We start from the raw sequence: 278,409 nt of genomic DNA, 5'->3' as shown, positions 1-278,409 counted from the left end.
AGCTTTCAGACTGCCAGAGGACCGTAGCTGTGGTAAGCCGGGTTGCTCATTTGACGTTAGATGTCACCTGCAAGAACTTCACCGGCATTTGGTTTATGCTGCTACCCGTTGTTAGGCGACAACAAGGGCACATGTAGCAAATGCTTTTTCCTGCCCCATTTTGCTAGGCCACGCTCTTCTGTGGCTCTTTAGTGCTTGCCAAACTCCTCTGTGCCTGCTGCTGCTTCCATCTGACAAGGAGCACAGCCTTCTGACAGCTGCTTTCAGCTTGCCTAAGAAGGAGCTTGGCCATTGGAATGTGCGGCAAATCTGAGTGTGCGGAAGGCGCAGGTGCCAGCTCCAGACAGAAGCGATCCCCCGGTTCAGTTTCTATTTGCCAGACGCATTGGAAATGTTTTCCACTGGCATTCGCGCCAAGAGTCGCAGGTTGCTTAACTCAGGAGCTCTGAGAATGGAACGGCAAGAGGTGTTCCGCTTTCGTCATAAACAGTGCTCCAGAGCGCTTGGCAACGGGCACAACGAAACGTGTGTGCGGGATAGTGACCATTCCCGCCTAGTGCTGGCAATGCACGAGCACTGCCAAAAGGCACAGGAAGGCGCTTAGCATCCGGCTTGTGCGCAAAGCTTTCAGACTGCCAGAGGACCGTAGCTGTGGTAAGCCGGTTTGCTCATTTGACGTTAGATGTCACCTGCAAGAACTTCACCCGCATCTGGTTTATGCTGCTACCCGTTGTTAGGCGACAACAAGGGCACATGTAGCAAATGCTTTTTCCTGCCCCATTTTGCTAGGCCACGCTCTTCTGTGGCTCTTTAGTGCTTGCCAAACTCCTCTGTGCCTGCTGCTGCTTCCATCTGACAAGGAGCACAGCCTTCTGACAGCTGCTTTCAACTTGCCTAAGAAGGAGCTTGGCCATTGGAATGTGCGGCAAATCTGAGTGTGCGGAAGGCGCAGGTGCCAGCTCCAGACAGAATTGATCCCCCGATTCAGTTTCTATTTGCCAGACGCATTGGAAATGTTTTCCACTGGCATTCGCGCCAAGAGTCGCAGGTTGCTTAACTCAGGAGCTCTGAGAATGGAACGGCAAGAGGTGTTCCGCTTTCGTCATAAACAGTGCTCCAGAGCGCTTGGCAACGGGCACAACGAAACGTGTGTGCGGGATAGTGACCATTCACGCCTAGTGCTGGCAATGCACGAGCACTGCCAAAAGGCAAAGGAAGGCGCTTAGCATCCGGCTTGTGCGCAAAGCTTTCAGACTGCCAGAGGACCGTAGCTGTGGTAAGCCGGGTTGCTCATTTGACGTTAGATGTCACCTGCAAGAACTTCACCGGCATTTGGTTTATGCTGCTACCCGTTGTTAGGCGACAACAAGGGCACATGTAGCAAATGCTTTTTCCTGCCCCATTTTGCTAGGCCACGCTCTTCTGTGGCTCTTTAGTGCTTGCCAAACTCCTCTGTGCCTGCTGCTGCTTCCATCTGACAAGGAGCACAGCCTTCTGACAGCTGCTTTCAACTTGCCTAAGAAGGAGCTTGGCCATTGGAATGTGCGGCAAATCTGAGTGTGCGGAAGGCGCAGGTGCCAGCTCCAGACAGAAGCGATCCCCCGGTTCAGTTTCTATTTGCCAGACGCATTGGAAATGTTTTCCACTGGCATTCGCGCCAAGAGTCGCAGGTTGCTTAACTCAGGAGCTCTGAGAATGGAACGGCAAGAGGTGTTCCGCTTTCGTCATAAACAGTGCTCCAGAGCGCTTGGCAACGGGCACAACGAAACGTGTGTGCGGGATAGTGACCATTCCCGCCTAGTGCTGGCAATGCACGAGCACTGCCAAAAGGCAAAGGAAGGCGCTTAGCATCCGGCTTGTGCGCAAAGCTTTCAGACTGCCAGAGGACCGTAGCTGTGGTAAGCCGGTTTGCTCATTTGACGTTAGATGTCACCTGCAAGAACTTCACCCGCATCTGGTTTATGCTGCTACCCGTTGTTAGGCGACAACAAGGGCACATGTAGCAAATGCTTTTTCCTGGCCCATTTTGCTAGGCCACGCTCTTCTGTGGCTCTTTAGTGCTTGCCAAACTCCTCTGTGCCTGCTGCTGCTTCCATCTGACAAGGAGCACAGCCTTCTGACAGCTGCTTTCAACTTGCTTAAGAAGGAGCTTGGCCATTGGAATGTGCGGCAAATCTGAGTGTGCGGAAGGCGCAGGTGCCAGCTCCAGACAAAAGCGATCCCCCGGTTCAGTTTCTATTTGCCAGACGCATTGGAAATGTTTTCCACTGGCATTCACGCCAAGAGTCGCAGGTTGCTTAACTCAGGAGCTCTGAGAATGGAACGGCAAGAGGTGTTCCGCTTTCGTCATAAACAGTGCTCCAGAGCGCTTGGCAACGGGCACAACGAAACGTGTGTGCGGGATAGTGACCATTCCCGCCTAGTGCTGGCAATGCACGAGCAGTGTCAAAAGGCACAGGAAGGCGCTTAGCATCCGGCTTGTGCGCAAAGCTTTCAGACTGCCAGAGGACCGTAGCTGTGGTAAGCCGGTTTGCTCATTTGACGTTAGATGTCACCTGCAAGAACTTCACCCGCATCTGGTTTATGCTGCTACCCGTTGTTAGGCGACAACAAGGGCACATGTAGCAAATGCTTTTTCCTGGCCCATTTTGCTAGGCCACGCTCTTCTGTGGCTCTTTAGTGCTTGCCAAACTCCTCTGTGCCTGCTGCTGCTTCCATCTGACAAGGAGCACAGCCTTCTGACAGCTGCTTTCAACTTGCCTAAGAAGGAGCTTGGCCATTGGAATGTGCGGCAAATCTGAGTGTGCGGAAGGCGCAGGTGCCAGCTCCAGACAAAAGCGATCCCCCGGTTCAGTTTCTATTTGCCAGACGCATTGGAAATGTTTTCCACTGGCATTCGCGCCAAGAGTCGCAGGTTGCTTAACTCAGGAGCTCTGAGAATGGAACGGCAAGAGGTGTTCCGCTTTCGTCATAAACAGTGCTCCAGAGCGCTTGGCAACGGGCACAACGAAACGTGTGTGCGGGATAGTGACCATTCCCGCCTAGTGCTGGCAATGCACGAGCACTGCCAAAAGGCACAGGAAGGCGCTTAGCATCCGGCTTGTGCGCAAAGCTTTCAGACTGCCAGAGGACCGTAGCTGTGGTAAGCCGGTTTGCTCATTTGACGTTAGATGTCACCTGCAAGAACTTCACCCGCATCTGGTTTATGCTGCTACCCGTTGTTAGGCGACAACAAGGGCACATGTAGCAAATGCTTTTTCCTGGCCCATTTTGCTAGGCCACGCTCTTCTGTGGCTCTTTAGTGCTTGCCAAACTCCTCTGTGCCTGCTGCTGCTTCCATCTGACAAGGAGCACAGCCTTCTGACAGCTGCTTTCAACTTGCCTAAGAAGGAGCTTGGCCATTGGAATGTGCGGCAAATCTGAGTGTGCGGAAGGCGCAGGTGCCAGCTCCAGACAGAATTGATCCCCCGATTCAGTTTCTATTTGCCAGACGCATTGGAAATGTTTTCCACTGGCATTCGCGCCAAGAGTCGCAGGTTGCTTAACTCAGGAGCTCTGAGAATGGAACGGCAAGAGGTGTTCCGCTTTCGTCATAAACAGTGCTCCAGAGCGCTTGGCAATGGGCACAACGAAACGTGTGTGCGGGATAGTGACCATTCACGCCTAGTGCTGGCAATGCACGAGCACTGCCAAAAGGCAAAGGAAGGCGCTTAGCATCCGGCTTGTGCGCAAAGCTTTCAGACTGCCAGAGGACCGTAGCTGTGGTAAGCCGGTTTGCTCATTTGACGTTAGATGTCACCTGCAAGAACTTCACCGGCATTTGGTTTATGCTGCTACCCGTTGTTAGGCGACAACAAGGGCACATGTAGCAAATGCTTTTTCCTGGCCCATTTTGCTAGGCCACGCTCTTCTGTGGCTCTTTAGTGCTTGCCAAACTCCTCTGTGCCTGCTGCTGCTTCCATCTGACAAGGAGCACAGCCTTCTGACAGCTGCTTTCAACTTGCTTAAGAAGGAGCTTGGCCATTGGAATGTGCGGCAAATCTGAGTGTGCGGAAGGCGCAGGTGCCAGCTCCAGACAAAAGCGATCCCCCGGTTCAGTTTCTATTTGCCAGACGCATTGGAAATGTTTTCCACTGGCATTCACGCCAAGAGTCGCAGGTTGCTTAACTCAGGAGCTCTGAGAATGGAACGGCAAGAGGTGTTCCGCTTTCGTCATAAACAGTGCTCCAGAGCGCTTGGCAACGGGCACAACGAAACGTGTGTGCGGGATAGTGACCATTCCCGCCTAGTGCTGGCAATGCACGAGCACTGCCAAAAGGCACAGGAAGGCGCTTAGCATCCGGCTTGTGCGCAAAGCTTTCAGACTGCCAGAGGACCGTAGCTGTGGTAAGCCGGTTTGCTCATTTGACGTTAGATGTCACCTGCAAGAACTTCACCCGCATCTGGTTTATGCTGCTACCCGTTGTTAGGCGACAACAAGGGCACATGTAGCAAATGCTTTTTCCTGGCCCATTTTGCTAGGCCACGCTCTTCTGTGGCTCTTTAGTGCTTGCCAAACTCCTCTGTGCCTGCTGCTGCTTCCATCTGACAAGGAGCACAGCCTTCTGACAGCTGCTTTCAACTTGCCTAAGAAGGAGCTTGGCCATTGGAATGTGCGGCAAATCTGAGTGTGCGGAAGGCGCAGGTGCCAGCTCCAGACAAAAGCGATCCCCCGGTTCAGTTTCTATTTGCCAGACGCATTGGAAATGTTTTCCACTGGCATTCGCGCCAAGAGTCGCAGGTTGCTTAACTCAGGAGCTCTGAGAATGGAACGGCAAGAGGTGTTCCGCTTTCGTCATAAACAGTGCTCCAGAGCGCTTGGCAACGGGCACAACGAAACGTGTGTGCGGGATAGTGACCATTCCCGCCTAGTGCTGGCAATGCACGAGCACTGCCAAAAGGCACAGGAAGGCGCTTAGCATCCGGCTTGTGCGCAAAGCTTTCAGACTGCCAGAGGACCGTAGCTGTGGTAAGCCGGGTTGCTCATTTGACGTTAGATGTCACCTGCAAGAACTTCACCGGCATTTGGTTTATGCTGCTACCCGTTGTTAGGCGACAACAAGGGCACATGTAGCAAATGCTTTTTCCTGCCCCATTTTGCTAGGCCACGCTCTTCTGTGGCTCTTTAGTGCTTGCCAAACTCCTCTGTGCCTGCTGCTGCTTCCATCTGACAAGGAGCACAGCCTTCTGACAGCTGCTTTCAACTTGCCTAAGAAGGAGCTTGGCCATTGGAATGTGCGGCAAATCTGAGTGTGCGGAAGGCGCAGGTGCCAGCTCCAGACAGAAGCGATCCCCCGGTTCAGTTTCTATTTGCCAGACGCATTGGAAATGTTTTCCACTGGCATTCACGCCAAGAGTCGCAGGTTGCTTAACTCAGGAGCTCTGAGAATGGAACGGCAAGAGGTGTTCCGCTTTCGTCATAAACAGTGCTCCAGAGCGCTTGGCAACGGGCACAACGAAACGTGTGTGCGGGATAGTGACCATTCCCGCCTAGTGCTGGCAATGCACGAGCACTGCCAAAAGGCAAAGGAAGGCGCTTAGCATCCGGCTTGTGCGCAAAGCTTTCAGACTGCCAGAGGACCGTAGCTGTGGTAAGCCGGTTTGCTCATTTGACGTTAGATGTCACCTGCAAGAACTTCACCCGCATCTGGTTTATGCTGCTACCCGTTGTTAGGCGACAACAAGGGCACATGTAGCAAATGCTTTTTCCTGGCCCATTTTGCTAGGCCACACTCTTCTGTGGCTCTTTAGTGCTTGCCAAACTCCTCTGTGCCTGCTGCTGCTTCCATCTGACAAGGAGCACAGCCTTCTGACAGCTGCTTTCAACTTGCTTAAGAAGGAGCTTGGCCATTGGAATGTGCGGCAAATCTGAGTGTGCGGAAGGCGCAGGTGCCAGCTCCAGACAAAAGCGATCCCCCGGTTCAGTTTCTATTTGCCAGACGCATTGGAAATGTTTTCCACTGGCATTCACGCCAAGAGTCGCAGGTTGCTTAACTCAGGAGCTCTGAGAATGGAACGGCAAGAGGTGTTCCGCTTTCGTCATAAACAGTGCTCCAGAGCGCTTGGCAACGGGCACAACGAAACGTGTGTGCGGGATAGTGACCATTCCCGCCTAGTGCTGGCAATGCACGAGCAGTGTCAAAAGGCACAGGAAGGCGCTTAGCATCCGGCTTGTGCGCAAAGCTTTCAGACTGCCAGAGGACCGTAGCTGTGGTAAGCCGGTTTGCTCATTTGACGTTAGATGTCACCTGCAAGAACTTCACCCGCATCTGGTTTATGCTGCTACCCGTTGTTAGGCGACAACAAGGGCACATGTAGCAAATGCTTTTTCCTGGCCCATTTTGCTAGGCCACGCTCTTCTGTGGCTCTTTAGTGCTTGCCAAACTCCTCTGTGCCTGCTGCTGCTTCCATCTGACAAGGAGCACAGCCTTCTGACAGCTGCTTTCAACTTGCCTAAGAAGGAGCTTGGCCATTGGAATGTGCGGCAAATCTGAGTGTGCGGAAGGCGCAGGTGCCAGCTCCAGACAAAAGCGATCCCCCGGTTCAGTTTCTATTTGCCAGACGCATTGGAAATGTTTTCCACTGGCATTCGCGCCAAGAGTCGCAGGTTGCTTAACTCAGGAGCTCTGAGAATGGAACGGCAAGAGGTGTTCCGCTTTCGTCATAAACAGTGCTCCAGAGCGCTTGGCAACGGGCACAACGAAACGTGTGTGCGGGATAGTGACCATTCCCGCCTAGTGCTGGCAATGCACGAGCACTGCCAAAAGGCACAGGAAGGCGCTTAGCATCCGGCTTGTGCGCAAAGCTTTCAGACTGCCAGAGGACCGTAGCTGTGGTAAGCCGGGTTGCTCATTTGACGTTAGATGTCACCTGCAAGAACTTCACCGGCATTTGGTTTATGCTGCTACCCGTTGTTAGGCGACAACAAGGGCACATGTAGCAAATGCTTTTTCCTGGCCCATTTTGCTAGGCCACGCTCTTCTGTGGCTCTTTAGTGCTTGCCAAACTCCTCTGTGCCTGCTGCTGCTTCCATCTGACAAGGAGCACAGCCTTCTGACAGCTGCTTTCAACTTGCCTAAGAAGGAGCTTGGCCATTGGAATGTGCGGCAAATCTGAGTGTGCGGAAGGCGCAGGTGCCAGCTCCAGACAGAAGCGATCCCCCGGTTCAGTTTCTATTTGCCAGACGCATTGGAAATGTTTTCCACTGGCATTCGCGCCAAGAGTCGCAGGTTGCTTAACTCAGGAGCTCTGAGAATGGAACGGCAAGAGGTGTTCCGCTTTCGTCATAAACAGTGCTCCAGAGCGCTTGGCAACGGGCACAACGAAACGTGTGTGCGGGATAGTGACCATTCCCGCCTAGTGCTGGCAATGCACGAGCACTGCCAAAAGGCAAAGGAAGGCGCTTAGCATCCGGCTTGTGCGCAAAGCTTTCAGACTGCCAGAGGACCGTAGCTGTGGTAAGCCGGTTTGCTCATTTGACGTTAGATGTCACCTGCAAGAACTTCACCCGCATCTGGTTTATGCTGCTACCCGTTGTTAGGCGACAACAAGGGCACATGTAGCAAATGCTTTTTCCTGGCCCATTTTGCTAGGCCACGCTCTTCTGTGGCTCTTTAGTGCTTGCCAAACTCCTCTGTGCCTGCTGCTGCTTCCATCTGACAAGGAGCACAGCCTTCTGACAGCTGCTTTCAACTTGCTTAAGAAGGAGCTTGGCCATTGGAATGTGCGGCAAATCTGAGTGTGCGGAAGGCGCAGGTGCCAGCTCCAGACAAAAGCGATCCCCCGGTTCAGTTTCTATTTGCCAGACGCATTGGAAATGTTTTCCACTGGCATTCACGCCAAGAGTCGCAGGTTGCTTAACTCAGGAGCTCTGAGAATGGAACGGCAAGAGGTGTTCCGCTTTCGTCATAAACAGTGCTCCAGAGCGCTTGGCAACGGGCACAACGAAACGTGTGTGCGGGATAGTGACCATTCCCGCCTAGTGCTGGCAATGCACGAGCACTGCCAAAAGGCACAGGAAGGCGCTTAGCATCCGGCTTGTGCGCAAAGCTTTCAGACTGCCAGAGGACCGTAGCTGTGGTAAGCCGGTTTGCTCATTTGACGTTAGATGTCACCTGCAAGAACTTCACCCGCATCTGGTTTATGCTGCTACCCGTTGTTAGGCGACAACAAGGGCACATGTAGCAAATGCTTTTTCCTGGCCCATTTTGCTAGGCCACGCTCTTCTGTGGCTCTTTAGTGCTTGCCAAACTCCTCTGTGCCTGCTGCTGCTTCCATCTGACAAGGAGCACAGCCTTCTGACAGCTGCTTTCAACTTGCCTAAGAAGGAGCTTGGCCATTGGAATGTGCGGCAAATCTGAGTGTGCGGAAGGCGCAGGTGCCAGCTCCAGACAGAAGCGATCCCCCGGTTCAGTTTCTATTTGCCAGACGCATTGGAAATGTTTTCCACTGGCATTCGCGCCAAGAGTCGCAGGTTGCTTAACTCAGGAGCTCTGAGAATGGAACGGCAAGAGGTGTTCCGCTTTCGTCATAAACAGTGCTCCAGAGCGCTTGGCAACGGGCACAACGAAACGTGTGTGCGGGATAGTGACCATTCACGCCTAGTGCTGGCAATGCACGAGCACTGCCAAAAGGCAAAGGAAGGCGCTTAGCATCCGGCTTGTGCGCAAAGCTTTCAGACTGCCAGAGGACCGTAGCTGTGGTAAGCCGGGTTGCTCATTTGACGTTAGATGTCACCTGCAAGAACTTCACCGGCATCTGGTTTATGCTGCTACCCGTTGTTAGGCGACAACAAGGGCACATGTAGCAAATGCTTTTTCCTGGCCCATTTTGCTAGGCCACGCTCTTCTGTGGCTCTTTAGTGCTTGCCAAACTCCTCTGTGCCTGCTGCTGCTTCCATCTGACAAGGAGCACAGCCTTCTGACAGCTGCTTTCAACTTGCTTAAGAAGGAGCTTGGCCATTGGAATGTGCGGCAAATCTGAGTGTGCGGAAGGCGCAGGTGCCAGCTCCAGACAAAAGCGATCCCCCGATTCAGTTTCTATTTGCCAGACGCATTGGAAATGTTTTCCACTGGCATTCGCGCCAAGAGTCGCAGGTTGCTTAACTCAGGAGCTCTGAGAATGGAACGGCAAGAGGTGTTCCGCTTTCGTCATAAACAGTGCTCCAGAGCGCTTGGCAACGGGCACAACGAAACGTGTGTGCGGGATAGTGACCATTCCCGCCTAGTGCTGGCAATGCACGAGCAGTGTCAAAAGGCACAGGAAGGCGCTTAGCATCCGGCTTGTGCGCAAAGCTTTCAGACTGCCAGAGGACCGTAGCTGTGGTAAGCCGGTTTGCTCATTTGACGTTAGATGTCACCTGCAAGAACTTCACCGGCATCTGGTTTATGCTGCTACCCGTTGTTAGGCGACAACAAGGGCACATGTAGCAAATGCTTTTTCCTGGCCCATTTTGCTAGGCCACGCTCTTCTGTGGCTCTTTAGTGCTTGCCAAACTCCTCTGTGCCTGCTGCTGCTTCCATCTGACAAGGAGCACAGCCTTCTGACAGCTGCTTTCAACTTGCCTAAGAAGGAGCTTGGCCATTGGAATGTGCGGCAAATCTGAGTGTGCGGAAGGCGCAGGTGCCAGCTCCAGACAGAAGCGATCCCCCGGTTCAGTTTCTATTTGCCAGACGCATTGGAAATGTTTTCCACTGGCATTCGCGCCAAGAGTCGCAGGTTGCTTAACTCAGGAGCTCTGAGAATGGAACGGCAAGAGGTGTTCCGCTTTCGTCATAAACAGTGCTCCAGAGCGCTTGGCAACGGGCACAACGAAACGTGTGTGCTGGATAGTGACCATTCACGCCTAGTGCTGGCAATGCACGAGCACTGCCAAAAGGCAAAGGAAGGCGCTTAGCATCCGGCTTGTGCGCAAAGCTTTCAGACTGCCAGAGGACCGTAGCTGTGGTAAGCCGGGTTGCTCATTTGACGTTAGATGTCACCTGCAAGAACTTCACCGGCATCTGGTTTATGCTGCTACCCGTTGTTAGGCGACAACAAGGGCACATGTAGCAAATGCTTTTTCCTGGCCCATTTTGCTAGGCCACGCTCTTCTGTGGCTCTTTAGTGCTTGCCAAACTCCTCTGTGCCTGCTGCTGCTTCCATCTGACAAGGAGCACAGCCTTCTGACAGCTGCTTTCAACTTGCCTAAGAAGGAGCTTGGCCATTGGAATGTGCGGCAAATCTGAGTGTGCGGAAGGCGCAGGTGCCAGCTCCAGACAGAAGCGATCCCCCGGTTCAGTTTCTATTTGCCAGACGCATTGGAAATGTTTTCCACTGGCATTCGCGCCAAGAGTCGCAGGTTGCTTAACTCAGGAGCTCTGAGAATGGAACGGCAAGAGGTGTTCCGCTTTCGTCATAAACAGTGCTCCAGAGCGCTTGGCAACGGGCACAACGAAACGTGTGTGCGGGATAGTGACCATTCCCGCCTAGTGCTGGCAATGCACGAGCACTGCCAAAAGGCACAGGAAGGCGCTTAGCATCCTGCTTGTGCGCAAAGCTTTCAGACTGCCAGAGGACCGTAGCTGTGGGAAGCCGGCTTGCTCATTTGACGTTAGATGTCACCTGCAAGAACTTCACCCGCATCTGGTTTATGCTGCTACCCGTTGTTAGGCGACAACAAGGGCACATGTAGCAAATGCTTTTTCCTGGCCCATTTTGCTAGGCCACGCTCTTCTGTGGCTCTTTAGTGCTTGCTAAACTCCTATGTTCCTGCTGCTGCTTCCATCTGACAAGGAGCACAGCCTTCTGACAGCTGCTTTCAACTTGCCTAAGAAGGAGCTTGGCCATTGGAATGTGCGGCAAATCTGTGTGTGCGAAAGGCGCAGGTGCCAGCTCCTGACAAATGCCTTCCCCCCGTTCAGTTTCTATTTGCCAGACGCATTGGAAATGTTTTCCACTGGCATTCGCGCCAAGAGTCGCAGGTTGCTTAACTCAGGAGCTCTGAGAATGGAACGGCAAGAGGTGTTCCGCTTTCGTCATAAACAGTGCTCCAGAGCGCTTGGCAACGGGCACAACGAAACGTGTGTGCGGGATAGTGACCATTCACGCCTAGTGCTGGCAATGCACGAGCACTGCCAAAAGGCACAGGAAGGCGCTTAGCATCCGGCTTGTGCGCAAAGCTTTCAGACTGCCAGAGGACCGTAGCTGTGGTAAGCCGGCTTGCTCATTTGACGTTAGATGTCACCTGCAAGAACTTCACCCGCATCTGGTTTATGCTGCTACCCGTTGTTAGGCGACAACAAGGGCACATGTAGCAAATGCTTTTTCCTGGCCCATTTTGCTAGGCCACGCTCTTCTGTGGCTCTTTAGTGCTTGCCAAACTCCGATGTGCATGCTGCTGCTTCCATCTGACAAGGAGCACAGCCTTCTGACAGCTGCTTTCAACTTGCCTAAGAAGGAGCTTGGCTATTGGAATGTGCGGCAAATCTGTGTGTGCGGAAGGCGCAGGTACCTGCTCCTGACAAATGCCTTCCCCCCGTTCAGTTTCTATTTGCCAGACGCATTGGAAATGTTTTCCACTGGCATTCGCGCCAAGAGTCGCAGGTTGCTTAACTCAGGAGCTCTGAGAATGGAACGGCAAGAGGTGTTCCGCTTTCGTCATAAACAGTGCTCCAGAGCGCTTGGCAACGGGCACAACGAAACGTGTGTGCGGGATAGTGACCATTCACTCCTAGTGCTGGCAATGCACGAGCACTGCCAAAAGGCAAAGGAAGGCGCTTAGCATCCGGCTTGTGCGCAAAGCTTTCAGACTGCCAGAGGACCGTAGCTGTGGGAAGCCGGCTTGCTCATTTGACGTTAGATGTCACCTGCAAGAACTTCACCCGCATCTGGTTTATGCTGCTACCCGTTGTTAGGCGACAACAAGGGCACATGTAGCAAATGCTTTTTCCTGGCCCATTTTGCTAGGCCACGCTCTTCTGTGGCTCTTTAGTGCTTGCTAAACTCCTATGTTCCTGCTGCTGCTTCCATCTGACAAGGAGCACAGCCTTCTGACAGCTGCTTTCAACTTGCCTAAGAAGGAGCTTGGCTATTGGAATGTGCGGCAAATCTGTGTGTGCGGAAGGCGCAGGTACCAGCTCTTGACAAATGCCTTCCCCCCGTTCAGTTTCTATTTGCCAGACGCATTGGAAATGTTTTCCACTGGCATTCGCGCCAAGAGTCGCAGGTTGCTTAACTCAGGAGCTCTGAGAATGGAACGGCAAGAGGTGTTCCGCTTTCGTCATAAACAGTGCTCCAGAGCGCTTGGCAACGGGCACAACGAAACGTGTGTGCGGGATAGTGACCATTCACGCCTAGTGCTGGCAATGCACGAGCACTGCCAAAAGGCACAGGAAGGCGCTTAGCATCCGGCTTGTGCGCAAAGCTTTCAGACTGCCAGAGGACCGTAGCTGTGGGAAGCCGGCTTGCTCATTTGACGTTAGATGTCACCTGCAAGAACTTCACCCGCATCTGGTTTATGCTGCTACCCGTTGTTAGGCGACAACAAGGGCACATGTAGCAAATGCTTTTTCCTGGCCCATTTTGCTAGGCCACGCTCTTCTGTGGCTCTTTAGTGCTTTCCAAACTCCTCTGTGCCTGCTGCTGCTTCCATCTGACAAGGAGCACAGCCTTCTGACAGCTGCTTTCAACTTGCCTAAGAAGGAGCTTGGCTATTGGAATGTGCGGCAAATCTGTGTGTGCGAAAGGCGCAGGTGCCAGCTCCTGACAAATGCCTTCCCCCCGTTCAGTTTCTATTTGCCAGACGCATTGGAAATGTTTTCCACTGGCATTCGCGCCAAGAGTCGCAGGTTGCTTAACTCAGGAGCTCTGAGAATGGAACGGCAAGAGGTGTTCCGCTTTCGTCATAAACAGTGCTCCAGAGCGCTTGGCAACGGGCACAACGAAACGTGTGTGCGGGATAGTGACCATTCACGCCTAGTGCTGGCAATGCACGAGCACTGCCAAAAGGCACAGGAAGGCGCTTAGCATCCGGCTTGTGCGCAAAGCTTTCAGACTGCCAGAGGACCGTAGCTGTGGGAAGCCGGCTTGCTCATTTGACGTTAGATGTCACCTGCAAGAACTTCACCCGCATCTGGTTTATGCTGCTACCCGTTGTTAGGCGACAACAAGGGCACATGTAGCAAATGCTTTTTCCTGGCCCATTTTGCTAGGCCACGCTCTTCTGTGGCTCTTTAGTGCTTTCCAAACTCCTCTGTGCCTGCTGCTGCTTCCATCTGACAAGGAGCACAGCCTTCTGACAGCTGCTTTCAACTTGCCTAAGAAGGAGCTTGGCTATTGGAATGTGCGGCAAATCTGTGTGTGCGGAAGGCGCAGGTACCTGCTCCTGACAAATGCCTTCCCCCCGTTCAGTTTCTATTTGCCAGACGCATTGGAAATGTTTTCCACTGGCATTCGCGCCAAGAGTCGCAGGTTGCTTAACTCAGGAGCTCTGAGAATGGAACGGCAAGAGGTGTTCCGCTTTCGTCATAAACAGTGCTCCAGAGCGCTTGGCAACGGGCACAACGAAACGTGTGTGCGGGATAGTGACCATTCACGCCTAGTGCTGGCAATGCACGAGCACTGCCAAAAGGCACAGGAAGGCGCTTAGCATCCGGCTTGTGCGCAAAGCTTTCAGACTGCCAGAGGACCGTAGCTGTGGTAAGCCGGCTTGCTCATTTGACGTTAGATGTCACCTGCAAGAACTTCACCCGCATCTGGTTTATGCTGCTACCCGTTGTTAGGCGACAACAAGGGCACATGTAGCAAATGCTTTTTCCTGGCCCATTTTGCTAGGCCACGCTCTTCTGTGGCTCTTTAGTGCTTGCTAAACTCCTATGTTCCTGCTGCTGCTTCCATCTGACAAGGAGCACAGCCTTCTGACAGCTGCTTTCAACTTGCCTAAGAAGGAGCTTGGCCATTGGAATGTGCGGCAAATCTGTGTGTGTGAAAGGCGCAGGTGCCAGCTCCTGACAAATGCCTTCCCCCCGTTCAGTTTCTATTTGCCAGACGCATTGGAAATGTTTTCCACTGGCATTCGCGCCAAGAGTCGCAGGTTGCTTAACTCAGGAGCTCTGAGAATGGAACGGCAAGAGGTGTTCCGCTTTCGTCATAAACAGTGCTCCAGAGCGCTTGGCAACGGGCACAACGAAACGTGTGTGCGGGATAGTGACCATTCACGCCTAGTGCTGGCAATGCACGAGCACTGCCAAAAGGCACAGGAAGGCGCTTAGCATCCGGCTTGTGCGCAAAGCTTTCAGACTGCCAGAGGACCGTAGCTGTGGGAAGCCGGCTTGCTCATTTGACGTTAGATGTCACCTGCAAGAACTTCACCCGCATCTGGTTTATGCTGCTACCCGTTGTTAGGCGACAACAAGGGCACATGTAGCAAATGCTTTTTCCTGGCCCATTTTGCTAGGCCACGCTCTTCTGTGGCTCTTTAGTGCTTGCTAAACTCCTATGTTCCTGCTGCTGCTTCCGTCTGACAAGGAGCACAGCCTTCTGACAGCTGCTTTCAACTTGCCTAAGAAGGAGCTTGGCTATTGGAATGTGCGGCAAATCTGTGTGTGCGGAAGGCGCAGGTGCCTGCTCCAGACAGAAGCGATCCCCCGGTTCAGTTTCTATTTGCCAGACGCATTGGAAATGTTTTCCACTGGCATTCGCGCCAAGAGTCGCAGGTTGCTTAACTCAGGAGCTCTGAGAATGGAACGGCAAGAGGTGTTCCGCTTTCGTCATAAACAGTGCTCCAGAGCGCTTGGCAACGGGCACAACGAAACGTGTGTGCGGGATAGTGACCATTCCCGCCTAGTGCTGGCAATGCACGAGCACTGCCAAAAGGCACAGGAAGGCGCTTAGCATCCGGCTTGTGCGCAAAGCTTTCAGACTGCCAGAGGACCGTAGCTGTGGTAAGCCGGTTTGCTCATTTGACGTTAGATGTCACCTGCAAGAACTTCACCCGCATCTGGTTTATGCTGCTACCCGTTGTTAGGCGACAACAAGGGCACATGTAGCAAATGCTTTTTCCTGGCCCATTTTGCTAGGCCACGCTCTTCTGTGGCTCTTTAGTGCTTGCCAAACTCCTCTGTGCCTGCTGCTGCTTCCATCTGACAAGGAGCACAGCCTTCTGACAGCTGCTTTCAACTTGCCTAAGAAGGAGCTTGGCCATTGGAATGTGCGGCAAATCTGAGTGTGCGGAAGGCGCAGGTGCCAGCTCCAGACAAAAGCGATCCCCCGGTTCAGTTTGTATTTGCCAGACGCATTGGAAATGTTTTCCACTGGCATTCGCGCCAAGAGTCGCAGGTTGCTTAACTCAGGAGCTCTGAGAATGGAACGGCAAGAGGTGTTCCGCTTTCGTCATAAACAGTGCTCCAGAGCGCTTGGCAACGGGCACAACGAAACGTGTGTGCGGGATAGTGACCATTCACGCCTAGTGCTGGCAATGCACGAGCACTGCCAAAAGGCAAAGGAAGGCGCTTAGCATCCGGCTTGTGCGCAAAGCTTTCAGACTGCCAGAGGACCGTAGCTGTGGTAAGCCGGGTTGCTCATTTGACGTTAGATGTCACCTGCAAGAACTTCACCGGCATCTGGTTTATGCTGCTACCCGTTGTTAGGCGACAACAAGGGCACATGTAGCAAATGCTTTTTCCTGGCCCATTTTGCTAGGCCACGCTCTTCTGTGGCTCTTTAGTGCTTGCCAAACTCCTCTGTGCCTGCTGCTGCTTCCATCTGACAAGGAGCACAGCCTTCTGACAGCTGCTTTCAACTTGCTTAAGAAGGAGCTTGGCCATTGGAATGTGCGGCAAATCTGAGTGTGCGGAAGGCGCAGGTGCCAGCTCCAGACAAAAGCGATCCCCCGGTTCAGTTTCTATTTGCCAGACGCATTGGAAATGTTTTCCACTGGCATTCGCGCCAAGAGTCGCAGGTTGCTTAACTCAGGAGCTCTGAGAATGGAACGGCAAGAGGTGTTCCGCTTTCGTCATAAACAGTGCTCCAGAGCGCTTGGCAACGGGCACAACGAAACGTGTGTGCGGGATAGTGACCATTCCCGCCTAGTGCTGGCAATGCACGAGCAGTGTCAAAAGGCACAGGAAGGCGCTTAGCATCCGGCTTGTGCGCAAAGCTTTCAGACTGCCAGAGGACCGTAGCTGTGGTAAGCCGGTTTGCTCATTTGACGTTAGATGTCACCTGCAAGAACTTCACCGGCATCTGGTTTATGCTGCTACCCGTTGTTAGGCGACAACAAGGGCACATGTAGCAAATGCTTTTTCCTGGCCCATTTTGCTAGGCCACGCTCTTCTGTGGCTCTTTAGTGCTTGCCAAACTCCTCTGTGCCTGCTGCTGCTTCCATCTGACAAGGAGCACAGCCTTCTGACAGCTGCTTTCAACTTGCCTAAGAAGGAGCTTGGCCATTGGAATGTGCGGCAAATCTGAGTGTGCGGAAGGCGCAGGTGCCAGCTCCAGACAGAAGCGATCCCCCGGTTCAGTTTCTATTTGCCAGACGCATTGGAAATGTTTTCCACTGGCATTCGCGCCAAGAGTCGCAGGTTGCTTAACTCAGGAGCTCTGAGAATGGAACGGCAAGAGGTGTTCCGCTTTCGTCATAAACAGTGCTCCAGAGCGCTTGGCAACGGGCACAACGAAACGTGTGTGCTGGATAGTGACCATTCACGCCTAGTGCTGGCAATGCACGAGCACTGCCAAAAGGCAAAGGAAGGCGCTTAGCATCCGGCTTGTGCGCAAAGCTTTCAGACTGCCAGAGGACCGTAGCTGTGGTAAGCCGGTTTGCTCATTTGACGTTAGATGTCACCTGCAAGAACTTCACCCGCATCTGGTTTATGCTGCTACCCGTTGTTAGGCGACAACAAGGGCACATGTAGCAAATGCTTTTTCCTGCCCCATTTTGCTAGGCCACGCTCTTCTGTGGCTCTTTAGTGCTTGCCAAACTCCTCTGTGCCTGCTGCTGCTTCCATCTGACAAGGAGCACAGCCTTCTGACAGCTGCTTTCAACTTGCCTAAGAAGGAGCTTGGCCATTGGAATGTGCGGCAAATCTGAGTGTGCGGAAGGCGCAGGTGCCAGCTCCAGACAGAATTGATCCCCCGATTCAGTTTCTATTTGCCAGACGCATTGGAAATGTTTTCCACTGGCATTCGCGCCAAGAGTCGCAGGTTGCTTAACTCAGGAGCTCTGAGAATGGAACGGCAAGAGGTGTTCCGCTTTCGTCATAAACAGTGCTCCAGAGCGCTTGGCAACGGGCACAACGAAACGTGTGTGCGGGATAGTGACCATTCACGCCTAGTGCTGGCAATGCACGAGCACTGCCAAAAGGCAAAGGAAGGCGCTTAGCATCCGGCTTGTGCGCAAAGCTTTCAGACTGCCAGAGGACCGTAGCTGTGGTAAGCCGGGTTGCTCATTTGACGTTAGATGTCACCTGCAAGAACTTCACCGGCATTTGGTTTATGCTGCTACCCGTTGTTAGGCGACAACAAGGGCACATGTAGCAAATGCTTTTTCCTGCCCCATTTTGCTAGGCCACGCTCTTCTGTGGCTCTTTAGTGCTTGCCAAACTCCTCTGTGCCTGCTGCTGCTTCCATCTGACAAGGAGCACAGCCTTCTGACAGCTGCTTTCAACTTGCCTAAGAAGGAGCTTGGCCATTGGAATGTGCGGCAAATCTGAGTGTGCGGAAGGCGCAGGTGCCAGCTCCAGACAGAAGCGATCCCCCGGTTCAGTTTCTATTTGCCAGACGCATTGGAAATGTTTTCCACTGGCATTCGCGCCAAGAGTCGCAGGTTGCTTAACTCAGGAGCTCTGAGAATGGAACGGCAAGAGGTGTTCCGCTTTCGTCATAAACAGTGCTCCAGAGCGCTTGGCAACGGGCACAACGAAACGTGTGTGCGGGATAGTGACCATTCCCGCCTAGTGCTGGCAATGCACGAGCACTGCCAAAAGGCAAAGGAAGGCGCTTAGCATCCGGCTTGTGCGCAAAGCTTTCAGACTGCCAGAGGACCGTAGCTGTGGTAAGCCGGTTTGCTCATTTGACGTTAGATGTCACCTGCAAGAACTTCACCCGCATCTGGTTTATGCTGCTACCCGTTGTTAGGCGACAACAAGGGCACATGTAGCAAATGCTTTTTCCTGGCCCATTTTGCTAGGCCACGCTCTTCTGTGGCTCTTTAGTGCTTGCCAAACTCCTCTGTGCCTGCTGCTGCTTCCATCTGACAAGGAGCACAGCCTTCTGACAGCTGCTTTCAACTTGCTTAAGAAGGAGCTTGGCCATTGGAATGTGCGGCAAATCTGAGTGTGCGGAAGGCGCAGGTGCCAGCTCCAGACAAAAGCGATCCCCCGGTTCAGTTTCTATTTGCCAGACGCATTGGAAATGTTTTCCACTGGCATTCACGCCAAGAGTCGCAGGTTGCTTAACTCAGGAGCTCTGAGAATGGAACGGCAAGAGGTGTTCCGCTTTCGTCATAAACAGTGCTCCAGAGCGCTTGGCAACGGGCACAACGAAACGTGTGTGCGGGATAGTGACCATTCCCGCCTAGTGCTGGCAATGCACGAGCAGTGTCAAAAGGCACAGGAAGGCGCTTAGCATCCGGCTTGTGCGCAAAGCTTTCAGACTGCCAGAGGACCGTAGCTGTGGTAAGCCGGTTTGCTCATTTGACGTTAGATGTCACCTGCAAGAACTTCACCCGCATCTGGTTTATGCTGCTACCCGTTGTTAGGCGACAACAAGGGCACATGTAGCAAATGCTTTTTCCTGGCCCATTTTGCTAGGCCACGCTCTTCTGTGGCTCTTTAGTGCTTGCCAAACTCCTCTGTGCCTGCTGCTGCTTCCATCTGACAAGGAGCACAGCCTTCTGACAGCTGCTTTCAACTTGCCTAAGAAGGAGCTTGGCCATTGGAATGTGCGGCAAATCTGAGTGTGCGGAAGGCGCAGGTGCCAGCTCCAGACAAAAGCGATCCCCCGGTTCAGTTTCTATTTGCCAGACGCATTGGAAATGTTTTCCACTGGCATTCGCGCCAAGAGTCGCAGGTTGCTTAACTCAGGAGCTCTGAGAATGGAACGGCAAGAGGTGTTCCGCTTTCGTCATAAACAGTGCTCCAGAGCGCTTGGCAACGGGCACAACGAAACGTGTGTGCGGGATAGTGACCATTCCCGCCTAGTGCTGGCAATGCACGAGCACTGCCAAAAGGCACAGGAAGGCGCTTAGCATCCGGCTTGTGCGCAAAGCTTTCAGACTGCCAGAGGACCGTAGCTGTGGTAAGCCGGGTTGCTCATTTGACGTTAGATGTCACCTGCAAGAACTTCACCGGCATTTGGTTTATGCTGCTACCCGTTGTTAGGCGACAACAAGGGCACATGTAGCAAATGCTTTTTCCTGGCCCATTTTGCTAGGCCACGCTCTTCTGTGGCTCTTTAGTGCTTGCCAAACTCCTCTGTGCCTGCTGCTGCTTCCATCTGACAAGGAGCACAGCCTTCTGACAGCTGCTTTCAACTTGCCTAAGAAGGAGCTTGGCCATTGGAATGTGCGGCAAATCTGAGTGTGCGGAAGGCGCAGGTGCCAGCTCCAGACAGAAGCGATCCCCCGGTTCAGTTTCTATTTGCCAGACGCATTGGAAATGTTTTCCACTGGCATTCGCGCCAAGAGTCGCAGGTTGCTTAACTCAGGAGCTCTGAGAATGGAACGGCAAGAGGTGTTCCGCTTTCGTCATAAACAGTGCTCCAGAGCGCTTGGCAACGGGCACAACGAAACGTGTGTGCGGGATAGTGACCATTCCCGCCTAGTGCTGGCAATGCACGAGCACTGCCAAAAGGCAAAGGAAGGCGCTTAGCATCCGGCTTGTGCGCAAAGCTTTCAGACTGCCAGAGGACCGCAGCTGTGGTAAGCCGGTTTGCTCATTTGACGTTAGATGTCACCTGCAAGAACTTCACCCGCATCTGGTTTATGCTGCTACCCGTTGTTAGGCGACAACAAGGGCACATGTAGCAAATGCTTTTTCCTGGCCCATTTTGCTAGGCCACGCTCTTCTGTGGCTCTTTAGTGCTTGCCAAACTCCTCTGTGCCTGCTGCTGCTTCCATCTGACAAGGAGCACAGCCTTCTGACAGCTGCTTTCAACTTGCTTAAGAAGGAGCTTGGCCATTGGAATGTGCGGCAAATCTGAGTGTGCGGAAGGCGCAGGTGCCAGCTCCAGACAAAAGCGATCCCCCGGTTCAGTTTCTATTTGCCAGACGCATTGGAAATGTTTTCCACTGGCATTCACGCCAAGAGTCGCAGGTTGCTTAACTCAGGAGCTCTGAGAATGGAACGGCAAGAGGTGTTCCGCTTTCGTCATAAACAGTGCTCCAGAGCGCTTGGCAACGGGCACAACGAAACGTGTGTGCGGGATAGTGACCATTCCCGCCTAGTGCTGGCAATGCACGAGCACTGCCAAAAGGCACAGGAAGGCGCTTAGCATCCGGCTTGTGCGCAAAGCTTTCAGACTGCCAGAGGACCGTAGCTGTGGTAAGCCGGTTTGCTCATTTGACGTTAGATGTCACCTGCAAGAACTTCACCCGCATCTGGTTTATGCTGCTACCCGTTGTTAGGCGACAACAAGGGCACATGTAGCAAATGCTTTTTCCTGGCCCATTTTGCTAGGCCACGCTCTTCTGTGGCTCTTTAGTGCTTGCCAAACTCCTCTGTGCCTGCTGCTGCTTCCATCTGACAAGGAGCACAGCCTTCTGACAGCTGCTTTCAACTTGCCTAAGAAGGAGCTTGGCCATTGGAATGTGCGGCAAATCTGAGTGTGCGGAAGGCGCAGGTGCCAGCTCCAGACAGAAGCGATCCCCCGGTTCAGTTTCTATTTGCCAGACGCATTGGAAATGTTTTCCACTGGCATTCGCGCCAAGAGTCGCAGGTTGCTTAACTCAGGAGCTCTGAGAATGGAACGGCAAGAGGTGTTCCGCTTTCGTCATAAACAGTGCTCCAGAGCGCTTGGCAACGGGCACAACGAAACGTGTGTGCTGGATAGTGACCATTCACGCCTAGTGCTGGCAATGCACGAGCACTGCCAAAAGGCAAAGGAAGGCGCTTAGCATCCGGCTTGTGCGCAAAGCTTTCAGACTGCCAGAGGACCGTAGCTGTGGTAAGCCGGTTTGCTCATTTGACGTTAGATGTCACCTGCAAGAACTTCACCGGCATCTGGTTTATGCTGCTACCCGTTGTTAGGCGACAACCAGGGCACATGTATCAAATGCTTTTTCCTGGCCCATTTTGCTAGGCCACGCTCTTCTGTGGCTCTTTAGTGCTTGCCAAACTCCTCTGTGCCTGCTGCTGCTTCCATCTGACAAGGAGCACAGCCTTCTGACAGCTGCTTTCAACTTGCCTAAGAAGGAGCTTGGCCATTGGAATGTGCGGCAAATCTGAGTGTGCGGAAGGCGCAGGTGCCAGCTCCAGACAGAAGCGATCCCCCGGTTCAGTTTCTATTTGCCAGACGCATTGGAAATGTTTTCCACTGGCATTCGCGCCAAGAGTCGCAGGTTGCTTAACTCAGGAGCTCTGAGAATGGAACGGCAAGAGGTGTTCCGCTTTCGTCATAAACAGTGCTCCAGAGCGCTTGGCAACGGGCACAACGAAACGTGTGTGCGGGATAGTGACCATTCCCGCCTAGTGCTGGCAATGCACGAGCACTGCCAAAAGGCACAGGAAGGCGCTTAGCATCCTGCTTGTGCGCAAAGCTTTCAGACTGCCAGAGGACCGTAGCTGTGGGAAGCCGGCTTGCTCATTTGACGTTAGATGTCACCTGCAAGAACTTCACCCGCATCTGGTTTATGCTGCTACCCGTTGTTAGGCGACAACAAGGGCACATGTAGCAAATGCTTTTTCCTGGCCCATTTTGCTAGGCCACGCTCTTCTGTGGCTCTTTAGTGCTTGCTAAACTCCTATGTTCCTGCTGCTGCTTCCATCTGACAAGGAGCACAGCCTTCTGACAGCTGCTTTCAACTTGCCTAAGAAGGAGCTTGGCCATTGGAATGTGCGGCAAATCTGTGTGTGCGAAAGGCGCAGGTGCCAGCTCCTGACAAATGCCTTCCCCCCGTTCAGTTTCTATTTGCCAGACGCATTGGAAATGTTTTCCACTGGCATTCGCGCCAAGAGTCGCAGGTTGCTTAACTCAGGAGCTCTGAGAATGGAACGGCAAGAGGTGTTCCGCTTTCGTCATAAACAGTGCTCCAGAGCGCTTGGCAACGGGCACAACGAAACGTGTGTGCGGGATAGTGACCATTCCCGCCTAGTGCTGGCAATGCACGAGCAGTGTCAAAAGGCACAGGAAGGCGCTTAGCATCCGGCTTGTGCGCAAAGCTTTCAGACTGCCAGAGGACCGTAGCTGTGGTAAGCCGGTTTGCTCATTTGACGTTAGATGTCACCTGCAAGAACTTCACCCGCATCTGGTTTATGCTGCTACCCGTTGTTAGGCGACAACAAGGGCACATGTAGCAAATGCTTTTTCCTGGCCCATTTTGCTAGGCCACGCTCTTCTGTGGCTCTTTAGTGCTTGCCAAACTCCTCTGTGCCTGCTGCTGCTTCCATCTGACAAGGAGCACAGCCTTCTGACAGCTGCTTTCAACTTGCCTAAGAAGGAGCTTGGCCATTGGAATGTGCGGCAAATCTGAGTGTGCGGAAGGCGCAGGTGCCAGCTCCAGACAGAAGCGATCCCCCGGTTCAGTTTCTATTTGCCAGACGCATTGGAAATGTTTTCCACTGGCATTCGCGCCAAGAGTCGCAGGTTGCTTAACTCAGGAGCTCTGAGAATGGAACGGCAAGAGGTGTTCCGCTTTCGTCATAAACAGTGCTCCAGAGCGCTTGGCAACGGGCACAACGAAACGTGTGTGCGGGATAGTGACCATTCACGCCTAGTGCTGGCAATGCACGAGCACTGCCAAAAGGCAAAGGAAGGCGCTTAGCATCCGGCTTGTGCGCAAAGCTTTCAGACTGCCAGAGGACCGTAGCTGTGGTAAGCCGGGTTGCTCATTTGACGTTAGATGTCACCTGCAAGAACTTCACCGGCATCTGGTTTATGCTGCTACCCGTTGTTAGGCGACAACAAGGGCACATGTAGCAAATGCTTTTTCCTGGCCCATTTTGCTAGGCCACGCTCTTCTGTGGCTCTTTAGTGCTTGCCAAACTCCTCTGTGCCTGCTGCTGCTTCCATCTGACAAGGAGCACAGCCTTCTGACAGCTGCTTTCAACTTGCTTAAGAAGGAGCTTGGCCATTGGAATGTGCGGCAAATCTGAGTGTGCGGAAGGCGCAGGTGCCAGCTCCAGACAAAAGCGATCCCCCGGTTCAGTTTCTATTTGCCAGACGCATTGGAAATGTTTTCCACTGGCATTCGCGCCAAGAGTCGCAGGTTGCTTAACTCAGGAGCTCTGAGAATGGAACGGCAAGAGGTGTTCCGCTTTCGTCATAAACAGTGCTCCAGAGCGCTTGGCAACGGGCACAACGAAACGTGTGTGCGGGATAGTGACCATTCCCGCCTAGTGCTGGCAATGCACGAGCAGTGTCAAAAGGCACAGGAAGGCGCTTAGCATCCGGCTTGTGCGCAAAGCTTTCAGACTGCCAGAGGACCGTAGCTGTGGTAAGCCGGTTTGCTCATTTGACGTTAGATGTCACCTGCAAGAACTTCACCGGCATCTGGTTTATGCTGCTACCCGTTGTTAGGCGACAACAAGGGCACATGTAGCAAATGCTTTTTCCTGGCCCATTTTGCTAGGCCACGCTCTTCTGTGGCTCTTTAGTGCTTGCCAAACTCCTCTGTGCCTGCTGCTGCTTCCATCTGACAAGGAGCACAGCCTTCTGACAGCTGCTTTCAACTTGCCTAAGAAGGAGCTTGGCCATTGGAATGTGCGGCAAATCTGAGTGTGCGGAAGGCGCAGGTGCCAGCTCCAGACAGAAGCGATCCCCCGGTTCAGTTTCTATTTGCCAGACGCATTGGAAATGTTTTCCACTGGCATTCGCGCCAAGAGTCGCAGGTTGCTTAACTCAGGAGCTCTGAGAATGGAACGGCAAGAGGTGTTCCGCTTTCGTCATAAACAGTGCTCCAGAGCGCTTGGCAACGGGCACAACGAAACGTGTGTGCTGGATAGTGACCATTCACGCCTAGTGCTGGCAATGCACGAGCACTGCCAAAAGGCAAAGGAAGGCGCTTAGCATCCGGCTTGTGCGCAAAGCTTTCAGACTGCCAGAGGACCGTAGCTGTGGTAAGCCGGTTTGCTCATTTGACGTTAGATGTCACCTGCAAGAACTTCACCGGCATCTGGTTTATGCTGCTACCCGTTGTTAGGCGACAACAAGGGCACATGTAGCAAATGCTTTTTCCTGGCCCATTTTGCTAGGCCACGCTCTTCTGTGGCTCTTTAGTGCTTGCCAAACTCCTCTGTGCCTGCTGCTGCTTCCATCTGACAAGGAGCACAGCCTTCTGACAGCTGCTTTCAACTTGCCTAAGAAGGAGCTTGGCCATTGGAATGTGCGGCAAATCTGAGTGTGCGGAAGGCGCAGGTGCCAGCTCCAGACAGAAGCGATCCCCCGGTTCAGTTTCTATTTGCCAGACGCATTGGAAATGTTTTCCACTGGCATTCGCGCCAAGAGTCGCAGGTTGCTTAACTCAGGAGCTCTGAGAATGGAACGGCAAGAGGTGTTCCGCTTTCGTCATAAACAGTGCTCCAGAGCGCTTGGCAACGGGCACAACGAAACGTGTGTGCGGGATAGTGACCATTCCCGCCTAGTGCTGGCAATGCACGAGCACTGCCAAAAGGCACAGGAAGGCGCTTAGCATCCTGCTTGTGCGCAAAGCTTTCAGACTGCCAGAGGACCGTAGCTGTGGGAAGCCGGCTTGCTCATTTGACGTTAGATGTCACCTGCAAGAACTTCACCCGCATCTGGTTTATGCTGCTACCCGTTGTTAGGCGACAACAAGGGCACATGTAGCAAATGCTTTTTCCTGGCCCATTTTGCTAGGCCACGCTCTTCTGTGGCTCTTTAGTGCTTGCTAAACTCCTATGTTCCTGCTGCTGCTTCCATCTGACAAGGAGCACAGCCTTCTGACAGCTGCTTTCAACTTGCCTAAGAAGGAGCTTGGCCATTGGAATGTGCGGCAAATCTGTGTGTGCGAAAGGCGCAGGTGCCAGCTCCTGACAAATGCCTTCCCCCCGTTCAGTTTCTATTTGCCAGACGCATTGGAAATGTTTTCCACTGGCATTCGCGCCAAGAGTCGCAGGTTGCTTAACTCAGGAGCTCTGAGAATGGAACGGCAAGAGGTGTTCCGCTTTCGTCATAAACAGTGCTCCAGAGCGCTTGGCAACGGGCACAACGAAACGTGTGTGCGGGATAGTGACCATTCACGCCTAGTGCTGGCAATGCACGAGCACTGCCAAAAGGCACAGGAAGGCGCTTAGCATCCGGCTTGTGCGCAAAGCTTTCAGACTGCCAGAGGACCGTAGCTGTGGTAAGCCGGCTTGCTCATTTGACGTTAGATGTCACCTGCAAGAACTTCACCCGCATCTGGTTTATGCTGCTACCCGTTGTTAGGCGACAACAAGGGCACATGTAGCAAATGCTTTTTCCTGGCCCATTTTGCTAGGCCACGCTCTTCTGTGGCTCTTTAGTGCTTGCCAAACTCCGATGTGCATGCTGCTGCTTCCATCTGACAAGGAGCACAGCCTTCTGACAGCTGCTTTCAACTTGCCTAAGAAGGAGCTTGGCCATTGGAATGTGCGGCAAATCTGTGTGTGCGGAAGGCGCAGGTACCTGCTCCTGACAAATGCCTTCCCCCCGTTCAGTTTCTATTTGCCAGACGCATTGGAAATGTTTTCCACTGGCATTCGCGCCAAGAGTCGCAGGTTGCTTAACTCAGGAGCTCTGAGAATGGAACGGCAAGAGGTGTTCCGCTTTCGTCATAAACAGTGCTCCAGAGCGCTTGGCAACGGGCACAACGAAACGTGTGTGCGGGATAGTGACCATTCACTCCTAGTGCTGGCAATGCACGAGCACTGCCAAAAGGCAAAGGAAGGCGCTTAGCATCCGGCTTGTGCGCAAAGCTTTCAGACTGCCAGAGGACCGTAGCTGTGGGAAGCCGGGTTGCTCATTTGACGTTAGATGTCACCTGCAAGAACTTCACCCGCATCTGGTTTATGCTGCTACCCGTTGTTAGGCGACAACAAGGGCACATGTAGCAAATGCTTTTTCCTGGCCCATTTTGCTAGGCCACGCTCTTCTGTGGCTCTTTAGTGCTTGCTAAACTCCTATGTTCCTGCTGCTGCTTCCATCTGACAAGGAGCACAGCCTTCTGACAGCTGCTTTCAACTTGCCTAAGAAGGAGCTTGGCTATTGGAATGTGCGGCAAATCTGTGTGTGCGGAAGGCGCAGGTACCAGCTCCTGACAAATGCCTTCCCCCCGTTCAGTTTCTATTTGCCAGACGCATTGGAAATGTTTTCCACTGGCATTCGCGCCAAGAGTCGCAGGTTGCTTAACTCAGGAGCTCTGAGAATGGAACGGCAAGAGGTGTTCCGCTTTCGTCATAAACAGTGCTCCAGAGCGCTTGGCAACGGGCACAACGAAACGTGTGTGCGGGATAGTGACCATTCACGCCTAGTGCTGGCAATGCACGAGCACTGCCAAAAGGCACAGGAAGGCGCTTAGCATCCGGCTTGTGCGCAAAGCTTTCAGACTGCCAGAGGACCGTAGCTGTGGGAAGCCGGCTTGCTCATTTGACGTTAGATGTCACCTGCAAGAACTTCACCCGCATCTGGTTTATGCTGCTACCCGTTGTTAGGCGACAACAAGGGCACATGTAGCAAATGCTTTTTCCTGGCCCATTTTGCTAGGCCACGCTCTTCTGTGGCTCTTTAGTGCTTTCCAAACTCCTCTGTGCCTGCTGCTGCTTCCATCTGACAAGGAGCACAGCCTTCTGACAGCTGCTTTCAACTTGCCTAAGAAGGAGCTTGGCTATTGGAATGTGCGGCAAATCTGTGTGTGCGGAAGGCGCAGGTACCTGCTCCTGACAAATGCCTTCCCCCCGTTCAGTTTCTATTTGCCAGACGCATTGGAAATGTTTTCCACTGGCATTCGCGCCAAGAGTCGCAGGTTGCTTAACTCAGGAGCTCTGAGAATGGAACGGCAAGAGGTGTTCCGCTTTCGTCATAAACAGTGCTCCAGAGCGCTTGGCAACGGGCACAACGAAACGTGTGTGCGGGATAGTGACCATTCACGCCTAGTGCTGGCAATGCACGAGCACTGCCAAAAGGCACAGGAAGGCGCTTAGCATCCGGCTTGTGCGCAAAGCTTTCAGACTGCCAGAGGACCGTAGCTGTGGGAAGCCGGCTTGCTCATTTGACGTTAGATGTCACCTGCAAGAACTTCACCCGCATCTGGTTTATGCTGCTACCCGTTGTTAGGCGACAACAAGGGCACATGTAGCAAATGCTTTTTCCTGGCCCATTTTGCTAGGCCACGCTCTTCTGTGGCTCTTTAGTGCTTTCCAAACTCCTCTGTGCCTGCTGCTGCTTCCATCTGACAAGGAGCACAGCCTTCTGACAGCTGCTTTCAACTTGCCTAAGAAGGAGCTTGGCTATTGGAATGTGCGGCAAATCTGTGTGTGCGGAAGGCGCAGGTACCTGCTCCTGACAAATGCCTTCCCCCCGTTCAGTTTCTATTTGCCAGACGCATTGGAAATGTTTTCCACTGGCATTCGCGCCAAGAGTCGCAGGTTGCTTAACTCAGGAGCTCTGAGAATGGAACGGCAAGAGGTGTTCCGCTTTCGTCATAAACAGTGCTCCAGAGCGCTTGGCAACGGGCACAACGAAACGTGTGTGCGGGATAGTGACCATTCACGCCTAGTGCTGGCAATGCACGAGCACTGCCAAAAGGCACAGGAAGGCGCTTAGCATCCGGCTTGTGCGCAAAGCTTTCAGACTGCCAGAGGACCGTAGCTGTGGGAAGCCGGCTTGCTCATTTGACGTTAGATGTCACCTGCAAGAACTTCACCCGCATCTGGTTTATGCTGCTACCCGTTGTTAGGCGACAACAAGGGCACATGTAGCAAATGCTTTTTCCTGGCCCATTTTGCTAGGCCACGCTCTTCTGTGGCTCTTTAGTGCTTGCTAAACTCCTATGTTCCTGCTGCTGCTTCCATCTGACAAGGAGCACAGCCTTCTGACAGCTGCTTTCAACTTGCCTAAGAAGGAGCTTGGCCATTGGAATGTGCGGCAAATCTGTGTGTGTGAAAGGCGCAGGTGCCAGCTCCTGACAAATGCCTTCCCCCCGTTCAGTTTCTATTTGCCAGACGCATTGGAAATGTTTTCCACTGGCATTCGCGCCAAGAGTCGCAGGTTGCTTAACTCAGGAGCTCTGAGAATGGAACGGCAAGAGGTGTTCCGCTTTCGTCATAAACAGTGCTCCAGAGCGCTTGGCAACGGGCACAACGAAACGTGTGTGCGGGATAGTGACCATTCCCGCCTAGTGCTGGCAATGCACGAGCACTGCCAAAAGGCACAGGAAGGCGCTTAGCATCCGGCTTGTGCGCAAAGCTTTCAGACTGCCAGAGGACCGTAGCTGTGGGAAGCCGGCTTGCTCATTTGACGTTAGATGTCACCTGCAAGAACTTCACCCGCATCTGGTTTATGCTGCTACCCGTTGTTAGGCGACAACAAGGGCACATGTAGCAAATGCTTTTTCCTGGCCCATTTTGCTAGGCCACGCTCTTCTGTGGCTCTTTAGTGCTTGCTAAACTCCTATGTTCCTGCTGCTGCTTCCGTCTGACAAGGAGCACAGCCTTCTGACAGCTGCTTTCAACTTGCCTAAGAAGGAGCTTGGCTATTGGAATGTGCGGCAAATCTGTGTGTGCGGAAGGCGCAGGTGCCTGCTCCAGACAAAAGCGATCCCCCGGTTCAGTTTCTATTTGCCAGACGCATTGGAAATGTTTTCCACTGGCATTCGCGCCAAGAGTCGCAGGTTGCTTAACTCAGGAGCTCTGAGAATGGAACGGCAAGAGGTGTTCCGCTTTCGTCATAAACAGTGCTCCAGAGCGCTTGGCAACAGGCACAACGAAACGTGTGTGCGGGATAGTGACCATTCCCGCCTAGTGCTGGCAATGCACGAGCACTGCCAAAAGGCACAGGAAGGCGCTTAGCATCCGGCTTGTGCGCAAAGCTTTCAGACTGCCAGAGGACCGTAGCTGTGGTAAGCCGGTTTGCTCATTTGACGTTAGATGTCACCTGCAAGAACTTCACCCGCATCTGGTTTATGCTGCTACCCGTTGTTAGGCGACAACAAGGGCACATGTAGCAAATGCTTTTTCCTGGCCCATTTTGCTAGGCCACGCTCTTCTGTGGCTCTTTAGTGCTTGCCAAACTCCTCTGTGCCTGCTGCTGCTTCCATCTGACAAGGAGCACAGCCTTCTGACAGCTGCTTTCAACTTGCCTAAGAAGGAGCTTGGCCATTGGAATGTGCGGCAAATCTGAGTGTGCGGAAGGCGCAGGTGCCAGCTCCAGACAGAAGCGATCCCCCGGTTCAGTTTGTATTTGCCAGACGCATTGGAAATGTTTTCCACTGGCATTCGCGCCAAGAGTCGCAGGTTGCTTAACTCAGGAGCTCTGAGAATGGAACGGCAAGAGGTGTTCCGCTTTCGTCATAAACAGTGCTCCAGAGCGCTTGGCAACGGGCACAACGAAACGTGTGTGCGGGATAGTGACCATTCACGCCTAGTGCTGGCAATGCACGAGCACTGCCAAAAGGCAAAGGAAGGCGCTTAGCATCCGGCTTGTGCGCAAAGCTTTCAGACTGCCAGAGGACCGTAGCTGTGGTAAGCCGGGTTGCTCATTTGACGTTAGATGTCACCTGCAAGAACTTCACCGGCATCTGGTTTATGCTGCTACCCGTTGTTAGGCGACAACAAGGGCACATGTAGCAAATGCTTTTTCCTGGCCCATTTTGCTAGGCCACGCTCTTCTGTGGCTCTTTAGTGCTTGCCAAACTCCTCTGTGCCTGCTGCTGCTTCCATCTGACAAGGAGCACAGCCTTCTGACAGCTGCTTTCAACTTGCTTAAGAAGGAGCTTGGCCATTGGAATGTGCGGCAAATCTGAGTGTGCGGAAGGCGCAGGTGCCAGCTCCAGACAAAAGCGATCCCCCGGTTCAGTTTCTATTTGCCAGACGCATTGGAAATGTTTTCCACTGGCATTCGCGCCAAGAGTCGCAGGTTGCTTAACTCAGGAGCTCTGAGAATGGAACGGCAAGAGGTGTTCCGCTTTCGTCATAAACAGTGCTCCAGAGCGCTTGGCAACGGGCACAACGAAACGTGTGTGCGGGATAGTGACCATTCCCGCCTAGTGCTGGCAATGCACGAGCAGTGTCAAAAGGCACAGGAAGGCGCTTAGCATCCGGCTTGTGCGCAAAGCTTTCAGACTGCCAGAGGACCGTAGCTGTGGTAAGCCGGTTTGCTCATTTGACGTTAGATGTCACCTGCAAGAACTTCACCGGCATCTGGTTTATGCTGCTACCCGTTGTTAGGCGACAACAAGGGCACATGTAGCAAATGCTTTTTCCTGGCCCATTTTGCTAGGCCACGCTCTTCTGTGGCTCTTTAGTGCTTGCCAAACTCCTCTGTGCCTGCTGCTGCTTCCATCTGACAAGGAGCACAGCCTTCTGACAGCTGCTTTCAACTTGCCTAAGAAGGAGCTTGGCCATTGGAATGTGCGGCAAATCTGAGTGTGCGGAAGGCGCAGGTGCCAGCTCCAGACAGAAGCGATCCCCCGGTTCAGTTTCTATTTGCCAGACGCATTGGAAATGTTTTCCACTGGCATTCGCGCCAAGAGTCGCAGGTTGCTTAACTCAGGAGCTCTGAGAATGGAACGGCAAGAGGTGTTCCGCTTTCGTCATAAACAGTGCTCCAGAGCGCTTGGCAACGGGCACAACGAAACGTGTGTGCTGGATAGTGACCATTCACGCCTAGTGCTGGCAATGCACGAGCACTGCCAAAAGGCAAAGGAAGGCGCTTAGCATCCGGCTTGTGCGCAAAGCTTTCAGACTGCCAGAGGACCGTAGCTGTGGTAAGCCGGGTTGCTCATTTGACGTTAGATGTCACCTGCAAGAACTTCACCGGCATCTGGTTTATGCTGCTACCCGTTGTTAGGCGACAACAAGGGCACATGTAGCAAATGCTTTTTCCTGGCCCATTTTGCTAGGCCACGCTCTTCTGTGGCTCTTTAGTGCTTGCCAAACTCCTCTGTGCCTGCTGCTGCTTCCATCTGACAAGGAGCACAGCCTTCTGACAGCTGCTTTCAACTTGCCTAAGAAGGAGCTTGGCCATTGGAATGTGCGGCAAATCTGAGTGTGCGGAAGGCGCAGGTGCCAGCTCCAGACAGAAGCGATCCCCCGGTTCAGTTTCTATTTGCCAGACGCATTGGAAATGTTTTCCACTGGCATTCGCGCCAAGAGTCGCAGGTTGCTTAACTCAGGAGCTCTGAGAATGGAACGGCAAGAGGTGTTCCGCTTTCGTCATAAACAGTGCTCCAGAGCGCTTGGCAACGGGCACAACGAAACGTGTGTGCGGGATAGTGACCATTCCCGCCTAGTGCTGGCAATGCACGAGCACTGCCAAAAGGCACAGGAAGGCGCTTAGCATCCTGCTTGTGCGCAAAGCTTTCAGACTGCCAGAGGACCGTAGCTGTGGTAAGCCGGCTTGCTCATTTGACGTTAGATGTCACCTGCAAGAACTTCACCCGCATCTGGTTTATGCTGCTACCCGTTGTTAGGCGACAACAAGGGCACATGTAGCAAATGCTTTTTCCTGGCCCATTTTGCTAGGCCACGCTCTTCTGTGGCTCTTTAGTGCTTGCTAAACTCCTATGTTCCTGCTGCTGCTTCCATCTGACAAGGAGCACAGCCTTCTGACAGCTGCTTTCAACTTGCCTAAGAAGGAGCTTGGCCATTGGAATGTGCGGCAAATCTGTGTGTGCGAAAGGCGCAGGTGCCAGCTCCTGACAAATGCCTTCCCCCCGTTCAGTTTCTATTTGCCAGACGCATTGGAAATGTTTTCCACTGGCATTCGCGCCAAGAGTCGCAGGTTGCTTAACTCAGGAGCTCTGAGAATGGAACGGCAAGAGGTGTTCCGCTTTCGTCATAAACAGTGCTCCAGAGCGCTTGGCAACGGGCACAACGAAACGTGTGTGCGGGATAGTGACCATTCACGCCTAGTGCTGGCAATGCACGAGCACTGCCAAAAGGCACAGGAAGGCGCTTAGCATCCGGCTTGTGCGCAAAGCTTTCAGACTGCCAGAGGACCGTAGCTGTGGTAAGCCGGCTTGCTCATTTGACGTTAGATGTCACCTGCAAGAACTTCACCCGCATCTGGTTTATGCTGCTACCCGTTGTTAGGCGACAACAAGGGCACATGTAGCAAATGCTTTTTCCTGGCCCATTTTGCTAGGCCACGCTCTTCTGTGGCTCTTTAGTGCTTGCCAAACTCCGATGTGCATGCTGCTGCTTCCATCTGACAAGGAGCACAGCCTTCTGACAGCTGCTTTCAACTTGCCTAAGAAGGAGCTTGGCTATTGGAATGTGCGGCAAATCTGTGTGTGCGGAAGGCGCAGGTACCTGCTCCTGACAAATGCCTTCCCCCCGTTCAGTTTCTATTTGCCAGACGCATTGGAAATGTTTTCCACTGGCATTCGCGCCAAGAGTCGCAGGTTGCTTAACTCAGGAGCTCTGAGAATGGAACGGCAAGAGGTGTTCCGCTTTCGTCATAAACAGTGCTCCAGAGCGCTTGGCAACGGGCACAACGAAACGTGTGTGCGGGATAGTGACCATTCACTCCTAGTGCTGGCAATGCACGAGCACTGCCAAAAGGCAAAGGAAGGCGCTTAGCATCCGGCTTGTGCGCAAAGCTTTCAGACTGCCAGAGGACCGTAGCTGTGGGAAGCCGGCTTGCTCATTTGACGTTAGATGTCACCTGCAAGAACTTCACCCGCATCTGGTTTATGCTGCTACCCGTTGTTAGGCGACAACAAGGGCACATGTAGCAAATGCTTTTTCCTGGCCCATTTTGCTAGGCCACGCTCTTCTGTGGCTCTTTAGTGCTTGCTAAACTCCTATGTTCCTGCTGCTGCTTCCATCTGACAAGGAGCACAGCCTTCTGACAGCTGCTTTCAACTTGCCTAAGAAGGAGCTTGGCTATTGGAATGTGCGGCAAATCTGTGTGTGCGGAAGGCGCAGGTACCAGCTCCTGACAAATGCCTTCCCCCCGTTCAGTTTCTATTTGCCAGACGCATTGGAAATGTTTTCCACTGGCATTCGCGCCAAGAGTCGCAGGTTGCTTAACTCAGGAGCTCTGAGAATGGAACGGCAAGAGGTGTTCCGCTTTCGTCATAAACAGTGCTCCAGAGCGCTTGGCAACGGGCACAACGAAACGTGTGTGCGGGATAGTGACCATTCACGCCTAGTGCTGGCAATGCACGAGCACTGCCAAAAGGCACAGGAAGGCGCTTAGCATCCGGCTTGTGCGCAAAGCTTTCAGACTGCCAGAGGACCGTAGCTGTGGGAAGCCGGCTTGCTCATTTGACGTTAGATGTCACCTGCAAGAACTTCACCCGCATCTGGTTTATGCTGCTACCCGTTGTTAGGCGACAACAAGGGCACATGTAGCAAATGCTTTTTCCTGGCCCATTTTGCTAGGCCACGCTCTTCTGTGGCTCTTTAGTGCTTTCCAAACTCCTCTGTGCCTGCTGCTGCTTCCATCTGACAAGGAGCACAGCCTTCTGACAGCTGCTTTCAACTTGCCTAAGAAGGAGCTTGGCTATTGGAATGTGCGGCAAATCTGTGTGTGCGAAAGGCGCAGGTGCCAGCTCCTGACAAATGCCTTCCCCCCGTTCAGTTTCTATTTGCCAGACGCATTGGAAATGTTTTCCACTGGCATTCGCGCCAAGAGTCGCAGGTTGCTTAACTCAGGAGCTCTGAGAATGGAGCGGCAAGAGGTGTTCCGCTTTCGTCATAAACAGTGCTCCAGAGCGCTTGGCAACGGGCACAACGAAACGTGTGTGCGGGATAGTGACCATTCACGCCTAGTGCTGGCAATGCACGAGCACTGCCAAAAGGCACAGGAAGGCGCTTAGCATCCGGCTTGTGCGCAAAGCTTTCAGACTGCCAGAGGACCGTAGCTGTGGGAAGCCGGCTTGCTCATTTGACGTTAGATGTCACCTGCAAGAACTTCACCCGCATCTGGTTTATGCTGCTACCCGTTGTTAGGCGACAACAAGGGCACATGTAGCAAATGCTTTTTCCTGGCCCATTTTGCTAGGCCACGCTCTTCTGTGGCTCTTTAGTGCTTTCCAAACTCCTCTGTGCCTGCTGCTGCTTCCATCTGACAAGGAGCACAGCCTTCTGACAGCTGCTTTCAACTTGCCTAAGAAGGAGCTTGGCTATTGGAATGTGCGGCAAATCTGTGTGTGCGGAAGGCGCAGGTACCTGCTCCTGACAAATGCCTTCCCCCCGTTCAGTTTCTATTTGCCAGACGCATTGGAAATGTTTTCCACTGGCATTCGCGCCAAGAGTCGCAGGTTGCTTAACTCAGGAGCTCTGAGAATGGAACGGCAAGAGGTGTTCCGCTTTCGTCATAAACAGTGCTCCAGAGCGCTTGGCAACGGGCACAACGAAACGTGTGTGCGGGATAGTGACCATTCACGCCTAGTGCTGGCAATGCACGAGCACTGCCAAAAGGCACAGGAAGGCGCTTAGCATCCGGCTTGTGCGCAAAGCTTTCAGACTGCCAGAGGACCGTAGCTGTGGTAAGCCGGCTTGCTCATTTGACGTTAGATGTCACCTGCAAGAACTTCACCCGCATCTGGTTTATGCTGCTACCCGTTGTTAGGCGACAACAAGGGCACATGTAGCAAATGCTTTTTCCTGGCCCATTTTGCTAGGCCACGCTCTTCTGTGGCTCTTTAGTGCTTGCTAAACTCCTATGTTCCTGCTGCTGCTTCCATCTGACAAGGAGCACAGCCTTCTGACAGCTGCTTTCAACTTGCCTAAGAAGGAGCTTGGCCATTGGAATGTGCGGCAAATCTGTGTGTGTGAAAGGCGCAGGTGCCAGCTCCTGACAAATGCCTTCCCCCCGTTCAGTTTCTATTTGCCAGACGCATTGGAAATGTTTTCCACTGGCATTCGCGCCAAGAGTCGCAGGTTGCTTAACTCAGGAGCTCTGAGAATGGAACGGCAAGAGGTGTTCCGCTTTCGTCATAAACAGTGCTCCAGAGCGCTTGGCAACGGGCACAACGAAACGTGTGTGCGGGATAGTGACCATTCACGCCTAGTGCTGGCAATGCACGAGCACTGCCAAAAGGCACAGGAAGGCGCTTAGCATCCGGCTTGTGCGCAAAGCTTTCAGACTGCCAGAGGACCGTAGCTGTGGGAAGCCGGCTTGCTCATTTGACGTTAGATGTCACCTGCAAGAACTTCACCCGCATCTGGTTTATGCTGCTACCCGTTGTTAGGCGACAACAAGGGCACATGTAGCAAATGCTTTTTCCTGGCCCATTTTGCTAGGCCACGCTCTTCTGTGGCTCTTTAGTGCTTGCTAAACTCCTATGTTCCTGCTGCTGCTTCCATCTGACAAGGAGCACAGCCTTCTGACAGCTGCTTTCAACTTGCCTAAGAAGGAGCTTGGCCATTGGAATGTGCGGCAAATCTGTGTGTGCGAAAGGCGCAGGTGCCAGCTCCTGACAAATGCCTTCCCCCCGTTCAGTTTCTATTTGCCAGACGCATTGGAAATGTTTTCCACTGGCATTCGCGCCAAGAGTCGCAGGTTGCTTAACTCAGGAGCTCTGAGAATGGAACGGCAAGAGGTGTTCCGCTTTCGTCATAAACAGTGCTCCAGAGCGCTTGGCAACGGGCACAACGAAACGTGTGTGCGGGATAGTGACCATTCACGCTTAGTGCTGGCAATGCACGAGCACTGCCAAAAGGCAAAGGAAGACGCTTAGCATTCGGCTTGTGCGCAAAGCTTTCAGACTGCCAGAGGACCGTAGCTGTGGGAAGCCGGCTTGCTCATTTGACGTTAGATGTCACCTGCAAGAACTTCACCCGCATCTGGTTTATGCTGCTACCCGTTGTTAGGCGACAACAAGGGCACATGTAGCAAATGCTTTTTCCTGGCCCATTTTGCTAGGCCACGCTCTTCTGTGGCTCTTTAGTGCTTGCTAAACTCCTATGTTCCTGCTGCTGCTTCCATCTGACAAGGAGCACAGCCTTCTGACAGCTGCTTTCAACTTTCCGAAGAAGGAGCTTGGCCATTGGAATGTGCGGCAAATCTGTGTGTGCGAAAGGCGCAGGTGCCAGCTCCTGACAAATGCCTTCCCCCCGTTCAGTTTCTATTTGCCAGACGCATTGGAAATGTTTTCCACTGGCATTCGCGCCAAGAGTCGCAGGTTGCTTAACTCAGGAGCTCTGAGAATGGAACGGCAAGAGGTGTTCCGCTTTCGTCATAAACAGTGCTCCAGAGCGCTTGGCAACGGGCACAACGAAACGTGTGTGCGGGATAGTGACCATTCACGCTTAGTGCTGGCAATGCACGAGCACTGCCAAAAGGCAAAGGAAGACGCTTAGCATCCGGCTTGTGCGCAAAGCTTTCAGACTGCCAGAGGACCGTAGCTGTGGTAAGCCGGCTTGCTCATTTAACGTTAGATGTCACCTGCAAGAACTTCACCCGCATCTGGTTTATGCTGCTACCCGTTGTTAGGCGACAACAAGGGCACATGTAGCAAATGCTTTTTCCTGGCCCATTTTGCTAGGCCACGCTCTTCTGTGGCTCTTTAGTGCTTGCTAAACTCCTATGTTCCTGCTGCTGCTTCCATCTGACAAGGAGCACAGCCTTCTGACAGCTGCTTTCAACTTGCCTAAGAAGGAGCTTGGCCATTGGAATGTGCGGCAAATCTGTGTGTGCGAAAGGCGCAGGTGCCAGCTCCTGACAAATGCCTTCCCCCCGTTCAGTTTCTATTTGCCAGACGCATTGGAAATGTTTTCCACTGGCATTCGCGCCAAGAGTCGCAGGTTGCTTAACTCAGGAGCTCTGAGAATGGAACGGCAAGAGGTGTTCCGCTTTCGTCATAAACAGTGCTCCAGAGCGCTTGGCAACGGGCACAACGAAACGTGTGTGCGGGATAGTGACCATTCACGCTTAGTGCTGGCAATGCACGAGCACTGCCAAAAGGCAAAGGAAGACGCTTAGCATTCGGCTTGTGCGCAAAGCTTTCAGACTGCCAGAGGACCGTAGCTGTGGGAAGCCGGCTTGCTCATTTGACGTTAGATGTCACCTGCAAGAACTTCACCCGCATCTGGTTTATGCTGCTACCCGTTGTTAGGCGACAACAAGGGCACATGTAGCAAATGCTTTTTCCTGGCCCATTTTGCTAGGCCACGCTCTTCTGTGGCTCTTTAGTGCTTGCTAAACTCCTATGTTCCTGCTGCTGCTTCCGTCTGACAAGGAGCACAGCCTTCTGACAGCTGCTTTCAACTTGCCTAAGAAGGAGCTTGGCTATTGGAATGTGCGGCAAATCTGTGTGTGCGGAAGGCGCAGGTGCCTGCTCCAGACAAAAGCGATCCCCCGGTTCAGTTTCTATTTGCCAGACGCATTGGAAATGTTTTCCACTGGCATTCGCGCCAAGAGTCGCAGGTTGCTTAACTCAGGAGCTCTGAGAATGGAACGGCAAGAGGTGTTCCGCTTTCGTCATAAACAGTGCTCCAGAGCGCTTGGCAACGGGCACAACGAAACGTGTGTGCGGGATATTGACCATTCACGCTTAGTGCTGGCAATGCACGAGCACTGCCAAAAGGCAAAGGAAGACGCTTAGCATTCGGCTTGTGCGCAAAGCTTTCAGACTGCCAGAGGACCGTAGCTGTGGTAAGCCGGCTTGCTCATTTGACGTTAGATGTCACCTGCAAGAACTTCACCCGCATCTGGTTTATGCTGCTACCCGTTGTTAGGCGACAACAAGGGCACATGTAGCAAATGCTTTTTCCTGGCCCATTTTGCTAGGCCACGCTCTTCTGTGGCTCTTTAGTGCTTGCTAAACTCCTATGTTCTTGCTGCTGCTTCCATCTGACAAGGAGCACAGCCTTCTGACAGCTGCTTTCAACTTGCCGAAGAAGGAGCTTGGCCATTGGAATGTGCGGCAAATCTGTGTGTGCGGAAGGCGCAGGTGCCAGCTCCAGACAAAAGCGATCCCCCGGTTCAGTTTCTATTTGCCAGACGCATTGGAAATGTTTTCCACTGGCATTCGCGCCAAGAGTCGCAGGTTGCTTAACTCAGGAGCTCTGAGAATGGAACGGCAAGAGGTGTTCCGCTTTCGTCATAAACAGTGCTCCAGAGCGCTTGGCAACGGGCACAACGAAACGTGTGTGCGGGATAGTGACCATTCACGCCTAGTGCTGGCAATGCACGAGCACTGCCAAAAGGCACAGGAAGGCGCTTAGCATCCGGCTTGTGCGCAAAGCTTTCAGACTGCCAGAGGACCGTAGCTGTGGGAAGCCGGCTTGCTCATTTGACGTTAGATGTCACCTGCAAGAACTTCACCCGCATCTGGTTTATGCTGCTACCCGTTGTTAGGCGACAACAAGGGCACATGTAGCAAATGCTTTTTCCTGGCCCATTTTGCTAGGCCACGCTCTTCTGTGGCTCTTTAGTGCTTGCTAAACTCCTATGTTCTTGCTGCTGCTTCCATCTGACAAGGAGCACAGCCTTCTGACAGCTGCTTTCAACTTGCCGAAGAAGGAGCTTGGCCATTGGAATGTGCGGCAAATCTGTGTGTGCGGAAGGCGCAGGTGCCAGCTCCAGACAAAAGCGATCCCCCGGTTCAGTTTCTATTTGCCAGACGCATTGGAAATGTTTTCCACTGGCATTCGCGCCAAGAGTCGCAGGTTGCTTAACTCAGGAGCTCTGAGAATGGAACGGCAAGAGGTGTTCCGCTTTCGTCATAAACAGTGCTCCAGAGCGCTTGGCAACGGGCACAACGAAACGTGTGTGCGGGATAGTGACCATTCACGCTTAGTGCTGGCAATGCACGAGCACTGCCAAAAGGCAAAGGAAGACGCTTAGCATTCGGCTTGTGCGCAAAGCTTTCAGACTGCCAGAGGACCGTAGCTGTGGGAAGCCGGCTTGCTCATTTGACGTTAGATGTCACCTGCAAGAACTTCACCCGCATCTGGTTTATGCTGCTACCCGTTGTTAGGCGACAACAAGGGCACATGTAGCAAATGCTTTTTCCTGGCCCATTTTGCTAGGCCACGCTCTTCTGTGGCTCTTTAGTGCTTGCCAAACTCCGATGTGCATGCTGCTGCTTCCATCTGACAAGGAGCACAGCCTTCTGACAGCTGCTTTCAACTTGCCTAAGAAGGAGCTTGGCCATTGGAATGTGCGGCAAATCTGTGTGTGCGAAAGGCGCAGGTGCCAGCTCCTGACAAATGCCTTCCCCCCGTTCAGTTTCTATTTGCCAGACGCATTGGAAATGTTTTCCACTGGCATTCGCGCCAAGAGTCGCAGGTTGCTTAACTCAGGAGCTCTGAGAATGGAACGGCAAGAGGTGTTCCGCTTTCGTCATAAACAGTGCTCCAGAGCGCTTGGCAACGGGCACAACGAAACGTGTGTGCGGGATAGTGACCATTCACGCTTAGTGCTGGCAATGCACGAGCACTGCCAAAAGGCAAAGGAAGACGCTTAGCATCCGGCTTGTGCGCAAAGCTTTCAGACTGCCAGAGGACCGTAGCTGTGGTAAGCCGGCTTGCTCATTTAACGTTAGATGTCACCTGCAAGAACTTCACCCGCATCTGGTTTATGCTGCTACCCGTTGTTAGGCGACAACAAGGGCACATGTAGCAAATGCTTTTTCCTGGCCCATTTTGCTAGGCCACGCTCTTCTGTGGCTCTTTAGTGCTTGCCAAACTCCTCTGTGCCTGCTGCTGCTTCCATCTGACAAGGAGCACAGCCTTCTGACAGCTGCTTTCAACTTGCCTAAGAAGGAGCTTGGCTATTGGAATGTGCGGCAAATCTGTGTGTGTGAAAGGCGCAGGTGCCAGCTCCTGACAAATGCCTTCCCCCCGTTCAGTTTCTATTTGCCAGACGCATTGGAAATGTTTTCCACTGGCATTCGCGCCAAGAGTCGCAGGTTGCTTAACTCAGGAGCTCTGAGAATGGAACGGCAAGAGGTGTTCCGCTTTCGTCATAAACAGTGCTCCAGAGCGCTTGGCAACGGGCACAACGAAACGTGTGTGCGGGATAGTGACCATTCACGCCTAGTGCTGGCAATGCACGAGCACTGCCAAAAGGCACAGGAAGGCGCTTAGCATCCGGCTTGTGCGCAAAGCTTTCAGACTGCCAGAGGACCGTAGCTGTGGGAAGCCGGCTTGCTCATTTGACGTTAGATGTCACCTGCAAGAACTTCACCCGCATCTGGTTTATGCTGCTACCCGTTGTTAGGCGACAACAAGGGCACATGTAGCAAATGCTTTTTCCTGGCCCATTTTGCTAGGCCACGCTCTTCTGTGGCTCTTTAGTGCTTGCTAAACTCCTATGTTCCTGCTGCTGCTTCCATCTGACAAGGAGCACAGCCTTCTGACAGCTGCTTTCAACTTGCCTAAGAAGGAGCTTGGCCATTGGAATGTGCGGCAAATCTGTGTGTGCGAAAGGCGCAGGTGCCAGCTCCTGACAAATGCCTTCCCCCCGTTCAGTTTCTATTTGCCAGACGCATTGGAAATGTTTTCCACTGGCATTCGCGCCAAGAGTCGCAGGTTGCTTAACTCAGGAGCTCTGAGAATGGAACGGCAAGAGGTGTTCCGCTTTCGTCATAAACAGTGCTCCAGAGCGCTTGGCAACGGGCACAACGAAACGTGTGTGCGGGATAGTGACCATTCACGCTTAGTGCTGGCAATGCACGAGCACTGCCAAAAGGCAAAGGAAGACGCTTAGCATTCGGCTTGTGCGCAAAGCTTTCAGACTGCCAGAGGACCGTAGCTGTGGGAAGCCGGCTTGCTCATTTGACGTTAGATGTCACCTGCAAGAACTTCACCCGCATCTGGTTTATGCTGCTACCCGTTGTTAGGCGACAACAAGGGCACATGTAGCAAATGCTTTTTCCTGGCCCATTTTGCTAGGCCACGCTCTTCTGTGGCTCTTTAGTGCTTGCTAAACTCCTATGTTCCTGCTGCTGCTTCCGTCTGACAAGGAGCACAGCCTTCTGACAGCTGCTTTCAACTTGCCTAAGAAGGAGCTTGGCTATTGGAATGTGCGGCAAATCTGTGTGTGCGGAAGGCGCAGGTGCCTGCTCCAGACAAAAGCGATCCCCCGGTTCAGTTTCTATTTGCCAGACGCATTGGAAATGTTTTCCACTGGCATTCGCGCCAAGAGTCGCAGGTTGCTTAACTCAGGAGCTCTGAGAATGGAACGGCAAGAGGTGTTCCGCTTTCGTCATAAACAGTGCTCCAGAGCGCTTGGCAACGGGCACAACGAAACGTGTGTGCGGGATAGTGACCATTCACGCTTAGTGCTGGCAATGCACGAGCACTGCCAAAAGGCAAAGGAAGACGCTTAGCATTCGGCTTGTGCGCAAAGCTTTCAGACTGCCAGAGGACCGTAGCTGTGGTAAGCCGGCTTGCTCATTTGACGTTAGATGTCACCTGCAAGAACTTCACCCGCATCTGGTTTATGCTGCTACCCGTTGTTAGGCGACAACAAGGGCACATGTAGCAAATGCTTTTTCCTGGCCCATTTTGCTAGGCCACGCTCTTCTGTGGCTCTTTAGTGCTTGCCAAACTCCGATGTGCATGCTGCTGCTTCCATCTGACAAGGAGCACAGCCTTCTGACAGCTGCTTTCAACTTGCCTAAGAAGGAGCTTGGCTATTGGAATGTGCGGCAAATCTGTGTGTGCGAAAGGCGCAGGTGCCTGCTCCAGACAAAAGCGTTCGCCAGGTTCAGTTTCTATTTGCCAGACGCATTGGAAATGTTTTCCACTGGCATTCGCGCCAAGAGTCGCAGGTTGCTTAACTCAGGAGCTCTGAGAATGGAACGGCAAGAGGTGTTCCGCTTTCGTCATAAACAGTGCTCCAGAGCGCTTGGCAACGGGCACAACGAAACGTGTGTGCGGGATAGTGACCATTCACGCCTAGTGCTGGCAATGCACGAGCACTGCCAAAAGGCACAGGAAGGCGCTTAGCATCCGGCTTGTGCGCAAAGCTTTCAGACTGCCAGAGGACCGTAGCTGTGGTAAGCCGGCTTGCTCATTTGACGTTAGATGTCACCTGCAAGAACTTCACCCGCATCTGGTTTATGCTGCTACCCGTTGTTAGGCGACAACAAGGGCACATGTAGCAAATGCTTTTTCCTGGCCCATTTTGCTAGGCCACGCTCTTCTGTGGCTCTTTAGTGCTTGCTAAACTCCTATGTTCCTGCTGCTGCTTCCATCTGACAAGGAGCACAGCCTTCTGACAGCTGCTTTCAACTTTCCGAAGAAGGAGCTTGGCCATTGGAATGTGCGGCAAATCTGTGTGTGCGAAAGGCGCAGGTGCCAGCTCCTGACAAATGCCTTCCCCCCGTTCAGTTTCTATTTGCCAGACGCATTGGAAATGTTTTCCACTGGCATTCGCGCCAAGAGTCGCAGGTTGCTTAACTCAGGAGCTCTGAGAATGGAACGGCAAGAGGTGTTCCGCTTTCGTCATAAACAGTGCTCCAGAGCGCTTGGCAACGGGCACAACGAAACGTGTGTGCGGGATAGTGACCATTCACGCTTAGTGCTGGCAATGCACGAGCACTGCCAAAAGGCAAAGGAAGACGCTTAGCATCCGGCTTGTGCGCAAAGCTTTCAGACTGCCAGAGGACCGTAGCTGTGGTAAGCCGGCTTGCTCATTTAACGTTAGATGTCACCTGCAAGAACTTCACCCGCATCTGGTTTATGCTGCTACCCGTTGTTAGGCGACAACAAGGGCACATGTAGCAAATGCTTTTTCCTGGCCCATTTTGCTAGGCCACGCTCTTCTGTGGCTCTTTAGTGCTTGCTAAACTCCTATGTTCCTGCTGCTGCTTCCATCTGACAAGGAGCACAGCCTTCTGACAGCTGCTTTCAACTTGCCTAAGAAAGAGCTTGGCCATTGGAATGTGCGGCAAATCTGTGTGTGCGAAAGGCGCAGGTGCCAGCTCCTGACAAATGCCTTCCCCCCGTTCAGTTTCTATTTGCCAGACGCATTGGAAATGTTTTCCACTGGCATTCGCGCCAAGAGTCGCAGGTTGCTTAACTCAGGAGCTCTGAGAATGGAACGGCAAGAGGTGTTCCGCTTTCGTCATAAACAGTGCTCCAGAGCGCTTGGCAACGGGCACAACGAAACGTGTGTGCGGGATAGTGACCATTCACGCTTAGTGCTGGCAATGCACGAGCACTGCCAAAAGGCAAAGGAAGACGCTTAGCATTCGGCTTGTGCGCAAAGCTTTCAGACTGCCAGAGGACCGTAGCTGTGGTAAGCCGGCTTGCTCATTTGACGTTAGATGTCACCTGCAAGAACTTCACCCGCATCTGGTTTATGCTGCTACCCGTTGTTAGGCGACAACAAGGGCACATGTAGCAAATGCTTTTTCCTGGCCCATTTTGCTAGGCCACGCTCTTCTGTGGCTCTTTAGTGCTTGCTAAACTCCTATGTTCCTGCTGCTGCTTCCGTCTGACAAGGAGCACAGCCTTCTGACAGCTGCTTTCAACTTGCCTAAGAAGGAGCTTGGCTATTGGAATGTGCGGCAAATCTGTGTGTGCGGAAGGCGCAGGTGCCTGCTCCAGACAAAAGCGATCCCCCGGTTCAGTTTCTATTTGCCAGACGCATTGGAAATGTTTTCCACTGGCATTCGCGCCAAGAGTCGCAGGTTGCTTAACTCAGGAGCTCTGAGAATGGAACGGCAAGAGGTGTTCCGCTTTCGTCATAAACAGTGCTCCAGAGCGCTTGGCAACGGGCACAACGAAACGTGTGTGCGGGATATTGACCATTCACGCTTAGTGCTGGCAATGCACGAGCACTGCCAAAAGGCAAAGGAAGACGCTTAGCATTCGGCTTGTGCGCAAAGCTTTCAGACTGCCAGAGGACCGTAGCTGTGGTAAGCCGGCTTGCTCATTTGACGTTAGATGTCACCTGCAAGAACTTCACCCGCATCTGGTTTATGCTGCTACCCGTTGTTAGGCGACAACAAGGGCACATGTAGCAAATGCTTTTTCCTGGCCCATTTTGCTAGGCCACGCTCTTCTGTGGCTCTTTAGTGCTTGCTAAACTCCTATGTTCTTGCTGCTGCTTCCATCTGACAAGGAGCACAGCCTTCTGACAGCTGCTTTCAACTTGCCGAAGAAGGAGCTTGGCCATTGGAATGTGCGGCAAATCTGTGTGTGCGGAAGGCGCAGGTGCCAGCTCCAGACAAAAGCGATCCCCCGGTTCAGTTTCTATTTGCCAGACGCATTGGAAATGTTTTCCACTGGCATTCGCGCCAAGAGTCGCAGGTTGCTTAACTCAGGAGCTCTGAGAATGGAACGGCAAGAGGTGTTCCGCTTTCGTCATAAACAGTGCTCCAGAGCACTTGGCAACGGGCACAACGAAACGTGTGTGCGGGATAGTGACCATTCCCGCCTAGTGCTGGCAATGCACGAGCACTGCCAAAAGGCAAAGGAAGACGCTTAGCATCCGGCTTGTGCGCAAAGCTTTCAGACTGCCAGAGGACCGTAGCTGTGGGAAGCCGGCTTGCTCATTTGACGTTAGATGTCACCTGCAAGAACTTCACCCGCATCTGGTTTATGCTGCTACCCGTTGTTAGGCGACAACAAGGGCACATGTAGCAAATGCTTTTTCCTGGCCCATTTTGCTAGGCCACGCTCTTCTGTGGCTCTTTAGTGCTTGCTAAACTCCTATGTTCCTGCTGCTGCTTCCATCTGACAAGGAGCACAGCCTTCTGACAGCTGCTTTCAACTTGCCTAAGAAGGAGCTTGGCCATTGGAATGTGCGGCAAATCTGTGTGTGCGAAAGGCGCAGGTGCCAGCTCCTGACAAATGCCTTCCCCCCGTTCAGTTTCTATTTGCCAGACGCATTGGAAATGTTTTCCACTGGCATTCGCGCCAAGAGTCGCAGGTTGCTTAACTCAGGAGCTCTGAGAATGGAACGGCAAGAGGTGTTCCGCTTTCGTCATAAACAGTGCTCCAGAGCGCTTGGCAACGGGCACAACGAAACGTGTGTGCGGGATAGTGACCATTCACGCCTAGTGCTGGCAATGCACGAGCACTGCCAAAAGGCACAGGAAGGCGCTTAGCATCCGGCTTGTGCGCAAAGCTTTCAGACTGCCAGAGGACCGTAGCTGTGGGAAGCCGGCTTGCTCATTTGACGTTAGATGTCACCTGCAAGAACTTCACCCGCATCTGGTTTATGCTGCTACCCGTTGTTAGGCGACAACAAGGGCACATGTAGCAAATGCTTTTTCCTGGCCCATTTTGCTAGGCCACGCTCTTCTGTGGCTCTTTAGTGCTTGCTAAACTCCTATGTTCCTGCTGCTGCTTCCATCTGACAAGGAGCACAGCCTTCTGACAGCTGCTTTCAACTTGCCTAAGAAGGAGCTTGGCCATTGGAATGTGCGGCAAATCTGTGTGTGCGAAAGGCGCAGGTGCCAGCTCCTGACAAATGCCTTCCCCCCGTTCAGTTTCTATTTGCCAGACGCATTGGAAATGTTTTCCACTGGCATTCGCGCCAAGAGTCGCAGGTTGCTTAACTCAGGAGCTCTGAGAATGGAACGGCAAGAGGTGTTCCGCTTTCGTCATAAACAGTGCTCCAGAGCGCTTGGCAACGGGCACAACGAAACGTGTGTGCGGGATAGTGACCATTCACGCTTAGTGCTGGCAATGCACGAGCACTGCCAAAAGGCAAAGGAAGACGCTTAGCATTCGGCTTGTGCGCAAAGCTTTCAGACTGCCAGAGGACCGTAGCTGTGGTAAGCCGGCTTGCTCATTTGACGTTAGATGTCACCTGCAAGAACTTCACCCGCATCTGGTTTATGCTGCTACCCGTTGTTAGGCGACAACAAGGGCACATGTAGCAAATGCTTTTTCCTGGCCCATTTTGCTAGGCCACGCTCTTCTGTGGCTCTTTAGTGCTTGCCAAACTCCGATGTGCATGCTGCTGCTTCCATCTGACAAGGAGCACAGCCTTCTGACAGCTGCTTTCAACTTGCCTAAGAAGGAGCTTGGCCATTGGAATGTGCGGCAAATCTGTGTGTGCGAAAGGCGCAGGTGCCAGCTCCTGACAAATGCCTTCCCCCCGTTCAGTTTCTATTTGCCAGACGCATTGGAAATGTTTTCCACTGGCATTCGCGCCAAGAGTCGCAGGTTGTTTAACTCAGGAGCTCTGAGAATGGAACGGCAAGAGGTGTTCCGCTTTCGTCATAAACAGTGCTCCAGAGCGCTTGGCAACGGGCACAACGAAACGTGTGTGCGGGATAGTGACCATTCACGCTTAGTGCTGGCAATGCACGAGCACTGCCAAAAGGCAAAGGAAGACGCTTAGCATCCGGCTTGTGCGCAAAGCTTTCAGACTGCCAGAGGACCGTAGCTGTGGTAAGCCGGCTTGCTCATTTAACGTTAGATGTCACCTGCAAGAACTTCACCCGCATCTGGTTTATGCTGCTACCCGTTGTTAGGCGACAACAAGGGCACATGTAGCAAATGCTTTTTCCTGGCCCATTTTGCTAGGCCACGCTCTTCTGTGGCTCTTTAGTGCTTGCTAAACTCCTATGTTCCTGCTGCTGCTTCCATCTGACAAGGAGCACAGCCTTCTGACAGCTGCTTTCAACTTGCCTAAGAAGGAGCTTGGCTATTGGAATGTGCGGCAAATCTGTGTGTGCGAAAGGCGCAGGTGCCTGCTCCAGACAAAAGCGTTCGCCAGGTTCAGTTTCTATTTGCCAGACGCATTGGAAATGTTTTCCACTGGCATTCGCGCCAAGAGTCGCAGGTTGCTTAACTCAGGAGCTCTGAGAATGGAACGGCAAGAGGTGTTCCGCTTTCGTCATAAACAGTGCTCCAGAGCGCTTGGCAACGGGCACAACGAAACGTGTGTGCGGGATAGTGACCATTCACGCCTAGTGCTGGCAATGCACGAGCACTGCCAAAAGGCACAGGAAGGCGCTTAGCATCCGGCTTGTGCGCAAAGCTTTCAGACTGCCAGAGGACCGTAGCTGTGGGAAGCCGGCTTGCTCATTTGACGTTAGATGTCACCTGCAAGAACTTCACCCGCATCTGGTTTATGCTGCTACCCGTTGTTAGGCGACAACAAGGGCACATGTAGCAAATGCTTTTTCCTGGCCCATTTTGCTAGGCCACGCTCTTCTGTGGCTCTTTAGTGCTTGCTAAACTCCTATGTTCCTGCTGCTGCTTCCATCTGACAAGGAGCACAGCCTTCTGACAGCTGCTTTCAACTTTCCGAAGAAGGAGCTTGGCCATTGGAATGTGCGGCAAATCTGTGTGTGCGAAAGGCGCAGGTGCCAGCTCCTGACAAATGCCTTCCCCCCGTTCAGTTTCTATTTGCCAGACGCATTGGAAATGTTTTCCACTGGCATTCGCGCCAAGAGTCGCAGGTTGCTTAACTCAGGAGCTCTGAGAATGGAACGGCAAGAGGTGTTCCGCTTTCGTCATAAACAGTGCTCCAGAGCGCTTGGCAACGGGCACAACGAAACGTGTGTGCGGGATAGTGACCATTCACGCTTAGTGCTGGCAATGCACGAGCACTGCCAAAAGGCAAAGGAAGACGCTTAGCATCCGGCTTGTGCGCAAAGCTTTCAGACTGCCAGAGGACCGTAGCTGTGGTAAGCCGGCTTGCTCATTTAACGTTAGATGTCACCTGCAAGAACTTCACCCGCATCTGGTTTATGCTGCTACCCGTTGTTAGGCGACAACAAGGGCACATGTAGCAAATGCTTTTTCCTGGCCCATTTTGCTAGGCCACGCTCTTCTGTGGCTCTTTAGTGCTTGCTAAACTCCTATGTTCCTGCTGCTGCTTCCATCTGACAAGGAGCACAGCCTTCTGACAGCTGCTTTCAACTTGCCTAAGAAGGAGCTTGGCCATTGGAATGTGCGGCAAATCTGTGTGTGCGAAAGGCGCAGGTGCCAGCTCCTGACAAATGCCTTCCCCCCGTTCAGTTTCTATTTGCCAGACGCATTGGAAATGTTTTCCACTGGCATTCGCGCCAAGAGTCGCAGGTTGCTTAACTCAGGAGCTCTGAGAATGGAACGGCAAGAGGTGTTCCGCTTTCGTCATAAACAGTGCTCCAGAGCGCTTGGCAACGGGCACAACGAAACGTGTGTGCGGGATAGTGACCATTCACGCTTAGTGCTGGCAATGCACGAGCACTGCCAAAAGGCAAAGGAAGACGCTTAGCATTCGGCTTGTGCGCAAAGCTTTCAGACTGCCAGAGGACCGTAGCTGTGGTAAGCCGGCTTGCTCATTTGACGTTAGATGTCACCTGCAAGAACTTCACCCGCATCTGGTTTATGCTGCTACCCGTTGTTAGGCGACAACAAGGGCACATGTAGCAAATGCTTTTTCCTGGCCCATTTTGCTAGGCCACGCTCTTCTGTGGCTCTTTAGTGCTTGCTAAACTCCTATGTTCCTGCTGCTGCTTCCGTCTGACAAGGAGCACAGCCTTCTGACAGCTGCTTTCAACTTGCCTAAGAAGGAGCTTGGCTATTGGAATGTGCGGCAAATCTGTGTGTGCGGAAGGCGCAGGTGCCTGCTCCAGACAAAAGCGATCCCCCGGTTCAGTTTCTATTTGCCAGACGCATTGGAAATGTTTTCCACTGGCATTCGCGCCAAGAGTCGCAGGTTGCTTAACTCAGGAGCTCTGAGAATGGAACGGCAAGAGGTGTTCCGCTTTCGTCATAAACAGTGCTCCAGAGCGCTTGGCAACGGGCACAACGAAACGTGTGTGCGGGATATTGACCATTCACGCTTAGTGCTGGCAATGCACGAGCACTGCCAAAAGGCAAAGGAAGACGCTTAGCATTCGGCTTGTGCGCAAAGCTTTCAGACTGCCAGAGGACCGTAGCTGTGGTAAGCCGGCTTGCTCATTTGACGTTAGATGTCACCTGCAAGAACTTCACCCGCATCTGGTTTATGCTGCTACCCGTTGTTAGGCGACAACAAGGGCACATGTAGCAAATGCTTTTTCCTGGCCCATTTTGCTAGGCCACGCTCTTCTGTGGCTCTTTAGTGCTTGCTAAACTCCTATGTTCTTGCTGCTGCTTCCATCTGACAAGGAGCACAGCCTTCTGACAGCTGCTTTCAACTTTCCGAAGAAGGAGCTTGGCCATTGGAATGTGCGGCAAATCTGTGTGTGCGGAAGGCGCAGGTGCCAGCTCCAGACAAAAGCGATCCCCCGGTTCAGTTTCTATTTGCCAGACGCATTGGAAATGTTTTCCACTGGCATTCGCGCCAAGAGTCGCAGGTTGCTTAACTCAGGAGCTCTGAGAATGGAACGGCAAGAGGTGTTCCGCTTTCGTCATAAACAGTGCTCCAGAGCGCTTGGCAACGGGCACAACGAAACGTGTGTGCGGGATAGTGACCATTCACGCTTAGTGCTGGCAATGCACGAGCACTGCTAAAAGGCAAAGGAAGACGCTTAGCATCCGGCTTGTGCGCAAAGCTTTCAGACTGCCAGAGGACCGTAGCTGTGGGAAGCCGGCTTGCTCATTTGACGTTAGATGTCACCTGCAAGAACTTCACCCGCATCTGGTTTATGCTGCTACCCGTTGTTAGGCGACAACAAGGGCACATGTAGCAAATGCTTTTTCCTGGCCCATTTTGCTAGGCCACGCTCTTCTGTGGCTCTTTAGTGCTTGCTAAACTCCTATGTTCTTGCTGCTGCTTCCATCTGACAAGGAGCACAGCCTTCTGACAGCTGCTTTCAACTTGCCGAAGAAGGAGCTTGGCCATTGGAATGTGCGGCAAATCTGTGTGTGCGGAAGGCGCAGGTGCCAGCTCCAGACAAAAGCGATCCCCCGGTTCAGTTTCTATTTGCCAGACGCATTGGAAATGTTTTCCACTGGCATTCGCGCCAAGAGTCGCAGGTTGCTTAACTCAGGAGCTCTGAGAATGGAACGGCAAGAGGTGTTCCGCTTTCGTCATAAACAGTGCTCCAGAGCGCTTGGCAACGGGCACAACGAAACGTGTGTGCGGGATAGTGACCATTCACGCTTAGTGCTGGCAATGCACGAGCACTGCCAAAAGGCAAAGGAAGACGCTTAGCATTCGGCTTGTGCGCAAAGCTTTCAGACTGCCAGAGGACCGTAGCTGTGGGAAGCCGGCTTGCTCATTTGACGTTAGATGTCACCTGCAAGAACTTCACCCGCATCTGGTTTATGCTGCTACCCGTTGTTAGGCGACAACAAGGGCACATGTAGCAAATGCTTTTTCCTGGCCCATTTTGCTAGGCCACGCTCTTCTGTGGCTCTTTAGTGCTTGCCAAACTCCGATGTGCATGCTGCTGCTTCCATCTGACAAGGAGCACAGCCTTCTGACAGCTGCTTTCAACTTGCCTAAGAAGGAGCTTGGCTATTGGAATGTGCGGCAAATCTGTGTGTGCGAAAGGCGCAGGTGCCTGCTCCAGACAAAAGCATTCGCCAGGTTCAGTTTCTATTTGCCAGACGCATTGGAAATGTTTTCCACTGGCATTCGCGCCAAGAGTCGCAGGTTGCTTAACTCAGGAGCTCTGAGAATGGAACGGCAAGAGGTGTTCCGCTTTCGTCATAAACAGTGCTCCAGAGCACTTGGCAACGGGCACAACGAAACGTGTGTGCGGGATAGTGACCATTCACGCCTAGTGCTGGCAATGCACGAGCACTGCCAAAAGGCACAGGAAGGCGCTTAGCATCCGGCTTGTGCGCAAAGCTTTCAGACTGCCAGAGGACCGTAGCTGTGGGAAGCCGGCTTGCTCATTTGACGTTAGATGTCACCTGCAAGAACTTCACCCGCATCTGGTTTATGCTGCTACCCGTTGTTAGGCGACAACAAGGGCACATGTAGCAAATGCTTTTTCCTGGCCCATTTTGCTAGGCCACGCTCTTCTGTGGCTCTTTAGTGCTTGCTAAACTCCTATGTTCCTGCTGCTGCTTCCATCTGACAAGGAGCACAGCCTTCTGACAGCTGCTTTCAACTTGCCTAAGAAGGAGCTTGGCCATTGGAATGTGCGGCAAATCTGTGTGTGCGAAAGGCGCAGGTGCCAGCTCCTGACAAATGCCTTCCCCCCGTTCAGTTTCTATTTGCCAGACGCATTGGAAATGTTTTCCACTGGCATTCGCGCCAAGAGTCGCAGGTTGCTTAACTCAGGAGCTCTGAGAATGGAACGGCAAGAGGTGTTCCGCTTTCGTCATAAACAGTGCTCCAGAGCGCTTGGCAACGGGCACAACGAAACGTGTGTGCGGGATAGTGACCATTCACGCCTAGTGCTGGCAATGCACGAGCACTGCCAAAAGGCACAGGAAGGCGCTTAGCATCCGGCTTGTGCGCAAAGCTTTCAGACTGCCAGAGGACCGTAGCTGTGGGAAGCCGGCTTGCTCATTTGACGTTAGATGTCACCTGCAAGAACTTCACCCGCATCTGGTTTATGCTGCTACCCGTTGTTAGGCGACAACAAGGGCACATGTAGCAAATGCTTTTTCCTGGCCCATTTTGCTAGGCCACGCTCTTCTGTGGCTCTTTAGTGCTTGCTAAACTCCTATGTTCCTGCTGCTGCTTCCATCTGACAAGGAGCACAGCCTTCTGACAGCTGCTTTCAACTTGCCTAAGAAGGAGCTTGGCCATTGGAATGTGCGGCAAATCTGTGTGTGCGAAAGGCGCAGGTGCCAGCTCCTGACAAATGCCTTCCCCCCGTTCAGTTTCTATTTGCCAGACGCATTGGAAATGTTTTCCACTGGCATTCGCGCCAAGAGTCGCAGGTTGCTTAACTCAGGAGCTCTGAGAATGGAACGGCAAGAGGTGTTCCGCTTTCGTCATAAACAGTGCTCCAGAGCGCTTGGCAACGGGCACAACGAAACGTGTGTGCGGGATAGTGACCATTCACGCTTAGTGCTGGCAATGCACGAGCACTGCCAAAAGGCAAAGGAAGACGCTTAGCATTCGGCTTGTGCGCAAAGCTTTCAGACTGCCAGAGGACCGTAGCTGTGGTAAGCCGGCTTGCTCATTTGACGTTAGATGTCACCTGCAAGAACTTCACCCGCATCTGGTTTATGCTGCTACCCGTTGTTAGGCGACAACAAGGGCACATGTAGCAAATGCTTTTTCCTGGCCCATTTTGCTAGGCCACGCTCTTCTGTGGCTCTTTAGTGCTTGCCAAACTCCGATGTGCATGCTGCTGCTTCCATCTGACAAGGAGCACAGCCTTCTGACAGCTGCTTTCAACTTGCCTAAGAAGGAGCTTGGCCATTGGAATGTGCGGCAAATCTGTGTGTGCGAAAGGCGCAGGTGCCAGCTCCTGACAAATGCCTTCCCCCCGTTCAGTTTCTATTTGCCAGACGCATTGGAAATGTTTTCCACTGGCATTCGCGCCAAGAGTCGCAGGTTGCTTAACTCAGGAGCTCTGAGAATGGAACGGCAAGAGGTGTTCCGCTTTCGTCATAAACAGTGCTCCAGAGCGCTTGGCAACGGGCACAACGAAACGTGTGTGCGGGATAGTGACCATTCACGCTTAGTGCTGGCAATGCACGAGCACTGCCAAAAGGCAAAGGAAGACGCTTAGCATCCGGCTTGTGCGCAAAGCTTTCAGACTGCCAGAGGACCGTAGCTGTGGTAAGCCGGCTTGCTCATTTAACGTTAGATGTCACCTGCAAGAACTTCACCCACATCTGGTTTATGCTGCTACCCGTTGTTAGGCGACAACAAGGGCACATGTAGCAAATGCTTTTTCCTGGCCCATTTTGCTAGGCCACGCTCTTCTGTGGCTCTTTAGTGCTTGCTAAACTCCTATGTTCCTGCTGCTGCTTCCATCTGACAAGGAGCACAGCCTTCTGACAGCTGCTTTCAACTTGCCTAAGAAGGAGCTTGGCCATTGGAATGTGCGGCAAATCTGTGTGTGCGAAAGGCGCAGGTGCCAGCTCCTGACAAATGCCTTCCCCCCGTTCAGTTTCTATTTGCCAGACGCATTGGAAATGTTTTCCACTGGCATTCGCGCCAAGAGTCGCAGGTTGCTTAACTCAGGAGCTCTGAGAATGGAACGGCAAGAGGTGTTCCGCTTTCGTCATAAACAGTGCTCCAGAGCGCTTGGCAACGGGCACAACGAAACGTGTGTGCGGGATAGTGACCATTCACGCCTAGTGCTGGCAATGCACGAGCACTGCCAAAAGGCACAGGAAGGCGCTTAGCATCCGGCTTGTGCGCAAAGCTTTCAGACTGCCAGAGGACCGTAGCTGTGGGAAGCCGGCTTGCTCATTTGACGTTAGATGTCACCTGCAAGAACTTCACCCGCATCTGGTTTATGCTGCTACCCGTTGTTAGGCGACAACAAGGGCACATGTAGCAAATGCTTTTTCCTGGCCCATTTTGCTAGGCCACGCTCTTCTGTGGCTCTTTAGTGCTTGCTAAACTCCTATGTTCCTGCTGCTGCTTCCATCTGACAAGGAGCACAGCCTTCTGACAGCTGCTTTCAACTTGCCTAAGAAGGAGCTTGGCCATTGGAATGTGCGGCAAATCTGTGTGTGCGAAAGGCGCAGGTGCCAGCTCCTGACAAATGCCTTCCCCCCGTTCAGTTTCTATTTGCCAGACGCATTGGAAATGTTTTCCACTGGCATTCGCGCCAAGAGTCGCAGGTTGCTTAACTCAGGAGCTCTGAGAATGGAACGGCAAGAGGTGTTCCGCTTTCGTCATAAACAGTGCTCCAGAGCGCTTGGCAACGGGCACAACGAAACGTGTGTGCGGGATAGTGACCATTCACGCTTAGTGCTGGCAATGCACGAGCACTGCCAAAAGGCAAAGGAAGACGCTTAGCATTCGGCTTGTGCGCAAAGCTTTCAGACTGCCAGAGGACCGTAGCTGTGGGAAGCCGGCTTGCTCATTTGACGTTAGATGTCACCTGCAAGAACTTCACCCGCATCTGGTTTATGCTGCTACCCGTTGTTAGGCGACAACAAGGGCACATGTAGCAAATGCTTTTTCCTGGCCCATTTTGCTAGGCCACGCTCTTCTGTGGCTCTTTAGTGCTTGCCAAACTCCGATGTGCATGCTGCTGCTTCCATCTGACAAGGAGCACAGCCTTCTGACAGCTGCTTTCAACTTGCCTAAGAAGGAGCTTGGCTATTGGAATGTGCGGCAAATCTGTGTGTGCGAAAGGCGCAGGTGCCTGCTCCAGACAAAAGCGTTCGCCAGGTTCAGTTTCTATTTGCCAGACGCATTGGAAATGTTTTCCACTGGCATTCGCGCCAAGAGTCGCAGGTTGCTTAACTCAGGAGCTCTGAGAATGGAACGGCAAGAGGTGTTCCGCTTTCGTCATAAACAGTGCTCCAGAGCACTTGGCAACGGGCACAACGAAACGTGTGTGCGGGATAGTGACCATTCACGCCTAGTGCTGGCAATGCACGAGCACTGCCAAAAGGCACAGGAAGGCGCTTAGCATCCGGCTTGTGCGCAAAGCTTTCAGACTGCCAGAGGACCGTAGCTGTGGGAAGCCGGCTTGCTCATTTGACGTTAGATGTCACCTGCAAGAACTTCACCCGCATCTGGTTTATGCTGCTACCCGTTGTTAGGCGACAACAAGGGCACATGTAGCAAATGCTTTTTCCTGGCCCATTTTGCTAGGCCACGCTCTTCTGTGGCTCTTTAGTGCTTGCTAAACTCCTATGTTCCTGCTGCTGCTTCCATCTGACAAGGAGCACAGCCTTCTGACAGCTGCTTTCAACTTTCCGAAGAAGGAGCTTGGCCATTGGAATGTGCGGCAAATCTGTGTGTGCGAAAGGCGCAGGTGCCAGCTCCTGACAAATGCCTTCCCCCCGTTCAGTTTCTATTTGCCAGACGCATTGGAAATTTTTTCCACTTTCATTCGCGCCAAGAGTCGCAGGTTGCTTAACTCAGGAGCTCTGAGAATGGAACGGCAAGAGGTGTTCCGCTTTCGTCATAAACAGTGCTCCAGAGCGCTTGGCAACGGGCACAACGAAACGTGTGTGCGGGATAGTGACCATTCACGCCTAGTGCTGGCAATGCACGAGCACTGCCAAAAGGCACAGGAAGGCGCTTAGCATCCGGCTTGTGCGCAAAGCTTTCAGACTGCCAGAGGACCGTAGCTGTGGGAAGCCGGCTTGCTCATTTGACGTTAGATGTCACCTGCAAGAACTTCACCCGCATCTGGTTTATGCTGCTACCCGTTGTTAGGCGACAACAAGGGCACATGTAGCAAATGCTTTTTCCTGGCCCATTTTGCTAGGCCACGCTCTTCTGTGGCTCTTTAGTGCTTGCTAAACTCCTATGTTCCTGCTGCTGCTTCCATCTGACAAGGAGCACAGCCTTCTGACAGCTGCTTTCAACTTGCCTAAGAAGGAGCTTGGCCATTGGAATGTGCGGCAAATCTGTGTGTGCGAAAGGCGCAGGTGCCAGCTCCTGACAAATGCCTTCCCCCCGTTCAGTTTCTATTTGCCAGACGCATTGGAAATGTTTTCCTCTGGCATTCGCGCCAAGAGTCGCAGGTTGCTTAACTCAGGAGCTCTGAGAATGGAACGGCAAGAGGTGTTCCGTTTTCGTCATAAACAGTGCTCCAGAGCGCTTGGCAACGGGCACAACGAAACGTGTGTGCGGGATAGTGACCATTCATTCCTAGTGCTGGCAATGCGCGAGCACTGCCAAAAGGCAAAGGAAGGCGCTTAGCATCCGGCTTGTGCGCAAAGCTTTCAGACTGCCAGAGGACCGTAGCTGTGGTAAGCCGGCTTGCTCATTTGACGTTAGGTGTCACCTGCAAGAACTTCACCCGCATCTGGTTTATGCTGCTACCTGTTGTTAGGCGACAACAAGGGCACATGTAGCAAATGCTTTTTCCTGGCCCATTTTGCTAGGCCACGCTCTTCTGTGGCACTTTAGTGCTTGCCAAACTCCTATGTTCCTGCTGCTGCTTCCATCTGACAAGGAGCACAGCCTTCTGACAGCTGCTTTCAACTTGCCTAAGAAGGAGCTTGGCCATTGGAATGTGCGGCAAATCTGTGTGTGCGAAAGGCGCAGGTGCCAGCTCCTGACAAATGCCTTCCCCCCGTTCAGTTTCTATTTGCCAGACGCATTGGAAATGTTTTCCACTGGCATTCGCGCCAAGAGTCGCAGGTTGCTTAACTCAGGAGCTCTGAGAATGGAACGGCAAGAGGTGTTCCGCTTTCGTCATAAACAGTGCTCCAGAGCGCTTGGCAACGGGCACAACGAAACGTGTGTGCGGGATAGTGACCATTCACGCCTAGTGCTGGCAATGCACGAGCACTGCCAAAAGGCACAGGAAGGCGCTTAGCATCCGGCTTGTGCGCAAAGCTTTCAGACTGCCAGAGGACCGTAGCTGTGGGAAGCCGGCTTGCTCATTTGACGTTAGATGTCACCTGCAAGAACTTCACCCGCATCTGGTTTATGCTGCTACCCGTTGTTAGGCGACAACAAGGGCACATGTAGCAAATGCTTTTTCCTGGCCCATTTTGCTAGGCCACGCTCTTCTGTGGCTCTTTAGTGCTTGCTAAACTCCTATGTTCCTGCTGCTGCTTCCATCTGACAAGGAGCACAGCCTTCTGACAGCTGCTTTCAACTTGCCTAAGAAGGAGCTTGGCCATTGGAATGTGCGGCAAATCTGTGTGTGCGAAAGGCGCAGGTGCCAGCTCCTGACAAATGCCTTCCCCCCGTTCAGTTTCTATTTGCCAGACGCATTGGAAATGTTTTCCACTGGCATTCGCGCCAAGAGTCGCAGGTTGCTTAACTCAGGAGCTCTGAGAATGGAACGGCAAGAGGTGTTCCGCTTTCGTCATAAACAGTGCTCCAGAGCGCTTGGCAACGGGCACAACGAAACGTGTGTGCGGGATAGTGACCATTCACGCCTAGTGCTGGCAATGCACGAGCACTGCCAAAAGGCACAGGAAGGCGCTTAGCATCCGGCTTGTGCGCAAAGCTTTCAGACTGCCAGAGGACCGTAGCTGTGGGAAGCCGGCTTGCTCATTTGACGTTAGATGTCACCTGCAAGAACTTCACCCGCATCTGGTTTATGCTGCTACCCGTTGTTAGGCGACAACAAGGGCACATGTAGCAAATGCTTTTTCCTGGCCCATTTTGCTAGGCCACGCTCTTCTGTGGCTCTTTAGTGCTTTCCAAACTCCTCTGTGCCTGCTGCTGCTTCCATCTGACAAGGAGCACAGCCTTCTGACAGCTGCTTTCAACTTGCCTAAGAAGGAGCTTGGCTATTGGAATGTGCGGCAAATCTGTGTGTGCGGAAGGCGCAGGTACCTGCTCCTGACAAATGCCTTCCCCCCGTTCAGTTTCTATTTGCCAGACGCATTGGAAATGTTTTCCACTGGCATTCGCGCCAAGAGTCGCAGGTTGCTTAACTCAGGAGCTCTGAGAATGGAACGGCAAGAGGTGTTCCGCTTTCGTCATAAACAGTGCTCCAGAGCGCTTGGCAACGGGCACAACGAAACGTGTGTGCGGGATAGTGACCATTCACGCCTAGTGCTGGCAATGCACGAGCACTGCCAAAAGGCACAGGAAGGCGCTTAGCATCCGGCTTGTGCGCAAAGCTTTCAGACTGCCAGAGGACCGTAGCTGTGGGAAGCCGGCTTGCTCATTTGACGTTAGATGTCACCTGCAAGAACTTCACCCGCATCTGGTTTATGCTGCTACCCGTTGTTAGGCGACAACAAGGGCACATGTAGCAAATGCTTTTTCCTGGCCCATTTTGCTAGGCCACGCTCTTCTGTGGCTCTTTAGTGCTTGCTAAACTCCTATGTTCCTGCTGCTGCTTCCATCTGACAAGGAGCACAGCCTTCTGACAGCTGCTTTCAACTTGCCTAAGAAGGAGCTTGGCCATTGGAATGTGCGGCAAATCTGTGTGTGTGAAAGGCGCAGGTGCCAGCTCCTGACAAATGCCTTCCCCCCGTTCAGTTTCTATTTGCCAGACGCATTGGAAATGTTTTCCACTGGCATTCGCGCCAAGAGTCGCAGGTTGCTTAACTCAGGAGCTCTGAGAATGGAACGGCAAGAGGTGTTCCGCTTTCATCATAAACAGTGCTCCAGAGCGCTTGGCAACGGGCACAACGAAACGTGTGTGCGGGATAGTGACCATCCACGCTTAGTGCTGGCAATGCACGAGCACTGCCAAAAGGCAAAGGAAGACGCTTAGCATTCGGCTTGTGCGCAAAGCTTTCAGACTGCCAGAGTACCGTAGCTGTGGTAAGCCGGCTTGCTCATTTGACGTTAGATGTCACCTGCAAGAACTTCACCCGCATCTGGTTTATGCTGCTACCCGTTGTTAGGCGACAACAAGGGCACATGTAGCAAATGCTTTTTCCTGGCCCATTTTGCTAGGCCACGCTCTTCTGTGGCTCTTTAGTGCTTGCTAAACTCCTATGTTCCTGCTGCTGCTTCCATCTGACAAGGAGCACAGCCTTCTGACAGCTGCTTTCAACTTGCCTAAGAAGGAGCTTGGCCATTGGAATGTGCGGCAAATCGGTGTGTGCGGAAGGCGCAGGTGCCAGCTCCAGACACAAGCGATCCCCCGGTTCAGTTTCTATTTGCCAGACGCATTGGAAATGTTTTCCTCTGGCATTCGCGCCAAGAGTCGCAGGTTGCTTAACTCAGGAGCTCTGAGAATGGAACGGCAAGAGGTGTTCCGTTTTCGTCATAAACAGTGCTCCAGAGCGCTTGGCAACGGGCACAACGAAACGTGTGTGCGGGATAGTGACCATTCACTCCTAGTGCTGGCAATGCACGAGCACTGCCAAAAGGCAAAGGAAGGCGCTTAGCATCCGGCTTGTGCGCAAAGCTTTCAGACTGCCAGAGGACCGTAGCTGTGGTAAGCCGGCTTGCTCATTTGACGTTAGGTGTCACCTGCAAGAACTTCACCCGCATCTGGTTTATGCTGCTACCTGTTGTTAGGCGACAACAAGGGCACATGTAGCAAATGCTTTTTCCTGGCCCATTTTGCTAGGCCACGCTCTTCTGTGGCACTTTAGTGCTTGCCAAACTCCTATGTTCCTGCTGCTGCTTCCATCTGACAAGGAGCACAGCCTTCTGACAGCTGCTTTCAACTTGCCTAAGAAGGAGCTTGGCCATTGGAATGTGCGGCAAATCTGTGTGTGCGAAAGGCGCAGGTGCCAGCTCCTGACAAATGCCTTCCCCCCGTTCAGTTTCTATTTGCCAGACGCATTGGAAATGTTTTCCACTGGCATTCGCGCCAAGAGTCGCAGGTTGCTTAACTCAGGAGCTCTGAGAATGGAACGGCAAGAGGTGTTCCGCTTTCGTCATAAACAGTGCTCCAGAGCGCTTGGCAACGGGCACAACGAAACGTGTGTGCGGGATAGTGACAATTCACGCCTAGTGCTGGCAATGCACGAGCACTGCCAAAAGGCACAGGAAGGCGCTTAGCATCCGGCTTGTGCGCAAAGGTTTCAGACTGCCAGAGGACCCCAAATCCACTGGGGGGCTTGTTAGAGTACAGAAAGCTTCAGGAGTTCTTTCTCTTCCTTTGGTTTATTCAAGTCTCCAGGGCTTGTGCAGCTGATTGGAGTCAATTTGGAGCTCTGTTAAGGAGGAAGATATCAAAGTGCACCTAATTACTTTTTTCCTTTAATTAAGGGAATATTTTTTTTATTTTTCAGTTCAGAGCAGAGCTGATAGAAGCATTCCCCAGGTGATCTTGATGCTGAATGCCTCCTTAGGATATCTGGGCATAGAAAAGAATGAGCCCCTTGAGGGCTGACCCTCTTTGGACAACCTGCTCCTCACTCCCAACTTCCACATATTTGACATGGCCCACCTGGGACTGACATCCTTGTGCCTTGCATCACAGCCTTGTCCCCTGAGCTCTGCAGCTCCATGTCCCAGCCCATTGCACCGCATCCCACCTGCTCTCCTCAGGGCTCTGCCTGAGGAGTTTTCACAGGCCTAGGAGAAATTTTCCTATTTGTAAGAAAAGAATGGAAGACCCTGAGCGTGTTTCCTAAATAACAAACTGTCACAATCTGTTAATACAAGTGGGAGTCATGAGAGGTTAGTTTTATCTCAGAGTGCAAAAAGGACACAAAGGGACTGCAGTTTAAATCACAGCAGCAATAATACACCTTTATTTTAGTGCCAACAACATGGCTTATGCGATAGATGAGAGGAAGAGAAAGAGAGAGAGAGAGAGAGAGAGAGGGATAAAGAGGCAAAGTAAAAAGAGAGAAAAAAGCGGGGGTTATAGCTACCAACAGATGAGACGGGGTCACCTGCTGCTTCAGGAGAACCCCAGGAGCAGGCATGACAGCTTCTTAAATATGGGGGAGGAGCAAAGGCGGGGGGGTGGACAGACTGCAAACCAGTGGGTAACAAGGGGGACTGTGATAGGATCAAAAGGACATTGGGGAGAACCAATGAGGAATTTTCAGGGCGGGACTTCCTCTGTCTCTGCCCTATCACTCGACGATTTTCCCTGAGCTTTCTAGAAGCTGGGAGGAGTAGTTGAGTGACAGACTGTGGTGGTGTGTTTTAAATAAGTTTGAGATTTGTTGCACAAATGGTTTGTTCTGTTTTCCCCTTCTGATGTTGGTTTCTTCCAAGTTCTACCCTCCTCCCTACTGCCATCAATCATTGTACCCCAACCCCTTTTTCTAGCGCCTTCCCTGTCAGTTATTGTGACCCTACCTCTTTATCCAGATCCCTCCCTGTCATTCTTACTTAGCACCAACCCTTTGTTCTAGAATCCTCCCTGTCAATCATATTGTATTTGACGTTCCATTGGATTTTGTTAATTGTTCCTGCCCCCCAAGCTTTTGCATTGGTTTATGTATTGTAAGCTCCGCCTTACACTCCTCCCCTAAGGCTTCCCTATTGGTTCATGATTTGTATCTACCCCTTACTTCTTCCCCGTATATAAGATGTTGCATAACGTACAACTTCTATCTTTTGTCCCTGGCTCCTTTGGAGATTAAACCCAATTTCAAAACCCATACAAAGGGTTCCCCTCATTCTTGCCTCCACACTGCTCCTGACCAGCCAAAAGAACCGTAGAGCTTTGCTCTAAGCTGCACCTCGGGTCATCCTGCTCCTGAGGTGTGTCCCACTCCCAACGCAGGGCAGAGGGAGAGCTAGCCAGCTCTGGCACTGCGTCAACAGACAGAGTCCAGAGGGGAGGAACAGGGAACATTCAGGAACAAGGGGCAGGTACCAGGGTGGATGGACAACTGAGGTAGAAGGGTACAACTTGGGCTAAACTAGTAACAAAACAGAGGGGAGAAGGGAGCAAACCAATAACGTAACACCATGGGGAGCCAAATTAACAACACAACACTGTAGAAGGGTGTAGTCTTCCTCTGAAGTTCCAGCAGCGTAGATAGGACCAGAATCTCCACTGGGAATCCAGTGGAGAAAGGCTGCCTGTGGTGTTCTGATTCTATGATTACATCCAGGTGGGAATGCTTGGCTCTTCCCCCTGGGTGGAGCATCTCACAATGGAATGATGTAATTTTATCAGTCATGCAGTGGGACTCAATGGCCCATTAACAGAAGATATCTCCCTGGAGGGAGGATGGGTGGTGGAAGAGATAAAGAAAGATGCCCCACCTGGTTTTAACAGGTGCTAATAGAATACATACTTTTGATTATGTTGTGCATTGCAGTCCAAGAGAGAGTTCCACCTTAAAAAGCTTTTGAAGAGATTGTTTCATCTGCAATGACTTTGTGCCTGTAATCAGGAAGGATTTTTAATTATTCTTTTAACTGTTTCTGCCCTCAGAGTGGGTTTGCCTGAGGAGAATAGAAGCTCAAACATTCAGGTGTGAGCAGGCTGCTTCCCCTGGAGAAATCAGAGCAAAGACAGAAATCAGATCTGGATTTGAGAGGTCCCAGCTGACTGGAAGCTGGCAAATGTTGTCCTGATTTTCAAGAAGGGCAAGGAGGACCCCAGACATTACAGGCCTGTCAGTTTCACTTCAATACCCGATAAAATCAAGGAAAAGTTTATTTTGGATAGTATTGAAAACACCTGGAGAACAATACAGGAATCAGAGTCAGCATGGCTTTATGAGGGGAAAGTCCTGCTTGTGAAATCTGAGTTTCTTTTGTGACAGGGTAACCCACTTGGTTGATCAGGGAAACTCATGGATGATGACATTCCAAGATGGAATCTTTCCAGATTTCAGCAGAGCTTTTGGTACTGTGTCTACCTGAATGCTTCTGGACAAAGTGTCCACCACGTAGGTGGAGAAGTACATTGTGTGATGGGTAAGCAACTGGCTCATGGGTCAGGCACCAAGGGTAACAGTGGCTGGGGTGACACTACACTGGCAGTGGTCACCAGTGGGTTCTGCAGGGCCCCATTGTCAGCCCCTGCTCTTCAACATGTTCGTTAACAACCTGAACACAGGACTTGAAGGGATAATCAGTAAATTTACTGGGAGGAGCTGTCAACTGCCTGGAGGCCAGAGAGGCTCTGCAGAGAGAACTCACAGAGATGGGCAGTCACCAGCTGTGTAGAATTTAACAAGGGAAGGGTCAGATGCTGCCCCTGGGATGGGGCACGGCTAGCTTGGTGTGTGGAATGGGGAAGGAGAGGCTGGAGAGCAGCTGTGGGGAGAGACCTGGGGGTCCTGGCCAAGGGCAAGTTGAACATGAGTCAGCAATGCACTGGCAGTCTGAAGTGCCACCATGTCCTGGGGCACCAGGCCCAGCATCAGCAGCCGGGCCAGGGAAGGCACTGTCACACCTGCTCTGCACTGGGGTGGCCTCACCTTGAGTGACACCACAATATAGAAAAGACATAAAGCCATTGCAGAGTGTCCAGAGGAGGTCACAAGAATGGGGAAGGGTCTGGAGGGGCTCTGTGAGGAACAGCTGAGGACACTTGGTTTGTTCAGCTGGAGAAGAGGAGACTCAGGTCAGACGTCACTGAGCTCTCAACATCTTCCTGAGAGGCAGTGCAGGGGCCAATACCAATCTCTTCACTCTCATGATCAGTGACAAGACTTGAGGAAACGGCTGGAGCTGAGTCCAGGGAGGGTTAGGTTGAATATCAGGAAAAACTTTTTCACCTGGAGGGGTGTTGTGCACTGGAACAGGGTCCCCAGGGAAGTGGTCCCAACCCCAAGTGTGTCTTGGGACAAGAAACACTTGGACAATGCTCTCAGGCCCATGGTGGAATTGTAGTGTTCTGTGCAGGGCAAGAGTTGGACTCAATGATCCTGATGGGTCTCTTCCAACTCAGCACATTCTGGGTTTCTCTGAAATTACTTCAGCACCCAGCACTCAGTTTTCACTCCAGAAAAAAGCTGTGCCAGCCTGGTGAACACAGACATTTCACTCCTCCTAAGTACATTGCCTACAATATTTCTTAACTTCTTTGGATGAAAGAAATAAACTGCATGTAGGTGTCACTGTAACAATTCCATGCCCTTCCTTACTGGCTGCTATTAGAGGGGCCATTTACAGGGCAGCTCAGCAGGGGCCGTGACCATCCCCAGACATCGGAGGGGAGAGGACAGTGTGTGGGTGCTCCCGTGGGTGCACCCATGGGGGTGTGGCCATGATGGGAGACATGTGGCCTGGCCATGCCACCAGGGGTGCCAGGATGGGGGACAGGTGGCCATGGAAGTGCCGTCATGGGTGTGATGACACCACAGGACATGTGGTCGTGGAGGTGCTGCTGCCAGTGCTGGGATGCTCATGGAGATACCAACACAAGCGTGGCAGTGCCAGGGGACACTTGTCCATGGGGTGGCAATGCTGGTGGCAGTGACAGTGACAGGCCACGTGTGGGACCAGGCCAAGCTGGCTCCATACGTACCCATGGATGGTTCCGCCCATGCCAAGCAGGTTTGGCCAGGTCCCAGTGCCACTGTCAGTGCCAGCCCCAGCATGGGGACGCATGGGAACAGCCCCTGGGGATAGTGGGGATAGGGCACCCCTGTGGGAGTGTCTGTGCAAGGACAGCACCTCCCACCCCACACCCCATAACCCATCACCCCATCATCATCATCACCCCAAAAGTCATCACCCCCCACCCATCACCCCAAAATTGCCCCCACCCTACAACCCATAACCCCCCACCCATTACCCCCAAAATCATTCCCATCTCCCCCCACCCATCATCATCCCTCACCCATCATAATCACTCCAAAATCCATCACCCCCCACCCATCACCCCAAAATTACGCCCACCCCTCACCCCCTACTCTCCCACCCCCGTAGCCCCCTCACCTGCCCCCTCCTATGTCCCCAGCTCTGCCCTGGCTCTGCTGTCACCATGTCCCCCCCTCCTGCCCAGCGGTGCAGGTACCGCTGCAGGGGTGGCCTCATCCCCTCGCATCCCCTCGGGTCCCCGTGGCTCCTTGGACACCTTGGAGGGGGTGGAAAACACCGTCTGGAACAGCGACCAGTGCTCGCTGGCCTTGGGGACACCTCTGTCACCAACCCTGTCGCTGTCAGTGTCGGGGTGGCTCTATGAGTGTTTCAAGCCCTGCAGCCATGCCCAGCGACGGCTCCCTGGGGACACCCTACTCCTTTTGGGGTCCCCTCTGGGGGTGGCAGTGATTGTGGTGCTCCACTTGTAGGTCTTCAGTAGGGTGGGGGCCCGGGGGTGGCTGGGCCTGGCTTCCACCTCCATGTGTGGTGTGGGAGAGTTGAGCTTGGGGGGCTCAGGGGCTGGATTTAGGGAGTGGTGGGATGGGGAGAGGCCATTTTGGGAGGTCCAGGGGCTGACTTTGAGAGTAGTAGGATGGGACGAGAAATTTTTGGGGCTGGATTTGGGGTGGTGGGGTTGGGGGAGGCATTTTTAGGGTCTCTGCATGGGCGTGGGGGGTGGGGGTGAAATGTGAGGAGTCACTTTGTGTCGCTCTATTAGGAACGGCAAGAAGAACGACACAGACTCTCTTGGGAGTTGATCAGGAGAATTTCTCCCTGGTTTATTACCTCAGGTCTTTTTTCTAGACCGATACATGAAAAGTACAGAAAATAAACTCTTATTGGTTAGTAAACTAACACATCACCATCATTGGTCAGTGGGGTTCACCACCCCTCGGCTTTCTCTCGCAAGAAAACAAGGAACAAACAAACAGCACCTGCAAGGCTGTTCTCTATCTCTGAGGATTGTTTTAATTCCTCCTTATGAATTCCCAGGCCACTTTCCCAGGCAAGACTGAGAAAGCTATGTGGCCTGCAATTTCCACAGGCACCATGCTCTTTATTTCAGAGTTAGCATCCATAACTTTGGGGAGTCCAGGGACTGGACTTGGGCGTGGTGGGGTGTAGCCTTTCAAGCAAGGCAGACACCCTGGTTCAGAAGCCAGCACGGTGGCCACACCCAGGCCACTCGGACCATTACCCACAGACACCAATGTGATGGATGGCGAAAAATGGCGTTTATTGTAGGAGAATTTGACATTTTATAACCTAGGGTCACTGTGTTACTCCCATCTGCTTTCATCACAGCTAGGTGCTATTGGCTAATTGCAGGAGTCATTACCATACTCTGTGGAGAAGGGGGGTTACTAACTTTCCGTTACATTCCAAAATTTTCCGTGCTGCCATGCCCTACTGCTACAGTGGGGTGGACATCCCCAACCTGGCATTCCCACTTTGAGGGGTCCCCAATATTTGGAGTCCCAAATCTTGTCATTCACGTGTCCCAGTTTTTTGGCTGCCCACCCCAGGGGTACCAATTTTTTGGGATCTCCTGCCCACCCAGGCAGTCCCCACACAATGGGACCGGGGATAGGGTGCCAGGGGGACAGGGAGACAACTGCCCTGCCACCTGTGTCCGAGGTGTGGGACTGGATGCGTTTCCCCTGCTGCACTTCCCCTCCCTTCCCGGCACCCTGGGGACTCCCCTGATCCCCCCTTTGTCACTCGCTCAGCGTGGGGGCATGATGGCACCACAGGACCCCTCTCTGCGCCATCCCTGAAGTGGCACCTGCACTTTTTGTCATCACCACCTGCCAAACTGTCATCAGTGCCCCAAAGCAGGGGTGGTCTTGCTGTAATAAATCAACCAGAATTCCATTTCTTCATGCAGAAAAAGCCAATTCTTTATTCACAGAATGCATTTTTGTACATTTTTACAGACCTCATGTTGAACTCCCATTGGTTAGTAGTTTCCATGATATTCAATTAATTGGTTAGAAGGCGTTTTGTGTGTATGTGCTGACACTCAGATGTTTACATATCTTCTTCACTGATGCTCATGGGACAGACCCACTGTGCTCACACAGGTGAGCACTTGTTTTTCACCCAGGAATAGTTTGCTGTGTTAACAAACTTTTTATTCTCAAGGTAGTCCATGTGGCACAGGGGAGCAGTTGGGGACACAGCTGGGGACATAGCCTGGGAGGACAGGGCAGGAGGGGCAAGAGGGGCTAAGGGGTAGGGAGGGCTTTGGAGGGTGGGGATGGACCCAAAAATATGCCAAAAGCAAGGGGAGGGCAGCCAAAAGTGGGGGAAAGAATGGAAAAGAGGGAAAGGATCCAAAATAGGGGGCAATGGACCCAAAATAGAGGGGGAAACACATAAAATAGGGAGAAGGGACAAAAATAGGGGGAAAGAATCAAAAAGAGGGGGTAAGGACCCAAAATGGAGGGGGAAGGACCCAAAATCAGAGGACAAAAGGTGTCATGGGATGTCGTGGGGTGTCACAGAGTGTTGTGACGTGTCCCTACCTGTGCTGGCGCAGGCACAAATGCTCATCCAGGAGCAGCCACGATAACATCCTGCAGGACACAGGGACACCCTGCAGTACACGGCCCTGGGACCTTGGGGACTTTGGCCCTGCCGGGGGTGGGGGACAGAGACACAGGGGGAGGGAGGGTGACACACAGAAGGGGACAGGGACACATAGGGGAGATGGTGACAGGGACTCACAATGGGGACAGGGAGACATGGGGCAGGACAGATGTCGCTAAAGGACATGGAATGATTCACACAAACACGTCTCAGTGGTATGACAAGAAAAACTTTATTTTTTGACTCCAGTATTTATAGATTTTCAACAATGACCAGGGATTGGATAATTAAGTTACCACCTTCCCAGTCACACTGGTCATGCAAAACGTCCATCAAAGAAGTTTCTTAGAAGGAATGTGTTTGTGTTTATAGTTCATAGTTACTTTCCTGGGAAAGTAGCTAAAACTATGAGAACAAGATCAGGAGGCTTAGTTTTCAGGGTGACAGACAGGAACGCACAGAAGGGTGACAGGGAGCCATGGTGGGGGATGGGGACATATGGAGAGGAGGGGACACGATGCCACCAGGACACGCATCCAGTGACAACGTCGCCACACCTGTGGGGATGCTGCCATCAGGATGCCTCCAGTGACACCCAGCAGGGGGCCACATGACCCCATGAGTGACACTGACCCTTGCTCTGTCCCCAGGGGCAGTTGGTGTCCCCTGAGCTCCGTGGCCCTGGCACACTCTGGTGGCTGCCACTCATGTCTGGCCCACTTGTCACCAGCTGAACAAGTTCCCCATCCTGCCCTGGTGGGGCATGATATTTAGCTGGGACACTGTGGTGGTGAAAGTGTTGATGTAGTGGTAGGAACTGCATCAGGCAGTGCTTTGCCATGGCTGAGATGAAGGTGCTGGTGGCACTGACGCTGTCCCAGTTCATGTCACCATCCATGTTCATGTCCCCTCATGTCCCCATCCAGGGCTGTGTCCTCACATGTGCACGTCCTACCATGTTCCCATCCATGGCCATGTCTCCATCTATGTCCATGTCCCCAACCAAGTCCCCTCATGTCCCCATCCATGGCCACGTCTCCATCCATGGTCATGTCCCCCATGTCCCACCATGGCCCCACCCATGTCACTGTCCCCAGGATGGCCCCATCCATGCCTTAGTTCAATGTCTGAAACCCCTGAAACAGGGGTAAAAATAAAAAGAGATTAACAGAAACCTTTTCATTTCAAGGCCAAAACAAAAGGATTTATGTGTCCCTGCTGGCAGAGCATCCCCATGCTTGGGTGGGTGGGAAAAAACATTTTTGGAGGGGTTTCCACCTCACTGTCTCCAGAATCATGGGTTTTGCCCCAATCCATCCCCGTTTGGATGTGGAAGATGCCAAAGGGCCAGAGAAAATTAAAACAATGGATTTATGTTAGAGAAAACCTACAAGGACATCCAGTGTTTCTTGATGCCACCAGAAGATGCAAAAAGTGAGATTTTTCTGGGGTCAGGAGTCAACAAATCCGCTGTCCACAATGGATTTCTGATGTTGGTCTGTAGATGTGACCAGGTGCCCACAGGGAGCCAGGAGGATGCAGAGACGCCAGCCAGATGCCTTCCCAACACGGATCATCCAGTGTGGATCCTCCCAAGGGGGATGGAGCTGGAGCAGCACACAAAGCTCTTCCTGCACTCAGGGCACTGGCAGGGCTTCCCTTAGTGGTTGCTCCGTTGGTGTTGGTTCAAGGCTGACCTCTGTTTGAACCCCTTCCCACACTGGGGACACTCAAAAGGCCTCTCCCCAGTGTGGATGCGCCGGTGGGTGATGAGGGTGGAGTTGAGCTTGAAGCCCTTCCCACACTCGGGGCAGCGAAAGGGCCTCTCATCTGTGTGAATCCGCTGATGTACGAGGAGATCGGAGCTGGTCTGAAACCTCTTCCGGCACTCCTCACACTCATAGGGCCGTTCCCCTGTGTGACTCCTCTGGTGTATGATCAGGTTGGAGCTCCGACTGAAGCTCTTCCCACACTCACCACACTTGTAAGGCCTCTCCCCAGAGTGCATCCTCCTGTGATGCATCAGTTCTGAGCTCTGGCTGAACCTCTTACCACATTCCCCACATTCATAGGGCCTCTCGCCAGTGTGGGTCCTCTTGTGGACAATGAGGTTTGACCTCTGGGTGAATCTCTTCCCACACTCGGGACACTCATAGGGCCTCTCCCCAGTGTGGATGCGCTGGTGGGTGATGAGGTCAGGGTTATTTTTGAAGCCCTTCCCACAGTCGGGGCAGCGAAAGGGCCTCTCATCCGTGTGAATCCGCTCATGCCTGAGGAGCCTGGAGCTGCTCTGAAACCTCTTCCCACACTCAAGACACTCGTAGGGCCTCTCGCCTGTGTGCGTCCACTGATGCTTCAGGAGACTGGAGCTTCTCTGAAAGCTCTTCCCACATTCCCCACACTCATAGGGCCGTTCCCCCGTGTGGCTCCTCTGGTGGTTGATCAGGTCAAAGCTGTTTCTATAGCTCTTCCTACACTCCCCACACTCATAGGGCCTTTCTCCAGTGTGGATCCTCCGGTGGTGGATCAGGGTTGAGCTCCGGCTGAAGCTCTTCCCACATTCCCCACATCTATAGGGCTTCTCCCCACTGTGGACCTGCTCATGGACCCTCAGTTCCAAACTCTGGCCACCTCCCTGGCCCAGGGTGGGTCTTTCTTCCTTGGATCCCTGTGATCTGCGTTTGCAGCCCGTCTTTGTGCAGGATCTCCGTGGCTTTTCCTCCCCATTGAATTCCTGAGCTGTGGCGCCACTCAAAACAGCCTCTTCCACGAGGTTCTGCTGCAAAGACTTGTCCCTCCTGGTCTCTGTCCACTGCTCCTTGTCTGGGGGAGGAAGGACGAGGAGAGGATGGGATTTGCCTCTGTGCCAAAGGGAAGGGGAAGGTGATCCCCCAGTGCGTCCCCGGCAGGACAGCATCGGCAGTGGGATTGTCCTGCAGCCAGGGGCTGTGCTGGGCTGGGACATGGAGCAGGAGAAAGGGGGAAAGGGGCACAGACTTCCTCCTCACCTGCCAGGGGCTCCTGGGCCATCTTCCTCGCGTTGTCCTCCTCCTATATCCGGCCAAGGTTTGGGAATGGGAAATCCTGGTTTGGGGGTGAAAACAAGGGCTGAAAACGTTGTTTGATGGTGCCGCTACCAAAGTGCAGCTCGAAAAGTCACCGCCCCTTTCAACCTCGTGAGGACCAGACCCCATTCATCTCCAGCCTCCCCACCCCTTTCCAGGCTGCCGGGGGTCCCCCGGATCCAGGATCGCTCCTCTTTGCCCTCCCCGCTCCGGGGCTCTCGCGTTCCCCCCCGGCTCTCCCGGGGATCCCCAAACTCGGTATTGCCCCTCTGCCCACCGGTACCAGGCGATCGCCACGTGGGACCCCCCAAGATCCCTCCAGGGCATTTGCGGCTCAGCTTTGGGGTCCTGCAAGATTCAAACATGCCCTATTCCGCAAAAAAAACCCTCACGGAGACTCCCACGATGGATTTGCGGCGAGCTCCCCCTCCCCGCTCACCTGTGGGTTCCGGGGATGGGGATTAGGTGATGCTGCTGGAGCCGGGGGAGCTGCCCCTGAGCGGGCGGGCGGGGAAACTGCGTGGTTCTGCTGCTCCTCTTCCTCCCGCTGCTTCTCTTCCTTCTGTTCCTTCTCTTCCTCCTCTTCCTGTTCCTCCTCTTCCTCCGCTCCTCCTCCGCTCCCAGCTCGGCCCAGGCAGGTGCCGACACCCAAAAGCAGCCGCGCTCTGCCCTGCGGTGTCTCCCAATGCGGCCCCGCCTCGCGCGGCACTGGGAACGATACTGGGAGCACCGGGAAGGAACTGGGAGTGCTTTCCCTCCCAGTACGGCTCTTACTGGGAGCACTGGAAGGAAGTGGGAGGAAACGGCGCCGGGACGCGGCGACACCGGCGGTGGGCGGGGCTAAACAAAAGGGCGTCAGGAGCGATCGCGCGCTGTGATTGGTGGGCAGGAGCAGGGCGCTGTTTCCCTGGTCACGTGAGGGCCGGGGGAGTTGGAGCGATGGCGGCGGAGTCCGGTGAGAGGGGGCAGGGGCTGGGAATGGGATGGGGAATGGGGACGGAGACAGGGACCGGGAATACGGGAATGGAACCAGGAATGGAGTCCGGACTGGGATGGGAGCCGGACGGGACGGGGGTAGGGGGGACACGGAAACGGGCGGGGCCGGGGGCGTGACAGCGCGGAGAGGGGCATCCGGTACAGGAGACACAAGGAGTCGGAATGGGGGGACATGGGAACAGTTCCAGGGCAGGAGGTCCTTGATCAGCTGCCCCAGAACCTCCACCAGGGTCTCCCAAGTGTAGCCGGAGTCACTCAGCTTGAGGTTCCCAAAGCCCTGAGCAACTCCCAAGTCCGTCCCAGGAATCCTCAACACCGCTGAACCCATCATCTCCCAGATCCCTTGGACGATCGTCCCATGTCCACATCCATCTTTTAGTTCAACATCTTTATTTTTACCCTGGTTTTGGGTGTTTCGAAAAGACAAAAATAAAGGAAAAGAAAATCCAGGCCACGGGGAGCCAGGAGGATGTGGAGCCCCCTATCCACTGAGGGCACTCACAGGGCTTCCCTTAGTGGTGCCTCAATTGGTGTTTGCTCAAGGCTGACCTCTGGGTGAAGCTCTTCCCACCCTTGAGACACTCATAGGGCCTGTGACATCACAAGGAGCAGGGCTGGCTGTGATTTTTTTGGTGCCTATGAAATCGCAAGGGCAGTGTCACACCGGGGGCAGCTCTCAATGTCCCCAGCAGGTCACGCTGTCCAGTGCAGCCCATACCAGCAGTCACTGCACACATAGAAGAGGCTGGGCTGGATGTGAGTCAGGGCAGAAACGCTGCCCCTGGGACTGGGGTCTCCCCCTGTCTCTGGGGCACAGCCCCTGGTGGGAACACCTTGGGCAGGGCATGCCACTGCTGCTGGGCCATGGGGACAGGCCGTGCCCCATGCCAGCTGCCTGGACCCCTCTGATGCCTGTCCCAGATCCCTGTGGCTCCTGTCCCCACTACTCCCAACCACCTTCACTCCATCCATCAAAGTCCCACTTAGTCTCTTCACTGTGAACTTTGGAAAGAATGAAAGAAAGGATGCGTTGTCAGTTGACCCTGGATGGATGCCAGGCACCCACCAAATCTGCTCTCTCACTCCCCTCCAGATGGACAGGAGAGACGAAATAGAATAAAGGCTTCATGGGTTGAGATAAGGACTGGGACAGATCACGCAGCAAATGCCATCATAGGAAAAACAGGTTTGAAATTAGAGATATTAATTAAATTTATTGCTATCAAAATTAAAGCAGGATAATGAGAAGTAAAATAAAGCTGTAAAAACACCTTCTGCTCATCCCTCCCTCCTTCCCAGCTCAGCCTCCTGCCCCAGTGGGTGCAGGAACACAGGGAATGGGGGTTCTGGTCAGTTCATCACATGTTGTTTCTCCTGCAGCTTGGGGAGAGGAGTTGTTCCCCTGTTGTGCCAGGGGTCCCTCTTGGAGACGCTTCTCCATTAACTTATCCAAGGTGAGTTCATCTCATGGACAGCAGTTCTTCCTAACCTGCTGCAACCTGGGTCACTCTTCCATGGGTCACATATCCTACCAGCACCCTTCTCCAGGGTGGGCTCCTCTCTCCACAGGTTTGTAGGTCCCTGTCAGGTTCCTGTTCCAGCACAGGTTTCTCATGGGGTCACAGCCTCAGCTCAGGCATCCTCATGCTCTGGCACAACATCCTCCAGGCGCTGCAGGTGCATCTCTGCACTCTGTGCCCTTCATGGGTTGCAGGGGCCCAGATGCCTCACCACAGACTGCACTACAGAATCTCAGGGCAATCAGCTGCAGCACCTGGAGCAGCTTCTGCCCCTCCTCCTGCCCTGCCCTGGGTGTGTGCAGAGTTATTCCTCTCACATGTTCTCACCCTGCTCTTCCCTGATCACAGTTACAACTCCACAATAACTGATTCTCTGAAATCTGTTATCCCAAAGGCATTGCCACCATTTCTAACTGGCCCAGCCTTGGCCAGTGGCCGGTCTGTCTTGAAGCCAGCTGGTGTTGACTCTGCAGGACATGGAGGAGCAGCTGCTTCAAGCAGCCTGTCACAGAAGGTACTCCTAAAGTCCCCCTTTACCAAAACCTGGCAAGGGAAACCTAGAATAAGTATGGTAGGTTTTTTATTACAATTATTGATTATTACTATTATAGGTATTATTTCTATTTTTGTTATTAATATTCCAGTTATTATTAGTAGTTTTAGTCTTTTTGACTCTGTATTAATAGTGGCTATAGTAGAACTCAAAAGTTCTTAATTGCAAGTAGAAATTTTAATTTTATCAGCCTCTTGCCCTGCCCTGTTCTGTATCATTGCTGTACGTGAAGCCACTGCTGCCAGGGCTCCATATTTCCCTGGTTTGGGAAATTTGATGGCATTGCTTATATGTCAGACAGAGAGGGCTCATTCCAATCAAATGCACTGCCTTAGCTCTTCTAGTCTCCATGTTGGAAGCTTGTTTTCTAACTGTCTCATTAAGAATTTTTGGGTTAGGTTCTTTCTCCTTTTGAACTGAAGATTGACGAGAGAGGGGCAGTTTTCTCTTGTTTGGTCTCATTTGTTTATTCTTTTCTTATCCACATTACAAGGTACAAAGAGCTGTGTGCACTATGATAGAAAGGGGTAAAATGGCTAACAAAGATCCTCTGCAAGGTCTTTTATATGTCCATTTACCCAATTAACAGATGACAACTAAATTATTTTTCTTAGTGACCCAGTGACCCAACACCTGTGTGCTGCACTCTGACATCTTTTATCCAATCACTTACTACCACCCAAAAACCCCTAGGAGAAGAACATGAAGAAGAAAGAAGAAGGACAAGAGACAACACCCTAAATCCTCCATCTTGTCTCCTGTTCTCTAAACTAACTTTTTCACCCAGTGATTTAAGAAACTTTCTAATCTACACACTTACACTTCTAGCTTTTTCTATCTAACTTTAACATTTGTTTTCATGTATCACTATGAAAACATGCTGTCACGATCCGCAAGGTGGGATTCGTGATGTGGTTCTTTTAGTCGGTCTTAGAGTACAAAAGATTATCAGCAAACCAAGGACTTAAACAGCAAAACACACTTTATTGAGTGCTCATCAGCACTAATATGCGATAGAGAGAGAGAAAGAAGAAAGCAAAGCATAAGGAAAAGAGAGTAAGGGGATTATAGCTACCAACGTCGAAGTCCACTCAGCCGTCCAACGATGCAGAGTCTTCTGTCCGTTGGGGAGATCTCAAAGGAAGGTAAGTTTGGGGTATTATTTTATAGTCTTTTGCAAAGCGAGGGGCGCAGGGCCAAAAACAGAGGAGATTGATGAGCATTGTGATGAATTCCATTGCGCAGGGGACAGGTGTAGGGTACAGAGCGATCCATGTCGTGCAAGTCTTTGCTCACCAGCAGGAATGAGAGCCATGAGTCGTGGAAAACCCGCTGCGCAGGTTACCAAGCCTCTGCTCACCAGCAGGAATGAGAGCAGTGTACTGTGCAACCACCTGCAAACAATCACTTAGCAAACATCCACCTCACCTAGGCCCAAACCCCCAAGCCAAGTCCCTTGTGATATTCAGGGTCTCAGTCTCTGTCCTTGAGACGGTTGTGAGACAGATGAGGGAATCTTCAGACCATCTCTTACACATGCTCATGAATTTCATATTATATGAAATTCAGTGTTTTTCTAGAGCCTAGAGCTAAGTATTAGAAACAAGGGCACACACTCTGTATCTCAGACTCCAACATCTAACATTGTTGACTTTCTCAGCTTCTGTTAATATTTGTGAATATTTGAATTGCAAGATTCTGTAATCAGCTTTCCGCTTTGTTCTTAGATTTCTTAATGGTGTGTCAGAACTGAATGTAGGATTTTGGGTGGGACCGCTTCAGTCTGAGATGGAATTGTCTCAGCAGCAGCTGGTTTTGCACATCTGAGCAGAGATAACAAGGATTCAATGAAATTAATATTCTGCCTTGTTGCACAACCTGCAGTGGTTGGCTGGAGGGGGCAGTGGTGGGAGCTTCATTCCAGCACAGTCCAATCTAGATTACACTAACATATGAAACCAATTAGACCATGATCTTTTAAATACACATAAAAATACACATAGTTTTACTACCACAACTAGCCCCACTAACAGCAGTAATTTTAACCATATACATCTATGTGATCATGACACTAGCAGGATCTGGTAAAAGGGATGAACTGGTAACATTACCCCACCTGATCTGTATTGGGAATTCAATAAACTTTCAAAGTCCCTAAAATTATGAAAATAAATTTTTAAAACAAGTAAATCCAAAACCCAAGCTAAAAACAAGAGTATGAAAAATAAGAGCAGTTACCTAATATGAAAGTACTCCATGAGATGAGGGGTGGGGTAATGGCCGGAGCCCCCGGCAAGGGGCTGGCACTGGACACTGACCCTTTGCTGAGCAGGGGCTCGGGGCCCTGTGGCGCCTGGCGGGAGCTGGGAAGAGCGAGAGAGCCGGGCTAAACATCAGCACTGGGGCGGGCACGGACTCGGAGGGAGGCGGCACTGCCGGAGGGGGCCCGCAGAGCCTCCCTGCTCCAAAGTCCCGCGTGTGACAGCGGGCAGCGGCCGGGATCTTTGGGGCAGGGAGGAGCCGGAGGCGGGCGTTCCAATTGGCTCCAAGTTTGGAGCCGGATTTTGTCCCAATGAGGGGCAATTCCCGTGGTTGCTGAGCGCCGCCGCCGTCTTTCCTCACGAGCCTCCGGGCAGAGCTCTGTGCTCGGGGCCAAGGGCCGAGCTCCCGTCCGGAGGCTCCGAGACGGCGGAATTTCGGGGAGTCCCGGTGTTGGCTGCCAGCAGAGCCCCAGCGCTGGGCCGGGGGATGCGTGGGACCCTCCCGCGGTGGGGGTTGGGCTGCCCGACTCAGGCGCTGCATTGTCAGGACAGGGCCACGTGGCGATCACCCGGTACCGGCGGGGTGGGGGTTGGGAGGGCGGAGAAGGGCGGTACCGGAGCTGGGGGACCCTCTACAGCCTGTGGGGGGCAGGCGTCCCGATGAGGGGAACCCCCTGGCACCCTGGAACGTGGAGCCCGGATAGGGGGAACGCCGGCAGGTTGGAGATGTTGGGACCATGGACAAGAGAGCCATGGGTGCCCCGGAGCCGTGAAACGGGGCCCCCGGACAGGCAGTACCCCTGGAGCCCCTCCGAGACCCAGCTGGGGAGCCCAGAGAAGGGGAGCCTCTGGGATTCCCAGGAGCCCCAGCAGCCCATAGAGAGGGGATACCAATACACATTGGAGCTGCAGAGGCCCAGACAGGAGGGACCCCCTGAGCCCCAAAGTGGAGAGACCAGAGAGGGGGATCTTCTGGTGAAGCGTGGAAAAGACTCCACAACTCTTCTAAGTTTGAGAGTAGATACGTATTTTAGCCGGTGGACATAGGCGTAATTATTTCCAAAGGCATATGGCCCGGGAGTAAGAATCGGCTTTCTTTTATTCTATATAGTCTACGATTACACAATGCACCTGACACGTATTCATTCCTTAGCCCCGCCTAGACTCGCTTCGTATGCTAATGGGCTCCAGGCTTCTCTACGCCTGCCGCTCCTCAATTCGGGAGTCTTCGGTGGTCCCTGATGTCCTCCTCACATCTGAACTTTTCACCTTTGTCTCCGGAGCATACGCCTTAGTCCCTTGGTCACATTCCAGACCTCGAGATTAGTACTTGCTGGGTCAGGGGTCTCTTAATGCGAGTAGCCTTGTTCTCTCATCTTGTTTTCGGGCCCTGGCTCCTGTCTTAGTACAGCTGTGCTCTCATCCTGTCTCTGCACACACAGAAAAATTTCAGCATTCCTTAATGTCTTGTCAGCTAACTTTTAACCAGGTTTGCTTTTAACTCCTAAACCCCCTTGTTTCACTGGGTGGATGGTTTTTGCAGAAACTTGGTGGTTGTTGTAGTAGAGACAGACAATGACACCTGTTTCTTCTTCCAATCTTTATTGCACACATCTTATATTTATATGGTTATCAGAAGGCACCGTGTTCAGTTCCAGTTGATTAGGAACTCAGTTCACTGGTTGGTAATGGTGAGTGTACATGTCAATCAAAACTTTTCTCTCTAACAATGTTTACATACTTTTTCTACTGATTCTCATGGAACAGATCACTTGTTGTTACAGGTGCACTTGTTTCTCTCCCCAAGAATAGTTTGTTATGTTAACCAGCTTTTCATTCTCAAGATGTTTTTGCAAAAGAACTTATCAGGCTAGCTGTTAGCTATACTCAGCTGAAGTAACAAGGCCTGAACCATGATTTTACAAGGCCTTTCTTTTGTAGCATTTTATCTATATGTGACAGGTGGTTTGGGTTTTTTTGAGGGTGGCTGAATCTTGTTGGTCTGGAGGTTTTTATGGACACCAGACACCTGGTGACTTCCAGAGGTGGACTTGGGCAGGAGAAACACCCAAGCCAACGTGCTCACACCTTGTTTTTCCCCCAAAACAGGAATTCCAGTTCCCAAAGTTTAGCCAGATGGAGGAGGAGGCTACAAGGAAGAGGAAGATGCCCGGACACTGAGACAGGTGAGGAGGAAGCCACTGCCCCTTTCCCCCTCTCTCCTGCTCCATCTCCCAGCCCAGCATGGTCTCCGGCTGCAGGACAACCCTGCTGCCAACACCATCCTGCCGGGGATGTGTTGCTGCTGGAGATGAATAGGTCACATGGACACAGCTCGAGATGTGGTGAAAGGAAGAGAAAGTTTATTTCTTCTCCCAGGATTTATACGTTTCTGACCACGGCCAGGGATTGGCTAACTGCACTGGCTGTGAGAGATGCCCATCACAAAACGTGTAACAGAAGGAACGTACACATCTCTATGTTTACAGTTACTGCTCTGGGAGAGTCTTTAGAAAACTATGTTAGCAAGCTCAGAAGCTGAGTTTTCAGGGTGACAGGGATGCTCTGGGGGGATCTCCTTCCCCTTCCCTCTGGCACGGAGGCAAATCCCATCCTCTCCTTGTCCATCCTTCCCCAGGCAAGGAGCTGAGGACAGAGAACAGGGAGGAGAAATCCTTGCAACAGAACCTCGTGGAAGAGGCCATTTTGAGCAGCTCCACAGCTCAGGAATCCAGCAGGGAGGAAAAGTCCCGGAGATCCTGCATGAGGAGGGGCTGCAAATACAGGACTTGAAGAAACAGTAAGTAGAGTTTGCAGGCAACACTAAATTGGAAGGAAGTGCTGACTCCCTCAAGGGCAGAGATCTTAACAAATCCAAGAGATGGGCAATCATCAACCATAGGAAGTTTAAGAAGGCTGAAGGAACTTGCAGGACACCTCATAGCAGCCTTCAGCTTCCTCCTGAGGGGCAGTGGTGGGGCAGGCACCAATCTCTGAGCTCTGCTGACCTGTGACAAGACCTGAGTGGATGGCTTGAAGCTGTGCCAGGGCAGAGTCAGGCTGGAGATTAGGAAGATTCTTCCCCCAGAGGGTGATTGGGCACTGCGTGGCTCCCATGGGAATGGTCGTCGCCCCAAGGCTGCCAGAGCTCCAGGAGCATTTGGACAGTGCTTTCAGGAACAGACTGGGATTGTTGGGGTGTCCTGTGCAGAGCCAGCAGATGGACTTGATGATCCTTGTGCATCCTTCCAGTTCAGGATATTCCATTATTCACTGAAAATCACTGGAGGAAGTGCCATGTGCTAAACCACCAAGGGCAGTTCCTGGCTTCTGGGAGAGAAGCAGACACCACCTGCCTGCTTTGCTGCTTGAGATCCCCATGAAAACATTTTGGGTTTCTATGTTCTGAAAGGTGGCACTGCCTGCATAGCAGTGCCTTCAGTTTACCACTCTTTGTGTCTGGAGTTGACCCAGGAATGTCCCATGGTAGCGTGCTCCATTCCTACAGTCACTTCCATACCAGGACCAGACCTGGAGTGTGGGGAGCAAGCTCCAGATCCAAGCACCATCTTCTCAGACCACAGAATATTAAAGCATCTCCTTGGGATTGCCAGAGGAAGGGGAAATTTGGGGCAAGGGGGGGACACAGCAACACCCCAAAAAGCCCCCCAAAATGTCCCTCTGCCCTCCCCAAACCAGCCCATGTTTACCCATAAAGTGGCTTCAAACTGCCCCATAACTTTTGCATGGGGTGGAGGGAGGCATCAGGACCATTCCCCCACCTTCCCTGTGTCTTAGCAGCTCTGTGCCCAACCGGGAGGAAGAATGGGGCTGGGGGTGTGTGGGGGGGTCTCCCTGTTGGAAATGATACAACTTCAACATTTTCATAATTTAAAATTCACCGTATAACCCATCAGCCCCCAAACCATCCCCATCACCCTCCACCCATCATCATAACCCCAAAGTTCATCACTGCCCACCCATCACCCCATATCACCCCCCCATCATCATCATCACCCCAAAATTCATCAGCCCCCACCCATCACCCTACCAACTGTCCCCATAATCCCCCAATCCATCATAATCAGCCCAGAATTCACCACCCCCACCCATCTTCATCACCTGCACCTATCACCCCATAACCCATCACCCCCTTAACCATCCCCAGAACCCCCCACCATCATCATCCCAAATGTCATCACTCCCCCACCCACAATCACCCCAAAATCCATGCCCCACCCCATAACCCCTTCCCCCCCACTCCATGCTCCCCTCTCCTGCCCCTTCCTGCGTCCCCAGCTCTGCCCTGGCTCTGCTGTCACCATGTCCCCCTCTCCTGCCCAGTGGTGCAGGTACCGCTGCAGGGGTGGCCTCATCCCCTCGCATCCCCTCAGGTCTCTGCGGCTCCTTGGACACCTTGGAGGGGGCGGAAAACACCGTCTGGAACAGCGACCAGTGCTCGCTGGCCTTGGGGACACCCCTGTCACTACCCTTGTCGCCATTGGTGTCGGGGTGGCTGTCGGAGCGTTACCAGCCCTGCAGCCATGTCCAGCACTGGCTCCCTGGGGACACCCCGCTCCTTTTGGGGTCCCCTCCAGTGCGCCACTTGTAGGTCTTCAGTAGGGTGGGGGGCTCGGGGGTGGCCGGGCCTGGCTTCCACCTCCATGTGTGGTGGGAGAGAGTCAGTTTTGGGGGCTTCAGAGGGTAGATTTAGAGGGTGGTGGGAAGGGGAGAATCATTTGGGGGGATCCATGGGGTGGATTTGGGGGCGGTTAATTTGGGGGGAGTAATTTTGGGGGTTGGATTTGGGGGGTGGTGGGATGAGGGGAGTCACTTTGGGTAGTCCATGGGCTAGATTTGGGGTTGGTAGGATTGGGAGAATCATTTTGGGGGTTGAATTTGCGATTGATCGGATGGGGAGAATAATTTTGATGACTCCAGGGCTGGATTTGGGGGTGATGGGATGGGGAGAAGCATTTTGGGGTTGGATTTGGGGTTGGTGGGACAGGAGAGGCATTTTGGGGGCTGAATTTGGGAATGATGGGATGAGGAGAATAATTTGTGGGGGTCCAGGGACTGGATTTGGAGGTGGAGAGGCACCCACAACCTGGCATCCCCACTTTGAAGGGTCCCAATTTATGAGGTCCCAAATCCCTGAGGTGTCCCTGCCCACCCAGGGGTCCCAGTTTTTTGAGTTCTCCTGCCCACCCAGGGGTCCTCATCCAGTGGGTGCCCCCACAGCCCCGACCCCTGCTGGGAACAAGGGGACAGGGGAACAAGTGCCCCAGGTGCAGGTGGGACTGGAGGCGTTTCCGTCCAAACTTCCCCTACACCCTGCCTGCACCCTGGGACCCCACTTCACCCTCCCTTTGACACCTGCTCAGACGGGGGGCTTGGTGCCACCAGAGGACCCCTTCTCTGTGATGTTCCCGAGGTGACACCTGCACTTTTTGACACCACCACCCACCAGTTTGTCACCAGCTCCCCAAAGCAGGGGATGGTCCATGTCTTACAGGAGGGGGGGTGATGACAACATTTTTGGGTTCCCCCCACCACCCTTACCTCCTCCCCCACCTATGCCCCAGGAGGTAATTCCACTGGGGATGCACCAGTGACACCAGAGGGACACCATGGGTCACCCCTTGAAGAGACTGAGGGGGTCGCAGTGGCTCCTGGAGTCCCTCCAAAATGACAACTGGGGGACCCAGGATGCTGCCGGAACAATTTGGGGAGTGGGTTCTCCTTTGGGGGGGGGGGGGAAGGCATGCAGGCTTTGGGGTCTCCAGGATGGGTCCTGAAGTCCCCTCCCATCACTGCAAAATCACCCCCCCAGCCCCTTCCTCAATTTCCCTCACTCTGTAGCCAATGTTCTGCAATTAGTTTTATTTTGCGGGGTTTTGGGGTGGGGGCTACTGGGATGGGCTGGTGGGCCAGTAGGGTGGGCCAGGGTATGTCCAGGCTGGTGGTCATCTGGTCTGGGGCTGGCCAAGCTGGTGGGCTACAGGGCCAGGGGCCATCCAGACCAGAGTACAGCTGGGATCCATGGCTCTAATGTCCATCTGGACCAGTGTCCATCCAGAGTGGGATCCATGGTCTGGTGTCCATCTGGACCAGTGTACAACCTCTCCTGCCCCTGTCCAGCCCCCTCTCCAGCCAGGGCCACTCCTCACTGCAGAGTGGACAAGACCCATAGTCAGTCCCAAGATGACCCCAAATGCCCTCCCACCAACCTCATCAGACCACTTACCCTGAGCCCCGGTGCCACCGGTGTCCCCTGGAAGCCAGGCCAGCTCTGGATCTCCTGGAAGAGGGCATTGCCGGGGCAGTCGGTGTGGCCGAGCTGGCGGTGGCCATGCAGGGTAAAGTCTGGCCGGATGTGGCCAGAGCGGACGGCGCAAGGCAGGAGCTCATCTCGCACCAGAGCGAGTGTGTCGGTATCGGGCAGGGTGGCCGTGAAGTCCCCGATGATGCCAACTCCAAAGCCTTGGGTATTGTAGCCCTTGGTGTGGGCACCCACCCAGTGCCACCCCCGGCCCTCATACAAGTACCCATCCGAGCCCACCACGAGGCTGTGAGGACACAATGGGGACAGTGAGGGCACAGTGGTGGGGACTGCAAAGAGACAGGGATGGGGATTGAAGGGGGACAGTGGTGGGGACAATGTGGGGACAATGGTGAGTGCTGTGTGGGCTTAGCAGGAGAGAAGGGGAACAGGGATTGGGAATGTAGGGGGACAGGAATGGGAACTGGAAAGGGATGGGGACTGTGAGGGGTTATGAAGACAGTGTAGGGACAGGGATGGGGACTGTTGGGGGGACAGGGATGGGGACTGCAGGGGGACAATGATGGGGACAGCAAGGGGACTGGTGAGGACCATGGTGGGGACAGTGATGGGGACCGTGAGAGGACAGTGGTGGGATCTGTGAGGGGACAATAGTGGGGACTGCAGAGGGACAATGGTGGGGGAACAGTGGTGGAGACCACAAGGGCACAGTGATGGGGACCATGGGGGTTGACAGGGACCATGAGGAGACAATGACAGACCCCATGGGGGGTAACAGGAACCAGGGGGGTGGCAGTGCCCACAGGGCAGGGGCCATGGGAGGTGGCAGGGACTGTAAGGGATGACAGGAAGCAGTGGAGGTGACAGTGCCCATATGGGTAAATTATCAGGGCCCATGGAGGTGACAGGGACTGTGGTGGCTGACAGGGGCTGAAGGAGATGATGGGAACCACAGGGGATGATGTGGCCTATAGGCAGTGACAGGAACCAATGGGGATGACAGACCCCAAAGGGGTACAATGACCACCCCACAGGGGGTGCCAGAGTCTGTGGTAGGTGCCATTGCCCCAGAGGGGTGACAGTGACCTGTAGCCGATGTCGTCCCAGCCACGAATGTCCTGATGGAAGCGCTGCATGTCCCTCATGGCACGGGCGCAAGCGCTGAAGGTCCGGCAGGGCTGTGCTGGCTCCAGGGTGTGGTGCAAGAACACCAAGCCCAATGGGGGCTGCAGCAGGGCTGGGGTGCCCCGGTAGGGACGGGCGTCCCACAGGCAGCGGGGCATGATGGCTGGGCACTCTGCAGGGACAACAGGGTAAAGGTGCTGAGATCTTAGAGACATGGGAAAGGCCTTGTGTGAAAGGGACATGGGGCTTGACGGGGGCATGGTAGACACGTGCCCACATGGGGACAAGGGGCTTGATGGGCCCTTGGGGGACATGGTGGTGTCCACATGGGGACATGGGACTCCTTGGTGACATGGTAGAGTCCACCAGGGGACAAGGAACTTGATGGGGATGCAGTGGAGTCTGCATGGGGACATGGAGCTTGATGGGCCCTTGGGGACGTGGCAGAGACCATATGGGGACAAAGAGTTCCTTGGGGACATGGTAGAGTCCACCAGGGGATGAGGGACTTGACAAGCCCTTGGGGATATGGTAGAGGCCACGTAGGGACATGGGGCTTGATGGGGACATGGTAGAGTTCACATGGGGACAAGGGGCACCTTGGGGATGTAGTGGTGTCCATGTGGGGATATGGCTGGATATGTCTCCTGAGGCATTGGAGACATGGCAAGGGCCATATGGGGACAAAGGGCTGGAGGTGTCCCATGAGCCACTGGGGACATGGCAGACGCCATCTGGGAAAATGAAGCTTGATGGGGGCATGATAGAGGCCTTGTGGGGACATAGGGGGTGACAATCCCTGTCTGGTAGGTGACAAACCCTGTTTAGAGGGTGACAACTCTGTTTGGGGCGTGACAATGCCCATTTGCATGGTGACCACCCTGTTTAGGGGGTGACCACCCTGTTTAGGTGGTTACACCCCCGCTTAAGGGGTGACAATCCCTGTATGGGAGGTGGACATTTAGCCCTGTTTAGGTTTAACAACCGCCATTTGGGAGGTGACAGCCCTCATTTGAGGGATGACACCCCCATTTAGGAGGTGCCACCCTGCCCATACCCACGTAGCGCTCGATGAACTCCTGTGCTGCCCGACGAGCCACAGCTGCCACCTCCTGTGTCCCTACGTCCCTCAGGAGCTCCAGGCTGGGCGACAGGGTCCTCAGCACCCCCAAAATTGCCGCCACCTCCTTCTCCAGCCGTCCCTGTCCCACTAGAGCTCCAAAATCCCGGCGCCGGTAACTGCTGGGGGGTCTCCCCTCTTCCGAGCCATTCCCGGTCCCATAGTAGCCCTGGAGCAGCTCAGCCAGTGGGAGGGGTCCCCGGGCCAGCCGCGCCCCCAGGAGCACCCCATCCATGGCCCCGATGGCCAGGGGGTCGGGGACAGGGGACATGGGACCCCTCAAGGTGTAATTTTGGGGGTTCTCCACGTCGTCCCAGCAGCCGTCAGGTCCCAGCGTGGTGTCGTTGTTGTCATCCCCCTGTGCCAGCAGGAAGGATGTCCCCAAAGCCTCAGAGATGGTGACAGCCAAGAGGGGGTCGGTGGGCGGGTTGAGGGTGGGGAGGGGTCGCCCAAAGCCGCCAGATCTCAGCCCCGCCTCGATGCCGGCCAGGAGGGGACCGAGGGCCACTGTAGAACCGTCAGGGGCCAGCACCGCCCCCAGCTCCGGAGTCGCCGAGTCGTAGCGGAGGAGCTCGGTCAGGAGCTGCCACTGGCCCGGGGTGAGAGCCGGAGGGCGTTCGGGAGTCCCAGCGGGCTCGCCCAGCACTGCCCGGCACCCCGGGGTGCTGCAGACTCCCAGCTGCCTCCCCAAGGCCGTGGCAGTGCCAGGGGAACCCCCCCAGGCTGGGGACTCGAGGATGTCCAGGATGGCGAGTACCGAGTCCATGTGGCGTGGGGGAACAGCTGGGGACACAGCTGGGGCACAGAGGATGGGAAGTGAGGAGGGTTAAGGGGTGAAGAGGGAGTTGGAAGAAGGGAAGGCACCCAAAAATGTGCCAAAAGCAAGAGGAGGGCATCCAAAATTGGGGGAAAGGATGGAAAAGTGGGGAAAGGATCCAAAAGAGGTGGAAGGGACCCAAAATAGGGGGAAAGGGTTAAAACAAGGAGGAAAACGACCCAAAATAAGGGGGAAGGAATCAAAATAAATGGGGGGAAGACCCAAAAGAGGGGGAAAAGAATCCAAAATAAGGGAGAAAGGACTCAAAATAGGGGGAAAGGATCCAAAACCAGAGGGGAAAGGACCCAAAATGGGGAGAAGGGACCTAAAATAGGGGGAAAAGGACCCAAAATCCGAGGACAAAGGGTGTTGTGCATCATCACGGGGTGTGCCAGGGTGTCATGGCATGTCCCTACCTGTGCCGGGGCCAGCGCAGACACTCAGTGCCAGGAGTAGCCACATTCTGAGGGACACAGGGACACCTTGAAGGACATGGAGACACGCTGTGGGACACGGAGACACACAGTGGAGCAGGGGGATCTCCTGCAGGACATGGCCTGGGACTTTGGCCCCACTGGGGGCGGGGTACAGGGACACAGGAGGAGGGACACAGAGACACAGGGGGAGGACAGGGAGGGGAGGGAACATGATGCCACCAGGACACACATCAGGGGACAATGTTGCCATACCTATGGGGATGCTGCCACCAGGACATGTCAGGGGACACTGCCACCAGGCCATGTGACCTTGAGTGTGACACTGACTCTTGCCCTGTCCCCATGGGGTCCCCTGAGCTCAGTGGCCCTGGCACACCCTGGTGGCTGTCACTCACTTCTGGGACACTTGTCATCAGCTGAACAAGTTCCCCGTCTCGCCCTGGTGAGTGGTGACATTCAGCTGGGACACCGCAGTGGTGACAGTGGGGATATGGTAGCAGGAACTGCATCAGGCAGTGCTTGCTATTGCTGAGATGAAGGTGCTGGTAGCACTTGTGATGGCGCAGGTGGTGGCATTGATGCTGCCCCAGTTTGTGACCCCATCCATGTCCATGTCCCTCCCTACTCATGTCATTGTCCCCCCAAAGCCCCCATCCATTTCCACATCCCCCCATGTCCGTATTCTACCCATATCCGTTTCCCCCCAGGTCCCCATCCATGGCCACATCCCTATTTATTTCCATGTCCATACCTATGTCATTGTCCCCCACATGTTCTCATTTACACCTAGTTCAACATCTTTATTTTTACCCCAATTGCAGAGATTCTGAAGGGATAAACTGTGGAGGCCAGCAAGGCAACTAATAGTGTAGCCACTCTGCCCGGAGAGAGAGCCCATAGGCTTGAGTTAGCCACACGCCCCCCAGGGAGAGGCTCTCCCTTGAGAGCCTTTTTGTCATGGTGAGTTGTTAAGTTACCCCCAACATGCATATAATTTGTATCTTATTTGCCCTTCCCCCTTGCTCCACCCCTGTGCCCTCAGACCATTGGCCCTGTTGTTCTACCCTGCCCCCTACCATCCCTATATAATCCTGGCTCTCCCAGAGCCCAGGGTTAGTCTTTCTCCTTGGACCCCTTTGTGAGGAAGAGAATAAAGGCTTCTTGTGGAACCCCATACAAGGACTCCTATCCCTTTCGTCAGAGTCCCTGAGGAACTGTGGCCACCAAATAGCCCTTTTCAAGTCTAGAGCTGGAATCACTGGGGCAAGGCACACATGCCTGTGTGCCCAAGGGGTATCCCATTACAGATGCTTCCCTGGGAAGGTCGTGGCATCCTCGCCCACAGCAACAATGAACAGAAACAGGAAGAAAACAAAGACCAAAACAAATGGATTTATGTGTCCCTGCCAGATGAACAACCAAGTGCTTGGGTGGGTGGGAAGAACTATTTTGGAGGGATTTCAACCCCACTGTTTCCAAAATTGAGGGGTTTGCCACAATCTGTTCCCATTTGGCTATGGAAGATGCCCATAGGCCTGAGAGAATTAAAAGGATGGATTTATGTTGGAGAAGACCTCCAAAGCAAACCAGTGTTGCTTGATGCCACCAGAAGAAGCAAAAAGTAAGATTTTCTGGGGTCAGAAGTCAACAAATCTGCTCTCCATGATGGATTTCTGACATTGGGCTCTGGATGTGCCCAGGGGGAGGCAGGAAGATGTGGAGCCCCCCAGCCAGGTGTCTTCCCAACACGGATCACTGGGGGTCTGCCCACCAGCTGTCACTGGGGATCATCCAGCGCAGATTCCCCGATGGGGGATGGAGCTGGAGCAGCGCACAAAACTCTTCCTGCACTCAGGGCACTGGCAGGGCTTCCCTTTTGGGTGCCTCCATTGGTCTTTCATCAAGGCTGAGCTCTGTGAGAAGTTCTTCTCACACTCAGGACACTCACAGGGTCTCTCCCCAGTCTGGCTCCTCAGGTAGATAATCAAGTCAGAGCTCGACCTGAAGCTCTCTCCACACTCATAGGTCCAACCCTGTGTGGATTGTCATGTGGTGAATCATGTGGGAGCTCTTCCCACATTTTGAGCACTTCTGGGGCTTCTCCCCATGGTGAAGTTGCTCATGGACCACCATCTCTGAGCTCTGGTTGCCTCTGTGGTTCAGGGTGGGTCTTTCCTCCTTAGATCCCTGTGAACTGCATTTGCAGACCCTCCTCATGTCTGCAATCCCTAGATCTCCGTTGGATTCTTGTGCCGTGGAGCTGCTCAAAATGGCCTCTTGTCATGGAGTTACTTTACTTTTAAGGAAAGTTGGAGTTGCTGGGGACTGCCTGCAGTCTTTCTCATGACCAATTATCGGTCATTGCTGAAAATTGACAGCAGTTTTAGCCATTGAAAAGTGAGATCAACTTGTGAACCCCACCTTAAAGTGTACAACCAGAAGTCTGTGGGGCTCTTTGTTTCCTGACTGTGAAGGGTGGCGGAGCTCCGGCTGGCCTCCGGTTCCCTGCCCAGGCCATGCGGCCGGGCGGGGGCCGGGCTGGGCCTGCCGCGTCTCCCGGCCAGGAGATGAGGCCTGCGGGGGCTTGCCCGGCCCGGCCCGATCTCTGGCTCGGCTGCAGGGTTTTGCTGTAACTACATTCACTAGAAAACTGCCGAGTGAAGAAGGAGAGGGGCTCTGGGCCTGCTGCAAGCAGAGACGGTGACCACGCTCTCCAGAGCAGCTATGAGGAACTTTCCATCGCAGACGGCTCCAGCTCCTGTTCAGCAGAGATCACCGAACCATCTACAAAAGCCTGGGCAAGATTTTAACTCTTTCTTATCCAGATGAGACTTGCGGATTAATCTTTTTATCCAGAGAGAGAAAAAAGAGAGTGATCAACATGAAAAGAGACTTTATAAACTACTAGTGGCAAGAAAGAAAAGAAGCTTCAAGAAAGGTAGAGAATTAAGAAGATGCTTTAATTAAGCTGAAATATCTTTCTGTTAAAACTATGGAGATGGACAATAAAGTCCTGAAAAGAACTCCTTTAATTCATGATAGAGTATGGGGAGGAATAGAGTGTTCAAAGTGTAAATTTGAGAAAAAGTAGAGTAATTATGGTATAGTGAAGTGCTGAGAGATTTGAAGCCTTGAGAGGCAATGAGAAAACTGGTTTTTAGTAAAGCTCACAGAAACAGATGAAGAATACTTTTTGCCTTTGAATAACTTATCCTTAAAAATGCTATCCCCAAACTAATGACCCATAACACATTTCAGAGTGATGTGGAATGGGAGGGGTGGGCTCTGATAACAGCAGCTCTGAGCAGCTGATATCAGAGGAACGAGAAACTATAACAAAATAGTTTTCTTGTGAGAAACTCCATAAATTAACAGAAAAGAACTTCTGTTTCTCTACAGAGACTGATAAAAAAACTGTAGAAGGAATTGGGACTGTTTAAACCATCAAAGTTCTGAAGTTTTTGTCTCTGTTGTCATGTGAACAAAAGAATGGTGGGAATGAGAAATGAAAAGGTTTTTCTAAAAGTTTATTCTGGTGTTCTTATTCTTGTAGTTTGTCAATAAACTTTCTTTACTCCTTTTAAGTTTTATGCCTGGTTTGCTCTTATTTTAATCCATATCTCACAGCAAGAAATAAATAATTCTTTTTTTCCCTTTTTTTGTTAATTACTGGTTCAAAACCACGACACCTCTTCCACAAGGTTCTGCCACAGGCATTTGTCCTCCCTGGTCTCTGTCCTCAGCTCCTTGTCTGGGGGAGGAAGGACAAGGAGAGGATGGGATTTGCCTCCATGCCAGAGGGAAGGGGAAGGAGATCCCCCCAATGCATCCCCAGCAGGATGGCATCAGCAACAGGATTGTCCTGCAGCCGGGGGCCATGCTGGGCTGGGAGATGGAGCAGGAGAGAGGGGGAAAGGGGTAGTGGCTTCCTCCTCACCTGCCTAGGGCTCCCGGGGCATCTTCCTCTTCCTCACAGCCTCCTCCTCCACCTGGGCAAGGCTTGGGAATGGGAAATCCTGGTTTGAGGGGGAAAACAAGGGATGAGCATGTTGAGTTTGAAGGTCCTTCTGCCCAAGTCCATCTCTAGAATTCGCTGGGCACCTGGGGTCCAAAAAAACCTCCTAAACACCAAGATTCAGCCCTGAAAATGCCTCCCAGGAGTTCCCTGTCTCTGGTCTCTCCCCTTTGGTGTTCAGGGGTTCCCCCCTGTCCCAGCTTGCTGCTGCTTGTACTGGGGGTCCCCCATGTACTTAGTCCCAGTCTAGTCACTCCCCAGGCTGCTGGGAGTCCCAGAAATCAAAAAAGCCCCCTCCTCTTTGGTCTCTCCACTTAGGGATGCTGGGGATTTTTGGGGTCCTGGGGTCCCTTCTCCCCTTATTCTCTGCTTCAGGGTGCAGGGGGTCAAAGGAGTCCCCTCCTGCCTCTCTCCAGGCTGTTGAGGATCCTGTGAATCATGACACTGTCCCCCTCTGGACTCCCCACTTTAGAGTCCTGGGGAACACAGGGCTCTGCTCCTTGAGGCTGCCTCTGCTGGCAGCTGTCACTGGGACCCCGCAACGTCCCTCCAAGAGCCATTTTCTGCTCAGCTTTGGACCTCTTCATCTCAAATCACACACCCCCCTCCCCCAAAAAAAAAACCCAGCCCATGGGCCCCCCAGGATATCTGGGCCGAGCTCTTCATCCTCGGTCACCTGCGAGATGGGAGGGGCAATGATCCCACAGGTGGGGGAACTGTGAATTCAGGGACCTCTCAACTTCCTTCTTCCTTCTCCTTTTCTTGATCCTTCTTTGTCCCTCCTCTTCTTTCCACTCTTCCTCTTCCATCCCTTCTCCTCCATTGTTGGTGTTAATTTTTTACAAAGGGGACAGGACTGCCGGGTGACATGTCATGAGCTTTATTCAGGCACCAGTCTCAGCTACATCTACAGGAGGTGGCACAAGCTTACATCTCCCACAGCAGCTTCAGATCTCTTTGTTAAAGAATATAAGTTTTTCAGCCAACAGCATATTGCTAAAACTTATAGAGAGTTGTTCTAACCAATCACTAAAAGCACAAATACACCTGCTTCAAACAATGCTTGCTTGTTTGCTTTCTATTAACAATACACAGTACTCCATTATTAAGCTTAAAACCTTCTACTATCTTAGTAAACATATTTTTTCTGCAGTCTTAAAATCTATCTTAGCCAAATCTAAAATCTCAACTACTGTTTCCTGTCCTTGCATGTTGTATTTTTATATCTTCTTTAGTTTCAGGCTTTGCAGCTGCAGCTAGGTCTAAGTTCTCTGCTTTTTCTTTTCTAAGGCCTATTTTCACAGCTTCTGAGAGTGTTCTTATTTTTACTGTTTCCCACACTCCCTAATCCCACCTCCTTCTCCTACTTCCATTCTTCATCGAGGTTCTTCATCCCTCCAGGACAGGTCAGGATAGGCAGCGTGGGGCTCTCGACTGCTCCCACCCACTGGGAGTGGGGGGAACCCTACCTGGGGAAAAGGAAAGGAAAACTGTGAAAATTGGGGGCTGCAGATCCAAATTGGGGCTGGTTGGGGACCCTGGCTGGGGACTCCCATATCTTGGGGCTCCTCTGGGGAGATCCAGGAGGGGTGAACGCAGAGAGCTGGGGATCCCAGGAGTGGTATCACTGGGAGGGACTGACTTATACTGAGATCATACTGGGAGTGAATAGGAGCCTACAGGGGGCAATTGAGACGACGCTGGGGGAAAATGGGATATACTGGGAGTGACTGGGATCATTCTGAGGGTTACTAGGAATAGCTGTGGGCAACTGGGATCATGCTAGGAGCAACTGGCAGGAACTGGGAGTGACTGGAATCATGCAGAGGGTGACTGGGAGCAACTGGGCTTATACTGGGATGGACTGGGGTCATCCTGGAGGTGAGTGGGATCATACTGGCAGTGAGTGTGACTACACTGAGGCTGACTGGGAGTGGTTGTGAGCAAATGGGATCATGCTCAAGGAATGGAACTGGGGGTGACTGGGAATATGCTGGAGGGAACTGGGGTACACTGGGAGAGACTGGGAGTGCCTGGAACAACAGTGAGGGTGAACCATGTTGGGTGCAACTGGTTCATACTGGCAGTGGATGGGACCACAGTGGGGTCAAATTTGGATCATATTGAGAGTTGCCAAGGTGGGGTGGATGTCAAAGGTGCCACGACCTTCCTGAAAAAGCGTCCTGAGAAGGACGGCTCTCAGTGGCACAGGCACGTCCCTCTCCTGGCCCGGCAAGCGGTGTCCAGCTCAGCAGTAGCTCCCTCCCAGGCAACACAGGGAATAAAAGGACTAGAGCTCTAGCTAGTGATTCCACAGAGAAATCAGCCTTTATTGGTGCAGGGCCCTCTACGAAGGGGGCTAGCACAGAAGCTACACTCAACTGCAGAAAAAAACAGGGTTTATATAGGGAAGGAGAGGGCAGGGGAAGCTTGGATACAAGCAACAGGTTAGAGTGACAGGGAAGAAAACCAATGGGATACAATAAATCAACATAAAACTTGCAAGGGTCTGTGGGAGGGACACTTTTCTCACTATGAGAGAAAGTGCCTTGCCTATGGAGAAGCTCTCCAGGGGAGTGCCACAGTCCTCTTGCTGGCAGATTATTTGGCCCCCACAAGAGTGACTGGACTCATACTGGGAGTACCTGAGAGTGACTGGGAACATACCATGCACATCATCCTCCTTATTGGGGGTGACTGAGAGCAACTGGGAGCATGCTGGGAGCAGATTGCATCATACTGGGACTGAGTGAATTGATTTAGGAAGCAGCTGGAACCATGCTGGAGGCAACTGGAACCATGCTGGGAGTGATTGGAACCAACTGGGATGATACTGGGACCATCCTGAGAGTGCTGGCATGTGACTAGATTATACTGGAAGTTACTGGGATCATATTGATCTTGAAAGGGAGCAACTGTGATCACGCTTTGGGCTACTGGGTGCACCTATGAGAAACTGGGATGATGCTGCAAGCAAATTGGAGTAACTGTGAATGACTGGATGCATGCTGGAGGCAACTGGGATATTCTGAGCATGACTGGGATCATACTGGGATCACTAAGACCTTACTGGGGCCACTGGGAGTGTCTGGGAATGCCTATGGACATGCTGAGGGCAAATGGGATATACTGGGAGTGTCTGTAAACATACTGGGGTGACTGCGAACAGCTGGGCCCATGCTGGGGGAGATTGGGATCACACTGAGAGTGACTGCAATCATACTGGGATTGACTGGGAGTGGCTGTGAGCAACTGGAATCATGCTGAAAGCAACCGGGAGGAGACGGGGGTGACTGGGATATACTGGGTGAGACAGGAAGTCACAGGGATCATCCTGGAGGCTAGCTGGGGTCATGCTGGCATTGACAGGGAGCAACTCTGATCACACTGGGGGGCACTGGCATCATACTGGGAGGGACTAGGATCTGACTGGGATCATACTGGGAGTGGCTACAATCATACTGGGATCATATTGGGTGTAAATGTACTCTGACTGGAGGTTACTGGGAGCTACCAGGCCCATGCTGGCAGCCAACTGCACACACACTGGGAGGAACTGGAAGCAACTGGGAATGATAGGATGTATGCTGGTGACAACTGGGATGTACTGGGAGTGACTGGGACAAAACTGTGGGCAACTGGACAATGCTGAGGTAACTGGGAGTGCCTGGCAATGACTACAGACATGCTGATGGCAACTGGGATATACTGAGCATGTTTGTAAGCATACTGGGATGACTGGGAACACACTGGGGGTGATCGAGATTAACTGATATTTACAGAGTCTTCACTGGGGACAACTGGAAATGATCCTCCTGTTCCCCCCCAGCCCTCCCTCAGGCACTGTCGCATCTCCCAACCTGCACCACCAGGATCTGCCCTGAGCAGCTCAATGGCTCCAGCACTGGGGCTGGTGGTGCTAATGGGGGGTGAGGGGGGAAGAAGACCCCAGGCACTGGGACCCTGAGCTGCAATTTTTGACACCAGGACCCCCCTATTCCTCTTATCCTGCACAGCGACCCCACTGGATCCTCTATTTCTGGGCATCAGGACCCCCCTGCTCCCCTTTTCCCAGCCATCCCATGGCTTCCAGACTCCAGACTTCCTGTGTACTTGACCTGGGGACACTCTGGATGCCTTGGATCTCCATTCCTGCTTCTGCCAGCCCCCAGCCCCACCTTTCTTCAAAACCAGAGACACCCTGAACTCTGCCTTCCCAATCATCCTGGGTGTCCCCAGTCTGTTACCCCCTTTTCTGGAAAAGCCAGGACTCCCCTTTCCTGGGCACCAGGACTCCCTTCTACCTCTCCAAGTCCCTGCCTCCCATTTTCTTGACTCAGAGACCCCATGGAACCCCCATTCCTGAGAACTGAGATGCACTTTTACCCCTCTGCCCAGCACTGAAACTCCCCTGCACCCCCTTATCCGGCACCGACTCAGACTTTTCCAGCCGCCCCACCTCTCCCAGCCCCACCCTTTTCCCTGACCCTGGGACTGCTGGGCCCCCATTCCTGCATTTGCCAGCCCCCAGCCCCTCCTTTCCTCACACTGAGGAGCACTGACATCCCCTTTCCTGGGCACAGGATTCCCTGGACACCTCATCCCAGCTCTCCCAGTCCCTGCATCCCCCTTTCCTTGACTCTGAGCCCCTGCACCTCCTTCCCAGCTCTGCCAGCTTGTTGTGTCATTCCCCTCTGGCTGTCAGCTCGGGGAGTGCCCACTGCCCCCCCACCCCCCCAACGGGGGTAGTGCCAGAGGTTATGGCTTTTTTTTCTCTGCCCCCCCCCCATCCCTGCTGGGGGCTGGGTTTACCGTTGTTGTTGGAGTTTTCCTCTTCCAGACCCCTCTGTTAGAGTCCTTGGCGCTGCCGGGGGCCGTGCTGACCCCCCTCCCCCTCTTCCCCACTGCGGGGATGCAGCGGGGAGCCTGAGGGGGTGGAGAGAAAGTGCCACTGTCATTTCCAGCACTCGGGGCCACTCCGTGTTTCTCCGGCCCCAGCGTGGGAACATGCGAGGGACTCAGCCTTTTAGTTTATAGTGAAGTGTTACCGCCGGTGGTCCCCGGGGCATTTCCGTCTCCTGTGTCCCATCTAAAGAAGGTTGAGTGACTACCCTGGACCCCTCCCCCCCCTCCGCATACCCAAGTCCCCCTCCTTGTGAGTTTACTCCTACACCTTTGTGGGCATTCGAAGGAGTCTGTCTGTTATTTCTTAATGTGTTTAACCTTGATTTGTAGAAAGTTTGTAAGTTTGCTAGCTCTGAAAAATAATTGGTTCTTTCTGAAATACCCACCCTCTGAAGACATCCTGTTAAAAGAAGCAGCCCCAGACCCCCAACCTTTGTCTCTTCCTGGTGTTTCCCTTTGCAAGAGTAAACTGTGAAATATAACTCAGAAGAGTCTGCCCTTTTTGCTTTTTCACTTGGTCGATAGACTTGTGATCAGAGGGAATTGGCCTGCTCAAATCCTGATCTAAACCCGGACAGCAGCTCTGGTCAAGATCCCTCCTGGCCTTGGGCTGGAGACAGAAGAAAAACCTATATTTGAGCTAGCTGGAAAACTCTGGCCTGAGTCACCAGCTCTTCAAGTCTTCCCCTTTCCTTGACCAGTTGATCCCCCTGGATCCCCAAACTCTCACTTTGTCCCTCCCCCAGCTCCCCCAAATTTCTGTGTTCCCCCAGTTCTCCACTCCCTGCAATATCTGGAAGGGGCACTGTTGGAGCCCGGCCCTGGGGTCCTCCAGTCCTTGATTGTGGATGACGTGGCTGGGACACCCTGTGAGCACTGCAACAGCGAGCAGGGCCAGATGGAGCTGCAGATACTGGGGATGGTAGTGGAAGCTGAGCTGGGATATTGGGATAGCCAGTCCTGGTATATTGGGGTAGCCAGAGCTGGGACATTGGGATAGCCAGAGCCAGGATATTGGCATAGCCAGAGCTGGGATATTGGGATAGGCAGACCCAGGACATTGGGATAGCCAGACCTGGGATACTGGGATAGCCAGACTCGGGATTTTGGCATAGCCAAACCTGGGATTTTGAGATAGCTTGACCTGGCTCAGGGAGAGGAACAGTGATAAGGAGACAGAGCCGGTACAACCAGAATTGAGGGCAGTGGGGGGAGCCAGGGACTGAGATCTGTGGGGCTGAGGGAATTTCTGAGAATAGGATGGGGTCTGTGGGGCTGGAATGGGAATGCAGGGAGCTCCAAGGGGCTCTGTGGGGCTGAGACACGACTTCATGCATCCACTCTCTCTTTGTTTCCAGGTCTCCACATGGTGCAGGCTGTCTCCAGCTGTGACCTCCTGTCCAAAGGAGCATCCAGGAATCCCACCAATATAGTTACAAGGGGTGGGATTTAATCTCCTTCCAGCTGGGATCCAGGAGCTTTGCAGTGTCCAGTGGTGCCACCTGGATCACCCAGAGGTGCTGGGAATCCAAAGGGATCACAGTGGAGCAGATGAAGCATTACCTGGGACACACCTGTGTGGAAGAGCTCCCAAAATACAACAGCTATGGTCAGAAGGCTCTGGAGCACAAAGGTGGGTGTGGGAGGAGAATTCCTATGGGTTGTGTAGGTGTGGGATTTAGGGGTGGGGGTCTTGGTAATGAAGAAATTCCAGTGGAATTTCTGTGACTGGATCTCACTCTCATCCCAATCAGGTGAGAATTCCACAGATGGATCTCCCCCTGCCAACCCACTGCCATGAGAATTCCATGGGGAAATTAATCGAATTGATGACCAATTAAATGACAGCAGTGAAATGAGAAGTAATCCCTGCTGGGATTCCAGGGTGTTGGTGCTTCAATGGGGATTCAAGGGGGTTTTCCCAACTTATATTTCAGTGGTTTACAAACTGTGTTCTTTCAGATTGACCAGTTGCCCCCTTTACCATAACATAATCATCTGTTGTAGGTATCAAGTCCTTATTCAATACTGAATATGTTGCTCCTGTGTCTATTAGAAATTCCATCTTTTTCTCTTTGTTCCCTAGTTTAATTATAACCAGAGGGTCCCATAGGGTAGGGCCCTCCGGTCCTCCTCAGTCACTTCCTTAGTCTTGTGCAATCACCCCTTCTCCTTTTCGCTCACTTTTAATCTGTTCATCACCTCTTTTCCATTCTGGGCACTGGTTTTTCCAGTGTCCAAGTTTCTTACAAAAGGCACATTGGTCTTTTCCCAGTTGGGGTGGTCCTTGTTTTAGTGAGCCTTGCCAATGTTTTCTCTTTTCTTCCTGCCTTACCACTGCTACCAATTTTCTCATCCTCTGTTTATATCCTTCTTCCTGATTGCTAAAGACTCTCCACTGTTGCGGTGCATTTCTGTTCATTATATTTGATTCAATTACCTTCTGTATTGTTAAGTTGTACCCCTCCCCCGCCTCTTGTTAATACTTTAATCCCAGTTGTGCCCTCCCACCCTGGTTGCCAATCCACCCTTATACCTGCCCCGTGTTCCCCAACATGTAGATATGTAGTGGTTTAGATTTGCCAATTTCATTTTCCCGGCCAATGCACCAAATAAATGTTGTGGTTTTAAAGCAGTAACTAAAAAATTACTAGAAAACTTATTTATTTCTTGCTGTGAGATATGGATTAGAACAAGAGCAAAACAGGCTTAAAACTTAAAAGGAATAAAGAAAGTTTATTAACAAAAAGTACAAGAATAAGAAACCAGAATAAAACTTCCAGAAAAACCCTTTTATCCCCCACTACTCAACTATTCCCTTGTTCACATGACAACATAGAGACAAAAACTTTGGAAATTTGGTGTTTAAAACAGTCCCAATTTCTGCTAGAGTCTTTTCATCAGCCTTTGTAAAGAAACAGAAGTCTTCTTCTGCTAATCTATGGAGTTTCTCACAAGAAAACTATTTCTGTTATAGCTTTCTATTTTTCTGATGCCAGCTGCACGGAAATCCTGTCATCGTTTCACTCCTCCCTTTTCACATCACTCTGAAGTGTGTTATGGGCCACGAGTCTAGGGATGTCATTTTTAAGGATGAGTTATTCAAAGGCAAAAGTTCTCTTCATCTGTTTCTGTGAGCTTCCCTGGAAACAGTTTTCTCATTGCCTCTCAAGGCCTCAAATCTTCAACTATTACTTCGTCTCACTCTTTTCCAGCACCTCACTGTATCACAATTAATCTACCTTTTGCTCAAAATCCACACATTGAACACTCCATTCCTCCCAATATACTCTCTCATGAATTAAAGGAGTTTTTTCAGAACACTGTTGTCCATCTCCATAGCTTTAACATAAAAATATTTCAGCTTATAAAGCATCTCCTTATTCTCTACCTCTTCTGAAGTTTAATTCTTTTCTTTACTGTCTCTAATAGTTTATAAAGTCTCTTTACATGTTGATTACTCTCTTTTTCTTTCTCTGGAAAAAAAGGATTAATCTGCAAGTCTCATCTGGGCAATGAAAGGGTTAAAATCTTGCCCAGGCTTTGTAGATGGTTCTGTGATCTCTGCCGGAGCAGCGGCTGGAGTTGTCTGCGATAGAAGATTCTTCATGGCTGCTCTGGAGAGTGTGGTCACTGTGACCGCAGATCAAGAGCTTTTTTTCTTTCTTTCCTCGGCAGTCTCTGGGGTGAATTCAGTCCCAGCAAAAACTGCAGCCGAGGCAGGGACCGGCCTGGCCCGGCCAGAGCCCGGGGCAAGCCCCGCAGGCCCCATCTCCCGGCCGGGAGCCGCGGCAGGCCCAGCCCAGCTGCTGCCGAGGCAGCATGGCCTGGACAGGGGACGGGAAGCCAGCTAAAGCTCAGTTACCTTTCACAGCCAGGAAACAAAGAGACAAAGAAATTCCCAGGCTTAGGTCTTAAGATGCTGTTCACAGGATGATCTCACTTTTCAATGGTTAAAACTGCTGTCAGTTCTTAGAAATGACTGCTAATTGGTCAGGAGAAAAGACTCCCATCAGCCACCAGCAGCTTCAACTTCCTCCCAGTGCCTGAAGCTATCTTAAAGGTAAAGTCACCCTATGACAAGATAGTATGTTATATATTAGTAAAGGCCTGTCTGCACAAACCAGTCTTTGAAATAAGTCCTGATATTAAAGGCTAAAGTCCTTGGAACTTTCCTGCAGAAGAGAGAGTAAAGCAAAACAATATCCCTGTGTACAGGAGAAAAAAATGTAAACCTGTGTGTATTAGCCAATAGTAACTTGCTTAGCCCACAGACCCTGTAGAACCCTATAAAAGGTGTGCTAAATAAAGAAATAAATGGTGTTCACTTTTACTTCTGTGAAGACTTGTGAATAAGCTGGCGGTCTCTCAATATCTGGCGTTCCGAACAGGAACCTCTCGCGGGCTGAGGGGAATCGGTGGTGGAGCCGACAGAGCAGATCTGGGTGCGGGAAGCCACGGATCGGTACTGGATAGGCGACCTGAGCGTGGTGAGATGCGGCGTGCTGAGACACGGAATAAGGAGTCAGGTTGCTGGGGGAGACTGAAGGCAGAGGAGTAAGTGAGGGGTCGCGACCCTTCCCCCACCGTGCGCCGCCAGCGTGCAGGTTGAATTTGCAGCGGCGAAGAAACTGCTTCTGAGTATTATTGTTAAATGAGGCGAAGCAGTCAAGGAAAAGGACCTGGACAGGCTCGTTCTATGGGCTAGAGATAATAGGCACGGGCACACAGAAGAATGGAAAGACATAGGAGATTTGTTGTGGAAGAACACAATTACAGGGAAAGGCAAGGACACTCTGTCTTTTGGTCCAACTTGACAGATTGTAATTAATACCTTAAAAACCAGAAAAGCGAGATATGCTGAGGCTGTGAGCCCTGTAATTCTACCTGCATCACAGCAACAGACACCTTTACCTCCCACTGCTGGGTGAGGATTCCTGTCTATGCTGCCCTTGGAGAGAGGGAGGGAGAGTCAGAGAGAAGGAAATAATGAGAAAGAAATTCCACAGCGAACGCTGAAACAACGAACAGAATCTGTTCAGCAACAGCATGATGTGATACGTCCTGAACTATTTGGTTTGCTTTTGGAGACACTTTTAACACTACAATCCTATTTAAGTTCCAGCTTTACTACCCTAGAAGAAAAGAAGTCAAATTTAGATTGGTTTCCACCTGAACCAAGGGAACATGGGGGAGCACTGAGGTGTGCGCAGAGAACAAAGGCACCCTCGGGGCAGAGGCAGTGCAGAAAATGTTCCAAGGCCATGCTGAACAATTACAGAAGCAGTTGAGCAGAAACAGGTGGCTCAGACAGCTTCAAAGAAAGACAAAATAGCCAAAAAATCATGAACTATATGGTATCTAGTTCAAAATTCATCACAGTAATTAAAATTGATAAGCTGCAATGGTCACCGTTGTTACCACCTGGCCCTGAGAGACTTTTTGTGTAACATCACCTGCTTTTGTAAAGTTGTGCCCTTTTTCCTCTATCTGTAAACAACGAGAGAAATATTGAGAGAAAGAACTGCATTTGTTAACTTAACTTTGTGAGGTTTTTTTTCTTTCTCTCTGTTTTTCCTCTCTGCAAGAGTATGTGGGGGATGACGAAGAAAGATAACAGCAGCAGAGAGCAGCAACAGAGCGGGCAGCTAACCCCCCCCACTCCCTCTTTAAGGAAAAGCACCGAGATAGTACCCAGTTTGTTAAAAGTCATGATTCATTAGTTTTTTAAAATGTTTTTTTATACCCTTTTAGAGTTAATTTTCTGTTTTAAGTAATTGAGTTTATGCAGTTGCAGTTTTTAGAGTTTTACTAGAGAAATTATTGTGATTCTTTGAAAGTTTAAAAAGCCCCTTTTCAAAAAAAGGTGTTTAAGGTGAATATTAACAAAAGTTGCCTTGCAATAATTAGTTTTAAAACCTAAGGTTAAAATATGGTATGATTTACAGCTACTATGAAAACAACCTTCCAATTAATGTTATCTAAAGAAGAGATTTATGGTTTAAAAAATAACTAGTTAAGAGAACTTTATTGTACAAGACAAAGTTAAGTTAAAGCATATATTATCTATTTGCTTTTTTCCACAATTTTAATAAGGTAGTTTCAATGTGAGTCCTTTTGTTATAAAAAACAAGCATAACAGCATATATACCAATTTGGACTTCAGATTTTAATTAAGAATTGGACTTAATGTTTCTGAAAAGTGCTACAAAAGCTGAATGGCAACTTGCCAAATCCTGTGTTGTTGTGGTTTTTCTCTAGAAAAACTGCACTTTAAAGTCCTAACCAACTTAAGCATATACTAGGCAAATTCCTGTTATGAATGAGTATTTTTAGTAACATTTGCAGTTACTGTGAGTTATTCTCAAAGCTAGATGACATAGAATTGTGATGTATTTGTTACATCTTTATAATCTTTATAGTGAATCCATGTTATTCTTATATTGTGTTTAAAAGGTATATATCAAACTTTTAGTTGCCTTTTTGTAGTAACAGAATAAGATTATGTTTTTATTTAATATAGATTAAGTGTTAATAGAATTAAGAAAAGTCAAGTTTTATTATGTTTAGGCTTGAATGTTTTTAAGTTAAGTTTTATAACTTGGATATTCTTTTAAGGTTAAGTTTGGTTATTTCCTTTTGTCATAAATAATTTTTATCAGGTTTAAATATTGTTTAATTTAAATTGTTTTATGTTTTGTTGAAGACACTTGTTTAAACTGTAAAGTATAGTTATTTTCCTAGAGAGATAAAGATGACTACAACTGAAACAGCTGTGATAGAACACTGATGAACACCTGCTTGTGGATAGAAGTGAATGCAGTCTGTGACACCCTTGACTTCATCGGGAGCAGTTCTATTGGTTGTTGCAATCTCTGCAGTTTTTGTTTGTTACAGCTTTCTTATTTTTCAGTGTTTCCAGAATTTTAAGAAGATGTACCATTGCTGAGGATCAGCTGCCATGGATGAGGCTTCAGATTAAACCAACTGCTGAATGGTTTAATTGGTCTGGTACCTAAGGCTTCTGATCATTTGCTTTGTACAAATGCATTTCAACAGTTTGCTGTGCTGTAAGCATCTCATAGCTGCTACTGTTGAGAACCTTGTTTTGAAAATGAGTTAAAAGGCATCTTTCCAGTTTAAAGCCTGGGCCCTGGCCAAGCCTTTACTTTACCTAGACAGAATGTTTGCCAATAGATCCAGATGTTTTATGCACCAAATCAGTATTTGAGTCTCTTTTTGACTCAGCAATTTGACCCTATTAATATGACAGGTGGATCAGTTTTGAAGTGGGCTTGGAGAATCATTTCTGGAGGTGGTTATCCAATCCTTCACTGATTTTTTTTTTGTTTGTTTCTGTTTGTTTGCAGACTATAAGATGCTGGTGCAGTGTTTTAGTGATTAATAGTAGTTTTATATTACATATGTTATTAATAATGTTTATGATTTGATTGATTTTTAACTGCTGTAAGTTCTTATTCATTGTGTATATGGTTTTGTGTTAATGTTGCTGTGTATGACAGAAGTACATCTCATTTTTTACTTTTTTTTAAAAAAACAGGGGGAATTGATGCCCTAAAAACATTTGATTAGTGTAATTTATTAACTTCAAGGGGAGAAGTATCTGTGTTTTGTTGGCAGGTTCAAAAAGGTCAAAAACATCTGACCAGACTGTCTGCCTCTGAACACATGAGATCCAGTGAATGGAGATGTCACCACACAACCTTGATACTCCAGTCATGGATCAGAAGTGGACCTGTCAAGACACAGTTGTCTGAAAACTACACAGAGAGTTCACCAACAGAAATTTTATGTTGTTATTATGATGTTGTGTCTCTACCAATTTTTTCAGTTATTTTCTGTTTTAAGATTTGAAAGGATGTGAAGAACAACCTGAATATCGAAGACCTCAGTCACCGATCAGCTGCCAGCTGACATCACAGGAGCAGCGGATGCTCCAAGACTGAATTGCGTTAAATCATTGTTTGTAAAAAGAATTTTGTGGATGGTCAAAAGAGTGTAGAAACCCCATCTAACTGTATACAAAACAAATTGTAGTTGTGTGTATACCCTTTCAGCAAATTGCTTTCACGCTTAGATTTCATGAATACCGAAGCACGTGTGTTAAAAGTAGTTAGATAATAGTTTAAGGTAAAGAGTTTAGCCTGTGTAGTAATTGTTATATTAGTATAAAGTATAAGTATTCCCCCTTCAAGAGTTAATGTAAGCATATTTGAAAGTTCATTTAACGTTAAAGCCTTACCTGAGATTCTGCAAGCATGGTGTCATTTGCATGGAACAAACTGCTTATGGTAATTGTGCTGTGTATAGTCCCAGTCAACTGTCTGCTAATTAACATCCAAAAGCAACAGAACATATGGGTCACTCTAGCACACTTGACAGGCCAAAAATCAATGTGTCTGAGCCTAGCCACACCTGGAGATCCTTTCGCACCTGTCTCATGGGAGTCCCTGAATGGGATTCTCAAGCATTTAAAGGTTTAATTAGTAACGAGACTCAACTGAATCGATTGGCAATGTTGCAAGAGTGCAATCACACTACTGGCCTCACATCAAGGCATCTTGAAGCCTGTTGGCAAGCAAAAATTATCAAAGTTCTCAAAGTTATCATAGGACCCCCAGAAGAATTAGATTTGTGAAGTTCCACCAATACCTCAGGTGGATGGATAATGTTTGAACCCCCGACAAAAAGCCATTCTAACAAAGTAATGCAGCACTGGGCAACAGTCAATCCTACAGTTGATCTCGTTACTACCATTGAAAGTAAAGCTTTTTATTTGTGGTGGAATCTCACAGGACAATTACCAAAGCGATTACCTAGTTCCATATTCCTAATCTGTGGAGATAGAGCATGGAATGGGATTCCTGCTAGTTCACATGGAGGACCCTGTTATCTCGGAAAACTAACTTTGTTCCATCCAAGCTTACACCAATTGCTCAATGTAGCTGATAAAATAAAAAACATCAGCCAAAGGGAAGCCTGAATGAATTAAGGCTCAGCAACTCTAAAAAGGCTCACTTGCTGGACTAGAAAAGAATTAAACTTAACATCCACAATGTTAAGTGAACTTTCAGCTGACGTGAGTAGTGTACGTCATGCAGTATTACAAAACCCAGCTGCTATTGACTTTTTGCTCTTAGCACAAGGACATGGTTGTGAGGAGTTTGAAGGCATGTGCTGTTTGAATCTTGCTGATCATTCAGTTTCCATCCATAAGCAAGTACAACAGCTACAGGATGGGTTACATGCCCTGAAAGAAGATAGTGACCCCATTAGACGTTGGTTTGCCAGCTGGGGTATCACTGGATGGTTAAGATCTCTTTTGCTAAAAGGGGGACAGATTTTAATTATAGAGTTAATTGAGATGATAGTTTTAAGTTGTGTGTAAAAGTGTAGAATGAGTCGCATCCTGTTGTAGTTTGTTTATTTAATTTTGTTAAGAATTTGTTAAAACTTGTTAGTACATTCTTGTTTCCCCCTATTGATTGTATTGGTTTAGCCCCAGTTGTCTGTTATGTAAACCCCTCCCAGTTTTCCTGAATGTTCCCCGTCAATCACCTTTACCCTGCCCCATCTCCCCATCCATCATCATAAACCCCACCTCTCCTTTCAGCTCCTTCCATGTATATCATCCCTTTCTCGACATGTTATTGGTTGTTATGTTATGTTCCTGCCTTCTTTGTATCCCCATTGGTCCCTGACATTGTAACCTCCTCCCCTTACCCCTCCCTCCATGAGCTCCCATTGGACCCTGGACTGTGCCTGCCCCTGAGATAAAATCCCGTGCACAGAGGTGTTTGGGGCTCTCTTCAGTCCTGAATTCTCCCAGCCCAGACCCTTGTGCTCATCCCCTCTCCTGAATAAACCTGTTCCTGGGAGGTACAGCTAAATGAGTCTCCTCCATCCTTTTGCCATCATCCACGACGCCTGATTTGGCAGAGCCCGGCAAGATTCGGTGCTCTGAAGGTTCTGCAGTGGGATCGCCTTTCCCCTGCAGTTCCCCACTCCTGGCGACTGCCCATGCTGGAGTGGCACCGTAGAGCTAGCCCGGAGCTCCGGTGCGGCCAAGAGCAGCGTCAGCATCCAAAGCCTGGTTTGTGCAAAAAGAGAAAGGGGGAATTGTAGTGAATATTTTATATATTAGTAAAGGCCTGTCTGCACAAACCAGTCTTTGAAATAAGTCCTGATATTAAAGGCTAAAGTCCTTGGAACTTTCCTGCAGAAGAGAGAGTAAAGCAAAACAATATCCCTGTGTACAGGAGAAAAAAATGTAAACCTGTGTGTATTAGCCAATAGTAACTTGCTTAGCCCGCAGACCCTGTAGAACCCTATAAAAGGTGTGCTAAAGATAGAAATAAACAGTGTTCACTTTTACTTCTGTGAAGACTTGTGAATAAGCTGACGGTCTCTCAATACCAATGTTCCCTGTTCCCCGTCCCATTGAGTTGTCAATCCTCCCATGTGCCAACCCCCTGCCTGCACCACCCCCTTTGGAATTCCCCTATTCATTCAAAGCCCATTGGACCATGTGCCCCACTCTCCTCCCCTTGCGTTGCCCATTGGTTTATGTATTATGTAATCCCACTTTATGCTCCTCCCCTAAGTCTTCCCCACTGGTTTATTATTTGTACACTCCCCTTGCTCCTCCCTCGTATAGAAGTTGCTGTAGCCCTGTATCTTCTGTCTTTCATCCCTGGAACCTTCAAGAGAATAAATCCCTTCTGGAAGCCACATGGAAGACCTCTCCCTCATCCTTGCTGCTGCCCTCGACGCTGGAAAGCCAGTTCCGTAGAAGTGTAAGCCCTAAGCTGCCCTGCTTTCCAGGAGGAGCCCACTCTTGGCTCGGTGCCAGGAGCTGGCTGGGGAAAATCCGGCACCACGTCACTCCATGCTTCATCTAGCAAAGTCTCTAAATATCTCCCCATTGGCCCCCAAATTTTCTGAAGTGTACATCTAATGTCTCCTGTGGACTGTCCCAAAAAGTAAGTTTATTAACTGCTGTATCCCTTCCTCAGATTCAGGATCTAAAGATGTATGACTGCATTGCATCTCGCAAATGGTCTAAGAATTCCGAAGGGTATTCAGAAGTATTTTGTTTTACTGCATATAGGGCCAGCCAATTTATGGCTCTAGGGATTGATCTTTCCATTCCTTTTATTATAAATTCTTGATAGTTCTCTGATTTTTCCGTCTCCTCCTCTTCATTTGGATCCCATAGTTGGTCTTCTTCCTCCTCCTCCTCCTCCTCCTCCTCCTCCTCCTCCTCCGTGCCCAGCCCAGGCCGCTCGGTCCCTAAGCACCTTCCCACCACGAAGCGAGGGGTTAAAGCCAGCCACATCCTCCCCGCAGCGCCCCAAGCCCAAAGCAGCTCCCTCCAGCCCCCCAAGCTCGCCGGGCAGCGATGTCCCCGCGGCCAAAAGGAAAACACGATTAAAAAATCCTTAACATCCTCTAGTCTTATTTTATGGAAGTTTCTGCCAAATCTCCTGTTGTTTTCAAAACTTGCTGCTTTTCTGTTTCTTTTAAAGCATTGAGCAATAACTGGATATCTGCCCAGTCAGGTCGATGTTGTTTAATCATAAACCTCAATTTCTTAGCAACTCCTATGAGATCACTCCCATAGTTCTTAACAGTCTTTTCACAAGCCTCTAAATCCATTGTAGAAAAGAGAACTTTAACTAACGTTGTTCTGGTCGGGCTTACTGCTAGCGTCAGAGGTGCCTGTATAACTTCCCTAGTTTGTTTCCGAGTTCTAGATGCTATAGGGCCTTGTGGGGAGGGTCTCCCCTCTTCACTGTCACTGCTAGGTAATGATGGATACTGTTTACATGGCTCTCACGGACTGGGAGTTGGTGGGGAAGCCGCTGTTTCAATTACTGTTCTCCCTAAAGGGGATGAAGCAGGGGGTGAAGTGGGGGTTGAGGCTGGAGTTGATGTCAATTCTGAATTTAGTTCTTCTGCCACCCCTCCCCCTTCCTGCCTTTTAGGGGGTGGTCTAAGTAAATCTATCAGTTCTTGTTCCAGGACCTCGGTTTGGTATATCTTGTGCACCAGGATGTGTGCATCTCTGATCACTGAATTGAGCATGCACTGCAACACTGCTTGGGTTTTCCCCTGCTAACTTTATTTTCTTTTTCAAGAGCCAATACCAAGGGGTCAGAGAGTGTCCTAATCCCATAATCTCTTTGCCACTTGGGATGATTCCAAAGAGTGAAGAATATATCAGCGCAAGTCACTTCCTGCCATTTCTGTTCTCTCCTAAAAAAGAGCATTAGCTGTAATAGAGTCTTATAATCTAGGGTTCTGGCTGGTGGAAGTCTAGTCTGGTGGTCTTCTAGTCTATCGAGTGGCTACCATTGTGTACAAAACTTAACAAGCTCCCTTTTACTTTCTGTGCCATCATAACACACCAGCTCTTTCCAATGTGTCAAGATACCTCCCAAGATGCATCCCTTTAGGAATTTCTTTGCTCTCACTTGTCCCCATGATGAAATTTTTTCTTCTCTCAATGCTTTTTAATTTTGTCCCAACTCCAGAGTTTTACATGGTAATACTCCAGTACAAAAGTATATCAAGTAGACCCAACCTTAAGAATTTCTGCTGGCTTCTTTAGAGTACCTGAAATTCCATTCTCCAATAACTCAAACTGCCTATATCTCCCATGCATCTCCTGACCAGTCTCCACTAAAATCCGTATAGCTGCCTGAGTGGACTTGTCTTCCTCTGAATGATGGAGATGACAAGCTGACTTGGGTATTTTCCATCCAAATACTCGTCGGACCCACAGGTCTTGGTAGGCTACACAGTGAAATACTATCCAAGTGTTACGAGGGCACCCTTCCCCTGGACAAGGAACTTCCTTCAGACCATATTCCCTCTGTCTCCTATTCCTAGGCATGTAACCTTACCAATAGAAAGGACAGATAGCCTAATAGCTTACAAATAGCTAACTAAAAGGAAGAAAGGGTTAACAGTAAACTAAACGGAGATATGTACAATTATAGCTTTTGACACAAGATGGCAGTGTTCCTCACCACACCACACTACACCACTGGGAGGGGAAGCCTCTTTTTTATTCAATTCTATAAGGGCTGCATGCAAAGAACCAAACCACCCCCAAACATTTTGTCCTTCTCCAGCTGTCGCTGTGGACACGATGTAGAAGTGTGGGTTCACAGCACACACCAGAACGAGTTGCTAGGAAAAGGGGCCTTTATTCTCTCAACTTTTTAGCTTTTATAGGGTCTTACGCTACAGGGTTAACATGATTGGTCAAGGGAACACCACCTCTTGTCCCATTGGTGGGACAAGAGAAAAACACGCTATCTACAGTTATGTAGAACTGTTTTGAGAAAGCAAGATGATTTACAAATGTTGTCCTTGAGTGCAAGATCTTCCAAGAAACTTTCCCTTGGGAACAGATCAGCCACTGGCAGGCTGTAGTTCTCTCAGGCTCAGAGAAAATCAGGTCCACATCCAGCCACTCGTGGTCACCTGGAGTGGAACCATGGAATCTGGACTACCACACACGCTTCATGCTAATAGCATGTCTCAAATGTGCACTTTTGCTTGCCATGCAGGACACTCAAACAAAATAATAAAGCAAAATTTTGCTTCCCCAAACTACACAAACCACCACTGCTACCTGGTCTAGAATCACGCGGAGTGCCCTGTGGACTATATCTGCGGTGTGTTCCAGAGCCATGGGTCAGATCCCTCCACCGGCACTGAATGTAAGCCCTGGGCCACCAACTCCCTTTGTGTAGCAAGGAGCGACCTTCCTTTTCACCAAGATGCAAGCCCAAGTGCTAGCAATCCCAGAGCTACACAGAACAGCTGCAGGCCGTCCCACAATTCAGAACAAGCACCCAGTCAAGGGCCCTCCAAAGTTGAGCTGAGAATCCAGCGGTCTATGGCCGAGGTGCAGTGCAGATCTCTCAGGTGGTCTAAATGCGTATTTTACAATTCTTTCCCACAGTCCAAATACACACAAGCCAAAACACACTCAATACACCACCAACAAGCCTTAAAAACATGCAATCCAAGGTATACACAGAAAACTATCACCACACAGCTCAAGCACTTAAAAAACAAAATACACACAACACATCACTAATCTGCACATCATCTTTAAGCACACACCAAAACAAAGATCCACCCACCAATACACATACACAGCCCGAGTGCACATGAGCAGCAGCTGCTGCTGTTGGTCACTGAACCTCCACAATTCGGGATGCAGCCAAACTATGAACAAAGTCCACAGTTGCCACTGCCACGTAGCTGAACCACAAACAGAACCCATGGCTGCGGGCCCCCACTGCTCGAGCCCTTTCTTGGCTTGGAACACAGACCACTGGTGGTCGCCCAAGCCCTTCTTGGCTCAGGACACAGATCACTCTGCTGAGCCCGGTCTCAGCTTGGAACACAGATCACTGGTGGCTAACACCACTGTGAGCCGCTTCTACCACTCTCAACTTGAAGCACAGATTCTTGATACCAGATTTCCATGGAAACTTACAAACAAAACCACACAGGCATAAGATGTGCATAAGATGTTTCTCAGGACTCTCTCGACTGTCTGCTGATTCTGCGTACACCTTACAACTCCTTCAGAGGTACCTGTTTCAATTTTTCGGCAGGTCCTGGTCTATCCCCAGGTGGTCAGCTGGGGGTGATGGAGCCCCATCCCCAGGAAAATTCGGGGGGGCACCCTGGAGGGGTCCCCAACCCCAGTGGCTCCTTGGCCAGACAAAGCAGATCTCCTGGCTGGCTCATCAAATTATTTACCAAATATCAATATCGATCTAGTATCAACATCAATCTGTTGATGAACAAAAGACCCCCTAACGGTTTAAAGTTAGAGAATGTATTTTTATTCTGCACTGGGCTAGTGCTGGGATAGTCCCCTTAATACACACTGCAAGTTCACAAACGATTCCAGTGTCTATTTACTAAAGTCTTGAATATCCAAAATACTAATACATATTCAAAATGCTAACACCTCCTGAAGTGTGGAATTAAAGGAACCCTATAATTCGCAGAGTAGTTATGAGAGCAGGTATGAATTTATTCAGCGCTGAGGTGCATGGGGATATCTCCTCCAAAAAGCATGCACACCTTTTTGATTGGGTTTTCCCTTTTTATCCTTTACAGACCAGGTTTACACGGTAGGTCTAATACATATCAATTTCCTAACCCCGCCTGTCTTCACTTCATATTACAATTAGCCCCGTACCCCTTTCAGTCCTTTGGCCACTTTTTGGGGCTTCAAATCCTTTTCTTCCGGCATAGGGTCCAAGGAATCTCCTTTATCCTGTGGTGCCTTTGTCTTTGCATCTTGTTTGTGTATTCCAGCTCCTTATCTCATCTTGCAGTCTGACTCTTTTTCCTGTTCTTGTGGATTAGGGTGTCAGGGTCTAATTTTTGTGAGACACCCCTTTTAGTTAAGCTTTTTTTCTTCTTTTTTTTTTTTTTTAATTCTTTATTTCTTCGTTTCAGTCCCCCCTTTTCTAGAAAATTCGTAAATTCTTTTACTTAGCAATACTGTTGTCTTTCCCTTTTTTGGTCTATTTCCATAGCTTGCCCTCCTCGGTATGTGTCCCTCATTCCATTACCATATGCTGCTGCTTGGGAGGTCAGTACTGCTATCCGTTTTAACATCCTCCAGTTCCAAACAAGCACTGCAATCGATAGCACCAGACTTACACCTACTAATGCCAGTATTATAATGATAGGGAGGCAAAGTGTGTTCAAAATTCCAGTTGCAGTTGGTGACTATTCAAAGAGTGCATCCCACCAGTGATGATTTGTGTCTTGGTTTACTCTTTGTAATACTTTGCTTATTTCCTTTGTATCATGATAGACAGTAATCAGAGTCTTTTGCCCATTTTCCTGGATCTCTTTCAGGATTTTTACCAAATCTTGGTGGTTTATTAGCTGTCTTACTAATGTCAGGTTCATTCCAATGGGTGTAGGTGATAATTTATGGTATACTGTGTAGTTAGATCTGATCAACTGGTGGGATGTAACCGGTGCCGAATATGAAAAATCACACCCTACAATTTTAACAAAATTACAAATACAAAAGTTAGAATGGTTCTTAATAGGCAAATTTACATTGTTATCATCTATTTCTACAGAAACACACACAGTTCTTAGACATACACAGCCTAGGCCAATATATACAAGCACACTCTTCTGACTAGTATCAGGATGAATCTCAAAGTGGCAGATGCTTTGCTCAGTGTCTAAACATATGTCTTGTGCATCAATCATGTTAGCCTCACAGATCAACCCTTGTTGTTCCCAGGTAACACAAGATTCCAAATTCACAGTTTGCCACCCCCCATTCATCAACCGGGCCCATGCTCTATGCTCCGAGAGATAGAGAACTGCCCCTTCATGATTCAGTCCTAATGCAATATTAGGGTGGATATTGTAAATTGTGGCATTACGTATAGTCAGCACAAAGGTAGTAGCTATTTCGGTGGTAGGGTCATAAGTAAAATTTACCAGAGTCCACCAAGACTGAAGTTTTCTTTCTAAATTGTTTGCATTGTCCCAGACAATTTTCCAAATTTCAATCGGAAAAGCACCTTCACTTCCTTCCCTTATTACTGAAGCAACTATTGATTGCATCCATAATTGTGCCTGTATGCAGCTAAGGGCTAATTACACATTATTTTGGGCTAAATTTAGTGCTTTTATTATTAGCTTGTGGTCTTGGTCCCCAGCCTCCTTCCACCTTGGTAATATTTGAGAAACTTCCCATTGGTTAGTTCCTAGTGCTAATAAAGAGGATTGTAGGGGCTGTTTTAGTTTCATCAAATCACTTGTTGCAGCAGCTAATTTATTCATTAATATTTCTGAATCAATTCCATTTAATACTCCTAACCCTGTTCCTAATATTCCAGTTAAGTCTCTCCTCATTCTGCCCCTGAAGTGTATCTGCTTTTGTAACCATGCTGCCCAGCCCTCAGATGATGTCTTTAGGAAAGAGGAGCAGGCTGGCTGAATCTCAGAGATGTTAGTTTGTGTTAGTAATTCAATATGCTTGAAAGACCACTCTGGATTAAATAACAGTTGTTGTTGTCCTGTATTCCTTATTACATATGGGCCAACTTCATAAATTTTAGGTTCAATCTTAGGTTTAACTTTAGATGGTGTGGTCTGAGCTTGGGTTACAGTTGATTTGGTCGTTGCAATAGGCATGGCTTTCATTCTAAATTTGAATGTTAGGCCTTTATCCCCACGACCCCAGAGGCAGACCACATCCACTGTTTGTACTAATGTAAAATTATACCAACAATCCAATTTACTTAAACGATCACAAACTTCCCAGTGCTTGTCCATAGGAGAAGCTGAAACACTAATTTGGACTGCCTTTTCATAGTTAGTCTCATTAATCATCCAGCATCCTACCCTGATTACTTCTCTGATAGTCCCTTGAAGGGTCCATAACCTTTGTTTTTGCCATTCTCACTTTTCATATACCCGGTTTTCATGCATAACCACAGTGGCTAGGTTTAAATCCCTTATATCAGAGTATTTTCCCATGAATCCAGTGGATTGAATGAAAGCTTGGGACCAAGGCCATTCAGCATTTTTCTGGCTAGAGGTGCTTTCCAATTCTTGAATTACACTTGTGGTTACAAGTAAAACAGACTGACTTTATTGACTAGGTTTTTGCAAGCTAAATCATGGAATGCTCCCAACTGCAATATACTCATTTTGCTCTAGTATAAATAATAAACCTGTTCCTGGGAAGTACAGCCGAGTGAGTCTCCTCCTTCCTTTTGCCATCACCCACAATGCGTGATTTGGCAGACCCTGGCAGGATTCGGTGCTCCGAAGGTTCTGCAGTGGGATTGCCTTTCCCCTGCAGTTCCCCGCTCCTGGCAACTGCCCGTGCCGGAGTGGCAATGTAGAGCTAGCCCGGAGCTCCAGTGCGGCCAAGAGCAGCGTCAGTGGACTGGTAAATTTTACTTATGACCCTACCACTGAAATAGCTACTACCTTTGTGCTGACTATACGTAATGCCACAATTTACAATATCCACCTTAATATTGCATTAGGATTGATTCATGAAAGGACAGTGCTCTACCCCTCGGAGCATAGAGCATGGGCCTGGTTGATGAATGGGAGGTGGCAAACTGAATTTGGGATCTTGTGTTACCTGGGAACAACAAGGGTTGATCTGTGAGGCTAACACAATTGATGCACAGGACAAATGTTTAGACACTGAGCAAAGCATCTGCCACTTTGAGATTCATCCTGATACTAGTCAGAAGAGTGTGTTTGTATATATTGCCCTAGGCTTTGTATGACTAAGAACTGTGTGTGTTTCTGTAGAAATAGATGATAACAATGTAAATTTGCCTATTAGGAACCATTCTAATATTTGTATTTGTAATTTTGTTAAGATTGTAGGGTGTGATTTTTCATATTCGGCACCGGTTACATCCCACCAGTTGATCAGATCTAACTACACAATATACCATAAATTATCACCTACACCCATTGGAATGAACCTGACATTAGTAAGACAGCTAATGAACCACCAAGATTTGTCAAAAATCCTGAAAGAGATCCAGGAAAATGGGCAAAATACTCTGATTACTGTCTATCATGATATAAAGGAGATAAGCAAAGTGTTATAAAGGGTAAACCAGGACACAAATCATGTGGTGGGACACAGTCATTGGATAGTCACCAACTGTAACTGGAATTTTGAACATACTTTGCCACCCTATCATTGTCATACTGGCATTAGTAGGTGTAAGTCTGGTGCTATCGATTGCAGTGCTTGTTTGGAACTGGAGGATGTTAAAACGGATAGCAGTACTGACCTCCCAAGCAGCAGCATATGGTAATGGAATGAGGGACACATACCGAGGAGGGCAAGCTATGGAAATAGACCAAAAAAGGGAAAGACAACAGTATTGCTAAGTAAAAGAATTTACTAATTTTCTAGGTAAGGGGGGGAATGAAACAGAGAAATTCAGAATTAGGAATCATTTATAAAATTGCTTTGCGTAAAAGAAGGGGCTACAAAACCCGTATGAAATGCTGACTGCTCCCATAATAGCAAGAAGAGAATAAAGAATATAGGATAAGGAGCTGGAATACGTAAACAAGATACAAGCCTAAATGTGCCATAGGATGAGGGGCTTCCTTGGATTCTTTTGGACCCCTAAGCCAGAAGAAATGGAAAGAGGGGGGTCAAAAGAACTGAAGAGAGCATCGGCAAGGAGACAAGGTAAAAAGTTCAGCTGAAGGAAAAATGCTGACTTCAGCCCCGAAGACCCCCAGAAGACCAGCAGAGTGACCAACAAGGAGCAGTGCGCAGCTGCAAATAGGCATGGAACTAAATTTAATACTAAGCGAGGAAAGGCAGGGTTAGCAAATGAATATGTATTAGGCATACTTTGTAACCCTACTTTGCAGAGAATAAAAAGGGAGAAACAAGTCTCCAAGGTGTGCATGCCTTTGGAGGAGATACCCCTCATGCACCTCAGTGCTGAATAAATTCATACCTACTCTTATAACTGCTCTGCAAGTTATAGAGTCCTTTCTATCTGCATATCAGTCCAAATTTCAATTTCATTTATAACACTGCCCTTGGGTGAGTTACAGCCACAGCGAGAGGGAGGAGATGATCCCACCCATGGCTGCTGCTGGGTCCAGACATTTGCTGAGATAAAGTGGAGCCAGAGCTTCAGCATCTCCCCCAGAATCACAGAATCACAGAATGCCTTGGCTTGGAAAAGACCTTAAAGTTCATCTCCTTCCACCCCCTGCTGTGGGCAGGGGCAATTCCCACTATCCCAGGCTGCTCCAAGCCCTGTCCAGCCTGGTCTTGGACACTTCCATGGATCCAGAGGCAGCCACAGCTTCTCTGGGCAAGCTCTGATCTCTGCCCAGGTGAGCAGGGACAGGACCCGAGGGAACGGCTGGAGCTGGCCCAGGGCAGGGCTGGGCTGGAGATCAGCAAAAGCTTCTTCCCCCACAGGGGGCTGGGGCACTGCCCAGGCTTCCCAGGGAATGGGCTCGGCCCCGAGGCTGCCTCAGCTCCAGGAGCCTTGGCCAGCGCTGCCAGGGATGCACAGGCTGCGATTGTTGGGGTGTCTGTGCAGGGCCGGGGGCTGGACTCGATGATCCCAATGGGTCCCTCCCAGCTCAGCCCCTTGTGCAACTCTCACCCTTTGGCTCAGTCTTTTTGTCCTCTTGAGGCGCTGGCAGAGCTGATGGGGTGGGGCAGGAGCGGGGCAGCCCCAGTGTTCTCCTGGCAATGACACCACAGCCGGGGCAGCCCCAGCGTTCCCCTGGCAGTGACACCACAGCCGGGGCAGCCCCAGCGTTGCCCTGGCAGTGACACCACAGCCGGGGCTGCCCCAGCATTCCCTCCCTGGAGATGCTCCAAGGGAAGCGTCCAGAGCTGCGTCCAGTCAGCAGAACGGAGTGGCCACTGAGCATCCCCAGTCTGTGCTGCTGTGTATTCCTCTACAGACAGCTCCGGGAAGGTGCCCTTGGCCACCTCCACAGTGCCACGGACAAATGTCACACACAGTTACAGAGCTCTGCCCAGAGCTGACAGGGGGAGTTAATTTAAAAACAAAGAAGCACAGCACCGGGAAGGTCTGCTCCCAACACAGGATTCTTCTGGAGGACTGCGGAAAGCTGACAGTTGGCTCTGGCATCTCCATCTTCCATGTCCTAAAGCTGTCTGGGAGAAGTAATTTAGGGTCAGCTTGGCTGGCACAATCCCTCCTGGCCCAGGGCACAGCGCCGGGAAGGTCTTTGTGCGCCAAGGCTTTGCTGCAGCCAAGGAAAGCTCCTGGCTCAGGATCACCTTTCCTGCTCAGCCAGAGCAACGAGTGCCCCAGCAGCAGCAGAGAATGACAGAATTGCCACGGGTTGGCTCAGGAGGGGAAGATTTCCCCCTCGAGAGAGGCTCCTCTGCCAGGTTTTGCATTCAGGCAGCTGCAGATCCCTCACATCAGGAAAATTAATCCACAAACGCCAGAGGTCTATGTCCAAAAAAGGAGACAGAGGAGTCCTTTTACTTTATTCGAATAAAGGGAGAGGCCATGGGGCGTTCCCCTGGGGTCTCTCAAATTTTTGGAGGGTGCAGCCTCCTTTCTATCCTAATTCCATCTGCTTGTCACTTCTCTCTTTCCCCACAGACTGAGGTACTTGAAAGGTACAGACTTCCCAGAATACCTGATACCTGGGATACCTTCCCCCCCTTCGATGCATAATCCCTTCTTAATTCTTAACTTTTGTGGAATTCATGGTGCTCTTTCAGTGCCTCTTTCATCTTTCAGTGGAATCCATCCCATTGTTTCTGTTGTCTCTCACTGATAGCTGCATCTTATCAGCAGACCCACAGCTTATTTGTAAAGACAAACCCGCCATCCCTCTCAATCCCTCCTCTTTTAATTTTTGTTAATAATTGTCTTTATAAACTTTAGTGATCATTGATTTAATTTCCTGGTTTTGGGTCTTTTTGGCTTTGCAATTGTTTGCAGTGGCATCACTCAGCCCTTTTGTAGCCACCTCTGGGTCAGTAGGCATGGCTACTACCTGCATCCCTTTGGTCACATGTTGAATGAGTTGTATTAAGCAAGGGATCATGCATGGTAAAAAGATTAGAGTTGCTACAACACATAAGAGGGAAAAAAGCATTTGTTTAACCCATAGGCCACCAGGTAACCATGAAAACATGTCCCATTCCCATCCTTTCCACATCTGGACCGGTACATGAGCTAACTTTCTTATTCCTTTTGTTTTTTGTTTTACCACCTTTCCATTGTCATCTATTTGCAAACAGCAGTTTGAGTCATTAAATTTTCCACACACTCCCCCTTCTTCTGCTAATAAATAGTCTAATACATCCGATGTTGAAATATTGCATTTCTCGTCTGAGTAGACTGGTCAGCAAGAAGGTCAAGAGCTGTAGCTGTCTGGTTAATTATTATTTCAAAGACAGCTTGCAACCTAATTATCTGATTTAAATTATAAATGGGCTCTCTGGCACCTGATATTAATTAATTTGGGTTCCAGGTAGCTGGTCCATAGTGTTGTATGATTCGTTCAGGTGGCCACTCATCTTTGCCCCACTTTTGGGTGCTCTCTCCAGCCAGGGATGCATCAATTGACTGCTTCTCTGTAATTATATCATCATATACTTTGACTCCTAACTGATTTCCCTGAACTTGTGGTAGCAGAAAGAACAGTGGTCTAATATACCCCACATAACATATCCCTGACCGGTTCGGGGGTAGCCTGCGGTAAATATTTTGGCCACAAATCCAGTAATGCCCCTTTAGAGCCCAGGTCCCATTAGCGAAGGGACCTTTCCAATTTTCATCATCAACTGGTGGGTCAAAATACAGCTTGCTTCCAGGGCCTAGGGGTCCACCAACAATAGTTGCCTCGCCATAAGAATCACAATATTTGCATTTCCAAGCTCCTGCATGAGCTTTCCACTTGCAATTACATCCCAGATCTGTTTTATTAGATCTGGACCAGAACTGACTGAAAAGGGTTCGAGTTCCATTCTGGTGTTGCCATTTCCACTGATAGTCTCGGACAACATGTGTCTTACTTGTGGAATTATCCCAGGGCCAGCTTAAAAATAAAGGGTCAAAAAACTTATCCTTCCCCACTGCTTTACAGCCTTCAAAATCCTTTCAGTAATTATGGAACACCTTACCCACCTACCATTAGTGAGCTTAACATGCGTTTGATTCCATCTGCCTCAATATCTGGAACAGTCATAAGGAGGGCATTTGGGGGTCCAACAATCTAAACCCAAAGATAAAGTCCAGTCACAAAAGTCCTTTCCCACATATGTGCTTCCTGTTCTATTTAGGCAACATATGCCTCTTTCAGGAGAATGAAGCTGCCATGGACTTCCTTCTTTGTCCCAAAATCCTGTTCCATTATGGACTTCACTCAGGGTGCTAACCCACCATTTAGGCTGGCCACCCATGGCCAGTTTTCAGATCCCCCTCGTCCTCCACAGACCCAACAATTTCTAAGGTTAAAAATTTTTGCTACTTCTTCTCCTAAGATTAAAAAATTATTTTCCCACTTTAGACCCCAACTTAACTGAAAATATCAAGGTAAAATTATTAAGAGAAACACTCTAATAGTGTAATAATCTAATTTCTTAACCTAATTTCAATTTCACGTTGTCTTCTACACCACCTGTGGCAAGTGAAGGCACAGAAACAGCTTAGCATAAAGAAAGCAATGACAGCATGGATTGGCCCCCAGTGTCTGGAGAGCTGAGAGTAGGGATGCCCATACAGACTATTTCAGCAGTCAGTCTGTGGGTAGGCACTCAGGGCTTCCCCCGATGTCGACGCACCGGCTACTGCTCCAGTCCACTCCTGCGGAGTGTCAGTCGTGGCTTCCCATCCTTCTCCTCCAGCTGAGATGTTCAAATCTCTGGAGCTTTAGAGACTTTGACCCAAGTGTGATGGGTCCACCCGTGTTCAGCTGTCTTGATGGCCGTTTCTGTGGTCAGCAACACCTGGAAAGGTCCATGCCACTTTGCCACCAGTAGTGCTTCTTTCCACTCCTTAACTAGGACCCAATCTCCTGGTTGGATATTATGCACCGCAAAGTCCAAAGGCAGGGTCTACGTCAGCTGAGCTTCCTGTCGAAGAGATTTCACAAGAGACAGTATCCGAGCCACATACTGTTTTAAATATACATCATTTATCTCTACCCCCACCCCAGGCTGAGAATTACAAGGATAAGGAATTCCAAACATCAATTCAAAAGGAGATAGCTGAATATCTTCCCTGGATCTGGCCCTTATTCTTGCTAAAGCCAGTGGTAAGAGCTGCAGCCATGGCATTTTCATTTCACCAGCTTCAGAAGATGTTTTTCTATTTCCTCATTCATCCTTTCAACCTGGCTTGAGCTTTGGGGATGCCAGGGAGTGTGGAGGTTCCATTGTATCCTTAAAGCAGTTATTACTCCTTTAAGAATTTTTACGGTAAAATTAGTTCCCCATCTGAATCTATTGCTTCCACCCATATCTTGGAATTATTTGTTCCAAAAATACTTTAATAACTGACCCTGTAGTGTGGCAGTGGCCTCAGGGGAGACAAAGAGTTAACATTGTCCCACCCCAAACCCCTTGTGTAAGGCGGCCCAGGTGTTCTGATTGGGTTTGAGTCCCTGGGGGGTTCTCCCTTGGTGTGTTTCTACTGGTCCCTGACCCTGAACTCCACCCTCAAAGGTGGAGACCCTCGGGGGTTCTGTCCCTCAAAAAACCCCTGCTGTGCCTCTGTTCGGAGCTCTCTGTTCTGGACCTGAGTTTGTTCCCATGCTGAATAAATGGTTTCGTGAACCGGGAGCCCGTCTCGTTGGTGTTTCATGCTGGTCCCCAGAATCCTGCTGCTTCCCTGGACGAGATCCTGAGGTTGCTGACTGCAACACTGTAGTTGCTGAAATGGCTGGGAACGCTTCTGGCCACCCTGTTAACTGACATACTATTACCAATAGATATTTAAATCTCCCCACCCAGGGCATTTCAGTAAAATCCACTTGGTGTCTCTGGAAGGGATGTACAGCCCAAGGCCCCCCTCCCCTGGCAAGTTTCTTTGTAACTTTGTTATTTGTCTTAGCACAAATCAAACAACTTTCAATAGCTCATTTTGCCAGAGTAAAAAGACTCACAGCAGCATACATTTTGAGGAAGGCTTCTGCTATCCCTTGGGAGCCCCAATGACTCCCTTCATGGAGCTGTTTTAACAACTGGAAGGCCAGAGCTTTTGGTATCCACTGCTTACCATCCCTTGTAAACCAATTACCAATTCCTCTTTCCTCTGCCCCACTCTTTTTAACTATCTCAAGTTCTTCTGGTGGAAAAGACAACTTCTCTGGCAAGGGGGTGTTGTGGTAAAGTTGTGTCCTGGAGTGACTTTATGATACTGGTATCCCCAATCGTCTGGTTTATGTTATATATTAAGTTCTGCACCTTTAAGACTGGCTTTGAGAGCAAGAGAGGGAGAAGAAGAAGCTGCAGCTTGTGTTAAAAAAAAACATCACTCCTTCACATCTCGCGCCTGGACTGTGGTGTCTGCAGCACAGACAGACAGCGGGACAGAGCTTCTCTCTGGCTTTTAGTTAGTTTTAGCTAGCTGAGGCAGAGGATTTCCCTGGACCTTTGTTTTTTCCCTTTTTTCCTGGATCGGTGCAAGCCTGCTCTGGACTGAACACTCAGCCAAACCCCAGGAGCTCACGCCTGTGGCTCACTGGGGCCTGGGCCTCGGCACTTTCCAGCGCCAGAGGGACTGATAAGAAACTGAGCGAGCCGTTCACCACATGAAAAGGACTTTTCTTCCTAGACTTGCCATCCCATCAAACAGCAAGAGGTTTTATTATTATTTAATATTACTCAATTTCTGTTAAATAAACAGCTTTTTCCACTTCTCTCCAAAGAATTTTTTTCTTTCTTTTCCCAGACTAGAAAGTGAAGAGGGGCATTTCCCTGGGGAAATCCCCATTTAGAGTTTTCCTCCCTAATTTGCCCTAAACTAAGACAAGTTGTTAGAATGTTGTTAAGTTAGTTTATGTTAGTAGTTGATAGCTTGAAATATATTTTTTCCCCTCTTTTAGTTGTGATTTCCCCCCCGCTTCTCTTTCTCCTATTGTTTACCTGAAGTCAAGTTCCCATGGTTACTGAAGTTTTTCCCCTCAGCTCCATGGCGAGAGGCCGGATAGAGTGGAGGGGAGACCCTGCTGGCATTTCCAGCTGCTTGAAATTTCTTTAGCCCAGGAAGGCACGGGGTTGGGAGAAGAGAGACCTTCTTTCCAACACAGAAGTTTGTAACTGTTTTTCCTGTCCCAGAATACCTCTGAGCTATGGAAGCTGAGAGGCCATTCTTACCTTACCTTTCTTTCCCTCCTGCGTTGCCAGGAAACCAAGCCCCCCCCCACTCTCCCCCTCTGTCCCTCTGTGGAGAATACTCCTACACTTTGTGGGCATTTGAAGAACTTGGTGTCTGTTATTTCTTATCTTGGTGTGTGTAACCTTGATTTGTAGAAAGTTTGTGAGATGTACTAGCTGAGAAAAATAATTTGTTCTCTCTCTCATGTTCTCTCCCTCTGAAAAACCCTGTTAAAGAGACCCCCAGACCCCAAATCCTTTGTCTTTCACCATTTGGATTCCCCTTCACAGAAATAAACTGTGGAATGCAACCCCGGGGAGAGAGTCCACCCCTGATTTCTTTACTCGCTTGATAGACTCGAATTCCTGAAGAAAATCAGTGAACCCCACAAACATGCTGGCTCGAAACCAGAGTGAAGAGAAACCTCATCACTGAGCTAGCCGGGCCACTCTGGGGGTTTGAGTCAAGGGGGCAGTTACTGGGAGCAAGGGAAGTAACTTAGAGATTTCTGGCAACAATGCAGCTTTCTGAGCTTCTTCATCAGCCAGTCTGTTTCCTATTGCCTCTTTTGAGCACCCTGCCTGGTGTCGCTTGATGTGTATTACTGCTACCTTTTTTTGTAAATTCACCACCTCCAATAGGTGGGAGATTAAGTTCTCATGAGCCAACGTCTTTCTTCTGCAGGTTAATAAACCTCTTTCTTCCCATAGTTTCTCAAATGCATGTATCACCCCATATGCATATTTAGAATCAGTAGAAACATTTAGTGTTTTGTCTCTGTATAATTCACAGGCTCTCACAAAGAGCATACAGCTCTGCTGTCAGAGCTGACCAAGTGGGTGGTGTCTTGTGTTAAAAAGCCATATAAAGGCCTGGCCACAACAGAAAAGTCTTCTATCCATACTCAGCAGTATCCCAGTAACCCTAAAAACTGTCGTAACTCCCTTTTTGTTTGGGGTAATGGTACTTGTAGAATTCCTTGTATTCTTTCTGGATCAATACACCATAACCCTCCAGTTAAAATATGTCCCAAATATTTGACCTTTTTCTCTACCAACTGTGCTTTCTTTTTGGACACTCTAAGTCCTTTTTTAGCAAGAAAAATAAGGAGTTTCACAGTAGCTCTTTCGACCATCTCCTCCGGTTCCCCTGATAACAGCAAATAATCCACATAGTGCAACAACTTAACCCCTGAGGGTGGAGTAAACTCTCTTAGTATTTTTTGCAAAGCTTGTCCAAACAAAACAGGTGACTCTCTATAACCCTGTGGGAGGACTGTCCAAGTAAATTGCTGTTTTACCATTTTACCTCCTTCCTCTTGTTCCCACTCAAAGGCAAAATACTGTTTACTATCTTCTGTAATCGGACACCCCCAGAAAGCATCCTTTAAATCCAGTACTGAATAATACTGGTGTGGGGAAGTGACCTGGTTCAGGATTGTATAGGGATCCGGAACTGTGGGATGCCTTGACTTGACAATTTTATTTATTATTCTTAAATCTTGCACCATTCTGTAGGTTCCATCTGGTTTCCTAACTGGCAGGACAGGGGTGTTATAAGGAGACATGCACGGGTCCAAAAGAACTGCCTTTAGTAGGAACTCAATGATAGGCTGTAACCCCTTCCTTCCCTCCCTTGAAAGAGGGTATTGTTTTTTTGACACAACTTGTCCTGGCTGCTTCAAAGTAATTTGGAGAGGCTCTGTGTCTAATTTTCCATATTTCCCTGGGGCTGCCCACACTTCCAGATCTATTTCAGCATAAGCTCTCTTGGACATTTTACACAAAGATATTAAAGTGCTGGACTTGGTGTCATTTTTTATAATACTAATTTGCACTCCCATTTTTGCCATCAAATCTCTTCCCAGTAAATTACAATCACAATTAGGAACAAACAGGAACTCATGCATTTCAAACTTGTCCCCCACATCTATTAATAGCGGTTGAATAAAATGCACTCGCTCATCTTTCCTGCTTACTCCTTGAATAACCAATGATCTTTTTGACAGTTTCCCCCCTTTAGGTATAAAATTCAAGATGGATCGAGAGGCACTTGTGTCTACTAGAAAACACACCTCCTCTCGATCTGGACCCACCTTAAAAGTTATCAAGGGCTCCTGAGTGGTGGGTCCCCGGTATAATGAAAGCCCCTGACATCCCTAACAATCCATTTCCATTATCCTCTGGACTTCTTCCTCCTGTGGGTCCAGCTGTTTTTGTGGGAATTCCCTTTTCCAATGCCCTTCTTCCCTGCAGATGGCACATTGGTTTCTCCCCAGCTGCTGTTTGGATTGGTTCTCCCCTGTCAAGGAGGGAATGCCCTGGCCACATCTTTGTGGCTGACCCCGTCCCCTCTGCCCCAGGGGATGCCTTGGACCTTGAGGTTTATTCTTTTGGGGCTGCAAAAACTCTGCCATCATCTTTGCCTTAGCTTTTACTTTTTCTTCATCCCTTCTTACATATATTTGCTGTGTTTTTCTCACCAATTCCTCTAGAGGCTTATTCTGCCACTCTTCATCTTTTTGTACTCCTTTCCTTACGTCAGGCCAAGCCTTAGTAACAAATTGTACTTTCAACAATGTGTCAAAGGCTTTCTCTTCAGGGTCCATCCCCCCATGCTTCCTCAAGGCATCCCTAATTCTCTCTAGCCAATGAGAGGGGCTTTCATGTTTCTCCTGTTCTAACGACATAGCCTTAGCTATGTTGTTAGTTCCGGGAGACGCTGATTTGATTGCCCTAATCAAATAAGCGCGGTAATCACGGAGGCGAGTCAGACTGGCCTGGTTATTTGGGTCCCACTGGGGGTCCACCTGGGGGATGGCATCATCCACTGTAGGTACATTAGGTCCAGCCGCCCCCCACTGCTTGTGGATGTTCATCCTCCCACAGGTGCCAAGCTTTTTGCAAAATCATTTGTTTCTCTGATGGCCCAAACAAAATCCCCAAAAGAAAATCACAATCCTTCCACGTATAATCTGCATTTCCCAAATAGTCCTCTATCTTTTCCCCCACGCCTATAGGATCATCCAAGTATGGGGGTAATTATTTTTTCAATCCTCTTATATCCTGGGTAGTAAGTGGTACAATTACAAACCTAAATCCTCCCCCTTGACTTCACAAAGGAACTTGGCAGAGTGGCATTTGGTGTACCCCTGTCTCTTGAGTCCAGGGGGCTTCTGATGCTCTAAATTTAGTTCCCCTTCTAGTTCTAGGGGGTGATATGATATGCTGCTCCCCCCCCCACACACCATTGTTATTCTCAGGTGGAGCTGTAAGAACAGCATTTCCCTGATCCCTTTGCTCTGGAAGGTGAGGATACAGGGGATCTGCAGCTGGCCCTGGGTCAGCTGGCAACACCGGAGGACAAGACAGGGGAAGGTGCTGAAGAACATCTCAATCTTCACTGTTTTCCTCTTCCCCTCCTTTTTCCTCGTCTCCTTTTTTTTCTTAACACATAGATATCTCCTGTTGCTTGTTTAAACCATATCAATCCATTCCCTTTCAATCCATCCTTTCCAATTCCCCGCTAGATACTTCCACAGAATTCGACACAAATGAATTCTATCTGTTCCATAAGGTGGCCATACAAGTTCATTTGGCAATTTATACTCTGGCCATACATAATAACAATATTTTACCATCATCTCCATAGTTACTTCTGGGTGAATGCATAATCTGTCCCAAGATCTCAGCATTCTCCCCAAGGGACTCTCTGAGGGTATTATGGGATCATCATCCCTTTTGCCAGGACCCCTTCCTGGCTGTACCCTTGCAATCCTCCATGGGTGCCCTGTTTAGCCTGTGCTACTCTCCATGGGTGCCCTCCCAGGATTCCTCCTCAAAGATCCCATTTTACTCACCAGTGAGATTTTCAGTGGTCCTTCCCTGTGGTCTCTTCACGGACCCCCCTCATCTGCCACTTGTTTGTCTCCTGGGCAGTCTCGGGAACCCAATCGATCGCCCGGTGCCGGCTGCCACCAAGGGGAGCTGATCACTGAAACTGGGTGAGGCGTACCTTCAGCTCTGCTTGCTGCCTGCCACACTGGACAGTGGAAATATCCTGGACCAAGCCCCCAAAAATTGTCAGGAAAATTAATCCACAAATGCCAGAGGTCTATGTCCAAAAAGGAGACAGAGGAGTCCTTTTACTTTATTCGAATAAAGGGAGAGGCCATGGGGCGTTCCCCTGGGGTCTCTCAAATTTTTGGAGGGTGCAGCCTCCTTTCTATCCTAATTCCCATCTGCTTGTCCCTTCTCTCTTTCCTCATAGGCTGAGATACTTGAGAGGTACAGACTTCCCGGAACACCTGATACCTGGGATACCTTCCCCCCCTTCGATGCATAATCCCTTCTTAATTCTTAACTTTTGTGGAATTCATGGTGCTCTTTCAGTGCCTCTTTCATCTTTCAGTGGAATCCATCCCATTATTTCTGTTGTCTCTCACTGATAGATGCATCTTATCAGCAGACCCACAGCTTATTTGTAATGACAAACCCGTCATGCCTCTCACTAAGCTCTGGTTGCACAGCAGCTGGAAATGCAAGTGCAGGAGCTCTGTTCATGGCCAGCCACAGCTGGTGACAGCAAGGCCAGGGCCCTGACAGTGTGACATTTGCAGGGAGCACCTGCAGCAAGCGCTGGGGGCTGGAAGTGTGTGCAGAAAACAGCCCGGGGGTCTCTGGCCTGAGGCCAAAGGAACAATGTTTCAGTTCTGGCCTCCCCAGGGAGCACCAAAATGGTTCCTTTGAGTGGCAAGTTTCCATTGGTGGGTGTTGCAGGGCCCCCAGAGAAGAGCTCAGGGTGTTCAAAGTGCCTCAGCCAGAGCTGATTTTTGTCCCGCGCCAAGGCCATTCCTGCGGGCTTGAGATCCCAGGGAAGGCGCACGAGGACAGGGTGGAAGCAGTCGGTTTCTGGTTTTGGGGTTTGTATTTTTTGGGGGGGGGGGGGGGGCGGGTTGTGATTTTGGTGTTTTTAGGAGGCTGGGGGAATGGTTTTTTGTGAGCTGTGCCCAGCGGGTTGCAGCCCCCGTGGGTGCGGGGAGTGCTGGTGCAGCCCCGGCCTCGGTGGGGCAGCCCAGGGGGGTCTGTGCGGCCAGGCCGGCGCCGTGTCCACAGCGGCCTCCCAGGGGAGCGGCCCAGCCCGGCTGTGGCCGTGCGGGGCCTTGCGTTTTCCTCAAACCAGGATTTCTCATTCCTAAAACTTGGCTGGATGGAGGAGGAGGCTGAGAGGAAGAGGAAGATGCCCCAGGACAGCCAGGCAGGTGAGGAGGAAGTCAGTGCCTCTTTCCCCCTCTCTCCTGCTTCATCTCCCAGCACAGCTCCTGGCTGCAGGACAACCCCACTGCCGACGCCGTCCTGCCGGGGACGCACTGGGGGGGATCTCCTTCCCCTTCCCTCTGGCATGGAGGCAAATCCCATCCTCTCCTTGTCCCCTAGACAAGGAGCTGAGGACAGAGACCAGGGAGGACAAATCCCCACAACAGAAGCTCATGGAAGGGGCCATTTTGAGCAGCTCCACAGCACAAGTATCCAATGGGGTAGAAAAACCCTGGAGATCCCACAGGAAGAGGGGCTCCAAACCCAGCCCAGAGTGCTCTGAGGATGAAAGACCCACCCTGTGCCAGGAAGGAGATGCAGCCAAGGCTCTGAGCTGGTGGTCCATGAGCAGCTTCACGATGGGGAGAAACCCTACAAGTGCTTGGAGTGTGGGAAGAACTTCAGCCAGAGCAACAACCTAATCAGCCACCAGATGATCCACACCGGAGAATGGGCCTGTGAGTGCTGGGAATGTGGGAAGGGCTTCAGCTGCAACTCCAACCTTGTCACCCACCAGCACATCCACACTTGGGAGAGGCCCTACAAGTGTCCTGTGTGTGGGAAGAGGTTTCCGACCAGCTACAGTCTCCTCATGCACCAGCGAATTCACACAGATGAGAGGCCCTTCCAGTGCCCTGACTGCGGGGAGGACTTCAAGGAAAACTCCCACCTTGTCACCCACCAGAGCATCCACACTTGGGAGAGGCCCTATGAGTGTGGGGAGTGTGGGAAGAGCTTCAGCCACATCTCCAGCGTCATTACCCACAGACGCCTCCACACTGGGGAGAGGCCCTACAAGTGTCATCAGTGTGGGAAGAGCTTCTCCAGGAGCTCTCACCTGACCAGACACCAATGGAGGCACCAGTAAGGGAAGCCCTGTAAATGCCCCAAAGTGCAGGAAGAGATTTGTCGACTGCTCCAGCTTCATACTCTCTTGGAGGACTGACATTGGGAAGAGACGTGGGTGATCCATGTTCCCTGTGATCCACGCTGGGAAGACACCTGTACCTTTTCCTGCCCATGGCAATGACATGATATGGGATCGAAGAACGTGAGGGTCTGGCCAAGGCCCTGTCATTATATTCAATCCCAGATGAGGTCGTTGCTGGGAACAGGATAAGGACTCTCTCTCCCTCACCAGAGGAGAAGGGTGCCCTTTTCTGGAAGGAGGAAATATGTGGCCAGGAAGGGCCAGTCAGTGGTGTTGTAGTTTTCTCTGTATATAGTTTGTTTTATCCTTTCTGTTATCCAAATTGTTTCTGTACCTGTTCATTCCTTATCTCATTGCTGTTCCCAGTAAATTGTTCTTATCCCAGCCCGGGATCTTTGTCTTTTGTCCTTTCCATGGGAGGCGGGAGGGAAGCAAGCGTCCGCGCAGTTTTAGCGGGAACAGGAAATTGGGGAATCCCATTCCTGAAGCCCAGCCCATGGAAACCGAGCATCTCAGCTGGTGCGAGGCCTGGTTGCCATGGCAGCAGCCTTGGGAGCGGGTCCCTGGCTGGGGGCTGAGGGAACCTCTTCCCTCTGGCGCCCAGGGACAGGAGTGGAGGGAGCGGCTGGAGCTGACGCGGGCAGGTTTAGGCTGGATGTGAGGAAAAGGTTTTTCCCCCGAGGCTGCTGGGGCACTGAACAGGCTCCCCAGGGAAGGCTCCCAGCTCCAGGGCTGGCTGAGCTCCAGCAGCGTTTGGCCAGCGCTGCCAGGCCAGGGCTGGGATTGTTGGGGTGTCCTGTGCAGGGCCAGCAGTTGGACTGGAGGATCCCCATGGGTCCCTCCCAACTCAGCCAATTCTGTGGCTCTGTGATCCCATGAGCCTGGGGATGGGACTGCAAATGGTTGCCATGGCAACGGATTCTGGCTCCAGGCCTGAGCTGGTGTCCATGGCAACCACCCCTGGCATGGGGTCTCCATGGAGCTGCCAAGGGACTGACCATAGCAACAGGGGCCATGATGGTTGCCATGGAAACAGACCATAGCAACAGGGGGCTGTGATGGTTGCCATGGAAACAGACCATAGCAACAGGGGGCTGGTGATGGTTGCCTACCAAGGATCAGATTTGTTACAGGCCCTCAGAGGGGCTCCATGGCGACATTCCAAGAGTCTCCAGACTGTTCAAGAGCCGGAATGTCACAGGCAGAGACAGGGGCTCCACAGAGACCTCCCAGGGGTTTCTGGGGATGCTGAAGAGCCGTGTGGTCAGACGCAGTCACAGCAATTCCATGGTGACATCCCAGGGGACCTTGGGCTGCAAAGGCACCACTCTGTCACAGGCACTCACGGGGGCTCCACAGTGACATTCCAGGAGTCCCCAGGCTGCCAAAGAGCTGAGATGTCACAGACACACCCAGGGCTTCCTGACATCGGCAGAGTGGGACCTTCAGGCAAAAGCTTTATTTCTTTATTGGAGAAACTCCTGCTGAGTCATGAGGTGGAGAAATGACACCCTACAGCCACCTTGGATCCTCAAACCCCTCATGGAAACCTAGACTTTTAAATTCCTCCTAAGAGAGGAGATCTAATCCCAGCCCCAGATTTTTTCAAAGGTTTATGTGTATAATTTATATATAATTTATTATAATTTATAATTGAACCATAATGCAATTTGTCATACAGGATTAACGATGCAATACCATCAGTCTTTTCAGATGCCCGTCACCAAAATTGGTTCTCTCCTTAAGAATTTCCTGTATCCAAGTGTATCTCCCAGAAAAAACCTGCCAGCTCTGGCTAGCCTTGACCCCTGGTGGTCACCTTGCATCTGCACCTGAAACAGTAGGACTCTGTTCCTTCCTATGGAAAAGCACTAGCCTTCTTGTCCAGGAACCATTTAGAATTTGGCCTCCTAAATTCTGTATATCTAAGGATTGTTCCTAGAAAAAAGCTGCTGGGACAGAGAGGTGGGGTTCGCCCTCTCCTCTGGTGATGTTCTTACACTATGAGAAGATGGTTTTAATTTGGAAACACCTTGCAGAAATCTCAGAGATCTGCCAAGGAGGGGTCTGGAGGCCTCGGGCACATGATCACTCTATAGGGACAAAGGAGCTCTATGATCCATGGGGTGGAGACTGAGGACAGTGGAGGAGAGCCATGAGAGTGTTTAAAGAGTGGTTTCAGAGATGGTGGATCCTTTTGACATACACAGAGCTGTCAGCAAAGGAAGGGCCCAACGAGCTGGGGCAGGCAGGGGATGACAACAGCCTGCAGGGACAGAGGCACAGGGCAGGGACACCATAGGACAGCCTGGGCTGGAGAGGGCACAGGGATGGGCAGCAGCTGAAAGGCCCTGCCAGAGGCAACTTCTGCAGCCCTTTGGCCATGGCTGCTGTCCCTGAGCCTGAGGCCAGCAGGGGACAAGTGACCCTGGCAGTCCTGGGGCCTCATTGCCTCCTTGTCCCTGCTCAGCAGCCTGGCAGGGGCCGCCCCATGGTGCTGCCCTTGGCATTGCACATCCCCACATGCCAGTGGCCCGGGAAGAGCCCTGAGTAATGAGGGAGGGACAGCATCTGCCTTGCCAGGGGCTGGGGCTCAGCCTTTGGCCCTTGGCATTCCTGAAACACATCCAGCTTTGCTCAGCACCACAGACACCTTTCCCTTGCTCGTCCCCAGCTGTCATCAGGGCCTCCCGTGTTCTGCTCTGCCTGGAACCTGGGAATGCTTTCTCAGTCATGTCTCTCATTTCAACTACAAGAAACTTCAGTGTTTCCATCTGACTTGGAGCTCTTGAGAAGTTTCTGGAGCACACTCTGAGGGACTGAGTGTGATGCAAAGAGCCCCAAAGGCCTGAGAAGGTGATGAAAGCGCTGGTGCTGTGTCTGTGCTGCTGAGCTGGGCCAGGCTTCTGGCCCAGAGGCAGCTCCTGGCAAGGGCAGCGCTGCAGAGAGACAGCTCTGGCCAGGAGCAGCTCCTGAGCACAGCCCAGCAGGGCTGGGGCCCTGCCAGGGCATCTCAGGGACACGAGCAGGCCCAGACAGAGCTCCCAGGGGCTCAGCACTGGCAGGGGCTGTGGGATGTCCCAGAGGGGGCTGTGTCACAGTGGCACCTCTGGGGCTGTGTCATGGAGCCCCAGAGCAGCTGGGATGTCAGAAAGGGGCTGTGTGACAGCTCAGAGTGGGTTGTGTGAGGTCACAGATGGGGCTGGGACATGACAGAGTTTGTTGTGTGAGTTCATGGAGCAGCTACGGCATCTTATAGGGGACTGTGTGACATCACAGAGCAGGCTGTGACATCACTGGTAGATTGTGTGGAATCATAGACAGTCCTGATGGGACTGTAATAAATTATGGTTGTATTAAAAATTCGGAGTGTATAAGAAAGATATGTTTTGTAGAAACAAAACAAAATATAAAGCATGGAAAAGCCTCTCCCCCCCCAAGTGGGATGAGGCTTTCTGCCGAGGAGTTGCTGATTACCAGCAACGCCCAAGATAACTAACCAAAACCGGCCCATCAACCCAAACAAACACACAGGACAAGGATCATCAGGAAAACAATGACACTAGCTCGGGAAATTATCTACCTCCGGATCCAAGCAACGCCCTGCGGATTCCAGTGGGTAGAGAAACTGATCAATCGAAAAAGACAAGTTCCAAAAGAAAAGCTTCGCCAGACTCAAACATCTCTGTGTCGAAAAAGCAATCAGGGGAAACAAAGGAGGAAACCCGGCCAAGATACTCATCGGCACCAACCCGGATTCCACCACCCTGTCATGAAAAACTTAACTTTGCAACACACAGAGTCTCCTTTGCATGAGAGGAGATTCTGGCCGGACACAAAAATAATGTCATCATTCTAGGTCAGGAAATCCATTCACTGGACAATCAAGGACACTTGGTGAATGGAACTTGCCTGGAATTTTGGCCTGAGGACTTAAAAATCCTATAAAACCCCAATCCTGAGGATGCTCAGACGTGGATTTGGGAAACCTATACCTCCGGTGTAGACCCCTGTCCACCCAGCGCTGCGCTGTTCTTTTTATTGTGGGTTTTTATCGCTGTTTCTGTTTATTATTGTTTATTAATAAATTTCTCTTTGATTTTATCCCAAAATTGCCTTTGCATTTATAACAGGACACTTGTGGTTGGGTTCTTTTTCCCCCTTGGACTGAAGATTGACAAGAGAGAGGCAGTTTTCTCTTGTTTGGACTTAGTTATTTATTATTCTTTTATCTACATTACATGCATACAGGGTACAAGGAGCTATGTGCACTAAGATAGAAAGGTGCAAAATTACTAACAAAGAACTTTTTCAAGGTCTTTTATATGTCCATTTGACCAATTAACAAATGCCAAGTAAATTATTTTTCTTAGTGATCCAATGACCTAACACCTGTTCGCTGCACTGCAGCATTCTCTATCCAATCACTTACTACTACCCAAAAACCTCTAGAAGAAGAAAATGAAGAAGAAAGGACGAGAGACAACACCTTAAATCCTCCATCTTGTCTTTTGCTCTCTAAACTACTTTTTCACCCAGTGATTTAAGAAACTTTCTAATGTACACACTTGCACTTTTTCTATCTAACTTTAACATTTGTTTTCACGTATCACCATGAAAACATGCTCATGAATTTCATGCTATATGAAATTCAGTGTTTCTTTGGGTCCTAGAACTAAGTATTAGAAACAAGGGCACACACTCTGTATCTCAGACTCCAACAGTTCTACCTTAAGCTTCTGCTGATAAAGATCATCCAGCTTTTCAGCTTCTTCTGTCAGCATTTTCACACTGCATTTCTTGTCCTCTAGCTCTGTATTCACCTAAGATGAAAATGTAACCGAGGAAATGTGGTTCAAAAAGAATTCCAACATACAAATACATGCTATCACAAACTACACCTGCTAGCTCCCAAAAAATAAACTAGGCTAGGCTGGGATACCAGCAAACCAAGTATTGCTAAAAATCTTCCTGATGACAATTTGTCAGTGATGGTAAGCCTCACAATTGACTGGAGTGGGCAACTTATTAAAAACAAATATTTCCAATATTTATGGTCAAATATATGTAACCTACATAAACTTTAATTCAGGGAATAGACAATATTGCAACCATATTGCAATTGGAAGTCTCCAATTCCTAGAAAAACTTTTAGGTTCCATCACAGTTACAGTTTTCTCACAGCTTCTCCCCCTCTACTTGTCCTCAGAAAAACCCTAACCAATCCAAAAATCCAACCCACCACACCACACTTCACCCATGCAAAAGGTTGAATGAAAGCAGCAGACAAGGTGTTAGGACTGGTATTTTAGTCCTAATCTTCATTAGCCAACACACCTGTTCCAAAGTATCTTCCAAAGTCATTTTCCATTGAGTAGCTTTACAGATTTCTTCCTCAGTCTCGTTGATGACCTCCATGAGGGGAATCTGTAATACGCTGTCCTAGTTTAGTCACCCCAGGACATACGCATACAAGAAGATCTGACAAATGCAATTTCCACCCCAGTACATCTTTTCTTTCTATTTTTTTTAGGCTACTGCATTCTCCAAACCCAAACATCTTTCATATACAACATCATTATAGTGACTCATCACACAAACTTCTCAACAACATTTCATTGTGAGACAGAGACCTTTCCAGCATTTCCAAAGAAACACGTCTTTTGTCTGAGTGGTAACTAAAGCCTTCAGTGTTGACTCTGCTTACCTTGATCTGAGTTCCGTATTTGACTAGGCAATTTGGTCTCGCCTGAGGATTAAACTTGTGATAAACAGAGACCCTTTTGTTTGACTAAACATGCAGATATGATACTCTGTAATGCTATGTTCTGTAAAATCAGGATTATATTGAAGGTTGCTACTGATGCTTGCATAATTATTATGGCCTTGCCGAGATTCCTTGAATTCCAGAAAGTTACTGAGCTAAGCCTCTAAAGAGAACAGTGAAGAAAGGTCAAGAAGATAAGACTGAGGAAGACTTCCGATCTTCCTCTTACGACCACTAGAAGGCAGAAAAAGACCCCCTAAACAAATGGAGACGCATGCGCAGAGACACCCGAGAAAAGACACGTCATCGGAGAGCCGGACCAATTAAAAGGAGACGCACGGAAAACAGAAGTACGGCAGCGGCGAAGCGGGATCGCTTCCCGGCCGTCCAGCGCTGTATTTTGCTTATTGCTTGCTTGCTATAATTAATAAAATCCTCTTTAATTAAGTCATATCACTCTCTTTGAGTGAATTTATAACAAAACTGAATCTCGAAGTCGTGGCCTTTGGAATTCTTAGCACTTACTGGAATTAATCCAAACTTTCGAGCCAGTTTATGATACTCTGCCAGTTGCATTTCAATTGCTCAGAGGAGAAAAGGGCAGAAATCATGTTGGGGAAGGTGAAACAGGGAAACCTTATGAATGTGATGGTTTAACAAAAGATTCTGGAAATATGAAGGCTAGAATCAAAGTAGAAATGAAAGCCTGCTTTGAATCATAGGATACTGAGTACTGGTTAACCAAAGAACAATAGCTTAGCCAGCTAGAGGAGAATCCCTGTTGATAAAACAATGTCCTTCTGCTGATAAAGAATGCAAAGGTCAAGAAGCAAGGAAAGAACTTGTAAGGTTTTGTAGAATCTAAAATGCAACACTGTATGTTAATATAGGGAAGCGCATAGGCTGAATGTAAATTCTTTAGTGGGTGTGTCTCATGGTGATTGGTTACTAAGAATTAGAATATTCACGATAGAAAAAGATATATTGAATTGTAACAAGAACTTCACTCTCTTTACTCTGACCTCTTCGCTCTTTTCTCTTAACTCTTACCCCTCTCCCCCTCTCCCCCACTCCTAACTCTCAGCCCCCTCTCCCTGCTCCTACCCCTCTCGTCTTCCCTGCTCTCTCCCTCTGCTTTTTCCCTCTTTCCCTCTGCTCTCTTACTCCCTCCCTCCCTCATCCAACCTCACCTCCCCTGCTCTACCTGTTCTCTCTCCCCTCCCCCGGACCACGTGGACGCCGAGGCTGGTGGCGGACACGGGTCTCCCCTCCTTTCACCCTTATAATAAATTGCTTATACTTAAACAGCTTGACCCTGGAGAAGTCTCTCACCACGAGCGAGAATTTATATACTCCAATAAAATCATAGAAGAGATACAAGTGAAAAGCTTTGTGAGAAGCATTCATATAGTGTTACCGCTGAAGATGAACAGATCACACGGACACAGGTCGAGGTGTGGTGAGAGAAAGAGAAAGTTTATTTTTCCCCCCAGGATTTATAGGCTTCTGACCACGGCCAGGGATTGGATGGTCAGGATAACGCTTTCTCACTGCACTGGTCATGAGAGATGCCCATCACAAGACGTGTAACAGAAAGAATGTACAGATATCTATGTTTACAGTTACTGTCCTGGGAAAGTCTTTAGAAAACCATGTCAGCAAGCTCAGAAGCTGAGTTTTCAGGGCGACAATATAGTACTTTAAGAAGCATACATATAATACAGCCAGGTTTATCAGTGTATGTGGCTGACACTGAACGGTTTCACCTGTGCTTTTCCATATTCATCTGCCATCATTTTTTCTGCCTCAAGTTTTTGAGAATTAGCTGATGGGGAACTAAAACCATGCTGGAAAGTAACACTTAACCAATGATCAGTCATCAGGTCAATATGCCTTCTCTCATTAGTCTTGACAAGAAATGCCACACAGCCATACATCCTTATAACAAACAAACTTGAGCATACCTCTAAACAAAGCTTATTAAATGCTCTAACTTCTAATTAATGAGTGCTATTTATATGCAAACAAAGTACCCAGGTTTTTTTTCCAGTTTTATGTGCTTCATACTTGCACAAGCAGATTTAAGTTAATACAAGTGCTTGATAAGGGGTAACTTACCAAATATATTTGAAACTTTTTCTTTAGTTCTCCAACTGGCAAAGCAGAAGCTTTAAAATCCCATCACCTACAGGACTATATATTTTTCATTCTGTTTGAAGGGATTGAACTTTCCCCTTGAAAGATGTTACAACTTCTACACAAAGAACTCATCAAGCCCTAAATGCATGCAAAGCTATTGATTCATGTAGAAGTAAGGCTCAGCACTCAGAAGATATCGGGATGTAACGGAAAGATAGTAACCCCCCTCCTCTTTAGTATGGTAATGCCTCCTGCAATTAGCCAATAGCACCTAGCTGTGATGAAAGCAGATGGGAGTAACACAGTGAACCTAGGTTATAAAATGTCAAATTCTCCAGCAATAAACGCCATTTTTCGCCATCCATCACATTGGTGTCTGTGTGGAAAGGAATGAGTGGCCAGGGGAGGCCACCATGCTGTTCCTTGAACCAGGGTGTTTGCCTTTCTTAAAAGGCAACATTTGGTGCCAAAACCCAGGAAGCAGCGGGATTCAAACCCAGAAAGCGAGGATTACCTAGAAAACGGGAGCAGCCATCAGGACAGCTGGACTAGTCCTGGCGAGGGAGACGTCCCTGCAACCAGAAGGAAGATGGAAGCCCTGATAAAGGTTGGATTGCAACTAAATTGTAAACCTAATTCTTTTACTCTTGCTATTGCAAGGCTTTTGTATATTGGAGTCATAAATCAGCTAGTAAAGATCACCCTAAGGTGTGGGACAGATGTACTAAAACCCTTGCCAAAGAGACCTGGAGGGTGGCAAGAAACTGTCTGCTGGCCACCCCGAAATTTGGGGTCAGAGCGGCCACTCAGATTTCACAGCCCCCAGACGAGAGCGGCTCAGCTGAGCCAAAAAGGGCCCAAGAGAGTGACACGTCTCCTCAATCCCCAAATCCTTATCTGCTCTCAGACAGACAACAGAGAGCACAAGTTTTTTCGAGAAAGTTAACAGAAAAAGCCAGGGGTGGCATGGGAAAAGCCCGGGGGGAATCACTGCCCCAAGATGTACCTCAAAATGGTGCTGAGCAAAAAGACATAGAGCGGGAAAGGAATGTCCTCAATGAGAATAAGGAACAAACACTGGCACTGAGAGATGAACATAGTCGGGGGGATGGGAAAGATAAGGAATGTGAAGAAGAAGGATGTGGTGGAGGTGTACAGAGGGAGAGGGAAAGGAATGTGAGAGAGGAGGAAAGGAATGTAAGAGAAAGGCGGAGTGAAAGGCGGAGTGAAAGGCGGAGTGAAGGGTGGAGTGAAGGGCGGAGTGAAAGGCGGGGAGAACCAGGAGGGAGGGAATGGCCCGCCCACAGGGGTGGTAGGGGGGGCCAGAGCCCAACAGAAAAGGCACTGGAAACAGGAAATGGTCAGCCAGTCGAGTTCCGACTCTGACAGAGATACTAGTGAAGACGGATGGTCAGAGACTGAGTCCTTAGAGGAGGAAGCAACAAAGATAAACAAGAATACCCCCCTCCACATTAAAAAAGAACTGAGAGAGGATACTCCTCTCACAGACTGGGAAGAAATAAAAGCTGCATGTGCCAGCTGGGTCCCTTCAGCTGCGCTAGCGTTCCCAGTCCAGGTGACAGAGGGGAGACAGATTATCCACTCACCAATAAATCCTAAACTGCAAGGTTCCAGCCTGCAACAGCTGATAAGCACAGACGGGACAATGATTACCCTATGCCTATCAGTTTATAACTTCAGTGTTTCTAACGATTTTTGTGTGCAAGTTGCGATTGTTCCCAAGGTCCTGTACCACCTGGATGAAGAGCTGAGCCTGCAGGCGAAGCTACTCACCCGACTTCAGAAAAGAGAACTGGTGACAGGTGTGACCATAGCGATGCTGCTTAACCTGGGAGCAACTGGTGTTGCCACAAGTGTCTCTGTCATCGTGACACAACAACAGAGACTGTCTCAGCTACAAATGACAATTGATGAAGACTTGCAGATAATTGAAAAACTGTGTATTTTAAATAGGCTTGTGTCCTTTCTCAAGAGCCAACTAGAAAGAGTTAACATTCTGTTTATAGAAAGGCAACAGATGCTCTAAAAATACACTTGGTCACCTCATGTGCCTTATGCTTACTAATGAAAAACTGCAATATCTATTTTATAAGTTTTTAGCCTTTTAGTTAAGTATAGTGTACCCTATATTTTACTCAAGTTTATAATACCTACTTTTAAAACTTTTTATAATATAGATACGTTAGACAAAATGTTTAAAGATAGATATATAGAAAATAAAGTTAGAACTTTTTAAGAGTAATACACCTTATATTCTAGCAAATTAGTTATGCATAAAGAGGGGGGAATATGTAGAAGTAAGGCCCGGTGCTCGGAAGATATCGGGATGTAACGGAAAGATAGTAACCCCCCTCCTCTTTAGTATGGTAATGCCTCCTGCAATTAGCCAATTGCACCTAGCTGTGATGAAAGCAGATGGGAGTAACACAGTGAACCTAGGTTATAAAATGTCAAATTCTCCAGCAATAAACACCATTTTGCCATCCATCACACTGATGTCTGTGTGCAAAGGACTGAGTGGCCAGGGGAGGCCACCGTGCTGTTCCTTGAACCAGGGTGTTTGCCTTGCTTAAAAGGCAACAGATTCAAATAATAGTTTTGCCTTGCTTCCTTGCCATGAAATATTAACATTAGTCTGAAATTTCTTGTGTTATCAAAGCAATGGCATGCTAATGTTATCAAAGCTCTTATCATGGCTATAGCAGCGAGAGCTGATAGTGATTCATATTCTAGCTACATCTCTTATGGAGAAAAAAAAGAATACATTTCCATTAAGTGCAAAACAGAGAAAGGGGGGAAGAAGAAGAGAAACATCTTTCAGCGATATTGTAAACAGAGGCCATTCTTGTCTGTTTTTCCTGGTTAGATACACATATGGTGGTGTTAGATTATATAGGAAATAAACTATCAAGACTCCAATTTGAAGCTTATATGATGACAACTGAGTGTGGCTGCCCCTGCCCTTGTGCCTATATTACTGCTTCTGGGTGCCGTCATAGTGATCCATGTCTCTATGTATATGTGTGTGTGTAGATACAGTGTATGCATATGTACATAGTGGGTATGTATGCATATATATGTGTGTGTTTATTTGTGAATATATATAGTGTATGTGTATATATATTGTGTGCATATATGTAGTTTATAGTCTATAATGTGTGCCTATATGTAGTCTATATAGCATGTGTGTAACATATGTAGTAAAGATATGTAGTGTAAATGCATATGTATGTGCTGTATATACAGTGTATAGATATACACACATATCATATAGTTTTAGACATAATTGGAGTGTCATAGGGCTGTTTTCTGACTCGTTAAAAAGAGCCAGAGTAAGCACATACTGTATAAAAGTATGGAAAGTCATATAAAATCTGGTTACTACAAAAAATGTAGTGGTGTGGACATCAACATAATGGGGAAACCAGCTGAACTCAGCAGTTTCAGCAGTGTGCCCTATGTGAGCATGGACATTTCTGTCAGAAGGGATGTGCTAGTTTATTAAACAGTGATAATTCTGTAAAGTGAATTCTTATAAAAATTCCCACAGGAGGAGGTTGCTCCAGGAAGTGCAGATGGTTGGTGAAAGCTGTGGTGTCAGGGAGCTGATCTTTCATCCTGAAGAGGGGACTTATGATGTCCATGGTACATGGTCTGACAGCAGGATGGCTTGTGGATCATCTCTCTTTCATCAACCAGTGTGGCTATGAGATCTGTGACTACTTTGCACACCCTGGTGGTGTCACTCACAGTACTTCTGTCACATCTACTGAAGACTGTTACAGTATTTCTGCTTTTGCTGCCACGCCCTCATCAAGCGATGGTCCTCCTTTTGATCCTGGAGATGCCGTAGAAGCAGAAGGCAAAAGAGCAAAAATGAGATATGTGTTTCAGGAGGAGTTCTTTGATATTTCTAAGCCCTATATAGCTGCAGCTTGTGAGGAGCAGCCATGTCAGGGATGCCCTGAGGCAAGTCTGACAGAAACAAAGGCCAACAGCAACAGAGAGGAATACCAAGAAGGAGCAAAGAGTGACACTGGAGATTCTCTTGCCACTTCTAGGAAGGTATGTTCTCTGTAACATAGTAAATTGCAGTAATCCCTTGATAAATAATATTCTGCTAAAATTGTTTTGCATACCTGAGTCTTTTTTTGAGGTAGTGTAGAAGAGCAGGCACTTCTGAGGATATTCTTGTGCCCCTTATGTGAGTTAATGTGCATTCTGTGTCTCATAAGCAGTGGATTGCTCCCGAGATCTCCTGGCACTGGTTGTGGTCAGGTAAACAGCCTGAAACTGTGGTAGCTGTTGAGATTGTGCAGATTAGTGAGTTGGGAAGGACAGTATGAATTTACTTTAAGTGTTGTTCAGTACTGTTCCATATGAATATGAGAAAATAAGAGTCACTTGTCTAAACCAATAAATGTAATCATAGAGAAATAGTTAATATTTTTCTTTTATTGGTAAACTGCACTTGGCAGCTGAAACTTTTAGTATGGGCCCAAAGGAGGCATGACCACAAACTGTGCACTAGGTACTTTCTGATCCTAGTACCGTGAATAATTTAGAGCAGCTTTAAGCTTATGTACCTTGTGAATGCCTGCAGCAGTTTAGGTATTTTCAGATCTTTTTGCTTATTTGACTTGTACTTGTGATAGTAAAAAGAGATGGAAAATTTTGTCTGCTTTTAAAGAGGTAAGTTGTAATTCAGGTGTGTTTGATTTTTTTTTCCCCTTTTATTTCATTGTGGAATTATATGTTTTTTTGTTGTTGTTTTTTGCTAATACTGCAGAAACACAAAAGGAAATGTGTATTCAACCAAGGTGAACTGGATGCTTTGGAATACAATTCAAATGTAAGTTGGAAAAAATGTATATTTTGCAAGTACAAACTACTTGACTTTGGGCATGTGTAGAGTGGAGGGCATGGTTGCAAACAAATTCTGTTTTTGTAGCTTGTTCCACTAGTGCAAAGAAGGAAAGGGAAAGGAAGGTCAATCTCTCCAATCTTTACGTGAATTCATGCTTACAGAGTAGATCTTCTATATAGATACATGTGAATTGCATCTGAGACATTGCAGAGAGCTGGAAGCTGCATCCACAAAGTAACTTGTACTGTTATAGATAACTGAACATTATGTTGTGATGAGTTGAATATTAGGAAGTGATCGATTTGAAATTGGCAGCATAACCCATTCTGAAGATCAGCTCCTCAGCATTTCAGGACACTGTGCTGAGTTACTCAGAGATTTTGTGACCTTTGAAGAATATGTGCTTCAAAGTATCTTATTCTGCAATTGGAAAAAAAAAAATAACCTTTCTCTAAAGTTTTATGTTGTCCTACTAAAGGATTATGCATTAATTGGAATTCAAATCTACGTGCTTATGTCAGTGATGTGCTGGTGAAGATACAACTGATTAACACTGAAGCATAATAGTGAATCGTAGAAATGCAATATGTAGGTAATGTTTGATGTATTTTACTGATTTCCCAAATAGTGATGTGAGCCTGAACTGGGAGCTACACTTGCTTTCTTTCCTTTGACAAAGATGTTAGTCATATTGGGCTTTTTGCTTAAATCTGTTCTGCTTGAACTACATTTAGATGACTATGCTTTTTTCCTTTTACATGGCAACAATCTTGTAGTAAACATTTACAGCTTGCTGATATGGTGTAGCGGTCCTGTGATTATTTTTGTGAATAAGCTGTGCTTGTGCAAAATCACCATAAAGGAAAAAACTTTGAAGTTCAACATGAGTATTAAAACTTCAAGGCAAAACTAAAATCATTCAACAGTAGAAATAAGGAAAGAAATGAACAGAAGAAGTTTGATGTCTTGAAGGCTTGATTAACTTCAAATGATATTTGGTAAATATGTGGAAAAGACAGAGTTTAGAAAAATCTGTGACCCCAGTTAGCCTCTTGTATCATTCACAGATTAGAAAGTAGTATTGGGTTTTTACTGTATTTGTGTTGTTGAAGGTTATAGCTCTGCAAGTCAACCCGGATTATTTTGGCACATATTTGTATCTGTAGAGTCATTGTCAAAAAACCCAAACAACCCCAATTTTGCTTCTGCAAGTGAATCTATGAATTTTAGTTATTGAATCTGTTTATGAATTTCAGTCAGTGGCAACAGTACAAAATATGCTAAATTCCTTCAGCAGCCATTTATTAAAACTCCTGCTTCAATAGCTTGATAGTCAGGAGACTTTGTCCACTTTGTCCACCTGTGAGTTAATGCATGCATGTAAGAGGGTGTCATTTCTAAAGATATATTCATTGATTCTGTTGAAACAGTATGAACTCCTCTTATCACAAACCAAGGTGTTATTGATTATATTGATTAATAAGAGTCAAATTAGCAGCTAATTAACAAATTTTATTAATCATAGCAGCAAAACAAGGAGGCAATGCAGCGCTGGGCGACAGGGGGTTCTCCGTCCCGCCAACTGCCGCGCATACTGAGGTTCCAGCCAGTCTTTTTAAGATGTTTACGAGCCTTTTGCGCATGCTTCGGGGTTGTTGTTGGAACATCTTGCTTCACTTCTGTTCTTCTTCCGGGAAAGTCCCACACCTAGTCTGTACGAAAACAACCCCGACCACAACTTGCGAAAAGCTTTCCACATTAGCTTGCGAAGGAAAAGAGAGCAAAGAAAAAAAAACCAACTAACCACATCCTGATTAACTGACGAACATCATCCCAGTTAATCCCAGTTAATGAACAAACATAATTCATAACAGTGTCCCCCCTTTTTATCTAGGACAATTCTTTGCTTTGTTCATTAAACCTTTTTAGTTCTTGTCTACTCCATTCTAACTCTTCTTCATCCGGGCCTAGGTTGATGGGTTCATATTTTGCCCGTATTAACATCAGATGAGCTGCTTCTAGTCTTTTTCTAACAATAGCTATTGTTTTATTAAAGATGCAGGGACCAAGAGTTAATGCTAGAACAAATATAAGCACTGGTCCAGCTATTGTTGACAGAAGGGTGGTAAGCCAGGGAGACTGATTGAACCATTTGTGATACCAACTCTGGTGAGATTCTCTTTCGCGTTCCCTTTGCTCAAGTTGCTTCCTAAGCTCAGCCATAGTGTCTACTGCCACCCCTGTCGAATCCACATAAGTACAACATTGTTCCTTCAAGGCTATACATAATCCTCCCTGTTGTATTAACAGAAGGTCTAATCCTCTCCTATTTTGTAGGACTACTTCTGATAAAGACCGTACTGATTTGGTAAGAGCATCAATAGCTCTTTCTATTTTTAGCAAATCTTCGTCCACTGATTTTCTCAATGTTGTTAGTCCAGCTCCTTGGGATACTAGAGAAGCTATACCTGTTCCTGCTCCAGCTCCTCCTATTGTTAACAGTAATGCAATCGTAAGTGCTGTAAATGGTTCTCTTTTTACTAAATGATGTTTTTCTGTCTCGTGATGGTCTAGTACATATTCTTTGGGATGGTATATAATTCGAGGGACAATGATTACTTGTATACAGTATTCAGATTTTTCATCGAATACTGTGGTGGACAAGCATGGTGTTACCCCTAACTTGGAGCATATCCATTTATTATTATAAGCTGGCACTAACCAATTAGCGACCTCCTTCTTCTGTATTTTTATAGTTTTATTACACAAGTACTTTTGCTCTGGAGGGATAGCTCCTATACATAACCCCTGTCCGGTAACTTGCGTTATTGTAATCCCCGGGGTTCCTTTTTCCCGATTCCATAAACACTCTCTGGGATTAGTTCCGTTCCTCCTTCTTATATTAGCTACTGACCCTATTGCTTCATAAAATGGAGGACGAATGTCATAACATAGCCAGCATTCTTTAGTTAATTCAGGATGGGTTTGATTTAAAACATTAAAGCTAGCTTGCATAATCTTCCAAAAAGTATCATATGCTTCAGGGGGTGAATGTTCTGTGGGTAGCATCATGATATCTTTTTCTTTAGATATACTATAGGTGGTATTACCGCTAGATGCAGGCTTTCTCTTCTCGGTTTCTCCTTCGATTATGTTTTTCAAGGGTTCATTGGGTCCTATTGCCTCTGGTAAATTATGAGGAATCCTTTCTTTCTTTATAAGAAAGTGTCCTCCTCGATCTTTTCCAGGTTCCCACACTCGTATTCCCCATGTCTTCCCAATAAACCAACCGAGGTCTGCCAATGTTTGAGATTTCACTGTAATTCCTAACCTATCACAAATGCCCTCCTCCGTGCAGGGTAGCCACTTTACAGAAATATATGGATCTGGGCCCCCTCCGGGTGTAAATCCTAATGCCAGGGTCTCACAACGCCAATATCCACAATAGAATTCTCCGGGATAATTGCAATATCCTTTCCCAGGATTCGAAGCTGGGCATATATAGATTGGTCGTCTTGGTGGACCTTTTGCAACTAACTCAAGAAACTGACTTGGCTGATCTATTGAAAGTAACTCAAAAAGCCGGCATTCGAAAGTGGGCGCCCCTGAACTGATTACCGATTGAATTACTCTCTGCTCTTCTTCCCTAATTAGGGACCACTCAAAGGGTTCATGCGTAACTCTATCATTCCCATAAACTCCCAATAGATTCCAAAACAATATCCAGGATAACAAAAGACCCATGGCTTTCCCATTCCAGTAATGGGGATCCCACCTCTTAGAGAAGTTATTCCCACTCTTGGGGCATCTCCTGGACCATAATATTGTGATCCCATTGACAACTGGAGAATTCCCTCCACTGTTTACTTCCCCTCTGCCTCGCCCGTCGACTCGGTTGCTTCGAGCTACGGGGTAAACCATCTTCTCGGCAGCAAGAGAATTCTTCAGGAGGGAACTGTCTCCCTGTCTGTGTGAGCCTCAGTCTATAAGACTGCCAATTACAATTCTTCACCTCCGGGGCTTTGCAGTTCACTGATGCCACCCTTCGGCGACACAGTCCTGCCACTAGTCGGGCCACAAAGGGTCGAGGCTCGTTCGGGTGATAACAGTATAGGTCCGGATTTACCCCCTTTGTAAATATATTCCACCACTCGGCCGACCGTTTTTCTAGGTCTCCTGTTTTGACTCTTTGAGCTAATACCCAATCAGTTAATTCTCGCTGGAATGTCCAGCACGGCCGGCACACTCCTCGAGGGGGATGTCCGTTTCTGCAATGGGTCCACCACTTTTCCTTACAAACTAAACAAATAAAACAAACAAATGGATAGCAATTTCCCCCACAACTAATATCGGTGCATATTACACCCACATCTTTGTTATAAATGTTTCCTTGCTCATTAAATTTAAGTGCCTTAGACAGGTGTTTAATTACAAAAGTTCTATTTTGGTTGCTCTTGTTCATTAAACTCTGAAATTTTAATGTCCCTTATTATTGCCGTGGTCTCTTGGACAATTTTGTCTGTTTAGGGGACTTTTAGATTTGGGTTCTTTTTCCCTTTGAACTGAAGATTGATGAGAGGGAGGCGGTTTTTTCTCTCGTTCGGTCTCAGTTGTTTATTTTTTCTTATCAGCATTACAGGGTACAAGGAGCTATGTGCACTATGATAGAAAAGGGGTAAAATGGCCAACAAAGATCTTCTTCAAGGTCTTTTATATGTCCATTTACCCAATTAACAGATGCCAACTAAGCTATTTTTCTTAGTGACCCAATGACCCAACACCTGTGTGCTGCACTGTGACATTTTCTACCCAATCCCTTACTACTACCCAAAAACCCCTAGGAGAAGAACATGAAGAAGGAAGAAGAAGGACAAGAGACAACACCCTAAATCCTCCATCTTGTCTCCTGTTCTCTAAACTACTTTTTCACCCAGTGATTTAAGAAACTTTCTAATCTACACATTTACACATTTCCTATCTAACTTTAACATTTGTTTTCATGTATCACCATGAAAACATGCACATGAATTTCATATTATATGAAATTCAGTGTTTCTTTGAATCTTGGAACTAAATATTAAAAGCAAGGGCACACAGTCTGTATCTCAGACTCCAACATCTGCCCCTCTCTTTTTTAAAAAAAAAATTAAAAAAAATCAACCTAAATCTTTCTTTGGATTACTTTTCAAGAAGGGTTATTTTTTCCTTCACTCTTGTTTTAACAAATGAGGCTTTACAATATTAATTTTCCCACTTTTTCACTTGAAATCCAAAGTCCATTGTTCTTGCATGTGGGATCCAAGCTGTTCTGCTGTCAACTGTGGTCTTGATACAGTTCACATCGGCGTGCTCGCTCTTCTGCTCTTTGGGCTGTCTGCTTGTCTCTGCAGCTGATGAGTTTCCACGTTCTTCTCTAGGAAGTTACTTTTGCTTTGAACCTGTAAATACACAAACATAGACTTTCCTCCAAATTATTAATTGAAATTAATTTTTTAATCTTGTTTCTGAACCTTTGACTAGACGCAAAGAATTCTCTCTTAACTTTGCTTGAGTACTTGTTAGAACAATACCTGGTAATTGATGGAATTGGCTTTGTAAAAGACTTGTCTAAAAAGGACTGTTCAAGAATTGTTTGCAATAGATGTAAGATCTTTACGCTTTTTCCCAAAAATTTAAGATATATAAGGTTTTTATACTTCCGAGGCATAGCCTTGGTCCCCCTCTTTTTCTTTATATAATTAAGTAAGGTATTTGGTTTTTTTTTGTTATGAAAATGAAAAACCATCAAAGTAAAACACTTGCACATGTATACACATAGGAAATAACACTTTTACAGAAATTAAAAACTTATTAAGAAGATGCATAATTAATATTATGAGATATTAAACTTATCTAAATAATCTATGAATTGCTGAATGTACTAAATATATACTCTCATCCCAGAGTCTGCCACAGCTGATAAATCAGTGGAAGATTGGAAAATCATGTCCGGATAACAATTTTCCAAGCTCACTGTAAAATCCAGCTGCTATATTAATTCACTAATTGCCAAGTCAAATTGACTTGAATATTGTTTTGATGCAGAAAACTTCTGGGTTTATTGTTAAATTCTCCATCCAGGTAAAGTCAAAGCTTGGCCAGAGCCTTAGGCTTCATCTGGAAAGATGTCTCTTAAGTCATTTTCAAAGCAAGGGGTTTAAAAATAGCAGCTATAAGATGCTTAAAACACAGCAAACTTTTAAAAGGCATTTGTATAAAACAATGATCAGATGTCTTAGGCAATCGACCAATCAAACCATTCAGTAGTCAATTCAATCTGAAGTTTCTTTCATAACCCTTGACTTTCAACCATGACACATCTTCTTAGAATTTTGGAAACTAAAATAATAAAGATACATTGGATTAGGCAAATGCAAATCTTTTTAAACAAGGAAAAGAGTAAAAACCAAGACAAAAAACTCTGTATAGAGCAGCTGCATAACTTATTTACCAAGATGCATCTGTAGTGAGAAAACAAAAAAATCTCAAATGACACGTGTCTAAAAGGTAATTACACAAAGATATATTAAAATATGCACAAAGCCGGCTGCAAACACAATGACACTCCATAGATAATGCTCATCATAGAAATCTATAAATTTACATTATAGAATGAATATGTCATCAGTGAGTGTCTGAGGAAATCAAGATAATAAATTGAAAATATTTGTAATTATCTTTATCTTTATAGGAAAATAACTATGCAGTTTAAACAAATGTCTTCAATAAGACATGAAGCAATTTAAATTTAAACCTGTTAAAAGTTAATTATGATAAAAGGAAGTAACAAAACTTAAAATTAAAAAATACTAAAGTTATAACTTAAGTAAAAAACACTCAAACTTAAACATAGTGAAATTTAACTTTGATTAATCTTATTAACACAATCTATATTAGATGAAAATACAACTTAATCTTACTCTGTTATTATAAAAAAAAAAGGCAATTAAAAGTTTGGTATACACTTCTTTGAACACAATATAACAGGAATATTGATTCACTATAGAGATTATAGGGATGCAACAAATTTATCACCATTCTATGCTATCTGGTTTTGAGAATAACTCATAATAACTGCACATGTTATTAAAAATACCATTTGTAACAAGAATTTGCTTGGTATATGCTTAAATTTGTTAGGATTTTTAGAGTGCAGTTTTACTAGAGAAAAAATACAACACCACAGATTTGGTAATTTGCGATTCAGCTTTTGTAGTACTTTTCAGAAACATTAAGTTTAACTTTTTAACTAAAATCTAAATTGGTATATATGCTGTTATACAGGTTTGGTTTTGGTGGTTTTTTTTGTTTGTTTGTTGGTTTTTTTGGGTTTTTTTGTTTGTTTTTTTTTTTTTATAACAAAAGGACTCACATTAAAATTTCTTTATTAAAACTGTAAAAAAAAATACCAAGCAAATGGGTAATATATGGTTAATATAACTTTGAGATTACTGAAAACTGTATTGAACTAAATCTACAATACACTTATTCAAATGAAAGGTTAAAAATGAAAGAAACCTGTCATTAAATCCTTTTTCTGTAGGATTAATCATATGATTTTTCAACTTAATTTTAAAGAAATGCATCTTGCAGAAATTAACTGTAACTACAGTAATAATACTTGATCACTCTATATCATACAATATTACATTATCAGTAGATATATAGAGAAGATAACATTTTCAAGGCTTTCATGTATTGAGAATACTAAAACTGAAGAAAAATCTTTTAAATTTCTTGGGATGCATAAATATCATTTTCTATGTTATTCTGTAAAAACAAAATCAACAGATATCATTAGAAATACAACATCCATATGCATTCTATTATGCAACATTTTTAAACTTTTAAATCTATTTTTGAAGGCACTTCAATAAGGGCTTCTTTCTGAAGCTTGTGACTGCTATAATTTGCAGATAAGCCAGTAATGCATCTTACAATGCTTTTGATTTTTGCCTTTCGGCTATTTTTCTGAAACCATTCTAGAGATGCTGGACTTTGTACTGATATGTCCTGTAACCCTGTATCCATGTCTGTGGGAGGATTTGTAGAGTGAAAGAACTGTGCATTACCACGGCTATGCTCAAAAGACTCTTGGCTTTGTGTGGTGTCCAGTGAAACTATCTGCGGTGGTGAAGCTGTTGTTTTTTCAAGATGTTGTTGCTCTGCCGCAGCTGTATTGTAAAGCGGATTCAATTTTAAAAGTGCCGCCGCAGCGCTTGGTGCAGGCCGAGGCTCGGTTCCCCCACCCGCCTGTGCCCCGGCTCCGGGCTGGGCACGAAGGGACGGGACCACGCCTCCCTGTGATGTCACGGGCGCCCCTGATGAGGGCTGGCCTGGGGGCGGTGCCGCAGGCGGGGTATAGAGCTCCGGCTGTGGTTGCGTCACTGCTGACGTCACGCTGACTGACAGCTGTGGCTCCAAGCCCACCCCTGGCAGGCGGGGCGCAGGGACCGCCGTGCCCGTGGAGGTCCCGGACCGCTCTGGGTCGGGCCGAACCCCGCCGTACCCTCCCAGGGGGGACAGGGCTGTCCCCTCCACCCCCCTAGGGCCGGAAAGGGACTCGGCTGCCGGCACGCAGGCGGCCAAGGAAGTTTCCCCTCCCTCTTCTGCCGGCACCAGCATACCGGCTGCTGGAACAGCTTCAGGAGAACCCAGACACTCTTGCGAAAGCTCTAAGACCCCTTTTTGCAAATTCTGCCCGCATTTTTGAATCGCCTCCTCGTCTCTGTATAGTTGTTTCTCTGGGCTTTCAACAGGCTTAGACATTCCTGAGGTAGATTTCAGGAAGTCTAATACAGACTTTACAGCGTGCGGTAATAAGCATTCCGCATCTGGCTGAAACAAACCCTTCTGTTTTTCTGGACCCATAGTGTCCTTTGCCTGAGTTTCAGACTCCCATTTACAGGCGATGACTTCATAAGTCACTGCAGAAGCTGTTAGAAGTTCAGCTGCTACCTCGTCTCTAAGAGTGGTTTTTTCATATACTGTTACGTTTATCTTCTCCCACAGGCTTGGGGTAAAAATATTCTCTGAATTCACATTAGGGAATTCTACTCGTACCCAGGATATAAGGCTTTTAAACTCATCCGTGGATACAGAGAGCGGGTGCTCCTTTACCATAGCTTCCAAGGTAGCCAAAACCTCCCCCTCAGGTTTGGACATGTTTCTCATATTTTTGCTCCCTTTTGATGGCTTACCTGACCTCAGGGTCAGCTTTGTCTCAGCTCCTCTATCCGTGATCCGTTCCACAGCTCACAGACGTCTGGCTTGGCTTGTCCGCTCTCACCAGCACCGGGATTACTGAGATCTTCTTTTTCCCCTTTCCAGGGAGTTTTCCAGCTTTCTGCTGTCTTCTCCTTTTTTCCAGCTTTTCGCTGTCTTCTCTTCTTCTCTCTTTTTTTTTCTTTTTTTTTACTGGAGCCTTCAGTTCAAAGAGCCCCAAGTTTGGGAGCCATTTGTCTGTTTAGGGGACTTTTAGATTTGGGTTCTTTTTCCCTTTGAACTGAAGATTGATGAGAGGGAGGCGGTTTTTTCTCTCGTTCGGTCTCAGTTGTTTATTTTTTCTTATCAGCATTACAGGGTACAAGGAGCTATGTGCACTATGATAGAAAAGGGGTAAAATGGCCAACAAAGATCTTCTTCAAGGTCTTTTATATGTCCATTTACCCAATTAACAGATGCCAACTAAGCTATTTTTCTTAGTGACCCAATGACCCAACACCTGTGTGCTGCACTGTGACATTTTCTACCCAATCACTTACTACTACCCAAAAACCCCTAGGAGAAGAACATGAAGAAGGAAGAAGAAGGACAAGAGACAACACCCTAAATCCTCCATCTTGTCTCCTGTTCTCTAAACTACTTTTTCACCCAGTGATTTAAGAAACTTTCTAATCTACACATTTACACATTTCCTATCTAACTTTAACATTTGTTTTCATGTATCACCATGAAAACATGCACATGAATTTCATATTATATGAAATTCAGTGTTTCTTTGAATCTTGGAACTAAATATTAAAAGCAAGGGCACACAGTCTGTATCTCAGACTCCAACACAATTTAACCTTCAAGTCTCCCGCAGGACTAGTGACCATCCACTCTCTATTGCTCACTGGTCCTTTAATACGGCTGGCATGAGTCCATCCCTTCTCAGCAGTTCGGATGGCTGTGTTGGTGGTCAAAAGCACCAGGTACGGTCCTTCCCAGCGAGGTTGTAGAGTGGTCTCTTTCCACGTTTTTATGAGAACCCAATCCCCTGGCTTGACCTGATGTAATGTAATATCAAGAGGAGGTCTCTGGGTTAGTTGCCCTTTTCTCCAAAGTTCCTGGCGATACTGCATCAGTTTATGAATATATGTGTGAGTAATTTTATCTGAGATTCCCGGGTGGTTCATAGGGATTCCTGCATCATAGGGCATTCCATATAACATTTCAAAGGGAGATATTCCTATGTCAGCTCTGGGTTGGGCTCTAATATTCAACAATGCTAAAGGAATACATTTAATCCATGAGAGTTTAGTCTCAAGCATTAATTTTGTTAATTGTTTCTTAAGTTCTCCATTCATTCGTTCTACTAGACCTGAACTTTGTGGATGCCACAGAGTGTGTTCTTCCCATCTTATTCCCAGGGCTTCCACCAGATTCTTTATGATTTTAGATGTAAAATGTGGTCCTTGATCCGAATCAATAACTTCGGTTATTCCATATCTGGGGATTATATGTTCTAATAAAACCTTTGTTACTGTCTGTGCGGTGGCCCTGGTGGTTGGGAAGGCTTCTACGAAATGTGTAAGATGGTCTACAATGACTAGAATATATTTATACCTCCCTACTTTGGGGAGTTCTGTAAAATCGATTTGAACTTTAGAAAATGGTCTCACTGCTAAGGGTCTTCCCCCCATTGGCATTTGTCTCCGTACAGCTCTATTAACTTTTAGGCATGTGGGGCATCCCTGAGTAATATATTTTGCCAGATCATGTAGTCCTATACACATATATTTAGCCGCAAAATGGTCTATTAGGGCTTGGCTACCCCAATGTGTCTGTTTATGTAGATTGTCTAGAATCTGAAAAGCTATTGACTTTGGTAACACTTTTCTTCCATCAGGTAAATGCCAGTTCCCTTCTTTATTTTTAGTGCACCCCATTTGAGCAAGTTTCTGTTCCTCTTTTGGGGTGAGTACAAAAATTTTCAATTCGGGTACTGAGGGCCCCATTCCCTTTTCCTTTAACACTAGTTCTCGTAATGCTGCCTGTTTAGCTTCCTGATCTGCCGCATTATTTCCCCTTGTTTTGTAATCTACCCCCTTCTGGTGTCCTTTTAGGTGTACTACAGCTAGCTTTACAGGTCCTCGCAAAGCAACTAAAACTGCTTTTATTAACTCCTGATGAATCAAATCTTTCCCTTGTGAGTTGATTAATCCCCTTTCTTCCCAGATTTTTCCGAAAGTATGTATTACCACATAACTATATTTAGAGTCCGTGTAAATTGTCCCAACCTTTCCCTTTAATCTCTTTAGAGCTCGTAGGACAGCATATAGTTCACAAGCTTGTGCTGACCAAGAACTGTTCAATGGTCCTGATTCTAGATTCTCCAATGTCTTCCCATCTATAACTGCGTATCCTGATTTTCTTTTCCCTTCAATCACTCTGGAAGAACCATCTACGAAGATTCTCTCCCCATCGTCTAATTCTTCTTCTTCCAGGTCGGGTCTAATCTTTGTCTGTTCTTCAATGGTCTGAAGACAATTATGTGTTAGTTCTGACTCTTCAGACCCTCCATATAAAAATTGGGCAGGGTTTTGGAGGCTCGTTGTTTCTAAAGTTAAATTCGGAGCTTCCAATAAAATTCCCTCATATTTAAGTAGACGGGAGTCTGATATCCATTTCTCAGCTTTCTGCTGCAACACACCCCGGATATTATGAGGGGACAACACTTTTATGCAGCTATTAAAGGTGATTTTTCTGGCCTCTTCTACTAATAAGGCACATCCTACGATCACTTGCAAACAGGTAAGCCATCCTCTGCTTACGGGATCTAATAACTTTGACAAATAGCCTACCGGCTTTTTCTTCCCAGCCCATTCTTGGGTCAGGACCCCATATGCTGTGCCATCACTCACATTTATAAATAAATAAAAAGGCCGATTCAGATCCGGCAGACTTAAAACTGGGGCGTTTATCAGATCTTCTCGTAATGCCTGAAGGTTCTCCTCATCTTGCTGAGTCCAAGTAATTAAACCCCCGAGAGTCAATTTATGATATAAAAATTTAACTTTACTACTGTAGTTTTCGATCCATTGCCGACAATATCCCATTAGGCCTAGGATTTGTCTAATTTGCCTTTTATTTTTAGGAGGTGGTAATGACAAGATTCCTTTTATGCGTTCGGGGTCTATTTTCTTTTCTCCTTTGTTGATGTAATGTCCTAAATATCGTACTTCTTCTTCTACAAATTGTAGTTTGATTTTTGATACTTTGAGACCTTTTAATCCTAAGAAATTAAGGAGTTTGATACTTTCTCTTCTGACCTGTTCTTCCTCTTTCCCCGCAATCAATAAGTCATCTACATATTGAATAAGAGTAATACCTGAAGCAGGCTTGTATTCCTGCAAAATGTGTTCTAGTGCTTGTCCAAATAAATTGGGGGACTCAGTAAAGCCCTGAGGTAAAACCGTCCACCTCAGTTGTTGTTTTCTCCCAGTATCAGGATCCTCCCATTCAAATGCAAAGTAATCTCTGCATGTTTCATCTAAGGGACAGGCCCAAAATGCATCCTTTAAATCAATCACACTATACCATAGATTTTCAGGGCCTAATTTAGTTAGCAACGTATAGGGATTGGCCACTACGGGAAACCGAGAAATAGTTCTTTTATTTATTTCCCGCAAATCGTGTACTAATCGATACGTCCCGTTAGGCTTCTTTACCGGCAAGATGGGAGTATTAAATGGGGACATGCAAGGTTCTAATAGTCCTTGATTTATAAGTCTCTCTATTTCTGGTTTTAATCCCTTCCTTCCTTCTAGTGAAATAGGGTATTGTTTGATTTTAATTGGAAGTTCCGGGTTTTTAATTTTTACCGTAAAAGGGGGTATCTCTAGTCGCCCTACAGTCTCCGGGGTATACCAAACCTCAGGGTTAATCATCTCTTCATCCTCTACTCTAAGGGGACAAAGCTTTATTTTTATTTCTTTATTCTCCACTTCCAAGTTTATTCCTAATTCAATTATTAAATCCCGACCTAATAAATTAAACTCTGCTTCAGCTACTACTAAAAGATTCCCTAACCCCATCTTAAATTTAGTTTCTACCTCTACATCTTTAACAATTCCAACTTTAAAGGGTTCTCCCTTAGCTCCTACAACCAGGGCTGTCTCTCTGGATAGTTTACATCCAGAGGGCAATTTTTGTACGGTAGATCTCTCAGCCCCCGAGTCTACCAAAAATTCTATTTCTTCGCGGTGGGGACCCACTTTTAGCTTTATCAAGGGCTCACGATGTTTCTGGGTCTCCAACAAATACAAAGAGAGCCCCTGACATCCCTAATCTTCCTTGAACATTTTTTCATCCTGCAACTTAATCCTACAATTTCTTTTAAGATGTCCCTTCCTCCCACAATAAAAACAATTCCTTTCCTCTCTTCTTTCTTCCACTCGTTTATTTCCCTCCCGATTTGGGGGCTTCCCCCGAGATGGCCGTCTTTCCTGTTTATCCAATTCTCTACTTTCCCTGACTGCCGCAACCATCATCCTAACTTGTCTCTTATGACTCTCATCCTCCCTCCTGACATAAACTTTCTGCGCCTCTCTAAGAAGTTCATCTAATCCTCTGTCTTGCCAGTTTTCAATTTTCTCTAATTTCTTACGTATGTTGTCCCAGGCCTTAGCAACAAACTGGGTCTTTAATAAAGCCTGACCTAACTGAGTGTCTGGATCCAAACCAGAATACATTTGCAAGTTTTTACGCAATCTTTCCAGCCACTCATTGGGAGATTCCTCCTTCTTTTGCCTCTCATTAAAGGCCCTATTGATATTCTGGCCCCTAGGAACCGCTTCCCTAATTCCCTGAATAATTATAGTGCGCAAATCCTGCATATGTGTCCTATGATCTCCGTTCTGGTGGTCCCATTGAGGCCTTTGTAGGGGCCATTTTATGTCTGCCTGGGGTCCTTGTGCATGTTGAGCGTCCCAAATGCGCATCCCTGCAGTCCTAATCATATTCTTCTCTTCAGTGGTAAACAGTATATTTAAGATGGACTGCAGTTCATCCCAAGTATAAATATTGGGTCCTAAAAATTGATCCACTCGCTCAGCGACCCCCAGAGGATCTTCTAAAATCTTTCCCATTTCCTTTTTAAAATCTCACATCCCCCGAACTGAGAGGTACGGAAATAAATCCCATCTGTGGATTAGGACCTCCCATGGGCACTTCTCTTAACGGAAACAAGTTTTGTTGCCGCGCACGGCTCCTAGTTCTGGGTCCGTGATCTTGGCTTCCTTCCTGCTCATTTAGTCTTTCTTGCAGACCCCGATCTCCCTGATTATTTAACTCCGGCTCCGCCTGTGGCGGTGGGGGGGCCATCGGTTGCGGTGGGACATACGGTGGGGGTCTTACAGGAAGATCCTCTTCCTGTCGGGGTTTTTGTTTTTTACTTTCTGGGTCTATTTCTGATAATTTAAAAATTGAGACTCCCGGTCCTCCTGGGCGTGTAACCCAGACTGCTGCATACTCACTCTCCTCTTGATTGAATGGGGTTTTAGTATTTACCCAAATATTTAATTTTTGTTGCATCCAATCCTCAGTAGAACCGAACTTTGGCCACCATACTGCCTCATCAATTTGTTTTCCTCCCCACACTTTTACACAATAATAAATCATCTTGGCCTTATCTTTATTCCCAGTCCCAGGATAATACTTCCACATCTCCAACATAAATCCCAATGGGGAGTCCCTGGGTACTGGAGAACACTTCATGGGTGAAAGGGGCTTGCTTCTCCCTTGTCCCATCTTCCGGAGTGCCTTCTCTCAATCGTGTGTGCGCTTCACTCGCTTCACTCGCTTCCCCTGGTTCGTGACCCACGTCCTCGCGGACAATGGGAAATGCACTACTGAGGGTCCGCACTTGCTTGGGGAATCCGGCTGCCAGTTCCCCTCTCAGACACACAAACCACAATCGCCACACTCCGGGAACCCGACCCCGACCGAACGGAAACCCCTGCCAAACAGGCAGGCACTTACGCGTCCACGTTCCGCGTCTTCGTCCGGACTTTTGTGCACAAAATTTAAGGGGTCGACCGGTCCTTCCTTGCCTCCCTGTTTTAATTTGGGTTCGTCGGTGGAAGTAGGGCAAGCAACCGAAGCTGGGGCCGCAGGTTACAGCGGGGCGCCTCCCCAAACCTCAATAGCTCACCAATATTCCCATCCGAGTCACGGCACCAATTGTTATTGATTATATTGATTAATAAGAGTCAAATTAGCAGCTAATTAACAAATTTTATTAATCATAGCAGCAAAACAAGGAGGCAATGCAGCGCTGGGCGACAGGGGGTTCTCCGTCCCGCCAACTGCCGCGCATACTGAGGTTCCAGCCAGTCTTTTTAAGATGTTTACGAGCCTTTTGCGCATGCTTCGGGGTTGTTGTTGGAACATCTTGCTTCACTTCTGTTCTTCTTCCGGGAAAGTCCCACACCTAGTCTGTACGAAAACAACCCCGACCACAACTTGCGAAAAGCTTTCCACATTAGCTTGCGAAGGAAAAGAGAGCAAAGAAAAAAAAACCAACTAACCACATCCTGATTAACTGACGAACATCATCCCAGTTAATCCCAGTTAATGAACAAACATAATTCATAACAAAGGTACTAAAAATTTATGACTCTGTACTCTCTGATATCTAGAGGTGGCACTATTAAATTATTTTTAAAAAATTCTTCCCCTGTCACTAATCTGGGAATTGTAATAAAGCATATTTTGTAAAACCCTCTTGTAATCTTGAAGATTCTGTAATCAGAAGCATTTGAAACTGCAGTATGTATTTGAAACCTTTAATAAAGCCACTCTAACTGACAATGGACAAATGGATAAACACACCAATAGGTGTTAAGGAAAACCTCACTGACAATCAAAAGACATAAAGGCTCCATGATTTGGATATAAAATTATGTGGGGGGGGGAAGATTTGTTTTTGGATAAGCAGTGTTAAAGTGAGACGTGTGGCTTTAAAGCCAATTCCAGGAAAAGTCAATTCCACCCTCTGCTTCAGGAGATGTGCCTTGTGAGCCCAGGACGAGTTGCCCCACCTGCAGACCCCTGGTGGGGTGGCAGCCCAGGGTGTTGTGATGTGTTTTGTGCCCCTGGATTTCTCCCTTGCTCTGTCCCTATTAGACCTCGATCTTAAACTCCAGCCTAGCTCTGTTCCATAAAACCCCCACCCTGTCTCTGGTCTGTATTCTCTGTCTCTGGATTTAAGATGAATTTGTTCCTGTGTTGAATAAATGGTTTCCTGACATTAACCAAGCAGAGACCCGTCTCATTGAGTCCCATGTTGGTCACCAGAATCCATAACCTCCCTGGACTAGATCCTGCAGCTGTGGAACGCAGCAAAACAGGTCTCTAAATTTTGTGAAGGTGCTGAAGTGAATAACAGTGTATATAGGTCCAAGAATTGTGTCATCCTGGACTGACTAACAGGCTATTTGAGAGGTTTGCCACTTGGAAAAGTTGCAAAACTCAAATTCTGATACTTTGATTTACTGATTGTACTTCTGTATTACTGTAAAATGCATCAACTGTTGTTTTATAAAGTGAATTGAAAAGTGGAAAATTACTTATTTTTAGATCCCAGTATACATTTCAATTAAAAGCATGTTCATGGACACAGTAACTTGAAATTAAATTAGAATTTTAAATTAAACTTCAGATAATTGCTTTGAAATTTGAAATTCAAATGTTTGGTTGAAACAATGATATTCCATGTCTGTTGTCTGAAATGTTTTATTCAGTAGTTTCACATTCTTTCTTTCTCCAGCCTTCTAATTATTGTAACTTTACCAAAAAATGAAAACCAACAACAGAAGCTAACGTGGTGTCCTTGTTTTGGTTTTGATCTATGGCTGGCTGCTACTTCCATGTGTCAATTATATCACCCTCAAAAATATTAAAATGCAGAGTGTTTCAAAGATTATGTAAACCAGTGCTAAGATAAGATGTTTCCTATTAGTCATATGTCATCAGAATATAGAAATGAATCTCAAATATCCACATTTGTAAGAAGAGAAATTAGCATTCTCTTTAATGAAAAGCAAAATTTCTTGCTCTTCTCTATGTTTTCAGAATAGTCCAAAGTTGTCTTCACCTACATCAAAACCAGTATTTTAGAGAGAGTTATAGACCTCCTTGCTTATTTTATTGTGGTTCCTCAATAATCTACTAGCAGTAATTAACTTTCAATAAGGTCATCAAATCAAGTTCTCTTTCACAAGACTTGGAAAAAAAATTGTAGGCATGACAATGTATCAATCCAGCTTCATCCAAATTTGTTTCTAAATTAAAAGAAAATTGAAAATTTAAAAGACAATATGTAAAATGTCCCAAGCTCCCATGAAAATTTACCTTAACTTCATCCTTTTTCTGGCATCTTCAAATATCCAGATTAAAATCTACCTGAAGAGACTTTCATTAAGAAGCTAATACTGGTAACAAATTGAGTGCCTCACAACCAGCAATAATGCTAAGGAAAGCAGCAAAATATTGAGAAATCACTAGAGAGTAATGAACATCAGAAATAACAGTAACTATTTGGTGGTATTAACTTGAGAATTTAGAACATAATATCCTGCACCGCAAACCTGACAGTGTCTTAAATTAATGAGAAAATACATCTATAAAATAATGTATTGCCATTTATCTTAATAGAAGAAGTTAGTATTTTACAGGAAAAGATTAGCAGACTTGACCAGAATTTTTGTTGCTAATCACATGAGGTTTAGACCATCTCTATTATAATCACAGAGCAAGCAAAACTTCTTTTTTGCCTAAAAAAATACTTTCAAGGGCTCTTGCATGGTATTACAAAGCAGAGCTTTCCATAGCCAAAACCTTCACTTCAAATTGTTATTTTTGTGGGTGGTCCATAAGCCCACTAAGCATTACAGTGTAGAATAAAAATCACCAAAGCAATTTCAATCATACAAAAATGAGCTTATGTGTCAAAAAGAACCAAACCCTAACTGCATTTTTGCTCAGTGTCTTCTCAGATACTTGATCAATTAAATCTTTGAGACAGGATAGGTTTGCTTTTTTTGTATAAAATAGTACTGTGTATGGAACCAGGCAGAACTGCGTCTAGATCTCTTAAGGAAATTTTCAGCTGTAAAGCCAGTTTTGTTTACCATTTTTTCACTACATTCCTAACAATTTCAATAACCTTAAAGAAAGCCTGTTTAGGCATAACAAAATTAACTTTTTGATTTTAGAGACTTAAAGGACATTTCTTTGAATAACATTTCTTAAAAAGGAAACGGTTTTGCTCAAGCAAAGCACAATTAATGTCAACTAATTTTTAGTATTTTTTACAGTACTGACATGCTGCTAAATAACAAGTTGGAAGAAGTAAACCATTTAAAAGGCAAATCTGATTTACATGTGGGAAACTGTTTCTTGTTCACTCATCATCAGAATTACTTAATCTGCACTTTCACACTCTGTGTGAAATGCTACTGAAGAACAAATAACACAATGAAGATTGGTTCAAAACTATCCCCATTCTTTTTGTTTGCTTTTTACAAATGAAAAGGATGTCAAGCACCCCCAGAATACAGTTCATGAAAACAGACTCCCACTTTCTGTGTATGAATTTCTAGAGAGGATGCCATTTTCCAAAAACTACTCTTTCCACTACTCTTTTCTGCAGGGGACTTTTGGACAATCATTTTTTATTGTATGAGGCAAGAACAGTACGGTAACCTCACTTGAGTGTCACAGGTAATAGTTAAAATTTGAAGAACATTTTATCTGTTCATTTCTGCTTTTGACAATTGTTCAACAAAATCAATCAGCTGAGGACAATACGAGCTGTTTGTACACAGATCTAGCAAGACAAGATAAAAGAAGAATGTCTTCTGCAAGTTATATTCGTTTCTAAAATGAAAGGGGAGAACACCCAGCTGTAATCTTAATCCTTGAGAGAGGTGAGTGAGATAATAGCTGAGTTTTACAAGACACAAAAAATAGAACAATGAACTTAATGTTTTCTAACAATTCCACAGTAGACAATGAGCTCAACACAAAGGCGGGTGTGACTGAAACTACATAATCACCTTGATTTGTTCATCAGCATTTCTTATCATTAAAGCACCTTTGACTTTTATTGCTTTTGTTTTTCCAAGAAACAGTTTTGCAAGCTGAGTTGAAGCAGGGGCTGTGGCTGTGGAGCTGAGTTCCTCACACGAAGCACCAATGAAAGCATGGCTGGTCAGCATCACTGCAGGATGCTGGGCTGCTTCCCTGCGCTGACAGGACACTGCTGGCTCCAGATGTGAGCTGGGTCTTGTTATAGATACATATTATATTGTTGGCTTTTTGCAAATATTAACATGAATGTTATGTGTATAAGATTGGAAATTTTTTTTCTATTAATATAGTTTCCTTTATTTCTGTTATTGATGAAACTTAGAAATAGTGGTATAATACATATATGGTGGGCTATGGCATAGTATTAAAATGAAAACTACTTTTGTTTGTATAACCCAAAGACTAAAAAGATAACTAGAGACCCCCTGCATTTTTTTCCAAGTGGTTTTGAGTTAGTGCTGTTGCTTGGATGGAAATCTCTAGATTTGACTCTGAGTCAGCTCTTGCATAAACCATTTTCTGCTGGCACATACCAGTAGTGCTACCTGACATTTTGATATAAAATCTGATTATTTGAATAACTTTGAATATTTCATTATTAGTTGAATGGCAGAGGATTGAGATAGAAGGCAGTTGGGTTGAATAGTGTGCTGCAGGGAATGACCAAACAGTACTGCAGTTCTTGGTTTTTACCAGCACTGGGAGGAGTTCTAGTGGCAAAGTAGATGGAGCAGTATGTGCTCTACAAGTAGGCAAGAACTTTTGGCTGTTTCATAACATGTGGTTTACTCTTGCCATCTGTGTAAGTGCTATTTCTTGTATATTTTGTCTGCCAGTGTTCTCTTATCCCTAGTCTGGATAGCTTGGCAAAGGCATTGTAGTTCAAAGATAAGCTTGAAACTTATTTAGGCTATAGCATTAAAAAGGAACAAGCAGGCATTTAATATAATTTTGTTTTTTGTCCTACCCTTCCCCTTTTGTCATCCTTGACATTTGTTAAAGCAATTTAAAGTCAGATTATGTTGTATTTGCACATCTTCTTTCATGGTGACCAAGAAAAACAGGTTTTTTACACAAGTTTGCTGGTAGCAATTAGGAATAAGCCTGAGCTATGTCAACAAACAATTATAGAGTATGAATGGAATCAATCTAGTATTTCTTGTTGGATTTCATGGAGAAATTTCTCATGCCAAGGAAGAAGCAGTTTGTTCAACAGGGAAAAAGTCACATAAGTTCAGTTTTTGCACATGTATGTGGCCATTGTCATCAGAGGCACAGACACATGGATATGGCAACATTTCTGTTCATTATTTCCCTGCGGTTGTTTTGTCCTTTGTAGCCTGAGCTGTATTGTAATTACTAAAATTACTAACGGGGGTTCCCATGCTTTATAGCTCCTGTATTTGTGCACCACTTGAGGTTCTGATTTTATGTGTTTATTGTATTCTGAGATTGTTTTGTTTGTGTGGCGTTTTTTTAACTTTGTTTTGTTTGGTGATTTTCCCCTGTGAAGGGCTCTTTTGTAAGTTGCTGTTTTGCACTGACAAGGACTCTCAGTCTTTCTTGGTGACCCTTTCTTTTACACTGATATTGCTGCAGAAGAGTGTGTGTTTTAGAGATACTCACTTATTGAGAGACCGCCAGCTATTCACAACCCTTTACGGAAGTAAATGTGAACGCCGTTTATTTCTATCGTTAGTACATCTTTTATAGGGTTCTACAGGGTCTGCGGGCTAAGCAAGTTACTATTGGCTAATACACACAGGTTTACATTTTTTCCTCCTCTATGCAAGGATATCGTTTTGCTTTACTCTCTCTTCTGCAGGAAAGTTTCAAAGAGTTTAGCCTTTAATATCACAACTTATTTCAAAGACTGGTTTGTGCAGACAGGCCTTTATTAATATATAAAATATAGCAACACTCACTGTTTGCTCTTTGATCTTAATTCTGCAGGGAAACATTATCTTATTAGGGAACATCTGTGGCAACATGAAGGCAAGAAACAAAAGGGAAGAGGTAGAGAAGAGGGAAAAGGATAATGAAAAATGTTTTCAACTTCTGCAAAATATTTTAAATTATGGAGTGGATTCAGAAATCATTTGTAATCTCAAATACTTCAGACAAAAATTTTCAAATTGTTTTGAAAAATATTTGTAGCATAGAGTGTGGGACTGTGTGCATTAATGGACAGGACTGAAAAGTCCTGGCAGAGAAATATGTTAGCTATGGGCTGGCGACTTGTTTTTGAAAATTAAGCAGCTTGACTTCTAAAGTAAGACTGCCTCAAATGCATATTTTGGTAGAACTTCCCTGTGTGGTTTGCAGTGGTCTAATATCTGTCCTATTTCCTGGGACAGTGTCCAGCTCTGAGGGACTGCTGGTCACAAATACAGTCTTTGTGCTCTACTAGGAACAGCTAGGAAGTTTCAATATAATTTTCTATCTGTTTTATAGCTATCTAGTATGCAGGTCACGGTTTCTGCATTGTCTTTCTGAACACCATCTGTCTCTAATCTGCTGTTGTTTGCCATATTGACCCATGATCAAAAGTTATTTTGTGATTAGGATTGCTGTTAGGGTTCTTACTTAGTTTTATGAACCTTAAGGAGTGTTGTGTACTAGTACCTATGGTATCAAGACCAGAACACATTCTAGTAAGTTTGTGAAGATGGCATGGATGACTCTGGAGAATAAGTTAAGATTGTTCGTGAGGGGAAAAACTAAAATGCTTTGGTTGACACTGGTGCAAGAAGAGGAGATGCATAAACTAATGAATAGAGAAAAAATGTCCCATCAGCACAATGTGGCTGAAAATTTCAAAGTACACAGGTGGTTGTTTTTTCTTTTGGTTCTAAAAAATGTGTGTTCCTCCCTTTCTCAGAATTGAAATGCATTAAACAGTAGTTTTTTATTTGAGGCAGTACTGCAGAGTTGTTGATAGATGACCTTGAGTGCAATATTTCTTAATGCTCTCTTCCTTTCTACAGAAAGATCCAGATTACCTGAAGCTCTGGTTGGATAGTTTTGTGTCTAGTTATGAACAATTTATGGATGTGGACTTTGAGAAGCTGCCAACAAGGTATGTAGAATTACAGACCTGTTCATCTTTCCCTGATATCTGAAACACACCTAGCTGGGAACCCAGTCTTGTTCAATGGCAGTGCTGCCTTTAAACAAAAGAAAGTTTTTTTGTTGTTAAGTGGCACTCCCATCCATTTCAAGGTCAAGTTGGGCTGGGAATGATGAAACTAGACAAATACTGGTATTTGCATTATATTAGGAAATTGGCATGAGTGCTCCTTGTTCTTGCTCATAGAAATATAATTGTTATTCCTTGTGTTCCTCTTATTTTTTTTTAATAAGTATTTCTTAAATGTTGCATATGAAATAGTCTTTACTATCTGCATCAGCAGTGACAGAAGAGAAGCAAGATATAGGTAAAGAGTTTGTAATTTTACTTCAGGGATTACTTTAAGGTTGTATGAAATTCTCAATGAAAGATTCGGATATCTTAGTTGAAAACATTTCAAAATTAAAATATGCACCAGATATAGACTTGAGAGTGATCTCCTTTCATCCACAAAGACTTCAGAGTAGGGGTATTGCTGACATCTCTCATGTTGCTGACCAAAAGCTCCCACTTATAATCATGAGGGTCTGTTGGAGCCTGATTTCAGAGTTTCATATTCAGTATTTTAAATTTGTATGCTGTGTTATCATGATTGTGTTTTCATGTCTGACTTTGAAAATGAGGAGTGAAAACTTAGGCATTGGATGTTTTCTCTTGCTTTTGAGGTTCTTGGATGAACTAGGGATTTTAAGGAAAAACAAATGGCAAAGGATTCTGATTTAATGAGAACTGGTGTCAGTATTATAGCTGATACAACTAATGGTGTTTGAAAGCAAAGAATGGTGCTCCTTGCATGATGGCTGCATTCCAAGCCTTGTTGAAATCAACGGAAATTCTTTAATGGGCTTTGGATCAGATCCTGTTTGAAGTGCAAGTGATAGCCTCGACTGTTACAAGGAAATGAAGAATGCTGCAACTGGACCTCAGCAGATAAAACCTAGACTTCCCAGCTCTTTGTATTAAAATTTTTCTCATAATGCCTATATGAGTGCAAAATATATAGTGCAATTACCAATAAAAAAGACCTTCAAGTTAATTCTGTGCTCTTTCTGAGAATTTATTCCTTTGTAGTATCAAAAATGCATCTTACGATGTTTAGTTAAGGAAAAAAGTTTGTCCTTTGACACAGGTTATCTTTAGCATACTCTTTGGTATTGAAATACAAACACTAGAAGAAAAGAATGTCTTGGAACTTTGATTTTAAGTTTTTTTAATTTATATGTACTCTGAGCTTAAGTGGTTTTTAGTATATGTGTTCATGATTTTCATGTTGGGCTTTTTTTCAACAACATAAAGCTTAGTTATGCAGAACAGTACCAGCATCTTCATTGTGATAAATGGTGACTTTAGTGAGTGTAAAAATAATGTGTGTTTTTCTGAGCTTAATGACAGGATTAGTGATTTAGTCTGGAAGAATAGCAGCGTGTGGATTTAGACTCGTTTGTGTAACAGATGTAAAGAAAAAGCATCAAAACAACATAGGGATGAAGGCAGATCATTCCTGTGCTTTTATGTCTGCATTAAAAACAAACAACCAACCAACCAAACAAACCTATGGCAATCAGACACTAGAATTAATAATTGCAGTTTCTGGCCATATTTGCATTTGTGATATAATCAGGCATTGAAAAGTGTTATCTGTTTGGGCTTTGTCAATTTGTATTACAGGCCTTTCCAATGTGAAAACAGCAATAGTGGGTGTATGAAAAAGAAAAGTAGGTCAGTGTGGAACCACCAAATGATGATTTCAAATGACTCCAGGGGCCACAGGACCCTGTGGACTCACTTTATTGATTTTTTAAACTGGATTCCTTATTAGACAGCTAATTCTATCTTTTGCACTTAAAGTATGATGCTAGCTAAAATGAGAAACTGACTGATTTTATTTTTTTTTCCTTCTATAAATTTTGGTATGTTTTACAGCTAAATGCCTGAAAGACCTTGATGCCAGGAAATAATGAGAAACTGCTTAGGGAGAAGGCTTGTACAGATTGCTGGACACACTAACCTTTTGGAAGACAGGCATGAAATTTTGTGTCAATCTAAAACATATGTGGGGGTTTCTGTCATCCAAGAAAATACCAGTTAAGAAATGTAAAGATTCTATTACAGGTTTGGTTTGGGGTTTTTTCCTTCCTGAAAGAAGGACTTTTAATTGGCACTGTCGATGATTTAACTCATAAGAATTTTTTTTTCTATAAATTAGAATATCTAATTTCCTGAAGTCTGCTTTGGAAATGTGAAAGATGCTAAGCAGTACAGAATTAGGAAACCTCTAAATATAGTGTGTGAGTGTACCCAGTATGATTTGACCGTGTAAGTAGAGCTTATACAGTTACACAGCTTATAGGCTTACACAGCTTCAGTTCTACCCCATCTTTGTGCCTCTACTCTGTATGAAATGGCCCATTGATGATGTTATTAATGACTTTGCTGAAAAGGTGAATATAGCTATGCTAATGGTTGGATCGTTGAGCACAAAAAACCAGCAGACCTGTATGTTATTTCCCTCAAAACATGTATCCTTGTCATATATATATTTACCATAAAAAGGATAAAACCTTTACCAGCTGGTTGGAGGATTTTTTTCTCCTCGCTGCAGAAGAATTGTCATTTGATTCAATACTTTTAAAAATAAAGGCCTCCAGAGTGTTGTCATACTTTTTTTCAGCTTTTGGTTTGCATGATCTTGAGCAAAGGAGCTTAAAGGAAGCTCATGCAAAGAATCACAGAAACCATATTTTATTAACTTGCTGACTTCAAATCCACCTAAAAATCATGCAGAAATCATGATAGGAATACTGATTACATGTTTGTTGAAAAATAAAACCTGGTTTGCTATAGCAGTTTCTTCCCAAGTGTTTACCACTGTCAGAGGAGAGTTCCCACTGTGTGTTTGAGCTGGAATAGGTGCATACAATGTGGAGGTGATTCAGTTCTCTTTCAGACACCTGACATAGTTTGTGTGGCTGCATAGCCATGTTAATGTAATGAAGGAAATTATAAATAAAAAGAACCCAAATGTGTCAAGTTCTTTGACATATTTTTGAGATAGCATACCAGCAGTAAAATAACTATGATAAGGTATGTTTTTTTCATATTCATTTTTTTCCTTCCTTTTGGAGTACTTACTTTAAACAGGAAGTCTGCCTGGGAAAAATTGGTACTACATGTCAACAAATTTAAATATTTGTTTTAAATCAAAGGGTTTTTTGGTGGTGTAGTAGTAATTTGGTCTGGGGTGAAAACAAGCTTGATGACTTATAAATATTTACATTTATTTGTATACTCCAGTGTATTAATTTTGTGTAATGCGAATTAGGATTTCTCATGCTGGTCTCACACATCTCTCCCAAATTCTCATGGCTTGTGCAACAGACAGGCAGCTTCTGCAAAGAAAACATTCTTTGGGATGTGAGGCATGAAGGGTATGCTGTTTGCTCTCTTGTAAAGCATTTCATGATCTTTCTGAAAAAGACTTGTTGGCCATTTTAGGGAATTAACTTCTGGAGATACTACTTCAGCTGTCAAAAATTACAGTTTTCCTAATACTGAGAGAGAATTACCAGAATCTGAATTATCAGATTATGAGAAACCATGCTTGTAGTTCCAGAGAGCATGGATCTGCCAGCATCTTGAGAAGTGAAGTTGCTATCACAGAAATTAAATTTCCTTCTTGGCATTTGTGTTAGGAAAAAACCAGTTGCTCCCAGTTTTGTGCTTAGTGTTGCTATCAGTTTAGATCTTAGCCTGTAAAATGTGTGTTACAACTCTCTGAATCCCTCAAGATTCTGAATTCCACAGTCTGAAAAGCAAATTGCACAACTGTGTGAAGAGGCTAGGGAATGAACCGTAGGTGGTTGTATGTATAAGTATAGGTAACATTTGTTTTCTAGCATATGGGAGCTTTCTGTCACTTACACCAGTCTAGGTGTTTTACTAATATGATTTTCCCTCCTATAAAGGCTTCCTTTTCAACATTAGAGGCTAAACAAGTGATTGTTCCCCATTTTCCTCAAATAATACCCATCACATTGTATAGGGTTACTCATTGCGTTTCTACACATCTCTTTTGTATTTTTTCTTGCATAGATGCAACATACACAGCAGTTGTATCAGTGAGGTTTTGAGCTTACTGAGTATTTTTGTTGTAACTTTCCTCTGGCTTTGGCTGTGTTGAAGGCTTGTGTAAGCTGTGAGGCTCCTGCTTGTCTTCTTTTTTCTGCATACAGTTCATAGAGGATTTGTGTGGGTAAATAGCTGCTGCTAAAGGCTAACTGTTTTTAGCATGTGCAACACTGGATAAAGAGTTTTCTTCCTGAAAAATGTTCTTACAGATCTGTAGATTTCTATACTCTTACTGAAATGGGTTTCCTTATGGTTGTTCCTGGGTCATTTTCTTATTTGGTTTTGGATCACTGGGAAAAAAAATGAAACCACAAATAAACCCATTCTTTTCTTCATGTCTTGCTTCTCCCTGGTGTGTTTCTAAAGATGTTTAATTTGCAGAAAACAATAGGCAAGATAATTTTGTATGACTTTTTGAAATTTATATAAGAACAATACGAGGTTCACAGTGGATGAATACCAATTGGGCTTCAATAACTATGTAATAGTTGGCATCTCATTTATTTGGACACTTTAAATCTTCAGTAGAAAGTCAAAAATGTTCTTCCAAATGCATTTTGTTCTCATGCTTTTTTCCACTGTGGCTGTTCCTGGAGATTTCCTAGGCCATTTGTTTACCTGATGAAGATCATGCAGTTTCTTTGTGGCAATTAAGGCAAGTCATTGCAAGAAGGACAATTTAGGAAGACACTTAATGCATTTTAACACCGTTTTTTTTGTTTGGTTTTTTTTTTTTTTTTAATGTAGTTCATTGCTGGGGAAAAGAAAGCTCAAAGTGGCTTATTGTCACCAGACATTTCCTTGTGGTTCATTAGAAAGTGTTTGTGATGAGTCAGTTGGGTGACCTTTCCCACAGAACTTCACTGGAACACTACGTGAGTACATGGAGATGGATTGGCAGCTTGGCATTTGTATGATTAACAATTTTGTGTCTGTTTTTTTTCATTAGGGTGGATGACATTCTGCCAGGAATATCACTGCTTCTTGATAACATTCTTCAGGTCTTCAAGCTCCAGTTGCTACAGTGTGTCCAGAAAATGTCAGATGGCCTGGAAGAGCAGCAGCTGACTCTGTCACTTTTACTTGTGAAATCCTTTATCATCCTTTGCAGGTATTTGTTATAATTGTTACCGCAGCAAGGCTATTGTTTTGTTTAAGAAATCTTGATGTAGCCTATAAATATAGATTTTAATGACACATGCAATGTGATTTGATGCCTTCCAATAGGTAGAGAGAAATGACACTTCTCCCAGTCTTCAAAATAAAGGCAGAGGGAATAAAAGAGAGAGAGGAGAGAAACACAGTCATCTTAGCAATACTGTTTGCAATAGGAATAGAAGGGTGTTAAACACTAAACTCCTTGTATCTATAGGAGATAAATCTATGGGAATTCAAGATATGATGTATCTCATATAAGAAACACCTCTAAAAGAAAAGGTGCACTCTAACAAGTGTGAGCTATGAAATAACTTGGGAGAGTTGTACAAGGAAGAACTGTTTCACATTCTTAACGTGCTTATAATTCCATAAACAGTTTGTGGACCTTATTATTGCACTACTCATGCAGCTGATTACCTTCTGAAACTTCTGACTGATAGTGTAATTCTCTTGATACAAATAAATCGACTTAGTTTTTAGGATCTATTCCTCACTGTTTCTTCAGTCTGCTGTTGTAAAATGCTTTCAGAGAGAGGAAGGGGATAAAATATAGTAGAGATTATTATTATCTCCTTTACTGAGGAGTATTTGAAACAGTATTTTTGAATACTTTGGCTCAACTTCCCTATGAAACAATACAAAGAGCTGTATAGCAGTGTTTTAAGTATCCTGGAATATTGAATATAAGCAGAGTGGATGGGTGGTAATATGTTTCTGAGTTACAAACTGGTGTCAGCTTCGCTTGATGAAAAGTTCTCCTACATCATCACTTTGGTATCTGATCTTTGTAACTTCAAAACTGAGAAATCCTTAGTTGTTGCTTTATTTTCTAAAATAATTTATTAAGTGTTTGTTTTGTTTCAGAGAATTTAAAGTGAGTAAGTGTTTCTAAGTTGTATGTTTTCTAAAGTTTTAGAAAGTCTATGTGCTAGTAAAGTGGAAGTTATTGTCTTTGTTATCAGATGCCATTTCTGAGCTTTCTATTTAGGGTGTCCTGGGAATCTGCTTAACCTCTGAAACCCCAATTTCCAAATGGAATTTGCCTGTAGCAGAGTGACTTGAATATTTCTTGCTGTTAGATGAAAATTTGTGAGTTCTGTAATAGAGACAGAAATAAACATTTGAGTTTATACAGTGTTTTGGAGAGTATTTTTAAAATGCTGGTATCCTTCTGTATGAATATAGACAAAATGCTAAAACAAACATTGTTTGAACTAGTTTCAAATGGTATACTGTGTACAGTCTGCGGTTTTTATGTTGTTGTCTCAGTTTTAGAAGACAGGTGTCTGCTAGGGAGGGCAGGAGCCTCCCTTGGAATGAAAGAATGTAGACCCCTCCCTTTGAATTATTATAATTCTAAAACAAAGGGGCTTTCAGGCAGAGATCTGGGGATAAGAATAACAGTCCTTTACTAGTATAACCAGACAAAAACACAACAATAAGTACAGCATTAGCAAGAAAACAGAACCAGGGGCCCCGTGACAGCCATCTCGGCCAAGACGGGAATGGATGGAGGAGAGGCTTTGCTTCACAAAGCCCCTTGGGCAGTCAGGCCCAGTGCTCTTGCAGGGCTCTAAGGAACACTCAGCTGGAACAGCAGGGATTAGCTGAGATCCCGGGCCAATGGCTGAGGTATATCAGCAGCTATGATGACATCACATCAGAGACAGAATCAATTTAAACCTCACTCTGATAACACAGCCATGACAACACCAATTACATCCCCTTTGTGGCAATAGACATGTCATAGCACCTGTGTTACTTTCTCTGAGACCCCACAGCTGTGACACAACCAGTTTTTCCCTCTCAGTGCCCTCACAGCAGTGGGAACCCTAATTTACGCCTCTCTGTGACACCACAGCGGCGACAGACCAATTATTCCCCTCTCTGTGACATCACATCAGAGACAGAATCATTTTAATGCTCTCTGTAATACCACAGCTATGAAAAGCCCAATTTCATTCCCGTTGTGGCAACAGACATGTCATAGCACCTGTGTTACTTTCTCTGAGACTCCACAGCTGTGACAGCTTCAGTTTTCCCCTCTCTCTGACATCACAGCAGTGACAGACCACATTTCACCCCTTCTCTGACACTACAGATGGAACATCCCCAATTTACACCTATCTGTAACATGACAGCAGTGACTGGCCCTATATTACCAACTCTGTGACGTCCCAGCTGCGACAGCCCCAATATTCCACTCTCTGTGAAACCACATCAGTGACATCCTCATTTTTCCCGTCTCTGTGGCACTGCAGCAGTGACAGGCCCAATTTACACCTCTCTGTGACACCACAGCGGTGACAGACCCATTGTTCCCCTCTCTGTGGCATCACATCAGAGACAGAACCAATTTAAGACTCTCTGTGATACCACAGCCATGACAAGGCCATATTCATCCCCTTTGTGGCAACAGACATGTCATAGCAGCTGTCTTACTTTCACTGAGACTCCACAGCTGTGACAGCTTCAGTTTTCCCCTCTCTCTGACATCACAGCAGTGACAGACCACATTTCACCCCTTCTCTGACACCACAGATGGAACAACCCCAATTTACAACTATCTGTAACACCATAGCAGTGACAGGCACAGTATTACCAACTCTGTGACATCCCAGCAGTGACAGACTCAATTTCATCCCCTCTGTGACATCACATCAGTCACAGACTCAATTTACGCCTCTCTGGGACTCCACAGGCGTGACAATTTCATTTATGCATCTATGTGACACCACAGTAGTGACATACCCACTATTCCACTCTCTGTGAAACCACAGCAGAGACAGGCCAAATTAACGCATCTCTGTGACACCACAGCGATGACAGACCCATTATTCCCCTCTCTGTGACATCACATCAGAGACAGAATCAATTTAAGACTCTCTGTGATAGCACAGACATGACAACTTCAATTTCCTCTCCATTGTGGGAACATACAAGTCATAGCACCTGTGGTACTTTCTCTGAGACTCCACAGCTGTGACAGCACCAGTTTTCCCATCTCTGTACCATCACATCAGAGACAGAGACAATTTAAGACTCTCCGTGATACCACAGCTGTGACAACCCAAATTACATCCCCGTTATGGCAACAGACAAGTCATAGCACCTGTGTTACCTTCTCTGAGACTCCACAGGAGTGACAGCTCAGATTTTCCCCTCTCTCAGCCCTCACAGATGTGGGAACATTAATTTATGCCTCTCTGTGGCATCACATCAGAGACAGAACCAATTTAAGACTCTCTGTGATACCACAGCCATGACAAGCCCAATTTCATCCCCTTTGTGGCAACAGACATGTCATAGCACCTGTGTTACTTTCTCTGAGACTCCACAGCTGTGACAGCCCCAGTTTTCCCCTCTCTCGGCCCTCACAGCAGTGAGAACCCCATTTTACGCCTGCCTGTGACACCACAGCAGTGACAGACCCAGTTTCCCCCCTTTTTGACATCACAGCGGTGACAGACTCAATTTCATCCCCTCTGTGACATCACATCAGTCACAGACTCAATTTACGCCTCTCTGGGACTCCACAGCCATGATAATTTAATTTACGCTTCTATGTGACACCACAGTAGTGACATACCCAATATTCCACTCTCTGAAACCACAGCAGTGACAGACCAAATTAATGCATCTCTGTGACACCACAGCGGTGACAGACCCATTATTCCCCTCTCTGTGACGTCACATCAGATACAGACGGAATTTAAACCTCTCTGTGATACCACAGCAATGACAACTTCAATTTCCTCCCCTTTGTGGGAACATACAAGTCATAGCACCTGTGGTACTTTCTCTGAGACTCCACAGCTGTGACAGCACCAGTTTTCCCCTCTCTGTGGCCTCACAGCAGTGGGAACCCCATTTTACAGCTGCCTGTGACACCACAGCAGTGACACAACCAGTTTTCCCCTCTCTATGATATCACAGCAGTGACAGAACAAATTTCACCCCTTCTCTGACACCACAGATGGAACAACCCCAATTTACACCTATCCATAACACTATAGCAGTGACTGGCCCAGTATTACCGACTCTGTGACATCCCAGCAGTGACAGAGTCAATTTACACCTCTCTGGGACTCCACAGCCATGACAACTTAATTTACGCTTCTTTGTGACACCACAGTAGTGACATACCCAATATACCACTCTCTGTGACATCACGTCCAACACAGAAGGAATTTAAGCCTCTCTGTGACACCACAGCCATGACAAGCCCAATTACATACCCTTTGTGGCAACAGACATGTCATAGCAGCTGTCTTACTTTCTCTGAGACTCCACAGCTGTGACAGCACCAGTTTTCCCCTCTCTGTGCCCCCACAGAAGTGGGAACCACCTTTTTACGCCTGCCTCTGACACCACATATGTGACAGACCCAGTTTCCCCCCTTTTTCACATCACAGCAGTGACAGACCAAATTTCACCACTTCTCTGACACCACAGATGGAACAACTCCTATTTACACCTATCTGTAACACTACAGCAGTGACTGGCCCAGTATTACCGACTCTGTGACATCCCAGCAGTGACAGCCTCAATTTCATCCCCTCTGTGACATCACATCAGTAACAGAGTCAATTTACACCTCTCTGGGACTCCACATTCGTGACATATCCAATATTCCCCTCTCTGTGCAACCACAGCAGTAACACAGCCAGTTTTCATCTCTCTGTGACATCACAGCAATGAAAGGCCAAATTTACGCCTCTCTGTGACAGCACATCAGAGACAGAATCAATTTAGGACTTTCTGTGATACCACAGCCATGACAACTTCAATTTCCTCCCCTTTGTGGCAACAGAGAAGTCATAGCACCTGTGTGACCTTCTCTGAGACTCCATAGCTGTGACAGCCCCAGTTTTCCCCTCTCTCAGCCCTCACAGCTGTGGGAACCCAAATTAACACCTCTGTGACACCACAGCGGTGACAGACCCATTATTCCCCTCTCTGTGACGTCACATCAGAGACAGACCAAATTTCACCCCTTCTCTGACACCATAGATGGAACAACCCCAATTTACACCTATCTGTAACACCACAGCAGTGACTGTCTCAGTATTACTGACTCTGTGACATCCCAGTAGTGACAGCACCAATATTCCAGTCTCTGTGAAACCACAGCAGTGTTTCACACAGACAGACCCAGTTTTCCACTCTCTGTGGCATCACGTCAGAAACAAAACCAGTTTACGCCTCTCTGTGATACCACAGTCATGAAAACCCCAATTTCATCCCCTTCGTGGCAATAGACATGTCATAGCACCTGTGTTACCTTTTCTGAGACTCCACAGCTGTGACACAACCAGTTTTCCCCTCTCAGCGCCCTCACAGCAGTGGGAACCCTAATTTACGCCTCTCTGTGACACCACAACGGTGACAGACCAATTATTCCCCTCTCTGTGACATCACATCAGAGACACACCCAATTTACACCTCTCTGTGATGCCACAGCCGTGACAACCCAATTAATGCTTCTATGTGATACCACAACAGTGACATAACCAATATTGCATTCTCTGTGACACCACAGCTATAACAGACCCAGTTTACTCCTCTCTGTGACATCACAGCTGTGACAGGCTCAATTTACACCTCTCTGCGACTCCACAGCGGTGACAGACCCATTATTCCCCTCTCTGTGACATCACATCAGAGACAGAACCAATTTAAGACTCTCTGTGATACCACAGCCATGACAACCCCAATTTCATCCCCTTTGTAGCACCAGACAAGTCATAGTACCTGTGTTACTTTCTCTGAGACTCCATAGCTGTGATAACCCAAGTTTCTGTCTTTGTGTGACACCACAGTAGTGGGAACCCAAATTTAGCCTGCCTGTGACACCACAGCGGTGACAGACCCATTATTCCCCTCTGACATCACCTCAGAGACAGACCAAATTTCACCCTTTCTGTCACACCACAGATGGAACAACCCCAATTTACACCTATCTGTAACACTATAGCAGTGACTGGCCCAGTTATTACTGACTCTGTGACATTCCAGCAGTGACAGCCCAAATTTCATCCCCTCTGTGATGGGCCAACGAACAATGTGTGCGGGAATATGCCGGTAGGCGTCCGGTCACTGGAAAGAGTGAGCGCTGCAGGAAGGTGAGTAAGGCAGGTGATTAGCAGGCAGCTCGCGCTCGAAGCTTTCAGACTGCAAGAGGAACGCAGCTGCCGCTTGCCCACTGCTAAATAGACGCTAGCTGTCGTCTGGAAAAAGTTCAGCCACAGCTTCCTTGTGCTGCTACCTGCTGCTGTTGCTGCTCTCTGCGGGAATTTTTGTGCTTTCCCTTAGACTCCGAGATGCAGAGAAATGCCCTGCACAGCACAGAAGCCTGCCACATCGACGGTGGAAGAGAGTGCTGCAAATCCGTGTTTGCGTGAGTGGCAGGGGTAAGCTGCACAAATATGTGTTGTCCTGGCACGCGTTCTCCTCACCAGATGCAGTGGAAAATCTCTCCCCTTTATGTTCGTGAATCATTTAGGTTTAGCTGTTGCCACGGCGGCGGAAAGCCCGGAACACCGCGACTTCTCCAGAAGCAGCCTTGAGAAAGGCTGGCCCGAAGCGCATGCGAGCAGCTTCGAGCAGTCGAGTGATTCCAGCTCAGCTCAGTAATAGTATAGTGATTTCAGCTCAGCTCAGCTCGGCAGCAGCGGCGGCAGGCAACACAGGAAGCAGGGACGAGATAGCTGGTCCAGCGTTCCACCGAGGCACAAGCCTTTATTCAGGCAAAGGTTCGGCAAAGGGTGCTGGTAACAGCGAATCTCCCGAACAGAGGAAAACCCGGGATATTTATGGGGAAGGAGAGGGGCGGGGGGAAGCCCGAAATACCTGTATCGGGGTGGGACAGCAGGGGGGAACACCAATGAAACACAACAGTTTAACATAACTAACTCAAAGACCCCTGGGAGCGACATTGTGTCGCTCTTACAGAGAAGTATCTCCTCTCCAGGGGAGGGCCAGTATCTCGGGCCCAGTGGGCTCCTCCGTACCCACAAGCTGTGGTATGCTTAATGATATTTTCTAAATTTTTGGTGCAAATATTTCATTATTCAAAATGAATTGTGGTCTAAATTTCTAACGCACATACTATATTAATTGAATGTTCTTAGGGCATCAATTCCTTTTGCTTTTCAAAGTAAGATATACTTCTATCATGCATATGAATATCAAAAAAAACTATATACATAATGAATGAAAACTTAATATAACTAGATATTAATTAGATAATAAACATTATTAATAACATATGTGAGATGTATATATATAAATTACTGTTAACCACTAAAACACTGTACCAGTATCTCAGAGTCTGCACACAGCCAATAAACTTCAAATCGGGGGAGGATTGGATAACTGCCTTCAGAAATGATTCTCCAAGCCCGCTTCTGTTGGAATCCAAAATAAAAGCCTCTCTGAGCTCCTCAGAGGGAGAAAACAAAAGATATTAAACCGTGGATATAGAGTAAAAGTGTACATTTTAGTTTTAAGTAGGTAAAAATAGAGCTTAAGTGTCCCAAGAGCCTGTGTCAGCTAGTGAAAAGCCTTATTACCCACTTTAAAGTTCAGTGATAATACCCTTTGCAGATTCAGCTTAGCTCTGGATGTCATGAAAATAGAGTTTGTGTTCTTGGATAAGAACAGACAGGATTATTCACATAAACATATAATACCCTATATGTAAGATTTAAGTAAAAAGAACATTGCTTTTGCATGTTAGAATTAAGTTTGGATTGGTGTACAAAGTATTGTTTTAGAAGTGTGTTTTTAGCTAATTGGATGATTATGAATTTAACCTCCTGTATTGGGGATGGAAAAAAAAACATCCAAAGAAGAACAGTGCCACCATCATTGTCACCGACTGTTTTCACAGCCCAGGATGACGGAATGCCACACTGAGAAGCTGCCACTCAGAATTCGAGACTTTATGCCAAAAGCTTTTAGCCAAGACTTTAACTCTATGAACTCTTTGACTTTGAGACTGATGCTTTTATACAATAACCACCTTTCTAGCAACCACCAACCGCTTGTGTCTCTTTAAGACCTGGAAAATTCCCTTGAATCCTCATTGAAGCATCGACATGTATCCGGGTGAAATAAACACCACAAATAGATCAATGAACAACAGATGCACAGGACACTGTCAGCTTGGATCTACGACTAACACCTCCCCTGCCACTGTCTTGACAGAGAAAGGAAAAACTTGAAAGTCTCGTGACAGAGTGCAAAATATACTGAACGCTGTTTCTAGGAAGCACCCGCATCACTACTTAAAGGTATGGGTCAATTAAGGAGCAATACCAACAAAGCTCCGAGACAAGAAGCCTGGAGAGTCAGGGTTGGTTTTTTTTGCCTCTCTTCCTTTCAGTGACTTTTCCAAGCAAACGCTGAAGCTGACAAGCCACGAGTGTCCTCCAGCACCCCTCGCCGGGACTCGCTCCCACACTGGCGCCGGTCCAGGTGCGGGGAGACCAGGGGAGCCACGCGAGCCCCGGCAGCTCGGTTCTCCCGGTCCTGGACGGAGCGCGGCTCCCGGCGGGAAAGCGGCTCCTCCGGCAGGCGGGGGCGGCCCCCCACCGGGAGAGCCCCGCCCACCCTGCGGCACCGGCACCGACCCGAGGGAGCCCCAGGGTCACCCGAGCCTCGCAGACACAGCGGCAGGGACGGACAAGGCTCTTCCTGTCCAGGCGCAAAGACCCGTTCCGCCTCGGCGATGCCCTGGGGAATGAATGCCGGGAGTGCCCCGCCGAAAGAGATTTCGTGCTGGGCAACGAGGGGAAGCGCCTCGCTCGGGGAATGCAGTGGCACGGCCCATTTAAACCCTTTAAACGCTGGGGAAGCTTTTCCTTCAATTTAACCACGGACAGTGAGACAACAGAGGCCGTTTACCTCAATTTAAACCGATACAATAGCAAAACAGTAAGTTCTCCCCGTCAATTGAATCCCCTAACAGAGCAGAAAAAGAGGGGTTTCCCTCAAATGATGGGAAAAGGGAGATTTTTACCTCAATTAAAATCCTTTAAAAGCAGGGACAACAGGGCTTTCCCCTCAGCTTAAACTTTAGGATGATGAAAATGGGGGAGTTATCCTCAATTCAAATCCACAAAATGCCATCGATATTTTTTTCCCTTCCATTTAAAATGGAACTCGGGGATTCCCTATTGACTGAAACCCCTAAGACTGTGGAAAAGGCAGGTTTTCATTTGATCGACACCCTTAAAATCACAGGTGAAGGGGGATTCCCCCCAGTTCAAACAGACTGAGGAGTTGCTTCCTTTAGTTTAAACTCCTTTTAAACTAAATGGAAAAGGAGTAATTGAAGAGGAGTTGCTTCCCTCAGTTTAAATTCCTTTCATCCTCATCATCCCCATTTTTTCTAGGGACACTTTGGAGGGACTGGCAAGATGAAATCAAAAGGGAAAAGGAGAAAGATCCCCCCTGCAAATCCATGCACTGGTTCACCTGCTGCTGCTTGACAGAGGTTTGTCTGACACCTGGTGCTGCTGCCGGTCGGAGTGTGAGGGTAGGGGCGGAAAGGGCTCGCCGCTCGTTCCCTGAACACCTCCTTGTCTGCACCTGACATGCTGGGGCACTCGGCTTCCCTTTATACGGCCAAGGACTCCTGTCCTCCTTCAGGTGCCCAAAGCTGAAATCGGAATTTCACCTTCAGAATTCCATGTGTCTGAGGTTCATGACTCCCAAGGAGTTATTCCCCAGCAATCATTCAATCACAAATTTTTCCTCAAGGCAGTCATTACTGCCTTGGCCTTCTGTGGACATGTTTCAAACATTCATTGAGAGCTGAGGAGCCGAGTTGGCTTGTTTACGACTTAGCTGACAAGCCCAGGCTAAATTGAAACACCCAGAATTACAGGGAAATATTAATGCAGTTTAGAAAGAGGCCTCTTCCGTGCAACTTGGTCCTTTGCCACACGTCCCCAGAGATTTACCCCATCCTTTGTTCCTGACAGCGCCTCTTCAGCAGCCCACCTCTCACAGACACAAACCAAACAGAATTCTACTACAAGTGTTGCCTTGAAAAATAATCTTCTAAGTATATCTAGCTACATGATTAAAATACATACATGCCTTGGTAGTCATGGATGGAAAGCTTTTCAGTGGAGAAAATAGCTATTTTCATAGCACACTTCCATACACCTTCAGAAGAAGAAGAATTAGTACCAACTCCTGAGACCCCCCCACTGAAGAACCCGGCCCTCCTTGCGACACCCGATGTGGCAGACGTGGGGGGAAAAGCCGAGCCTGGAGTGAAAAAGAGAAAGGGAATATGCAGGCTTTAAAAAAAGCCTTTGTGCAACGCTAGTGGGAACCTGTCGTGTTTATTCTTTCCTCATTTTTTCTGATAATGTAAATACCAAGTAAAAGTACATTAAACACGAAGCAGAGCTAGGATTTTACAGGTCTTCATTTTGGCAGTCTGGATGACAAATGTCTCTTCCTGCGCTAACACCCAGCCCAGTTTGAATCCATATTTAGCCTGAATCTTCCTTGCCTCCCGTTTCCCATTTCTATGAACTGCTTCCCTGTTTAAGGACAAGGCTGGATTCCAACTCTGTTTCACAACGTTAAAGGAGAAGTTGGCTGTCCTGTTTGATCACTTGTGACCATTTGTACCACAAATCTTCTCTGTTGTATCCCAATGAGAGGCACAAGTGAATCCTCAGATCTCCAGAGAAGTAACCCACAATTCCTCAATAATTTTACCAACAAATATTATCCACATATTTGTTACTATGTCCTAAAGAAATTACTCATGTGAGACGCTTGCGGCCAAGGTCACATGGGGTAAGTTGAGATTCGGATGTGGGGTCTTGGACAGCCTTCCCTCCTGGCAGGGGAGGCCTGGTGATTAGCTTAGGACTAGACAAGACTTATCTCCAGTGCTTCAAAGGAAGGTACTTTGAAGTACTTTGAATAACTGTTTTATGCATTCATCTGTGGCTTAAGTCTCTGTAGTTTTACCACAGAATTTTCAGCGATGGCTTGAGCTTTTCAAACAACTGTTTATGCAGAGGTGCACGTGGGACCATTCAGGGAAGGCAGCCAGAGCAGGACATACCGGGGGACCCGGGTGCAGGGGCCACGTAGAAATGCTGTGAGGTCCGGAGATGTTGAGCAGTACAGCCAGCCCAGGTCACGGCCACGCTGGAAGGGGAGCGGGAGCTGAGGGTACGGGATAGGGTCATACTTTGTTCCAAGGCAGCTAATCCCCCATCATTTTTCCTTATTACTTTGAACTCTTAACAGCATCAAAACTGAGACATAAACTTAGAATAATTTAAGGTTTTAGAGAAGCTGAGGCCTTAATTAAAAATAGGCCTTTCTAAATTTAATTAAAATAAATGGGCCTCATTAAAATTAAAAGTAGAAAGATTTTGCTAAAATCAGAGGTTAATCATTGGCTAATAACTAATTGTTTGTCAACTTTATGCTAGTTCAGCTGAGCTTACAATGAGAAACAAAGAATCTGATAAGGAATTTCAAAAACATCGGACAATTGCAAATCAGAAACTCGTTGAAAACACGAAACAAGGAGCCCAGCCCAGGGTTCATTTGTCACTTTGCATTGAAAAGGTAGAAAGGTAAGGAAGAGGAAGAGATATATTCCCTCCTCCCTTTTGTGACCACTCCTCATAATAAGACCACCAACCCAACTCAAAGAACAAACTACACATGCTTAATTGCTTTTTACTTAATTAGCATAAGAAGCAGAGAATGGGTGGCAACTGAGTTATGAATATGCCTTTGTATTCAATATTTCTGTAAATAAAAAGCCTGTATTCACCTGTATTAAGGGGAGAACCAGCACTGGCCCAGAGCTGTTAATAAATATACACTTTTTAACCCTAAAATGGTTAAAGAGTCTTTGTCCGGCTCAGTTGGATATTGTTACTAGATCATATCCATATTTTGGTAAATTGAAGCCTTTGTGTTTCTTTGTGTTTAAGATACAGGTTTCCAGTGAGTTGGCTGCTCACGGTTTTTCTCTGTTTCACCACAAAATCGGTTGTAAGTTGTTTTTTGGATCAAATCCCAACAGCTCTCTTTCCTTGTTGATTCGGAAGGAAAATGTTAAAACCAAGGTCCCTATAAAATACCTTAGGAAAAAAAAAAATCAAAAAAGGCTTGTGAGGGGGAAGCAAGTTTTTAAAAGTGCAACTAATCAGATTTCAGTCCAATGAACTTGATTGTTCAGTGACATGATATGATAATGAAGCCATCACATATAGACACACATTATACATCTACTAAACACATCTCAATTATATAATTGATTATATGTCTCACATAATTTGTAAACAACTATGGGCCAAAAATCATATACAGTTCTGTGACTGTGGCATTAAGCTTTGGCTGAAATAAAAGTCCAGTTTGCTACCTTGCAAGTGCATAAATCCACTGGTCAATCACAGCAAGCCGCCGTCCTTATAAAGTTCCAGCTCCTCCAGAGAGGCCTCGAACTTGACCATCTCAGACAGCAGTTTCTTGAGCAATTCAATCACTTAAAAAAGGAAGCATACAAATTTATCTCTACATTATGAAGTGCAACTCACTGCTGCCACACAGCATGTTTGTTTAAGGGAACCCTGAGTGAACAGTTACAGAGCAAGTGACACCACAATCTACCAACAAATTTTACAATGCAGCTTCCAAAACCCACAGCACTGCAGCCAAGGAGGGGAGCCAGTGGGAATTGCTGCACTCATTGTCAAAAGTTACCAATCCTCAAGTGACTGCCATCTGCCTACCTTCCCCAACAGCATCAGTGGCTACAAAAACTTACTCAAGTTTAAGCCTCCCCCAGAGGCTGTGGATTATCTTTCCTGCTCCTTGCAGGGAAGGCATGTCTTCTCTGTGACCCCAAATGAAGTCTCTCCTTCTGAGATGAACCTCAAGCTATGGACCACCTAGTGCCGTTCCCATCTTCACCTACAAGAGAAAGATCAAAACTTTAAAACTTGGGAGCATCACTGTTCACACTGGAAAGCCAGAATGCACCATCTCTGGATAAGGCACAGAATCACTTCAGTTGCAGACAAAGATTTTTAAGAACGGACTGGAAGTAGCATGGGACACTTGTTGCAACATTTAGATCTTGGGTGGCCTCTGCCATGCAAGAGAAACTGGAGTGCCAAATCTTCCTAAGCAAAAATTCCTCTCCTTGACCAAATCGGTCCTCAACTGGCACATGGCAGCTGAACTTTACATCCATGTGTGGTGCTAAATACAAGAAGAAATTCCAGTTTCCTTCACTGAAATGAGGGCAACAAAGATCTGTCCCTCACAACCACTGAGGCACACCTCGGCAGACTGTTAGCTCGTGTCATACAGGGAGAAGGTGCACGAGGAACACCTGTGTCCGCCTTGACACGAGCAGAAGTGTTACTCATGTGTACCTTCCAACGTGCCCTGAAGCACACAGCCAGGAATAAATTAATGAAGTATTTGTTATGGGGAAGAAATAGACTGTTACCTTCATCTGTGTCCAGTCCTCCTTGTACTGGGTCCTGGCTGCCTCACCGGTGGATTGAAGGTATTTCTTCCTAGACTCGTCTCCCACCACGCGGAGGCGTTTAGCGAATGCCACGTTTGGACGGGTCTGTCAGAATAGGAGCAGAGTCAGAGTCCGAAAAAGGAGCTAAAAATGAGTAGGTGCAGACAGTTTTACACACACAGCATTTCCAGGATGCAGTTACTTCTGGTATATCTATGCAGTACTCTAAGCAATGATTTCTAACCTTTCATCCAAGCTTTAATAGCTTATTTCTAATAATCACCACCTTTACAACCAGCATACTCACCTGCCCCTGCAATACACAGGCACAGGGAGGACACTGCAGTTACTTACACAACAGAACATGTAACATACCAAATTAAACACCCAGCGCTATACCTCACTTTTGGAAACAAAACCTGGGCAGACACTTTAGTGTTTAAAACACCTGTAACAATAAAACCTGCTTTAAATATATTAGGCATCTAGCCACAGACACGCCTATGAAAATCAGTGGAGCAGTGATGAAAAAGGAATTACTTCCTTAACTTGTGAATAATCATCTCTAAGATTCTGTGATGCAGTTGCCACTGCACACAGCCACAAGTGGCCTTTTTATTAACAGGCAAAAGAAAAAGGAAATCCCAGCTTCTCCCTTCTTGTCTGCAAAGAAACAGAGAAGGGAGAGATGCTTCTCAAAAGAGCATAGTAAAAAGAGAAGAGGCCCTGGGCCCAAGCTGCAGTGAGTAAATTTCTGTTCGGACATGAGGCAAAACCACTGGGCCAATGTTTCAAGTGCCACTGCTAAGAAATGTGTGTTATGGAGGCATGTGGACTTCATGTCTCCTTTTACAGGACAAATCATACTCAAATATGGTATCTGGGCTGTGTTTCTTTCTTTGAGAGGTTGTTCTCAATGAACAACACCTGGCTAGCAAACTACTGTTTGGTCCACTTCTGAAAACATGCCATACCCCAACAACACCGATGTCTATGTAATTTGTTTTATAATGTCATGAGAGTCAGCTTCTCTTAAGAATTTTAAATATATCAAGCACTCCAAATCATGTTCCATTTTCTTGTGTCTGAACCTTAACACTTTCTTAAAACATTTATGACAGGAATTATTTTACCATAGTCCTTTGCCTCAAAACCCATGCGAATTTCGCCTTTGAAGCCAATGGGAAGGGATTTGTGACAATAATGAGCAGCTTACGGCATTTTTTTGAAAAGAGAACTCACCTTGAGCGTGGCGTAAGCCCGAGCCGGCTCCTGCAGGGTCCCGGCCCGCCGCGGAGGGGCAGCCTTGTTCCCACCCCGCTCGCTCGCCCTCTGCCCCCGGCACCTGCCCAAACCGGCCCCGCCGGGCGGCCCCGCCGCTGCCTCAGTCACCCCCCCCGCCCCATCCCCGGCACTCACCGGCTCGGGGCACGGCTGCAGTACCGCGCTGTGCCCACGTGGCGGCAGCACTGCCCCAGAGCTCGGCCCGGGGCTGCGCCGCGCTTCGGACACGGGCATAGAAGGGAGGCGAAAAAACAACGCGTGGAATACCCTTCCAAAAACTCCTATAAACAGAATGCCCCAAAAAATCCCCGACCGAAACTTTACAACCCCTGCCTCTAACCAAATAAAAGCCAAAAATCCCTTTTAACTTAAACGGTACTTAAATATTTTTTAATATCTGTTCTTATCATATTTATATTCTATGTTGATAAACACATATAATGCATAATACATAGTATATTAAAATATATTATATCAACATCTATACATATCTTATTCATATTGAATATTAATCTACGTATCTATGTTTATATTACTTATATTTATTTCTTTTTTATACCTCTATCTTTCTATATTTATTATAGATTTGTATATTTTAATTTCTATATTATTTATTGAAAAGCTATACCTCTAACCAAATAAACACCAAATAGCCCCTTTACCTGAAATGGTAATTAAACATTTTTTTAATGTCTATTTTTATCAAATTTATATTTGTATACTACATTGATACATGTATAACACACAATATATATTTGTCCTGGTTTAGGGTAAATTTGGGAGAGAACTTCTGAATGGAGTCTTTTCAGAAAACAAATTCAAGCGGCTCTTCTTCTGACTGGTTTGGGAAAAAGGTTTTTTTCCAAGAAAACCGGGGGAAAACTGTTTATTTAACAGAAATTGAATAATATCAAACAATAAAACTTCTTGCTGTTCGATGACACAGCAAATCCAGAAAAGAGTCTTTTTCAAGTGGTGTAGCCCAGCTCACTCAGATTTTTATCAGTCCCTCCAGCGCTGGAAAGCTGGTGGGCCACAGGCCTAAGCTCCAGGGGTTTGTCTGGGTTTTCAGTCCAGAGTAGGTTTGAACAGATCCAAGAAAAAGGGGAAAAAAAAGAGTCCAGGAAGCTACTCTGCCTCAGCTAGCTAAAAAGTAACTGAAAGCAAAGTAGAGCTCTGTCCCGCTGCCTGTCCGAGCTGCATACGACACAGTCCAGGAGCAAGATGCCAAGGAGTGAGGGGATCTGTCTCAACATAAACTGCGCCCTCCTTCTTTCCCCCCTCTTCACTCTCAGAGCCAGTCTTAAGGGTGCGGAACTTAATATGTAAGATAAACAAATCAGCTGGGGATATAAGCATCATAAAGTCACCCTAGGACAATAATATATTTTAAATATATTTATATTAACATCTATACAGATATTAATCATATTATATATTAAATATAAATATATTTTAAATACATTTATATTACTTATATTTATTTCTTTCTGTATATATCTATATCATTATATATTTATTATATATTTGTATATTGCAAATTTTAAAGCCCTGCCTTTATCCAAATAAAAAACAAACAAACCTTTATTTTAAATTATATTTAAATTGTTTTCTTAAATTTAGACTTAGTTTTTATTTCTTACATTTTATGTATATACTTATATGCAATACAGATAATATTACAATAACACTAAATATTACTTATATTTTATGTGTATATTTATTTACATTATTTATATATTTTCTATTTACATATACATCTATTCTTACCTTTATATATTTCTCTTCATATTTTTCTATTTTTATGCTTTTTTAAATTTGAATTTGTTTCTACTTTCAACTACATTTTAAACTATATAAATTGATTAACCTAACACATCAATTGCAAAAACATAAAGGCTTTAGTCAACACTAGCATGCACTAATCTATATGGAATTTATGCATATAAATTTCAATCTCTATACTTTAATCTGTAATTTATACATATATGTATTTTATACACCAATTTGCATGTAATTAATACACGTGAAAACAAAACCTGTTTCTGTTACTGACATAACAAAATCATAATACTAGAGGGGACAGAAAGAGGGTTTCTTTCTAAAGGAATTAGCAGATAAATTTGTGTTCTCTGCCCACCCTATAAAAAACCAGGAAAACTCAACAGATTTTTGTATTATACATCCACCCCTCCCTGTGAATTTCCTGGCAACTATGGGTCTCTCTGGGGAAGGGCACCCAGCATGACCTCTCCTCATTCCCCATTCATCTGCTCCTCAACCACAGGGTGCCTCCCTCTCCAAGGGACCTTGGGGTGCCCCAAATGACATAAGAGCCCCCCAGTCTCCACCTGCTCCCCTCAGCCTTTTCTGCTCACCCCCAAAGAAAACACAGAATGAGTCAAACTGCCACAGACAGAAGCACACTGCTTCATTAGAGCTCTTTCCACATGTAGATCACTGCAAAAAATGAATCCGCTATAACAATGAAAGGAGGTAGCCCCCCCAAAAGGGTTGAAGTTCCTCCCAAGCCCTGCAGTCTGCAGTGGGGGTCTCCGCCACTTCTTTAATCCATATGCATCTGAAAAAAAGCTAAGAAAAAAGTCAAAGTGCTGCAGGGTAACTTCACAGATCCCGACATCTTGTGTCAATCTAGGAATACCCTCTAGACTCCAACTACACCCTACATCACAAATTTCAAATTACAGGGGCCTGGGACTTGGCCTTTCCACCTACAGCCAGGCTGGGCAGCAGGACAGAGCAGCTCCAGGACAACTACACCCAGACACCCGTGACACACAAGACAACAGATGAGGGGACACAACGGGGAGACACAGCTCTGGGCCAGAAGAATGGCTGCAAGGACCGAGAGAACGTGGAACGAGATGACTCGGGTGAGAACGATGGCAAGCCGACGAGGCTCACAGAACCCGGGAGGAAGAAGATGCTAGCAGAACGACTCACTCCAGGAAGCGCCAAGACAGATGCCCGAGAATCTGACAGCCACAATCCTCTACCTATCTTTGCATTCATACAAGTCCTGAGCCACAACAATGGATCCTCGTAACACACAGCTGTTGACACAGCTTGGAACAAGACCTCTAAAAGACATCCAATCAGATGCTTTTCAAGAGATGCAATTCCAAGACCTCTAAGAGTTCCCGAGCCAAAGCTTCAACGGCATCAGGCCGAGGACCCCAGAGATCAGAGATGCGAGGAGTGACGCTGGGGTTTACAGTAAGCCCCCAGAAGGGATAAGGCAAGGCATGTACGACACAAGAGGCACAAAAGACAGAGAAGGCACAACGGATGAGTGACACGACACGCCCCGGGACTGCTCTGTCCTGCACACCTCAGCACTGTGAACAAAAGTGAGGCTCTTCCTTCATGCGGCCTAAGGGGCCACAGCCTGGACCTCCCCATCCCCAAAGCTGACTCAAAAATCCCAGGTCACGAGTCCCAACCCGGCACCCCGCTCTCATCCCCTCTGCAGGTCGTAGCCTTCGACTTAGCTCTCGGATGCCCGGCGCAGAGGATCCACATGGGGCGCCAAGGAAGGCCGCCCCACCATCCGGGAAGTTCCTGCCATTGCCAGGATGTCATCTCTTGGTCAGCTACAATAACTAAAACCAAATATTAATGTGAGACCTTAGCAGGACATCTGTGAAAATCCAGCACTCACCATCTCCTGAGAATTCCCAGGTCCTTGGGCTGCATGCTCTAGCCAACAGGAAGGTAGAGGCTTGCAGAGTTGAATACATTGTTGCAGTATTGGCATGGAACCAAATGACCCCAGCATGGAAGAGGGGTGGGAGACTCCCCAGTCAGTGAGAAGCAGAGAGTCCAGAGTGGGCAACCCCCGGTTATACCCAACCCTGTGGATCTGTCCCCCCACTATCGCTTCCTGGCCAGCCCTAGCACGAGGGGTACTGCCTGCACCTCTCGGGAGTTCTGGCACTCTGCTGCTTTAAGGTTCCTGCCTGCAGCTGCCTCAGGGAAATGGGGGTGCTGTTAGGGCTGCTGTTTAGGGTTTGTGTTCGGGGTGGGGTACACCTGTACTCTGCCTTACATCCCAGCCTGTACCCCTTTTATTTTCACTGCTTGTCTCCAGCCCTCGAGCCCTTTACTTCTGAAGCCCTCCCTTAGGCTCTCTGTGTCACTGCCAAGCTCCCCCGCTGAACCCTGCAAACTTACAACCCTGCGCTTGCAACCGGGGATGTTCCTTATCCATAGGCCCCAAGAGATGTCCATTAGCCCGGACCAGGCAATCCACAGTTGCTCCCTACCCTACCTAAGCTTGGCCCTGAGACAGGGCAGAGGCTGACAGAGCCGAACTCTTTGCGGAGGCTAGGCACGAAGCCCTGCCAACCGCCGCCTCGAGGAGGGGTGGGAGCAATCCCCGGCTGCGGAGGGACCGAGAGCCCAGGGTGGGGCGGGGCGGGAAACCCCCTGTTTCCCCAACCCTACGGATCGTCCCCCCACTATCTCCTGGCTGGCCCTAGCACCAGGGAACTGCCTGCAGCTCTCCAGGGTTCTGGAACTCTGCTGCTTTAGGGTTCCTGCCTGCAGCTGCCTCAGGGAAGCAGGGGGGCTGTTAGGGCTGCTGTTTGGGGTTTGGGTTCGGGGTCAGGTACACCTGTATTCTACCTTACCTGCCCCCCTTATTTTCACTGTTTGCTCAGCCTTTTTTTTTCTTGGAATTGTTGCAACAGATTGAGGGCACTGGGAGGGACTGCCAAGATGAAATCAAAAGGGAAAAGGAGAAAGATCACCCCTGCAAATCCACACTGGCTCAGCTGTTCAGGTGCTGCTTCCTGGCAAAAAGCTTTGTCTGTCACCACCTCCTTTAAGCGGTGCTCCACATCCAAGTGCATCCAGGTGCTCCCCCAGACCCTATGAGATGCTCTCACCATCATTCCATCAGATGTCACTGGGAGCCCACCAGAAACTCCTCTCCTCCAGCAGATCCATGCCAATGTTGATTTGCCACTCATATTTGGACCTGTAATAACGGCAAAATTGTTGTCCTCTGTCAGGTACATGTTATTAGACACATTTTTCCATAGCCATCTTTTCAAGAACAGGGAGCTATCCCTGCTTGATTGCTAAATTATCCGTAAATTCTGGAAAACCTAAATGAGAAAAATAATTTAAAACACTGAGGAGTTAATATGGGAACCTTTACATCATTAAACTAGTATGTTTGGAAATAAAGTGAATTCTTCCAGGCCTACTACAAAAATCCTATTCCTAAAAATAAAATAACCAAAAAACAAACAGCATCAAATTCCCACCAATATCATCAATAAAATCACAATACCTCCACCAACCAAGGGAAAAAAATCTTAACCTAGAAAAAATCCGAACCACCTCAAAAAGATTCAACACTGAAACACAACTCATCCTAACACCTCAACTACCTATACTAAAATAAATTTTCAAAACAAATATTCCCCCATCCACAACACCAATACCACATAAAATAAAGTGCTCACATCACAGAACACATGAATCAAATCTAAATTGCCCTAAAATCTTAAAAATAATCACAAATTAACCCCAAAATAAAAACTTTAATCTCACTAACAAAAAAAATCCCAAAATAGGTAACACAAACTAAACCAACACCATACAACCAACTAGCAGCAAAAAAAGATGCTATGCTCTTTCACTAACAGTTCTTATCACATCAGCAAAGTTAAACATAAATAAAAAGCAACCCTATTGAACTCCACACAACAAATCACACCCACTATTAAAAAATAATCAGACCAACTCACTAAATTCAAAGCCATTCAACTAACCCTAAACATCAGTAAAAAAAAACCCAAAGCTCTACATTTATAGTAATACATAAATAATTACCAATATTCTATAAAAAAATTTTAATAGCCAATTAAAAACAAAAAAATCTAAACTACTAAAAAGTTAAAAAACACCACCCCCAAAAATATACCTATAAAAATCCACTAAATGCCTGTGTCCCCAGAAATGAAACTAAGAAACACCACAACAGAGAAATCCAAAATTATCATCAACACCTAAACTAAAAAACATAACATTAAATAAGTAGAACATATACATTATTATACACCAACTACAAACAAAATAAAATGATACCATCAATTACTAAAAATCACCTTAAAACCACTCAATAAAAAACTTTCAAAAATTAAAAACTGCATCTAACAAAAGCCACCTAATTAACACCCAAAACTCCGCTAACCAAACAAACCCAACCCAATCTGAACCCCTACATATTGAGAGCTCCACCAGCTATTCACCACTCTTCACAGAAATAATCGTGAACACCGTTTATTTCTATCTTTAGCACACCTTTTATAGGGTTCTACAGGGTCCACGGGCAGAGGAAGCTATTATTGGCTAACACACACAGCTTTACATTTTTTCTCCTACACACAAGGATATTGTTTTGCTTTACTCTCTCTTCTGCAGGAAGGTTTCAAGGACTTTAGCCTTTAATATCACGACTTATTTCAAAGGCTGGTTTGTGCAGACAGGTCTTTACTAATATATAAAATATATCAACAATTCCCCCTCTCTCTTTTTGCACAAACCAAGCTTTGGATGTGACTCATTCTATACTTTTATGAAGACAAGATAACATACAATTTAAACTGTCATCTCAATTAACATTATAAGTAAAGTCTGTTCCCCTTCTAGCACAAGAGACCTCAACCATCCAGTGATGCCCCAGCTGGCGAACCAACTTCCAGTGGGGTCACTATCTTCTTTCAGGGCATGTAACCCATCCTGTAGCTGTTGTAGTTGCTTATGGATGGAAGCTGAATGATAAGATTCAAACAGCACATGCCTTCAAACTCCTCACAACCATGTCCTTGCACTAAGAGCAAAAAGTCAATAGCAGCTCGGTTTTGTAATACTGCATGACGTACACTACTCACATCGGCTGAAAGCTCACTTAACATTGTGGATGTTAAATTCAATTCTTTCTTAGTCTAACAAGCGAGCCTTTTTAGAGCTGCTAAGCTTTAATTCATTCAGGCTTCCCTTTGACTGTTTGATGTTTTTTATTTTATCAGCTACATTCAGCAACTGGTGTAAGCTTCGATGGAACAAAGTAAGTTTCTCAAGATAACAGGGTCTTCTATGTGGACTAGCAGGAATCCCATTCCATGCTCTATCTCCACAGATTAGGAATATGGAACTAGGTAATCGCTTTGGTAACTGTCCTGTGAGATTGCACCACGAATAAAGGCTTTACTTTCAATGGTAGTAACAAGATCAGCTATAGGGTTGACTGTTGCCCAGTGCTGCTTTGCTTTGTTGGAATGACTTTTTGTTGGGGGTTCAAACATTATCCATCCACCTGAAGTATTGGTGGAACTTAACAAATCTAATTCTTCTGGGGGCTGTATGGTAACATTAAGAACTTTGGTAATTTTTGCTTGCCAACAGGCTTCAAGTTGTCTTAATGTGAAGCCAGCAGTGCGACTGCACTCTTGCAACATTGCCAATCGATTCAGTCAAGTCTCATTACTAATTAAACCTTTAAATGCTTGAGAATCCCATTCAGGGACTCCCATGAGACAGGTGCGAAAGGATCTCCAGGTGTGGCTAGGCTCAGACACATTGACCTTTGGCCAATTCAATGTGCCAGAGTGACCCATATGTTCTGTCACTTTTGGATGTTAGTTAGCAGACAGTTGGTCGGGACTATACACATCACAATTACCATAAGCAGTTTACCGTGTAAATGACACCATACTTGCAAACTCACAGCTAAAACTTTAACGTTAAATGAACTTTCAAAGATGCTTACACTACCTCTTGAAGGGGGAATACTTATATTTTATACTAACATAGCAATTACTACACAGGCTAAACTCTTTATCTTAAACTATTATCTAACTACTTTTAACATACGTGCTGTGGTATATATGTAGTCTAAGCGTGAAAGCAATTTGCTGAAAAGGTGAACACACAACTACAATTTGCTTTATATACAATTAGATGAAGTCTCTACACTTTTCTTAGATCTTCTACAGAATTTCTCTAACACAATTCAGTCTTGGAATGTTCACTGCTCCCATGATGGCAGCTGGCAGCTGATCGGTGACTGAGGGCTTTGATGTTCAATTTGTTCTTCAGATCCTTCTAAATCTTAAAACAGAAGATAAATGAAAAATTGGTAGAGACACAACATCATGATAACAACATAAAATTTCTGTTGGCAACTGTCTGTGTAGTGTTCAGACACAACTGTGTCCTGACAGGTCCACTTCTGATCCATGTCTGGAGTACCAAGGCTGTGTGATGACATCTCTGTTCACTGGATCTCGTGTGTTCAGAGGCAGACAGTCTGGTCAGATGGACAGGTGACCTTTTTGAACCTGCCAACAAAACACAGACACTTCTCCCTTTGAAGTTAATGAATTACACTAATTAAATGCTTTTAGGGCATCAATCTCCCCTGTTTTCTTAAAACAAAATAAAAATGAGATGTACTTCTGTTATAAACATCAACATTAACACAAACTCATATATACAAGGATTAAGAACCTATAACAGTTAAAAATCAATTAAATCTTAAACATTATTAATAGGGTATATAATATAAAACTACTATTAATTACTAAAGCACTGCACCAGCATCCCATAGTTAGCAAACAAACAGAAACAACAAAAAAAAAAAATCAGTGAAGGATTGGATAATCACTTCCAGAAATTATTCTCCAAGCTCACTTCAAAATTGATCCAGCTGTCATATTAATAGGGTCAAATTGCTGAGTCAAGAAGTGACCCAGATACTGATTTGGTACAGAAAACATCTGGATCTGTTGGCAAACATTCCATCCAGGTAAAGTCAAGGCTTGGCCAGGGCCCAGGCTTTAAACTGGAAAGATGCCTTTTAACTCATTTTCAAAACAAGGTTCTCAACAGTAGCAGCTATGAGATGCTTACAGCACAGCAAACTGTTAAAATGCATTTGTACAAAGCAAATGATCAGAAGCCTTAGGTACCAGACCAATTAAACCATTCAGCAGTTGGTTTAATCTGAAGCCTCATCCATGGCAGCTGATCCTCAGCAATGGCACATCTTCTTAAAATTCTGGAAACACTGAAAAATAAGAAAGCTGTAACAAACAAAAACTGCAGAGATTGCAACAACCAATAGAACTGCTCCCGATGAAGTCAAGGGTGTCACAGACTGCATTCACTTCTATCCACAAGCAGGTGTTCATCAGTGTTCTATCACAGCTGTTTCAGTTGTAGTCATCTTTATCTCTCTAGGAAAATAACTATACTTTACAGTTTAAACAAGTGTCTTCAACAAAACATAAAACAATTTAAATTAAACAATATTTAAACCTGATAAAAATTATTTATGACAAAAGGAAATAACCAAACTTAACCTTAAAAGAATATCCAAGTTATAAAACTTAACTTAAAAACATTCAAGCCTAAACATAATTGTCCTAGTTTAGGGCAAATTAGGGAGGAAAACTCCAAATAGGAATTTCCTCAGGGAAATGCCCCCTCTCCACCAACTGATCCGGGAAAAAAAATAATTCTTGGAGAGAAGTGGAAAAAGCTGTTTATTTAACAGAAATTGAATAATATTAAATAATAAAACCTCTTGCTGTTCGATGGGATGGTAAGTCTAGGAAGAAAAGTCCTTTTCATGTGGTGTAGCTCAGCTTGCTCAGGTTCCTTATCAGTCCTTTCGGCACTGGAAAGTGCCGAGGCCCAGGCCCCGGTGGCCACAGGCGTGAGCTCCCGGGGTTTGGCTGAGTGTTCAGTCCAGAGCAGGTTTGCACAGATCTAAGAAAAGGAGAAAACAAAGGTCCGGGGAACTCCTCTGCCTCAGCTAGCTAAAACTAACTAAAAGCCAGAGAGAAGCTCTGTCCCACTGTCTGTCCGTGCTGCAGACACCACAGTCCAGGAGCAAGATGTGTGGGAGTGATGTTTTTCTTTAACACAAACTGCGCGCTTCTTCTTCTCCCTCTCTTGCTCTCAAAGCCAGTCTTAAAGGTGTAGAACTTAATATATAACATAAACCAGACAATTGGGGATACCAGTATTATAAAGTCACCTCAGGACAATAATAAAACTTGACTATTCTTAATTCTATTAACACTTAATCTACATTAAATAAAAACATAATCTTATTCTGTTACTACAAAAAGGCAACTGAAAGTTTGATATATACCTTTTAAACACAATATAACAATATAGAGAGTTTTTTAGCAGATGGGGGACACGATATATTGGTAAAAGCCTGTCTGCACAAACCAGCCTCTGGGATAAGTCTCAATATTAAAGGCTAAAATCCTTGAAACTTGCCTGTAGAAAGTAAAACAATGTTCCTGTGTACCAGGATAAGAATGTAAACTTGTGTGTACTAGCCAATAGTAGCTTGCTCTGCCCGCAAACCCTGTAAAACCCTATAAAAGGTGTGCTAAAGATAGAAATAAAAGCCATTCACAATTACTTCTGTGAAGACTGGTGAACAGCTCGGGGGTCCTTCAACATAACAATAATATGGATTCACTATAAAGATTATAAAGCTGTAACAAATACATCACAATTCTATGTCATCTAGCTTTGAGAATAACCCACAATAACTGCAAATGTTACTAAAAAATACTTATTCATAATAGGAATTTGCCTAGTATATGCTTAAATTGGTTAATTTTAAATTGGGATTTTAAAGTGCAGTTTTTCTAGAGAAAAACCACAACAACACGGGATTTGGCAAGTTGCCATTCAGCTTTTGTAGCACTTTTCAGAAGCATAAAGTCCAATTCTTAAACAAAAATCCAAAATCCCAATTGGTATATATGCAGTTATATGTGTTTAATATAACAAAAGGACTCACATTGAAATTACCTTATTAAAATTGTGGAAAAAACAAGCAAATAGATAATACATGCTCTAACTTAACTTTGTCTTGTACAGTAAAGTTCTCTTAACTAATTATTTTTTAAACCACAAATCTCTTCTGTAGATAACATTGATTGGAAGGTTTTCTTAGAAGCTGTAAATCACACCATATTTTAACCTTAGGTTCTAAAACCAGTTATTGCAAGGCAACTTCTGTTAAGCACTTTTTTTTTTTTTCAACTTTCAAAGAACCACAATAATTTCTCTAGTAAAATCCTAAAAACTGCAATTGCATAAACTCGTAATTACTTAAAACACAAAATTAACTCTAAAAGGGTATATAAAAACATTTTGAAAACTCAATAAATCATGACTTTGTAACAAACTGGGTATTATCCCAGTGCTTTTTCTTAGAGAGGGAGCGGGGGGGGGGGGGGGGGGGGGGTGAGCTGCCCACTCTGCTGCTGCTGCAGCTCTGCTCTTATCTTTCTTCACATTCTCCACATACTCTTGCAGAGAGGAAAAACAGAGAGAAAGAAAAAAAAAACCTCACAAAGTTAACTTTAACAAATGCAGTTTTTTTTCTCAATTTCTCTCTTGATGTTTGCAGATAGAGGGGAAAAAGGGCACGATTTTTACAAAAGCAGGCGATGTTACATGAAAAGTCTCTCACGGCCAGGTGCTAACAACGGTGATCATTGCAGCTCATCAGTGTGGCCTTGGAACTTTTCTTGCACTGCCTCTGCCCCCAGGGTGCCTTTGTTCTCTGCTCACACCTCAGTGCTCCCCCATGTCCCCCTGGTTCGGGTGGAAACCAGTCTAAATTTGGCTTCTTTTCTTCCAGGGTAGTAAAGATGGAACTTAAATAAGATTGTAGTTCTAAAAGTGACTCCAAAAATGAAGCAAATATTTCTGGATGTATCACATCCTGCCATAACTGAACAGATTCTGTTCATTGTTTCAGCGTTTGCTGTGGAACTTTATTCTCATTATTTTCTTCTCTTTGACTCTCCCTCCCTCTCTCCATGGGCAGCATAGATAGGAGTGCTTGCCCAGCAATGGGAGGTAAAGGCATCTGCCGCTGTGACGCAGGTAGAATTACGGGACTCACAGCCTCAGCATATCTCGCTTTTCTGTTTTTTAAGGTATTAATTACAACCTGCCAAGTTCGACCGAGAGACACAGTGTCCTTGCTCTTTTCCGTGATTGCCGTTTCCCATATCAGAGCCCTTAAATCCGTCCGTTCCTTCACTGCAAAGAGCAGCGAGGGCACTACTAAATGCCCGTGATAATTAGCCCATATAATGAGCATATCCAGGTCCTTTTCCCTGACTGCTCCACCTCGTTTAACGAGGATGCAGAGAAGCAGTTTTTCCGCTGCTGCACATTCCACTTCCATGCTAACGGCCCACGGCAGGGGGGAAGGTTGCGACCCTGCCCTTCGGACTCCCCCAGCGACTCACCCCCATTGATTCGCGAGCTGCCTATCTGGTACCGATCCAAGGCAGCATCTATCTGCACCCAGATCCGCTCCACCAACCTTGGTCCAAGGCTCCGTCCCACCGTGTGTGGACCCACCGAAGCCTGCAGCTGTCCCATTCGAGCACCAGATATTGAGAGCTCCACCAGCTATTCACCACTCTTCACAGAAGTAATCCTATCTTTATTTCTATCTTTAGCACACCTTTTATAGGGTTCTACAGGGTCCACGGGCAGAGGAAGCTACTATTGGCTAACACACACAGCTTTACATTTTTTCTCCTACACACAAGGATATTGTTTTGCTTTACTCTCTCTTCTGCAGGAAGGTTTCAAGGATTTTAGCCCTTAATATCAAGAGTTATTTCAAAGGCTGGTTTGTGCAGACAGGCCTTTACTAATATATAAAATATATCAACACCTACACACAAAAAAAAACCCCAATAATACATATAAAAATCTATTTTAATTGATTCTACCTAAAATACAAACAAACCCATTCATAAAATCATATCATATAAAAGCATAAAATCACCTTTATTCAAAAACCAACTTGCACATAGTATACATCACAAAAAAATAAAAGACACTATGTACCACCAAAAATATCTAATATTGAATAAAAACCACATATAAATACCTCTACTTACTAAATATTACTACCACTATTTATATTTACCTGTATCTGTATAAAAGTATATCTAAAATTAAAAAAACATTAATTTGACCATTAAGCCAAAAATATACAATAAAAAATGTTCTAAAACTACATTATATTATATCCCCTTTCATCTGCTTTAAGCCCAAACATATATTCTGTAACTCCAAAACTAAAAAAAAAAATTCTTTGAACATACAATCTATGTACACTACTAATACAGCCTACCCCAAATTCTCTCTCAACTCTATTGTCTAACACAAACAAAAAAATCCATGTTTTACTTTTTTAAAATAACTTCTCATTGATCAGTGAATACAAAATAATTGCCAAAACCATAACTTCTTCTAAAACTATTCAACTTTACTCCAATCCAAAAAACCCAAGCTACCACCAAAACACCACATGCCACGGCTCAAAAAGACCCACACCACATCCCAGCCACACGTGCAAAAAAAAAACCCTCTAAATCTACTGATATTTACTCCACAACAAATGAATTATCTAACATTATTCATCCTTTTTCCTACACTCTACTTATTAAAATAAACTTTTTTTTCCACTTTTCCTCAAAAAAATTTCCTTTAAAATCAATTTAAAAACTGACTGAAACCTGACTTCTATTAAGAAACACATTCATTTTAAAACATTACCTCCCAGTTTGTCTCAAACCTTTCTAAGGTTTGGATCCCGTTCCAGTGCACCAGAACCAAATCAACCTGCTCTGGCTCTGGAAACATCAGCAACACCAAACCCAGAGCACGAAGCACCTCGCCGCTCCTACCCCGCTGTCCCTCGGCCCTGCTCTCTCGCGTCCTACGCTGCAGAGCACTGGGAGCCAGGTTCAGCCCCGAGAATTGTCGCATCCATTTCCTCGGACATTCCAGATTCCACGGGGATATTGCGGGGACCCCCTGCATTCCATTCCCTACTACAGCAGCAAGACAAAGTTCCCCCCCGGCCCGCGTCTCCAGAAAATCGTGTACAAGCCTTAAACAAGCCTCGAGGTTTGAGAAATACGGTCTGCCCAAAAAGCCCAACTCTGCATCCAGAGGAAATGAACATCACAAACATATTCGTGCACATCAGATGCACGGGACGCTGTCCGCTTGGACCTGCAATTAACACAGCAATGGAAAAACCTGAGCTCGAAGCCCTCACGTGAGGGTGCAAAAGGTATTGGACACAGTTTCTAGAAGGCGCCACATCGTTATTTAAAGGCGTGGCTCGGCTAAAGAGCAAAACCAACAAAGCCCCCAGACAAAAAACCTAGGGGGTCGGGGTTGGATTTTTTTCCCCTCCCCTCCTTTCAGCGGCTTTTGCCAGCGCACTCTGAAGCTGACAAGCTACAAGTGTCCCCCAGCGGCCCTCGCCGGGACTCGCTCCCGGGCTGGCGCCGCTCCAGGTGCGGGGGGACCGGGGGAGCCACTCGGCACCCGGGGGCGGCCCCGCGCTCCCGGCAGGAAAGCGGCTCCTCTGGCAGGCGGGGGAGGCACCGGGACCGGCCCGAAGGGGCCCCGGCGGTGCCCGAGCCCCGCGCCCGGAGCGAACAAAGAGGCCGGGACGGCCACAGCTCCGCGCCTGACGGCCCGGCAGAGCTCGCCTCGCCTCCGCATGGCTCTGTCGCTCCCCGGCGGCTGCCCAGCCGCCAAATTCCCGTTGCACATCAGCAATTCCCCAGGGAATGCCAGGAGTGCTCCTCTGCAAGACATTTGGCGCCGGGGGGCAGAAGCACCCTCAAAAGCAGCGGCACCGCCCCATGTGACCCCGCCAAATGCTGGAAAAGCCGGTGTTCCCGTCAATTGAACCCCGGAAACTGAGGCAACGGGGGGGGGTGTTCGTGCCATCTTAAACCAATACAATGGCAAATAAATGTGTGCTCCACCCTTCAATTTAATCCCCTACAGCAGCAGAAAAGGAGGGAGTTTCCTCAAATTAAATAGCTCAAATGATGAGAAAAGGGGGATTTTTACCTCAATTCAAATCCTTACAAAGCGCGGACAACAGGGCTTCCCCCTCAATTTAAACCTCGGGATGATGAAAATGGGGGAGGTACCCTCAAATCAAACCCATAACATGGCAACAACATTTTTCCCCTTCCAGTTGAAATCAAACACAGGGATTCCCTGTCAACTGATATGATTAATATCCTGGAAAAGGCAGGTTTTCCTCCTATCACTACCCTCAAAATCACAGGTGAAAGGGGATTCCCCCCAGTTTAAGCACAGCCAATAATGGAGGAGGAGTTTCTTCCCTCAGTTTTAACTCCTTTTATCCTCATAACCCCTATTTTTTTCTCCTGGGGGGGGGACAGGGGAGGGAATAGCAAGATGAAATCAAAAGGGAAAAGGAGAAAAGTCCTCCCTGCAAAACCACACTGGCTCACCTGCTCAGATGCTGCTTCTGGGAGCAAAGGTTTGTCCCTCGGCACCTCCTTTATGCAATGCTCCATGTCCAAGTACATCCAACTGTTCTCCTGGACCCTACGAGATGCTCTCGGTATCGTTCCATGAGACACCCCTGGGGAGCCCACCATAAACCCCTCTTCTCCAACTGCTCCGTGCCCAAGTGAACTGAGGGAAACCCTCCCCCTAAAACAGCCCCAGGCAGGACCCACCTGCTCCTCATCATCACTTCACACATGGGGCTGTCTTGTCCCCTCCTCATCATAACTGCTCACACCTGGGGCTGCTCTGAGCCCTCATCATCCTCACAGCTCAGTTTGTGCTGTTGCCACCCCAAGAGTGAGGGCAGGGGCAGAAGGAACTTGTTGCTCATTCCCTGGACAGCTCATTGTCTGCACCTGACACACGGGGGCACCAGGCTTTCCTTGCTATGGAGAGGACACCTCTCCTCCTTCAGGTGCCCAAGGCTGAAAATGGAAATCCACCTCCACAATTCCATGTGTTTGAGTTTCATAATTCCCACTGTAATTCCCCATGGATCATAAGCCATCACCTCTAATTTTTCCTCTAGAATCACTGCTGACTTGCTTTTCTGTGGAAGTGTTTGACACATCGATGCAGATTTCAGGGGCTTGTTTATGGCTTATCCTGACAAGCACAAATGAAATCCAAACACCCAGAATTACAGGGAAATATGGATAAAGTTTATAAATACTCCTCTTCCCTGCAACTCCCTGGCATTGACCTCTAACCTTGGACCCTTCACCTTTGGTCCTGACCATTGACCTTTTACTCTTAACCTCTGAATTTTGACCTTTGACTCTTGACTTCTGCCCTTTGAAGTCTGATCCCCTGATAATTGACCTTTGACCACATAACCTTGAAAAATTAACCCATAACATTGATCTTTGAACATTGATTCACATTTGACCCTTGAAGTCTGAATCCCCGACTTTCAACTTTAACCATTGAACCCTGATCTCTGAGCTTTTGCCCTTGACCTCAGCCCTTGGACCTATGACCCTTAATCTTTCATCCTGCCCCAACATCAATATCACCAACCCACAGTGATTTCAGCACATGAATCCTGCAGTACATATCTCACCCAGCAGTGTCAATCCCATTATCGGTCTCTATCCCAGCCCTACAGAGATTATAGCCCCAGCCCTAGAGACCCCTTCCCTGGCCAGGTCATTTCAGCTCCTGGGCCACAAGCTTTATTTCACTGCAAGCTCTCTTCTTCCAGCTCCAGATGCGTTTCTCCACCTCCCCTGGCTGAAACTTCTGCAGGTTCAAGGAGCAGGATCTTCCTCTTGGCTCCAGCTCTGCAACAATTCAGCTTGCACCCTATGGTCTCTGAGCGCACCCCAGAGTCAATATGCCAGCCTCACAATGATTTCAGCTCCAGCCTGAGAATGCCCTTCCCTGCCCCAGTGATTTCAGCTCTTGAGCCACAAGCTTTATTTCACTGCCAGCACTGTTCTTCCAGCTCCAGATGTGTGTTTCTCCAGCTCTCCCAGATGAAACCCCTCCAGGTTCAAAAGGCAGGATCTTGCTGTTCGCTCCAGCTCTACGTTTCAGCTCCTGCCCTACTGTCTCTAAGCCCACCCCAGAGTGCTTTCAGCTCCAGGACTGCAGTCCCCTTCCCAGCCCAACAGACACTATGCTGGCCACAGCCATCATTTCCTCAATCCAACCAGCTCCTTCTCAACTCTATTTTTTTCCCATTTTCACTCAAAATCCCAGTACCATACACAATTTCCCAGCCCTACAGTGGCTATCCCAGACCCTGGCAATATCCCAGCATCACCGGCATTTCAGGACTCATTTCACTGCAGAGGAGACTACTGAGGGGGAATACGCCAGAACTGGAGGCAGCTCTGCAAGGGCGTGTCTCCAGAACAGAGCAGAGGGGCAGAATTCCCCCCCTTCACATGCTGCCCCCGCTGTTGGGGATGTGCTCAGGACAATGTGTGGTTTCTGGGCCCTCAGTGCACAGTGCTGCAGCATGGTGAGCTTCTTGTCAACCCATTCCCCCAAATCCTTCTCAGGGCTGCTCTCCATCCATTCTTCCCCTGTCTGTGTTTCGGTGCAGCACCTGCCCTTGGTCTTGCTGAACCTCGTGGGCTTGGCACGGACCCGCCTGCCCAGCCCGTCCAAGTGCGGGTGCCAGAAGCCCCTTCCTTCCCCCCAGTCCTGCCCTGCTGCAGCCGCACACCAGCGCACGCAGCCCAGGCTGCTCCTGCCCCCCCAAACGAAGCCCAGAGGGGCTCAGGGACACCTCTCAATAGGAAACCACCCAGTTTCACCCACAGCTGCCCACAGGAGATCCTAACCTTTGGAGGGATTCTGGGGGCAGAGAGATGCTGATGGCAGCAGCCTGGCAGGTCACTCCAGTCCACCCGCACACTGGGATTTTGCCCCAAGACCTTGCCCAGCCCATCGGCAGAGCTTTTCCATCACACCCCCCTACTTCGGGGCACTAAACACAGAAAGAGCCTGAAACAATGTATTTATTTTGAGGCAATCAGAATTTTCAGCCTGGAACCCTCAGCCCAGCAGCAGTGTCCCCCAGGGCAGAGACACCAACAGCCACTGCCTTTTCCCCGTGTCAAGAGTATTTTCCATCCCTCCCAGACTTTAAACAAACTTTTCCAGGTTCAGCCTCAAGACCAGGCCACTGCATTTAGCTCTTCCCCATGTCAAGGTCAAGGCCGCTGGTACTCCCTGCAGAGATTCAACCACTCACTCCTGGGCTGCCTCCGGTGCTGCGGACTGCTTGCTTTGGTTGTCACCCTTCTTTTTGTGTCCCGAAACGATGTCATCAATACGGAGGAGGAGAACTGCAGTCTGCAGAGAAACCGCACACCCAGGGCTCATCTGGGGCTTATTACAAAAGACAAAACCCAGCCTGCCCAGATTTCATACCACACAACCATCAGCCTGGGGTGAAATGCTTCTTTCAGCAGAGGTAACAGGAATGGTGTCTCACATGCTCATCGGAGCAGAAATGAGCTGCTTTCCGACCACCATGGAAAGAAGGACACCCATTTTTTCTGGCTGACTGACATAGAAAGGACACAGTATCCCTTGGAGGAACAGCTTTTGATACAACATCGGCAAGGAAATGGCAGGATCTGTAACCAGAAGGGAAGCTGAGACATGGCAGCCCCAGCCAGCCAAAGGGATAAAACTCCCATGACCACTGATGATTCCAGCACGTTGCTGGCACAGGATTGCTCAGGCACAGCTCTGTCTGGCATTGGAAGCAGTGAGAGCACTCTGCACCATTTGTAGGAAAAGGTGGGATGAAACATGATAAAATTTAGCCACAGGATCAAAAACCCTGGGAAAGCCTGAGTCAGGGCTCCCACATCCCTCATTATCCCACCTCCAGCAACAAGAAGCTCAGACATGCCCAGCACTGGGTGTACAATGCCCTTCCGACCACCCCAGCATACAAGGAAGGATGTCCTCCTCTCCCAAAAAATACCCACAGACTCTCCTTACCTCCACGGCTGTTTTGTAGGTCTGAAGTTTGACAGCCAAGGGCTCCCAGATCCCCAGCTCCTTCATGTCAACCAGGGCTCCAGACTCCCCATTCACCCCCCATGTCTGGCTGCCTTCCTGAGTGTGCTTGGCCTGGAAGCAGAAAGACAGGTCACCCACAGTGGGGTGAGATGGAAAATTCCCCTCTGGAGTCTCAAACTGACCACGAGCTCAGGAAACTGTAACAGGTCATTAGAATATTCTCCATTTTGGAGTTTATACAAGAATATGCTACTGCTCTGAACAGTGGGAGGAATCTGAGGAGCTGGGTGAAGCAGGAAAAGGCTGACTCTCTCTTGATGCCCCTGCCAAATGCCTTACCCTGAGTGAAGTCAGAACACGGATTGTACTGGCGCCACAGTTCTGGATCAGTGTCCGGGGAATGACTTCCAGAGCCTGGGCCACTGCACGGTAGGGCCACTGCTCCACACCTGTCATGCCCTTGGACCTCTCCGTCAGGGCATGGGAAACGGCCATTTCAGTGGCTCCCCCTCCTGGCACCAGCTGTGGGTCCATGAGGACATTGCGGCACACCTGCATGGCATCCTGCAGGTTGCGCTCCACCTCCTGCAGCAGATACAGAATCACAAAATTTCTGAGGTTGGAAAGCCCTCTAATATCAAGTCCAAACATTCCCCCAGCACTGCCAAGTTCCAAGGTGCCACATCCATCCATTTGCTAAATCCCTCCAAGGATGATGACTCCACTACTGCCCTGGCTACCCTGTGCCAGTGCTTAACCACACTTTCCATGAAAAAATTTCCCCTAACATCCAATCCAAACCTCCCCATGTGCAACTTGAGGCCACTTCCTCTTGTCCTACGACCTATTAGAGCCTGACCCCCAAGTGGGCTAGACCCTTCTGTCACTATTAAATAGGGAGCAATAACGTCCTCACTGAGCCCTGCCCCCAGCTCCCTTGTGCTCCAGACCCTTCCACTGCCCTTCTCATTATTAACTGGACACCACACCAGCTGAAAGCCCAGGTCACAGTCTGCTGGTGATGACTCATCATGAAGGAGGCGGGCACAGGAGGTGAAGCTGCCTATGCACTTGCTTACCGCTAGGATTTCCTTGCTGGCTCCCCGCAGGATGATGGTGCAAGCCTTAGGGTCTTTGCAATCAGTGATGAAAGCAAAATACTCATCTCCTATTTTTTTCACTTCAAAGAGCCTAGCACCGGTTCCCACATCCTCCTCCCGGAGCTCATCTGTGCGACTGACAATGCGAGCTCCACAGGCCCTAGTACACATTAAAAGCATGACATTAGACACTCACAAATCAGAATTGATAACGAGTGAGATGAGAACAATTCCCTGTCATGCAAAGTAGGAATGGGCTTCAGACAGGAGCCAACACCTACCTGGCAATCCGGTTATTGTCAGTCTTCCGCACCCTGCGGATGGCGGTGATGTTGGCTCTCATCAGGTAGTGCTGGGCCAGGTCTGAAACCAGGTTTGTGCAATTTCAGTAGTGAATCAGCAGTATCATGTCTAACTTCATCTGTTTATCAGTTATCAATCCAGCTATTTTAATTCCAGTCTTTGAAGCAAAAGGGATTACATGAAAAAGGCACCTAAACGTAGCTTTTTAAACCAGGCCACAAGACAAAATGGTAGCACAGCTCTCCAGGGGTTAAGACTCAGCTTCACTTGTATTTTGGTATCTTTCCCAAATGTTCTAAAAGCAAAATATTATTGTAAGAGTCTACTTTCACAAAGCAACATCAAGGATGAACTTCAATGCCTGCAGAGTACACCAATTTGCTAGAAAGCTAAAATAAATCCCAAACCAGATTCAGCACCAGGTTTCAGAGGCGTTGTATTAGTTTGCTGTTGTGGGTTTTGGTTGGGTTTTCTCTAAGTTCCTGAGCAGTGCATTCAACACCATGAACCTCACTGAGATGAATTCAACACAAAGGATCACATTTGCTATTACCAGAAACTCCTTTTTCCGTGATGACTAGATCTGGTTTGACTCTTATCAGATCCTCACACATCTGCTGAATGTACTCTTCCTCCATCTGCAGGATACGAGCAAAGTCTTCCTCCCGAGTAATTTCAATGTCAGTCTGTACAAAAGAGGTATAAACAGCTTAGGGTGTTCATTCCAACCTTCACTGTATTAGCTACACCTCACCCAGCTTCAAGCAGCTCAACTCCTCCATAATAACCAGGGAAAGTCAGGGATGAAAACCACTGATCAAATAAACTGCAACACTGTGTCAGTTGAGCAATAACCTTAGCTCAAGCTCAGAAATATTTCTTTTGCTGGTGACCAGCAGCACTTAGATACACAAATCACTGTAGCTGCTTCAATGAGTCAAAACGCTGCAGCCTCACTCCTATTTTTCCCACAACAGAATTAACCCCCACATTCAACTGGCCTCTGAAAGGTCGAACACAGAAAGCCTTTCACCACTTGCACTTTTAACAAGTCATCTGCATTCGTTTGTTTTACTCATCCTAAATCAAGACTTGCCGATGCCTCCAACAGGAGGCATCACTTTACCTGGCTCTCTCCTTTCTTGTACTCCAATGAACAATCCAGAAGGACAATGCGTGGATTCTTAATAAGACGACGCATTCTGGGATGGGTTACATCTTTATTCACCATGATTCCACGCAAAACGCATGAGTCTTCGCTAAAACCACCTGGAATCTGAGAGACACAAAGAAGGGAGAAAATGAGGTGAGTCAGTTGTCTACAAAAACAGCGTCCGTAGTCTACAAAAACTTGTGTATCCGAAAGTATCTCTTGAAGTTGTCCCACATACAGAAAAGGAAAAACGTCTCCCAGGTAACCTGCATCCAGATCACTATACAAGTTTAATTTTAAGCACACGGACTTAAAGTGGGAAGCCAGGAAAGAACTTAAGAAACTTAACATCCTATTGTATAGCAACATGTTTCTTTTCCATCTTCCATATCCACCTGAAATTATCTTTTTGACAGGTACCCTTTTTAGAGTTGAAATAGCAGTCACTGTTGGCACTGTAAATGAGCGTGGCTGACACCACTGACTGAAATATCTTCAAGGATTATGTCTGCAGAGAAGCAACACAAAATTCTTCTCAATGCACCCTACAATAAACTAGTTCACAACAAGAAAGGGACACAAGGATAAGAAACACTTCAGGACAAACTCACCTTCTCTACTTTGGCATATTTTTTAATATCAATTTCCTTTCTGCCATTTTCTTCAAACTCCACAGTCTTAACAGCGTCAAGGGCAATGCTACAGGCCAAGTCAGACCAGCGGTTTATTGCCTTGGTGTTTATCGCACTCTTAATTATTTTAAGCATCATCTCTTTATTGTTCACGTCCACTGGAGTGCTGAGATAAAGGAAAAACCAAAGAGCAAACTGAGTGTTAATTCCAAGCAACAATATAACTCTTTTGACTCCCTCTCCAATTTTGCTGTTGTATTCAACTAACACAGCTGCCCAAAGGAGCAGCTTGAAGCAGTACAGAAAGTCCATATCCCTCCACTCTAACATCTGCCAGCCCATACTTACCCAATTTTCTTTAGAATACTGATCATGTCATCAAGAGCCTTACGATATGCCCAGATGATCACAGTTGGGTGCATCTGCTGTTCAAGAAAGTGTTCGGCAACAGAGAGCATTTCTCCAGCTAAAAAAAATTAAAAATAAATCAAAATCCCCCAAGTGAGTTAGAAGGATAATCATGAGTCAAGAAAGGAGAGCACATACCAAAGAAAAAGACAGAACTCTCTGCGTGCATAGAGGATAACATCACCTATACCTTTCTTCACACTTAACTGTGGTTATCATGGGGAAAGAACAACTTCCTAAAGTATGGAGCTGATCACGTTATGGTCTAGAACCTAGCATGTTCTCGCACAGTAAGAAAACCCCTCTCCATCTCAAGGTTACTAAATAACTAAGATGTGTCTCATCATGAGCTCTGCTTAGAAAAATAGTGAACTGCAGCCTTTATGCAAAGTGTCTGAGTCAGCCTCCTTACCAAGGATAATGACAGATGTGGTCCCATCTCCAACTTCTTCATCCTGAGTGCGGCTGATCTCTATCATTGATTTTGCAGCTGGATGCTGGACTTGAATCTATGTAGGAGCAACGGGTATAGATTTGTCCCAGAATATTAAAGCAGAAACATCTCACGTCACTCAATGGAACAAACACCACATCTTTAATACAATCAAAGGCATTCTGTCCAACCACAGCAAGTCTTTTTTTCTTCCTTTTTGAGACCAAAAGCAAGCCCTTGTATTTGACAGTATTGTGTCTCTTCACTGTTTTTCAGGCATTACAGATTTTAGGATGTTCTTTTAACAGCTCTTTCATGGTAATGATATCTAGGTCTCATCATGTGGCATTGTGAACACAACCATCTACTCAAAAGGTCTCAATGCAGTTGATAATAGCTCCAATTACCAAAGAATTTGCATCAGTCTTTTAAACACTTCATGAAAACTTCCCACACTCTACGATCAAAGCTACATTTCTGTAGAGCAAGAACACTTGCTGGATATGTTTCATTTCTCCCCAGTCAGAACCTTTCTTGGCACAGCTGGTTAGCACTTGCTGGCTCTCAGGACAGCTGAGGAGATCACACAGCTCCACTGCCATCCAAGATTCAGGCACATATTGACTTAGTGTTAAGCAAGACAAACCTTTAGGAGAAACTTACTTCTCTAAGAATAGCATTGCCATCATTGGTCATCACAATCCCACCCATGGGGTCCAAAAGCATCTGCAACCACAAGAGAACCAACACTTGACTGCTCTGTTCCATGTGTGTCTCACTTCTAGTCAGCTGCAGCACAGGCGCTGCAGCACAAATTCTTACCTTCATCATTGCTCTTGGTCCTAAACATGTTCGGATAATGTCAGCAATTGTCTAGATGGAATCAGAGAAATTAGGTAATTCAGAAGGGCACCAAAAAGTCTTTAAAAAACCCATAGTGAAATCAGCAACCCCTGCAAAATTTAAGTGATACAACAATTCTGCTGTGGTTAAGATGCAGCCAAGGTTAAGAATTGTGTTGGAAATGAGAACATGGGGATTATCAAGACACTGGAACCACGATAAATTATTATCTCAATCAGACGTCAAAACTGAGACATTTTCAGACTGCGGAAAAAGGGGATTTGGTTGGTTAAATCTCTTCATGATTATTTATAGGGAACTCATTACATGAACAATGTAGATATTTTATTTTTATATAGAATTCTTATGTAATAGTAAAAAAATTTTCTGCTAACAAAGAAAATTATTTTCCATGTTGCTTCTTCTAATCTATAGTCACATAAAGTAGAGAAAATACACTTCACATCCAGTTTTCCCTCTGAAATATATAAATGCACACACAAAAAAAAAAAAAAATCAGAACAGCCTGAGAATTTGGTACCTTTGCAGCAGTGATGTTTCCCGTCTGGACTTTTCTTCCAGACTCCCGTTTTGTATTCTGACCTAAAGCACACAGAAAAAATAAAATTAATTAAGTACAATCAAGTACAAAACAACAAGGATGCAGTCACCTCTCAGTCACACATTTAACATGTGACCAGTTTGAAATTCAGAGTTTACAATACAAATACTGCAATCACAATGAGAAATACATTGATAGAAACTGTCAGTGAAAAACAACATTCCCTATTATAACAGAACTCCTCGTTAGCATCCTGAGACAAAGCTTTGTAACCCTGAAACAGGACCTATTGCCCTAGAAAATCAAACTGCAGTGACTCACTAAGATCTGTCAGATCTCACCAAGCCAAGGAGCTGCTATTGTACAGTAGAGTCCAGTCAAAAAAAAAGTTACAGAGGCTCATGTACAGTAAGCAGAACTGAGCAAACATAAAGTTAATCAATCAGTGTTGCTCTGGCACATGAGGGTGACCAGTAGCTGTGGTACCAACTGACTCACAACCACAGCTGGAAACCAGCTCTCACCAAACTCAGCCATAGAGCATATTTGGGCTCAGGGGTGCTTTTCTGCTATTACAAGCCTGGCCCGAGCATGCCCAGATTTACTCAGGGGCAGATGCATGCACAAAGGGAGGTGTAAGACAGAACAAAAGGAAACAACAGCAAGAGCAGAACCAAGTCTCAGGCAAGCAGGCTTATAGAAATAGGGCGGTGGGCTACAATAGATGGAGAAAAGATAATGGGATACCCAAACATTAAAAAAACAACCCTGAGAATACCTCATGTTGGTGGATGGTGAGAAAATCATAGAATGGTTTGCATTGGAGTGGATCTTAAAGACTATTTCATTCCAAAACTCTTTCATGGGCAGGGACACCTTCTACTGAAGCGGAGCTCCGAGCTTTGTCCAGCCTGACCTTGGACACTTCCAGGGATGGGGCAGTCACAGCTTCTCTGAGCAACGTGTGTCAAGGCCTCACCACTCCCACAAGGGAGAATTTCATCCCACTATCCAACCTAACTCTGCTCTCTGGCAGTGGGAAACCATCCCTTCCTATCCTATCACTACAGGCTCCTGTCCAAAATCCCTCTCCAGCTCTCTTGGATCCCCTTTCGGCACTGGGAGAAGCTCTAAGGTCCCCCTGGAGGTTTTACTTCCCCAGGCTCAACACCCCCAGCTCTCCCAGCTTATCTCCAGAGCAGAGAGGCTTCAGCCCTTGGAGCATTTCCGTGGGCTTCTCTGGACTCGGTCCAGCAGCTCCATGTTCTTCGCCTACCAGACACCCAAGAATTGGTGTTCACATGGGGTTCAAACGGGTCAGCACAACGCAACACGCTGAGAAAGACGAGAAAACAGCTGAGAGCGCGGAAGGTCTGACCGCCGCGAGGCTCCGAGATCTCCCGGACAGGGCGCGGCAGAGGCTGTGGGTAGGGAGCTGCGAGGGGGAGCTCCAGCCGCGACGGGGGCGGCAGCGATACCCAGTGAATCCCTCGCAGGAGAGGAGACCCCGGCCGGAATGGGCTGCGAAAGGGCGCCTGGCCATGAGGAGACCCAACATGGCGGCGAGTCAGGCGAGCGGCAAAGTAGGGCGGGGGTCCGAACCGGCCATCCCCTGGCCCTCCGCCGCGGGAGGCCGGGCCGGGCCGGCAGAACTTACTGAGAACCAGGACGGGGCGCGGGCCCATCATCGCGGTGGCTCGAGCAGCGGAACCTTCTGGAGCCCGGAACTGTCGCCTCGCAAAGCCGCGACGCCGTGCACCGCCTCCCACCTCCGCGGTCAATCGCGCGTGAGTGCTGCGGCCAATGAGAGCAAACACCCGGCGAGTTCCGGCTGGGAAGTGACGCTGCTCACAAGGGGCGGGACCGCCCGGGGCTCCGCACGAGCGCGGTGCCCGCCGCGCCCGTGGAGAGGGGAGGAGCCCTGTACAGACCCAGAGCAGAGGCGACAGTCTTCAAGGAGCGGGCGCAGAGTGGACATTTCGCTGCCGCCTCGCTGTTGCATCCGGAAGGCACCGGGTCCGAGATGCCACGGGCGACCTCGGTTCCGAAAGGCACACCTCAATGCCCACCCCCTCGATCAGCGCGGTGGTCTCGCCCAGCGTGCAGTGCAGGACCCCAGGAAAAAGACGGATCTTGCGGCGGCACCGCCTGACAGAGAGCGCAGGCCGTGCCCGGGTCCCAGAGCAGCAGCTGCTGCTGGAACGAACTAAGCCCGTGCCCCGAGCTCTGGTGTTCCCTCCGAGCAGGGCCCTTAGCCCTGCTCAGCCACCAGTGGTCATTTTGCGTCCCCGGCAGTTTAGTGTCACCCAGAGGGACAGAAAACGGCACGGGGAAACAACTGATGTCAGAGCACATAGCCTGATCACTATCAGCAGAAAGCTGGAGGCTGTCTAGGAGCGTGGAATGTAGGTGGACGTAGTTAAGCAGAGCGTTCCCCAGTGCAGAATGGGAGAGATTCCCAGCCCCTGCACCTGATTCTTGACGAATTTAACCCTGATTCTCCTCCCTGTGTTCCACCCTCATTGCTTTACAAGCCCACCATGGACCTGGGCGGGCTAGTATGCCAGAGAAAAGCATCAACAGGGCAAATCAGCAGCTCTGACATCCTCCATCCAATCAGGTCTGTGGTGTCAGCTCCATCCCACAGGGCAGGCAGCACCTGGAAGGGGCCTTGAGATACGACACCCTGCAGAAAACTGCAGCAGGCAAATGGGAGCTGGAGGCAGCACAGGGGGCAGAGCCCCACAGACAGGCCCCTCTGGGCACTAACACACTGCTTGCATTGTTGCAGCTGCAGAGAAGAGAAGGGTTCTGCCTCCAAAGGGGGATGACAAGGCAGTTTGGGACTCTTGGTTGTTCTTTTTTCTGTTTGCTTGTTTCTCCTTTAGAACACAGAGAACACCTCATCGCTGCTGCTGCAGCAGCCCCCAAATCCTTTGCCCAGAGGGCTGAAGCACAGCCCAGGCAGCACCTCACAGGGGATGCTGCCATCCCAACCCAACCATCCCAACAGCCACTGTTCTTGGGGGTTCAGGGTTGTCCTTTCCCGAGCTCTGGGGTGCTGGTGGCATTTGATTCTGCTCAGTTCTTTTTGGTCTTGGGGGTGTCGTACTTCCTCTTGCTTGAGTACCAGAGCAGTAGGGGGATCCCAATGGAGGGCAGGGTCATCACGCCAAATGCCGCCCAGTCCAGCTAGAGGGAGAAATCATTAGAAAAGTCAAAACAATCCAGGCAAGAGGAGTCTTACAGCAATGAGGTCAGAGGAGAGAGAGGGGAGACCTTCACACTGTCTGCAGCTTCCTCACGCGGGGAAGCGGAGAGGCAGGCGCTGACCTCTGCCCTCAGTGACCAGTGACAGGACCCAAGGGAGTGCCCACAGCTGCGTCAGGGCAGGTTTAGGCTGGATATTAAGAAACGGCTCTTCTCCCAGAGGATGGTCTCCCAGGCACTGGAAGAGTCTCCCTAGGAAAGTGGTCACAGCACCGAGCTTGACAGGAGCTCAGGGGCCGACAGGTGCATGGTTGGGATTCCTGGGATTGTCCTCTGCAGGGCCAGGAGTTGGACTGCACGGTCCTTGTGGGTCCCTTCCAGCCTAGGAGGTTCTAAGATTCTACTCCCAGATTTTCTGGCTCAAATTCCACAGTGCAGCTCCTTCACAGAGGGAGCTGAGATAGAAACTCAGCCGCTTCTGTGATAGTCCTCTGGAGAACTGAAAGGAATTAACTCCAGCTCCCACTGGAACTCTCCAGGTGACTGCAGGGCAAACCACACACACCATGTGCAAACAGGAAGCCACCGCACTGGGCTGCAGCTGCCGTGGCACATTTTTCCATTATCAATTGAAAGGTACTTACAAAGTGAGGGGAGAACCTCCTGTCGAAGTCACGCTGAGCCAGGATTCCTCCCTGCCCGGGAGCACTAGTAAAGCCAACCTGGAAAAGGCAGGGAAAAGACAGGCTTTGTCACTTTTCCTCCTCGCTCCAGAATTGGGCAGGGTGTGAGCACACAGACACATGTCATCCATGACCACGCAGCTCCAGGAGCGCGGTCAGGTGTATCTGCAGGGGTCCCGTAAACCATCCACTTACCATGACCTGTGCACCCTCCTGTGCCAGGTATGTGATGGTGGCAGAGGTGAAGTTGAAGTACCCAGCTTTGAGAGGCCGTAGAACCACAGTGTGGGACACATTACTCGCACTGGGAGCTGGACGTTAAGGAAAACTGTTGTATTTCATCACAGGAAGAAAAGCGAGGAGATGGGAAAGAGCAGCCTGAAGCCAAGTGCAAAAGACAGTGCTGCTGTCAGATCTGAGTGCTCATGGTCACAGCCAGCCAGACCCACCCAAGGCTCACCCAGCTGCTCCTCCCCAGGCAAAGGAACTACCCCAGGACCTGGTCCTATCTGCAAAGAACTTTATTTCCACACTGCATCATCCAAAAGAACAGGGGTTTGCACTGGTACCCTGTCCAGGCTCTGGAAAGAATTTCAGAGACAGCAGATGAAGATAGAACAAAAGCTGCAGGATGTTCAGGGGCAAGAAAGAGAGTTGGGAGAAATTTCAAAACAGAAAAAGATACGGAGCAATCCTGTCCCACTTGACGTTGAGCATGCCAGAGACGATGCCAAAATCTTCTGGGGGAAAGGAATCATCTGACAGCTCCACATCTAGGGCAGCGCTAAACATAACAAAGAGATGGGTGAGACAGGAATCAAGATTTGCCATATGCTCACAGGCTCTGCAGCAAGGTGCACTGACAGTTCCACCCTGACCAAATGGAAGAACTGATTTTTGAAAGATGAAATGTAGAAGATGGGGAAGAGAGCTGAGGTGTCTCACGAGGAGACTGCAGAGAGAGGAAGGCAAAGTTGAGAGAAACAACCACAAGGACAGGAAAAACACCACTTCTTCCACAACAGGCTTTGGCAGTTTACTGAACTTCAGATATCATCCCATGGATTCATACGTTGGCCTAAATAATAACCAAATCCCACATATAAAATTACAGTATCTCATTAAAGTTGTATGAATCCAACATTACAGCACCATATATACTTCTCTTAGCAGTACTGCAATCAGCATGCATTATTCTGCCTTTAAAAAAAAAAAAAAAAAAATCAAAACCCCAAAGCACTTTAATAGTGTCCCCCATTTTATCCAATCAGCTTTTGATTCTGCGAATGAAGCTTTTTACCAGCATCATGGAAATTCTGTTTTATCTTTGTCAGGTCCTTAGTTAAGTCCTGATAGCAAAAAGGAATTTTAATTGAATAAACATGAAAAAGAGCTCACAAAGCCAAGAAAGGGAGCTGCATGCATGGGGAGCAGAGTGTCACAGGACACCACGGGAACTATACCATGCTGGACTGACAGCTTGAGCAGCCACAAGGTGAAAGCAGGGACAAGGGAAGAGGAAAGAAAAGGCAAATTTCAGGGTCAATCTTTCAGGCACTGCTGGAAAGCTCAGAGTTAGAGGGAGCAAAAGCAGCAGCACATCACACAGCTCAGAAATCGCCTTGTACCCTGCAGCCAACATTTGCTCATGGTCAGTATTGAAGCCTGGACAGGGCTTACCTGGAGCCAACGTTGTAGATGTTGTACTGCAAAGTCAAGTCCTTGCCCTCCACTGCATATCTGTTTAACAAGGATTTGGAGGCCAGGAGCCTGGCGCCATCCTCACAGTGAACCACAGACACCAGGGCAAACACGGCAAGAAGTGGGAGCTTCATCTAGAAACACAAGGAAATGGAATGTCACTGATCATTTGAAATCTCTGAACACTTGCCTGTGAGCATGTAAAAATTGGCACAGGAGTGTCCCAGATCTGCAGCCATGGAAGTTGATGATATTCTCCCCCTTCAAAGTATCAGTATCACTCACTCTCCTTTACAGAATCGTGGAACATCCCAAGTTGAAAGGAACCCGCAAGGATCATTGAGTCCAACCCCTGGGCCTGCACATCTCAGTAATGGGCATTACTAAGATTACTAAGCCTCTTCTAGTAACTTCCAGAGCAAAAGCTTTGGCAATTAACAATTTCATCAGTTTTAGCAACTAACAGTTAACTGTCCTTGCAAAGCCTGACAACTTTCCAACACTGTCTTACACAACAGTTAGTTCTTCTCAGAAAGCACTTCCAACATTTATTCTTTCCTATTTCCAGCCACCGAGAAACCACCAACTCTCTCCAGTGGCTTTTATGATCCCCGGCATGAGTCCCTGCTTCAGGCTGCAAGTCTTGACTTGTCCAAACACAGCACCTCTAAAGCCACCCTGTTGAGAGGACAAGGAGACAACAGGAACACTACAGATGTGACCAGTGAGGACACTTGATGGGGCTTTTAAATGCAAAAACTGCTTCAATAACATGGCCTCTGCCCTCCTCCACAGTCACAGGGTGGTAGGGGTTGGACAGGACTGTAAAGACCGTCCAATTGCACCCTCCTTGTCATGGGCAAGGACGCCTTCCAGTAGACCAGGTTGCTCCAAGCCCTGTCCTTCAACACTTCCAGGGATGGGGCAGCCACAGCTTCTCTGCATAACCTGTACCAGTGACTCACCTCCCTCACAGGGACCAATTCCTTCCCAATATGCCCTCTGGCAGCGGGAGGCGTTGTTCTATCACTCCAGGCCCTTGTCGAAAGTCCCTCTCCAGCTCTCCTGGAACCTCTTTAGGCCCCTGAAGGGGCTCCGGGTCTCTCTTCTCCAGGCTCAACACCCCCAGCTCTCCCAGCCTGTCTCCAGAGTAAAGGGGCTGCAGCCCCTGAATTATTTCCATGGCCTTCTCTGGACTCACTCCAGCAGCTCCACATCCTTTCTGTGCTGGGAACCCCAGAACTGGAGGCAGCTCTGCAAGGGCGTGTCTCCAGAACAGAGCAGAGGGGCAGAATTCCCCCCCTTCACATGCTGCCCCCGCTGTTGGGGATGTGCCCAGGACAATGTGTGGTTTCTGGGCCCTCAGTGCACAGTGCTGCAGCATGGTGAGCTTCTTGTCAACCCATTCCCCCAAATCCTTCTCAGGGCTGCTCTCCATCCATTCTTCCCCTGTCTGTGTTTCGGTGCAGCACCTGCCCTTGGTCTTGCTGAACCTCGTGGGCTTGGCACGGACCCGCCTGCCCAGCCCGTCCAAGTGCGGGTGCCAGAAGCCCCTTCCTTCCCCCCAGTCCTGCCCTGCTGCAGCCGCACACCAGCGCATGCAGCCCAGGCTGCTCCTGCCCCCCCAAACGAAGCCCAGGGGCCCAGAGTGGCTCAGGAACACGTCTCAACAGGAAACCGCCCGGTTTCACCCACCGCTGGCCGCGGAAGATGCCGACTCTGACGCTCCAGCGCCAGAAATCGGCCGGTCCTTCCTGGCCGCTCTGAGCCGACGACCGATCCTCTCCTACAGACCCTTCCCCAGCGCCCCCCAGTCCGTCCAGAAGTCCGAGGACACAGCCTCGAGCTGCACCGGGCCTCTCGCCCCTCACCGTCTCTCCCGCCGCCAACGCCGCAAAGACGAGTCAGCGCAGCCGCGGCGGAAATGGCGCACGTGAACCGCGCCTCAGGGAGCCCTTCCGCTCCCTGGGAAATGGAGTCTGAGCCCGTGCGCACGCAGGGACTCCGCACCTGCGCAGGGCTCGCTTCCTGCGCTGCCCCATCGCCCGCTGCTGGCCGACTGCGGCCGAGCGGGTGGAGGTAGTGGCGGGGCGGCGCGTCGTGCTGCGCCGGGGCTGTAATAGGGCTCTGGAGAAGAGCAGGACGTGTATCTCGGCACGACAAGCTGCTCTGCTTAAGTACACCCACCCACATCCCCCTCTCCTAGACAGCCTCCAGCTTTGTGCTGGCAGTGCATCAGGAAATGTCCTGACCTCCCTGGTGCAATGTCAGTAACAAAACAAACCTGCTGGCATTTCCTGTACTCCCGGAAGCCTTGAGAGCTTCCCCGTGCTCTTGTTCCTCAGGCAGCTGCCTCTGGTGGGGAAAGGACCACGGGACCCTCTCCTGTACACATTTTGCCACTTACACATACACAGATGAACAGCCCATATGCACCAATCCTGGGCCCTCCCACTGGGTGCCTGTGCTGCCTCAAGGCCTTTCATTAAGGGTCCCCACTGCCAGCCTGTGCCAACACCTCTTCCTACAGCCACTTTCTTCTTTCCCTGCTGCCTCAGGCAGAAGTTCTCCAAGCTGCAGACAAAAGCAAGACAGAGGTCCAATCCCTTTTGGCCATTGAGGCCACTTAACTATTCTATCTCCCACCCCATCCAACCTCTGCATGGTTTGCTGCAGCCAGGACAGACTGAAACACTGATACAACACCTGTCCTGGCTCTTAGAACCTCAGCTATTTTTCTGTGAAGCAAGAGCACTTTCAGGAAATGTTTCATTCCTCCCCAGTAAGCACCTGTCTTGGTGCTACTGGTCAGTATGTGATGGTTTTCAGGCCAGAACAGACCACACAGCTCCATTGCGACCCACATAACTGTATTCTGGAAGACCCTGACTTGGGTTAAGGAGGGATGAAGCCACACCCTGAATCTCAGACTGGCAAAACAACAAGCTGTGCTAATGGACCAGGGACAGAAGTAATCATGTGTCTGATATCAGCTTTAAATGAAGCCATTTTGCTCTCTACTTTCTATTGAAAAGCAAGGACCTTTTCAATATGACTGGCTGCACACCATGGAGCAGTCAAGATGCCAAGACTTAAGAACCTTTACAGGAACCAGGCAAAAGCTTTATGTTGATGGCAGCAGATTTGTGAATACAGGTAAATTACCCCTGGTGGGATGGAAGAGATCAGTGGTATCCCTGAGGGTCCGTGTCAAGGCCCCCCAGGATGGCATTGACCCATAGAGTACCACCCCATGCCCACAAGTCTCCTGCCCTCCACCTGCCTCACTTGCTTCTTGGGCATCCAGCTACCTGACCTGCAGAGCAGCCGGGTTTCAGCGCCTGCATCACGCCTGGCTGCAAAGGTAGGAGCCCACATGGCTTGGGGACCCCTCCCCAGAGGATCCCACGTTTGCCCTGACAGGCCTATTTTCCTCAGGGTTGTATTGCAGCGAGTGCTAGAGAGTCCTGAACAACACCTGCTCTGTCTGCATGGCCCCCCTGAGCTACCTGGACTCTGGGGATGAGGAGATGTGAGCAGAGGGGTGCTGGGAGCCCAGCCGAGCATGGGGGGCTGCAGCTCACCCCTGCCCCCTCTGCCCCTGCAGGGACTCCAGTGATGAGGAGACACCGGAGCTGTGGCTGGGTGCTGTGCAGGCACTGCGGGGCCAGGAGCGAGGGCGGCAGCTGCTGCAGCGCATCAAGGACATGATAAAGGGCCAGAGACTCCCCTCCAGAGTGGCTGCCCAGCTGTGAGTCCAGCTGGAGAAAGAGGAAAAGACCAGGGAGAGCGACATGGGCAGCAGTGAGGTGGCCAACAAGAACACATTGCGCTGCAGGTGAGGGCCAGCTGTGGGGGTGACAACGTCCCCTGTCCTCCCCAGCACTGGAGATCCTGGTTGCAAACACTGTGCTCCTCTCTTCCAGCAAGACTTCAACTACCAGCAGCAGACCAATAACAGTAAAAGGGAGGGCAAGGGCCCAGTGACAGCAGGATAGTGCCATGTGGCAGCAAAAACATGGGTCCAGGTGGTGGGATGTGGCTGGAGCCTCACCAGTGTGGCAGAAGTTGAGAGACACTGGGTGGGGAAGGGCTAGTGAATAAATCACCTGGTCCTCAAGGCATCAGTCCTGGTACTCTGACCTGGCATCCACCATTCCATGCTGGTCCTGACCTTGTGATACCCCAGTTCCATGCTGCCCCTGACCTTGTGATACCCGAGTTCCATGTTGCCCCTGGCTCCATCCCTGCTGCGACCCCAGCCTCTCAATGCCCCCCAGCCCCCATCTCCAGCACCTTGGTGCCACCATCTCCATGCCCACTGTGCCTCTAGCCCCTACAAATCCCTGTCCCCAGCCTTTATGGTGTCCCCATTCCCATCCCTGTGGTGCCCCCAGCCCCATGCGGACCCCCACCCCTCAATGTCCTTCTCCCCACACATGGCACCCTCTCTCCACCCCTGCAGTGCCCCAGACTCTCAATGTCCCTGTCCCCAGCCTCACAGTGCCCCCAGTTCCAAGCTACTCCAGGGTGGGGGTGCAGAATGGACAGACAGCTGGACACAGGGGAAGTCCCTGCTTCTCCGTTTATTACCAAGCAGCCTTCGTTTAAAAAAAAAAACAAAACAAACAGACATACAGACAGGCAGAGGCGGCCTGGAGGGGTGGGGGCCGCCTGCCCATGGTTTGTTTGGTTCCTGACACCAGAGAGGTTCAAGTAGCCGAAAAGGTTCAAGTTCACCATAAGGCACTTTAAAGCCATGACAGGAGCAGAGCCCCCCTGGCCCCATCACCCCTCCCAGCACCCCATGGCAGATGTGGAGGCCGGGCAGCGCTGGTGGTTGGCAGCAGAGGGGCTGTGGGGGGGGAATATATTACATCATCTTTTTAAATATAGATAAAACTCTTATTGTAGACAAATAGTGCCGGTCCCCTACACCCCCGGGGAGGCTGAGCCCTGCAGGGGGCATGTGCAAAGGACAGAGGGGTGACCGTGGGGGCCCGGCCACCCCATGGAAGGGGGATCCCACAGGGCCAGGGGATTTCGGAAGGGGGACCCCACAGGGCCAGGGGATTTTGGAAGAGGGAAGGGTCCGGGGGGGGCCGGGGCTGCCCCACACCCGGGTGGGCTCACCCGAATAGTGCAACCAAGAGAAAGCAGCCGGGAGTGCAGGGGCGAGGAGAGCTCGCCGGGGAGGGCTGCTCGGAGTGGGGAGGTGGGGACAAGCTATGCACAGCGCAGGGCAGTGCCCCCCCGCCACTAGGGAGAGCATGGGGGGCTCTCCCCACCTGGGGGGAGGCCTTGGTCCATGGGTGCCCCTGCCCAATCCTGGCATCCATGAGGGGTTTGGTGGGGGGACATCCATGTCCCAATCCCCCCATCACCCACCCTGGCATGACCAGGTGGGCCTGGGAATGGTGGGGGGTGGTAGGGGCCCCCCACCCCCTTGTGCAAATCGGCAGAGGGGAGTTTCCCCCCTTTGCATAACTAGGAATGAACCGTGACGGGAAAAACAGGAACAGAAACCCCAGTGGGCACAGCACAGCTCAGCATGGAACGGCATGACACCTGCCGTTGTATCGGCCCTATGCCGTCTCCACCGGTATGGTGTCATCTGGCTGTGGCCCTTCCTCACCCTCCGGCTCCTCTTCTTCCTCCTCGGGCTGCCCTGGAGGCCAGTAGCGGGCAATGGAGAGGCGCAGCCCCTCCAGCCGCCCGTTGGAGAGGTCGAGGCTAGGGGGCCCAGCAGGTGGTGGAGGTGGTTCATCACGGCGGCGGCGGCGGGTCCGCACCTCCAGGCAGTTCTGGCCCTTGAGGTGCCGCTGGAGGTGGTCGTCCTTGGCGAAGGCCTTGTGGCAGAGGTAGCACTCATAGGGCCGCGCGCCTGTGTGCAGGTGCATGTGGTTCTTCAGGTCATAGCTGTGCAGGAAGCGGGCACTGCAGTGCTGGCAGGAGTAGGGCCGCTCACCTGTGTGCTTCCGCATATGGATCTTCAGTTTGTCATTCCTGGAGTTGGGACACACAGGGAGATATTGGCACTGAGTAGACGACATGCCATCCAACCACAGCAGGGAGGGCAATGGTGCTGAAAGCCCAACAGCAGGGATGCTCTGCAGGGCACAGGGGTCTGAATGCTTGACAGGACAGGGGATTATTGTATGGCTGCATGGCTGAGATGCAGCTGGCTGCTGGCAGGGGGGACGCTGCTGGGTACCCCAGGCTGGTCTGACAGCACTTACATAGTGTGGAAGACTCCCCTGGACGTGCACCACAACCATGTTTGGGCTGTCAGACAAGGTGTTCTGGGTGCCATCAGGTATTAGGCCTTGGTTGATCTGGCAGCACTCACAGGGTGCAGAACACCCTACTGACCTGACTTCACTAGCAGGTGTGGCGGAGGGGCACCAGAACAGATGCTACTGGGTACCTTAGGTCAGTCCAGCAGCATTCATGAGGTGCAGAAGACCCCAATAACCCCACTGCACCACAACAGAACTTGCAGGGGATGCCATGGAGGATTGCCATCGGGTAACCTGTATTGGTGCAGAGCACTCACAGGGTACAGGAGACCCTCTGAATCTGCACCACACTGGCAGGACTGGCAGAGGGGTGCTGTGCAGCATGCCATCAGGTACCCCAGTTTGGTCTGGCAGCACTCAGGGGATGCAGAAGACCCCATGAACCATGCCAGGCCTGTGGCCAGGCTCCAGTAGGACCGGCAGGGGGAGTGCCATAGGGGATGTCATTTGGTACATGTCAGGTGGGGAGAGTCCATCCAGTAGCACTCACCGTGTGAATCGGACTCCGCAGACCTGGCAGGCAAAGGGCTTCTCGCCCGTGTGTGTGCGCATGTGGCGAGGCAGTTTGCCAGCGCCATGGATGACCTTGTGGCAGACAGGGCACTCCTGGGGCATCTGTGAGCGGCGCTTGCGCACCAGCTTGTCAGGGCTATCCAGCCCAGGTGCCAGCGACTCATGGTGCAGCGAGCTCAGATATGCCATCAGATCGGGGTCAATGGCATCATCGTCAGAAGCAGCCTCCTCAGGGGACAGGGGGGGCTGGTAGGGGAAGGGGAAGGGGTGTGGGGGCAGCTCCTCCTCTTCAGGCAGCTCAAAGCTGTCATAGGGCAGGGGCAGCTCCTCAGGCAGAGGGGGTGAGGGCAGCTGGGAGGGCGGTGGGGGGCTGCCAGAGCCCTCAGCCTCAGTGGGTGGCTCCTCGGCATGGTTGTTGAGCCGGGCACCACGGGCTTGCAGGAACTTGCGGGTCTTCTTGCTGCGGCGGGGGGCGGGGCGGGGGGGTGGTGGGGCAGGCACCTCACTCTCAGGGACGGTGGAGAAAGCCTCCAGGTAGCGGCGGGCACGTTCACAGTCGCCATCATCGGGGCCAGGTGCCTCCAGCCCACTGCCCTGCAGGATCTCCACACAGGCAGCAATGACACAGGGAATCTCCAGTAGCCGGGCAGCACGCAGCACCTCGCCCATGTTGGCGCTGCTTATGGTCAGCGTGGCTGTGTAAGCAAATTCCAACAGTGCACCCAGTGCCTCTGGCCCCACAAAGTCCAGCTCACAGACCTCCTGCCCTGGCCCTGGCCCTGCGAAGAGCTTCTTGAAATAGCGGCTGGAGGCAGCCAGGACAGCACGGTGGGTGCGGTACTCCAGCCCCTGCGTCTTGATGGTGACATCACAGAGCAGCCCCAGCTGTCGTTGCTCGTTCAGGCAGCTCAGCAGCTCACTGCTGTGCTCAGGGAAGGGGATGCCAATGAGGTCGTCTTCTGGGCTGGCCATTGTCCTCACCTGCAGGAAGGATAGGATGCTGCCTGACTGATAGGAGAACAATCTGGGAGAGAGCACTTGGAAGAAACATTGAAGCCGGAGCATCACTGTCATGAAGCCAGGGCACCAGGAACCTTCCATGTACATGCTGGGTGGCACTGGGGTTTCAGTGGGACACTAAACTGGGGCAGGCTTGGGGCCTGCGGTCTGCCCTCAGTTCCTTCCATGCTATGTAAAGGTTGGCGGGCACAGGCCCCCCACCACAGGCCCCCACGCTTCCTCCACTACCACCAGCACCCAGCCGCCTGCATCACCACAGCAAAGGGGGAAATCTCAGCATGGTGCCTTTGAACAGCACCAAGGTGTAGCACTTCCTGTACCAGCCCACCCACAATCCCCCCAGCCCACTGTCATGGCCAGGCGCAGCCACTGGCTCCCAGCAACCCTATCCTGGGAACGTGGGCCTCACTGGCAGCAGGCACGAGTGGGCGGGTGAATGCTGGGAAGAGCACCTTGGGGGCCACCCCGTAGAGCCCAGCTGGGCTGGGAACAGGGGCCACACTTCCTGCCGCTGCAGATTAGGATCAGCACCCGTGCCACCGGTTCCTGCCCCCGCTCCTGGTCGGGACTGGGCCCCCTCCCTCCTTCCATGCCCCAGCCCGGGGCCACTCCTCGCCCAGCCAAGCCCAGCCTGCGCCAGTCAGGCCTTTCCCACGCTGCAGCTGGCAGAGCTTGGCCTCAGCCCTACACCCAGCACTGCTCACATTCCCACTGTGGTCCCCATGGTGCACCACCAGAGATCCAATGTTCCTGTGCAGCCAGCACAGGTGAGAAGGGGGAGTCCATGACCCTCACAACTTGCAGGCAGGGTGCAGGCAGTAGTAGCAGTTCCAGGGCTGCAACCTGTCCTGTGACACCATGCCCAGCTATGGCCCTTGCAGTCAGCCAGGCTGCTGGGTGACACTAGCACTGCTGGGTGACAGTAGGATGGGAGTCGAGCAACTGCAGCCTGGGGGAGGCAGGGGTGGGTACCACCTCTGGATTGTGGCTTTTGGTGCTGCCAGAGTTGTGCTAGGCCAAGCCCAGTCAAGCCATGGTGGACAGTGGCATGTGGCACTGGCCATCACCAAACCATGCCAGGCAACACTGAGCTATGCCAGGCCCATCCATCCCAAACCCACCATGCCGTGCCAAGCCACACTGTGCCGTCGGCAGGCAGGCGTGGGGGACATGCCCCCTCTTGCCCATGGAGGGGCGGCGCGGCTGACAGCCCCCGGCACAGGGGCCCATCCCCAAGCCAGCCGCTCCCTGCACTTGGGCGGCTGCCAGCTAGGGCTGCCTCGGCAGGCAGCTGGGAACGGCCCCGGAGCAACCGGCTGTGGAGCCGCCCCAGCCGCTGCTAAGCAGGCCCGACCGGCATGGCAGGCGGCAACCGCCCCTGAAACTGGGAGCCAAGCAGTGCCGACCGCCTGGGATGCTGGCGCCAGCACCTATGGCCAAGCCCCCCTCCTTGGCAGAAGCCCATCCCACCACTGGTTGAAGTCCCCTCTGCCTGCTGAGGTGGGGGTGATCGGATTAGGGGTGATTAAACCATCAGTGCCCTGGGAGCCAACAGGCAGTGACAACCCCCAGTGGGATTAGGCAGGATTAGCTACAGGGGCAGGATTAAGCAGGGGGGCAAGTACCCTATGCCACATCTTGGGCAGCTGGAGAGGGATGACAGGGATGGGGCACCTGCCAAGGGTGGCCCAGAGCCCCACAGACCCCCAGAACTGTCACAGGCAATGGTCACAGGATAGAGTGCCACTGTGTCCTCCAACACAGCCTCCCTTCTGCCTTGATCCCCACAGCACCTCCAGCCTCACAAGACATGGACACAGGGCACCCACAAAGACTGATGGTGCCCACTTGGCACGTGACTGTGGGGGTGTCTGGGTGCAGGGCAGCAGCTGAGACCCTGTCATATCCCAGAAGGTGGCAGGGTGCTCTGATGGGCACAGGCACCAGCCTCACCATCTCACAGTGCAAATGGACACAGCCTCAGTGCTGCCAATGCCACAGAAACCACCAGCAGAGGTCTGGTAGGGACCTCTAAGGGAGTTGGAACCCCTGTGAGCAGCCACAGGACTCGATGCAAGCAGACATAGCTGCAGGGCTGGGGCAGGGTAGGGGTGATGTACAGGAGGTGACAGGAGGGGGATTTTCCATCGCACCAAACCGCCCGTTACGGCTCCTTTGCTGACACCCCCACCCCCCGCACATCCTCCTCATTGGAGTGAAGTCACATGCTGAGCGGGTGCTGCCGTCGAGGAGATCACTGCAGTGATAAGGAAATAGCAGAGGATGAGGTGTGAGGGGACTGGAGCCGCCCCCGGGCCCCCAGCATTCCCTGGCTGGTTCTGGACATGATGCCTGGGAGGGAGCAGGCGGTGATGCCCATGTCTTCACCATGACAGAGCTTTCTCAGTTACATCAATGCTGTGGCTGGGCCCATTTCAGATGCAGCAGCTGAACTGGACTGAGGAAAGGGGGAGTTGCTCCCCATGTTGAGCTGGCTCCCATGCAGGACAGGTGGCAGCAGGAACAATGTCTGCCCGGGTCACCCTGACATCCCTCTGCCAGCCCATGATGCCTGGAACAACCATGGCCAGGCTCCACCCACCTGCCAGCTCCCTTCATTCTAGGGGTCTAGCCACCCAGGCAGAGCCATGGACAGTGGGGTGCGGCCCCTGCAGCACCCATCCTGCATGGGGATAGGCTGTGTCCCATGCCACCAAGCTGGGATGGCACACTGCATGAGGGAACAATGTCAGCCTGCACTGAGCACTGGGCCATGGCTTTGGGGACGGTGGGAGTTGTGAGGTGGAAAGAGATGTCTAGGGGGGATCTCCTGACCTGTTCCCCCATGGGAAAGGAGGGCAGAGGTCCTGGGGAGGACAGTCCTCATCCTGGGCTGCTGCCAAGTGCTCCTGCTTTTGGTCACAAGAGTCCCTGTCAAGGGACTTCACAGCCCCACTGGGGAGAATGAGTCACCCAGGAAGGGGAGCACAGTGCAGAGTCACCCCAGCTACTCACACCATGGGGGTCCCTCACCCTTTGGAAACCAGGACGTGAACCCAGGAGTCTGGGCTGTGCAAGTCCCCCTCCCTGCTAATGCCCTGCCTGAAGCCAACTGGGAGCATCAGTGGCCCTTGTGCCAATGGCCACTGTGTAGAGGGTGGTGTGGTTGTAGGGCAGGGGCTGTGCAGCTGCTGTCTGCCCAGCAGGGAAGGTGGTGGCTGGGGTCTAGCTCAGCTGGTGACTCTGTAGCAAGCACATGCCAGGGGTCCCATTGCTGGAGGAAGTGGGGAAAGAAGCACTGCTCTTTGAAAGAAGAAAAGAACGCGTAGAGACAAAAGGAAATGGTTTGGACCTGAAAGAGGATAAACAGTCCCCCACCCCACAGCACTGAGAGTGAGCCCCCTGGCACTACTCAGGCCCCCTGATACTGGTCAGCTCACCCACAGAGTTCCCAGGCAGAGCTGTGTGCTGTGCAATCATGGGACATTAGCCACTGGCATTGAGAGGGGGTTGGAGTGCTGTGGACCAAGGCTGCCTCAGCGCCGAGCCAGCACTGCACCTGGGGCCCAGTGCCAGCCCAGCATGATTGCTGCCATGGAGGCTGGGCACGGGGCATCCCTGTTACAGTGGAGCAGGACTAGTGATGTTGCCAGAGCCACTCCTGGCATCTGTGGCAGGGACAAGAAGCAAAGTCCCCATGCCACCCATCCAACCTGCTGGCACTGTGCTGGCATCCTGGCTCCCTCCTGTTGCCAAAACCTACCCCACTGTCACATCCAGCTGCCTGGCACTGCCACTGTAGGGTGTAGGCCCTGCTCTGCCAAACCAAAGTGACCCAGATCTTGCCACTCATCCCTTCCTATCCCATCCTATCTGATCCCATCCCATCCCATCCCATCCCATCCCATCCCATCCCGTCCCGTCCCGTCCCATCCCGTCCCATCCCGTCCCATCCCACCAGTAGCAAGGGTGGTGTAGGGCTCAGGCAACATGAACATCCCACAGCTTGCTGGTGCCGAAGCAGCTGGCCCAGACCTCCAAGTGCCCAGTGGTACCACACTGGGTCCCCACCACCCTAGCAACTTCCTCCACCATACCAGCCAGTGATGGCAGGGTGGGTGTGTAGCTCACCTGCCCTGTGTCCTGGAGTGGCTCAGCGCTGCGTCGCGGCCAGGCTGGCGGCCCGCGAGTGGCAGGGAGGGGAAGGCAGGGTGCTGTGTGAACTTGGCCCCGCTCCCCGCTGCACTTAGCTCAGGATCCCACCTCAAAAGGAGTTGACGCCCACACCCCGGGTCACGCACCTCCCAGCCCCGCTTCCCAGAACACACACAGCATTAACTCTTTACAGTTGGTACTGCGTCGTGGGGCGCCAACCCAGAACCATGCAGGGGCATCCCCTGGCCCACTCCCACAAAAGAAAATTCTCAGTACAGCCAGGACAGGCACCTCACACCATAAGTATGTCTTTCCTACCACTAGCATTGTCTCCAAGCCGTCTGCCCCCGCCCCCCATGCCGAGGCATCATACAGGCCCTCACCTTCTCCTCTGCCCCAAGGCAGGGCGCTGGGTGCTCGCCACTGGCCATGGCCAGCCTGGCTGAGCTGGGAGGGCGCCTGCGCTTGGCGGAAGCAGGGCAGGACTCGGTGCAGCATGCTGCAGCCTGCCCAGCCAGCCCTGGAGCCACCCCCCGGTCCTATGGATTCCTGTCCTGTTCTACCCTTGGAGTGGGTTCCTGAGGCCCCATGGGGAATGTGGGAAGCAATGACAGCCCAGCTGGACTATGCTGCCTGATCCCCTCCACTCCCTGGGCAGGGGCACTCATGGGCTCCCTGGCCAGGCTGCAGATTCACGCAATCCCCCCATAATTACACCCTCCATGTCCCCAGCTAAACAGCAATTAGCAGCCCGGAGAGTGCGCCCCACACCCCACCACCAGCACTAGCACCCGCCCAGGCCACCCACGCCAGACCGGTCAGGGGCACCTGCACTGCAGCACCCTGACATGGCCCCAGATAGGCTCCAGGCATCATGTTGGTGCCGTCTGTAGTAGGAGGCCAGGCAGAAAGGGGGAGAGCCCCATACCAGCTGGATAGCAAAGGGCCTCTGGCCCAGCCCCAGCAATGCTGATGGAAAGACCTGGGTTGTGCAAGAGCCCATAGGCAGGCACCGGAGACAGCAGGTGGGCAGAGGGGCACTGCCAGTGTGCCCTCCATGGTATCCCACCTGTCCCATCACTGTGGACCATGTGCTAGGCAGAAGCCAGCTGTGGGACCACAAGTCGCCCAGTGCCCAGAGTGCAGGCAGTGCACAACCAGCAGCAGCAGAGCTGTGGGCAGTGTTGCCCACCACACTGACACGATGCTCCAGGCTGACCAGCTGCCCCAGTGGGGGGCACAAATGAGGGCACAGCCCTGGACAGCATCTGTGAGTGGGAAGGAAGGAGGACGGGAGGGAAGGAGGAGGGATGTGGCACCTGCTGCCAACCCTTCCCCTGCCCTTTGTTCCCCATAAAGAAGGGGAATGGCGCCAGTCCCCCCTGGCCCAGGTGTGCCAGGTGCTAAGGGCGGGAGATAAGGTGGGTGAGGCGGGCAGGGAGGGGCCTGGCACAGCATGGGCATGCAGCCCTGAGTCAGGGTTCCTACTGGTGGCCAGGATGGGGTGAGTCACCGTGGCCCCCCCACCCTGGGGGTGTTGCAACCACCCAGGCGCTGGCCACAAACTGTTGCTCGCCCTGGCTGGGGGGCACTGGGCTGCCTATCTAGGGGCCAGGTGGTGAGGTACTGGCCTTCGAGGAAGATGGGCTAACCTCCTTCCATCCATCCATCCATCCATCCATCCATCCATCCATCCATCCATCCATCCTCCTCCAAGCTCCACCCTTGCCTTGGCCAGTGGCACCCTGACTAGTGTCACCGGTGATAGGACATGGCCTCATCCCAGCTCCTCTTCCAATAGCAGGATGGGCAACCCCATCTCCTGCATCACTTCCTGACACAGAGCAGCACCCGGATCTACTGGGGCATGGCATGCCATGGCTACATGCTTGCCCAGGACAGCTGTGGGCAGGGGTATGTGGCCTCTGTGTGGGAGGGAAGGAGGGAAGGAGGGAAGGAGGGAAGGAGGGAAGGAGGGAAGGAGGGAAGGAGGGAAGGAAGGAAGGAAGGAAGGAAGGAAGGAAGGAAGGAAGGAAGGAAGGAAGGAAGGAAGGAAGGAAGGAAGGAAGGAAGGAAGGAAGGAAGGAAGGAAGGAAGGAAGGAAGGAAGGAAGGAAGGAAGGAAGGAAGGAAGGAAGGAAGGAAGGAAGGAAGGAAGGAAGGAAGGAAGGAAGGAAGGAAGGAAGGAAGGAAGGAAGGAAGGAAGGAAGGAAGGAAGGAAGGAAGGAAGGAAGGAAGGAAGGAAGGAAGGAAGGAGCTCTGCCAGCCACCAGCCTGGGAGGACAGACACGCTCACCTACAATTGGGTTTGTTCACTGGCCCCAGGAGGAGCTGTCTCTGCAGTTGCTGGCCCTGCAGGACAGCCACGGGAACCCCTTGGAGGGCAGCCAGACCCCCTGGGTCCCACTGTGCTGCACGGCCCCAAGGGGTCCCCCCAGCTGGTGGCACCTCCTACTCAATCTGCAGGGTTCATGTCCTCACCAGCACCTCGGGGACTGAGCATTGCCAGTGGCACAGGCTGGGGCCCAGTGCTCCATCCTGGCACCGGGGTGGTGCTGGTCCTCGTGGAGTCACCTGGCAAGGACAGTGCCAGCCCACAGCCCCCCCTCCACACCCTCCAAAATAGCCCGGCTTCCGCCCCCACGGCAGCTGCCTGCTGCCAGCTCCCCGCTGCCCACAGCTGATCCCAGCGAGGGAAGGGGGGCAGGCAATTCTAATCCCCCCCCGCCCCCCCCCCCCGAGCCCACACTGCACTGACAGTGAGGCCGTGCCCGCCACAATCACTCCACATAGCGCCACTGATGAGACCCCAGACAGCCCTGCACTAAGGGGAGGGCAATGGCCCCATGGCTCCACAGTGGAGCAGGCATGGGAAGCCTCTGTGGAACCCCTTTGTGGGACATGGGCTATCCCCAAGGCCCACCATGATGTCTGCACCACACCAGCTGCCTTGTGACACCCAAGCAGGACACAGGAGTCCCTTCCCTTCTCTTCCCTGGCCCTGCAGTGGGGCTGACGATCCTCCTGTCCACCCTTGCTATGGCTCCAAGCCCTGTGCCCTGACGGTTGCCCATGAGAGGAGAATCTGAGCAAAGTTGGTGGGGTGCCACTGTACCCAACAAATGTCAGCCAACACAGCCACACTCTCCACCCTGCTGGTGTTCAGTGTAGGCAGTGCCTGGCACCCACCCTGCCCAGGAGCCAGTGCCTGGTGGCAGGACCCCCTCACCCACTACCCACTCCAGCTGCAGCCCATGGGGCCTGGGGACATGACAGAGACAGCTGGGCAGAGTGGAGCACGCAGTGCAACCAAGGCTGCCGGGAGAGGCCAGAGCTCGCCTGACCTACTTCTCCTTCCGCATCACCTGCTTTCATTTTCCCTCACCCTGGCTGGTCCCCCTGCCTGCCCATGGCTCCATCAAGTCATGCCACCAACTCTGGGGTACAAGCCACCCAGGCACCATGGCTCCCACTGCATCATCCTGCGTGTCAATTGACCTCCCCAGCCCTGGGCACAGCCGGGTACGCTGAAGGTCACTGGCCACAGCCTTGGCACCACCATCCCCCCTGCCTGCATGGCTACCCAAGAACCATCTTCCTGGCACGGAGCAAGTTTGACGGGTCTCAGCTCAGCCCAGCCCCTCACCAGGTCCTCTGACCGCCCTGGGGCTTGCTGGGGTGTGGACATGCAGCTCTCAGGGCATGTCAGGGACGCCAGTGCTGCCACGGGGAGCCAGGCGGGCGCCAATCCTCCAGACGGGGCGGCCGCTCCCACCGGCACCCTGCCGGCTCCCGCCGTGGAGTTACCATGGGAAGGCAGTGGTGGTGGCGCAGGGGGAGCGCAGGCTCCCAGGGGCTCCCGCCAGCAGCCCACACGCTGCCAGGAGAGATTTCTTCCTGGTTTCATCATCCGCTGCCTGCCCTGAAGGAGAAGTTCCTGCTCCACGCATGGGGCAGCAGCCACCCCTCGAGGGCTGAGGTGCAGCAGGGGCTGCGCTGGTCCCGCACGCCCTGCTGTGCCCACTCTCCGCCCCCATGTGCTCAGGCCTGTCGCGCTCGTGCCACGTGTGCACTGAGGGTGCACGGCACCAGCTGGCAGAGCCGTGCTGCCACAGCCTCCGGCTCAGCACCACAGCGCTGAGGGCAGCCTGTGCCCAGGCAGGGGGTCTTGGACGGTACCCACGACCCAACGCTGATATGCCCCCCCCCGCCCCACACCTGTCACCTCCCTATGCTCACCTCTGCACCCGCCCCCGGCATGGGGACTCCCAGCCCTGCTGCCCCACACTCTCCGCTGTGCCAGAGTTTGCCCTTCTCCATTGCGTCCACTTTAAGTCACTGAGCTCAGTCCCTCCCTCCGCACCCAGCACCAGCATCACCACTGAAGCCTTGAGTCGCTGCAGTTGCGGTGTGCCTCCGGCAGTGCCAGTTGGATCCAATCCTGCTCCCCCTTCCTACTAGCCCAGGTGTGGTGGGGGAAAGCGAGGTACGGTGCGACTCACCCCAAGACAAAACTGGCACTGTGTGCCCTCGCCAAGCGAACGCAGACACGGATCGAGGGCGGCTGTGGCCCAAGAAGTGGATCTGCTCCGGCGGGAGGGTAAATACCGCACCCCGCCCCGGGCAAACAGCGGCCGGGGGCAGCCAGCCAGGGGGACGAGGACAGGTACGGCAGGGCTGGGCGCACAGGGCAGAGTCCACCGGTGCTTGGCAGGTGCTACCACGACACCGATCCCCGTGGGGACCACTGCACAGCCGAGCAGTGAAGCACCCACTGCTGCTGCCAGTGTGCCAGGTCCGAGGCTCACCAGCGTGGCAGAGCCTGCTGGGACACTGGGATACCCTCCAACTCTACCAATACTGGTGCAGAAGGGGTTCTCTGAGTTGCCTTCTGCCCGTAACGGTGCCGTCCCTACCCGGTGCACCAGGCATGCCGCCAAGCTGCTCACCAGGTTACGAAGGGGGGGTGGCAGCACCTAGTCACCCGTGGGAGAGAGACCTGAAGGGACCCCGGCTGGATGGAGCAGCACCGCAACAGGACCACAGCGGAGCCTTGGCAGCCGCCCCGGCACGCAGCGGGGACCTACCGATGTCACAGATTTCCCGCAGCCCCGTGCGCGCAGGGCACGAGTGACACCCCCCGCCCCACGGGCGACGTGCCCACCGGCTCCGGTGGCGGGCGGGGACAGAGGTGCTGTGCAGTGATCCGCGTGCCAACCCTACCCACCCGCCGCCCGCAGCATCCCAAATCAACGCGACTCACCGCAACCGGGCGGCAAAAGCGGCTGCCACACCGGTCCACGTCCCGATCCCGCTGCCGGTGGGTCGGTACCTCCGCTCAACCCCCGCCGATGGGTCTGTCCGCTCCCACCCACCGCCGCTCACCTGCGCGCCCCGCCCGAGCCACAGACCAGTCCCGGAGCCACAGCCCCGCCTCCGCCTTCACCTGCCGCCGCCGCGCCCCGCCCGCCCCCCGGCCACTGCCACTGCCGCTGCCGCTGCCGCCGCCGCCGGGGCTCCAGGAAGCGCCCGCCCCCGCCTGTTCATTGGGCAGTGTGCCGGCGGTCCGCGTCCGATTGGTGGGATGCCCCGCCCATCATCTCCGCCACACCTCCCCTCGGGAGGGCGGGGGTCTTGCGGGCCCCTGTGACCGGGGTGCGCGGGTGGGGGGCAGCTGAGTCAGAGGCGGGTAACGGGATTGGGCCGGGGTCGGCCCCCGGCCTGGGGAGGAGAGCACGAGACGACCCCGGTGCGGCCCCACCGGCGCCGAGTGCGGTGCCAGGCGCCGAGCGCGCCCCGCCCGCTGCGGTCGCCGAGTGCCGGGGCCGGCACGGCACTGCCCGCTCCGCCCCGCGAACACGGGGGGCGGGGAAGCGGGCTTGGGGGGGATAAGAACCGAGAAGTGTGCACCTAGGGAGAGTTTCGAGTGCCAGGCACGGGAAACCGTGCATAGGGTGAGGTAGGGGGGTGGAGAGCCGGGGCCGAGAAGTGGGCACCGGGGTACTGGAGTGCCGGGCACGGGAGGATGGAGAGCTGGACACGGAGAACGTGGCACGGCGAGGTGCCGGGCGCCGGGCAGGCGAGGGCACGGAGGGGCGCGGCGCGGGGAGCAGTCCCCTGTTCTCGGCGGCGCTGGAGCGGGGTGCGGCGGCCCCCAGCGGGGTAGCTCCTTCGCAGGTGCCTGGGCGCGGGCCCCGCACAACCTGTTTGGCCACTGCCGGCTCAGGGAGGCAGCGGTGGCCCCGGGGCTCACCTCGGCTCACCCCGGCCCCCCCGCGCCTGGCTCAGAGCGCGGCCACTGCCCGGCGCTAGCGGAAAGTGTGAGAAGCCACCGCCGTTCCGGGCTGCCAAGGCAAACACGGCCCCGAGCAGACGTTATGTCAGTGGGTGGGGGGGCCGCGCCGGGGCCGAGAACAGGACCCCCACCCCTTCGCCAGGTCCCAGTACGGGGCACCTGCCACCGCAGCTCGCCCAGCAGCCCGCTTCGCTACCCCCAGCTCCCTCCCTCTGACCGTGCACCTGCATCCCCGTCGAGGGTACCGGCCTGGCCCGCCAGGCTCCGGGCTTCCGCGGAGCGAAGTGGGGAATCCGCAGAACGACCGCAGCGGACCCTCCGCGCCGCTGCCACCGACCCCCGGCTCCATCGCTCCCCACCCGTCCCCTCGGGCCACGGTTCGACATAGCCGCTGCACTCTGCCACTGCCTGTGGCTGTGCTCCCGGCGTCTCTGTCTCCCTGCTTGCCCCGAGGCGACGGCGACGGTGCGGTCGCACTCACCTCTCGCGGCGGGGCCAAGACCGGGGCCGGGCGGGGGCCGCGGGCTCAGCCGGGCCGGCGGCGTGGCAGGAAGGACCGGGTGGTCATCGCGGCCCGCAGCAGCTGCCTGCAGAGGGCACTGCTGGCTCCCGGAGCCGAGTCCCGTGGGCGGCACCCATACGTGTAGGGACACGGGGATCTCTAGGTGCTGGTGGCACCGTTTATTTGGGTTAAAAACAGCAGACACGACTCGGGCAATCCGGGATCCCCTCCGCCGCACTTAGTCGGGGTTCCCCCATGCTGCCAAAACGGTTGAAGGATCCCTTGGGCCTAGTACCCAGCTTGGGTAACCCCGAACCGGCCCCCACCCCAGGGGTGCTCACCTACCTCGACCCCCATTCCACCTGCCCAACACCCATCCAGATGTTCTAACCTGCCCGACACTCCAGCTGTGCTCACCTGTCCCACGCCCCCAGTCCTGCCAGTTCCCTCCCATTCCCCTTGTCTGCAGTGACATTTAGGCCCACAGCTCCCCTCTCCTCCCCACTCCCTCCCACCTCCCTTCTCTTCTGTTTTCCCTGTCCCCACCAGCCCTGGCTGCCACGCCCCAGGCCTGGCCCTGACAATGGGGACTCCTGCCTCATGCTTCGCTTTTTTTACAAAAATGGATAAATTATTATAAACTTGAACATTAAAATTATGACATATACTAAACAGGGCCCTGTGTCACTGAGAGCCCCGTGGCTGAAAGCAGGTGTTGGCAGGGTGACGAGCCATGCAAGGAGGGCACTGCATCCAGTCAACACTCAGGCAGGGAGTCCCCAGAGCAAGGACGATCCTGCTGCAACACAGCCCTGGAAGACACAGGCTGGGGAAAAGTAGAAGGGTCCCCCAGCTTGTGAACCGGCTTTGGGGGAGCTCCCTGTCACCCTCCACCAGCCCCAGCCTCAGTGTGGCTGGTTCAGCAGAACCTCAAGCCAGCATGGGCAGGAGGTGATGAACTGCCGGGAGTAGCAGGGTCCCCAGCCCTTCGTAAAGCTGATGCGGATACTGTGGGGGTCACAGGGTCCCTCCCCAGGTAGCTGCCAGCCTGCTCTGTCCCCTGCCCAATCAAACACCTTTGCTGAGTAGCCAGGCAGCACCTTGAGGACAGTGAGCCCACAGGGACCAGGGGGGCTCAGGGTGGGTGAGCTGACGAAGATGGGGTGCTCGCTGCGGTTGTATGCCCAGACGCCACCTGGCTCCCGACTCAGCAGCAGCCCCCGGCCAATCTTGCCACGTGCCCGCCGGACAGCACAGCTGCGGTAGGCAGCTGGCAGCTGGGCCAGGCAGAACCCGCTGCCCCATGGCAGCTCGAAGAAGACATTCACTGATGCCTCATGCACAGCGTAGAGGCGACCCACACGTGTCCGGTACTCCCAGTAAGCCAGCTTGCACCAACAGCCATCCTTGACGGTGCTCCATGAGAGGCTGGTGTCTGGCAGGGGAGAGCAGAGCTATCACCACCAGGACATGACTGAACCAAGCAGCTGGATGGGCCAAGGGAAGTGGGCACAGAGAGCATATGAGGACAGATGGATGGACATGGTACACCAGGGATGCCTCAACACAGGGTCCTGCACTAGGTGTGAGTTTCTGGAGCTGTTCCCAGTCCCCAAGTACCATGGTGAAGGAAGGGGTGGGGGAGGGCTGTGAGAGGGGTTGGTCGGTGAGTGCAGGGGAAGGTGGGGCAGTGGCAGCTGATGGCCTTGGTGGCCAGCAGACAGGCAGGAGCGGGAGTTGTGTGCGTCAAGGCACATTGTGTGTGCCCCCATAGGCAGTGCTTCCTCCAGCAGGGAGCCTGGTGCTGCCAAAAATAACAGTAGCTTCAGTGCCGGGGGGGGGCGGGGGGGGGGGGGGGATTGTCTGGGCCCAGGCTGCTCCCCCAGCAGGAACTCCTCATCCCATGTCAAAGTCTTTTCCTCCTGCTGGGAGTGACTGCTGGCTCCATTCCCTGATTTTCATGTTCTCTCCCCTCCAATCTTTGCCTCTGACTCAGGGGTTCAGCCCTACCAAGTGCCCTCCTGCCTGCTGGGTGTGGCAGAGGGCTGTGGAGTGCGGTGGGTCCGTCTTACCGCACCAGTCCCCAGCATTGTAGCTGAACTCCAGGAGCTGAGTACTGGGGTGTTGGGGCTCATCTGGCCAGGAGGGACCACAGGATGCCTTCAAGTAGGGGGGTGGTGGGATTTCTGCAGGGGAGAGAGAAGGAAATGAGAGCCTGGGAATACATCCTGCCCCCCTGGAGCCAACTGGAGCCCTGAGCCAGCCCCAGAGAGCAGGGGTCAGAGCCTGGGTGGGCGAGGCAGCCTCCAGTGTTGCCACCAGCACTCACCAGGTTCAGCCAGGCGACTGAAATGATGGGGGTTGCAGCACAGCACAGCCAAGTCCCCACAGACCCCCTGGCCCCCAGCACAGTAGCAGAGGTGCTTGAGCTCATGGGACTGGTGGAGGTCAGGCCAGCGGAAGAGGCGACAGAGCAGGACTTGAGGGGGGAGTCCCTGCTTGACCCCTCGTGCGTCTCCCCATGATGCTAAAATGCAGCCAGACTCCCAGGCACCCTGGCTTTCCACCACCTGCGCCAGCAGCTCCAGCTCCTCATCCTTCAGCTTCTTGAAGAGGGCATGCACTGCTGGTTTGAGGGTACTGGGAGCATCCTCAGGGCTGGCTGCTGCACAGCGCTGCCGCCACAGCCTCCGCACCAGTCCAGCACGGCGTGAACGGAACATGGGGTGGTCGTGGGGACCACCTGCAGGATGGAGACAGGCATCATCCCCCATGCCCTGAGAGCGCTGTGGCTACAGGGGCTCCCAATGGGAGCCTGCTGCATCCTCCTGTGTCCTCCCAGATCCCTGGCAAGGCTGCTTTGCCTGGGTTTGCTGCTGCCATCCCCATTATGAGGGCATGGTGCCGCTTCAAAGGGGTACTGGCATCCCCAAGGTCACATCAGACATGATCCCAAAAACAACCCCCACTGCTGGGGAACCTGCCTATGCTGAGACAGTGAGAGCAGGGGTCCATATGCTCCTGCCCTCAGCACCTGCCCACTCCCCTCTCACCCCCCTATCATGGGGCTGGGCAAGGGCTCCCTGCAGAAGAGGGTTTCACTCACTGTGGGTGGCGGAGATGGGTGAGAGGCTCCAGGGCACTGCATGGGGCTGTGCTCTCAGGGCGGCCGGCGCTGCTCTGCCCGCCAGGCGTCACTGCCTGGACTTTTTCCTGTGCTGGGACGCTCTCCCCTCCCCCAGACCTTCCCATTTGAGGAATTAATTGATTTCCCTCATCCCAGCCAGCCCTGGGGCTGAGCCACCACATCAGGGCTACCACAGCAGGATGTGGCAGGCACCAATACATGGGCTCCAGTGGTCAGGGATGCCCAGCACCACACTACCAAGGCAGCCAGGCACAGCCAGGAGCCCGAACCACACAACAGACACCAGTGCACAACCACATGGCAGGTTCCAGCTGAGTAGCTGATCTGGGCAGGGGGAAGACATGAGGCACAGTGGCAGGGCACCATTGTGGCAGACCCCCATCCCTACTCGTGTCCACAAAGGGACTATTCCAAGGACCACCTAAACCTCTCATGGCATCTTGGGCAGAGGTTCCCGTTGCCCCTCAGTTCTTGACCCGGCCAGGCGTCTCCCTGCAGACAGTGGGTGAGGGTGGAGCGTGCTCCACAACAAAGGAGCTCATGTAAATGGGACCCTTATCCCACGCCAGGCCAGGCTTCCTGCTCCTGACTTCCTGCTGAGATAAGGGAGGCCACACTGGCGCCAGTGCTGCTGCCGAGGACGTGCAGAGCTTCCCCTGTGCTGAGGTCAGGCACCAGCACAGGCAGCACTGGGGCAGGGTGGGCTCACAGACCCACAGCCATCCCCAAAGCCACTCTCTGGTGCCAACAGCCATGGCCTTTGCCACAGTTCCCAGCCAGGCTGGGCCCATTGGAGGTATTTTGCTCTAGCTGCTTCCCACAGACTGAAACAGGAAATGTCCAGAAGTGGGGGGGCAGGGCGGGCAGGAGATGCAGGCAGAACCCCAGCTCCCCACACTTTCCCCTTGGCCCTAGGAGATGTGGGGACCCTCGGTCTTGGACAGGGGCAAGGGGTGTGCTGGAGTGCCTTAGTGCTACCCAGGGCTAGGACTGGAAGGTTTGGGGACACACACAAACACACTCCCAGAGCTCTGGCCAAAGAGATGCAGCCAGTCAGGCACTGCTCAGGTTTATTGGGGTCTCTGATCAGGGGGAACACAAACTGGAGCAGAGTCTCAGCGCCAGAGGTCCATCAACTCCATCAGCATAGGGTAACAAGCACAGTCCTGGGGATAGGAGAGAGGCACAGGGGGTAAGGACCCACTGAGCAGTACCAAGGTCACACCCACTCAACCCCCCAGACACAGCCAGGCTCTCTGTCTCCCCTCAAGCACCGTGGCCAGGCCCTTTTCACTCCAGGAGCACCATGGTTGGGGTCCATCACCCCCAAAGACCACAGCCAGGCCCCTGTGATGTTCCAAGCACCACGTCAAGTCAAGCTGCCGGCAGGTCACTCACCGACAGCACCAGGACAGGCAGGGGCTGGTATGGTCCTGTGACACCGCAGAGGCCCTTCCCTAGTCCAGCAGCTCATGGATGCACCAGCTGCAGAGAAGGAGGTAGATGCATTCCTGCAGAAGCCGCAGCAACCAGGAGCCCAGGCGCAGCCCCAGGGAGGCGGCAGTGGGTGCTGCCAGTGCCAGTGCCTGTACCAATGCCACTTGCTGAGGAGCACCTTGCAGACAGGCTGCCATGATCCAGAAGAGGTGCATGGCCTATGAGGAATCAGCAGGATCTGACATGGTAGGAGAGGCAGCAGTGCTGACATGCAGGGCCCTGGCAAGGGGCCCTGGCAAGCACTGGAACCTGCCACATTCGCCACATTTCTAAAGCTTCCACAATGGTACGTGCAGGGACAGGGCACAACCTGGGGACCCTTTTGTTCCTCCCACTCCTGCCCCATGGAGCCCTCAGGGCTCAACAAGGCCACATGCCAGTGCAGTGCAGACTGCAGCAGGTTTATTTAGTGCTGACAGGCAGCGACTTTATTCAGTGTCACTCCCAGAAGCATTCCAGTGGAGCCTCCCAGAGTGTGGCTTTCACTGGCGGGAGGTGCGCTCTTCTTCCTCATTTTCCAGCTCATAGGCAGGCCGGTAGCTCTCCCGGCCCTGAGCATCAGTATAGCGTAGTGCTGGGTTCTTCCGTGTGTTGGCCATGCTCCCCAGGGACGTGTAGCTGCGGAGGGAAGAAGCAGCTGCAAAACTGCACCCAGCGGCACTGGCTGTGCATGTGAGAAGGACAGCATAGGGCACTCACCCCTTGTCATAGAGGATACAGTAGGGGACAAAGAGCTTGCGCAGGAACTCCCAGATGTCCCGGTAGGTCCAGTCCTGCAGGCAGAATTGGGCAGGGATTGAGGCAGAGGCAAAAGGCTGCTCCCCAGGCTCCCAGGGAAGCAAGCCAGACCTTCCTGGGAGAACTAGATGGTCATCAGAGCACCACTGTCCCTCCCAGCACTTCCCCAAACACAGGGAAACCCCCCAGCAGGCAAGAATGAACCCTGCCCAACAGCTCCCAGCTGCAGCAAGGGGCACCCATGGCTGCACAGCAGGGCAGCAGATACTCTGTGAGAGCGAGTGAGAGAAGCTGTCTAGGATGGGAGTGGATCACTGCTGGTCCCCAGCCCCGTCAGGTCCCCCTACCAGGCCCTGTGGCAACAGTCCCAGCCCCAAAGCAGGTGGAGGCCTGGCTCATACCAGCAAGGGGTTCACCCGCATGTAAGGGGGCCAGTCAGGGTCTGTCACACACATGGGGGTCAGGGTGCGTGAGTAAGGGTCCGTCCGCCGTGTTCCCATCAGGACAGCCTCCAGCTGTGGCTGCTGCTCCTTCAGGTGGGCCAGCGCCTCCCGGATGGAGCCCTCCACAGTGCAGAGCTGAACCCCATACCTGTGCAGGCAGGGTGGGCAGTTGTCTGTGGGCTGCAAGCAACGCTGCACACCCCCTGCACAGCAGCCCACCCCACTCTGCCTCCTACCTCTGGACTGTTGCCTGAATGAACTGCTCCATTTCAGGAAATGGGGACACAGTGCGAATGTAGAGCACCTGCAGCCTCTCCTGCCTTGCTGGGAACTGCCTGCAGAGAGACCCGATGCAGCTGGACTCTGACCGATGGCAACTGCAGCATCCAGTCCCCACCAGCTAGACCCCAGGAATCCATTCATTCCCCCAGGGCAGAGCAAGCAAGAGCCCCAGAGCCCTGGCCAGAGTCTGCAGGACCCCTCAGCCTTGCCCCAGCCTGGAGCCCCATGTGTGAGTACCTCTGCACAGCAGCATGGACAAGGTGAAGCAGGGCTGTGCAGTCCTTCCCCCCGTTGAAGCCCACGCAGAGCTGGACCAGGCTGTACCGGTCCAAAGCCTCCTCGATGGTTTGCAGAGCTGCTGCCACCTTCTGCCCCAGGGCTGAGCCTGCCAGGACAGGAGAGTTGGTGCCTGCCCAGCTCATGTTCCATCAGCATGGCCCCAGGGCCTACGGCACTTCACCCTCTGGATACGTCTCATATCCAGACTCGTAGCAGAGCCATGGCCAGCACCATAGCCAAGAGCTTGTTCAACCCAGAGATCTGGGCCACAACGTGACAGGGATCATGAAGACACTGGGGAATTGTGGCACTGATGCTTCTGCTGCACACTGTGCTCTCAGACCCTGCCACCACCAGCCCTAACTCAGGTTACAGGTCCCATTCCCACCTGTGTGGGATGAAGCCCACTGCAGCTGCAGCACCCCTCAAGACTCCCAGCACACCACAACAGGCAAGCTCTGCTCCCAAGCTGGTGCTCCCACTGCCCCAGCCCTGCTAGGCTATACAGGAGAAGCATGGAGGCACAGAGCTGCAGCACCTCTTCCTGGTACCTGACTCAGCCAGGCCATAAACCTCCACAGCTGCTGGAGAGACACAGTCTGTCACCAATGGTACAGCAATGCCTGGTGGCAGCTCCCTCATCAAGAAGCGGTACGCTTCCTCCAGGTCCTGCTCCGACTCTGAATCCAGGGTCAGCTTCACACGGTAGTAGTTGCTGGTCCAGTCTGGGTAGGAGCCCAAGCTGACACGGCCCCGGAAGGTGGCGTCAGCCCAGTCCAGCACAGGCGTGATGAACATCTCATCGGATGCCACATAGATGGTGCGGGAGTGGAAGTGGGTCTGTTTGCTTTGAAAGAGGTGAGCAAGGCCATCTAGGGCACGTTCCATCAGTGCCGGGATGCCAGGGAAGATGTAGACATTATGCACACTGACTAGTGGGTACTTGAAGGTGTTGCCAGTGTGCCGGTCTGTGCCATAGTTGAGGCGGGAGGACTCGGGGACACGAGCCAGCTTCATCTCAGGGCACTGCACCTCCGTCTTGCCAAAGAACTTGTGCACCAGGGCCACCAGCTCGGGATGGAGAATAACTCTCTCCCCAAAGGCCTTAGCCACAGCCTCGAAGGTCACATCATCGTGCGTGGGGCCGATGCCCCCGGAAGTCAGCACGAAGGTGAAGCGGGCAGCAAAGGCGGCCACCTCACTGGCGATGGCCTCCACATCATCGGGCACTACCGAGATCCGGGCGACACTCACGCCAAGCGCACGAAGTCGCCGGCACATGAAGAAGGAGTTTGTATCCTGCGTGTAGCCCTGAGGGGAACGGAGACGCCCGTGACGGGGTGCCCCGACCCCAGGCGCAGGCCTCAGCCCGCCCCACCCCCGCAACCCAGGCCCATCCCCGGCCGCACCTTGAGAATCTCGTCGCCAATGATGATGATGCCGGCGGTGTTGGCGGATCCCCGGGCCACTGCCGCCGGGCCCGAAGCAGCCATGGGGCGACAGAGGGCAGCGGGCCAACCCACCCGCCCCGTAGCCCGCAGCGCGGCCCGCAGCACCCCCCACATGGAGCCGCCCGGCCACCCCCGCACACCGCGACACCACCCCGCGCGCTCACAGGCCGGTCCGCACGTCCGTCACCCGACCTCGCCAGCACCCATTGGCCGAGAGGCGGGACCTGTGGGGACAGAACCATCGTGGAGGGAAGGAGGGTGTCGGAGCAGCTTCACCTCTATGGCCGTGCCCGGCGGGCCGGAGCACGTGCGCCCCCCTCGCCGGTGGGCACGGGGAGGCCGCCCCCAACCCCAGGACGCCTTTCTTGGTAATAGGATGGGCTCCGCGGTACCGGGACCCCTTCGCCCTCCACCCCGCCCCACCTGCCCCAGGCACTGCAGACAGACAGCTCCCAAACATCACTTTATTGAAGCTTTGGAGGCATCGCAACGGAAAGGGCCCCCGGAACCAGGGCTAAGTCACCAAAACGGCGCCCAGGCAGCATCGAGGGTCAGGGGGAGAAGCCCCCAAGAAATCCCGAGGAGAAGAAGGAGGAAGGTGCTTTCTCAGAGTGTAAGGACTGGGAGCTTCGGCACACCAGGGGCCACTCACTTTTCTGGCTTCTTGGGCAATGGCCGCCGAAAGAGCAGGATGTGAGGCTCTGCGGGGCAAAAGAGGGGGTCAGGCCAGGCCCCCTGGGCACCACCCGCTCCCCCGCGGGGCTCACCTGGCTCGTGGATCATGTAGTGGACCCAGCCCTGGCTCTGCTGCACCCCCAGGTTCCGCCACTCCGACTCCGAGAGCAGGTGGGTCTTGGGCACCAGCTTGGCGATGTCCTTGGGCAGCATCACGTGCCTGCGGCCCCGCATTTCAGTCAACACCAGGGCACACCCGACAACCCCTCAATCCCCAGGACGGAGATTCCCTACCGGGGAGCTGTTAACGGGACCCGTACTATAACCCGATACAGAACCTTTACCGGGACCCCCCGTGTTACCAGGATAATCGCCCTCTTGCTGCACGAGGAAGCCATGACTAACCCAGCACTCCCCTCCCACTAGCGAGCCGTTAATAGACTCTCCACCCGACCGTTTTACGTTATCGAGGCATTTTCCTCCCTCGCCCCGGGAAACTTTAACCGAGATCTCTGCATCCTTATCAAGCAGATGTTACCGGGACCCCTTCCCGCTCCGTACCGGTACTCAAACTCCTCATCATCGTACTTGTCCGAGTAGTAGATCTGTTTGTGCGCCATGACAGGCCCGCGGTGCCCTCCCTCAGCGGCCGTTGGCGCCCCCGCCCCCCGCGGCGCTTTCAAACACCGCCGCCCCACGCGCTCATTGGGCGGCGCCGCACCGGGGGCGGGGCGGGGCGGTTGCCCATTGGTCGAGGCTCGCGCGACGCGGCGAGGCCATGGCGCCGCTTCCCGCGAGCCGGGCGCAGCCCACGATTGGTTTATGGGTCACGTGACATGTGCGCAGCGGGGCCTCGCCGGAGGGGCGCGGGCCGGAAGTGAGTGGCGGAGAGTGCGGCGGCGGCGGCGGCGGCGGGGGGGGGGCGGTGGGGAGGCGAGGGGGCGCGCGAGCGCGGGAACGGCGGAGAGCGGCGTGAGACCCGCGCGTGACCGATGGTGCCCGGTGAGCGCGCGCCGGCTGGGGTGGTGAGGGCGCGCGCGGATGGATGACGGGGGGGGTCCGCGCGGGGCCCGGGATCCAAGGCCAGGCCCAGCGGTGCCCCCTCGGCCGCATCGCCGCCACCTTCCGCGGAACGAGTGGGGGTTCTGCCCCAGCCGCTCCCTGGGCTGTGAGGGCCGAGCCGCCCTTCCCAGCTGTCTCGTTTGCCCAGCGTGAGGGAGCCTAGCCGTGGGGCAGGCCCGGACCCTCCGATATGCGGCCCGACGGCGGCTGGAGAAGCCGGTGCCGTGCTGTGCTACGATCTTGGGGTGACCCACCCGACGTGGCGGCTGGTTGTGTATGCCTCGGGCTCAGGCTTGCATGCCCCACCCCGTACTGGTGCGATACACGGAAGGACACCTGCTGTAGAGGTGCTCCAGGGTCTGGGAAGAACCCTGAGCCCCAAGACTAGCATGATCTCCAGCAGGGATGGGGCATCAGCTGGGTTTGGAGGGTTCCTCACCCTTTGCGGTACTGGGGTCGGCCCTCCTGCCTTCTGTGCTTCAGAGTAAGGCAGCAGTGAGTACCTGGAGCCTACCCAACTGTTGTGGACGTGGGTAGCTGTTCCCCCTTGCAGATCTGTGTCTGCTTTCCAGCAGTGTGTTGTGTCCATCTGTTCTTGCTTCTTCTGTTGAATTTCTTAAATAGGGTCACCCACACAGGTTATCAACCATGGACAGGGTCGTTCCAGGTAAACGTGAACTGGGCCCTGCTTGCCACGTTGGCGCTGCAGAAGTTTGTGGGCAAAGGGCACTTGTTGGTGCTTGCCAGGGCTGCCCTGCTCTCAGCCTGTAACAGAAGGACTGAAGATGCCATCTCTTCTCAGCCAAGTTGGGCATGAAGATCCACCCACTGCCCTTTGGTGGGGAAATGCCTTGGCTGGGCCACCTCTGGAGCTGTGCAAAGCAGCGTACCTTCCTCGGGAGGGACACAGATGGGCTGAGCACTCTTGCTCCAGGTCCAGATGCTCTTTCCCTGCCGCCAGCCTCAGTGCCGATGTCCAAATGGCCTGGTCTCCACCTCTGCTTGGCAGTGGCATGGTGCTGCAGGGGTCGATCTCCACTGCCATTACAAAGCATAGCTCTCCTTATCTTGCCACCTTCCAAGCTAATGATGACAGCTGGCACAGGCAGCAGATAAAGGTACAATTGCTGCCAAGCAGTAAATCGTCTGCTGCCCTGCACTGCTCCACTGGCCAGGCCTTGACTGCCTTGGCTGGGCAGTGGGAGTGGGAATGAGAAGAGCTTTGCTTGCCTTGTTTTCCCCTCGCAGAGCTTCCTGCCTCTGCCAGCTCACCCCTTGTAGACTCTTTCCGTGACTCCTTTCTTCACTGGTCTCCTGGGAGGAAGGGACACAGCCCTGGGGGCTCTGTGTATAATTTTGCATCAGAGTGCCAGCTGAGGAGGTAGAGGAGGGGGGGACCTCTGCCCCCCTGGGTTGCCTTCACTCTCCCTCCTTGCGTGTGGCTTTCCAGTACTGGTTTTTGGGCTAGGTAGGGATCAGCTCCAACATTTGTCTGCAGTCACAGAGTGAATCTCAGCTCCTGATACCATTTGCCAGTTTGGGCAGGGCCTAAGCAGTGCCAGGCTTAGCCTCGTGTTCCTTTCCCAGCGCATCTCATCTCCATCCTCTCTCCAATGGGAAAAGGTGGCTTCCAGGTTTCTCTCACCTTCTTGTGTCAGCAGCATGTTGCACAGCAGCCACAGCCCCATCTACCTGTGGACAGCATGGAGGAGCAGGGTCTGCCTCTTGGCACCATGGCCCCCACCTCAGCAGGCTGGGACAGGGCCGGCTAATTCCCTGTTTGTCCCCGAACCGCAGGTCAGAGTGCCAGACAAGAGGGGCTGTGTGTCTCTGCTCCCTGCCCGGGGCCTGCCCTGCCCTCCGCCGGCGATGGAGTATGTGGTAAGGACTTCGGTGGAGGGCTAAGTGGCTTTGGTGGTGGATCCTGCCTGCCTCCTCTGCCCTCTGGGAGGTCTCCAGCCTCTTGCCCAGATCTCCACTGGCATCTCCTAACCTCCTCTTCAGAATGAGGTTGTGTGCAGGAATGCATAAATGTTGTTTGATGCTGCTGTGATGCGTGGGGGAAAAAAATCAGCTATTGGCTGGATATGAGTGTTCTCCTTTGCTTCACCCTTGCCTCAGCAGTTCAACATTGGCTACAGTTGGACAGAGGGGGGTTTCCTGCCCAGGGCAAGGTTTGTATGTGTGACTGCCCACACCTTGCTGCGATTTCGTGCCAAACCACTGGGATGTTCCAAGCCTCTGACTCAGCTCCCAGTTTTTTTCCAGAGAGTATGTTGGTAGTGGAGCCCTGAGCATCCCCACTCTGCTTCTCTTCCTTGCCTCAGGTGCCTGAAAGTAGCCCACATCCCTCTGTTTCTCATGATCCATTGTCTTTCTGTGGTGGCAAGGCACATGGAGCAGCTGAGCCAGGACATGTCCCCAGAGCTCCTTGGGGGCAGTTGTTCCAGCTGCTCTGCTCATACTCTGCTGTAGGGGCAGGAGGTCCTGGCAAGGGGGAGGGCTGCAGCCTGTGGCTTGGGACTGCCTGTTCAGGCAGGGCCAGCATTCTGTGCCTTTGCACATCTCCAGGTTTGCCTTCTGCACTCATAGCCCACTAGGAGGGAGGTCTGATGATGCCCTGGGGCTTGAGGAGCTGTAATGGTGGCAGCTCTGGTCTCCAAGGGCTGGAAGTTGCGATGCATCTTGTCATAGGCTGTTGAGTGATGTGGGCAGACTGGCCTCGAAGGTTCTGAGAAAATCAGGAATTACTCTAGCTTATAAAAGCAGACATGCGTCTGAGCAGGGGCTTCAGCTGGGAGGCTTATTAGCCCTTTGCTTCCTGGAGGTGATGGCTGCTCTGGGGTGGCGGGAAGGGGCCAAGGAGTCACTTCTGCCCCCTTGCAATTCCCTCCTGCTCTTATCCTGGGGAAGCATCAGGGCTCACAGAGCTGCCATGCCAAGACAGGCCCACCCACACCCACATCAGCCAGTGGCCAGTCTGTCATGGGCAGGCCCCAGTGCCCTGCGGCCACTTGATGCTGCCCAGCCAATCTACCCTGGCAGCAGGGCTGCACTAGCCCCTCACCAGGCCAGCAACTTCCTGGCTCCGGGCTTCCTGCTTTTCTTTAGAGGAGTGTTGCTGCAGCCACAGGAAGGTCACAGCGCTGAACAGCTGGGGGCCCCTGGAGGGGACAAGCACTTTGTGGAACAGCCAGCACAGGCTCTCTGTGCCTGTGGGACCACCATGGCTGGGGGGGGGGGGGGGCCGCTGGTGTTCACAGAGCTCGTGTGCATGGCCAAGGAGATGCTTCAGTGATGCGCCTGCTGTCATGTGCCACAGCCCCTTGCATCACATAGGTGGCAATTTCCAGCCCTGTTCTGACTTTCCTTTCCCTGTCCCCATGGCAGTGTAACAGGCTTTGTGAAGTGGGGCAGGCAGCTGCCAGTGCCAAGCAGTGCTAGGCAAAGGCTCCAAGCAGAGAGAGCCTTTTCCTTGGCCTGGATTTACCCAGTTTTGGTTTGGTGGCCAGAGCACCTGGTGGTTGGTAAGGGTCTGGCTTGTGATGTGTCAGGGGTTCGATTCTGCCTGAACTCCTTGCCTCAGCCCATAGGTGGTGGAGGGAGGAAAGCTCTTGTCCCTCAGTGGGGCCAAGGCTGTGGAGGGCAGCACAGTCGGTCTGGCCCAAGTTCCTGCTGCATGCCAGTGCGTCAAGGATAGGGGAACAGGGCAGACCTGCCCCCGAGCCCCCTGATCCGCAGGTGGGAGTTTTGCCCAGCTCCCCGAGGTTGAAGGTGCCAACTTTTGCCCCCGGCACATTCTTGCCGCCCGCTACCGCTAGCCCCGCCTGTGACCTTGATTTTTCTGCTCCAGATAAGCGCTGCGTCCCCACCCCTCGCCGGGAGCCCCTCCTGCGCTGCTCCCCAGCCCCAGCACAGCCCGCGCCTCGGGTAGAGCCTGCCCCGCCGCCTGTGAGTCAGCACAGCTCTTCCGATCAGCCACAGCCCCTTCATCTCTTCTCCCGGGAGGAACAGCTGGGATGCGGGAAGCAGCAGCAATTAGCTGCAGCCTCTCCCATATGCTCCCCACCATGGCTGGGGGTTTGTGCTAAGCCCTGCTTTGCCCAGCACACAGCCTACCTGTATCCTGCTCCTGGCCATCCTCCTCTTTCTCCCACCAGCCCTCCAGGCAAGATCTGTGCTCTCAAAGGACTGCATGTCCCTGTATTCCAGGAAGCTGCGAGCACCGGTGTCATCTCAGCATTGCTGCTCCCCCCGGCAGAGCCTGGCAAGCCAACTGCAGCTGCTCACCACCGGCACGTGGGTTGTGTGGCACGGGCTGCCACAGAAGGACCTTGTTCCCTCCTGGACAGTGCTTGGAGCAGGGCTGGGATGGGCTTGGATGCGTTCTGTGTCTGCCTTGTCTCCGGGCTTTAAATATTCATGCTTTTGATTTCCTCTTAGCGGGCAGCGGCACAGGGGCTGGAGTGAGTTGTGGGGTGGAGAGTGGCCGTGCTGAACCCAGCAGCAGGGCAGAGGGAGCTGGATCTGGTCCTGGATGAAGACAATGGGATTTGTTCCTGGCCCAGTGTTGGAGTGGCAAGGGTCTTGAGGACCTCCAGGCTGGGGACAGCATTCTGAGCTCCCCTCCCTGTACCAGCAGCTTCCTGGCGTGTCGCTGCAGCCCCATTTCCTACCTGCTGTGGTGCATTGCTCTCAATCTGAACGGATCTGCACATCCTTACTGACACCGATCACAATTGATCGGCTGTGCCTGCAAAGTGCCGGGCAGCCCCTGGACCCGCTGCCCAGCGTCCCAGGCCCAGCTCTCCCTGCCAGCCATGCTGGGCTGGCGTGGACCTAGTGCAGAGCTCAGCCAAGGCTTCTGCTTGGGGGCAGCTTCCCGGCAGCTGCAGGCACTCGGACTCTCTGTGGGGCCTCTGTGAGGCCCAGCTGGCTGCATCCACCCTACTGCGACTCTGGACAGGGCGGCTGTGGCCCTTCTCACCTGTCTCCAGCATGGATCTCCTGCAAAAGAGCAAATACAGCCACCTGCGGAATGAGTCTGTCTCCTCTCCAGAGGAGGCCATGGCGGGCCTGGGAGTCCCGCCCTCCCCAATGGAGTCCTTTGCAAGCATGCATTCTCTGCCTGGTTCCCTGTCCTCCTCCTCCCTCAGCCATGCTGCACCTCTCGGGGAGCACTCACCTGAGTTGGAGGAGAGCCCTACCACCCTCTGCTCCTTCTTCCCCAAAATGGCCAACCTGAAGCTCTCCAATCCTGCCAACTTGCTCAGCTTGCGGGGCTCTTCAGCCGGCAGCAACTCAGGGGAACCTGGTCCCCCTGGGATGCCAGCACTGGTGCCAGGGGTTGCTGCCAGCCCCAGCTCAGTGAGACCTGTCACTGTCTGTTCCCAGGATATGAACAAACTGAGCTGTGGGAAGAAGACGCGGGTGGAAGGTGGCCAGCTGGGGGGTGATGAATGGACCCGCCATGGCAGCTTTGTCAATAAGCCCACCCGTGGCTGGCTGCATCCCGATGACAAGGTCATGGGCTCTGGGGTCTCCTACCACGTCCGGGTGAGTGCTGGGGAGTAGGGAAGAGTGGGAAGGGTCACTGTGGGGATTTGGAGACCTCCTGGTGTTAGGATACACCATGGTCTTTGGGAGAGGGGTGGGGGACAGGGCAATGGGCAGTGAGATATCCAGGGAAGTTACTGCTGCAGAGCTGGGGTGCTTGAGGCCCCAGCCCCCTCCTGGGCTGCATGGGGGACAAACTTCATGGCTGGCCAATCTCACTTTGCTCTCTTGTACAGTACATGGGCTGTGTGGAAGTGCTCCAGTCCATGCGGGCTCTGGATTTCAACACCAGGACACAGGTGACCAGGTGAGCTCTGCCTCTCCCCAGGGGCTGCTTCTTTTGGGGAGGGGTGAGGAAGTTGTCTGAACCCTAGGCAAGCCCCTGGTATCATGTGGGGCTTTCAGTGGGGTCCAGGGGCTGCTGGAGCCCATCCAATACTAATTCCAGTGCACTTTGCCCACCCAAACAGCCCCAGCTGGCACTGCCCAAGAGCTTTCACTTTGTCACCCTGTCTCTCTTGTGCTGATCCCTGTGTCCTCAGTCCTATGGTTGGGGGGTCTTGGGGAAAGGCAGGCACTGTGGAGACTGACATCTCACTCTACTCCCTGCAGGGAGGCCATTGGGCTGGTATGTGAGGCTGTGCCTGGTGCCAAGGGAGCCATGAGGAGAAGGAAGGTGAGGCCTGGCTGGGAAGCTGCTGGGGGAGCGTGCATGGCTGGTTCAGGCACAGGGCCAAGGACCAGATCCCAGCCCAGCTGGCAGTGCTGTGCTGGTCAGCCCAGGGGTCTGATCTCTGAACTGAGGCTTGGGCCAGGGCCAGTGGTGAGGACAAGGTGCCCATCTCTACTGTGAAAGCAGAGGGATGTGCCTGGTCCTCCTGCTGCTGGGCTGTCTGGTCTGGGGAGCCCCTTCTCTACACTACCATTTGCCCCTAGCCCTGCAGCCGCTCCCTGAACTCCATCCTGGGCAAGAGCAACCTGAAGTTTGCAGGCATGCCCATTACCCTGACCATCTCCACCAGCAGCCTCAACCTCATGGCCTCAGACTGCAAGCAGGTGAGAATGGGGAGGGGTTGAGTTGGCTCTGGACAATTAGGAATCCTCATGTACCTCACCCCAGGTCTTGCTGGGGCAGAGCATGCCCCCAGCCTCCTCAGGGAATGTCTGAATGAGCTGTGTGATGAGTGCCCCCCTCCCCGCAGTCCCTGGGGCTGAAGAGGGGGAAGGAATATCCCATGTGCTTTGCGGGATCTCTCCTGGAGATGGTGAGACCCAAGTCCCCCTTGCCTGGGGCCAGATCTGGTTTTGACCCCACTCCCGGTGATGTCCCAGTCCTTTTCCTCGTGGTCTGTGGCTCATAACCAGGGCTCTGGAGGATTTTGAGCCCCCGTGGCAGGTCAACCCTGGGAGGAGTGGGATGTGCCACCTGTGGGTGACCCACCTGGCTGTGTCCAACAAGCTCTCCACCTTGCAGATCATCGCCAACCACCACATGCAGTCTATATCCTTCGCATCAGGGGGAGACCCGGTGAGTACGCAGGGCCCCCATCCGTGCCCTGTGTAGGGGCCTCTCCTGCCTTCTCCTGAGGTCTTGGGCCCAGTGCTCCCCAGCAGCCCTGTCTCACTGTTGCTGTCTCACCCACAGGACACAGCTGAGTATGTTGCCTATGTTGCCAAAGACCCCGTCAATCAGAGAGGTGAGGGTGCTGCAAAGGTTCTCAATGCCAAAGCCCCATTTTGGAGGTCTTTAGGACCAGTTCGGGGGGGGGGGGGGGGCGGGGGAAGGTGCGGAACTGGATGACCCATAAGAAAGCTCTGGAGTGTACAGGCCAGGCTCAGGGGTGAAGAACCTTAGTGCTGGAGTTCCACAATCCCATCCTACCATTTTCTACCCAGCCTGCCATATCCTGGAGTGTCCTGAAGGCTTGGCACAGGATGTGATCAGCACCATAGGGCAGGCCTTTGAGCTGCGCTTCAAGCAGTACCTGAAGAACCCTCCAAAGCTGGTGACGCCCCACGACAGGTCAGAGCAGGATTGTGTGGCAAGAAGGAAGGTGGTTTTGGAGAGGGGATGCAGCTGTGGCTGCTGTCATGGGCTTATCTGTACTGTCTTCTCCCAGGATGGCAGGGTTTGATGGCTCTGCCTGGGATGAAGAAGAGGAGGAACCAGCCCCAGATCACCAGTACTACAACGACTTCCCTGGCAAGGAACCTCCCATTGGGGGGGTCTTGGACATGCGGCTGCAGGATGGGGCTGCTCAGACCCCAAATCACTTGGGTGCCACACTGGTGAGGCTCTGGGCATGTCCTCTTGGGAAGACACTATCTTAAAAGGGAGATGTAGGGACCCTCACTGGGCCATGGGTTCTGCTGAAGGTTACTTATGTCTCCCCAGTGTCTCTGTCAGCCTGGGGTGTGGGGAGCAGGAAGGGGAATGAGCAGGAAAGGGGGAGGGGGCTCATCACTGCCTCTCCCTGCAGCCTGTCGGCCAGTCATCCAGTGGGGACTATGACCCCCAGAAGCAGCATGCTCCTGCCCAAGGTAATGTGATGGGTTCAGCCAGTCTCCATCCTCTTTCAGGGACCCAAAGGGCTCTGATGGTGGGCACTGGTGGGGGCTCTAGATAGGCTGAAGCCCTGCTGACCACAGTGCTCCTGGTAGCAGGGAGAGAGAAATACCCAGCTCCAGCAGGCACATCTGGCCGCATGGACCTGTTTGATGACCCGTCTTATGTCAACGTGCAGAACATAGACAAGACACGTCAAGCTTCAGCTGCTGGCACCCCAGCCACGGCCAATGGCAGCACACAGAGGGACCTTTTTGACATGAGTGAGTGGAACAGTGGCTGCAGCCAGGGCAGTAGATAGTTGGCTGTGGGCTTAGTGGTGGTTCCCTGCTCTTCTCTCCTTGCAGAGCCCTTTGAAGATGCCCTGCGTGTGCCCCCATCTGTGCCTGTGGGGCTGCCCCCCGCCCAGGTGGTGGCCTCCATGGAGGAGCAGCTGAGACGGGAGCACTGGTACCATGGGAAAATGAGCCGCAAGGAGGCTGAGAAGCTGCTGAAGGTGAATGGAGACTTTCTGGTGCGGGAGAGCACCACCACCCCAGGCCAGTATGTGCTGACTGGCTTGCAGGGTGGGCAGCCCAAGCATTTGCTGCTCGTCGATCCTGAGGGAGTGGTGAGTCCATGTAGGGGCCTGGGGATGGAGCTTGGGACAGCAGGGGCAGTCCTAGGAGTTACAAGAGCCACCAGAGCATTGGGGTTCTGCACTACTTGTCAGGGAACAACTCTGGGCTGGCTTTGGGGATGGAGAGGGCCTGGTGGAGCATGGGTTTGAGACTGCAGCTACAGCTCTGTGCCTAGCCCATGCCATGGAGGGTGATGGCTCTGGGCTTGTGTGGGCCACTGACAGCCTCCTGAGTGCCCCTTTTCCGGCCCCCCAGGTGCGGACAAAAGATCATCGCTTTGAGAGCGTCAGCCACCTCATCAGCTACCACATGGACAATCACCTACCCATCATCTCGGCCGGCAGTGAGATGTGCCTGCAGCAGCCAGTGGAGAGGAGACTGTGAGCGCCTGGGGACCCCAGTGCACAGCACCCCCAATGCACAGCCCTCTGGCCATGTTATATGCTCCAGGGAGCACTCAGACTCTTCTAGGTGCTCCACCTAGGTGCACCATCCTGAGCATGGACTTGGCTGAGAACAGGGCTCTCTCCTTCCACCACATGGAGCTGGTGGCCATGAGAGGCTCAGGCTGTGAGTGCCTGCAGGGTGGGGAACTGTTCTTGCGAAGCCCCTGCCCCTCCAGCTCCAGCCTTTGCTCCTACCAAAACCCAGTCCTGCTGTTGTGCCACAGCCATTCTTGTGCTCGCCAGCATGGGCTCAGGACTGGCAGGGCTGAGCCCCCCTGAGCCAGAGGCAGCCTGTCCTTATCTCTGGCCCCTGGGCCAAGAAAGGGGCCCATGGGGGGCTCTGCTCCTCCAAGCACGAGGCCCTCGACTGTACCCAGATCACTTTACGTGTTAACTCTGTGCCTTGACCCCGCAGGTCCCACACTCTTATGCAAGAGCAGGGGCTGGTTACAGAGCCTCCCCCATGCTCCGACCACCCTCTACCCCATCCATGACATGCTTGTGCTCCAGGACATCCACCACCACGTCCCCCTCCTCCCTGCCCGTCTCGGCCGGGCGCGGGCAACTCTGGCAGCCCTGGGGTGTTGGCGGGAGGGACCTCCCCTGCATGCACAGTGTAACTCTCCCCAAGCCAAAGCGCAGCCCCGCCCCTCGCAGGCCCCTGGCCCCGCTATACCAAAGGAACTGGCGGTTGTATTAAAGTTGGTATTTCTCTAGGTCCTGGCTGGTGTGAGCTGTGGGCGGGTGGTTCCGCCCTGTGCTCCCCTACGGGAGCTACAGTTCGTCCTTGTTCCTTCCCTTCCCCCCCCCGGGACCTCGTACGTGGTTTGTCCCGTCTGTTCCCTTAACCGTGCTCCCCCTTTCCATCTCGCTGCACTTGGTTTGGTCCGACCGAGGGATGGGGTGGGAGTCTGTGGTGATTGCCGCACCTCGCGCACTTCGCCCCGCCCCCCGCGCGGTGTGATTGGCCCCGCGCCGGTTCCGGTTCCGGTCGGGCCATGGCGGCGACGCGCGCGCTGTGAGGGCTATGGCGGCCCCGCACTCAGAGAAGCTGGAGGGAGCGGTCCCGGCCCCGCCGCCCCCGCCGGGGCCCCCGCACCCCGCGGGCAGCGCTGCCGCCGGCGGGCCCGGCCGGAAGCAGGGGAAGGCAGGTGAGCACGGGTGGACAGGGATCGGGGTGGGTGGGGGTCGCTCTGGCCCCGCTGACGCGGCCTCGTTTGTTCCCGCAGGGCTGCAGATGAAGAGCCCCGAAAAGAAGCGGCGCAAGTCCAACACGCAGGTAGGGCCGGGTTCGGGGCGGCGTGGGGGCCGGGGGCGGGCCGCTGCAACCCTGACCGCCACCTTGTTCCCTCAGGGCCCTGCCTATTCGCACCTCTCGGAGTTCGCCCCGCCGCCCACCCCCATGGTGGACCACCTCGTGGCCTCCAATCCCTTCGAGGATGATTTCGGGGCTCCCAAGTTGGGGGCGGCCCCTGCCCCTTTCCTGGGCAGCCCCGTCCCCTTCGGCGGTTTCCGCGTCCAGGGGGGGATGTCGCCGCAGGTGCCACCTGGTTACGGCGGGGGTCCCCAACCCCTGCGGAGGCAGCCCCCCCCTTTCGCCCCCGGGCAGATGGGCCCGGCCTTTAGCATGCCCACCCAGAATCCAAACTACGTGCAGCCGGGGGCCTTGACCTTTGCCGGGCAGCCCTTCAGCCAGCCCCTCGGACAGAACTTCAGTCCCTCTATGGGGCAGCTCATGCAGGGGCCTGTTGCGGGCTTCGGGCCCATGATGTCCCCCACTATGGGGCAGCCCCCACGGGGGGACATGGGTCCTGGGCCAGCCCTCAATCCCCCCGGGGGGCCAGCAGTGGCTCAGCGCTTCAGCCAGCCCAGCAACCTCTTTGGACAATCGCCCATGCAGCGCCCTGGGCAGAACATGCCACCCCTGCCCCCCACGGCCAGTCCCTTCCCTGGGGCAGATCCCGGCTTCCCTACTAGCGGCGAAGAGGGAGCCAAGAACCCTCCTCCCAGCACCTTCACCCAGGAGCAGCACTCGGGCTCCCCCGCCACCGTCAATGGGGCACAGCCTGGCTTTGCCCCCAACAGTGCTGGCCGCAGTGCCAGCACTCCTGAGACCAACAGCCTCCCATTGCCACCCCCCGGCAAGGCCACCAGCACCTCAGGGCACCAGCCGCCACCAGGGCTCGTGTACCCCTGCGGGGCCTGTCGCAACGAGGTGAATGATGACCAGGATGCCATCCTGTGTGAGGCCTCCTGCCAGAAGTGGTTTCACCGAGAGTGCACAGGGATGACTGAGAATGCCTATGGGCTGCTCACCACTGAGGCCTCTGCTGTCTGGGCCTGTGACTTCTGCCTCAAGACGAAGGAGATCCAGTCGGTCTACATCCGTGAGGGCATGGGACAGCTGGTGACCGCCAACGACGGCTGAGCTACCATTCAGCCACCATGTACATCTTTCCCCCACTGATTTAGGACCAACCCCCCATTTTTTGTAAATGTCGCCCCCCCCACCAGCCAGAGAGGCACTGCCATGCACTGGCTGTGGCTGCTCACTAGGCACTGCCTGCCACCGGGACCCACCAGGGGATCTGGGACGGTGCTGGCCATGCCGTTGTAAGCCCTTTGCTGTCGGCGAGGCTCTGGCCTCAGTGTACCGGCTTCGTGAGGGCTTGAGGCTTCCTGGTGTTCCCCAGTGCTGCCCCCATTTAGGTCACTGCCTTGCAGGGGGCACCTCCTGGGCTGTGCAGCGGTCCCGGTGCCCCCTTCGACATTCACGGGGCACTCCCGGTGCCCTCTTCTCCGATGCTCGGGACGGTCCCGGTACCCGCTCCCCGCCCCAGATGCGTCCATTTTAGCCAATCGTTAATGGAAATTTTTGTACCGTCGTTATAAAACTCTAAAACGCGCGTGTTGGTGTCTGTCCGAGGAAGGTGTCTGGGGATGTCGGTGTCTGTCTGGTAGCGGGCGGGTGGGTCCCGTGGGGTGGGGTGTTCGGTAACGGCGGGGCCGCGCCCGCTGTTCCCGCTCCCCGCCCGTCTCAGCGCGACGCTGCGCCGCAGGCTGCCATTGGCTGCTTGTGTCACGTGCGCGCCCCGCCCCGGGGGCGGTGGCGGCCCTGGGGAAAGTTCCCGGCAGGACGCGGCGGGTGCAGGTACCGCCGGGGCCGTGGAGAGGCGGTGCCCTTGCCAGGCCGGAACCGGCATCGGGACGGGGCCGAGGGGCGCGGGCGCAGTTTGGATGAGGCCGTGGAAAGCGGAGAGGAAGGGGTTGCTGGCGGGGCCGTCATCCCCGGTTCTGGATCCCGGGCGGGTGGGGGGAAGAGAAGGGGCAGGGGCTGCTCGAAACCCCTTCCAGTGCTGCCGCTTTGCTGTGGGGCGGTGGGATCCCGATCGGGGCCTCTGGTTTCCCCACGCCGGGCCCCGCGTCTCCTGTCCACCTGCTGGGTGGTGTCACCGGCTAAAAATACCCCGCGGCGGCAGCTGGTGTCAGTGGAGGTGGAGCTCAGAGCCGGTGCATCGGGACGGCTCCCTCAAAGTCCCCCAGCTACAGGTTGGAGGGACTGGCTGGCACAGGGACCATGGCTCTCGCGATCACATCCCGCTGGTGCTGGGAGCTGGGTCATGTCCCGCTGTCCGTGCGTTCGCTGGTCTGTCCCCTTGCAGGTAGCACTGGACTGTCCCTATGGCGGAGAAATTGGATCCCCGAGATTCAGAGAGCAGCTGGGTGCTGGCGGGCAGTGAGGTGAGGGCTGACAACCCTCAGAGCAGACCCATACTGCTTGAGATCTCCAGGGCAATATCCCGGAACCGGGGACCCCATGCCTTGGAGCCCTTAGGGCAGCCCCCCCAGAGGTGGACACCCTCGGGCACACCCTCCCCGCAGAGCCTACCTGGGACTCCAGGCAGAGTGGGGCACATGAAGGTCAGGGCTAAAGGTGTCTCCCCATGTCCCCCTTCCCCTAGGGTCTGCCTGTTGAGACAGTGGGTCCAGAGCAGGACTCGACCTCCCACAGGTCTGACAATGAGGAACCGCAGGAGGAGGATGAAGGCACCCAGGACACAGTCACAGGCAGGCAGCCACCATGGGTATGAGGCAAGCCTGGTGTCACCTTCCTGTGCCACTGTCTCATCCCCATGCTCTGCCTCTCCCCAGCCGTGGCCACCAACAGTGTGACTACCTTCTCCAGCCGGACCTTGTGCCTTGAGGGCAGCAAGCAGGGGGTGAGTCAGAATCGCGGGGGGGCTGGGGCTGAGCTGGAACTGGTGCTGTTCCCCACACAGGGACACCCCATGTGCCAGTGCCTGTGTCTGCAGAGCCCAGAGGAGTGTGAGGACTCCAGCACATGGGCAATGCCTGCCTTGGATGGCTCTGCAGAGCCCAGGACATTGGAGGGCGATGAGCAGGAGGAGCTGAATGCTGAGGCTGAGCCACAACCCTTCCCTGACACCCCCCAAGCAGGTCAGGGTCTCACAGGGGACTGGCCTGAGGGAATCTGTGCTGGCAGTGTTTAGGTGTAGACCCTCCCTGGAGGCCCCCCCCGTCTCCCCCTAGAGCCAACAATGGAGGACGTGTGCTGCACCAGCAGTGACAATAACATGGAGGGGCTGCGGTGGCGGCAGGGCCACAAGCCCCATCCTGGGCACCCCACTGTCATGCCTGCCCCACACCGGGTGACACCAGACACCAGTGATGACGGGCTCAGTATGAGCAAGTACCTGCTCGGTGTCTTGGCATTGGTTGCTGTGGGGCTGCTCATCATCATTGGTAAGTGGGGTTCCCAGTGGCCAAGGACCCAGGGACAGGGTGGGGTCCAGATATCCTCCTCATTGTCCCCTCCTCTCCCCAGGTGGTATCTATGACATGGCAGATGGTGAGTACAGGCAACTAGCCCAGCCAGGCAGGGGAACGCCTTGCAGCAGCCTAGACATTCGGACCCATGTCCTCTGCAGGCCCTGTGGAGAGTGTGGAGAGCTGGGACTTGGCTGCTGGGGAGCAGGAGTCGCTGTTGTCCATAGACAGCAATGTAAGGAGGGGTCTCAAGCAGGGCTGAGTGAGGACAGAGGGTGTCCTCAATGCTCTCAGGGCTCCCAACCTTTCTGTCCTCCAGGACTCGCAGCAGAAGCCCCCTCTGCCAGATGCTGGGGGTCCGCAGAGCATGCAGTCTATGAGCCAACTCCTGGACAAGCTGGCCAAAGAGAACCAGGAGATCCGGCTCATGCAGGCGGAATTACAGGTTGGTGCCCAGTGCCATGTCTCAGTGCGTCATCCTGGTGCTGCTCTCCTGCTGCCACCTCTTTCACAGCCCCCCCACCCCTGCCCCAGGCCCACAAAGAAGATCTGCGGGCACTGCTGCACAAGAGTGAGCGTGAGGTGGCAGCAGCCGAAGCACAGCAGCAGAGTCTGGCCGCAGAAAATGCGCAGCTGCGTGCAGCGCTGGAGCGGGAAGTCATCGCACTGCGGGAGGCCCGGGCTGAGCTGCGGCACTTGCAGGCCACAGGGGCACCAGGCAGCACCAGGGAGCCAACAGCAGAGCAGCCACGTGCCACAGGTGCGCCAGTGCACAGCAAGGCCGCAGCACGGCAGCACGGCAGTCTGAATTCATTGCGGCAGGAGCTAGCGGACACCCTGGACCATATACAGGGCTCTGAGGATTTCAAGGGGCTTGTGGAGGAACTAAGCACCCTGGATCAGCACCTGGCCCAGGTGCTGGAGGCAGAGGGGTTGGGGTCCTTCTCGAGACCCTGGAAGAAGCCATTCAAGGTGGAGAAGGACAGCAGGTGGCACAAACAGCATGGTGTTAAGGGGACCCCCCACAAGCAGGAGAGGAGAGAGCATGGCAAACCCCACAAGAAGGATTCCCAAACCCCTTGTGAACACAAGCCAGGCAAAGCCTGTGGGAAGGTGTCTCACAGACACCCCCAGCATAGTTCCCGTGAGGTGCCCTGGCTCAGGCAGTACCGGGCACCACAGGGCTGTTCTGGGGTGACTGACTGTGCCCAGAAGGAGGGCCAGGAAGTTCTTGGGGATGCACTGGAGCCAGTGCAAAAGGTGCAGTTCCTGCAACTGCTGGAGACCTTCATGGGGCAGTTGGGCTTGGGGGGACAATACAGGAGGCTGGCATCGCGGCTTGATGGGGCCTTTAGGGCTGATGGTGTCTTTGCCCATGACCGCCTGCGGTTTGTCGATTTTGTGGATGATGTGGAGGAGATGCTTGAGGAGGTAGCGTGGCAGGAGTTGGGCGACAAGGAGGCGGTTGATGACTTCGAGGAGTACATGCTGCAGCACTACAGTGGGTGAGCTGGGGTGGGTGGTGCCAGGGGTCCCCAGGGATTCCTCCCTCCTGCACCCCATCACACCTCCCCTTCTCTTGCAGCACCTCCAGGAACGTGTGGAGCCAGAGAGCCCCAAGGCGGCATGGCAAGTGAGGGTAGAGCCAGGGGGCCAGTATTGTAGTGTGCCAGCACCCCCACACAAGGGCTCCCCATGTGCTGTTTACAGGCATCTTGGGGCTACCGTTGCACCCTGTAGGGTCAAGTAAGGCCACATCCCCAGCCAAATGCACTGTGTGAAGCTGCTTCATGAATAAAGTCACCGCTTGGCATAGCTGTGTGGATGTGGGGAAAATGGGGGTGCTGGGGGTGGGGAAGGAAGGGTGCTGAGGGAAGAGAGCCGGGGAAATGGGGGTTCAGAGGAGTAATAGGGTGTGTTATTTGGAGTGCTGTGGGCAAAGAAGATGCTGTGAGAGAAAAGGGAGGAGGAAGGGCTGCTGGGGGAGAGGGGGTGCAGATGAAAATGGGGGGCAGAGAAGAATATGGTTGGAGGGGAAGGGGGTTGCTGGGGGAGAAGAAAGGCTATTGGGGGCATTGGAGGAAAATGAGGATTTAGAGGAGGAACAGTGAAGAGGAAGGAGGAGTGCTGGAAGAAGTGAGGGGCATTTGAAAAAGTGGTGTGCGGAGACGGCATAGGGATGTTGAGGAATGGAGCTCGGAGATAAAAGGGGGTACTAGGAGAAATGGATGCTGGGAAAAAGCGAGGTGCGGAAGAGGAATAAGGGTTGTTGGAAGAGTGCTAAGGGAATGCAGATGCTGGGAGGAAAGGAAATGTTGGGAGGAGCAGGGTGCTGGGGAAAGGGAGCTTCAGAGGAGAATTGACGGTGTGAGAAGGAAGCGGGGGCGCTGGGGGAGGGGAGGGCAGGGGGGCAGAAGGCTGCTAGGGGTACAGGATCCTGGGGGAACGAACCCGCCATACCCCGCGGGCATTCGCGGGCACCCTCGCTGCGGCGCTGGCTTTGCCCGGGAGGGGGCGCCGTGAGACCCGCGCCCTGCCGGGGGGCGGAGCCAGCGAGCCGGGGCGGGGACGAGGCGCCTATGGCGGCGCCGCGCGCCGTGCTGCTGCTGAGCGGGAAGAGAAAATCGGGAAAGGATTTCGTGGCCGAGGAGCTGCGGAGCCGGTACCGGGCGGGGCGGGACTGGAGCAAGGGGTGACGGCGGGGAAAGCGCGGGGTGCGGAGATGGTACCAGAGGACAGGGAGGCCGGAACTTGGCCGAGTGGAGCCGGTGCCAGTGCCCGTCCCCCTTACCCCTCTCCCACAGGCTGGGTCCCGACGTCTGCACCATACTGCGCCTCTCTGGGCCCCTCAAGGAGCAGTACGCCAAGGTACCGCGGTCGCGCTGAGCCGTGTCACACCCCGCCGAGCTGTGCCGGGACATTGTGCTGTGCTGTGCCGTCCCACCCTCATACCGTACCACACCATGACATGCAGTGCCACACCATCCTGAGCTGTGGCGGACAGTGCCGTGTTCTGCCACATGCTGTGCCGAACCGTGCTCATACTGTGCCACACCGAGCCTTGCTGTGCCACACTGAGTTGTGCCAGGGCATGTGCTTTGCTATTCTGTGCCGTCCCATGCTCACGTCATGCTACACCACGCCACACAGTGCTGAGCTGTGCCTGCCCTGCCACGCTGTGCTGTGCCGTCTGATGCTTTGCCATGCTGTGCTGAGCTGTGCCATGCTGCACCACAGCAAGCCATGTCAGGACATGCTGTGCCAAGTTATGCCATCCCACGATCATGCTGTGCCATTTCGTGCCAAGCTGTTGCATGCTGTGCTGTACTGAGCCATCCCATTCCATCATGCTGTGCTGAGGCATGGCGTGTCACAACATCTGTGGCTGTGCCATGCCACGCTCGTTGGCCCAGACCATGCCCACTGAACCCCCTTCCCACAGGAGCATGGTCTCAACTTTCAGCGACTCCTGGATGCCAGCGCCTACAAGGAGATGTTTCGTCAGGACATGATCCGCTGGGGCGAGGAGAAGCGCCACAGTGACCCTGGCTTCTTCTGCCGGGCAGCAGTGGAGGGGGCGCTGCAGCCAGTGTGGGTAAGTTTTGCAGAGTACATGGGGGCACTGGGGGCAGAGGACAGGTGCTGATGGAGCCCCTGCGCAGGTGGTGAGTGACACACGGCGCCTCTCAGATGTGGAGTGGTTCCGGGACGCCTATGGGGATGTGGTGCAGACTGTGCGGGTGGTGGCTACTGAGGAGACAAGGAAGAGGAGGAACTGGGTCTTTGTCAATGGTGAGCAAGTGTGGGGCAGCTTCACCTAGTGTGACACCAAAACTGGGGTTGCCCAATGGGCACAGGTCTGCTGCTTCCACTGCTGTTCCTTGGCAGTGGGAGCAAGAGGCTTTGGATCAGAGCCCCCAGCTCTGGGGGGTGAGGCCATGGTAGGGGGTACAGATAGACAGATCCTGACCATCCTTGGGTTCTGTGCTACCAGGGGTGGATGACACTGAATCTGAGTGTGGCCTGGACCAGGGAGTGGCCTTTGATTGGGTGATCACCAATGACGGGGATAAGGTGGCCCTGGGTGAGCAGCTGGAGATGCTGGTGCAGTCACTCCACAGGAGCCTATAGCTCCATGTCTCTCCACTGGGGCTTGGGGACTGCACCATCCTCCCCTTCCCCCCAGCCCCTCAGCATCTCCCCCTCCACCTCCTGCTAATGCTTCCTGTTCTGGAATAAAGCTCTGACGCTGAGAACTGCTGCCACGCTGGGTCTGTATCTCATTTCTGGGGAAGGGACACACAGGTGATCCTGCTCCACCCCCACCATGGGTTTCTCAGCTTTTGGGAGGCAGAAGTGCAGTTCAATACCTTCTTTCCAAGCAGGGAGTCACCAGTTGGATGTTTCATGGTGTCTTTTAATAAGGTTTCTAGCAGCCAATTCCCTAGAGATTATTTGCTTCCCAAACTCATACACTCTCATTTGCTCCTCTCCTGCAACAGCTGTGCACGGCATGGGGTGGGGGTGGTGGTTCCTGGTTGGGCTGGGCATTTTGAGGGGGGATTAGGGCCCTAGATACATCTATATGTACATGTCCCATACTCTGGGTCTACTGTTACCCTGAGCCTGGACCTTGGGGACATCATGAAACACACCCCATGCCCCCCATCCATGGGGTGACCCACTCCCAGGATGGGAACACCTGCTCTGGCCGCTGCTCGTAATCTTCAGCCTCTATAAACGGATTAAGGGGATTATATAAAAGGAGGGGGGATGCCCATGGGGGAACTCAATGGGTTAAACAGATGGGTCGTTCGGGACTTGTCCGTCGGGGCGTACGGGTACTGGTGCCTGGTGCAACCCGGTGCACTACAAGTCCCGAACGACCCCGCAGAGATGCAGGAACCGGGGGTGTGATGGGGGGGGAGATACAAAGCGGGGAGCGGGCGGGGATGATGTCAGCCTGCGGGGAGCCCCAGCGTGGCCAATGGCGCTGCGGGGCCGGGCCAGCGGCAGCGGCGGGGGCGGTGGCGGCGGCGATAGCGGCGAGAGCACGGAGCCCATTCATGATCCAGCGAACGGGGCCGGTGGCAGGTAAAGCGGAACCGGTGCCCTGTAAAGCGGCGCCGGTACCGCCGTCATGGAGACATCGGGGCATCTCCACGATTCGGGCGTGGGGGACTTGGAGGAGGATGGTCGGTGTCCCTGCCCGTTACCGGGGGATGAACGGTCACCGCCGCCGCCCTCCGCGCTGCCGCCGCTTCAGCACAGCCTGTTGCACTCCTCGCCCGGGTCGTTACGGGCCCCTCCTCCTCCTCCCGCCGCCCCCGCCGCCCTCCACCCTTCCTCCCGCCACGGCAGCCAGCTCAACCTCGGCGACCACCCAGCGGGCTCTGGGGTGGTTAGCAGCAAACACCGGCAGCCCAGCCCCTTGGTTCATCGGCGGGACAGCAACCCCTTCACCGAGATTGCCATGAGCTCCTGCAAGTACAGCGGGGGGGTGATGAAGCCCCTCAGCCGACTCAGCGCATCCCGACGGAACCTCATCGAGGCCGAGCCGGAGGCACAACCCCTGCAGCTCTTTGGTGCCGGTGAACCCCCTGAAATTGTTGTCTCACGCGAGGACAACCATGCGCCCGCCACCCACCGTCCCACACGCCCGCCTGCCCGGCCGGCCCCCACCACCTTTGCCAAGGGGCCCAAGCGCAAGGCACAGAACATTGGCTACCGGCTTGGGCACCGCCGGGCACTATTCGAGAAGAGGAAGCGCCTCAGCGACTACGCGCTCATCTTCGGCATGTTTGGCATTGTCGTCATGGTCATTGAGACCGAGCTCTCCTGGGGGCTCTACTCCAAGGTACCAACGGGGCCAGGGGGGTGTGTGTGGGGCTGGTGGCACCAGATGGTGCCTGGTGGGGTAGGCATGGAGCCATTTGCCCCATCTATCCCATGGGATAAATATGGAGCTGCTTGGCCCATTTGGAGCAGAACAGGGTCAGACAGGCTGGCTGGTGACTGACAGGATGTTCCCAGAGGTTTAGTGGACGCTGCAGCCACAGGTGTTGGACAGGGTGACCGCCTGACTGGAGGTGAGGGGACTATGTGTTGGTGGGTGCTTTGTCTGCCCCATGCACTTGCAGCAGTAGGCACCGACCCACTGAGGTCTGTGGTGCCTGTTGCTGGCATGTCAGTACGCTCCTCAAAAGCACCGTGCCCCCGGCGGTGCAGGGAAGCACCCCCTCCCTCCTCCGCCTCCTCCTCCACACCCCTTCCTGCCATTTTTTTTCCCCTTTTTTTTTGCAGGACAGTGTCTTTTATTTATAATTCTCCCCCCCACGTCCCTTCCAGCTCCTGCTCTCGGGCTGCGCTGGTTGGCAGCGATATGAATAACTCTTTGTATAGACATCTGTCATGTTATTTATACCTATCCAGAGAGGGGAAGGCATCGGCACCCCCACCAGCACCCATGGGCGTCAGCGGGACGGCACTGCTGAGGGGGCTGGGGTGCAGCCAGTAGGGGTACCTGCGCCATGGTGCTGCCAGTGGAGGGGAAGAAGTAGGGTGGGAAGGGGCTGCTCACCGCTTCCTGCCATTATCCAGCATGAGCAGTGGGGAGGGCAGTGTGAGCAGAGGAGGTGGAGGAAGGGAGGCATGTCACTGGGTCCTGTGGTTTGGTGGACCCTGCTGCCTTCCCACCGAGATGCCTGGTGGGGGGGCTCCTGGGCCCCATCTTTCCATGGCTGCCAGGGTCAGTGGGTGTGTAGCGGCTGCAGGCAGCAGTTCCACTGCTCTGTTTGAGGCACGGGCATGCCTTGGTGCCAAGCTGGCATCCCTGGCATTCTTGCCGAGAAAGAAAGATGCTTCAATGCAAGAGCCTTTTTCTGGTGGTTCCCACTCCCCTTTAGCAGGAGCCAAACCACCATCCCCCACCTGCATCTGCTACCTGTTGAGCTGCAGCCACCCACGCAGGCTCCATGTGCCTGCATGCCTGGCTCCGGGGGACTGTCCACCCTTACCAAACTGCCAGCAGCACTGCTGCCATGATCACTGGCCCCACCACGCTGAGCTGCTGTGTCAGCTGGGGAAGACCCTGTGAGTCAGCGCTGCTGCCATGCAGTAGCTGTGACACGCTGCTGCGCCCCTGCCCCACTGTGACACAAACAGTAGTGCTGACAACCACGGGGTTCAGGAGAGTCCCTGGCTCTGGCCTCTGCAGGCCCTTGGCCAGATTTTCAGTAGCTGTGTATAAATCCCCTGAAACTTGCTTGGTGAGAAACCAGAACTCACAGGCAGGGACATGACCATGAGTGTAGGAGTGCATGTGATCAGGGCTGGCTGCCACTGTACATATGGGAATATCAGCACAGCTCCAACTCTGCCCCATGGCCTCAGCCATGCCACCACATGCTCCCAGCCAGAGGGTGCCAAGGCTGAGCTGGGAAGCAAGGACACACTGGCCAGGGTTTGCCTGCTCCCTGCCTGTCAATCGACTGTGGGCAAGATAAGGCCTCTCCTGCCCACAGGACAGTATTGTTGCTTCCCTCCACCTGGGCAGCACCATCAGAGTGAATCATCCTGCCATCCACGTGGTGGAGCAGGACGTGTGCCAGGGAGGCCAAGGTCTTTGCCCACTTCAGCCAAGACCCCATATTGTTTGCTGCGAGCATGGGATCCAGGAATGGCTCTTCATGATACACCTGTCTGTCTTCAGGCAGGAGGCATTGGTAAATGCCGTGTAACATTTGTTATTGTTATATTGTTAATGTAACTCTTGCCAGGTGGGGCAGTGAGTGTCCATGCAGGGTTTGTGCCCCTGGGAAGGGTCTTGTCAGAGCCAGCTGGGCACAATGCTGTTCCGGAGTTTGCCTGTTAATAGCGGTGTTTAGTCCCAGCACTTTTCTTAGTACCAGCCATTATATCCACACAATTGCACAGCCAGAGCCAAGTTGTTAACAATGCAGTGCCGCCTCCACAGCAAATAGTCCCTTCTCTGCGTGCAAACACCCTGCGGAGATGAGGAACACTGGGGAGAGGGCCAAAGCCAGCCCAGCACATTGGGGAGCCAAGGATAGTATGTCATGAGTATGCCAGGTCTTAGCACACCATGAGTGTGCCAGGACTCACCATGCTGGTGCTGGGCATGTTGGTGATGGCATGGAGGTGTGGGACAGGTGCAGTAGTAAGGCGGGTTGGTTTGGGAATAACATCTTGGTGAAGGGCTGCCAATGCTTTAGCATCAGTGGGGGCTAGACTGTGGCTGGCACCACATCAGTTTACCAGTATCCTAAGGGAACAGTGAATCCTGCTTTTCTCCTGGGGACCCACCAGTCAGCCATCAGTGAATCAGGGATTGGTTTCATTTATATAAGATTAATTAGCTGGAGGGTCTAGTCAGATCATCTGTTTGGATACCATAATACTGGGCTTAGGCTAGATGGGGCCAGGGCACTGGCATTGCACATTTCAGAGGGGAGGCTGGGAACTGCATTCAGCAGAATAAAATTTAAAAAGAGTTTTGGAGCACTAGCATGGTGCTAGTGGTACTAGTGGTGCCAGTGATGCTGATGGTACTGATGGTGCCCTTACTACCATGTCAAACTGCTTATGGGGGAAGCTGAAGCAGCAGAAGTCCCATTGAAGATGGGGATAGCAGGTGTTGGGGGGAAGTATTTTCTTTAGGGTGTGGAGTCCAGTGCCAGTAGAATCCTACAGCTCTGTACTCCTTAATGCTTCCCCTGCTTTCACCCTGCAGGACTCCATGTTCTCCCTGGCCCTGAAATGCCTTATAAGCCTCTCCACTGTCATCCTGCTGGGCCTCATCATTGCCTATCACACACGGGAGGTGCAGGTAGGTCCTGGCATCATCAGTGCCTAGTGAGGGGCTGCTGGGGTGGGCTGTGGGGTTTGCCAACCACCTGAGTGGGACACAGTATTTGAGCTCACTCCCTGCTCCATTCTGGAGCCTCCTTCCTCTTTGTGTCTTGGGGGGCAGGGAGGGTTCTTGGGGGGACAGTCAGGCCAGGCACCAAGGAGTCTGTCTGAGCCACAGGTACCTGGCAGATATGCTGGTGAATGGGGGAGACTATAGACAGGAAGAGCTCAGGCCAGTCAAAGTGCCAAGGAAAGTCATGAAATCCTTTCCTAATCAGGGCTGCACACTCTCTTCCTCCCTGGGAAGTTAAAGGACTCCTAGTTTGTTCCAGGAAGGCTGTGCTTCCCTGTGCAACCTAGCTTCGGCACAATGCCAGCCTGTTTTGGGCATGGGAGGAATGAATCACCAGTCAGGAGAAGGATCATCCTGGGAAGGGATGTCAAAGCCCCTGGCCCTGAGTGCACCATAATCCTACCTTGTCCCTCCTGGGGCTGGTGGACAGAGGGGCTTTGCCATCATAGGGGGCTGGCAGCAGCATCCCACTCCCTGCCTGCCTCTGTCCTGGCAGTCCCCACTCCAGCTCAGCCTGCCCATATGGGGACCAAGCCTGGGGATGGGTTATTCAAGGCAAATATTTGAGAGCTCTGGTTCTTGCTGGAATAATATTTACCCCAGGATGACTGTGGTTGGGGTCAGCCGGGTGAGCCGTGGCCCCAGTGCTAACTGTTTCCTCTGTTTGTTGTTTCTGGCAGTGGGTTGTGCAAACACAACACCCAGGCAGCACACAGGTCATCCTACCTCTCCTGCCTTGACCAGAGCCAAAGTCCCACTGCTGTCCTTCTGCAAATGGGGACTGAACCTCACCATGGTCCCAGCTGCTCTCCCAGGCCAGTTACACTGTCAAGACAGGGAATTAGATGAGTTTGACTTGTTCTGCTCCAAAGTTGTGCTGGCTGCTCATTGCCCTGTGTGTTGTAATGTTAAAAAGGAATTGCTGATAATCCAACCAAAATGGAATAGGGCTGCCAGAGCTGTAAATCCTCAATTTCTTGTACCTCTTGGCCAAGGTGGGGGACTGTGCTCACCTGGCCACGGCACCTTTCAGACCTACCAGCCTCTGGGAAGAAATTATTTTAGCTTCTTCCCTCAGGATTCCCTCTTCCTCTCTTGCCCAGAGAAGCTGTGGCTGCCTCATCACTGGAAGTGTTCAAGGCCAGGTTGAATGGAGCTTGGAGCAACCTGGTCTAGTGGAAGGTGTACCTACCCGTGAAAGTGGGTGGAATGAGATGAGCTTTAAAGTCCTGTTCAACCCAAACCAGTCTGTGATTCTATCATCCTACTAATTGTGTTAATTAGTCCTTTTGGAATGCTTGAAGGTCTTCTCATGCCTCAATTTCTCTGGGGCTGAGGCGCCACTTGGCACCCCAATGATGCCTCTGGTGCCTAGGGCAGAACGTGCCATCCTCTGCCAGCACCACATTATCAGCATGACACGTGAAGGAGAGCAGTGTTGTCAATGCTGCCAGCTCCCACCAAGGTGTTTTGTGGGGGAAGAGACCCCTTGTTCCCTGTGCTTGGAGTGCCTAGGGCTGTTTATGCTTTTGGTGAAACTTTAGTCCCCATGAGGTGTCTTGGCAGTTTTTCTTGGGCTTTGTTTTTCTGGAGATGTGGTGGCCAGCATTCTTGTTCCTTCCCCTGCTGGAGCCAGTGATGCTGGATATGTTGGGGAATGCCCCCTTGGGTACCACCAAACTACACTAGGTTTCCATGGGAACCCACATTGATGTTTCACAGGTACAGAACTAAGAGCGGGGGGGGGGCTGGCTCAGGGGAATCCTGCCCAAATCCTCTCTTGCTCCTTCCCTTCCCTGCCCTATGGCAACCCCCATCATGCAGGCAAAAGGCTCCTGCCTTTTTCCGCTTGCTAATTTGTTTATTTTAACACCCTTTTCCAGGAAGGAATAGGCTGTCAGCTTGCTAAATGTCTGAGGATCTCCCTTGACAGCTTGGAGCATTTTTGTAAACAATTTCTCAAACAAAGCAGCTAAAAGGAGCAGAGTTTTCCCTACAGAAAGGGAGGTGGCTGGGGCAGCCACTCCATGAGTCAGTCCCAGTGGCTCCTGCTATCCCCAGGGAGAGCCCCAAGTGCCATGCCCTGCTAGTGAGGTGGCTGGCGCAGGTGTACTGGGGCCTCTGGCAGGGCAGGAGGGTTGTTCCCGGGCTCAGCACCAGCTGAGGCCATGCTCTCCACCCACCTCTCATCCGCTGCCCTGGCTGTGTGCAGCCCTGGATCCGTGAGCAAGCCAGCATCATTGCAATCCTTGCAGGACTGAGGACGTGGACAGTAGCAACCAGCTGCCACATCCCCTTGGATCCCTTCCTGGTGGTTTCTTTGCCAAGTGCTGCTTGCAGAGAGGCCCTGAGCATGCCCCTGCTGCTGTGGGTGATACCGGTGTCCCTGTCACATCAGGGAGAAGCTGATAGCAGCCTCAGGACAGCCCTGCTGAGGCAGGACAGGGTGGGTGACTCCCAGGGCTCTGGTGGCATCCCAGAGATGCCAGATTTTGAGTGAGCTCTCCCCAGCTCCTGTAGAGACCCCAACTCCATCACTGATGATGGCAGAGGAGCTGGATGAACCATCAGTTGCCATGACAACTGAATCCCATCTCCGCCAGCAGCTGGATGCTCTGACTGTGGCGTTCATTGCCCAGATATTGCCCCAGAACTCAGGGTGTGATGACTGTCGGTGAAATCAGTGCAGCACCAGGAGCAGAGGGACTGGGGTGGCTCATGCTGGTGCTCTGTGGCACCACGGCTTGGCCATCTCTGTGGCCTAGATGAGGGGGACATTCTGGGAGGTGGGGTTCTGCCAGCTAGATTTTGAGTGACCTGTCCCCAGGCTGTGCCTGGGTGCTGTGCCATGATGTGTCTGGACACCTTAATGCTTTTGGTGTCCCCTGCAACGTGACCATCCCTGACACACACTAGCAGGGCAGCAGAGAGGTTGGTGGTGACTCATTCCCATGTTTTTCTTCTCTGTCCATCCCCAGAGCTTCTGGCTGAGCCACACCCACCTCCTCTTAGCTCTGGTGTATGACCCCCACTGCCTGTGGAGGGAGGGATGCCAGTGGGCAAGTTGTGTGGGGTCACTAGTAACTGCGTGGTTTTGCATCGTGGTAGCTCTTTGTGATCGACAATGGAGCTGACGACTGGCGGATAGCGATGACGTATGAGCGCATCCTCTACATCAGTCTGGAGATGCTGGTTTGTGCCATACACCCCATTCCTGGGGAGTACAAATTTTTCTGGACAGCTCGCCTGGCTTTCTCCTACACACCTTCTCGGGCAGAAGCTGATGTGGACATCATCCTGTCTATCCCCATGTTCCTGCGCCTCTACCTGATTGCTCGGGTGATGCTGCTGCACAGCAAGCTCTTCACTGATGCCTCCTCACGCAGTATTGGGGCACTCAACAAGATTAACTTCAACACCCGCTTCGTCATGAAGACACTCATGACCATCTGCCCTGGGACAGTGCTGCTGGTCTTCAGCATTTCCCTCTGGATCATTGCTGCATGGACAGTCCGTGTGTGCGAGAGGTGAGAGTGGTCTGGGATGCACGGTGCTTTGGGATTCACAGTGGTTTGGAATGGGCAGTGGTTTGGGGTATGTGTCAGTTCAGGATGCTCAACACTTCAGAATGCCTACTGGTTTGGGATGTTCAACTGTTCAGGATGCACATAGGTGGAGGTTTGGGATCCATGGTGTCTTGGAATGCTCAATAGTTCAGGACTCGAGCATAATGAGCAGCAGTTCGGGATGTGCAGAGGTTTGCGATGCTCCATGGTTCAGGATGTGCCGTGGTTCTGGATGCTCAGCAGTTTGTGGTTTGGCATTCTCAATGGAGATGCGATGTCCCAACCCCCTGTAGGAGGGATGCAGGGCTCCAGAGCCTCAGCAGCCACAGGTTCCCTCAACTGAGCAGTGTTGTTAGCAGATGATAAATTGTCTTATACAGGCAGGAAGCAGAGCAGGGTCAGCCCTGTCCTCACAGTGCAGTACCTAGGCCAGGCAGGGTTCTTGTGCAAGAGGACAATGTGTGGTGCCAGAAGCCCCAGGAGCATGGGTGAGGGACATGGAGAATGGTGGGAGCTGGGGGCTGTGGATGGGGAAGGGCCAGAGGTGCTGATGGTGACAGGGCCTGGCTCAGGCTCTAGCATCACTGCAACTGACTGTCATGACAACACTGTGGTGACAAACCCACAGCCTGATGGCATCATGCCAGCCAGCACCAGCGTGCTCAGCACCAGGGTTGCTGTGGCGACCAGCCTGGTGGGCATCACTGCACCTCCATCTCTCAGGGACCTGCCACCACTGTTTGTCTGCTGAGGGAACCAGGGGGCTGTGGTGGTGGCACCCCAGCCAGAAGGTTTTCTCCACAGCCATGGTGCAGGGTGCTAGCAGCACCTGGGGAAGGGAGGGCAGGTCATCCAGAAGCTGTCCTGTTGTGGCAGCTTTGTGTCATCCTTGGAACTAAGATGCGAAGGATCACTCATACCAACTGGCACCCCAGGGTTACCTGGGACACCCAGATTGCTTCTAGATTGTTTGCAAAGTGAGACAAAGGCCACCCCCCAACTCTTCCGCAGGGTGGGACCCATTGCTCTGGTCATAATGCAAAGGGGCAAGTGCTGTGGCAGTGGTGTGGGACAGCACACAGATTTTATGAGCTTTTACTGGCTACCTTTGCCTTCCTGCCTCCCTTAATGATGCTCTCCTTATGAGCTGGATATGGTTATTATGTTCAGGCACCACCTAATTGTGTTTGAGAAACTGTGGTTTATGCCTCCTAAACAGGGAGCAGGCGGACAGGCATTCAGGACACACACAGGAGGGTAATCCCACACCTGGTGAGGCTTAGGCTGGAAAATGCAATGAAGAATTATTAGGAACAAAAAGCCTCAGAAATTATGCAAAGGCACTGCAGATCATTGGCACCGCAGTTGCCATCACCTCCGTGTATGTACAGAGAGGCAGAAGTGAACCCAGGTGGGCTGGAGATGCGTCAGTCCTGGGGGATACAGGACTGAGGGAATGCAGAATCCTTGGGCCGTGTTCCACGTGTGAGCAATGCAAGATCCCTTGTGCATGCACCAGCCCTGGGGATCACACAGCTCCCACAAAAGCTACCCAGAATGTGTCCTCCTGTCCATACTGATGTCACTGGCAGTGGAAACCAATTTGCTGCGGTTTGCAGGACCATTCCCAACCAGCAGCCACTGGGGCCGGGCAGTTTAGAGGCAGTTGTGCCTCTCCAAGACATGGTTCTCGGGCTGGGGTGGCACGGCCATGGCACGTCTCCTTGGCACTGAGCTGTGGTCTCCAGCGTCTGTGGGCGCAGCATCCTCCCGTGCGCGCCGCGGGGCCGCACCTCTCCGAAGGCAGCGAGTCGCTTAGCAACCTCGCCTGCTCGCCCGGCCACCGCGCACCGCCTGCAGTGCCTGCGGTGCCGCCAGCGCTGCCGGGGCTGCCCGCGACGGCGCGCACGTGTGCTCACACGTGTGCTGGTTCGTGCCGCCCGCCCGCTCCTGGAGCAGCCAGCCTGGAGCACCAGCTGGGACTGCCCAGCGCGATGGGGTCGGCTCGGCCGAGATGGTGCTGCCACAGTGGCATGGCACGGCAATAAGGTGATGCTCACAGCTGCCACAGTGGTGAGGGTGGCTGTGGCCTTACTGGGGACTGGCAGACCAGGGGACAGCAGAAAGCGGTGCTGGTGTCTGACTGATTGCAACTCTTGGCGTAAGCAGGTGGCCCCTCTTTCTGCCCACACCAGCCGTGGTATGTGCCAGCCCCTCTGTTTTATCAATTCTTGCTCAAAGTCCTATTCAGAAGAGAAAATGTCCCTCTGTCCAGTAGGCCTGTAACCCACTTGTCCAGCATGATGCTCTTGGGGTTGTCCCCTCAAGACAGCCCATCCTGCGGGATGAGGTAGGCTCAGCTCTCCTCAGGAGAATACACTGGACAGGCTGGCACTGGAATTTTGGAGAGCGCCACTGTGGTTATGTGCTCTAGCTCCCCTGGCCAACCCTACCCAGAGTGAGTCTCACCATGGCTGAGGGTGCTTTCTCCTGCACCAGGACCTCATTTGAGTCTCCAGCTGAGGGAAAAACATTTCAGAAGAGGAGAAAACCCAACTGCTCTGTAAGTTATGATCTCGGAGTTGGGATTGCCAAAAGCTCCATCTGTTTTCCCTCTCTGGATTCTGTGAGGCTAGGAGAAATCTGCCGGGGAGGCAGGAGAACAACCATCTTGTTCATAGTGGGGTAAAGGCACTGCCTGCCCCTGCTGACTTCGGGTTGAGTCCCACTGCAGACTGGGCCAGGCCCTGCTGCCCTGCCAGGAGTCAGCACTGTATCCCTCAGGAAACATACCTGCATGGCTTGGCTGTGCTTGTGCCAGCTCTGAGGAGCTGGAGGCAGCTGGGGCCCCTGATTGCGTGTTTACTGGGACAGCCAGAGTGGTCACTGACCTCACATTTCAGCAGGGACATAGAAAATTTGCAGCATTCCCAAAGCTGCAGCCACTCAATGTGTGCTGTGTCTTGAGTGTGTGAGCTGTTCCTCTGATTCTCAAAGCTAAGCTCATGCCAGAGGCTTGATGGAGTCCATGCCCAGCAATTCTTCTGGGACTGCTGACAGCACTGTCTTCTGGGGCAGCACAGCCCAGGCTGCAGCACCAGTAGGATGCAGAGGAGGATGCCAATGGTGAGCTGCTGTGATCAGGGGCTTTGCAGAGCCACAGCTCTTTCTCCCATCAGCCATTTCTTGCTGCAGCACCACATGATACTGGGGACACACAACAGGACTGGGATGTGGTGACAGATCTGACTGAAAACAGAAGCCCTTTCCACTGAGTTTTTGCTCTCATTTTGTCCATATGGGTTTTCCAGTGCCAGGAATTGTGCAACCACTGCTACTATGGCACATCCTACTGTGTTGTTAAATCCTCTACCCCAGCACAGGCCATGCCAGGTGAGCCACTGTGCCCAGGTACCCCCATTTCTTCCACATCCATCCCCGTTCCCTGCTGTGACATTGATGTCCGTGTCTCCTTGGCAGGTACCATGACCAGCAGGATGTAACCAGCAACTTTCTGGGTGCCATGTGGCTCATCTCCATCACCTTCCTCTCCATCGGCTATGGTGACATGGTCCCACACACCTACTGTGGGAAGGGAGTCTGCCTGCTTACTGGCATCATGGTAAGGGCCATGCCAAGCTGTTTATCCATTCTGTGGGCTCTGCCTCTCTCCATTGCAGAGGCAGGGCCACTGGATTTTGTGGGGACTGGTTTCTCAGCTGTTTTGTCCATGTACAAGGCCTAAAGACTTCAGCTCTGAGGTGTCACAGCCTGGAATTTGATGGAGTTGTCTCAGATGATGAATTTGGGGTGGATTTAGACCCATATTCAGTAAGGATGGAGGGCTCTTGGTAGAGTCAGTGATGTCCCCAGGGAGCAAAGGGCACCTGAGCATCCCTTGGCCATCCTGGTCCACACCATCTGGCTTCCACTGCTCATCTGCCATGGAATCCTTTCCCTCTGGTCAAAAGGTCACCACTCTCCAGGCCCTCCAAAATACTGGCCCCAAGGAGCCCACCACGAGATCTCCTGTCTTGTGGGACTTTCCAGCCAGGGCTGCTGAAGAAGCAGCTGGGGGATCTGTGGTCATGGCTCCTCCACAGATCCACCCCAGCCATGAGCATCCTGAGTCTGCCCACCTCAGCTCCAGGCCCTGGGGATGAAGCTTTCCCTCCTCCCAGCTAGGGCGGACCGAACTTACCCCATGAGTACCATCAGCTGGGGAGGCTCCACCAAAAGGTATTAATTCTATATTATCTAGAAGTCTTTGATCTGTCTTGGATGAGGTCAGATGCAGCAAGGCTGGTATTATTGGTGGGAGCCAAGCAAGGGAGAAAATCCCTATGGATGCAGCAATTGCCAGCAGAGGAGAAGCTGCTGGTTCAGCCAAGGGGATTCCTGTGCTGCAGGCTCCCAAAGCTCTTCTCCAACCAGTGGTTACTTTGAAATGAGACACCATCTGTAAAAGTGTCCCCCCACACCCAGCACAGGCCCCCCACCCCTGGGAATGGAGACCCCATACCCACTGGGCTTGGAGGCTTTGCTGGGTTTCCTCAGTCAGCACTAGGGGTAGTAGCTCCACCAGGAAGAGAGAGGTGGGAGTTGAGAGTATGCAGCAGGACCTTTGAGGATGCTGAAGGATTCAGGGTATCAGGTTAATTAATGACTCTTTAAGGCGAGCTTGCCAGGCTGAGTGCACTCTGCCAGAGCTCTAGAGGGAAGCAACCTGGTATGAACAGCTGGTATGAACAGCAGCAGGCAGAGCTCAGGAGCACAGGAGCACAGCAGGGAGGCTCTGGAAAGAACACCTTGGCACAGATGTGCACTGGAGACAATAGCTGCCACACAGATCTGGCCACAGTTGCCGGGATAAGTGAGTTCCCAGCTGGTGCAGTTGGGATACATGGCAATTTGAGGGGTCCTGATTTGAGGCCCCTTCTCTTCTCTTATGCATTTTGCCTGGTGCTTCCTTGTTGCTCTCCCAGCCCAGACCTCTCTTGGGAGTGGAGGTCTTCCCATCCCACAGGGCACTGGCATGGGGCAGATCTCTGGCCTGCAATGGCACAGGCTCACCACTGACCACTGCTGACCTTGTTAATAGCCCTGGCCTCTCCCATTAGTTACACAGCTCACCATCAGCCATTCAAGGACACCCAGGGTCTGTAGTATCTTTTTGTTAGGATAATGAGGAGGACATGTAGCTTTAGTTAATTAGCGGATTGCAAGGATGAGGGTGGGAGTGCTGGTGTTACAAGAGGGTGACAAACTATTTCCCCAACTGATCCTTGTTCAGGGTGCTGGATGTACAGCACTGGTGGTGGCTGTGGTGGCCAGGAAGTTGGAGCTCACCAAAGCTGAGAAGCATGTCCACAACTTCATGATGGACACACAACTGACAAAGCGGGTAAGGTGCCATGGGGGACAGCAGGAGTGGGGGCATTGTTGTGTGCCAGGATTTGGGGATTTGGGCTACCACGGCTGGAGGAAGATGTCAGCACCTCTGGATCCTGTGGGTACCACTACGGAAGAAGGTGTTAGCATCATCTCTGAGTGAGGCTACAACAGGAGAGGAAGGTGTTGGCATCTTTGGATGTGGGTCCTGAAGGTACCACTGCTGAAGAAGTTGTCCAAGTGCTGTGGATATAGCACAGGCACAAGTGTTACACTGAGACAAAGAGCACCAGCTCTGTTCCAGGGATTCAGGTGATGCTCCCTCTGGGAACATACCCCCTCCCTCTTCCACAGTATGATCTCACTTCTCTTGGTGTCAGGAAAACAACTGGATTTTGGTGATTCAGTTCCCACCACAGATAAGAACCACACTGTAAGGTTCCCCTGAGGAGGGACCCAGAGCCTGCGTTCATGGGGTTACTGTCGTACCAGGGTCTGGTGTCACATCCCTGATAGCATGCAGGAGCAGCAGGAGGTCACTGGACCTGGCAGCCTCATCATGGCAAAGCGTGTCATATAATGGGCTCTGCACACTACAATATGTTTTAGAGGAGATGGTGGCAAAATGACTATCAGTGCAGGCCTTGGAAAGGCAACTAGTTGTGGGATGCAAACAGGGCACCTACTTCACCCCAGAGAGCAGAGCCCCAGACAAAGCCCTGACACCCCAGAAATAGTCAGGGCCTTGGTGTGACCAGGCTGGAAAAGCAAAACAGCTGGTCAGCCCTGCTCCACTGGCCACTGATATAGATCTGCAGGCTCCATGCCAGGCAGACAGCAGACAATTCCTCCTGGAACAAGCAGCTGAGCTGTGGTTTAGCTGGAGAGTCTGCAGAAGTCATGTCCCAGTGCTGGCAGCACAACTGGGACTTGCCAAGATTGGCAGATGGGTGCAGGAATCAAGAAAACCTTTGGGATTTTTTTCTTGAGGCTTATGGTACAACTTTGTGCGTAGGCAAAGAGCCAAGTGCTGGAGAATGAGTGCAGAGTAGGAGTGAGATGTGGGTGCACCAGGGGCCAATAGCTCTGCCTTCTCTTACTCCTGCTTGAACTGCAGCAACAGTCCCTAACGCTAACCCTTAACCCCTAACCCTTAACCCCTAACCCTAACCCCTAACCCTAACTCTAATGCTGTTTGACTTGCAACAATGCAGGAGACTGTGCAGGTACAAAGCTAAGTGCCTCACTCTTGAGTGCTCTTGCAGCATTGGTTCATGGCAGAGCAAGACCAGTGTCTCTGTGAAATCCCACATGGCTGGTGACCTGCAGCCACTCTTCCTTTTCAGATCAAGAATGCAGCAGCCAATGTCCTGCGGGAAACATGGCTTATCTACAAGCACACCAAGCTGCTGAAGAAGATCGACCATGCTAAAGTCAGAAAGCACCAGAGGAAGTTCCTACAAGCCATCCACCAGTAAGAGGCTATGCAGTGGGCTGGGGGCAGACTGAGCTCCAGATAAACCAGGATCCTGTCCCTGGCAGGGGAGTGGGGACAGTTTTCCATTGCCTGGGATGCAGGCAGGTCTCCAGATGCAGTTTGAAAGAGGGGAGGGAGTACAGCCATGTGCTCTTTCCTTCTCCCCAGGTTACGGAGCGTGAAGATGGAGCAGAGGAAGCTGAGTGACCAAGCCAACACCCTTGTTGACCTCTCAAAGGCAAGTCCCACAGGGACCCTGTGGCTTGGCCAGACTGAGTGTTTTTCTTCACTCAGAAAAACTAAAGCAGAATTGGCTGACCGCAAAATGCTCCGACTCAGTAAATGTCAGCAAGGAATAGCTGCTGTGGGATGGCTGCCCTTGCAAAGCAGGAGGAAAAACATACATGAGCCAGGGGTTCCCTGCAACCCTTTTTGCAAGGGATACCACTGCTCAGCAGCACAGGGCCAGCAGAGTTTCCTTGCTTTGATGGCCAGGGATGAGCCAAACTGCAGCCACAGAACCCTTGGAAAACCTGGGGTGGGCTGAGATGGGTCAGCTTTCAGGGCAGAAAGGGGTAAAGGGGTGAGCTCTGCTAGCGGCAGTGGCACTAACCCCTCCAGCCATGGTACTAACCCCACCACTGTCCCCTGTGTCCCCTCCCCAGATGCAGAATGTGATGTACGACCTCATCACAGAACTAAATGACCGCAGTGAGGACCTGGAAAAGCAGATCAGTGGCCTGGAATCTAAGCTGGAGCAGCTCAGTGCCAGCTTCAACTCCCTGCCCCTGCTGATGGCTGACATGCTGCGCCAGCAGCAGCAGCGCCTGCTCACCGCTGTCCTGGAGGCCCGGGGGGTGGGTGTGCCAGTGAGCACCCCCCAAACACCTCTCTCTGAGAGCCCCATTGGGGTCAGCTCCACCTCCTTCCCCACCCCTTACACGAGCTCAAGCAGCTGCTAAAATGCAGTCCCTCAGCCCCACCGTGGACAGGGGAAGCATTTCCGCACAGATCATGAGGTCTCTGTGAACTTTCTTCTGGTCCTTGAACCACTGCAGGACCCTTCAGCTGGAGCCAATGGGACCAGCAGTGCCGAGCAATGCTCGGAGCTTTGCCAACGCCTTGGTATCGGGAATTGCATCCCTGTTCAGGTGCCTCAACACGTGGTGAAGGAAGGGGACAGAAGGTGATGCCTTGGGCCAGCCTTTGCCATGGCGTCCAGTGGCAGACGGAAAACCCACGCTCAATCTCAGGTCTTCACATTTGAAAACAAAACAAAACAAAACACCAAGTCAGAAGCACTGAAGCAACGGAGACACCGGAGGGAGAGTTCTTCTCCCTGGGGCACTCCCCTCGCCCCCTGCCCCTCTCATGATTGCCAACCTCACCAGGCAGATGCCAATGTGGGGGGCTCGTTATGCAGGCTCTGGCTGACTCTGCCTATGCTCCATCCATCTCCTTGCCAGGACTCACAGGACAGCCCCCTCACATTGACAGCTGGGTGACAATATCTGGCTGTAACATTCCTGGGGAGCTCTCTGGAGCTGTGAGTGTTTTCTACCCAGAGAATAACAATGGACACTTTGTCTTTCTGGTCCTTTAGTGTCATATCCTGCCTGGAGATGCATGCCAGAGCCAGGAAAGCAGTGCCTACAGTGTGCAGGGCCATGCAGGGCTGCCCCCAGCCGATGTGTTGGTGGCCTGTGATGGAGCTCGCAGGCCAGCCCAAGTGCTGAGGGGGGTCTCCAGGTGCTCACATCACTTCCTGCTGGGAGCTTCCCAGCATTTTTCAAAGCCAGTGAGCTCTTTGCAGCAGTCTCAGAAGTGCTGGATGAACACCCCATCAGCTCCAACTGTCTCCACTTCTGCTGGGAACACCCATGCTTGAGCCCAGTTGGCAGTGTCAAATCCACCAGGATCAAGCAGGAGCTCACTGGCAAGTGATGTGTTAGCAGGGGCAGGTGCTTCATCTGTTTAAAACAAAGCCCATCACCTTCATGCCACTTCTGCTGGGTTTGGTGGAGGGCAGCAGCACTCTGGCACCACCTCAGCAATGGTACTGCTGCCCATGCCTGCCAAAGTGCAGCACCTCAGACTCCATTATATTTTTGCTGGTGTTCAGCTTCCTGAGGTACCCTTGGCATCACTTGGCTGCTTCTGGAACCAGCCACTTTCTGTTTTGCTTTCACTATTTCTCCCTTTTTCCTCCTCAGTTCTTCCCCAGTGTCGTGTTCTGGCTTTCCTGGATCCTTGCATGGAGCCGCGCCAGGCTCCAAGTTTGGGGTAGGTGTTTGCTGCTTTCCATGAAAACTCAGCAAAGAATATTTATATATTTTTAAACAGATGAAGTAACTATTACTCTGCAATATTAATTACACCTCAGCAGTGTCAGTAATTGTAATCAGTCACTGTGTTATTCCAGGTATACTCAGCCTGTAATGCTCTCCTTTGTAACTTTTTCCCTTCCATAAATAATGCTGGATTTTGTGTGTATGTAGGGGCAAAGACACACCACCCTCCTGCACCACCACCCCTACACCCCCAATGCTGAAGAGCTTCTTTGCTGCCAGTGGTGTGAGGTGGTTTCACTCCTTGTGCCCTGCAGCTGGAGTTACATAGAAAATAAGCAGTAGATAGTGAGGAGTACTGCCCCCACACTGGCCCTAGGAGGAGAAGGAGGAGGAGGAGGAGGAGGAGGAAGGCTGTAAGGCAACAGCAGGAGTACTGCAAAATGAGATCCCTGCTACAGCGGTGTTGGTAGCAAGGGACCAAACACAGTCATCCCTGTTGCCTTCAGGTAGGCACGTGCCCATTGCTACTGGTCTTGGCCAGTGGGAGATATGCAGCTTCTGGGAATAAGCTGCTCTTCCAAGCTCTTGTAATTAGTATCATTGATATCCCATGGATGGCTGGGAATTCACTGCTGCCTTGGAAGCCCCCCCATGATCTATTCTCACCCCAGCTGCTGCTCCCCATATGCGTCTGGGTGCCCACCTGTCCATCTTGCCCAGCAGAAGCTCCTGTTCGCCTGTCAGGAGGTTCCCAGCATTGCAATGGAGAATATTTTAAAAATTCTGAGAAAGAGCCTGAAGTGCAGCATTTTCCCTGCCCTGTAGTCAGCTAGTGGAGAAAAATGCTTTCTGGGCCTCAGATAGGAGCAAACTGCCCATGGAATGGCATGGGGCATCAGAGAGCCAGAGAAAGTATTGATTCTTAAAGATCAATATTGCCAGCAGGAACCCAGGAACTGCCCTGCCAGGTTCATGGTCAAGTCTAGGAAATCCAACCAAGTGAGACAAGAGCAGATGCTGTCAGCTCGCAGGCCCCAAGGCTGGAGGTGGTAAGGACCACAGTAAGAGTGTTGGGATTGCAACTAGAGCCCCGTCTTGTTCTGGAGGAGAGCAGCTGCTGCTGCAGTGGATCCTTGCACACCTCACAGCTTCCCTCCCCTGGCCTCACCTCAGCATAACCTGCACTGCAACAACCCTTCTGCCTGGGACCTGGCAGCCCAGGCTCTGCACCCTATGCCCTGCACCTTGCACCCTGCATCCCCCACACCCCTATCCCACCCCTGCACCCCCCGTTCCACATCCCTGAATTCCCATGCCAATCCCCAAAGCCCCTATCCCACCCCTGCCAGTCCTTCAACACTGGTGCCAGTAGTCCTGATCCACTACGCCCAGCACCGGACTCCACCGTGGCCAGCACCCGCCCCAGTCCCACTGCCGGGACCACAGAGCCAACCTGAAGCCAGAGTGAGGGCAGGCATGGTGGGGAGCCCCCAGTGCTGTCCAGTCCAGTGTGCCCACCCAGAGCTGCTACTCTGCTCCCTGACGGCAGCTCTTGGTCATCAGCAGCCTCAGCTGGCACAGCCCCAGTAAACAGCTCCAGTAAATGCTCCCCAGCCAATCCTGTCCACACACCCGAGATGATCACTTTGGATACACTAAGGGACATCGGGACAAACAGAGAGAAGAGCTGAGATCAGCAACCAAGGTGGAGGAACAGCACAAGAGGAAAATCATAGAGATGCCGACCTGCAGCTGGGAAAGCATCTGATCGATCCCAGAGTCCAACGGGGCCAATCCCCAATGCCCCTCCAGGACCCACCTAACCCAGCCAGTCCCATTTTTGGCACATTTATGGGGGCTTTTTTTGCTCCATGACCCTCTTTCCTGCGCTGCCTGCAAGGAACTATCCTAGAAATACAAGAAAAATTCCATGGTCTCTCTGCAAACTCATGGATGTTTCTGTTCAGACTTAAGGAGCTTTGACCTGGGTTTGCATCTTGCCTCTGTACTGCTCGCTTCTTTTTTAATGATAGGGGAAAGCATAATAGTTTATTTTAACTATGAAATATATTGCTATATTATGATGGTTATGGTAACTTTCAATTATGGTTTTGTACCCAACATGGTTGTTAGCAGGCAGCAACACCAGGCTGCTGCCAAAAATGTCTGTTTCTGAGTACAGCTACTACTGCCAGTGAGGATGGGGGACAGGGAGGCAGGGAGAGGTGCAGAACCCAAGTCATTATCCTTTATCTCCCTTGTATTTGTTCCCATTACTTGGAAGCTGACCAGAGTCAGAGAAGCAGGTCTGCATCTGTGTGTAGCCCAATAGCAGCAGAAGAGAAAGGTCAGGCTCCCCTTTTTTCCCAGGGTCTGGAAAGCCATTCTCCCCAGGTTGTATCCTCCAGCAGAGGAGGGACTCCGTTCCCTGGGCACAAGGTCTGCAAGAGCCAAACTTTTTCTTTTCCTCCAGGATGGAGGCTCTTAAGAAAGCAGAGTTGCGGATCACATTTTGATAGAATTATGGAATCATTAAGGTTGGAAAAGTCCTCTAAGAACATCAAGTCTTACTGTTAACCTAGCACCGCCAAGCCTACTGCTAACCCATGTGCCCAAGTGCAACATACACAAATCTTCTAAGCTCCTCCAGGGATGGGGACTCCACTACTGCCCTGGGAAACCTGTACCAGAGCCTGACCACACTTACACA

At 50.6% G+C, this 278,409-nt stretch overlaps 13 protein-coding genes and 3 long non-coding RNA genes across 48 annotated transcripts; 6 read left to right on the top strand and 10 right to left on the bottom strand.

Annotated features, from left to right (window-relative positions):
- Window positions 1–67,109: 67,109 nt before the first annotated feature.
- LOC131590329 (zinc finger protein 239-like) lies at window positions 67,110–70,909 on the bottom strand. The gene is made up of 3 exons (XM_058860308.1): window positions 70,522–70,909; window positions 70,026–70,101; window positions 67,110–69,840 (listed from the first exon to the last, which is right to left on the bottom strand). Exons 2-3 carry the CDS (start codon window positions 70,045–70,047, stop codon window positions 68,678–68,680), a joined length of 1,185 nt encoding a protein of 394 aa, XP_058716291.1. The 5' UTR covers window positions 70,048–70,101; window positions 70,522–70,909; the 3' UTR covers window positions 67,110–68,677.
- A 27-nt stretch (window positions 70,910–70,936) lies between these two features.
- On the top strand, window positions 70,937–81,185 carry LOC131590333 (uncharacterized). 3 transcript variants are annotated; one of them, XR_009280064.1, is made up of 7 exons: window positions 70,992–71,037; window positions 72,000–72,264; window positions 72,459–72,532; window positions 72,993–73,169; window positions 73,766–75,984; window positions 77,522–77,598; window positions 78,051–81,185. It is a non-coding gene; the product is annotated as an uncharacterized LOC131590333 (long non-coding RNA). The 3 variants fall into 3 exon arrangements; XR_009280062.1 differs by lacking the exon at window positions 72,000–72,264 and having other exon boundaries at window positions 70,937–71,037; XR_009280063.1 differs by lacking the exons at window positions 72,000–72,264; window positions 72,993–73,169; window positions 73,766–75,984 and having other exon boundaries at window positions 70,937–71,037; window positions 78,051–80,135.
- Window positions 81,186–81,280: 95 nt separating this feature from the next.
- LOC131590323 (N-acetylmuramoyl-L-alanine amidase-like) lies at window positions 81,281–85,872 on the bottom strand. Its single transcript, XM_058860292.1, has 5 exons — window positions 85,174–85,872; window positions 83,878–84,735; window positions 82,782–82,992; window positions 81,660–81,981; window positions 81,281–81,581 (listed from the first exon to the last, which is right to left on the bottom strand). Exons 1-5 carry the CDS (start codon window positions 85,496–85,498, stop codon window positions 81,579–81,581), a joined length of 1,719 nt encoding a protein of 572 aa, XP_058716275.1. The 5' UTR covers window positions 85,499–85,872; the 3' UTR covers window positions 81,281–81,578.
- Window positions 85,873–143,266: 57,394 nt separating this feature from the next.
- On the bottom strand, window positions 143,267–154,692 carry LOC131590336 (uncharacterized). Its single transcript, XR_009280070.1, has 3 exons — window positions 154,377–154,692; window positions 149,201–149,401; window positions 143,267–143,610 (listed from the first exon to the last, which is right to left on the bottom strand). It is a non-coding gene; the product is annotated as an uncharacterized LOC131590336 (long non-coding RNA).
- Window positions 154,693–178,669: 23,977 nt separating this feature from the next.
- On the bottom strand, window positions 178,670–194,233 carry LOC131590334 (uncharacterized). 5 transcript variants are annotated; one of them, XR_009280069.1, is made up of 5 exons: window positions 194,174–194,233; window positions 180,422–180,547; window positions 179,732–179,877; window positions 179,327–179,449; window positions 178,670–179,045 (listed from the first exon to the last, which is right to left on the bottom strand). It is a non-coding gene; the product is annotated as an uncharacterized LOC131590334 (long non-coding RNA). The 5 variants fall into 5 exon arrangements; XR_009280068.1 differs by having other exon boundaries at window positions 194,159–194,222; XR_009280066.1 differs by lacking the exon at window positions 194,174–194,233 and adding an exon at window positions 194,059–194,172.
- A 5,401-nt stretch (window positions 194,234–199,634) lies between these two features.
- Window positions 199,635–207,915, bottom strand: CCT3 (chaperonin containing TCP1 subunit 3). Its single transcript, XM_058860293.1, has 14 exons — window positions 207,760–207,915; window positions 206,082–206,143; window positions 205,520–205,570; window positions 205,361–205,423; window positions 204,677–204,773; window positions 204,205–204,322; window positions 203,836–204,022; window positions 203,198–203,347; window positions 202,625–202,757; window positions 202,050–202,131; window positions 201,748–201,928; window positions 201,008–201,253; window positions 200,648–200,779; window positions 199,635–199,987 (listed from the first exon to the last, which is right to left on the bottom strand). Exons 1-14 carry the CDS (start codon window positions 207,788–207,790, stop codon window positions 199,883–199,885), a joined length of 1,638 nt encoding a protein of 545 aa, XP_058716276.1. The 5' UTR covers window positions 207,791–207,915; the 3' UTR covers window positions 199,635–199,882.
- Window positions 207,916–208,944: 1,029 nt separating this feature from the next.
- SSR2 (signal sequence receptor subunit 2) lies at window positions 208,945–213,904 on the bottom strand. 2 transcript variants are annotated; one of them, XM_058860309.1, is made up of 6 exons: window positions 213,392–213,904; window positions 211,676–211,830; window positions 210,681–210,779; window positions 210,191–210,299; window positions 209,957–210,034; window positions 208,945–209,294 (listed from the first exon to the last, which is right to left on the bottom strand). In XM_058860309.1, exons 1-6 carry the CDS (start codon window positions 213,887–213,889, stop codon window positions 209,184–209,186), a joined length of 1,050 nt encoding a protein of 349 aa, XP_058716292.1. In that variant the 5' UTR covers window positions 213,890–213,904; the 3' UTR covers window positions 208,945–209,183. The 2 variants fall into 2 exon arrangements, with proteins under 2 accessions (XP_058716292.1, XP_058716293.1); XM_058860310.1 differs by having other exon boundaries at window positions 213,568–213,704.
- Window positions 213,905–216,266: 2,362 nt separating this feature from the next.
- ZBTB7B (zinc finger and BTB domain containing 7B) lies at window positions 216,267–230,580 on the bottom strand. Of its 6 annotated transcripts, none has more exons than XM_058860302.1 (3): window positions 230,459–230,580; window positions 218,486–219,489; window positions 216,267–217,702 (listed from the first exon to the last, which is right to left on the bottom strand). In XM_058860302.1, exons 2-3 carry the CDS (start codon window positions 219,478–219,480, stop codon window positions 217,282–217,284), a joined length of 1,416 nt encoding a protein of 471 aa, XP_058716285.1. In that variant the 5' UTR covers window positions 219,481–219,489; window positions 230,459–230,580; the 3' UTR covers window positions 216,267–217,281. The 6 variants fall into 6 exon arrangements, with proteins under 6 accessions (XP_058716285.1, XP_058716287.1, XP_058716284.1 ...); XM_058860304.1 differs by lacking the exon at window positions 230,459–230,580 and adding an exon at window positions 229,129–229,232; XM_058860301.1 differs by lacking the exon at window positions 230,459–230,580 and adding an exon at window positions 229,068–229,169.
- Window positions 230,581–230,635: 55 nt separating this feature from the next.
- On the bottom strand, window positions 230,636–234,765 carry LOC131590331 (mothers against decapentaplegic homolog 6-like). Of its 2 annotated transcripts, none has more exons than XM_058860313.1 (4): window positions 234,649–234,765; window positions 232,809–233,222; window positions 232,552–232,665; window positions 230,636–231,914 (listed from the first exon to the last, which is right to left on the bottom strand). In XM_058860313.1, exons 2-4 carry the CDS (start codon window positions 233,200–233,202, stop codon window positions 231,385–231,387), a joined length of 1,038 nt encoding a protein of 345 aa, XP_058716296.1. In that variant the 5' UTR covers window positions 233,203–233,222; window positions 234,649–234,765; the 3' UTR covers window positions 230,636–231,384. The 2 variants fall into 2 exon arrangements, with proteins under 2 accessions (XP_058716296.1, XP_058716294.1); XM_058860311.1 differs by lacking the exon at window positions 234,649–234,765 and adding an exon at window positions 233,586–233,717.
- On the bottom strand, window positions 234,681–238,485 carry FLAD1 (flavin adenine dinucleotide synthetase 1). Of its 6 annotated transcripts, none has more exons than XR_009280061.1 (8): window positions 238,276–238,483; window positions 237,418–238,177; window positions 236,825–236,972; window positions 236,542–236,640; window positions 236,264–236,453; window positions 235,824–235,897; window positions 235,026–235,112; window positions 234,681–234,793 (listed from the first exon to the last, which is right to left on the bottom strand). XR_009280061.1 is itself a non-coding variant. In XM_058860296.1 (8 exons), exons 1-8 carry the CDS (start codon window positions 238,429–238,431, stop codon window positions 234,714–234,716), a joined length of 1,542 nt encoding a protein of 513 aa, XP_058716279.1. In that variant the 5' UTR covers window positions 238,432–238,484; the 3' UTR covers window positions 234,681–234,713. The 6 variants fall into 6 exon arrangements, 5 of the variants coding, with proteins under 5 accessions (XP_058716279.1, XP_058716281.1, XP_058716277.1 ...); XM_058860296.1 differs by having other exon boundaries at window positions 236,316–236,453; window positions 238,276–238,484; XM_058860294.1 differs by lacking the exons at window positions 234,681–234,793; window positions 235,026–235,112 and adding an exon at window positions 235,505–235,742 and having other exon boundaries at window positions 236,316–236,453; window positions 238,276–238,484.
- Window positions 238,486–238,767: 282 nt separating this feature from the next.
- On the bottom strand, window positions 238,768–241,839 carry CKS1B (CDC28 protein kinase regulatory subunit 1B). 3 transcript variants are annotated; one of them, XM_058860315.1, is made up of 3 exons: window positions 240,558–241,839; window positions 239,085–239,212; window positions 238,768–239,018 (listed from the first exon to the last, which is right to left on the bottom strand). In XM_058860315.1, the coding sequence occupies exons 1-3, from the start codon at window positions 240,641–240,643 to the stop codon at window positions 238,966–238,968; spliced, it is 267 nt and encodes an 88-aa protein (XP_058716298.1). In that variant the 5' UTR covers window positions 240,644–241,839; the 3' UTR covers window positions 238,768–238,965. The 3 variants fall into 3 exon arrangements, with proteins under 3 accessions (XP_058716298.1, XP_058716299.1, XP_058716297.1); XM_058860316.1 differs by lacking the exon at window positions 240,558–241,839 and adding an exon at window positions 239,554–239,710; XM_058860314.1 differs by lacking the exon at window positions 240,558–241,839 and adding an exon at window positions 239,554–239,710 and having other exon boundaries at window positions 238,768–239,212.
- Window positions 239,743–249,958, top strand: SHC1 (SHC adaptor protein 1). Of its 9 annotated transcripts, none has more exons than XM_058860281.1 (15): window positions 239,939–239,994; window positions 241,852–241,935; window positions 244,267–244,349; window positions 245,449–245,610; window positions 245,847–245,917; window positions 246,223–246,286; window positions 246,547–246,666; window positions 247,085–247,138; window positions 247,256–247,307; window positions 247,507–247,633; window positions 247,731–247,899; window positions 248,091–248,151; window positions 248,272–248,439; window positions 248,524–248,786; window positions 249,052–249,958. In XM_058860281.1, the coding sequence occupies exons 1-15, from the start codon at window positions 239,985–239,987 to the stop codon at window positions 249,178–249,180; spliced, it is 1,617 nt and encodes a 538-aa protein (XP_058716264.1). In that variant the 5' UTR covers window positions 239,939–239,984; the 3' UTR covers window positions 249,181–249,958. The 9 variants fall into 9 exon arrangements, with proteins under 9 accessions (XP_058716268.1, XP_058716266.1, XP_058716267.1 ...); XM_058860279.1 differs by lacking the exon at window positions 239,939–239,994 and adding an exon at window positions 243,908–244,005 and having other exon boundaries at window positions 241,919–241,935; window positions 244,267–244,353; XM_058860283.1 differs by lacking the exons at window positions 239,939–239,994; window positions 244,267–244,349 and adding an exon at window positions 239,848–239,869.
- Window positions 249,959–250,111: 153 nt separating this feature from the next.
- Window positions 250,112–252,148, top strand: PYGO2 (pygopus family PHD finger 2). 2 transcript variants are annotated; one of them, XM_058860307.1, is made up of 3 exons: window positions 250,112–250,393; window positions 250,472–250,521; window positions 250,597–252,148. In XM_058860307.1, the coding sequence occupies exons 1-3, from the start codon at window positions 250,270–250,272 to the stop codon at window positions 251,668–251,670; spliced, it is 1,248 nt and encodes a 415-aa protein (XP_058716290.1). In that variant the 5' UTR covers window positions 250,112–250,269; the 3' UTR covers window positions 251,671–252,148. The 2 variants fall into 2 exon arrangements, with proteins under 2 accessions (XP_058716290.1, XP_058716289.1); XM_058860306.1 differs by having other exon boundaries at window positions 250,112–250,521.
- A 159-nt stretch (window positions 252,149–252,307) lies between these two features.
- PBXIP1 (PBX homeobox interacting protein 1) lies at window positions 252,308–255,845 on the top strand. 4 transcript variants are annotated; one of them, XM_058860287.1, is made up of 11 exons: window positions 252,308–252,393; window positions 252,905–252,983; window positions 253,205–253,310; window positions 253,395–253,462; window positions 253,541–253,700; window positions 253,794–254,006; window positions 254,089–254,112; window positions 254,192–254,265; window positions 254,350–254,475; window positions 254,565–255,535; window positions 255,616–255,845. In XM_058860287.1, exons 2-11 carry the CDS (start codon window positions 252,924–252,926, stop codon window positions 255,665–255,667), a joined length of 1,854 nt encoding a protein of 617 aa, XP_058716270.1. In that variant the 5' UTR covers window positions 252,308–252,393; window positions 252,905–252,923; the 3' UTR covers window positions 255,668–255,845. The 4 variants fall into 4 exon arrangements, with proteins under 4 accessions (XP_058716270.1, XP_058716271.1, XP_058716274.1 ...); XM_058860288.1 differs by lacking the exon at window positions 252,308–252,393 and adding an exon at window positions 252,413–252,791; XM_058860290.1 differs by lacking the exon at window positions 252,308–252,393 and having other exon boundaries at window positions 252,415–252,983; window positions 253,556–253,700.
- A 691-nt stretch (window positions 255,846–256,536) lies between these two features.
- On the top strand, window positions 256,537–258,291 carry PMVK (phosphomevalonate kinase). Its single transcript, XM_058860492.1, has 5 exons — window positions 256,537–256,692; window positions 256,835–256,898; window positions 257,494–257,625; window positions 257,693–257,822; window positions 258,025–258,291. The coding sequence occupies exons 1-5, from the start codon at window positions 256,610–256,612 to the stop codon at window positions 258,159–258,161; spliced, it is 546 nt and encodes a 181-aa protein (XP_058716475.1). The 5' UTR covers window positions 256,537–256,609; the 3' UTR covers window positions 258,162–258,291.
- An 810-nt stretch (window positions 258,292–259,101) lies between these two features.
- KCNN3 (potassium calcium-activated channel subfamily N member 3) lies at window positions 259,102–277,031 on the top strand. Its single transcript, XM_058860730.1, has 8 exons — window positions 259,102–259,887; window positions 262,783–262,878; window positions 266,083–266,501; window positions 270,021–270,162; window positions 271,834–271,944; window positions 273,278–273,405; window positions 273,577–273,646; window positions 274,074–277,031. Exons 1-8 carry the CDS (start codon window positions 259,171–259,173, stop codon window positions 274,368–274,370), a joined length of 1,980 nt encoding a protein of 659 aa, XP_058716713.1. The 5' UTR covers window positions 259,102–259,170; the 3' UTR covers window positions 274,371–277,031.
- The last annotated feature ends 1,378 nt before the right edge of the window (window positions 277,032–278,409 follow it).

This window comes from Poecile atricapillus, chromosome 33 (assembly GCF_030490865.1).
Source record: "Poecile atricapillus isolate bPoeAtr1 chromosome 33, bPoeAtr1.hap1, whole genome shotgun sequence".
Taxonomy (NCBI): Eukaryota; Metazoa; Chordata; class Aves; order Passeriformes; family Paridae; genus Poecile; species Poecile atricapillus.
This window is presented reverse-complemented; position numbering and strand designations above follow the sequence as displayed.

Coding starts and splice junctions, on each gene's coding strand:
- LOC131590329 (XM_058860308.1), bottom strand. CDS start 70,047: ATGGCCCAGGAGCCCCTGGCAG. Junction 69,841..70,025: donor GGCCCAGGAGCCCCTGGCAG/GTGAGGAGGAAG, acceptor TTCCTCCCCCAG/ACAAGGAGCAGTGGACAGAG.
- LOC131590323 (XM_058860292.1), bottom strand. CDS start 85,498: ATGGCCTGGTGGCAGTGTCCCCTGACATGTCCTGGTGGCAGCATCCCC. Junction 84,736..85,173: donor CTGCGCTGGCCCCGGCACAG/GTAGGGACATGC, acceptor TCTGTGCCCCAG/CTGTGTCCCCAGCTGTTCCC. Junction 81,982..82,781: donor TGGGACGACATCGGCTACAG/GTCACTGTCACC, acceptor GTGTCCTCACAG/CCTCGTGGTGGGCTCGGATG.
- CCT3 (XM_058860293.1), bottom strand. CDS start 207,790: ATGATGGGCCCGCGCCCCGTCCTGGTTCTCA. Junction 203,348..203,835: donor AATATGCCAAAGTAGAGAAG/GTGAGTTTGTCC, acceptor TGTGTCTCTCAG/ATTCCAGGTGGTTTTAGCGA. Junction 201,254..201,747: donor CCAGCAAGGAAATCCTAGCG/GTAAGCAAGTGC, acceptor TATCTGCTGCAG/GAGGTGGAGCGCAACCTGCA.
- SSR2 (XM_058860309.1), bottom strand. CDS start 213,889: ATGTGGGTGGGTGTACTTAAGCAGAGCAGCTTGTCGTGCCGAGATACA. Junction 211,831..213,391: donor GGCATCTTCCGCGGCCAGCG/GTGGGTGAAACC, acceptor TTGTGTTTCTAG/ATGAAGCTCCCACTTCTTGC. Junction 209,295..209,956: donor GGAGGTTCTCCCCTCACTTT/GTAAGTACCTTT, acceptor TTCTCCCTCTAG/CTGGACTGGGCGGCATTTGG.
- ZBTB7B (XM_058860302.1), bottom strand. CDS start 219,480: ATGGCCAGCCCAGAAGACGACCTCATTGGCATCCCCTTCCCTGAGCAC. Junction 217,703..218,485: donor TGCGGAGTCCGATTCACACG/GTGAGTGCTACT, acceptor TCCCAACTCCAG/GAATGACAAACTGAAGATCC.
- LOC131590331 (XM_058860313.1), bottom strand. CDS start 233,202: ATGTTCCGTTCACGCCGTGCTGGACTGGTGCGGAGGCTGTGGCGGCAG. Junction 232,666..232,808: donor CAGTCGCCTGGCTGAACCTG/GTGAGTGCTGGT, acceptor TCTCCCCTGCAG/AAATCCCACCACCCCCCTAC. Junction 231,915..232,551: donor CAATGCTGGGGACTGGTGCG/GTAAGACGGACC, acceptor CTCCCCTGCCAG/ACACCAGCCTCTCATGGAGC.
- FLAD1 (XM_058860294.1), bottom strand. CDS start 238,431: ATGTGGGGGGTGCTGCGGGCCGCGCTGCGGGCTACGGGGCGGGTGGGT. Junction 235,898..236,315: donor TCACGCACCCTGACCCCCAT/GTGTGTGACAGA, acceptor TTCTGCCTGCAG/GACTGGACCTACCGGGACAT. Junction 235,743..235,823: donor TGTATCCTCTATGACAAGGG/GTGAGTGCCCTA, acceptor TTCCCTCCGCAG/CTACACGTCCCTGGGGAGCA.
- CKS1B (XM_058860314.1), bottom strand. CDS start 239,612: ATGGCGCACAAACAGATCTACTACTCGGACAAGTACGATGATGAGGAG. Junction 239,213..239,553: donor GATGAGGAGTTTGAGTACCG/GTACGGAGCGGG, acceptor GCGGGGCCGCAG/GCACGTGATGCTGCCCAAGG.
- SHC1 (XM_058860280.1), top strand. CDS start 245,053: ATGGATCTCCTGCAAAAGAGCAAATACAGCCACCTGCGGAATGAGTCT. Junction 246,667..247,084: donor TGGCCTCAGACTGCAAGCAG/GTGAGAATGGGG, acceptor TCCACCTTGCAG/ATCATCGCCAACCACCACAT. Junction 247,139..247,255: donor TCGCATCAGGGGGAGACCCG/GTGAGTACGCAG, acceptor TCTCACCCACAG/GACACAGCTGAGTATGTTGC.
- PYGO2 (XM_058860306.1), top strand. CDS start 250,270: ATGGCGGCCCCGCACTCAGAGAAGCTGGAGGGAGCGGTCCCGGCCCCG. Junction 250,522..250,596: donor GGCGCAAGTCCAACACGCAG/GTAGGGCCGGGT, acceptor TTGTTCCCTCAG/GGCCCTGCCTATTCGCACCT.
- PBXIP1 (XM_058860287.1), top strand. CDS start 252,924: ATGGCGGAGAAATTGGATCCCCGAGATTCAGAGAGCAGCTGGGTGCTG. Junction 252,984..253,204: donor GGGTGCTGGCGGGCAGTGAG/GTGAGGGCTGAC, acceptor CCCTTCCCCTAG/GGTCTGCCTGTTGAGACAGT. Junction 254,476..254,564: donor TCATGCAGGCGGAATTACAG/GTTGGTGCCCAG, acceptor CCCCTGCCCCAG/GCCCACAAAGAAGATCTGCG.
- PMVK (XM_058860492.1), top strand. CDS start 256,610: ATGGCGGCGCCGCGCGCCGTGCTGCTGCTGAGCGGGAAGAGAAAATCG. Junction 256,693..256,834: donor GCCGAGGAGCTGCGGAGCCG/GTACCGGGCGGG, acceptor CCTCTCCCACAG/GCTGGGTCCCGACGTCTGCA. Junction 257,823..258,024: donor GAACTGGGTCTTTGTCAATG/GTGAGCAAGTGT, acceptor CTGTGCTACCAG/GGGTGGATGACACTGAATCT.
- KCNN3 (XM_058860730.1), top strand. CDS start 259,171: ATGGAGACATCGGGGCATCTCCACGATTCGGGCGTGGGGGACTTGGAG. Junction 262,879..266,082: donor ATCACACACGGGAGGTGCAG/GTAGGTCCTGGC, acceptor GCATCGTGGTAG/CTCTTTGTGATCGACAATGG. Junction 270,163..271,833: donor GCCTGCTTACTGGCATCATG/GTAAGGGCCATG, acceptor ATCCTTGTTCAG/GGTGCTGGATGTACAGCACT.